The sequence below is a fragment of the Diadema antillarum genome, unplaced genomic scaffold (genome assembly GCF_040938485.1).
Source record: "Diadema antillarum isolate AM-2024a unplaced genomic scaffold, OU_Dant_1.0 seq00000871_RagTag, whole genome shotgun sequence".
Lineage (NCBI taxonomy): Eukaryota > Metazoa > Echinodermata > Echinoidea > Diadematoida > Diadematidae > Diadema > Diadema antillarum.
The window spans coordinates 463689-711109 of NW_027271737.1; the positions used below are offsets into that span (position 1 = coordinate 463689).

General features: G+C 38.9%; 7 protein-coding genes, 1 long non-coding RNA gene and 1 pseudogene across 9 annotated transcripts; 4 read left to right on the forward strand and 5 right to left on the reverse strand.

Annotated features, from left to right (window-relative positions):
• Positions 1–5738: 5738 nt before the first annotated feature.
• LOC139740670 (uncharacterized) lies at positions 5739–16337 on the reverse strand. The gene is made up of 10 exons (XM_071651242.1): positions 15885–16337; positions 15372–15519; positions 13965–14219; positions 12276–13799; positions 11260–11341; positions 9404–9543; positions 8409–8670; positions 7849–7962; positions 7129–7229; positions 5739–6026 (listed from the first exon to the last, which is right to left on the reverse strand). Exons 1-10 carry the CDS (start codon positions 16199–16201, stop codon positions 5835–5837), a joined length of 3135 nt encoding a protein of 1044 aa, XP_071507343.1. The 5' UTR covers positions 16202–16337; the 3' UTR covers positions 5739–5834.
• Positions 16338–17476: 1139 nt separating this feature from the next.
• Positions 17477–42059, forward strand: LOC139740636 (aspartyl aminopeptidase-like). 2 transcript variants are annotated; one of them, XM_071651219.1, is made up of 15 exons: positions 17477–17835; positions 19815–19911; positions 20725–20813; positions 21691–21804; positions 22382–22507; positions 23380–23504; positions 24202–24289; positions 25399–25506; positions 27789–27866; positions 28804–28887; positions 29668–29825; positions 30973–31012; positions 33994–34095; positions 35172–35339; positions 37108–42059. In XM_071651219.1, the coding sequence occupies exons 1-15, from the start codon at positions 17512–17514 to the stop codon at positions 37156–37158; spliced, it is 1752 nt and encodes a 583-aa protein (XP_071507320.1). In that variant the 5' UTR covers positions 17477–17511; the 3' UTR covers positions 37159–42059. The 2 variants fall into 2 exon arrangements, with proteins under 2 accessions (XP_071507320.1, XP_071507321.1); XM_071651220.1 differs by having other exon boundaries at positions 17727–17821.
• Positions 42060–50649: 8590 nt separating this feature from the next.
• Positions 50650–74754, forward strand: LOC139740650 (ileal sodium/bile acid cotransporter-like). The gene is made up of 5 exons (XM_071651227.1): positions 50650–51031; positions 64452–64593; positions 69244–69566; positions 72949–73159; positions 74041–74754. The coding sequence occupies exons 2-5, from the start codon at positions 64510–64512 to the stop codon at positions 74521–74523; spliced, it is 1101 nt and encodes a 366-aa protein (XP_071507328.1). The 5' UTR covers positions 50650–51031; positions 64452–64509; the 3' UTR covers positions 74524–74754.
• Positions 74755–80879: 6125 nt separating this feature from the next.
• On the reverse strand, positions 80880–87472 carry LOC139740637 (ATP synthase F(0) complex subunit C1, mitochondrial-like). Its single transcript, XM_071651221.1, has 5 exons — positions 87442–87472; positions 87149–87237; positions 84080–84147; positions 82878–82965; positions 80880–81826 (listed from the first exon to the last, which is right to left on the reverse strand). The coding sequence occupies exons 2-5, from the start codon at positions 87191–87193 to the stop codon at positions 81560–81562; spliced, it is 468 nt and encodes a 155-aa protein (XP_071507322.1). The 5' UTR covers positions 87194–87237; positions 87442–87472; the 3' UTR covers positions 80880–81559.
• Positions 87473–97378: 9906 nt separating this feature from the next.
• Positions 97379–117022, forward strand: LOC139740651 (uncharacterized). Its single transcript, XM_071651228.1, has 5 exons — positions 97379–97597; positions 104408–104480; positions 107856–107956; positions 110173–110405; positions 113561–117022. Exons 1-5 carry the CDS (start codon positions 97498–97500, stop codon positions 114110–114112), a joined length of 1059 nt encoding a protein of 352 aa, XP_071507329.1. The 5' UTR covers positions 97379–97497; the 3' UTR covers positions 114113–117022.
• A 14849-nt stretch (positions 117023–131871) lies between these two features.
• On the reverse strand, positions 131872–146472 carry LOC139740653 (CDK5 regulatory subunit-associated protein 3-like). The gene is made up of 13 exons (XM_071651229.1): positions 146430–146472; positions 146256–146331; positions 144578–144709; positions 143643–143743; positions 141832–141969; positions 140720–140809; positions 139892–140028; positions 138588–138747; positions 135535–135630; positions 134554–134661; positions 133842–134047; positions 132945–133116; positions 131872–132079 (listed from the first exon to the last, which is right to left on the reverse strand). The coding sequence occupies exons 1-13, from the start codon at positions 146433–146435 to the stop codon at positions 132008–132010; spliced, it is 1494 nt and encodes a 497-aa protein (XP_071507330.1). The 5' UTR covers positions 146436–146472; the 3' UTR covers positions 131872–132007.
• A 9194-nt stretch (positions 146473–155666) lies between these two features.
• Positions 155667–158283, reverse strand: LOC139740654 (uncharacterized). Its single transcript, XR_011711578.1, has 3 exons — positions 157915–158283; positions 157109–157261; positions 155667–156382 (listed from the first exon to the last, which is right to left on the reverse strand). It is a non-coding gene; the product is annotated as an uncharacterized lncRNA (long non-coding RNA).
• An 8272-nt stretch (positions 158284–166555) lies between these two features.
• Positions 166556–168740, reverse strand: LOC139740655 (prolyl-tRNA synthetase associated domain-containing protein 1-like). Its single transcript, XM_071651230.1, has 2 exons — positions 168419–168740; positions 166556–167631 (listed from the first exon to the last, which is right to left on the reverse strand). Exons 1-2 carry the CDS (start codon positions 168638–168640, stop codon positions 167194–167196), a joined length of 660 nt encoding a protein of 219 aa, XP_071507331.1. The 5' UTR covers positions 168641–168740; the 3' UTR covers positions 166556–167193.
• A 5048-nt stretch (positions 168741–173788) lies between these two features.
• On the forward strand, positions 173789–232910 carry LOC139740638 (uncharacterized; annotated as a pseudogene).
• Positions 232911–247421: the final 14511 nt, after the last annotated feature.

The window sequence follows — 247421 nt, forward strand, 5'->3', positions numbered from 1 at the left end:
CGTGATGCAGAACTTTATTGTATAAAATGACACAACGAGGAACACGAATTTTGTCGAAAGAATGTGGCAAGCTTCACCATGGCCCTTCGAATGCTACTCGACCGTCATGTTTTTAACGTCTATGAGCAGATTAATCGGAAATACCGCGACTGACCTGACGAATTCAATCATTTCAGCCCAACCGTGCCGGTCAGGTCGACTGCAGTGCTGTGGCTTGTCCGTCCTCTGGCGAGGCGGACAGCTGAATAGCTCTCCAGTATTGCACTCGTCCCGGCCAGTAGGGTAGTAGGGCTAATGACTTCCATTTCGTCGCGACACAAGAGATGAAAGAAAGGGAGGCAGACAACAACTTTGCGAAGAATCAACTGTTGTGAGTACCATTGTCTTATACTTACGTGAAGAGGAAAGCCACCCCAAGAAAAAATAAATTAACTTCAAAAGAAAGAGAAAAGTATTCCGTACAGAAACGATACAAAATGTCAAAAATTGGATGAGAAATTAGGAAGATATCACATTTTGAAATTTCATTTTTTTTTTTTTTTTTTTTTTTTTTTTTTTTTTTTTTTTTTTTTTTTTTTTTTTTTTAAGTCGGGGCGTCTCAGAGGGCAAGAGCTTGACACACTCTCGGGCGGGCAGAGCTCAGAAAGGTGTAGAGACTAGCGTTCTCGGAAATCAAAAATCAAAATTTATCGAAGTGGTATAAAGCAAAAAAAAAAAAAAATCTATGATCACCTTAAAGAGATGGTGTAGTATTGGTTGAGGTGAGAATTCGATGTTAACATTTTGCAATATACTTAGTAACCACTTTATGATATGAAATGCTAAAATAAAAAGAGGATACGATTCTAAGAGGAATTAAAGTGCATTAGGTGAAAATCGGTTTTGAAACGGCCGAGATATCCAAAAAACAATCACAATGAAGCTTGGGTCCCACCTTTTATTAGGATGGCTTTGTTTTGGATATCTCAGTCATATCAAAACCAATTTTCATCAAATAAACTTTGAATTCCTCTTAGAATTATTATGGTCTTTCATATTCCATAAGAAGTTTCTCGTTATCTAAAAAAAAATCATCATAAACAGAACAAAACAAATAAACCGCTGGAAACCTGTAGCCCCATCTCAACCGAAACTGTACCATCCCTTTACACACGGTGACAATGAAACTTAAGTGGCCAAAATTTGATTTTTTTTTTTTTAAAGTGTTGTATTTTTTTATTTAAGACACGCATACGCAATACACACACTGAGAACACACACACACAACAACATACAACAACACAGCGTTTCGAGAAGTGGGGAACCTCTAAACCCAACTCTTCGTATGTTTCTGTTGTAAAGAAGTGTGAAGGAGAGTTGGCTCACATCTACGTATTTCGTCCACCCGCAACACGCTTGGCGTGCGAATGAAGTTTCTCACCGTAGAGGGGGTAAATCCTAAAACAAGTGTCTTGCAGCAATCAAATGGCAGGCCTTTATCCTAACCGGAGGATATTGACCGAGTTAAGGTTTCGGTAGAATAAATCAAAAGCTTGAATGGATGCAGCATTTCAGACAAAGACTGGCTAATATTCGGCAGTAAATGCTTCATTGAATTGGCCATAGAAACTAGACAGGTTTGCAATGGGAAGTACAAATGTAATATAAGTGTGCTACCGGGTGTGAATATCGTCATGTTGCCTGTTTTGTCATGATGGGTATTCACACGTTTCGAATTTATTCCAGCAAACATAAAAAAACCAGACTTTTCCCTCATCCCTGCATTTGTCGCCAATTGTCTCAAATTATCAGGCCGTCAAACATTTAAATGTGCAATTTGACATCATATTCAAATAGGCTTCAATTAATGAAAAGAAGAATAAGACACAATGTTAAGAGGTTCCATTAAGACTGCACCTACGTACTGAAATGGAATACCGGTAATCAAGATTCTACCAAACAAGGGGCACATGTATCAGGAGCAACCACAAATTGAAGGCGATGCAATCAGCTCACAAAAGTTATACATGTGTATTTACATGTTCATAACTCTTTACCAAACTTGATTCCAGCTGTATACATCTCTTTCTTATTTTTTTTTAAAACACGAGTTCAATAAAAATTGTTTGAAATTATTGTAAAATTAAAATGGTTTAATTTTGCATAGTTATCCGCCTAAAACATGATCTTTTATTGTACAAATAGGAGAGTTGATAACCATGCTTCTTTAATTACTTGTCACTGTTGCTGCAACCTTTATCGCCATTCAGTATTCAGTTAAATGTTGGATGGTGTAACCATTTCGTGTGCCCACAAGGTTTTCAGCCAGTGCCAAGCCACTAATCCTCCAGCATCTGATTATTTTGAAGACATAACGAATACAGTACTAGGTGTAGTAGTAGATGACTCCCACGAGACGCAGTTTTGTTGTATTGGTTTTTTGCAGTACATGTATTTTGCATTGTTTGTGTTTTGAAGAAAAAAAATACTACAGGTTTCATGGAAAATACTGTTTTTCCCAAATTGTCTGACTACACATGTCTATTACTGGAAAGGTAAAAATACTGGTTTTTTTTTAAACCAAAATTACACCTTTTCAGCCCTCAGAATACTGCAATGCTATGTAAAAGGTTGGCATCCCTGAGTACAACACCAAGCGACAAGGTCAATAGGGGAAGGCAATGCATGAAAACATGACTGACACATACTCAAGTATTTATGTCACGTGATGAAAAGAGCCAAGGCACACAGAATAGGTTGCACATATCCTGACTTTGTCTTTTATTGTACATTTCCTTGACATTGTAGTTGCATAGTATGGTAAAGCAGTCATCAGTGTAGTAGCAGATAGGTAGTACGTGTACAGAAATATTACGGGTATAATGCATATAAGTTAAACTGAGGACTCTTTGTCATTAAGAATACTTGTACCAATGTAACAATTTCTTGGTTTAGCAAAATGTTTTTTTTTGCCCCAATCAGTCTGATTTTTTTTTCCCCTTTGTATCACAGCATCATAATTTTCAAAACCAGGAAAGAAAAATTTGTTTTGAAGTCATTTTGCTCATTAATTGATTAATAAATAAACAAGCAAATATGGCCAACATTATATTAACTTTCAAAATGATTCTTCAGATTGTTCAGCAAGACGGGCCATGGAACCTTGATCATCAAAGGCACAAATAAACCTGTGGAATTCTTTTGTACATCAATTAGAAAATTGACCGGAACTCCATCTCTTGAACCTCCTTGGTTACATGCCTGTTTTACAAATCTTCATGCCACCACAGTGCTATCCACTGGAGCAGAAGTGGCCAGACTTTATGTATAGATGGCACTAATTCGACCCCGTTTACAGTGCAGGGCTTGGCCAAGCCCAGGCCGAGTCCAGGCTGAGCACGGCCTCAATTGCGGTACTTGGCCCCGCAATTCTGTGCGTTTACAGTGGAGGGCTCGGCCCGGGCTTTAAATTCAAACCTTTCAATATTTTGTTGGAGTGGCGATTATTCGGGAGTACGCTAGGGTCACAGTGCAGAGGCGCTGGTGGGGGGCTATTTGCAATGAACAAAGGGCTACTGTTTTTTTATATACAGTGCGAACTTTCGAACATCATGCTCACAGCTCTGCTCTTTCCTTACTGGTTATCTGTTTTCTATGCACAAGAGCACAAGAATATGAACGAGGATGAACGAAACAATGTAGTGCAGTTATGATGATTCGATGATGATTCAAATTTAAACGCAAGTTTGGAAATACTACTTCTCCTCGTACCGAGTTGCTAATGATGATGATTCTGTAGCGTACACCAAAGAAATTTTGTTAAACGCAGGATTACGACGTCCTTTCCTATGATATCACGATCATTGCACTTCTGGGGTCGCAACTTGGTACCGCATTTGGTCCAGTTTGCATTTACAGTAAGAAAAGGCAAAGCTGAGCCCGGGCCAAGACTACCTTCAGAGTTTGGCCAAATGCGCGGCCGTTTTTGGCACCGCATTTGGTATTTTGAAAGGAAAGCCGGGCTGAGTCCAGCCTTTTCACTCACTGTAAACAGGGTCTAAGTACATGCCAGACAGATATCAAGTTACAAAGAGTGTTAAGTCTATTTTGGGATAATTCCTACGTGGTTACGGCCATTATGGGTACATTCAGAACCAACCAATGAATACATGTTTTGGGCATAACCCGATGCTTACAAAGGTACGTGTGTGCATACCTTGCAGGGTTCTTTACAATGGGGGGGGGGGGGGGGGGGGGGGGGGGGGGAGGGGGAGAGACAGCAGCGGTTTTGTAAGAGTACTCCCAAAGATGAAATTATTGCATGCGTCTTTGCACAACAATGACTTGTACACCATTCAGTCACAACATTCCATGTGCTCACAGAGTCATGAATGCTAATGGCTAAAATGCATAGTTAGGAGCTTTTTTGTCAGTATTCTCTTTAGAGATGTTCAGCATATATTGATCTATGGTGGAGCAAATTCAACACCCCCAAACAAATACAACAACAAACAAGCCCGCCCCAAAACGAATATCATCATATACGTTACAGTCTGGAGTAGCATGGGTTACTATTGCATAGAAAATTCATGTTCATTATTTTGTGGCGCATTATAAAAGTAGCATTTGACATGAATCCATCAAAACTTAGTACTGCAACAGAAACTGAAATGGTCTTAATGGCTGCTCTTAGTCTTATTGTATGTGGCAAACTGTTGTGAACATGTACATAACAAGAAAAAAATTCATTACAGCATATTATAATCTTTGTTTCAGAATCAAAAGAATGCTCCTTGAGCTCTCCAGGAAAAAGGAAAAAGTATAAATAAATCCAATGTTGTTCTCAGATTGTACTGTGCAAGCAACAACAGTCACATGATGAAAATAAGCCATTACAATGAACATGTATACTGTATTATATACCTCATTTGACGAATCCTCCATTCTGATTGGTCAAAGATGCAGTCACTAGTTTTTGATATTTGCATACCATTTCATGCGATCTACATTTCGGATATATTCCTCCGCATTGCTCGACCTGTTTTGTTCGTTCAAACCTCCAATATGCTGCCATTGCTTGTATATAATTTTCAATTGAGAATACACTGTAGCTTCTTCTGAGTGGACCACTATGAAGATACTGTTTCATGAATGCCTTTAGGCAGTAAGACACCTTGAACTGACATCATGGAAAAATTTGATGGACATAGAGGAAAGCTCAGGTTATATCAGTGATGTACAGTACTGTAAATATGTCCCACTGGACAAGATGTAAGCTGTACATTTTGCAAAATTGTATTTGAAGATTTATTGGGGGAGGAGTTTATCCCTTGCAGAGAGAGAGAGAACTCAGAGAGTGCCGACCTCCGCTACGACAGCAACTCATTTCCACCCATACACGCATGCAATTTCCCAATATAAAAGTCTTGTTCCAGCTGCACAGCGCCTTGCCCAAGCAAAGCATGTGCTTTAGTGCGTGTATGCAAACCTCCAGTGTGCACAGCTTCAACTCCAAAGTTCATTTACCTTATATGTATGCCAAAACACCAAAAAAAAAAAAAAAAATCCTTCAAAAATCTATAAAAGTTCCTGGATCTTTACCAAAATTTAATCATCTGTTCCTTGTGTCTTTATTGACTTTTGGCTGAAAGTTTCATTCAAATCCGTTCACAACTTTTCGAGTTATTTTGCAAACAGACAAACCAGATGATCACTTAACCTCCTTCCTTGGCGGAGGTAATAAGTGTGTATCTCCCAATTGTAACCATCCTGCTGAAAAATGTATCTTATCAAATGACTGTGATGCGTAGACACAGCTGATACAATAGAATGTCTGGTTCTGATGCTTTCTGTGATCACGATGAGTGCAGGAGCTTGGGGACAATGTCCTCCCCGTAGTAATCTGTTATGGAAAGGGTCCCCCGGCACACTGCCACTATCTCCTGTAGCCGATTGTCATTCACATGGTCACAGAAGCTGAGGTTGATGTGTCCAAGAGACGGGGCATAGCTGGTGGAGCGAAGGGGCACATACAGGTCCTCAAATTCCTGTTGTTGTGGAGGGGATGTTGGAAAGAGCAGAACAGAAATATTTAATTTACACCGCACACTTTGCTTTCTGCAAAACTCCTAGTTTACCCTACTGGTACCCTATTTATACAGGGCATTTAGAGCGCTCTAGAAGCCCTCTACACAGAGTATGAACAGACAATTGGGCCCTGGAGTGCTCTAAAGTTATACCCCTCTCTTGGCTAGGTTCAGGAGCACTCTGCAAGTGTAAGTGATGCATGCTAAGTGTACAGTTTACATGTAAGAAGTTCCTGTGCACCCATAGGTCATCATGACATTCGTGTCCCTCTCAGCTACTTTACATGTGGTCTCGGAGAGCGGTGATTCTCTGTATGAACAAACTCAGAGGGGCATTGTCAGTCAAAGTGCTTCAGGAGTGCTCCTGGGAACGACTTTTGTGTATAAATGGGGTTTCAGAGATCCTAAGCAGTTATGATTAGGGGTGGTAAGGGTAAAGGAGGTTGCTGAATGTTGGTTTTGTTTTATATCTGTAACCTCATCCCTTTTCTGACAGAAAATAAAAGTGCTACATTATTATCACTCTCATATAGTGGGCCCACAGAGGGTCTAGACTATTACACAGCTTTCAAGTTTGATTGACTAATCAACAAAGATTTCCTAATATTGTCTGGGCAAGGGTAGAGGTGACCGTAAAACACACAAGTATTACTAACCCTTGTTTCAAATACTACAGGAAGTTCATAGTGATGGGTGTGATCCCTTTCCTGTGTGCTACATTATTCTGAGACCGCAACACATGGACGTTTTTTCAAAGCCATGTAACTCTTTATAGAAGTGTTTATGCTGAGCAAAATATGCGATGTTGGTGAGCCAGCGAGTCGGGTGTGCGATTGTGGCACACACAGATTGAAGTGCTTACTTGCACCACTGTAAGGGCAGCAAAATTACGTCAATAGGTAAGCACTGCAGAGAAAAAGATTTCATTCCTTCGTCAGACTTGATTGAATTCAGAGCATGGGAACCACAACGTTTAGCTTCACAAATTTTTTCAAGAAATAAAAGGGGGGGGGGGGAGATGGAGAGGGAGAGAGAGGGGGAGATTTTAAAGCAGACCAGTCACCTCATCACTGGAGAGCTGTGGCATCCCAGTCTCTCTCCTCAGCTTTTGTTCCCTCAGTTTCAGCTTGATCAACACCTGGCAGCGTCGCCACTTGGAGTAGTCTTAAAGAACAGCAGCATTGAAAAATTACATTGGAAATTACAGATCTATGTTTCTTGTGCATATTGATATGTTCATTAAATTTTTGAAACATGATGTTTTGTATGTGACATGTGGGATACTATTCACAGAGACAAACCGCTGCCAGCCACAGCTTGTTGTTACTGCAAAAGCTGTATCAGCATCTGCCTATGCAATCTAATGTCGCAGATTATCACAGACAGTCATAGGTAGAAACCATGACAGAAATCAGTCTTCAATAAATAATTCAATCATTTTCAGATTTCCTCTCTGTCACCAAAATAGGAGACATATTGATCAAAATCAAGTGGACTAGGTGAAGTCCAACACAAACTTTTCAAAAACCCCAACTCTAAAATAGGATACATTGGACATTTATTGTAATGTTTTCAAAGCTCTTGCGTACCAGATGAAATTAAAGATTACGCACGTATCTTGAAATGATGTCGTAATGTTTGGGCCAAGGCACTTTATGACTGTAGATTTGAGATGGAATTCTACACAAACATAATTGTTCAAGAAAGCTCATAACATGAAGGTAATGGAAGAAATTCTTGGACAGGTCACTGAAAGGTCAAATGACCCCAAGGTAACACTCACTGGCAATGATAGGCAGGAAGGGTTTCTCTGTGATCTGCTTCAGCCCCATCAAAAGGAGTTGGGTCAGCAGGGGGCAAGTGGACAAGATGACCGACACAGCATGGTTGGTCAAGCCTGAAATGACACGTCAACACATCTTAGCTGAAAAACATCAAAGTTTAAAGTCATTGAGAAAGTGAAAAACATCACTTTTTTTATTTTATTATTTCATAGGGGAGATCATGGGGGGGGGGATGTTGACACCAAGGTTACACTGCAGAAATTTAGCAGTACATTACTAGGGTTTTGTGCAAAGAAAATCATGAAATGAAGATTGTCATAGCCATGGATATATATTCAGAGAATGTATCTGGGCACATTCAGAGATACAATAAAAAGTATAAGTCTCGTCAAATTACTCTACTAGGCTGTTAAACCTGTGAAATTCATATGCAAATATTTATACTGTCGAGTTAATGAATGCATTTAGTCTCTAACAGCAAAAGGACCTAATGTGAGCTATGCTCATTTTCAATTACTTTGACTGTATGCTGTTCAATTCAGGATTCTGCTAGTTTTACCTGAATTCCAGCTGATATCCAGAGTCTGCAGCTTTCTGAGTCTACAGCCGAGTGTCTCCATCACCTCATCACACACGCAGCTGATCCCGGACAGACCCAGGTGCTGCAGGTCTGGGCAATTCTGGGCGAAGGCAAGCAGGGTGTCCAGACACATGGCACGTTGCCTGAGCTGCAGGGTCCATAGGAAAGGGCACCGCTGGGCCACAAGGTGCAGTCCCCTGTCTGTGATGTCGTCACACCACAGCAGTTCCAGCTCCTGAAGCTGAGAGCAGCACACACATCAAAATAATATACCATCAAAACATTTTCCACTGAAATCATGAAGAGATGGTGAAAGTGATTCGTAAAGAGCATATGTACCTCTGATAACACAGCAAGAAGGGCCAATAGTTTCACACCACAGCACGACTGTTTACCATGGGCACTGGCACCGTAAGCTGCACATCTATAACTTTTGTCATATTAGAGGCACACACTGTCCTAGCTACCACAATATTCTGCCAAACATATGCCACGTCTAATTAAATCAAGCAGATTTATCAAGTTAGCACATAAAGAGTGACAATACTGCAGGTCTTTTAATTGATTTTAAACCACTAATATCTATCAGATCCACAAACAATACCAGTGATTTACCACTTCATTTTTTTTAATTTTTTTTTGTGTGTGCACAAGTTTCAATGAATTCCATCAAAATATCAGTGGAGTTACCGCAAAAAGTGTTGAAATAAAGAGAGCATTTTGCAGCACCCAGCCCTGTTGCATGAAATTTGAACACATATGTACAACATAAACTAAAAAAAAACTTTGACCAAACAAAGGGAACAACCATCAAATTTTGGGTACATTTCAACCTTTTGCCACAGTAATTGCTATGACTGGCAGCTCCTGTCATCACTCAGTCACACACAGTTAATTGACGTAGGATAAGACACATTTCAAACACATTTAGCTCTTAAACAAAGCAATCCATCTCTCAATATCTATCCATTTACCTTTGGTCCGAGGATCCGTGCAATTTGCATCAAAGTTACGTCAGTGATGCAAGTTTCTGTGAGTTTGATGACACTTATCTGGCACTTGTTGCCAAGTTCGAAGATCGGGTGCAATCCTCTGTCTCCCACGTGACTCAGCCCTGAAAAAGGAATGGAATGAAAACCTCTGAGTAAACTGTACAACTCACTTTCAAAGACATGACTGGTACTCCTGTGGCATCATATCTTCACTACATCTTACCAGAAGCACTACAGTTGTATCAATAATTTGCTGCAAAATGAAGTACTACTTCACAAATTAATAATAAAATGTGCTGAGGATATATACTTTAATTTATGACATCTGAAGAGAAATCATTCAATCAGATTTAGATTCAAATATTCCGGCCCTTGGGGGCCCCAATCCTGGGCCCTCATGGGGACACCTGTTTCGTTCAGACAACTTTGCACCTTCTGCCCCGAAGAAGGATTCCTACTGGGTTTGGTGGAATTCTGGGAATTCATTTAAAGCATCACAAACATATTAATTCTAGCCACTGGCTGCCCCTTAGTTTGTTACCCCCATCAGGTCATGACAGCTACTATCGTGAACAAATTATGTTCCTTACTTTTAGATGTAATCACATACCAGCACCTCACAAAGTCTTCACATTTAATATGCCATTTAAAGTCAGCAGCACCTGCCTTGTGGAACATTCTGCCTTAGAGAAACCAGTATGTCAATACAATTGTACCCTTTGAATGCATACTTTAATCCCTCAGTTTACTCTTGAGAATCTAGGGGTGCATTTATCAACTCCTTTTTTCGGCAGAAACAGGTTATCCAAACAGCTTTCAAGGAATTTTTACGAGTTGATAAACGCCAAGCTGTTTTGAAAGCCCTTTAGGAAAGCCTTTACGAAAGGGTGCGTTTATCAACTCTCCTTTCTCGGCAGAAACAGGTTATCCAAACAGCTTTCAAGGAATTTTTACAAGTTGATAAACGCAAAGCTGTTTTGAAAGCCCTTCAGGAAAGCCTTTTCGAAAGCCCCAAATTTGTGGCTGTCCAAACAGGTTTCCTAAACAGGTTTTTCAGAAACCTGTTTGTAAAAGCCTTTTGGAAGTTGATCAACGCAAAGCTGTTTTGAAACGGCTTTGTAGTCTTGTACTTCAGTACTTGTATTTCTCCTCGGGTCGAATAGCGCAATGCAGCTGTGCAGTGACAGGCCAGTTAAAAAATCGTGTTCGCGAAGAGAGTCGATAAACGCAACTATTTTGAAACCCGTTTCTAAAGGGCTTTGGAAAGGGCTATCGAAAGCCGTTTAAACAGGGGAAAGTTGATAAACGCAGCCAAAGTCTCATGCTGCCACTCAGAAATATTTGAAGTATGTGCTAAACTGGAGCTGCCTCACAGATAGGAAGACAATTGATTCATGTGGCATTGCATCATGACTCGTCACTCTCAAAGGAAGATAGGTCTTTAAGATGGTAATTGCTTTTCGCTGTCCCTTCTTAGAAAACAAGCGGCACATTAATAGTACAGGCAGTCAGGGCTTTGGAAAGGGCTTTGGAAAGGGCTATGGAAAGGGCCTTCGAAAGGGCTATCGAAAGCCGTTTAAACAGGGGAACGTTGATAAACGCAGCCTATGATCATGTGTTGAATTGCACTTACAAAGCAGCTCAAAATCCTAAACAACAGACATTCATACAGACCAACAAATGGACAGTGTGCTAACACTAGGCCTTAGTATGAAGACATTCAAGCAAATACAAATGACAATAAAGAACAACAAAAGTAATGCCCTTATCACTGCTGTATGGAAACTAAAAAACAAACAAACAAACGAACAAACAACAAAAACAACAGATCTCAATACCTTGGATATCCAGATGCTGGAGCTTAGGGCATCTCCGGAGAAAAGTGGCCAGGCCTTCATTGGTGATCTCATGACAATCAAACTATACACATGCACAGAGAAAATTGGAAAATATCAAAAGCATGTTGTATCAAAAGAGGAATTCATAATCTGAGTAGAGAGTGATGGGGGGGGGGGGGCATTTCAAAATTCATGAAGCGTTTTGTCAGATATGCTATTTTTTCTGACAAACTGTTATAAGCTACTGAACTCCTAGCATTTAATTGGCTGAGAGCAAATTCATCTGATAAATTTGTTTAACACATCACTTCATGAAATGCCCCCTGGTCACTGCATTATATTATCTTGTTGCACCTTGTCATGATTATCAATGTATACTGCCCTCTATAAATACTTTCTAGGTCCCTAATCATGACAAATACCTATGCGGTACAATCTTTCAACTGAAACAAATTATAACAAGCTTGTGGTTAAATAAAGTTGAAAATTTTCTCCATGGTGTTGCAATCGATTAATATACTTCATAAGTATGGGCATTCAAAATCTGTAATGAACAATACACCTACAAGATGCCTGAAAGTGTACATGGTTTTAAATATATGCAAACATCACTCTGAATCCTTCATTACCATCATGTGTTCCATAATGGTGAAAGCAGACTGATTCATGATCTATTACTCAACAAGCAAATATATTACCAATGACTAAGGAACATCTGTTGCTAAAACCAATCAGGAAAGAGGATCACACATGAGCCATATATCTATTTTTTTTTTTTTTTTTTGGGGGGGGGGGGGGGGAACCCCATGGAAACAAGGTTGAAGAAAAGACATCACATGTTACATCCAATTTCATACCCCTTCAAAAATTGCAAGGGTGTATATCTTAATTTAACGAGAATATTTCCTTCACAGAAGTTATCCCATTTCTTCAGCTCCCATCTTAAATGTTCTCATATTTACATTATGGGATACAATCAATCGTCTGCAAATGACAATATATCAAACTGCACTCACCAAACTGACAAATTTGAGCTCTGCGCTGTGCCTTGAAATTATCTCTAGGAGAGAATCAGTGAGGCCTCCGTGAGACAAGACTAACTTCTGAAGATGTCGATTGACGGAAAAGCATTCCTCCAAACACATCTCAACCAGGTAGTTGTTGAAGTCAATGCCAGTGATGTCTAAGGAAGCTAGGTTGGGTTCATATAGGCGAGCGAGGACGGGAGAGGCGACGCTTGGCAGGGTAGCACCAGATAAGGCTTCATGGTCTCCAGGAGGTGGTGGGATGTTCCCAGCCGAAGAAGCATCAGCATCTTCCAAAGTGGAAGCGGGTGGCTGCTGAGAAGCTGTGCCTTCATCGCTGCGTCCCGGAGATGCACTAAAGGCTCCTAGCTTGGGCACAACAGCATCATCCATAGGCAAGCTGCCATCGGTGAGATGCAAGGAGCTAGTAGCAACTGCTGGTTGCACATTGTGCAGTGGATTACAGGTGCTTTCTATTGCTGAGGCTATGTTGCTGCTCGATTCCTGATTTGGAAATGACTTCATGGTCTCAGATCCAAAGTTCTGGTATGTACCGTTTGTGGCCAGACTGCATGTGAGACATTTCACATCACTCCCTTCGCTCAGTGCTCCTTCCAAAGACTCGAAACTTGCAGATTTTCTATCCCCATTGCAGCTGGGGCTTGGCACAGCCACATGACTTATGCTATCCCCTGCTTCTGCTTCAGCTTCAGCACCCTGATATAGGCTGACCTGAATCTCATCAAAACTCAAGGCATCATTTGTGATGGGAGATGTGACTTCCTGCTCCTTTAATGCATCATGGGATATCTTCATACTTTCACTTGCTGAGCTTTCCTCCAAACAATCTTTTATACCCATGAAAGAATGTGCAGAATCTGGTTTTTCCTCCAGTCCACATCCATACAAAAGCATATTAGCTGAAGGCTTATTGCACTTATCACAATCAAAACACTCTCTGACTGCAGAGATTGCACTGGTATTTGTCACACACATACAAGAACAACCTGATGAAGTTGCTTCATTTTCAGAGGCATCACATTTGCCTACTTTATGAATACACCCACTGTCAGAGAAGGTACGTCTGTGTCTGATTCTGACTGCAATGTCCTCCGCACCCTCTGCCTTCAGATCCGGCAAGGAACTATGGCGTCCCTTGGAGGCCCTGGAAACAATTTTAGTGGCTGGTTCCATCGGGACTCCTTTGTCACACAAAGCTTTGTTGCTGGCGGGAGCTTCATCAGCATCAACTCTGCCCTCCCAAGATGGGGAATTCTCTACGCTGGCAGCCCCACCAGCATGCTGTCTGGCCACCTCCTGACTCTGCCGGATGTTTTCCTCCTTCTGCTCAATCTCATCCAGTCTGCTCCTTAGCATCTTGAAGTCCCTTAGCAGTTGGTCCAAGGCATTTCCTGTGTCTGTCTCAACGTCCAGCCTCCTACTGGACTGGATGGCCAGCTGGACGGCTGTGGACAGGCTGTATCCAGACAGGTACCACAGGAGAGTGCAGTCCATCTGTATAATGATGATACAAAGAATAGAACAAGAAAACCAAAGTATACAAAAGTGAAGCAGATCCAAAATACAATTTGTCTTTTAAGTTGTCTGTTGCAAATCCTGTCACATGCTATTCAGATGTTGTTTATCTGTTTGAGCAGCGCATGGTAAAAGTCAACTTACGCTGGTGCATGATGCATTCAGGCTTCTCAGCTTGGGTCCACAGAGTTCCAAGAGATGTCTGATGCAGGTATTGGTCAACCGCTGACAACCAGAAAGGTCAACACTGACCAGATTACTTCCTGGTTCATGCTTGGAGCTCGGAATGTCTCCACCTGGCTTCAGTTGAGACTCATCCAGGTAAAATACATTGTCCGTAATATTGCCACACATGGACAAGTTGAGAGAACTTAGCTTTGGTAAGCCCATCAGTAAGATCTATATTTAAAAGATAAAGTAAGGAAAAATTAGAGGTCGGACTCAAAGACATACACAGGTCCTGTGTCTAAATGGAATGGAATTCTCTTCCTTCCTCCCTTTCTTTTGCAAAATATGACCATTCAAAAGACTTTTTGAATTCATTACTAGTCCATTACAGCAATCCAAAAGGTTCAGTAGTGGGCATCACTACCTTTGTGCATGCTGAATCTTATACAAATGTATTTCAAACTTCATATTTTAAATTCTGAGAGTTGAACCTAAGCAAAAACAATCTATGGAAGAATCAAAATACTCTGAACTTAATTCTAAAACAAACTTTTTGCTTTCCTTTTCAAGGGCAAAGGCTAAATCATTTAATTAATTCTTGCAATGACATTTAATTCTTTCAGAAGTTTATCTAAGGCAGTGACTTCAGAAAAACACAACAAATAAGGAGCATATTTCCTCAGCACTTTTAAAGGGGAATTCGAGATCAGTTAAATACTCAAAAAAGAACTGTGTAAAATATGACAAGCACAAGAGTGAAAGTTTGATAAAGTCAGGATCAAAAGGAAGCTATGAAATTTTACAGATTTGTTATGTTTTGTACAACAGTAGATGTTAATGAGTTAGCTGATGATATCATCTCCTCACAATTTTCCATTGTACTTCCAAAAATGCTGAAAATTCAATTTTTCTGGTACATGAGTATACATAAAACACAACTTTATTCCAGAATGAATAACTTAAAAATAATGATCAGTCAGTCATATCAGAATTTCAGATTGGGGCATAATTGTTTTTGATACAAAAAATTTGAGATTTCATGATTTTATGTATATACTGTAAGGTACATTGTGAGGAGATGGCATCATCAATTCACTATTTGCATATTCATATTGACTGTTCAAGAACTGTTTCATGAAAATTAGCAAAAATTGGCAATTTCATAACTTCCTTAATTTTCATCTGATTCTGATAAAACTTTCACTGTTGTGCTTGTAAGATTTTACTCTTTCTTTTTACACTAATTTTTATTTTCCCGATTTCCCCTATAATTGTCTTAGGATTGCTAACCTCTGCAGACCCCTAAAATGCATTGATGCTAACTAACAAAATAAAACAAAACAGAAGAGCATACATTGTACTCTGAAATACTGGCAGCAGTACCTGAATGTCACAGTCAGTAACATGTTTGGTTCCTTCCAAGGAGATAGAAGATAGCTGGGGAGCACTGACAACAATGCAATCAGCAATCTCTTTGAAGCCATTTTCCAGCACCATCTCATCTAGCACAAGGCTGTGAAGAAAGGAACACCTGCAAAGGAGAAAAATGTCCTTAATCACTGACAAACAGTAACGGTATCATTTAACTTCAGTGAATGATACTTAAACTTCTAAAGTCAGTAACCATGGGAACATCAAAATAAATACTGGAATCACGGTGACTGGAATATTACCTTACTAAACTGCAAGTAATTCTGACAGATATCCTGCCAACCAGACTCTCATAACTACGGCATTGCTATATTGTAAACTGTTACTCTAAAATTTGATTGTGATATGCAATTTTGTATTTAACAATAATAGGACTATTAGGAGACACTACATTTTGTAAGTGCATTTGGGGGATTCTTGACATATCAACAGCTTATTAAAAAAAAAAAAAAAAGTATTTCTTACTTTGAAAGGGCTTCGCTGAATGTTGCCAGAGCAGTCTCGTGGGCGGCTACATTGTGGCATCTGCTGAGATTCAATGTCCTCAGATGCCGTGGGGCCAAGAGGATCAGGAGTTCAGCGGTTAGACCCAACGGGAAGGCCCTGACAAACTCCTCCAGCAGGTCTGCACTCACAGCAGCAAACTGACCACTCCGGAGCTGCCTCACAAGCTTGCATCCCCACCGCCGATTTTCATCAGAGTGGGCATCCGTATGATCTAGAAGTGTCCTCACAACAACCTTGCATGCCGTAGCTTGGAGGGGAAGAATGCTGCTAGCCATTTCTGGTGACCTTTGGTTACCTTGCCATTGGCAAATGGCAGCCTGCTGAAGGCAGGGGCTATCTTTTTATTGCCAAGGATTTGAGTGGATCGGCGGTACCTTTGCTTTGGGCCATCTTTTGAAACTGCCGGTGTCTGGAAAATTCAGCTCAAGTCTGTCCACAGAGCTTAATCTACAACATGAAATCAATTTAGCGATAGGACCAACAGTGAATTTGTCTAGGGTTAGAGGTTCAGGTCTTTTCCATCATTGTTATTTTTACGTTATTAATACTATCATCTCTTGCAACAGTGACAGTCTACGTGGACAAAACAAGGTGTTCTCAGATTCCAAAGGATTGGCACATTAATAATGAAAGTGACGATATCATCCACTCACAGTCACACACAGGTCTCTCGGCAGTCTCATTCTTGTCATTGGCATTAATTGCCCTGCACACAAATCATCACAGAATTTTCCTCTGAAATGAAAAGAAAGAGAGCAGATTTAACAGTTTGCATTAACTGGGCTCACTGGCCGTAGGCTCATTAGACCTCTAACTGTAGTGTTACTGTTAGTGCTAGATAGAGCTCTAACAGTTAGGAAAGAGTTCCTTGCATGTCCCCCCCCCCCCCCCCCTACTAAATTACATTTTTTTTTTTACTAAAGACGCTTTCTACATGAATTTAGTAGAAAGTGCAGTGTTGCGGCATTTTTAGCTTAATTTTATAAGTTAAAGCTTCTCGTATGACCTCGAGATACATACCTAATCAGACGGAAACGCATAAGCACAAAGCAGTATTTAATGGGCCACCAAACGTTAGAAGATAGCCCCAGTGTTACAGACAGTTCCTGTAGACGGGTACTGCATCGACTTTTATAATACCACCTACACAGTTTCCCGTATTAGGGTGGGTACCGGGTCCGCCCGACACTACCATACCCACTCGCTTCAGCACCCGGCCTCCTCCTCGCTCGCGACCCCATTATGATACAGCGGATTCGTGCGCGTTCATAGAGATAACCCGGAAACATTATGTCCACAGGAACTGCCAGCAGGTCAGACGTTACGGCGCGTTCTTGTTGCGTTTTTCCCGCACTTCACTCACGTGTTATCAATATAGTCCTATCGTAGTCAACGATAATCTGGCTTGGTGGCTTGACCGAAATCTTCCAAAATTCATTCAACCCGGGCTGCTCTTGTGAAATTTGTAAATCGCGAAGAAACGGAAATACCAGTTATTCTTTTCATTTTACAGCAAAACACATTAAATACTTTCACTATGGAGACTGACGAAGCTGCAGTTGCAGCAACTTGGGCCAGCGACAGTATGGAGGGAGTTGTTGTGGCTGAAAGTGCGGAGGGGGGCCTCGCGATTATAAATGCTGATGTTGCTTCAGAGGGTCAAGAAACGGGCACTTCACCAGGAGCTAAAGCGCCAAAGACCAGCAGAAAGTGGAGCAAATACAGCAGGAAATATAGCAAAGCTTGGGAAGATGAGAAGGAGTTGCGTTCTTGGTTAATGCCTGTTGCTGGTGATATTACTCTTGCCACATGCCGATTTTGTCGCTGTACTCTTCGAGCCCATCACGCTGACCTTGTTCAACATTCCAAAACTGACAAACATAACAAGCACGCAGGTAGATTTACTTCGGTGAGTAGCGCCGATCTTCCGTCAGTCGTACCTTTCAACCCGTATACCGTACTACAGTCTAAGTTACAGTGTTCAACACAACTTACATAGACAACATACTGTGTACTTGTAGCGTGTAGGCGATCTAGCCTTGTAAGTTGTGATTGTCAATAAAGTCTGACTGAGTACTACTACGTAGGCCTACTGGGTGTGTGTGTACATGTACAATATGGCACCTGTACAACTGATGGTGTATAAACTCGCATCTAACGGGTTAACAATAGAACCCTAAGTTAGCTCAGGGAGGTGGGAAGAGGTAATGGCAACGTAATGGCAGGAGTTCCTTTTGATATGCCCCCCCCCCCCCCCCCCCCGCGCTATCATAGTCTGAGAACCGAAGGGCTCTAAAACCTGCTAACCCACGTTAATCATATCAACCACAACAAGTAGATTCTACTGACTGGGCTGTACTACAGGTTAGACAGACCGAACTCTTATCTCTAACGTTACTTGTCTAGATGGTGTAGAACTAGGTTCTAACGTGTTACTGTTAGATCCTTTTCTATGTGGTTTTATTTTGCGGCTGTAGAAGCTCTTCTACTAGTAAAACTAATTAATGTTCTGTAGGCCTATTGTAGTTACACGACGAATTAATTCATAGACACTAATTTTTCTTACAAATTCAATTTCCTGAACAGAACTACTGAAGAGATTTTTTTTTTTTTCTATAAGAAAACATTTTGGGATGCTGAAAACGGAAGCAAGTTATTTGCTTCACCAGTCTGCATTTCTTGATTTTTACAGCCTCAAAATTCTTTATTTTCAGCACAATTCCAAGATAAATGCAAATAAAAATCTGAGCTGACTACAAAAAAGAACATCATAGTTCATACATCTATACTAATCATGTCATTGTGACTATAGGCTCTACTTGCGTGTACTTTTCGTTCCGAATGCAAATTCTGGCACATGACATCCATCTGCAACAACGTACTGTGAAGAAATGCAGATACATACCAGCTGTGTAGATGGAAGAAGATATTTTGTTTGGAAGAGCCATCTGTGTAAATCAATAAAAGATTCCTCCTTTCATTTCTATGATACTCTAACGTCATTCCCCTCAGTTCATGTTCAATAACGTCTTTCTTGATGGCTATCGTGTCCTTGATTATTTTTTGCAGGACTGTGTATTAATAATGAATACCTGGTATTGTGGAAGTGGTGAAGAAGTTGAGTCTAGATCTTCTAGTCCTAAAAAGATCTAGATCTAGATAGGTCTCATTCTAGACCGTACTTGACATTTTACACATTGTCATTTACATAAGTATGTGGACTCTGTTCTGTTGAATCATTATGAATTCATTTATGATGACTGATGTCTAAACCTGTGTAAGAAATTATATAAACTTTTGGGACAGATTCTATTACCTGATTGATTTCTAAATTGAATTCGTTTAGTGATGAAATAAGTTTTGGCTGAGCTCATGTCAACTCTCAGAGTCGGTCTTCAATGATCAAGGGAAGTCACTGTTATTATTGGGACTCAGTTTATGGGAATACATCTTGTATGGTCTAATGTATACTTGTACTTTGGCAGACAGGGAAGAGTTTCTTATCTTCCCCGCCCCCACTAATTTTGCCATACAACTACACTGCCGTACCCTTGTTAGCGTATGCATGCCGTCACAAGGTACTTATCACAGCAGCTGTTGTAGAAAGCAAGAATTTTACTTTTTCATTAAAAAAAATATATTCTTAACGTTAGTTAGAGCTTCAACTCTCATTATTTTATGTGTCCCACTTCCTGCAAAAGTGCCATCAGGGAGAACAATGTGGAAGATCCTATTTTTTTAAAAAAATCAAAACAACGAATCTTTCAAGTGCCATTGATTTATCCTTAACTGGCGGGATCAGTTACAACTTGTCTTGTGAACTGCAATCTTCCCCATCTTGTTGGATTATGACAAATTTATCCCTTTTCTGGTGTTTTGCTTCTTCAGCTTATTGGAAACTACACAATGAATTCCAAGGAGGCAGTCATGACTTCTGCAAAGCAGTTTCTTGAGTTTGTAAACAAGGCACCATCACCATATCATGGTAAGTGAGCTTATAAGGTCAAGTGCTCGGGGCTGAGACAAAGACCAAACCTCAACTTCAGTTTCTGGGCATGAAAACTGGAAGCATGTACTGTTAAACGAGGAATGTTCATGTACATTTTAATGTCGTGAATTTCGCGAGCGCCAACATTCGCAAAATTAAAATGCACGCGAAAGTTCTTTTCTACACAATATGCATTGGATGCTGGTGGCAATTCGCAAAAATTTCTTGCTGCGAGAAAGGCCGTCGGCTCCAATTCGCGAAATTTTCATGCCGCGAATATATCATGTTTTACAGCATATAAGATTTAGCAAAAGAGAATAGGAAAACAAAGATAGATCTAAAGCATCATGAGGCAACTTATCTGTTGAGATTTTAGAAGGTATTATAGGTTCTTTTATTTATACTTCTCCATGTTTCAAAACTTCTTAAAGTAAAGGGAGAGTAATACACAACTGAATTTGACATGGCAATTTTCTCATGAATTTAGGATAGATGTAATGATGGTCACAGGATCGGACATCATATCAACTCTAGACTTGGACTTGGTAAACTATAGAAATGTCAGCATACATTTACCATATACACAGGAAGTAGGATTGCAGGGCAGTAGTTGAATGATATTAGAAAAAAAGAATGAAATAATTCCTTGTATATATTTGTAGGCAGGTCAATTGGATTGCAGATGGTATGGTCTGCATCTGAAGGCATATCATTCAGTGTTGCAATGCTGGCTGATTGCCTTTTTTTTCTTCTACATTCACTATGGTATTCTGGAACTTTCTCTTCTTTGTTGCCTTTTGAATTTTGTAGCTGTGAAAGAATGTACGTTGAGACTCCTGGCAGCAGGATTTGAGGAACTCAAGGAAAAAGACACATGGTATCTTCATCCAAAGAAGAAGGTTCGTGAGTACCGAGAAAGGGAACATGTGTGATTTACACTTCAGATTTAATGATATAAGATTTGGGGATGACAGAAATTTTCAGAAATTTTCAGTCACAACTGCAAATCAAGGTGTAAGAACTTATACAGTGGTATGTATCACAGCACTATATGTATGGCCTTGTGAGTAATATTTACTCACTGGATCAGACCCTTATTTCAAGCAAACAAGAATACACCTTTGGGAGCAGGAACCCCCCCCCCCCCCCCCCCCCAAAAAAAAAAAAAATAAATAAATAAATAAATAAATTAATTAATTAAAAAAAAAATAAAAAAATAAAAATAAATAAAATAAAATAAAATAGATAAATGAATAAATAAACAAATAATTAAATGAATAAATAAATAAATAAAAATAATTATAATGATAAAGTAAAATAAAAATAAGTAAATAGATAAAATAAAAGATAAAGGAATAAATAGATAAATAAACAAGAAAAGAAAAGCAGGAAATCAAAGACAGTAGATGCATGTAACTCCTGAATACCAAGAGATAAAGTGAGTCGAAGGTTGGAATTTAGTTAGTCTGTTACCACTGAAGACTCTTGGGTGTCTAAACTCACAGGGTCTTTACGTATGGATGTCTGTAAAGTGAAGTTTTGGACAAATATTACGAGCAGCATCTCCTCTGCACTTATTTCATAAAGGTACATTTTGAGAGAAGGTATTTCTAGTTACAAAGAATCATTGTGCAGATGCTTTTTCACTTTTGGTCACATAAAACTGAACAATACTACACTTGAACACTTGAACTCATGCAAGATGACATATTAGAAAGAAAAAAGTGTCAAACATGTAATGTGTAGCGAGTTATACTTGTTTCTTTTTGCACACAGTATTTCTTTACTAGGAACCAGTCTGCACTGATAGCCTTTGCCGTTGGAGGTAACTATACAGCTGGGAATGGATTCACGATGGTTGGAGCTCATACGGACAGTCCATGTCTGAAGGTGATTTTTCACATAAGAACATAGAAGTTTTGTGTGAGAGCTAAGTCATATAAATCAAAATAAGGTGCAAAATATACTATACTGACTATTCTGTACAATAACGACACACAGGTGAGAGGAAGTTCAGTGTTTTCAAGTGTGGTAGTTGTGTAATTGAATTGAGATTCCAATTGGAAATCTTTTCATTCAAAGCTGTTTCTCCATTGGGCATTCAGTTGGAGAAAAAAAAATGCTTTCACAGAGTAAGACATTAAAAAAAAAATGGCTACATAACAAGTGAAAGACAAGAAAAGTATTTGGAAAAATTTGTGCAAAAAATGGACATGCTATGAACACGAGTTACAGTGTATTCAAGTTTGTGTCAGCAATTATTAATAAAGCACAGCATTTTGTGTTCTTGATTTTCCAAAATGCTTGCCCTTCACATCGACTAGTCAGTATATTGAAGTCATTTCTTAACTTGGCATTCCTATCAAATAAGTAATAATGCCAATGAGACTATGGACTCCATTTTGTGGATGATTCCTTTTTTTTAAGTTTTGTTGACAATGGATTGCTTTTTCCTCTTTCTACCAAGGTCAAGCCAATCTCTAAGAAAGACAAGCATGGATATTTGTCAGTGGGGGTGGAGACATACGGTGGTGGAATTTGGAATACCTGGTTTGACAGGGACCTGACTGTTGCCGGGCGTGTCATGGTGAAGGTAATAAAGCTATAGACTTCATTTGACTCGTATATCTGGGGGGTGTTTCATCAACGTTTGTCAGTGCAAAAAGTTGTCATCGCTGACAATCACCATGACCAGCGCATCTCAGCCAATCAAAACTAAGGATTTTGCTGAAATTGTCAGCGCTGACAACTGTAAGCGCTGACAAACGTTGATGAAACACCCCCCAGATGTCATCATACTGCCAAGTGCAAGTTTAGTCCACTAGAGAAAGATATGCACAACTTGTTCAGTATCGGAGGGACCACATTTGTAGGCAGTTTAGGAACTGAGTTATCAGCTCTGTAGGGTATTTAGATGCGGTAATTATGTTTCTGTAGAAATGCTCCATACCAGAAATATGTTGCACTTCATGACCTTCCACTTGTATTGTCATTTTCCATTTCAAACAGTTGTATAAGTGAATTCGTTTTTCTTCTTCTTCATGTGTGATATAAGCGTTGTAACAGCAATTGTCTATAAAGTATTTCATTTTCTTGATTTATTCCACAATATTTACTCACTATATCGAAGTCATGCCATAGTTTGACAAATATGTTTTTTTTTTTTTTTTTTTTTAAAAGAGATAGAATAAAGGTACATCATGCCTGGATAGTATTTCAGAAATTATATGGCGATGTGTATGTGTATCAGAGCTGCCAAATTTCCCTGATTCTAATGGAAGTTCCCTGAAAAACATGTTTTTCATGAGAAGGTAAAAGCCTCTTGATCCTGAGATGGAGATTAATTGTCCCCTTAGTGATATAAGTAATGCAAAACTGTCCCATGTTTGCTCTGTTCAAACCTCCCTGAGTGAGATGTGTGACTATCTGCAGTCCTCAATGAATCCATGTTTGTTTGTCTGTTAGAATGGTGAAAAGTTGGAACACCGTCTGGTCCACATACAGAGGCCCATCCTCAGGGTACCTAATCTGGCCATTCATCTCAACAGAACTGTCAACGATGGATTCGCCCCCAACACGGAAACAGAACTGTGAGACCTGAAGCTATTCATAATATTTTCATATTCTTGATGAGGACACAGTTAGTTGGGATGAAATAACAATTGTCATGGCCTTGATGTGTACAACACCTTGGGGTTTCAGTGCCAATTGACACTCAAGGCACACAAAAGGTTGTTTATTCTCATAATTATAGTGATTCAGCTTCGACATGTTTTATATAATTGTACAGTTAGCAATGAACTCTTTGCGGCTAGAGCAAGATGTCATTTCAATTTTGTTTAGGATATGTAATTATTGTATGATACTTGACTGCTCTGCAACTGTTAATTATCAAGAAATATTTTCTGTGGTGATCTAATATATGAAATTACATTGCATTACAATTTGCTTATTGCAATTTTTAATCTATCTTGTTTATATCCATCCTCCATGGAAAACTAATTCAGAGCTGTTGACAACCATGATTTTTATTTCATTAATCATATTGAGTATTTTTCTTCTTCATACAAATTTTGAAAATGTTGATTTGAAATAAAAAAATTTAAAAAAATGAAGTTTGTGATATTTCTCAATTTTTAGACTCAAGTGTGGCCAATATGTGTCTGCTCCAGTATTCTACTTTTTGTTAGCTGCAGAGGTTGGCAGCCCTAGACATGAACCATTAAAACAATGCTATACACTAATCTACAGAATGTACTAATGCATGTTTTCCCTGTCTGACACCAGAGTGCCCATACTGGCTACAAGCATCACCGCTCAGCTGGAAGAAGGGACCATTGACGAGTCGGGGAAAGATATCACCATCACTGGCAATGTATGCATTCTCCATCATTCACCCAACCCCCCCCCCCCTTTACCTGCATCTTCAGCATTTTAGACACACTGTATATAAATGCCATATAATATAACAAGCACTATACTTTGTGAATCAGAACTCTCAAGTACAATTCCCACGACCTACAACCACAGTTCGGAAATGATAAATGAATATTATCCCTCTTCAAGTACTGGTAATGAAGTGGGGTATATATTGCATTTGTGTTACAAGATGCAATACTTTTATTGTTTTTCTGTGTTATCCCTGAATGAAAATGCCTTGTTATCCCTTGATTTTGTGATTGATATGATTATCTCCAGGATCATTATGATGTTCTTGGCTTATAAATGTTAATTTTTTGTTGAAGTAAATAGAATATTGTAGGATTTGATTGATTGATAATGTTGCAAGTGTGACATCCTCAAAACTTATTGTTGGATGTCACTTCCACCCTCAAAACTTATTGTTGGATGTCACTTCCACCCTCACCAAGTTTTGTTTGTTTGCTGATAAGCACAACTGATTGCTTGTCTGTCATTGCTGACAAGCACAGATATCCTCGAACATGCTGTCAAATTATAAATAGGGATTATGAAATCTTAATCCCAGTTGTGTGATATTTATGTTTTCTATTGTACTGTTGTATTGTCTCTGCTTTCCAGGTTCGTTAACTTTCCATCTTTAAGTTCAGGAGGAATTATTCAAGCATTACTGAAAATGCCTGGCGAGGTTTTGTTAGCCCAGAAGTTTTCACTTGCTTGAAACTTTCACTAATTTTTGCGAGGAGCCAAGTAAAAGTAAAATGTGAAATTAAAATGCACACTGAAGTTTATGTCTACACAATGCATTGAATGCCAGTACAATGCTGTACGCCATCATAGTCGTCAACTTGCAAAAGTTTCATGCTGCACAAAAAGCTGTTAGCTCCAATTTGCAGATCCTGTTTCTGGTTATACAGTACATGTAGCTGTATAGGCAGATTAAGATGTTAATCACCAAAGTATCCTTGTATTCCAAACAGGGTATGAGGGTAAAAGAATGAAATAGATGTTGCAGTAGGTTTATGCGTCTCTCCATCATTCATGGTTTGTCTCTCTGCCTTTCAGGATGGGAAACATTCCAGCGTCCTGATGAAACTGCTAGCTGACAAACTGGAAGTGCCGGTAGCCGATCTCATGGACTTTGACCTCTGTTTGGCCGACACCCAGCCAGCCGTAAGTCATATCGGGTTCATGTGTTACAGATACTTGTTTTCTATTGCTGCTCCCTTAGTGCTTCTTCTATATATCAATCATGACCAACTAGTGGAACCCATTTTCCATAATGACTTGTTAGTGGAAGAATGATGCAGATAGTCTGCTACTCAGGACTTTGTTTATCTTCTGATAATATTGCTGTGGATTTCAGCTCTCATCTGGCTGCGTGTAGATACAGCATCTTTTATAGACATAATTTTCACTTATTCTGCAATTATTTTATTGGTTTGAGTTCAAAAGGAACATCACTGCTGGCCAAAAGGCACAGGCATTGCCATACAGGAAGATTGCTGACGCTGACAAGGCGTGCCGTTTTACCTTTATGCATCATATTGTCCTAGATTGAAGTAGTTTTGGTTATTATGCCTCCGCCATGAAGTGGTGCCGGAGGCATTATGTTTTCGGGTTGTCCGTCTGTCCGTACGTCCGTCCGCATTCGTTTATGCGATAACTTGAGTAATATTGACTGGAATTTTACTAAACTTGGTCCAAGTATAAAGTATGATGGGGCAATTGCTTAATTAGATTTTGGGTGAAATCGGCCAAAGGTCAAAGGTCAAGGTCAAATCATGAAATTGTATCCATTTACGCAATAACTCAAGACTGGATTGAGCGAATTTCACCAAACTTTGTCCGAGGATGATGTATGATGGGACAATTACATGGTCAGTTTTTTAATGAAATCGGACAGAGGTCAAAGGTCAAAGATCAAGGTCAAATCCTAAAATTTATCTGTTTACGTGATAAATTTTAAACTCAAAACTGGATGAAGCAGCTTTCACCAAACTTGGTCCAAGGATGATGTATGATGGGGCAGTTAGTTGAGGAGATTTTAGTGACATTGGCAAGAGGTCAAAGGTCAAGGTCAAATGCTAAAAATGTTGCTATTTCCCCCATATCTATGCAATGCCCAAAGATATTTTATTGAAACTTAGTGTAGACATGTACTACTGCATAAAGATTCTCCAGAGAGAGTTTCATGTCATAAGGTCAAAGGTCAAAAGGTCAAAGGTTCGGTGAAAATGTGGCAATTTTACTTTTCTCGCAAATGGTTCAATGTATCTTCATGGAACTTGGTACATATGCATGTACTGACTGGCAGGGATTATCTAGGGAATTCAGGGGTCATGGGTCAATAGTCAGGGGGTCAAAGGTCAAGGTCAACTCCTCAAAATTTTACTGTTTCCCTCGTATACTAGTATATGCAATGCTTGCATTATTAGTTTTAAAGCTTTGATATACATGTATTACAGTACCTAATGGAGATTCTCTGGGAAATTTCCAGCCAGAAGGTCAAAGGTCAAAGGTTAAGGGTCAGAGGTCAGGTTTAAATGGAAAAAAAAATATATTTTGTACTGTAATTACACTCTTTCTTCATACCTTGAAAATTACTCAATGCATAAACTTATGACAGGGTCGGTCAGAAGTCAAGTAAAAATCCTCAATTCCCCAAATATGTGTACCTGCACTCTTAGACAGTTATAGCAAACCCAGTTTGAGGAAAATGAACATTCAAGACATTTCTGACAAACCTTTCATATCAATATTTTGCCAGTTATGTGAAACTGTCATCACACATTGTGAAGACATCGTATTATACAACTATTGGGAGAATTATGCATTATGGCGGAGGCATCAGTCGCCATAGCGACATTTCTAGTTTTTCTTGTGTGTGCAGCTCTTGGAAGAAATCTTTTGATCAAGTGATGTACATGGACCCTTGTGTTTCTTCAATCTTTGATTAAATCATTCCATGTGGACAGATGAACTTAATGATGTTTGTTGCAGCATTTGTTTTTTTTTTAATGAAACAAAAGTTTGATTATTTCTTACAAGAATTCAGCAGTTTTTTTATACACAATTTTGGAACAATATGTGTATCAGCAAACATGATCTCCTAACTGTAGCTGCCATGGTCCTTTAACTGTTGCAAGGTTCCTCAATGTTGCTGCTGCTATTGTCCTATCACTGAAGCATGCTTCCTTTCTTTCAAAGTCCAGGACCATGATATCTATAAAAGCTTTGCAAAAGTAGTGATAACAAGTAACATTGCAGTCAGATTATCAAGGCAGCTACTTTTAGGCTTCCATGCTAAATAGTTATCATGTCTGACTTGTCACAGAAAGTAAGAGCGCTCTAAGATTTAGCCTTGTATGACTTTGTGAGTGTTAATGGATTTATATCTTGTTTCCATGGTGACTACATGCACATTTTGTCTTATGCTTTCGTGCAATGTGCAGACAATTGGAGGAGCGCTGAATGAGTTTATTTTTTCTCCTCGCCTTGACAACCTCATCTGTTCCTTTGCAGCACTACAGGTGAGTTGTTGGCTGTTGCCTTACGAAAACATTTCCGTTGATCATTACAATTTTATGAAACACATATGAGAGGAGTTACATGTGTGCAGATTGTTTAGGTACTTGTGTTTAGGAAAGTCTGTGTATTTGTTTTTGGTTGCAACAACTGTTTAACCCATTATCTTCTTTTGTTTGCTAATTGGCATGCTTGCTGGAGTGCTTTCTTCACCTATTCGCACAAATGGTCGTGGAAGTGATTTTCAATGAATAGTGATTACCTAATCCCCTAATCCCTATTTTGTCACCATGACCTTCCTGTTAAGATATTTTGATTTCAGTAGGCAGGGTTTCCACAGTTATGATAAACCTCAAAAAGTCATGGAATTTTGAAAATGTTTTTCCTGGCCTTGAAAAGTCATTGAAAATGCAGAATTATAAATATATCATGGAAAAGTTATGGAAATTTATAAATGTGTATATTCTAACTATTTAGTGATCTTCTTTTTTGCACTATTCTTTGGGTTTTAAGGAGAATATTTCTTCGAACGAATAGAAGCGGGCGAACTTGTCCGCGACAGACAGTGTGGGTGTGGTATACACACTGAAATTTGATATGGACACTATTTATCTAATAGTAATTTCCATTTATCTAACACCAGCCACTTAGGTTTTCATGAAGTCACTATCCAAAAAAAAAAAAAAAGGATCCTGGATTTCTAAAATTTAACATAGAAAAGTCATGGGAAAGTCATGGACTTTAATGCTGAGTAAGATTTATGGCTGTTTTCATCAAAGAATTATGACAAATAGTCAAACTTTACATGTTATCTTGTATAGGAGGAATTGAGGGACCATTCTTTGCCTTGTTGGTCACCTGTACCCATTTTGATCTATGCTTTAAAAAAAAAAAAGAAAAAAAAAAGGTACAGGTGAATATGGTTTATTTTTTATCACCCAGAGTCTGATGGCATCATGTGAAACAAGGGACAGCCTTGATAATGACCCAAACATCCGAGCCATCATGCTCTTTGACAATGAAGAGGTAAGAGTAATCCTCATCCGTGGTTTTTCTCCATTTGTGATTTTTTTTTAATATGGATTTGTGTTTGTTATATTTTACATTGTTTCTGTTTTTGTTGAAGAGTTAGGGCTTGGAAGTAGACAAAAACTTCCTGTTTCTCTGTACTCTACATTTTTTTTACAAAGCACCATAATGCCGGCGTGTAAAACTGTCCTCACAGCAGCTGTTGACACACTGACTAACTCCATATTAATGTTGCAGTATAGTGCTGCTTATGACAAGTAATGTAAATTTTCACATGTGTGGCAGACTTTTTTTTTTTTTTGCAAAATCATGGAAAGTATCAAAAGATGGAATTCTCCCTATAAACAGGTTCAAGAAAATAACTGCAGGGTTTGCCAAACCTGATCTGTTTAAAGCATGTCATAGGAAGTCACTGCAATGCTAGTATTGCGTGTACGTGTATGATTGTTTAAAGAAACAGAAAAGACATTGTGAAATTTCATAACATGTTACCATTTTGGCAATATCAGCTCATATATATATCATATTTTATCTTACCACCAGTACTATTTCATTGTAATTGTGCAATTTGAAGCATTAGAATATGCTGGCCCCTTTGGTGAAAATGTGCTGGAAAATGATTGGTAGCATATAATGTTGAATGTATATTTAGTATCCATAGTCCATTTAGTTCATAATGAAGACCTTGGCAAACTCAAATAGACTAAATTCAGTTCAAAGACTTTGATGTTAAACAAGATTTTCGATAGCTCATTTTCTGAAATGGCTCTCTTCAAGGTGGGGTCAGGCAGTGCACACGGAGCGCAGTCTTCACTGGCAGAGTACTTCATGAGGAGGATATCTGCTGGAGGACACCAGACCGCCTTTGAGGAGTCCGTTCCCAAGTCTTTCCTCATCAGTGCTGACATGGCTCATGCAATACACCCGAACTACCCGTAAGTGAAGTTTTATTTGTGTCATCTGCACTTCCATCTGGGATACAGTGCACTCCCATTATAACAAACATGGTTATAACGAAAGTTTCAGTATAAAGAAGTAAAAATAATGGTGCCAAAATTGTTATCTAAGGTTTATATCTTTGTACACTTAATTGTTTGGCTATAACAAAATTTCTATACTAAGAAAGAAAAATGCCGGTGTCGAGGACTTCGTTGTAATGGGAGTCATTTGAATTGATATTGGTCGGGTGTGCCTAGCAAATTTTTTCTGGATTGATTTCACATTTAATGCAATGTGGTATGTAATTATTGCATGATAACATGCATTACAAGATTCAAATTGCAAAGGGTGTTCAGATGACATAACTTCCACCTCAATCCCTGAAATTAGTTTATGGGCCAATTTAAGAAACTTGAGATAAAAAAAACATAGATGAATCATATGATGTTCCACGGCTCTTTATTCATTTACCAGTCATTTGATCCAGTCATTTCTTCAGATTTGCAGAGACTCCAACTCTCCCGCTTTCGACTGGAGATCTCCCGCCGAAAGCCCATTTCCGCAAATCTCCCGTTCTCCCACATGGGATTTAATTTCTCCCGCCTTGGCTCTGTGTCTTCCGCTTAAAATTTATTTCTCCTGCTTGAAATGGTCTTTCTTCCCATTAAGCCAAAATATATGATTTGAATCATTGAATTATTCCTAACGTAGTGCCATAGTATATTGAAAAATAAATAGTATGTTTAAAAATAAGCCTGAGATAGCACAAGAGAACATCTAGAACCCTTAGAGCTTCCAGAGCCCTTTAAGTGGGCCCTTGGTATAAAGTTGGAGCTTCGTGCTTGTGATGTGTGCTTTGTGCACGTTGTTGGAGTCTCCCGTTTGTTAGGGGTTTCGGGTGGGAGAATCTCCAGATCAGAAGGTGCCTGGGGTTGGAGTCTCTGGATTTACCGTCGTTGTGAATATTTCCTTTATAAGAAACAATTCCTATAATGAAAATCTGAGGTTAGATGATGAGAATTTCAGCTGGTGAATGAGATAATTGTGGATTTTCAATGAGAATATTGAATGTCATCTGAGATCTCCAGAGGTTCTTGTGTAATTCTGTCCTTTATTGTTGTGTATCCTGATTTTTGTTTGCAGGCACAAACATGAAGACAACCACCAGATTGCTCTTCACAGGGTGAGGAAAGAAATGCTTTTAATCAGATTGGCTTCTTTAGTGAGAAAATATTTAATAGCAAACTGATAAGATGATGTGCTAAAAATAAATTAGTGACACCATGTTTTAACTCTTCATGCAAAGTCCTTGAAATATGCAGGAATTTTCAGTGGAAACCCTCTTGTATCATGCTATAAGTACTGTACTTTGCCACACATACGATGCTATGATATCTTCTAAGTTTCACAGTTATACCGATTATACGTAATTAGTCTATCATATTGAAACTGTCGAGCATTACTACAAGCATTACGGCAGAAAGGTAACTTTGTCAGATTTGGTATGTTTGCTTAGGAAATGTCATACCTTACACAGATATCCCCATTTTTGGCTACCAATATAATTAGCGATTCTGAGCGAGAAATTATGCATAAAATTCAGCGAAAATGTGAGTGGTCAAATGACCTACTTTTGCCCAAAATATCCTGATTCTGGTGACGTCACAAATGGCCTGTGCTCTGTGCCAACCAGCTGCATGCTCCAAAGGCCAAAGCAAGTGCGTGCTTTCTACACAGTTTGTGCAGTGTAGCTTGATCCCAAACCATTGTTTGAAGTAAAATGCAAGACAGCATTTTCGATTTGAGTTTCAAATTGGAAACCAATGAAGAGGAGAAAGGAGGGCATGATACTGAGTCATGATCCTCGAAATTGTTGTAAGCCAGACTTGTTAAATAATGACGCTGACCCTGCCAGTCTCCAGTTGAAATCACAGGGATTTATCAAACAAATAAAACAGCCCCAGTCTGCCGATACATGTAGGCCTACTTTATGATTGCTTCAAACTCCGGTATTATCCTCAGCTGTATATATAGTCATGCATACTGTTGTAGTACTTCTACAGTATAACAAATATATAAACTATTCAATATAGAAGAGCTCAGAGAATATGTCTATTTGTCTCTCAAGTAAAAGTGAATATGAATTAAGTCTGCGTCTTTGTATAGCTCATGAAAATAGAAGTTGCGTTGTGCCCATGCCAACCACGCAAGCTTCGCCATTGGCATGGTCACATTGACGCAACAATAGCGCATTTCCCCTTTTACCACAAATTCAAACATTGATGATGGATATATAGGTGATTTTGACCCCAAAGCAGTCGATATGCCGCTGCTGATATGCGGTTGATTCAGCTGGAGTGCTGGCTGCATAGTTTTGTGAAAGGGGGTGGGCAAAAACAGCTGCATGATGGTGATGATGATAAAGATGTACTGCTCACAAGAAGAAATGAAGACATATCGCGGCTTGACCCTAATATATTACACTGGGAATCGGTATAAATGGCATTGTTATCAACATTTGCTTTAATTGTATTTTCCCCTGCTTTTACACCCATTGCACTGACTGTATACTGTGTACTAAACCTAGACTTTGCATTGCAAGCTACATGATGTATATTGCATGCATCAATGCGACTCAGTAGCACGCTGCCTTTGCTGGCTGCTTGAACAGCTGCTACCACAAGGTTGGCCTACTGGACAATGCTATACTGTAATAGAAATAGCGCACGGCACGGAGTGCGATAGTGTAAGCACAGTGAACGCGAGGTTTCTGTAGATAGGTGCCACCTCTGCGTACGAGCCACTAGTGGGCACCACCTAAAATACCGAGCGTCCACTGCACTTACATTGTCTCACAATGGAACAAGTGCACTATTTCTTTTATAGAATAGTGAGTTTTGATGAATAACCCTTCCCCCCCCCAAAAAAAAAAAAGGAAACAACATTATTCATGATGAATGATAGACAAATTCACCCCGATAACGCCAGTAACAGCAGTCTGAAGGCTGTCTCACACTGTGTGATTCTTGCAATACGCCGGATGTAGCGTCGCAAGCGTTGGGTTACATTAGATCAAATACCAGATGAATGATGATAGACAAACTTGACACGATATCACGAGCGTGGTATAATTATCACTTTTTTTTTGCGAGACATTCGCACTCCCGTGCAGTGCGCAAAACAAGTTGAATGCCACATGACGTGTTTCGACCAGTTACTATGTTTGAAATCACATAGCTATTTTATAAACACACTTGTGTACACATGTGCACCTACCAGACTGCTGTCACCCAGCTGTAATATGAGCAGGAGCTTGACGCCTTGTCATTGACTGTCATCACTTTAAGGATGGATCTGAAGGTGTTTCACAAAAATTAAAGAGATTTAAAATGTTGAGGACAGTTAGTATCAATTTCTGATTCAGATTTTTTTTTCTAATTTCAGACTGCAAGCAGCGTATGCCGCAAAGCTCGCGAAGAATGACAGTGAGTTGTTTTGAGCTATGACATGCAGTTATCAATATTAGCAGATCCTAGCAACTGATGTGGTTCATATTTTCATGAGTTTTTGAAAATAAGCTATTTAGGATTTTGGTGCCATTTGGTTACATAGAATTTTTTGAAGTCTACATGGACATATAAGCGCCGATTCACATGTACACGTACGCTGCTTTGAAAATATATAGACCACTTGTGTCATCATCAAATCATCAGCCAATATTCTGCCACAATGGCACTTACACAGGTGCGCAGAATTCAACTTAGCATTCTCTTTTTTTTATTTTCTACATTGCAATCAGCCTGTTAAAGTACATTTATAGTATTCACACTTAGTATGTTCTCAGCTTTCACTCGAGGTATTATTTGCCAATCTTGCGATTCTCAATGTAGTTCTGGTTAAAGCAAATTGCAGACGTGCATTTTAAATATGGGCTGAAATACACTGCCGCACATGTGGTGTCAAAAATGCTGATGCAGTGTAGTACGAAAACTGCCATTCTTACAGATAAACCTTTGTCTCGTCTGGATTATCTTCAATGTAAGTGAATTTGGAGACAGCACTGACAAAATGTCAAAATATACCTGGTAATGAGATGCTGAATGTAGATCTATATTTTTGCCCTGTCAAACTTTACATTCATATCTACAATCATGACTCCCGCAGGGACCAGTGATAAAGATCAACAGTAAGCAGCGGTACGCCACCACCGCCGTCTCCACCGCCATTCTCAAGATGATAGCTGAAAAGGGCGATGTTCCTCTGCAGGTGAGACTGAATTAGTAATGAACCAGACACTGACATCACTCAGAGTTTGAATCTAGTCCAAGAACCATATCTAAAGACCACACACAATTGTATGTGGACCATTTCCTTTTTGTCGAGCCCACTGGACAGTGCCTGCGTTGTCTGTCCGTCCGTCGTCTGTCCGTAACACTACAAAAACTTGAATAACTTTCTACTGAGGACTTCAATTTCAATCAAACTTGGAGGGAAGAGTAGTTATACGAAGTTTACCAAACGTGAAGGTCACCTCAAGGTCAAAGGTTACAGGCAAAGGTCAATGAACTTTAGAGCCCAATATTGAGTTTTTACGGTGCGTTTCGATTGTGGTTCATAACTTTTGATGTGCTTGTATAATGTCCGTTTGTGACCAAACTTGGATGGTAGATGTCCCTTGGAGCGTCGAAGGTCACCACAAGGTCAAAGTTTTTACGGCACGTTTCAATTATGGCTCATAACTTTTGATCCTAATGTAATGTCCATTGTGACCAAACTTGGATGGTAGATGTCCCATGGGGAGTTTAAGTTCATCACACAGTGGGTGCATTTGTTTGTTTATAGTTTTGTTCATGTCTGTCTGTGCATCTGTTGACCTTAATGCAATTGGCTTGTATGATTTTTGACATTTGTGCATCATTGAACTGACACACTTCCACTTTCTCTACCATAACATGTACTACCTCTACTACCACTGTTGACTACCACCACCTCTTTCACCACCACTACCACCAATACTACCATCATTACTGCCACCACTACCAACATGACTACCACCTCAACTGCAACCAATACTGCCACCATTACCACCACCAATATTACCACCACTACCAACATGACTACCACCTCCACTGCCACCATACTGCCACAATTACTGCCATCACTACCACCACCACTACCACCCCACTGCCACCACCTCTATCTCCACCACTTCTACTACCAACACGACTACCACTCCGACCACCACTCCGACCACCTCTATCTCCACCACTACCACCACTGCTGCTACCAACACCACTCCTATCACCACCACTACCACCACTATATCAACAATGCCCCTGCAGGAATTTGTTGTGCGCAACGACATGCCCTGCGGCACCACGATTGGACCCATCTTGTCGGCCAACCTCGGCATGAGAACCGTGGACGTTGGCGCCCCCATGCTCAGCATGCATTCCTGTCGAGAGATGGGCTGCACCTCTGGGCTCTTTCAGCTTATTGTCCTCTGCAGGGTGAGTTCACTGACCTGTTCTTTTATTCGCTTTTTTCCCCCAGTTGTTATTAAAGGGAATGCAAACCCAAAGAGCAATGTGGATTGAGTGAAAGCAGCAACATTAGTAGAACACATCAGTGAAAGTTTGAGGATAATCAGACAATCGATGCAAAGGTTATGAATTTTTACAGTTTTGGTGTTGGAACCGCTGGATGAGGAGACTACTAGAGGTTATGACGTATGAGTGGACAACAATACAAAGAAAGTATAAAGGAAATTCAACAAAAATTCACTTTTCTAGCATTATGAAAGAGCACTTGACTAACCGCTTTCAAAAAGCAGGGGGAATAATTGCTACCCTTAACATATGTGAATATCAAGTTGATGGAATTTGTAATTTTCATAGGAAATGAAATTTTGTTGAATTTTCTTTATATTTTCTTTAAATTGTTGTCCACTTATCCGTCATAACCTCTAGTAGTCTCCTCATCCAGCGGTGCCAGCACCGAAACTTTAAAAATTCATAACTTTTGTATCAATTGTCCGATTTTCCTCAAACTTTCCCTGATGTGATCTACTAGTGTTGCTGCTTTTACTCAATCCACATTGCTCTTTGGGTTTACGTTCCCTTTACTGTTTACTAAACTAAATGGGGATTTTTTTTTTCTTTGCATATGCTCTGAGCTCTTTGCGGTTGCTATTACTGTATCTGCTGAATATTTCGCGAGGTTTTTATTTTTGTGAATTTCACAAGTCAGGTGTTATTTACGAAATTAAAGAAAGGCGAAAATATTGACTCTGATCAAGCTGTGAATGTGACGTATGCTTTTACATTCTCCATTCGGTACAGGACTCAACGATTGCAAATTCAACCACTTGCGAAATCATTGGGAAGTTCCAATCCTCGAAAATTTAGACTCGCTAAATATACGGCATAAACAGTATTTAGTCTGTCAACATTTCATGCGCGCTATCTCTCAGTAGTAGATTAAAACTTCTTGGTCAAGTTCTAATGGAAAGGAGATCATTTTTGCCTTATTATATGACTCATAAAGCACAAATATCACACCTGATTGATCAAAAGATTGATTTACTGAAGGACTTTGATTGTTTTTTATTGTGTGTGTTTTTTTTTCACCTGAATGTGCTTTAATGATGCGTCAATCAAAGAAGGCAAAAACAAAATTTAGAAATTAGTTTTTGCTTTGTTCACCAGACAAACATAAAGTTTGATTCATGTTAACCCAAATTTAAAACAAAACAGTCATGAGAAATGCTTCTCTTTTGTCCTTCCTTTTGGTAGTAAGATAGAAATAGGGTATCCTATTGGATGTCCAATTTCATAAAAAGTTCTAGTCAGCCAAAGCATTCAGGCTTCACCAGATGAAAGCTTCCTGTATTTATGTTGTATGACATGAATTAGCCAAAGTCACATGATGACCATACCGATTGGGGCATTTGCCGATGGCTCTCTTCTGCAGAGCCAGCAAGTACGACATTTTGTGACCATCATTAATACGAAATACAAGTTCAGCCAACCTCACTTATGCAGAATCCAAGGGACTGGAGAAATTGAAGTCACACAATAAAATTAACACATGTCTGTGTCTGTTTTGGGTACAATTTTTCTTTGATTTGGACAATCTTTTGACTTGTGAAAGGTTGTCTCAGGTGAGGTTGACGTTATAATGTGGTTGCTGAAAACCCAAATGTGTCTGTGGCATTATAGGCTTGTTGTCTTTCAGGTTTTTCGTGGGTTGATAAATCTGTCTGCATTTTCTCTCAAGGCCTTTTTTGAGATGTTCCCTGCGATTGATGAGGATGTCACAGTGGACTGAAAACCTCTTTGTGGGATGCCGGTTTCTCGTCACCATGGAGACAGTCCCAAGTCAGAAATATCAGCGGGTACACACGATATGCTCTGGACCCTCTACTGAGCCAAAGATACCTGACTGCATCAACAAATAACCTTAATCCACTCTCAGCTGCTTATCTTAAACTTGATGCCAGAGCTTGTACTCCTGGTTTGTTTTTTTCTGCATCTATAAAGCAAGAGGTCTTTTGGCATTTGAATTACATCTGTACTTACTTGTGACTTTTTAGTCATATGAAATGTTTTATTCCTATTGACAATATCCATATCTAATATGGAATACAGGTGACTCCCATTATAACAAAATCCTCGGGACTGATATTTTTCTTTTGTTATACTGAAATTTCATTATAGCTGAACAGTGAAGTATATAAAGATATATAAATGATAATTGTAGGACATTAGTTTTATTTCATTGCAACGAGAATTTTGTTATAAACATGCTCGTGATAACAGGAGTGCACTGTGGATATAACATGCAAACATATAATGGATATGATATATTTTGTCATAACTTGGAATATTTCACACAAGTTTTGTTATTTACCGGTATTCTGTGTGAATGAATGTATGAGTTTCCGAATATTTATTTTCTTCTTTTTTTTCAAATTTTTTGATAGGTCTTGATTGCTCTACTGTTAACTTTAGGTATGTCTCGTATTTGTACCTCCTTCCCAATAAGTGTTCTAACCAAAGATGAAAGTGCTTTATATCACCTGTGCATCCTCAGTTGCTTTGTAAGAAAACAATTTCATCTGCGCTGTTGTCATCATTGTCATAATGATTATGCCAGGTGTAATTTACTTCCACAAAGTCCCTTCTATCTCATTGAAAGAATTTATTAAAGCAAGAAATATGGTTAAAAATATATGGAAAATATGGACAATTTGAAAGCTTTTCTCTTTTCTTGAGCATTTAGAACTGCTCAACCTTGTTTGACCTTCAACTTTGCAGAGTCTCATCTTCAAAGATGTATAGCATAGAGAATGCTTCACATCCCCTCATGGATTGCTATGTTTGTGTGAATTCATCTCTAAGTCAGTTTTGCAATACTTTTTTTCCTTTGCTTACAAATGTTTTATATTTACCCTATTCAGTCATCTGATAACTCTTTTTATTAGATAAAGTGAAATATGAAAACCTTGGGAAGCTTTATAAAATGTCAAGGTTGCTTCAATCATTTTCTAACAATGTATACTGATCATTTCTTCTTGCAGAGATGCCAGCTCACAGTGCACTCCCGTTATAATGAAGTTCTCAGAACCCACATTTAGTTTACTTTGGTTTGTATAAAAATTTCATTATAACTGAACAAATGCAATATATGATGAAAACACGCAAACCATGCGTATATTGTTTTTTGTTTATTAAATGCTCATCATACATTGAAAAGCAATGCTAGATGAGATGCAAACTCATTTATTTCATTTGAATTTTGTGTTTAACAGAGAGGATAGAGGTGTTCATACCTTCACGCTCAGTTCGAAAACGTGTATGAAAGTGATGGGCTTAGAATTTGCTTGATATTCGTTATTCCAAAAGTTTATTACAATGTATTCCAAGGATTCTTTATTCGAAAGGCTCATTATCGTGAAGGTTTGCTATTCCAAAGGTTCATTATTCCGAAGGTTTGTTCTTTAATCCGAAAATGAAATAATACAGTGCACTCCCATTACAACGAACACGGTTATAACGAAATTTCGTTATAACGAAGTAAAACTTTTGGTCCCAAAATTATTGTCATTAAAGTCTATGGTAAAAAATTCGCTTATAACGAACACGGTTATAGCGAAGTCTTTTCCGAGCACCACAGACAAAGAAAAACAAAAGAAATGAGCTCCGTTATAACGAAATGTGGATCGCTTTCGTAAGTACGTAGCGGAACAAGCATTTCTAGCGTCGCTGCATGGGCGAATGCTTTAATCACTGTGTATTCGTTCCGTGTGTCACGCACAGTTTTCGAGGGAACTTGCGTTATTGTAATTCAATAATCTGAAATTTGAATAAGGTTCGTTTTATTGTTCCGAAGGTTCTTATTACAAAAACACACAGATTCTGATACACCTAAATGTCCGTTAGTTCGGAAATGTTATTGTTTGTTATTACAAACGTTTTGGCGTTATTCCAAAGGTTAGTTAGTAGTAAGGTTCGTTAATCCGACAATGAATAAGGGTTTGTATTACGACGGTTCGTTGATCCGAAAGTGATAGGAATTCCAAACGTTCGTTAATCGGAACATTAAAAAAAAAAAAGTTTGGTTAATCCAAAAGTGAAAAATGTGACTTTACTAACAAAACTTAGGAATTACAAACCATATAATCGTCTTTAAATGATAACCGAACCTTCGAAATACATGCAACTAACCATTCTCATTTTTGTGATTAACAAACCTTCTTTGGAATAACGAACCTAATTTCATTTTCGGATTATAAAACCTTCGGAACAACGAACCTTCGGAATAGTGAACTTTTCTCATTTTATGATTTACAATTCTTGGGAATGACGAACCTCATTTCATTTTCCGATCAACGAACCTTCGGAAAACGAACAATATATTAATATCTACATTATGAACTTTCGGAATAACGAATCTTCGGAAGAGCGAAGCTTCAAATGAACAAACCTTCAGAATCCCGGGAATGGCGAAACTTAAGAATAAGGAGCCTTCGGAGTAACGAACTTTTGTAAGAAACGAACCTTTGCTATAGTGAATTGTAACCGAATCCTTAACCGTCCATTTTCTATAAATGTGTGACAATACAAACAACTTTATATGCTCTCTTTTAAATGTAAATTTCAATGAAATTAAAAAGGTAATATCCCATTTCACATAGCTTTCCAGTGTATGATGAGTATTCAACAAACAGTATGTGTGGTTTCCTTGTTTTCGTTATATAATGTATTTGTTCGGTTATAACGAAATTTCCTTATAACGAAAGAAAACTGCCGGTCCCGAGCATTTCGTTATAACGGGAGTGCACTGTATTTGTTATTTTTAAGGTTCATTAGTCTGAAAGTGTAAAAGGTTTGTTATTCTGAGGTTTGTTAATGCAGAAATAAAAAATAAAAGTTTCTCATGCCAAAGGTTCATTAATTCATAGGCAGTTTATGTATAAGGTTTTTAATTCTGAAGTTTTGTTAGTATACTCAACTTGCCTTTTCACTTTTGGATAAACGAACCTTATTTCATTTTCTAATGAACTATTCTTTGAAATGTTAAAGATTCCCTTAATTTTCAGATTAACGAACCTTTGCAATAATGAACCTCATTTCATTTTTGGATTGACGAACCTTGGGAATAATAAACATTCAGAATAGTGCCGCAAATGTTCATAATGACAAATGCTATTTCATTTTCAAACTTACAAACATCTAGGTATACAGAGCTTGTGTGTTTTGGAATAATGAACCTTTAAAATAATGAATATGGATTTATTTAGGATGAACATATGATAACGTAAGTACTCCTCGGAAACAGTGTGTGACATAAGGAGTGAACGCAGAGTGATTAGCTATTTTTGATCACAGGGAAGTATGAAGCATTCGCCCATGTAGAGATGCTGTGTTAATGTTTGTTATGCTGTGTAGCAAGTTTGTTGTAACAAAATCTTTGCTATAACTGTGTTTCTGTAAGTGAATTTTGCAGATGATAATTTTGGGACCATAATTTTCACTTTGTTATAACAAATTTCATTATGACTGTGTTTGTTGTAATGGGAGTGCACTGTATTTTGCACTGTTTTCTGCCAAAAATACAGGAGGTTTTATGGGAAATACTGTGTTCCCCAAATTGTATCACCACACATGTCTATTGCAGGAAAGGTGCAAATACTGTTTTCCACGAAAGCAACAACACCACTTTCTAGCCCTCTGAATACTGCAGTGTTGTTTACAAGGGTGGCATCACTGCTTTTGCAACAGCCACAGGTTTATTCATTAAAAACAAATTGTGGGGATCACAGTTATGTTGTTGATTTTGTAACATCTGCTCTTTGCAAATGAGTGAAGAGTACTGTAAATAAAACAAGAGTATCTGACTGTTAGCTATCAAGAGTTGTACACGTTGAGGCTCATATTTAGGGTACTTGGTTTTGTATATCAATGTCTGCTGAGATCAATCTCAATGCTTAGCACAACAGGGCTGATATTTTTTACCTTTATACTCAAATCTAAACGGCCTTGATGACAGCATATTGTTTTACAGCAATTTCTGCTAGTATAGACCTACACGCTGTATTTGATTTTAAAACACTTTAAATTATGTCAGCCATAACTGGCAGGGGCTTAAAAAAACAATCAATGTTTATATTTTTCCAGCATAATACTTTGTGGAGCTGTCTGTTGAATAGTTAAGATTAAGAATCAAAGTGATTGAATGAAAAACAACTTTTACCCCTTTGTCAAGGATGAAGTTGGTGATTTCCTATCCTGGAGGGACTATAAATTTACAGCTTTGGGTTTGCCGTTTTAATTTGCCAACTCATCAACATGTGGAATTTTGAGGTTTAAATTTTCTTCAATTTGTCTCACTCTACACATGAAATTTGTAAGATCACAACTGCTGATGTGTGATTTAACAAACATGTCGGAAAGAGGAACCACGGGACTCAAACAAATTAAAGTAAATTCACACCTCAACCTTCACCCCTCTGATTATTTCTTGCTTTCATTAATGCCTTGTCCACCTTGGACTACTTAACATATCAGTGTCGGAATTTCAGAGCTTGGGTATTTGTTCCAAGTTCATGGTGTCACTGCCGGCAACCAGGGATAGCCTGGTGGTAGCGTTGCTGCCGGAAAAGCAATAGATGACAGATTCTAGTTGTGTGGTTCCTTTTTTCCAACATGTTTGTTAAATTACAGATCAGCAGTTGTGATCTTACAAATTTCATTTGTAGAGGGAGACAAATTGAGGAAAATTCACACCTCGACCTTCACCCCTCTGATTAATGTTCTCGTGCTTTCGTGTGGATTTTTTTATATATATGACAAGTACAATAGGTCTTAAGAAATGCTCAGAACCTTGTGAATTATGTTCCATGTTTGTGAGCGCACAGCAGAAGCATGGTGGAATACTTTATTTGATGAAGTCTTGATGTCATTCAAGATTATACTGTACCTTTTAAAGTACAACACAAACACAAGTGCAATTTACCACATGCTTCCTGAATGTAGTTTCCTCAGATTGTTCATGTCTATGTTGAAGGTCTGTCGACACAAACAACCCATCTGTCATAGCAGAGTGCATCAGTGGTCGTGATGTTGCCATGGCAACATCACTAAATCACAGACACTAAAATCAACATGTTCTTGATCCTGTAGTCGTCCACCGTCTGCCTGTCCCATACTCCATAAGGAAGAAAATATGTTTTTTGTTTCATTTAAAAGAAAAAAAGGCATACCCAAAACACTCTGGTGAAGACTGAAGGTACTCATATACAGTGGTGGATCCAGAGGGGGCGCAATGGGCGCACACCCCCTCTTTCTTCTTTGTTAAAACAGAAGAAATAAAAAGAAAGATGTGGGGCATGTGCACCCCCCTTTGATTTTTAAAGGTGCCTCCCCTTGACAGAATTTCTGGATCCACCCCATGATGGGAGTTGTGAGGAATGATTGAAAGGGGGAAAAAAGGGGTGACTTTGTATTAGTTGTGCACTTCACTTTTTGACTGCGCAGCAGGGAATAAACTGTTTTTGGGATCCATGATGTATTACAGTTTGCCCCAAGTTGACAGGTTATCTGGTGTACCATGTCCACTTTAATAGCCATTTTCGAGAAGCCAGGGTCTGTTGGTTGTAGGCTAATGTATGCTTCCCGAAATGTATGTGTTTTTTTTTCTCTCTCTCTCCCTCTCCGTTAGATACCCATATCGTCGTTTCAGCAATGAAAGAGCACAGCTCAGAGACAATTTTCAGCCTGGTAGGGCAGGCTATTGCGTACAGTGTTTTGATTAGTATGCTACACAGTGTACTCTTACTTTAAAGTACAATGTACATGTACATGAATATTGACTTTTCTGTGATTTTCAATTCCACAATTTTTTTTTTTTTTGCCACTTCAAAAGACTATTGTACTCTATGAGTAAGCATGTTATTTAATTTGGGATGTGTTGTTTCTCTGTGTAATTATTGACAATTTTCATCTTATTTTGCAATAAAAAAGTACTTTTAAACATTTGATGACAATTATTAAGACTGCACAGTCCTTATTTACGTGGACGCTGACTGAAACTGTGAACAACTACTTTTTGATGATTATTATATTCATGTGCCTTGTGTGTGACTGCCGGTTAGAGGATTTAAAATCTGTTGCATGTGAGTTTTAATTTCGTTGCCAGAAACAGGTCTTTGTACATTATCACAAAGCAAGACTATATTTGGTCCTAAACATAAATTTACCTGAAAGATAAACAGCTGAAGGTGTAAAAACGACAGCCTATTAAGTGAAAATTAAGTGTAATCAGACAGAATTTTTTGAATAATTCATTAATTGAAATTTTAGTAAACAGAGAGTGGGATCTGGCAAGATCTGGCCATGATCTACTTGTATCAACTTTGTATAATTGCACGATAGTGTCTCTAGTTTCATCTTTCATATTTTGGGAATGTTTTCCACTACAACTGTATTTGAACATCTTTCGCTAATTTTAGCTTTTAAACAAAATTACAACCCACAATTTAGAAGAAACCAGAAGTATACATGATGCATAGACTTTAACGGTCCAGTTTACCTTTGGGAGCAGATATTTAGAAAATTTTCTCGATATCAATTTTGATGCATATGTGTAGGTCTAATGCATTACAAAACATATACAGACTGTATAGTATTTTTCTTAATAAACCATAACTGTAGACGATTTAGTCTGGAAACATTTTTATTATAACTATTGTTCACATTTTGAGTATTTAACAATACTTAACATCGATGATACGGATTCAAATTTGAACAGTGGTTGTTTCTATCCCTAACTATTTAAAAGCACAAATGCTGGGTTTTATTTGATACATGTTATTTCTACATTACCTAGACGTGCAAAAAGTCTTGTCAGTGTTGAAAATATCTTGCCATGGTAACAGTTTACAATTGTATTTTGAATGAAAATGATACCATAGTATTGTGAATTCAACTAAGCCCCTCAGCCTTTTATCATTTCGCTTGAAATTTGGCGCATATGACGGCTATTGTGCAAACTTCATTTTTCTTAATGTCCAACATTGTGTTGCCATGGTAACAATTTTTAATGAAAACCACAGAAATCATCAGTTTATCTATCTTGCTCACTCAATTCTTGAGCACTTGACTTGAGATGTGGGACATGTGACTGACAGTGAGCAATACATTTATTTACTGTTGAACAGTGCATTGCCATGGTAACATTTTTTTTTTTATTAAAAAGTAAAAAAAATAAATCCTGGTTGAGTTAAATCCCTCAATTGTGGGTGGGGGTATGTTCACGATGAGTAGTTTCATCTGCAAATGGTAAAGTATGCCTTTAATACATTTCACTACAGAGGGATCATATTAGCCATAATTAGGGAATGAGAGCGCCTATGCTCTAGATCCTGCAACCATTCATGTGGTACGCTACGTAGTTGTTATGTCATGCCGCTGAAGTAATTTTACAGGTACAAGTGTAGTCACATCAGAACAGTTTGCTATAGCTTCCTGGGCTGATGACACGACATTTATTGCTCCTACGACAAGTGCTCCGGTCTCGTTTTCTCCAAGAAGTTAGGGTTAGGATTGTGATAGGGTTTTAGGTTAGGGTTAGGGTTATGATTTCGGGAGAACTTTATGTTAGGTTTAGCGTGCATAAATTTCATGGTAGCAATTGTCTCTGGAGCAAATGTCATGGAACATCGTGGGCCATAATCTATTGCATTAATCATGAAGTACATGTAGAGGAGAGATAGGGGAGGGAATTGTATCATACACGATGCGGGCTTATGTTCTCCGCTGGCAGACATTTTCTGGAATAGGTCTTATAAGTGAATGGAGGACTTGCGTATTATCTGTGTTTCGAGAGAACGTCGGCTTATGTGCATGTGTTTCTTTTTTATTCCTCCGCCAACGAAGTGGCCGGAGGCATTATGTTTTCGGGTCGTCCGTCCGTACGTACGTCCGTACGCCCGTCCGTACGGCCGTCGCGTTTTGTTTTTGTCGATATCTCAAGAACCGTGAGGTGGTTTTGCATCAAACTTGGTATGAGGGTATATCCTGGGGGATGATACTTTGTTTGGATTTTAGGGTCACGGGGTCAAAGGTCAAAGGTCACAGGTTATTTTGTGAGCAAAGGTTGAAATTTCATGTTTTTCTCCATATCTCGCAAATGGTTCAAGGTATCTTCATGGAACTTAATGCATGTACCGATGGGCAGTGATTATCTAGAGAAGTTGGGGGTTATGGGTCAAAGGTCAGGGGGTCAAAGTTCAAGGTCAACTCCTCAAAGTATCACTAATTTCCTTATATTTATGCAATGCCTGAAGGATTTTTTGCTCACCTGAGCCGAAGGCTCAAGTGAGCTATTGCGATCGCTCTTCGTCCGGCGTCCGTCGTGCGTCGTCCGTCGTGCGTCGTCCGTCGTGCGTAAACTTTTACATTTTCATCTTCTTCTTGAGAACCCCCTGACCGATTTTCACCAAACTTGGCAGGTAGCATCCCTAGGGGGATAGGATCTCAATTTGTTCAAGTGGGCACCATTCCCTACCTGGGGGCCCCCAAAATGAAGGAATCTTTAAAAAATCTTCTTCTCTAGAACCAGAAGTGATAGAGCTAAGTTAATACTATGAATTAGTATATTTATGACTGTAGTTTCAAGTTTGTTCATGGTGGAATCAGGGGTGCCCCCCTTGGGACCCAGGGGAGGGGGTGGGGAGTGGTCCTAATGAGGCCCAAATTGTACATTTTCATCTTTTTCTTGAAAATGCCATTATGAATTTCCACCAAAGTTGGCAGGTAGCATCCCTAGGGGGAAATAATCTTATTCCCATCAAATGGGCACCATGCCCCACTTGGAGGCCCCAGGGGGCCTAAATTTGGACCGAAATTGTAAATTGTCATCTTTTTCTTGAAAACCTAATCACGAATTTTCACCAAACTTGGCAGGTAGCATCCCTAGGGGGATAGAATCTCAATTCCATCAATTGGGTACCATGCCCCACCTGGGGGGGGGGGGGGGGGGCCCAGGGGTCCCCCCCCCCCCCCCCCCCCCCTCCTGTAAGGAATCTTTACAGATTTTCTCTAGAACTGGAAGTGATTGAGCTAAGTTGATACAATGAGTCACTATATTGATGAATGTTGTTTCAAGTTTGTTCATGGGAGAATCAGGGGTGCCCACCCAACCCCCCCCCCCCCCCCCCCCACCCCCATGGGACCCAAGGAAGCGTGATGGGATTGGGTGGGGGTCCAAATGCGGGCCTAAATTTTAATCTTTTTGCTGAAAACATAATGGATTTTCACCAAACTTGTCAAGTAGCATTCCCATAGGGATAAGATCTCAAAGTGTTTGAATGGGCACCATGCTTTCCTTGAGGGCCCCAGGGGGTCCAAACCTCATAATTTAATGAATATTAAATAATATTTTTCTCTAGTTCTAATCAAAAGTGATAGGGCTTTAAGTCTTTTCCCCCAAGCTGCATAATCCAACATTCTATAAAGTACAGTGTACATGGTAGGTATTTTTTACCAGTGTGATGGAATATGTAATGGACACCATGCCCCCATTCTCAAAGCTACCCCCACCATAAGTTTCCAATGTTCTCAGGTAAGAGTCTGCAAGAATGCATGGAAGGTGAACTTGCGATACTCAGGTGAGCGCGTGACCCGCGGGTCTCTTGTTTTTTTAACTTGATGTATGCATGTATAACCCAATATATATTCTGTGGGAAGTTTCTTGCCAAAAGGTCAAAGGTCGAAAGGTCAAAGCTCAATTGAAAGTGCTAATTTGCACTTTTTCCTCCATATCTCACAAGTAACTCGAGGTATTATCATGAAACTTACATATTTATGCATGTTCTACCTAACAGTGATTCTCTTTGGAACTGTGAGGTCAAAGGTCAAAGGCCAGGTTTAGATAATACTATTTTACCATTTGATACTGAAATTATACTTTTTCTCAATACTTTGAAAATCACTCAATGCATAAACTTATAAAAGGGTCAAAAGTCAAGTGAAAATCATCAGTTCCCCCAAATACCTGCACTCTGTCGTTTTAATCATTCATCCAATTGAACCTAGTTCTAGGAAAGTGAACATTCAGCACATTTGTGGCAAACCTGTCATTTTAATATTTTGCCATTTGTGTGAAACTGTCATCACACATTGTCAAGACATTGTACTATAGACCTATTAGGAGAACCATGCATTATGGCGGAGGCATACACCAGTCGCCGTAGCGACATTTCTATTTTTTTCTGGTTTTCTTTTTACCGGTATGTTGTTGCAAAACAGTCCTTAAACATTGAAGACGCTATGAACGCAAAATATATTTTCTTAAGAAGAATTTAACTCTTGTGTGCAACGGATTCAGCGGATGATCCGCTTTCCAAAATTCTCACAAAGGTTCTTCAAGCTTTAAACGGACTGGGACTGTGACTTGTGGCGACTGTCGTTCGTTTACCCAACATTTTATTTTATGACCCAAGTTAGTCAAAGGATGCATGGTCGATAAAAAGTTCTTTGTCTATGAAACTGTTCCGTGGTTCTTGGAGACCCTCTGCAGACAGTTTAAGACGCGTGAAAGTGGTCACCCGAGTGTGATCATCCCGTTGATTTTATGGTTTTGGTCACGCAAGATTTTTCTCATGATACATGTATATGAGTAAATTTCCTTGGCGGGAAGTTCTGTTCGGTGAAAGGTCAACTACCCCCGTACATGATGTATTTCTCTCTTGTCGTTCTCCTACAAGATATCTGTCTGTCTGTCTGTCTGTCTGTCTGTCTGTACAGGTGTATCTCTGTTTGAGCTTGCGCACATAGCCCTGTATGTACAAACGATTCCCCCCCCCCCTATTTTCGAACTATTGAATCAAATTCCAATGTTTTATGAACAAGGAAGCAATGTGTGTCATGAAATGTAGCGTGAAGTAATTACAGTGTTTTGATTAAAGGTTGATCATGTTTATTTGTCCTTGGCACAAATTATTCTTCAACGATTCTCCAACGATTCACACGCTGCTATAAAAGTTGCTTGCTGTGACTGGAACTCCGCATATGTCACATGACCTCCTGTGACATTGTTATTTCTGGTAAATTTTTACTGATAATACCCAAATTTTAGTAGAAACTAATAAACTGATACAAGTCAAAATTAACCTTTTTTTTTAATATGCTGTAATATATATACTGTAACGCATATTTTGATATTGCACTTTTCTTAGCAATGTTTTTATTTCAGGCTCACTGCTCCATTTTCTTACCCAACACAAAACACAGGATCCTTATACACCTGTATCGGGATTCTGATCAACCAATAGAAATGCTCATATACTTTCAGTTGTCTTCAAATAAATCATAATTCGATATTCAGCTACTCCCGTTTCTGAATAATAACAAGCAGTGCACTTGTTTGTTTTGTTGGGGTTTTTTCTGTATTTTTCCCTTTAAAAAAAAAAGAATAATTGGTGCGTGTTGCTCTCCTATTACACATTTGGCTTACTTTGGTTTTAAGTTACAAATCAGTTGTATACATAATCTCATATACTTGACAAAAATTATTTGTCTTATTTCGAAACGATTCGAAGCACTGGTGTGTGATATATTATAGGCCCAACACGTAAAATGTAACGCCTTAGCGTGAATCACATGGTTGAACTATACTCGGTCAAGAAACTGAAATCAGTCTAACAATAGTCAGTGAAGTTGAGATCTTTGAAGGTTTTCGTGGCAGTTGAACGTTGGGTGGTATACGGCTTAACGATGCACCACGTATTCTTTCTAGGGAGAAAAATAGTTCAAATACAATGTACAGATTGGTTGACTGCATTGTAAATAATTATATGAATAGCAGAGTTACGGTTAAATGAATAGTTTGACTGCTCATGCAAAGAGGAATGCATGGATTCATGTGTTTCAGTAGCGTTTTTACACAGTCAAAAAGAATTTGCATCTTTGTTTTTCCATTGATAACAAAAGAAATACAAACAATAAGTAATGGACTCTTCAAATAGAATTATTGACCTTGAAGATATTCGAGGCCCAACCCCGAAGTTGTGTTACATGTAGGTTTCAATGAAATTGAGTATAGAGAGTCACGGCATCTTAATTTCGATTTTACACTCTTTGTTTACGGTACATAATGGTCTATTTTCCCGAAGCTTTTTAATTTGACAGTCTTTCTCATTCGCTCCTATAGTCATTGATGATATGCGAGTGAAGTGCACATAGTGTGTCTTCAAACATGGCAGAGTACCTTTGTGGGTGTAGACGGATGAACGAAATAACGTTCCTGATAGGTCAGACCTTATTTAATAATCTCTTCCATCATAGATAGACCCATGTGTAATGCATGCGGCCAATTATATGGGCAATTACAGTCATCTGGGGAAAGAAACATCATGGTCGTTGAACTAATCACCAGAGCATTCCCCTTTAATGGTGTTGCGTCCCTCGGCGGCCCTTCCCGCGCTCTGTACACTGTCTTGACAGAACGATGCAGTCAGTCGCCGAGTCCATCAATTTTCAGCGGTGGGAACGCGCCCAACGGCAGGGCTCTAAGGTTTCAGTGCGAAAAGGGAAACAAATCTTGGACGGGTGACTGCTATAAATCATGCTCTGCTATATGAGTCAAGTTCAGTAGGTATACATAGGCACGATGTGGGATGTGTGGTATTCCGAATGAGGCACTCGCCTTATACCTCCTACATGAGGTTTTGGATACGGGGACTAGAGATTATTATGGTTTATGGAGTCACATATTACATGTATATCCTCCTCTTAGGATATCAGAATATTTCTAGGAAACGACGGAGGCATCAGCAGGTGAAGGTGATAAGTGTTTTTCCTCGATTTCCCACAAAATGAGAACATTCTTTATCTGGTCCTTAACTTATCCTCAGCTTTACAGCTTAAAAGCCACAATGTGCAATAGCCATCTTTGTTTTGTGACATCTAAGTATACTATGGCGTACACATCATGTCACACCGACTGATTACGAAGATTTTCCAATTTTCTCGGAGATGACAATTGTATTATATAATCGTCTGTGGTATAGCTTTTTAACCAGTATTTTAGCAAGCATGTAGTGACGGCAGTGCTGTTGTAAACCTTTTATTCTCCCTCTTCCTGATACTTTATGCTGGTATACCGGCTAAATGAAGCACTCACTGGCCAGGCTTGTGACCCGCGTGTCTCTGTCACGAGAGAGGCGGTCGTTGGAAGAGACTGATGTGAAACGCGCAGCCTCGAAACAATCCAGCCTGCCAAAAACGTAGCTATACAAGCCTCGAGAACTGAGACACTCAGTCAAGAGCAAGGATATAATTATGCTCGATCGGACCTACGAAGGCCCTACGTACTATCAGGAAGCCATCTAAGAAAGCAGGAAAACATTGACACGTGATCCATGGTATGGTGTCATCTCGGTTGTTATAAGCGTTGAGCTACTGTCTTTAATACGTTTCTTGAGCAAAGAATTTGACCATCACGTCTCATTACAGTTGCTTTCACGGTCTTCAGGCAGGAGCGCCAATCCTGCGCTATAGCTCGCTGCCACGGTCCATCTCATTCTCCGCCATTCTGCCTCTCTCGAAAGCACTGGCTGTGTAAGGGGCTACCATAATACAATTTCAGTCTTATATTATGTTCGTGGAAGTTTTGCAAGATCATTTTCATCTGTAAGGTAAGTTCTTCTAGCCTTGCCAATTGCCTTGATAAGGGACTTTTCAAGGAATAGTGGAGCCTATAAAGTTTCGTGCCACTGGACTAAAGTACTCTCTAAAAAAAAAATCGAGTGAAAATATTTACTCTTGAAGGAGTGAATACAAAAAAGAGTGAATTTAGAGTGATAATGGATTGAATTTTGAGTGAATATGTTCATTTTCACTCATTTTGGAGTGACCTCAGGGATCACTCGAAGATTTTGGAGTGATCCCTGAGGTCACTGTAAAACGAGTGAAAATGAACATTTTCACTCAAAATTCAATCCAATTTCACTCTAAATTCACTCTTTTTTGTATTCACTCCTTCAAGAGTGAATATTTTCACTCGATTTTTTTTAGAGAGTACGTAGTTTGTGTGTGTGTGTGTGTGTGTTTTGTGTATGTTTTTGTGTTTGTTTGTTTTTTGTTTTACTTTGGACATTCAATATTACGTTATGCGTGATCAATTTTTTTTTTTCCCCAATGCGTTGACATTCACACGACGCGGAAGCATATTTGCTACTTCGCTTGCGGGACAAAGTCTGTAGGGAATGAATACACAAAGCCAAGATGGTTAAATACTGTAGATAGACTCATAAATCATTCTGCCGTCTCATTCATCTGGTAGGTCCTGTAAAGCGGTAAGATTATTCAAAATGTTGACAAATCCCTGCCTTCGACCAAAAGTCTTGGCGTAGCTGGGCTGCATGCGTATACTGTGAGCAGGAAGGTGTGACGGAGAGACACCTCTCTCTGCTGTGAGATAGCAATGACACTGCACGAATGGAAGGTATTTTGGTATATTATGATTCTGTAAGAAACATAGGCACGATATAACTTCCGAAGTTTGATAAACGCAAAGAATTTATATGATCTTAATTGAAGTGACAGCCGTGTAACAGAGAGAAGAAAATAATCAACCTGATTTTATATTCTTTTATGCAGGGGATCATTATGTTTGATGGGTCGTCAACATGATTTGCTTTCATTTCATTTTTTTCTTTCATTTTCGTATCGTTGATTCTTCGAAGAATACAATTGATTGAGCACATAATCGTCAGACTGGGGGAAAGGTATTACACGTTACTACCTTTATATAGCGGTTAATCCTGCGCTGTAATACAGCACTTTCCTTTCTATATAGCACCAGGTTTTCATTGTGAACATATATAGGTTTACCAGATAGTATGCCCATATTTTGGAGATATTGAGGAGGCTGTAAGTGTACAGAGATTCATAGAAAAGCACATTTCACGTTATGAACATGTAGAGTAAAAACACTTTAAAGTCATGCTTCAGTTTGCACATTCATGACCATGATGACCGGTGATTGTGTCTGTGTTATGTTGACTGCCGCCACACGAGATATAAGACAGACGGTGCACGAAAAAACAAACACCCACCCACTCAATAAAAATGGCTAACCTTGAACTTTACTTTATAGCCGAAAAAAAAAAGACAAACATATTTTAATAATATATACCCGTTCTGGTAAGATGATGAATTTTATACAGTTATAAGACACTATAATACCATCCGTTATACGCGCGATCTTACACTCGAACCCTTTGATGCGATGTAAAAACTGTAAAGTTCACAACCAAGAGTTGTGATATTGGGAAAAAAAGAAAAAGTTGCCATTTCCATCTTCATGCAAGGACGCACGAATAGCGCAAAGACGATAGGTATAATGATTATACTGCAGTAGCCACGCCCTTATAGTATTCCTTCTTTGTTCTTGAACAGTAATGCAGGTGCAAAGTGTTGTTCAAATGCGGGGGGAGGCGTCGCTAGCACGAGCATTGAAGCTATAGTACTGTTGAAAGAAATGGGTGAATTGGTCCATAAGTGGAACAAAATTGCTTTCTATAGACTTGTAATTCACATTCAAGCATCATCAGGACTCTATTCATGCTGTCATATTGACATAGTAATATACAAAGTTGTATATCCATGTGGGATATACACTGTTACTGCACTTATGACTTGTTGATTACAAGCATATTAATGATCTTGGATGTCTGCTTTCTTTCATTGCGCTGATGAGGAACGGTTTCGTTTTTGCACCCATACAGGCATATATATCATATATATATATATATATATTTATATCATATATATATATATCATATCATATATATATATATATATATATATATATATATATATACATTTTTATACATTTATCACGGTATATGATGGTATTGATACCATGAAAGCTGCTACAGAACGTCGCGTGCTAGAAGAATGGCGTTCCTCGCACAGATTGTGTAGAAGGAACAAGGGTTTTCCCGGCTGCCGATCTTATGGACTCCTTCAAAGAAAGAAAGAAAAAAAAGCTTGAAATATTGAGGAGTAGACACTCTTTTTTTCAAGAGCATATCCTTGTAATTTTCACCCTATATCTCTAGATTACGAGTGTTATGGTTTAATTTAGAAAATAGAGTCGAGTCAACTCGATATATTAGTAATCTCCATTGCTGTATAGAGTTTTCAAGGTTCTGTCTATGATTGCTCGAGCATGAGTCTTTCATGATGAGTGTATCTGGCTCACAATGTACACACCAGTGAAGAATATGAAGGCAACCGTACACCATAGCATGTCCCGACAAAATTCCTCCGAATGTATTTGCGCTAGATTCCATGGTAAACAATGCTTATGATACTGAAAAATGGCCTTATTTTTATCGAGGGTATACCGCATATGCAGTCTCTCCGTTGTTATACTAGCACTGCTCTATAAACCAGACAACCTTTTTATCGCAACATCGTTACCAGGATTAGTAATACACCCGCGACATCACGGGGCATTTTTCTCCGGGGATTTAGGACCATAAAATGCACCGGGAAGGATTCGAACTCGAGATTTTCAGTTTTAAAGACCACATCCTTGTCCGCTATAGGGTTCCCTTACGGTACTCTCACTGTATGGCAAAGGTTCAGCTGGGGGAAAAAAAGTCTCGTACACTCCCTTTACTTGGTATGCAAGGTATTCATACATGAATGGAACGTCTTTTATTTCTAAGTACACAAGGTTCACACCTTCAGTATTATCCGCGTTTCACCTGCACGGCTCCTGACATAATATCATTCTAAACGTTTGTCTCTAGCTTTATTATTGTTTCGTTTTATTTCATTTCTGTAATTTCATTTCCAACAATTGAAATTATAACATTTGCATGCATAAATGATGATACAACAATGTAATGAAAAACAAACTGAGGTACAATGTTCATATCAATGGCGTGGATTCCACGGGAAAGGGGATTCTATAGACAGCCTCGGGGTGGATAATAATACATACATACATACATTCATACAATTTCCACAGCGGCATTTTCCATTCTCATGATTAATTAATGCTCAAGGCGCTTTTACACCAAAGCAAAAAGACCAAAAAATACATATACCATAAAAGAAAAAGAAGATGTAAAAGAAGACATGAAAGTCTGTCTTCAAAACGCACTGTCAAACAAAATGATTTTAGGGTACTCCTAAAAGACATTATGAAACTTGAATCTTTCACCTCACGTGGAAGTTAATTCCAAAGTGTGGGTCCAGCGTGAGCGAAAGCTCGTTCTCCCCAAGATTTCCTAGAGAGCGGAATAATCTTTATGTATAACGTGAGACCAGAAGTTGAGGATCGAAAAGTTCGTGCAGGTTGGTACTGACGAAACAAACACACATTGAATACCACGTGTCCTCACTATACCGATGGTTTCCCTCACATGCAGCTTAAAGGGGACCTCCAGATGATTTTCAGACTTTTACATCTGAACAACTATAAATCAGCTAAACTGAGTACAGAGTTTCAGAATTTATAGTGATTGGGATGAGGAATGAGAATGTTTTCAAAATTTATAACAAATTGCAATGAGCAAGGATGATGACATGGCAGCCTCACCATAAGAATGCATGAGTTGGGGCTCACGGAAGCAGAACTAAAGAAAAAGGCATGCAAAGATTCTTCACAGGTGAACTTGTTGAGCAAGTGGTATTGCAATGGAATTGCACTGCAAACATTTCTGAAATATATGAGGCTCTGATGTCATCAACACTGTTCAGTGTAATTTGTTTGAGATTTTCAATTTATTGGTTTCTCTGCTCAAGGACCACAACAAATTCCAAGAATCTGTACATGGAGCTGTTGATTTATGTACTACATGATGTGAGATTATGAAAATCGTCCGGAATGTCCCTTTAAGTCCTACACATCCCCATAAAAGCCAAATGAGGATGCTTTGCTATCAAAGTCTCTCAGCTTTTAAATAGTTCTCCTTGTTTTTGAGGCTACAGTGTTGAAGGAAGAATGATGTTGATATTGTATAAGATATACGAGAAAAAAAAAATCACTGTCTTTATAATCTTAGTAAACCAACTTGTTTCACCCCAGTCCTGAAAATCGAACAGGGGGAGTTTTCAGCTCTAGTAACTTCACTCAACACTACTTTTTGTCTTTAACCTGCTTTCTGAATCCATTGGCCGACAAAAATGGGTGTGATAGAAGAAAAAGCGTGTCTAGACTCCAAATGAGAAGTATTTTGTAAAGGCACCCACCCTCGATCATCAGCCACATCTATTCTTTTATATATATATTTCCACATTTATCTTATCAGGGGTGTATCCAGGATTTTTTCTGGGGGGTCGTAATCACAATTTTTTGACCTTTACCTTTGCGAGGGAGCGGAGCGACCGAGCGGGGGAAGGGTGTGGGAGGGGGGTGTCCCCCCTCCCACGGTAGAGAGTTTTTGAATTTTATATCTTAAAATGGGGCCATTTGGCGCATACAAAAGTGACTTATTTTCCTGTTATATGTAGGGTAAAAAGCCCTCGAAAAACAAACGTGTCTTTTACAAAAAGTGCGTGGACCTTTTGAAAATTGGGGGGGGGGGGGGGGGGGTCGTACGACCCTCCCGACTCTCCCCCCCCCCCCCCCCCTCTTGCATACACCCATGCTTATAGTATTTTTGACAAGACAAAGTGATGGCTGGGACTGCCCCCTCCCACTTTAAAAAAAAAAAATCCTTTTCAACAGGTGCATAATATTCCAACCACTTGCCTTTCCTTCTCGGTCGTTGCCATTCTCCTGCGTGGAAGGAGTTCTGCGCAGATGCTGACGGACCATACAATGTCCTCACCTTTTCCGCGTCGATTCTTGCGACTCTCGTACGGCACTCGGCCCCTCCTACATTTTTTGCCTTGTTTGATGTGATTCCCTGTCAATCACTATAATATCGCCTTCAAGCGCATCAAAGGGGAAGTTCATTGCAGCTGATAGTTAGTCTGAAAAAAGGAGTCAAATTTTCTCAGCACAACACTGAAAAATTTGATCAAAATCGGATGAAACATAAGTAAGTTATGACATTTTGAAGGAAACAATCCTTGAATTCAAATTTGCAAATAGCGAAGAGATGATGTCATTCCCTCACAACTTCTACTTATACTTTGTACATACAAGTTTGACATTTCCAGTTTTTCATTTAAACACAATTACACCTCAGTCTCAAGTCCTGTTATCATGTCTGACTGATATTCTGAAGTATAGGAATATCATCATTTCACACTTCAATAACAGTTTTTGGAAAATTGTGAGGTGATGACATATAAGTTTAGCTCACTTATTTGCATTCACATCAACTGTACGAGAACTGTCCCACAGACATTAGCGAAACTTCACAATTTCACACCTTTCCTGATCTGTTTTTGATCAAATTTTCACTGTTGTACTTGCAAGAATTTGTAATTTCTTATCAGACTAACTTATAACTGGACTGTAATTCCACACGACATGATCGAAGTTGCATGTTCTGCTCTATAGTTTTTGCTCTAGACATCTCATCTGTCTGGTCTTTTTGTTGCTAGCTGCAAGCAAGGAGCTCCAGCAAAAAAGAAGACAAATAAGTTTGTACTCCTCCTTCCCTTTCTTTCTCTATCCCTCTATCCGTCTCGGGAGTATCTCTGCCTCTCTTGAATAGATTGGCCTGCATGTGCAGGCATACACAGTCATGATTTGTCATGACAAACGCCCTGCTTTGCGTCCGCCAACCGATAAACCGAGCAAGCAAATACTCGACAAGACACAATAACATAAGCCGCCACTTAGAATAAACCCTGCCCCAAGTATTTGTGTCTAAGGAGCTTAAAAAAAAATGGCGGGGGATTTTAGAATGCAATGGAAGCCTCACGCAACAGCAATGTTAGATTGTATGCCTTGTATTATTGACTTCATTGAAACCCGACAAACGGTTGCTACTAACAAAGATTCTGCGTCTTTAAAAGTTTTCGGTCACTGCTGCCGTAATCTGATTTCAATGGGATTTGGATCTGTGCGTCCGTTCACTTTTATCTTTTGGTTATGTTGGCGAAATTTACTCTGAATTGGTTCTTACTTGTCAAAGATTTTTTAAAATCAAGTTTGAACATGTCGATCTGCATGGACTTTTGTATTTTCAAACATTCTCTGACTCAAATTGATCCAGCTGTCAAATGTCAATCACAATAATAGTAACGAATGTACGTCAGATAGGACGTATAATAGCTGAGACGTAAAGTTGTCAGTAGAATGCGAAGTCCTGTATAAGAAACATTTTCATAATCTGGAAATCACCAACAAAATAATAATGATAATTTATGTAGTATGAAAATGAATATCATATAAATATATGTTTGTAATATCATGATAATTATGTGCATTAGTGTATATATATATATATATATTCATATATAATATGTATGTATATAATATAAATACTTATAATATTATGTGTAGTGTTTGGTTTTTTTTTTCAGGTTTTTCGTTGAATGACGATACAGTCGATGACAGTTTCTGATTGATGCGCCTATATACAAAGAATGTTGATTACGCAATATCGCTTAATAAATTGCTTCGGACAAAACCAAGAAATGATTGAGATCTTTCATAAATCACAATGTCATGACAAGGAGGAATAGGGATAGGATTATATACACCTTAGAAAGACTCGTTTTTACATAGATATTAAATCGCTGAATAACATACATGAATTCTAGACCTAAGAAAGACTCGTTTATGCACAGATATAAATTGCTGAAAAACAAAAAAGATTGTATAGACCTAAGAAAAAACTTGTGTTTACAGTGATATCAAATCGCTTAAAGGGGACCTCCGGATGATTTTCAGACTTTTACATTTGAACAACTATAAATTAGTTAAACTGAGTGCAGAGTTTCAGAATTTATAGAGATTGGGATGAGGGTTGAGAATCAAAATTTACAGCAAATTGCAATGAACAAGGATGATGACATGGCAGCCTCACCATAAGAATGTATGAGTTGGGGCTCAAGGAAGCAGAACAAAAGAAGAAGGCATGCATAGATTTTTCACAGTGAACCTGTTGAGCAAGTGGTATTGTAATGGAATAACACTGCTACATTTCTGAAATATATGAGGCTCTGATGTCATCAACACTGTTCAGTGTTTTACGTTTAAGATTTCAAATTCATTGGTTTCTCTGCTCAAGGACCACAATAAATTCCACGAATCTATGCATGGAGCTGTCGATTTATGTACTGCATGATGTGAAATTATGAAAATCGTCCGGAATGCCCCTTTAATAACATAGGATTTTAGATCTAAGAAAGACTCATTTTACATAGATATTAAATTGCTGAATAACATATTTATTTTGTATACTTGGGAGTTTTTCCGTCGTATCATGTGCTTCTCGTTCATTTTTTTTTTTTTTTTTTGGGGGGGGGGGGGGGTTGGGGAGATTGTTAAGTCCCGCTACCATTGAGAAATATTTCCATGCGAGAACTGGACAGTCATGAGAAGTTGACGACTAGCTTCCCGACATCAATAAGACGCCATAATGCTGAATGGAATACTATGCCATTCATAGCTGTCTTGATTAATTTTTGATAACAAACCGAGCGATTTCACGAAGTTTTTACTGACCTGTATGTTGGTATTCGTCGTGTCTATCCTTTCTTGCTTGTATTGCAATGTTGTACCATGCACTTGTAACGTTAACCATGCATGCACCATTCGATGTGTGACTGGGGGAGGGGTGATGGCAACGAATGGATAGACAAGAAGATTAGTACCTGATTAAATAATTCTGTAATCCTTCTTAATTTATTTCATCATCATAACCCTTGCATACGTGTATGTCTAATAGTGTTTGAGCGTAGGTGTGTTTGTATGTGTGTATATAGTCGAGGGTTTTATTTAACCAAAATACGTTCATCAAAGCGCATTATGCGTGTGCTCATGCATTACAACGACTATGTATAGCTTCTCTGTGGGGGACTAGTTAGGTGAGACGGGCAAACTCCGGGCATCCCGCCGTTCAAAAATATAAAAGCACGTTGCTACTGACCCTTTAACAAGAGCCAGTGTAGCGTGAAGCACTGATTTTGTATACACCTCACATTAATAGCGCGTGTTCCCTTCTGCCTGAACGTCAAATCTAAGACCCTCCCACGGTATACGACGTCTTGTAAAGACTCCAGGAAGTTGTAAAAGTCGGATGCATGCAGTGGTGAAAGCTTGTATAATATCCAGTGACTTAATGTTCATCCTACTTACGGCAGAAGAGAGTACCAGCATGTATAGTTCCCATTTTAAAGTGCTCTTCTGTATCGAATGTCGGCTGACGAGTGATGAACGCCAAAAGAGAGCAAAACGGGTATGTTAAGCTGGTAGGGAAATTAATTTGTGGACGCGGCGTTTGTACGTTTGGTCGACCATCTTCCAGTCTCGTAGAATCAACAGGCAGACTTTACGCCATTTTCTGTTTGTGACAGGTCGCACAGGACTTGGTGATAGTGACAACTAAGAGGGTTGTTTCGCCTAAGGTTAACGGTGTGAGTCTTTCTTTCTTGTTTTTCTCGACAGCTAAATAGTTGTCAATGCTGCTGCCGCCAAACTAAGTAACTTGTTCTACATTTTACCGTCATGGCGCCACACAGATAGGTCAGCTGCATCGGGTGGTCCGATGAGAGACGCAGTTCGTTAAATGCAGTCGTCTTCTTCTTCTTCTTCTTTTCCTCCCTCCGTTTATGTCGGAGACTGACGAGCGTGGGTCGCAGACAGGTCTTCAATCAGGATTGGACACCTTCCTAAAAATTGATATATCAATGGAGCAGAGTTGGAGAGATTAAGGTTCAATCGGTTAATGTGGAGTTTAAAGATAAAACGGAGGGAGTATTTACTCATCCCTGCGTGGGCTATACCTAGAAGCTCAGAGATCCGCAATGACTGCTCGTTGCAGAAGATGCACGTCTAAGAAAACTCGATGATAAGAGAGGCCAGGGACGGAAGGAAATTATAAGATATTATAACAACTCATAAGAATAATGTCAACAGGGAGCTTAAGCTCATCAAACATGGCTGGGATACGAAATAATGCATATATATTATATATATATATGTATATATATATATATGTATATATATGTATATGTATATATATATATTATATGTGTGTGTGTGTGTGTGTATGTGTGTGTATGTGTGTGTGTGTGTGTGTGTGTGTGTGTGTACTCGGAACTAGGAAAAAACAACACTCCAGATCGGAAGCTCCTTGAGCGAAATTTGGTGAGAGTGTTAAGATAGCCAAAATTAATAGGAAAACGAGAGTATTTGATCTGAAAAGCGTACTTGGGTACATTTTCCTGACGTCACCCTTTGCGGTACTTCAAGTTACAAAAAATGTTCTTGCTTTTAAAGCACTTTTCCACAGCAATAACCCATGGCTATACGATTTATGTGAAGAGAAAAACCAATAGATATGGTAGATATCGTTTACGGAATATAGGCCTATATGAAATTACACATGTTGTATATAGGATACTTTCAAACTTAGTGGCTTTCTCATAGTATACGATTCAGGTGAAATAGTCTCTTTTCCTTCTTTTTTTTTTAAATGTAAATCATATAAGTATCCCTTGAATCTTATTTTGATAATTACCGATATCTCTTAAATTCACCCCAATATTATTGGTATAGGAGTAATGCATGCATGCAATTCCATAAAAGTTGCATTCACAAACTCTTGAAATAATGCGCGCTCTTTTCTTTCTTTCTTCCACGGAAAAGATGGATAATCGTCATGGCAACTACACACGCCCCTTTGATGATGCATGCTGTAAAAAGGTTACAATTTGACGGAACCTTTGAAATAATACGTATTATTTCGTGGATTTGTGATGTTTACAAACTCTCAAGCTGGTCTCAATGCAGATATCATACGAATAAAAGCAGCGTCGATAAAACACTGTAAAATGCAAATAATTCTGGTCCCGCTCCCATTTCATCACCAAGTAGCCTATATTGTGGATAAAAAAGGCGTACAATAAAAGTCACTTTTGCATGCTATGGGGTAGATTTTTCCTGTAACATTTGGATAGCTTACACCGGCAATCACTATGATGACAAGTTTATGATACAGTGTATTATTGTCTGATTTCTATCGAATTAATCTCTCTGGGAAGTTACCTTTGCTTTGCTATGTGTGCTTATCTTGACAGCTGGTACAATCTACTTCAAAATGGTAATTATTGATTGTTATGTAGATTCAATCTGTTTATATAAACGTCCCCTCCGTTAAGATGTAGTGATTGATTGATTGTAATCGTCAAAGTGTTCACACTTAAATTTATCTCTAAAACGTTTACGCTGATACAAAACATTCGTGCCCAAAATCATAGTTCAGTTGACACTTGTAGGCCTACATTTTGTTTATTTTGTTTTGACAAACCAAGTTGATGTCAATAGATGCTTTTAGTCCTATATAATGGCATCATTCCCATACAAATTTTATGCGGATCCCACTGCGCTCATGTCGCTCATAGAATGAAAAGGTGCGGTGGCGAGTATATTCATTCTGTTACGCCCGAACAAAAGTTAGAGAATGCAGTAAATGCCTTGACGAGAAACAGATGAAATATGAACTTTGTGGTTAGCCAAGACGATAATATGTTTTATTAGAGTGCTTTGGCGTTGATGTTGTTGGTTCTTTTTTTTTTTTAGTTTTTTTTTTCAGTCGAGGACATTCGCGGGATGAGTGTGTGTGTGTGTGTGTGTGTGTGTGTGTGTGTGTGTATGTGCCAAAGTTATGCAGTTTTATTACTTTGTACAGTAACAACAGTTCGAACTACCGTCCTTAGGTATCAAAGGGCATTGGATATTGCAAAATAAAGTTGTGTGCAGACCTATTGAGGACCTATCCTTGCGTGACAGTCTCCACAGATCGTGACTCTTTGTGGGCAAGCAGCTTTACCGACGATCACCTTATGTTATGCCGAAGAAATAAGTGCGCGAGAGGCGTGCAGCCTTAGTAAGGCAAAACCAATGAGTATCTCCTTCGGAGAAAGACTGGTTTATGTATGCTTCAATGCACGCTTTGTATACGATCTGTGATTCCCTGTGTTGTTGCCCAGCGACTTTCCTACAGCGACTCTCCAATCCACAATCATCTTCTTTATCTTTTCCTGTTGTTTTCACGGCCTCCGCCACGAAGTGTCACCGGAGATATTTCGTTTTCGGTGCTGTCCGTCCGTCCTTCCGTGCGTCCGTGCGTCCATCCGTCCGTCCGTCTGTAATCGATGTTGTGGTCATCGTAACTTAATCACCGTTTTAGGTGTCCAAATGCAACTTGACACAATCATGTTTGTATGAGTGGCTGAAGGATGTGCCTAAATCAACCAGTGGGCGCATGTGCTCAACATCAAAGGTCAAAGGCCAATGTCAAATTCTTAAAATGTCACTATTTCTCCTGTATCTCTGCAATGTCTGAATGTATTTTCATGAAACTTTCATAGTGCATGAATGTATTACTAGGTAAAATTCTCTAGGAAAAGTTGTGACCCATGGAGTCAAAGGTCAAGTGAAAATGCTTAAACTTCATTTTCCCCTCCATATCTTTTAAATTACTCAAGGTATCTTTATAAAACTTAATAGGTCCTATCATGTACATTGTACTGCATGTTATACTGCCAGACAATGATTCTCTTTGGAAGATTTGGGTCATGGGTGTCAAAAGTCAAGGATCAAAGGTCAGGTTAAAATGCTGAAATTACACTCTTCAATACTGGAATTACGCTCCATGTACTTTCTCCATACCTTGGAAGTGACTCTATGCATATACGATTAATTAAAGTGGAATATAAATGCATTACCTCACAATGATTCTGTGGGGAAAGATTTGGGCAATTGGGGCCAAAGGTCAAGTGAAAATGTTGACATTTCACTATTTTTCACATGTTTTCAAAATAGCTCAAATCATTACTGTGAACATCGGTTAATGTAGATATTACCAGTTGGTGGTTAGTGGAAGAAAGTTGAGGATCATGTCAAGGGCCAAGGGTCAAAGGTCGAGTGAAAGTGCTAAAATCCCCAAATACAGTACTTAATTGCTCTTTGAAACAATAATATTTGTCATCCAAATGACTTTATTTGGTTCAAGGAATGTATAACCACTCAACACATTTCGAAAGGTGCCACCAAACGTTCAGACATGTCATTTCAATTTCTTGCTAAATCACAATGTCATGTGAAACGGTCGTCTCACATGCTCAAGATATGGACCTAAGGGCGAATTATTCGAGAGGGCGGAGGCATACCCGTCGCCATAGCGACATACCAAGTTTTACTTCGCTTTGTTTGGTGTTTTTTTTAATCACATGTACAACTTTGGGGTCTCTACAAACCAGATCGTACTATAACGAATCCGCCGTAAGACTTCATACTAATCAGGAATATTCACGTTCGTTAAAATGATACGACAGGCCTCATCCAGTCCTACAACCTACATCCTTCAAACAATAGTAGCAGTAAGAATGATGATAAAATAATGATAGTAATAATGATTGTATTATCATTATTACTACTATACTATCGTCTCTATCATCACAAGATGTTTTTTGGAGATCAATATCACGTGAAGTTCCATCCTGGAACCCAAGACTTTAGGTAGTACTTTCCTGAGGACTCTCGTCGTCCCGAGCAATGCCGCTTTTTGAAGTGTTGCACTCGGTCGGGCACACCCAGATCGTTCAAGTATTTAACGTCGTAGCTGCGTCGGTGTGGTTCTAAGTGCTCCGACTACAATAAGGTCCTGGTACTTTTCTGTCTTTTCTTTCTCCTTCTCGGCAACTCTCCTGTCTCCCAATATAGCAAAAGCAACGATTGTGCACGTCTTTCGAGCATTTTCTACAACGATGATATCCGTATTCGTAATTCGTAATCATTACGTGTCCACCGAAATAAAACCGTCGTCTGTTATTATACTAACTTCAAGTTATAATTTCTGATGCTATCTTAATCTGTTTCTGTGCATGCCAGCTTACAAAGAAAAAGAAGAAGAAGAAGAAGAGTAAGAAAAATACCCTTGATATCTTTTTCTTTTCCTTTTCCAGAATTAGCAGAGACTAACGGAGTCATCACCACTGTTTGGAGGAGTGTTCGTCATCGGCAATGGATGTCATCCAGAATATCACCATGGCAACCTTACTAACACCTCAACCTATTCAAGAGTCGGATGGTCTTGACCAATATGAGGTAAGCCATTTCCAAAAACATGATAATGTATACTAGTCAAAATCATGAGCGGAATCTTACACAATACAGTGAGAGGATGTAATATTCGCACCTCATCTGCCCAACACTGAAGTTACAACCATGACTATAGTTCTCTATACGGCATAGTTGTTGGTTTTACTCTGTGTTGATTCTGCGATTCACATGTTATTGTGGTGTGTATAAACAGTGTATGAAGAAATCCAATTACTTTGTGAGATCGCTTCATTTTCATTTCCTTTTTTTTCCCCCTGTATTATAGATATCGACGTTATTTCCTCTCCCTTCCTCTCTCTCTCTCTCTTCACTTTAAGCAATTTCACCTCTGACCATCGCGCCAGAAAGGTTCCAAGGAAAAAAAAAATACACGAATAAATTCGCCGCTTAAAGCGTTAGATAATGTTTTAACCATTACACTTGTGCTAGTATACACCCCTCAGAAAAAGAAGAGAGAGAGAAACACACACAGATATATATATATATATATATATATATATATATATATACATATATATATATATATATATATATATAGAGAGAGAGAGAGAGAGAGAGAGAGAGAGAGGGAAGGATAGAGAAAGTAAAATCCAGATTATATCGATGTCATGAGATGTATAGTGAACTGCATCGTCAAGGGCATCTTGTTAATACCTTTTTTTTTTTGCTTTATTCCCTTCGTTTCAGTACAGTTAAACAGCAAAACACATGCAGCAGTTGGCTGCGCATCTCCATTATTGATTGAATGACTGATTGATTCATTCATTTTATTCTTATTTTCAACAAAGAATATCAGCATAATGCAGAACATAGCATAAAGAAAAGTAATATGCACATTTTACATACATCGGAATGAAACACAATAAATTGAGAAGGGTGTGGATCTATGCTATGTATACTATAAGATTAAATGTTGGAAACGTTAAAAATGGAGGGGAAGCTAAAAAAAAAAAAACAGAGCTTGTAATATGCATTCCCCTCAAAACCATTATCAATATAAGGTACAAAAAAAAATGTAACCAAATAAAAATTGTAGTTACACAGGGAAACGTGACGGTGTATGTTCCCCGGGGACGCATGCATGCATGATGTGAAACAGATCGATTCGAAGCCACAGTTTTGTAAGAATGATACGTAAATGATATCGTTCCAACGACTCGTAAAGCAACAGATTAGTTAATTATATGAACTGATGTTCGTCGGACTTCTACCAATAAACATATTATCTTGATTATGTGACTGTGATGCCACGTGAATATTTGGCTTAGTTCTTTGTATTACTCTGTGTGTGTGTGTGGGGGGGGGGGGGGGGGGTGTCATGGTTTCAGAAGAGCATTTCCGCAATGGAAACGCACAAGATGACATTGTCATGGACTAAGGGGCTCCACGGTGCAGCTGCCGGTACGCTGTGAATGGACCATTTTTCGTGTGTCTCGTTCAAAGGTTTTCATCGACATAAACTAAATATTGTTCCTCCTTTTTTCAGAATGACTTCTCACAACAGAAATTTAGTTCAGCTGAAAATAGTCCAACATATGATTACGTTAGAACACTGTCAACCCCATCCTCATCCAGAGAAAGATGAAAAGGGAATGGTGAAATGATAAAACATGGCTTGATGAGCGTGGCACCTAAACAGCTCTCTTTATATTACTCTCTCGCTCTCCCTCTCTCCACTGTATTTTCTTCTATCATGCAGAAAATGCAAAGCAACAAGTTCTAATTGTGCTAGACATACTAGACGAGGGTTGTAAAACGTGTCTGCGTATTGTACATGGAGACATTTTTATTGACGTACTGACGACAATAATATCTGGCAGAAAAAGGCAGCCAGAGTATACGCATAAGACAAGTATGCATGTCCTTCTGCATAGCTCAACTCTAACCGCACTATAGAGCTAATTGAACAATAGTGTATTATCCCTCGGTTGCCTCTTTCGTTCTGTTTATATATTTATATATATATATATATATATATATATATATATATATATATATATATATATATAGTGCGTGAAAGTCGTACTTCATCACTTGATGGCTCATAGAGACATAGAATGGAAGAAACTTAGGCCGGAGGCAAATATCATTATAAGATGCCTGAAACTGCTTTTCTGGGAACTGAACAAGTACTTGCTCCCTAACTCAGGGCCCTGCTTGGTACCAGCGTCCATTTAACGAGGTTGTTTTTCATGCTTGGTTGTGGTAGGAAAACCAGAAGGCCCTCACGGCAAAAGCAGATCTCTCTATAAAATGTATTTATATATAATACATTATACCCACGTCTACTCTTCCAGTATTACAATACTGCCAACACTATAGCGAACATAAAACACGTTTGATCTTGAACCCTTTTGTACCAGAAATAGTGAACAGTATGTATAACGCTATGGAGTTTGTTTGTTTGCTTGTTTGTTAGTTTTTTTTTTCCTTTTTTTTTTTTAGTCAATCGGTACTCAAAGCACAAAAAGGGGGTATACGTAGCTCGTTTTCACCGCCCGGTAGAAAGAGTGACAGACCAACGTAGAGGCACTCATATAAAATGTATCTCCATTTACTGATTTAACTGCTAGTCAACGCTCCGCTCCAGGCAGTACAGATTATGAGTGTGTAAGACCATCATATTATCTCTCTATCAAATCAATAGAATGTACAGCAGCATGCATGGTTGCACATCAAGTACGTTCAGGTATAATTCAGTAATGAAATTTCGGCGCTGTTTGAAACTTCATCCTCTGATGACTTCCAGGGACGTTGACAGATCATAGAGAAACTTGTCATTGGTATATTATAAAGGTATTATGGGCTAACCATTATTTTCATGTCAGATTCTATGCTCGGGGCTCCATGTCGCAACGACGTTGGTTGGTGCGATCTACACACCTTTTTTTTTTCCAGTTGATAAGCATAGTGATTCCTTTTGATTTGAGTGCACCTGTTGGAGGGTATCGATTTTTTTTTTCAATTTCAGCCACACACTCACACCAACTTTTGTCTGATCATGGACCCTACCACAGGGTCCATGGTCTGATGCTGACTGATAAGGCCAATGAAAATTAGAAACGGAACAGGCTCTGAGCCCCACATTGACTCAAGAGCATCTGTTATCCTGGAGATGATGTACGCTTAAAATTCTATATACAATCTGTGCATAAAAGTAATGAACACGAATTCTACTAATAACGAAGGATGTCTATCATATTCATTTTGTCTATTTATCTTTTGTTCGCTGTGGGTTGAAAGATTCGAGGGTTATCCTCGACCATTCCTCACTCTTTGACATTGTTACTCCTGCAGGAGAAGAGGCATGGGATACGTGACGTCACACTGTCACATGTTTCCATTCAAACAAACATTATACGTCAGTCATCGGTATACTCCTGATTCCAGCACAGTTAACATTTTTTGTGCGCGTCTCATAACAGAGATTTTTGATAGGTCAGATAGTTTGTGTCCTGTTCTTTTGCCTTTAATCACAGAACATAGGCATTACAGCATTTGACTTAGGCCTATTGTAATATAAAAAACTGATATTTTGAAGAGTAGTATAGATTTAGACTGTAAGCATGATTAGTAGTGGTTTGCAGTTCATAAGAAGCAACCATGCGTTTCTAGCCAGCGGTCTGTCAACAGTAGCTGTAAATGAAGTTAACAAAAAGAAAAAAAGAAAAAAAACAAATAAAGAGGAAGCCCTATCTACAATTTGCCTCAAATTTCAGGGTTGGGTTGTGTCCTCAAATTAATTCAATTACCCATTGTTCATCTCTTCCTACTATTCTCAAAGCAACAATAAATCTTGATGCTGTGAATCAATTACAGGGGAAAAAAAAAGGTAATCTGACAAAGAACATCCTATTCAATCAATTTACTATAGGATTCGCATTCTCCCTCTCAAACTCAAGAGCAGAAAGAGAAATAAATAAATAAGAAAAGTTATAAACATTGTCTTGGTAGGACTCAAAAAGAAAAAAAGGTTTCAACAACATTCGAAAGCATACAGTGAGCGAGCAGTTCGCAATCCAAGAGAATTCCAACATAAGGGCCGGTGTATAACGATTATTGAATGTATTTTGAGCTAATGGATGCTTAGATGCTTAACAGATCCGTATTTAACTCGCATGGGTCTGCCTTGTTGAGCCAAAATCTAACCAGGGTATGGCTAATTATTCTCATTAGTGTATTGTGTCATCTTGATTAGAGTATATAGCATTTGTGATGACGAAATGTTTGCAAACATTAATTTGTTTTCCCTCCATTATATTACATGTGTATGATATGTTTGCTCATTTAAGTTTATCTTTAAAATATCAAAAAGTTGGTTACAGTAATTGTACTTCTTACCAAAAAAAAAAATGCAAGTGAAGTAGCATCAATGAAAAGTAATAATTAAACCATATTCTATTGTACTTAAATTTTTCGACGTGATGTAAAGGGCTTATGTCTCATTCAAACTTATTTAGAGAATTTAGAGAATTGTATTCAAACTTATTTAGAGAATGAAAATTGTATTTTGCTTCTTGTTTTACTCACAAAGGTCCCTTGGAAAAGGGAATATACACACAATCATAATCTCACAATATCATGTACAAGTTTTCTATGATGATTATACATAGACTCTGATCATTTTGCTTGCAGGACATCGTAAAACCAGGTGAAGAGACGAGACTGCGCCTCGTTTCTGCAGGCATCAACTACATCGCCATCGCCATCTCCATGTTCGGCATGGGATGCGTCATCTCCACCAAGGACTTCTCCCGAAAAGAGTTGCACCTTCCCCAGAGTGTCATGATCGGGCTCCTCCTCCAGTACGTCATTCAACCCCTGGTCGGCTACCTGCTCGCAGCCGGGCTCGGCATGAGCGTCTACGACGCTCTGGCCATGATCATCCTTTCTACCTCTCCTGTCTCGCCCTTCTGTGCCGTGCTTGTCTACTACGGTGACGGGTTCGTGATAGTGGGGTGAGTATTAAAGAAGAAATTCACCCAAAACATAAATGAACTTCAAAATAAAGAGAAAATTACAAGTGCTTCCCCTATATACAGAACGATTTAAGAATGACAAAAATCGGATTAGAAATGAGGAAGATATGATATTTTAAAATGTCACTTTTTTTTTGAAAACATTTCGTGACCAGTCCTTATACATATTTAAATGAGCGAGTTGATGATGCCATATTCTCACAATTTTTCATGTATATCAAATTCGAAAAAAAAAATAATTTTTAGCTAATACAAGTAAAAGCATGTTCTCATACCAAGATATATCAGACTTAACATTATTTTGTTCATTTTATTTTGGGTGGTTTTAAGAAATTCTTTAATTTTGTATAGCTGAAATATGAGATTATTGTCATTTCTGCATATGAAAAAATAAGAAATTGTGAGAGCATGACGTCATCAACTTGCTGATTTGAATATTCATAAGGACTGGTCAAGAAATGTTGCCCGAAAAAATAAAATGTGAAATTTCAAAATGTCATATCTTCCTATTTTCTCATCCGATTTTTTGTCATTTTTGTATCGTTCTGTGGAGAATATCTTCTCTATCTTTTTAATTCATTTATTTTTGAGGCGCATTTTCTCTTTAAAGCTTGAGCACAGTGCATGATGTATAGACCGGTGGTGTATATTTAGGGGATGGTGTGCGAGGGGTGGCGCTATAGTACGCTATAGTACGCTAATAATTGTAGCTGCATGTGCCAGGCCTAGGATAGCAGCACAATCTTTACCCAATTTCTTCAGCAAATTTGCATCGGCATTAAAGCAGCATGAATCAAATGTCAGATCTAACTTTTGCCTTATGTCGCAGTCAACAAAACCGTGACCTGTACATTTCTCTTTTTTTCTGTCGCTCTCTCTTTAGCTGTGAAGACTATGGGATACTTTTCAAAGGCGAAGGGGAGGGCAAGGGAGGAGAGCAGTGGATGGCAGGGCTTGTTGTTCACTCACAATTCTCATGCGTTTATAACGGATTATTTGCCCTTGCATTTTGTCAACTTTCCAAACTTCCGTTGAAAGCGGTGACTCAAACTTCGTATTGCGCTCGTATAAAGAAATCGGTATATTATGCTCTAACAAAGACCTATTCATCAATGCCCATTCACACGAAAAGCCTTCCCGATCCCCTTCGATTCACACGCTCATCAATGAATGGACAACCATGCGAAGCTTGTCAGACTGTCCTTCCCATGCACTATAAACACAAATTTCGTGTTTTTCATCTTCTTCGTCTCCCTCATGCATGGATAGCATGGATTTTGGAAAAACATCTTCGACACAATAGACGAGAAATAAATGAAAAGATAGTGAAGGTGAAATTTACTGAAGCCTTTATAAACCGAAAGTCGGTCAAATCACAGCAGCGACTCAGCGTCCGAATGAGCCAGATTGAGTATATTTATGACTGAACACTTAATGAGGAAAGTAAACCCGTTATACGTTATAAAATCATAATTACGCATCAAGCGCATTGCGCGATGACTTCTAACGTAATTTTGACGACGATGATGGATAATTTTATTTTAGCCTTTACCGAGGAACCAAAGCCATCAAATAATCACCATTTTCCTTCAATTTTTATGAAAGAGTCAAGTTTGTGATATGAAGTGTAACCGTACGACCTTCTCATTGAGGTAAATCATAATAAAATCTAATCTTCTCGAGAGACGAAACCTCAAAATTAATACACTTAGCTCGTAGAAGGGATAAGTAGAGCATTATACGAATTAGTCGCGTTTCTGGTGATTGAAGTACATTTGTATGATGCATTTCATTATCTGGGGTGGTAGCATTTGAATTTGCCATGGATTAGTAAACACTGACTTCGCAGGACTCAAACAGAAACTAGAAATGTCGCTATGGCGACTGGTATGCCTCCGCCATAATGCATGGTTCTCCTAGGGAAATAGTGAAATTTTGAGGAGTTGACCTTGACCTTTGACCCATGACCCCTATATTCCCTTGATAATCCCTGCCAATCAGTACATGTATATGTACCAAGTTCCATGAAGATACTTTGAACCATTCCCGAGATATGGAGAAAAAGTGAAATTTTAACGTTTTCACCTGACCTTTGACCTTTTGACCTTGAACTCATGACAGGACACTCTCTGGAATATCTTCATCTGGTAGTACATGTATACACTAAGTTTCAAGAAAATACCTTCTGGAATTGCATAGATATGGGGAAAACTCCAAGTGAAATGTTGAGCATTTGACCTTGACATTTTGACCTTGACCTCTTGCCGATTTAATTTGAAAACTACATAATTAATCACCCCTTCGAATGTCATCCTTTGATTAAGTTTGGTGAAATTTGCTTCATCCAGTCTTGAATAATTGCATAAACAGATACATTTTAGGATTTGACCCTCACTTTTGACCTTTAACCTCAGGCCGATTTCACTAAAAAAACTAAGCAAGTAATTGCCCCATAATAATATGTCATTCTTGGACAAAGTTTGGTGAAATTTGCTTCTTCCAGTCTTGAGTTATCGCGTAAACGGATACAATTTCACAATTTGACCTTGACCTTTGACCTCAGCCGACTTCACCCTAAATCTAATGAAGTAATTGCCCCATCATACTTCATACCTGGACCAAGTTTGGTAAAATTCCACTCAATATTACTCAAGTTATCGCGTAAACAAATGCGGACGGACGTACGTACGGACGGACGGACAACCCGAAATCATAATGCCTCCGGCACCCTTCGGGCGGAGGCATAAAAAGCTTCAACTTGCACTTCAAAAGAATACAGTAAGCTAGCGAGTTTTTTTTTTTTTTTTTTTTGCGCAATCCATAGAGTTCCAATATTTAGGACTTGTGTATATGAATATTGGCTAGATAAAAAGGTTCAAGCTTAGATTAACCATAATATTATCATTGAAATAAATTCAAATAAAGAATTGATTTAAGTTTGACACCGAAACAGATTTCAGGACAAAATCTATAATGACACAAGGCGAAAATGTTGAATTGAATTGACTTAATTTGATTTATTCATTCTCTATGATGTCACTTTATAATTCCTTATTTTCAGCAATATCATCAAACATTATAGTACTGCAAACCTTTAGTATTTCCTTCAGTTTCATTAATTTTTGTTACATGTCGATGAAAGGTTAATGTAGGCAGTTTCTGCCTAAATGATAATTTCCGTATAAAATATTTCGTCTTCAGGTGTTATTGCAGAATCCTTGTACACATTAAACTCTGGGAATTTGAGCACATGCGTCCACTAACAAAACGAAGTCTATGATTCATATTTTGTTATAAAAAACAAAAAAGCGTTCGTCAAACATGATATTACAATTGTTTCTGATTCCATTGTGCAATGCAGACTTTGCCTGGCCATGTTCTCCACCGCCCTTGCGATCGGGCTCATGCCCATGTACTTCTCGCTGTACTCGAGCACGTGGTCGGAGGATTACTACATCATCGCCACACCCCATGAAATCTTAGTCTACGAGATGCTCATCTTCGTCCCCACTGCATTTGGGGTCCTCTTCAAACGGTACGCCGGTTTGAAGAGGGGAAGGATCGTGGCAAAGGTGAGTCGCCTCAAGGCCGCCGCACACTACAGTATACGACTTTCGGTCGCACGACTGACAGACTTTGGATCCGAAATAAATCACAATAGTCTAAGAATAAACACGCTCGTTTATTTCAGATCCCAAGTCGCTTAGTCGTGCGACCGAAAGTCGTATAATGTGCTGTGGCCTATAGGTACAAAATTACGAGGACACCGCATGATGAAAGCATAATTATGTTGATGAGTTTTACTCTGTTGAATAGAGTCTTGAGTAGTTGTTTCATGATTGGAAAGCATCTCTCATGCTTACTTTGATCCATTCCGTCGACTTGTATCCTCATTATAACTGTGCTTATACTTTCAATTCTATATGTTGCTGCTGAAAGAAAATTGTGTCATCAGCGTGGAAGGGGACAGTGAATTTTACTTTTATGCTTATGAAACGCAGAAAATGAGTGGAAGGCTAGTAAAAGAATGATGACAGATTTGTTTTATGAACGATACTGTTCTTGTCTTGGAGGCGCTGTGGCATAGTGGATAAGACTCCCGACCCCCAAGCGGAGGAACCGAGTTCGATTCCCGCCAATACAGTGCTTACGTCCTTTGACAAGATGTTTTTACCCACTATGCCCCTCTCGACCTAGGTGTATAAATGGGTACCTGGCAACGCGGGGGTAATAATAACGGCAGGGCCCTCTGGTAGAGCAGTGGCAATACTGAAAAAGCTACTCTGGGTAAATAAGGCCTTATTATCGCCATTATTATTGTCCATGTAATCGAGAGCAAGAACAAACTAAATAAACACCTTAACATTCATGAATGCTTTTATTGTTCATATGGATCAATATTTCTTGATGTCATAATAAAAACTTCAATACTGTCAACGTTTTTCTTTTGAAGATCTGCAGCAGTTCATTCATCATCAGCGTCGTTCTCGTAGCCATCTTCAACGTCGTTGACCACCCGGACCACTATATCGGCGACTGGAGGCTCTGGTTAGGAGGCAGCCTCCTCCCGCTCATCGGCTTCCTTTGCGGATTCTTTCTTGCCTTCGTGTTGCAGCTGCCCTACGAGGCCTGCAGCGCCGTATCCTTAGCCGTCGGCACTCCCAACTGGACGATCGCCACTAGCCTCGCATGGCGCTTTTTCCTCAACGACGAGACCGCTTTGCACGAGGTGCTCACACTCGTCTCCATATTCGCCATCGCCATGCCCCTGGAAGGGTGCATCTGGTCCGTCATGTACCGCGCCATCGAGGAGTTCTTCCAGCGCATATATCCGAAGTGTTGCCACGGGGCAGAGGAAGATGAGGACGAAGTGAAGGTTGCGGGAGAAAGCAAACTGGGTGAACTGAAACTCGATGACGATCTAGACATCTCATAAATCAGGGAGAGATGATATCGTGCAACCGTCATTCAGCAATCAATATTTGGTGACCTGATATATCGACTGAAGCAGTGGACTTATCAACCTCTCTGACATGGTGCTCGTGAATGTGAATTATTATACTCTCAACTTCAGGTGTTGGTAATATGACTAACATTTACAGCAGATGTGGTTCAAATCACACGACACAAGTCGGCAATAAATGATTAATGGTGAAAAAGAGACTGAGAAACCGATATAAAAAGAGCGATGTTCTTGCGTTTGCGGTAAGTTGTGAAAGAATATTACTCCTGAGATTCTGTTTTTGTCAAAGATTGCAGAGCTACACTACAATCCTGCTGATAAAAGGGGAAAAAGTGTGTGTAAGGGGATGCTACCCCCACCAAAAATAGCAATTAAAATGGTTTCGTGCAAAAAATTTTCCTTTCGCCGTCTTTCTCCTCTTTTATTGTCAGTCCAGTTTATTCATTTATTCGTGCTTTCTGTGTCTTTTTCGGAAAGATATACCGCAATTCACTTCTTTAATCTATCATCTGCATTTCATTTATGACGAAATAAATGTTTTGTTTTCACTATGCTTGGCATTGTTTTTGGGCTATCACCTTGGCTGTATTTTGCTGTCCTTCCAGTAACAGATCACTGGTATAGAGAAAATAATGATGGACATTTTTTTTTTCCGTGTTCATGTGTTTGTAAATAATTGTTTACATGTTATTTGATCATGAGTGAGAAATTATTCTCCATGTATCTCATGTGAAAACTGTGGTATGTTTGATATGTTGAGAGGGAATGTAATAATTATACTATATACGAAGTTCTACTTCTTCATTATCACGACAAAAACCCTTAAGACGGTTGTCTCAGGTGGACAATGGTGGACAATATAAGCAAAATCGACATTTACTAAAACAACACGCTGCAATTTGGATGTGTCTTGCAGTGTATTGTAAATCGTGGGGCTGGCGTTTTCAGATCAAGGCTTGCCTCAAGGTCCGACTAAAGACAAGCTTTATTTCAGACAAATTACGAAAGGTTTTATAGCATCTCCATGTGAATAGAATGAAAGGCAGAATTTGTTTTTCGCTCCATTGCAGTGAAAGTCGCATTTGATGTTTACCATCGATTTGTGAAGTGTGTGTGCATCACATGGCTCTTTCAATCTATCACTGTCGGGGGTAATTCAGAGCTGTTAGTTTGACCTAAGTGGGTTTATACATGTAGGCCTACCTGGTTGTACCATTTAAGATGTGGGAGCAAGACAAATGCACCCTCCTGGCTGAACTGACCATTTATAGTGATGTACGCACTCAGATTGTACGTTTGCATTTCAAGATGCAGTTTCATAGAAGATCCCAGGGCAATTGCAATGACTTTATTCATTCATTAAAGACCTGTAGGCTAACAGGTCATGGTTCCTTTACGTGGAAAAGAGTATCGTCAACTATCTATACAGTTAATGTGTACTATTTGAATGTTTAATTTTGAATTCCGATAGATTAATTTATACGCGCCGTCAAAACAATGGTTGCAGTCAGTAAACTCGTGGGATTTTATGGGGCATTGTGTATATGCGTATGGGTACAGGTAATACGTACAGGTGTTTATTATCATGATTATCAGCTCTCATTGTATACGTAGGCCAACTCATGTGAGTGTCTATAATAGTGCATGCGTGTCTGAATTTGTGTAGTGTCTGTACTGGTCCGTCATTTTTGTCTTCCGCTGCGCGCATTCTTAATTCTTACGTTATGTGATTGCTTATGTGCAACTTAAGATGAATGTACTATAATATGCAATACCATGTAGATATTATCTGTGCGGATTTGCAAGGGTTCGGCATCATTTTGATGCAATGTCTTCCAGCTGTACAATCGTTGTTTGTTTGTTTTTCAAAGCTTTCCATATTGAAATAACTCGAGGCAGATGCAGTCTTGCGTATAATAATTGAAACAAAAATGAGATCTAGTTCTTCCCCACATTTCAATACCTTCAACTCCTGTGCCTCAATTAAGTCAATTCACCCTTCTCTTCTGGAAAATAAAGGTATTGTGTATATCATTTTTTATCATTATATGCCTTACTCTGTGGACTTGGGTCATCATTTGGAGAATAAATGTATTGTGGATATCGATATCTACGCATTGTTTGTCTGTTGTGTTCATGAGGTATATACAAACATTAATTTCTTGTGGACGGTAGCAGAGTTATATATATTCTAACAGAGAGGGTGCGATACGTTTGTTTACATGTTCTTACACCCGAAAGTCGCCGTAGCATGAAAACTGTTTTTAATTAATGCTACTTTGACAATAATATTCAGTGTTCAGTGTGTCGCCGTAAGTCGATGGTATTATCACTACACTGGAAATAATTCCCCTGGAATATCGATTCATTCGCGTTGATTCCCTGCTTTATGCCACCTAGAGTCACATGGAGTACTGTAAATTGAACCTCGCACAGGTTGTCGAACTCTCTCTCACTCTTTCTCTATATTCTCTAAGTCTCTCAGTGTCTGTCCGTCTGTGTGTGTGTGTGTGTGTGTGTGTGTGTGTGTGTGTGTCAGTGTGTCTCTTTCTCTCAACATCAGTCAAATAAATCAAACAGTCGATCAATCACTCCATATAGTGTCTCTCTATATACATCTGTTCATCTTTCATGAGGACATACAATTCAAGGGAATCGGATTGAACTGTGTCGCGGAGATTGCATCCATCCAGAATGAGTCATGTTAGTACACTAGAGATACCCCAGCCATCGTGCAATATCCAAAATTGCAACAATGGTGCATGCATCTAGTAACAGAATACACGCATATGCACCTATGCCCTATATGTTTCGACAAATTATAGGTACCTCGCAGATAAAAGCTTTTGGAATAAATATCTTTACGTGCGAGCAGGAAGAATTTGAGTGCCATAAAGGAATTGCTTATATAGATTTGGCTGAGATGGGGATTCAGATTTTAATTTTTTTGTGAGAAGTGAGAAACCTATTATAAGATATTGAAGAGCATACAATTCAAAGAGGAATTTAAAGTTTATAATAGATGATGAAAATCAGTTTTGAGATGGATGGCTGACATGCGCATTAGGGCCTACACATATACTTTTTTCTTTTCTCGCAAAATAATGATAATAAAAAACCCCGCTTGATTCGCCTCTTTCAGAAGGCAGGAGGAATAATATTACCCATAACATATTATGTCAGTGAAAAGTCGAGGAAATGTGCACTTTTTTCCACCAAAAAAAAAAAAAATGAAATTTTGTGAAATTATCTTTATACACTGTATTTTCCTTATATCGTTCTGCGCATGTGGCATAATACACTGTAGTAGTCTTCCAACCCAGCAATGACTGCGCAGATTGAACTTTTGAACGGATTGTCCAATTTCCTCCAAACTTGCACTGATTTGTTCTACTAATATTGCAGTAATCACTCAATCCACATGTAGGACCCTATATTGATTATGAAGGTGGACTTGTCCTTTAATTTAGTTGAGTTTATTAAAATTAATGCTGTATTATTGTTAACGTATACACTCAGATATTATTTTGTAATGTCTCTTTACGTTACTGTAACAAGAATCTGTTACGTACATTTTATTGCAAAATGATGTTGAACAAAAAGAATATACCACAGTATTTCAAACCGAACATACACGCAGTATATAGGAATAAAATTATATAACATAATGATAATATATAAATATACGGCTGAAAGAGGCATCATAAGGGAAGTTTTTCTGGGTTTTTTTCCCCTCCGTAGTCCTTGACTAGGAAAAGAATACATTCCCGTCTTTTTTCTCATATCCTTATTTTCTAACATTCTTCAATTCAGTAAAGAGCTTACTAAGAGAAATATTTGATTTCCCTTATGGTTTTGACTGCTTTTTTTTTTTTACCGAGCTCTGATTGGCCTGACGCTGCTCGACTATGCCAAAGTAGACTTTAGAGGGCGTTTTATCTGTGCTCTCAGCACTGTACCATCCATTCCACCTCCCTGCTAATACAAACTTGTACATTGTACAGTGTTGTAATAAGAGTCGTATTTTTTGGTCTGCTTAAAATAGGCCTAGGAGGGAGTGTGGATTTTTTATTTCTTATCTGAAAAAGAAAGAGAAAGAGAGAGATGTGTTTGTACAGTTTTCGGACTGAAAACCGCATTACATATATATATATATAGACCGCTATGCCACTGAGATAATACTTATGCTTTAAAAATAATACTAATAAATAAATAGAAAAAAACATGGGATATTTCAAATTACAACTTCAAGAATATTCCTCCTTATGGATCAAACAAGGCATCACTACAAAGGTTTTATTTTGCTCCAATCATGGACTTACCTGAAATGTTTAAAAGTGGCACTTACCTCATTTAGTGGTCACTTTTATTGATACAATGTGTGTATTGTATAGCAGATGTAACCTTGTGTGCACATCTAATTCAGAAACTGATTTAATTTACAGCAACCTAGCATTGCATCCTGGTTGACGAATGTGATTACTACTGTAAACATGGACATTTTTGCGCATTTTGCACAACCAGAAACTAGGGCGAGAATGCTTACCATATGTTCCAGAAGTCGGTGTCTTGATTCCGCAGAATTATCTTATCCAGCTGAGTGCAAAAAAATTAGTTGCGCGAAAATATCCACTTTTACAATAGCCTGTTCACTGGAGCATTTTGAGACATTATGTACCATTTTAGATTTTCATCACATACTGGTATATACACACACATACATCCCATTTTTATTGAATAGCCAGCCATTCAGGAAAGTTTGCCATGCATCAAATAAATTTTCCATGCCTCAGTAATAACTGATCGCATTATTGAAAAATTTGTACACGTGTATTTTTGGAAGAAGTTTGTACATTCTACAAAACAGATGATACATGTTATTTTGCATGCTGGTAGGAATAATGTGAATGTGGTAACTGTGCAAGCTAGTCTAAACCAACAAGGTGCAGCCAAGTGGATTTAACATCATACACGTAATTACCTTACGCACACAAAACCTCCAGACACATACCCGAGTATCATTCATATAATGTATTATTATACAGTATTATGTTTGCAGGCCCACAGATTTCACTGATTTTGTGGCACATACCAAGTTTGAATGCATAGCTGTAGGATTTTGATCATGTTTCTGATATTAGCTTTTGTTGCAATATTGCAGGAGAGAAGTTTTGTGACTGTCGGTTTGATGAACAGCATGTATTGTCAATATTAATTCCAATTCTAAGAACGATTGCTGTGACCATATGACTGATGCCGATAAGTATAAGTACAGCTGTAGTGGCATTTATAATCTTGCACACACACACACACACACACACACACACACACACACACACCACACACACAGATAGTACGAGCAGGAATTTGTATGCCCAGCTTACACTCAGTACCTCGACTCTTGTGTTGGAAAAATAGGTACATGTACTTGTTACTGCACACGCCATATATTTCGGCGAGTTTAAATTTTCGAGAATCGGGAATTCCCAATGATTTCACAAGTGGTTAAATTCGTGATCGTGGAGTCCTGTACTGAACGGAGAAGTGTACACACGTACGTTACATTCACATTGGGATCAGAGTCAATATTTTCACACGTCTTTCATTTCGCAAATAGCACCCGACTCACATATTCGCGAAAATAAAAACCTTGTAAAATATTTGGTGTATACAGTATATGGTACTGTATATGTGTAGTACAATGTAGTAGTACATCAGGGTTCGAAATTGGCGATGGTCCGCTGGCCATTGGCCACCCAAAATCATGTCGGACTAGCTAAAAATCATAAAATTCTGAAGTAACTAGTCCGTCTGGCTAGCCAAAATATTGCTTCAGTGTCAAAATTGATTCTAAGTAGTCCGCCTGGCTAGTTAAAAAAAAAAGTTAAGTGCGACCCCTGCACATGCAGTAGTAATGTCTAAACACGAACAAACGTGTGTGCGTGCACTCACATGCGTGCATACAGATACAGACACACAGACAGACAGACAGACAGACAGACACACACACACACACACACACACACACAGTCACACACACATAGTGGGCCACATTACCAGATTTGCACACAAAAGTTGCTGGCAAATCAGGAAAAGTGTAGCAGGAAACATTGAAAAAACACATCATAACAAACATCCAATTAAAGTACCAAAGCAGTATGAAAGTGGCCACAAAATGAGACCAATCAAAAGTTACAAGAACAGGTTCACTCACTCCTCAAGATTATTCAACACCAATGTGTGTCTTTCAATTCAAGTCGTCCTTCAGGGTCAAACACGAGCACTAGGTATGTTGACAAACAGATACAAATTATCAGAAAGACAAGCTCTGAAGTTATAATCACTCTTTAATTGACTTTAATGACCAGAGGCCATATCTTCTTTTGAACACTCAGACTGATAATGATGTCTGATGTTGGCAGTACTGCATACTGGACCAGTGCTGCCGTACAAGGTAATGGTTCAGAAGTGGTTGGGTATGTAGGAAGGAACTGTACGAATCAAGAGGACCATTGTGTTGGGTATGTCAACCCCTCCCTGACTGAACTTGAACACAATATGCACACAGTGTAACTCTGATACTGACAAGTACAAATGATAACTACAAAAGTGCAGTCACAATATGTAACAGATTTCATTGGAGTATTGCAGCATGGGCAATTGCAAATAATAAATATCACTTGGCAGCAGCCCAGCTAAACCCTCAATTCCAGAAAGTTGGTAATCACATCCACAGCCTACCGGCTGTATATGATTTGGTCTATGAGGCAATGCCTCAAGCAACACATTTGCTGTAAAAGAAAGATTCTATAAATTGTTTTAAAGCCAATCCTATACATTTACATCAACTTCATTCTTTCAGAATAGCCATAAGAACTCTGTGTCTCTCTCTCACAAGACCAACTAGCAAAGTAAGTAAATCACAGAATGGTCTCTAAATCTTTATATATTTATGAAACAAGTGGGTGTGGGAAACCTGTGTACAACAAATTTATCCACAAATCCTTGCTCACAATGCAAAGAGGATGAGGAAAGCCATCATAAGACAGAAGAGACCCATGGCTTCTGACAGGGCAAATCCCAGGATGGCGTATGTGAATAGCTGTTGCTTCAGAGATGGGTTGCGGGCATATCCAATGATCAAGCTGCCGAAGACAGTTCCAATACCAGCTCCTGATCCAGCCAGTCCTACAGTGGCAGCTCCAGCGCCGATGAACTTAGCGGCAGCTTCAACATCCCGCTGAGCAACAGAGGTCTGGAAGCCACGGCTGACGATCTACAGGGCAAGAAAAGGAAAACCAAGACACAAAATTATTTAGACACCTACTGAGCCACATCCTTGGTTAGATGTTTGTTATCCACAGATTTTTTTTTTTTTTTTATTGTAATGACACAACAGAGAAGATACTTTCAGAAGCAGCTTTGATATGTATGCTTGCATAATGGGATTTTATGGCCAGTAACATCTTCAGCCCTATTTGCCTCGAGAAAATAATACCTAGAGCAATTTCACTGACGCGACAATCTACTTAACCTGTTGAGGACGGACTGATTTTGGTACAACACGCATTTCCCATAGACACCTGCCTGAGTATACTTGGGACTCTTCCTCAACGGGTTAAAGGAGAATGAAAGCCAAGTATAAGAGTGGATTGTGAAATGCAGCAATACTAATAGAACACAACACTGAAGTTTGAAGAAAATTGTGTGAATACTTAAAATTTTGGTGCCATTATCTCTGGATGAGAAGACTACAGCATTTTGTGACGTCATGCATGGACAACGAAAATATAAAAAGAATTCCACAAATTTCACCACATGACGAAAATTACACATTCCCTTGAAATTATCTGAATCGTACCCACAAACAGAATTTCAAAATGTTTAAAAACAAAAATGTTTTAACTTGATATTGTACTATTTTGACTGACATAAAATAGATGGAAATTTAACCATGTGTATGATTTTTTCCTCGCTACAGTCCTACATACATAAATTTGTGTAGGTTTTCAACGCTTGAAGCCTATAGCCAATGAGCATGAGCGGCGCACACTCATATCTCGGTCTTTCAGAGGGCTTTCCTGACTGGTTGAAGGTGGTTAACTTTTTTCCTCTCTAAATTGTTTCTTACACTATCAGCCGATCACAAATGAATTGACAGAAGAAGTCTTTGGATTAATCTGTCAATCAAAATAGGGCAACATATTGGGTACACAAGGACACTCCTGTAAGAAAGGGGTGAAAATTGTTGAGAAAGAAAGAAGAAACATAAGGTGCACATTTAAACGTATTACGCGCCCATGAACTTCTCCTGAATATTAACTTACTTGACTAACAAGTGTCTCTGGAGTCTTCACAGAAGTTGCACTGCTAAGTCCTGCCACTCCACTGTATGAAGCTAGTGTCCTTTTTGAGCTGCAAAAGACATCAATCAATGATATTACGCATTTATGTGATATTCCAACCGAGTAGCACGTTTCTGTGATAAAATCATTCTTTTTCTAGAAACAGAAATGATAGCATTTTTATCTTTTTACTGAAAATTTACTGACGGAAATTCTTTGCATACGACCCTCTAACAAATTATCTATAGCGACCCCACAATGTACATACCTCAAATGTGAAAAAAACTCTAATCAAAAAGTACTAAAATCAACATTGCAAATTCAGTACCAGCGGGAAGTCCTGCAATCATCCTCACCAAAAGGAAATACACTTTATCCCCAAATTTGAACACCTCAATGAACCCATCTATTCTACTTACAATCCTCAGACAATAGTCGCAGGATCACACATGCACCATCCTCCCTATAACAAGTAAAATTCTTAGCTGCCAACAATCACACATTAAAATTTGGGTTTTTCAACAAACAAAAAAAAATGACAGAGATACTTATGTATATCACATGCACCCTCAATATGCAACATTAGTTTCCAATTTTAGGTTTTCCAACTTTGAACAAGACACAAAGTAATCAATTTCTCAGGCAGCCACCTGTACAATTGGAGAGGTTTGCCAGCTCTGTAAACATTTGTTGGATGGTTCTTACACAGGAATGTCAAATGACAAAACACTCAATGTCTCAGCACATGAACATCAATTTTCACATCACAAATTAAGTCAATATATGGCTGCAGATTAATTGATTCTTGAAGCAAATCCATATCCTGTGTTTACAGGATTGCTTTTTGATTTCACATTACAACAAATTTCAAGCAGTTTCCACGTCATAGGGCTATTAGCTTGTTCTGACAGCATATCATGTCATTAGGTTAAAAATTTACAAAACTCCAAAAGGAAGGGACCCCCCCCCCCCTCCCTGAACCCCACATCAAGATAAATACAACTGTAAGAACTATTTACTCCATATGGTAATTAATGTAGCAAGCTCAGCTGTCTGATCTCTCATTCACCTGCCCCCCCCCCAACCCATCCACAGTTGGGAGGTGGGCTTTATTGGAAAGATGATTGAGAGCCAGACAACACCACCTATGGTCAAGAGGAAAACACTCCTAATAAGGCATTTACCTGGCATCTGTGTTGTTACTTGTGGCTGCACTTAGTGGTCTGACAATTGCTCTTGAATTCCTTGCAACCTGGAGGGGAAAAAAACAACAACAAACAAGACCATAGAAATTCAATATATTATGTAAGTCATCTCTGAGCAGGCAACACTAACATCACAATTCATGCAATCAAATTGATGAATCATGGCCAAAGCTTGTCAATTCATTTTATGGAACACAGAACATCCCCCATTTTCCTAGGTGCCAGCAATTTTCACTTTACTCAGATTTAAACATATGACACTGTCATCTTGAAATCATTTTACATGTAAGTTAACAGCGGGCTGATCCACAAGGGGTTTTAGCATGTCACAGCCATATGCTACAATTTTGTCTATCCATTAAATAATGCAATATTTTAATCACGATGACATACATGATGACATGCTGAAAATAAGAAACATGGTGATATATGGAGTTCACTTATTGACTCATTCAAGAGGTGTTATAACTTTGATTGTGACTTTTGTTGGTGCTTTTACAACTATCAGGCCAGTATGAAGCTGCATCACATGTTAAAGGGGACCTCTGGATGATTTTCAGATTTTTACATTTGAACAACTATAAATTAGTTAAACTGAGTAACAGAGTTTCAGAATTTATAGTGATTGGGATGAGGAATGAGAATGTTTTCAAAATCTATAACAAATTGCAATGAACAAGGATGATGACATAGCAGCCTCACCATAAGAATGTATGAGTTGGGGCTCAAGGAAGCAGAACAAAAGAAGAAGGCATGCATAGATTTTTCACAGGTGAACTTGTTGAGCAAGCGGTATTGTAATGGAATTACACTGCTACATTTCTGAAATATATGAGGCTCTGGTGTCATCAACACTGTTCAGTGTAATTTGTTTAAGATTTTCAATTTATTGTTTTCTCTGCTCAAGGACCGCAATAAATTCCACGAATCTATACATGGAGCTGTTGATTTATGTACTACATGATGTGAAATTATGAAAATCGTCCGGAATGCCCCTTTAACACTGTGCTCATGAATTTGAAATATACGCATGTCGGGCATCCAAAGGACATGTTCAAAAACAATACAAATTTCCCAAATTTTCAAGAGGAACACTCTGAATGTACTATCATGCATCAGTGTTGCAGTTACTGGTAAGAAGTGTTGTGCTGATGTATGCATCAAATTGCAGATGAAGAATAGATACTACCTATGGAATAACTGAATTCATTTCACAACCACCAAGAACCATTTTGCTGATAATTGTTCACTTGTTTGTCTGTCACCCACTAAACCTGTGAACACAAATTTGTGCTTGGATGTGGATTTCTTTTACTATTCATTTTTTTTTAAATAGTCATCTAGATCCAAACATTTTTTGGACATTTCCTTTGATTTCTTCTGATTCCCATGACCCATTTTCAGCATTCCATCAGAAGTCCTCTTATCTATCTACATGACTGGAAACATAAACTAGAGGTCTAGATAGGTCTACATGGAAAGAGAAAGGTTTAACAACATATCTTTACATCAATTCTATATTTGATGTGGGTACTGCCAATCTGCTACAGAATGAGTGGGTTCTTCAGTACTTGGGTTCCCAATATTTGCTTTTTAAGTAAACATGCTGTAGAAAACCTTCGTGCACAAACATTGTAGAGTAAAACCACCAGTTTTCAGAAACTTAAGCTTTTCTGCAATATTTATTAACTCAAATTAATTCATACAAAATTATATTAACAACAATGTACGTTAAATATATCAAACTACTTTTTCTCGATATTGATTATGTTAAATACATCATAAAATTTCACAAAATCCCCAAATATTATCACCTTGATAATTCCCCAGAATTCGTCCGGCCTCTCCAGAATTCGGACGCGCGCTATGCGCGTTTAATGTTAATGCGTGTACAAGTCTGCTGAAAAATGCGCTGTGCCACACCTTGTTGGCGCAAGGTTGCATCGTAGACATTGTGGCGCCCATCGGTGGTGTCCGAATTCTGGTGAGTCGGCACTTGCTTTGAACCCCTGTACATTTGGTCACTGCATCGGCATGTATGGAGATTTTCTTTTTCTTTCGTGTTTTTGAGGATACCATCACACTCTGAGCTTGCGATAGGCGAAAAATCTTGCAAGAGATCGGCATATTTCTCAATTTTTAGTTCTTTTTCAGCAACCCAAATTCTTAACACGGGACTTAATTCATCCCCGCTTCGGAAAAGTTGCGCCAATTCTGCGTTTTTGATGGTGAAATTCGTGATTTTAGATGGATTTTTGGAGGTGACCAAGGCACTTTCCTGTTGTGAAAAACAGTGCCAGTGTGTGAAACAATGCGATATGCGTGTGTCGAGAATTTGGTGGCTTGTGATAAGTGATAGGTGTCCGGATTCTGGAGGCTGGCCGGGGATGGCCCAAAACTTGGTTTTATTCTAATTGAAAAAATCCTGCTTTTGTTACAGTCTGCGCTCTCCATGCAGTTTCCAGAGTGCTTAGTTTATTTTCTCATTAACTTCTCTGAATTCTATCAAGGCAGTTAATATGTCTTGATCTCAGCGAGAAATATTTAAGGCATTGCATCATTTTTCGGGGGGGGGGGGGCACTACATGACCAAATACAGCTGTGAAAATAGAACACATCACATCACATCCAACATCACCTTGAAAAATCATGTTTGCACACAATACAAAATGTTTCATCTATGATTTAGCACCACTCTATTCATCACATCACGCATTAAATGTTTTACACATAGAACCTAGTCTTGATTTTACACGACTGCATCAGAGCATGCACCGGCCTAACGCGTTGTCGTCACTTTACTGCAGGAGGCCGAGGGAACGCAAGTCTCTTCTCGCGATCGCTTGCCATGAGTGCAGTGTGGTGACCGATGTGCGCTGCATGTAAGCCCTATGCCTAACGTTTAGGTACTAACGTTACATGTTACTGTTGGTTCGAAGGATGGGATGCATGTGTGGTGCCATCTTGGACATCCTCACGTACCACCAGAATTCGCAAATACACTACACGAATATTACATTTTGAAACAGAGAATACGAAAATACTTACAAGAGCTTGTGAAGCAGATGAACAGATTCTTGCACAGCTATACATTTTGATAGTATTTGGTCGGCAGACAGGCCAAGAACTTGTGGAAACTGGAAAAGGACGAAAAGAGGTATGCAAAACGAAATCGTTGGAAATAGCTATCATAAAATCGCTCCGATTTCATGAACTACGTTAGAAAATGTGTTCTCTGATATATATATGTCCTGTCTAATAGAAATTCATGAAGAAATATAGATGCTAGCGGCAGGATTGGAAAGATTTTGGTGGATTATCTAGGTCTCTGTAAAACTCACCTGAGGACTACCGGCGTTCCTGGGTAACTACGCATGCGCATGACCTTTACCCAGCCGATATCATTAATATCGATATCCGTCGAAGAGGCCGAGCTTAGTTTGCGTTCAAGGAAACAAGAATTTATTGTCTAGTATTCAAACGTGGTAAACTGCAGTTATCGCAAGGTTTAGGTTCATAGGTGAATATCACTCACTTCCAAGCGACAGAAAGTAAATTTTCATCCGATCTACATCATTTTCTTTTGAAATTTAGCATTATAGCCTTCATTGCAATATTATCTCATCTATTGTGCGTTGTAAGTCTGCAAGAATCTTCAGTCTATTGAAGGAGGCAGACTTAATCAGAAGAAGAAGAAGAAGAAGAAGTGCGAACAATAAAATTCATTGAATGTCACGGCATGGTTTCATCATATTCAGTCACCGAAGCTTTAATAAGTCAAATTCTGATTTGCTGATTTAGTACCTTTTTTATTGTGTGAGTCAGGGAAGACAGTGTGCAGACAAACGTTAATCACAAAACAAACTACATAAGAACTCTTTGATAGCTGTTGTCAAGTGACTGCATATACCATGCTATTCAGGGCATATAAAAAAGTAATCTAACTTTGGAGGGCTCAATTTTATAATCATCAACTATGGAGAGTGCAATTTTAATTGTGAGGAAAGGGAAACTCTTCCTCTTTCCATTGATAGGTCCTACCTAATTATGCTGACAAATGTCATGCATGACTGAGCACATGAACTTTAAAGACAACAATGACAAATTGCACTTTTTCCAAGTTTGCGTGTTATTGTGAAGGAACAATGCATATCTCACTGCATGGATGAGATCTGTCAATATAAGTGGCCAAATAGGCCAGCCTGTACGAATGCAGGTTTGTGTTTAGGGTTTGTGTTTAGGGTTTATCCTAACATTTTATGGTCCAACCTTCAACATGGCCACCCGTCCAATAACTTGGTCACTCCCACAGAGGCCAACCCACACAGACATTTTCTCTGTTCATATTTAACACACAGCTTGCAGCGACAAACCATGGCTTAATAGGAAGAGAGAAAAATGGATAATGGAAGGACCAAGTTATCGACAACGTGGCCATGTTGAAGGTTATAATGACAAGGGACGGATCCAGGAATTCCGAAAAGGGGGCCCGGGGCGCCAAAAATATTTCTGGTGCCACTTCCAGGTTTCATCGGCTGACAACCAAACCAAACCAAACCAAACCAAACCAAACCAAACCAAACCAAACCAAACCAAACCAAACCAAACCAAACCAAACCAAACCAAACCAAACCAAACCAAACCAAACCAAACCAAACCAAACCAAACCAAACCAAACCAAACCAAACCAAACCAAACCAAACCAAACCAAACCAAACCAAACCAAACCAAACCAAACCAAACCAAATTGAAAAAACAAAACAAACCCTTCCGCGTGCAATTTTTCCGTTTCTCGTGCTTCTTCCTTGTGTATATCATCGGCTGACAAGCACAATGGTATCTTCAAAAATTAGAGGGGGGAGGGGTGCCCGCGCCCCTTTCATCTTTTTTATTTCTTTTGTTTAAACAAAACAAAAAATTAAGTAGGGGCGTGCGTCCCCCCCCCCCCCCTGATCCGCTTATGATGACCAATAATTATCATAATTATTATCATCATTTCTGGCAGGAAAAGTAGACGTCATCATAACGTTTTCATAAAGTTTTATGATTTGATTATTTAATTTCAAACAGAAAGAATTAAGAACTTTGCAGAATAAACTGATAAAAACATGCACTCACCAACAAACATACCGCAACCAGACAACGTGTTGATTACTTGATGAGCACCTTCCCATGTATGCCAAGGATTTATTTTGTTTGTTTGTTTTGTTTTCATTTTCCATCTGACAAAATGGCTGGATAAGTATTAAACGAGGAAGACATTTTTATTATCATACAAACTACACAACAACCAAATGGAAACTCAACCAAATTCATACATATAATTTTCTCTATACATACATATTATATCTATAAATAATCAAAATGAATTCGCAAAGAACAGAACAACACTTACCGTTCTCTTGCAGAATAAACTGATAAAAACATGCACTCACCAACAAACATACCGCAACCAGACAACGTGTTGATTACTTGATGAGCACCTTCCCATGTATGCCAAGGATTTATTTTGTTTGTTTGTTTTGTTTTCATTTTCCATCTGACAAAATGGCTGGATAAGTATTAAACGAGGAAGACATTTTTATTATCATACAAACTACACAACAACCAAATGGAAACTCAACCAAATTCATACATATAATTTTCTCTATACATACATATTATATCTATAAATAATCAAAATGAATTCGCAAAGAACAGAACAGCACTTACCGTTCTCTTCTTAACAATTTTATGAGTCTTAGGGAAATTCGCATATATTTACTCATGAAAATGTGCAGCCTCATAGTGTGCAGAAGGGACTTGGCAAGTCTGTTCTTTATGCTTCAAGAGCATTGATATCAGCCTCAACATAAACTTGAAAGTTATGAGGAAGAAAAGGAATTACATTGAATTTGTCACCTCACAGTATATCTTTTATGTTATATACAGGTATTTTGCTATTGATGGCTTTTTCCTTTCAGAACAAAATTTTAAAGACTGTTGAATTCCCTATCCAAAGTCCTCGGAGTATATTGTAACTTGGTCCAGTGAGTTTCATAGACTTGAATAAATACGATGGACATCCATTCCTAGAATTAGCTTGCCTCTATAATCTTCTGTGTGTGTTTTTTTTTTTTCACTAGAAAGGTTGAAAATAATATACTCCTGTATATAAGCCTTGATTTAACGGTTGCGATGCGGAGTTAAATAAGAAAAAAAACAGTTTGACTAAGTTATTCAGTACGTTTTTAGCCCATTTCGAGATAAAAGTAGTCAATGTTAAACAGAAGAAATATAATGAACAAACTAACAAGTAAGCGTTGCAACCTTATGCGGTATATTATTCGGGAGACTAATGGGTGATTACACTTTACACTGCGAAAATAGTTATTCCTTGTCAACGCCTTGAAAGAGGCTATACTCAACCGAATGCTTGACATTCTATTACAAGGGCACGTAACCAGTTTGAATGAAGTCATTCGCAATGTGGAATTCAACGCTGAGAATGATTTGCGGATTTTCTTTCTCTCTTGATGTTGTTGTTTTTTAAATCATAAAGATGTGAGAATCTCCCTGCTTTCATCAAGAAAAAGAAAAAGAAAACACATACCATAAAAGTTGTGAGTTTGGGGTAACGATGCTACAAATCTTACTGCTATGTGGAGCTCTCATAACAGTCACTATAATAGCCAAAAATGGTAATGAATAAATGAATAAGATTAAAATGTGGTGAGAATGATCGCTGCATTACTTTAATATGTGAGCCTTAAATGTCATAATCCTTGTTCAGTGTAATTTGTTTATAGGCGTTGTTTTTTCTTCTTCAGAGTATTGGTTTATCTGCTCAAGGACCACGATTTTCGCAAATCTATAGGCCTACATGGCACTTATATCGATTTATGCACCACATGAGTATTACATGTATATGAAACTATGAAAATTGTCTGGGGTCCCCCTTTAAAGTGTGCTCACAATATAACCGCTCTTATACCACACAGCAACTCTCTCTTGAAAGCCTGTGCACACAACAAAGGTGCTGTTATGGGTTAATTACACTAAATCTGATGTCAATTCTTTCAATGAACCAAATGGATTTTGCAGTTTTAGGGGTATTGAACATAAACCTATATCCCCTTGGATTGGTGCTCAAACAGCTTTAAAAATACACGAAAAAAGTGTCAGGATATTTTGTCAGTGTACAGGAGGGAATCAAAACGACAAGCTCAATGCACCAGAAATTACATGCTTCACAGCCCCTCCCCCCCCAAAAAAAAAAAAAAACACCAAAATAATAATAATAATAATAATAATAATAATAATAATAATAATAATGGTAATAATAATGATAATAATAATAATGATAATAATAATAATAATAATAATGATAACGATATAATTATAAGTAAAAATGTGACTTGTGAAACTCACATTTTGTCTTCAGAGATGTACCGTGTGCTCAAGTATGCGGGACTCGACGGAGACATTCTCATTTACACAGAAGTTGTAGTCAATACTGGTAAGCTATAATACCCCTGTCAAATTATGTAGCTCAAAACCATTTAATATTGTTAAATAGTCACCTACTACATTGTATTTTTATAATAGGCGTCACCTTTTGTTGATTTGTATTATATCTTTGAGATAGTTTATAAATGTAGACGATAGAGATATATTACAAATAGAGAAAATGAGACTAAAACGGAAAGAGAAAGAGAAATTGTTGGCATGATGGTAGGTTCCCTGCAAGAGAATCCCATCCTAATGATACGGCAGGCCTACAGACATAAAACCCACATCAACACACAACAAACATCAACATGCGCACACAGCTCACACACATACAAATTCCGCCTGAAACAAACAACTAACGATAGTCGGTCTGCCATTGTGAAAAAAATGATATTCTTTTTGCAGTGGCAGATATAGGGGGGGGGGGGGGAGCGCACCAGGCGCCCCCCTTTTTTTTTTTGCTAAAACAAAAGAATAAAAAAAAAATAGGGAGGGGGTGCGTGCGCCCCCATTATACTAAAGGCGCCCCGCTTTACGGAATGCCAGGATCGGCCCCTGTTTTTGGACTACTTTTCAGAAGCAAAAAGTCGGTTCATTGCACCGATGTGTGTGCAAAAGCATCATAAAAAATAGGTTTGTTTGGTTTTATCTTGCTCTTTGTTTTTGTTTTTTGTTTATGTTTTTGTTTTTTTTTTTTTGGTTTTGGGGGTCCTTGAACCAGTTGAGTTCAACCCGTATACATTAGGTCAAAGTCATGGACTTCAATAACCAACCGCTGCATTACCATAATGCTTGAAAATTGCCTGCGCGATCGATGCGCAATGCATTTTTGGTGTGGGGGTATTAAAGTGTCTGGGGAAGATTGCATAATATATCGTATTGCATATTGGGGACAAAATACACACAATGACTTTTTATTAATACATGTTGAGCCACTATTTCTCCTCGCTGATGACAGTAATCGACGCTGGTGTACTGCTAAGATCGAGTCTCGACGGAGATGATTACTACCCGTACTGGCGTATAGGCCCTATCGCAAGCACTTTGAAACAGTGGCGTACCGTGGGTCAAGACATTGGTATTTGGGGGGGGGGGGGGGCACCTCACGGCAGCAACATCAGAATTGCATAACGGTACAATTAAATGCGAGCGAGCGGAGCGAGCGAGCTTGAAAATTTTGACATTTTACAGTCCCCAAACTGCCGTTTGTAGCTATATAATATATATATATATATATATATATATATAATTTTCTTTTTTCTTTTTTTTTTTCTTTGGAAATTAAGGGGGATGCACCGGGCGCAACTGCTGGCAATTGCTGGCAGTAACATCAGGAGAATGGCATAACGATTAAATGCGAGCGAGCGAAGCGAGCAATCTTGAAAATTTTGACATTTTACAGTCCCAAAACTGCCGTTTGTATAGCTATATTTTTTCGCTTTGGAAATTAAGGGGAGGGGGCGCACCGGGCGCAACTGCTGGCAATTACTGACAGCAACATGAGGAGAATGGCATAACGATTTAATGCGAGAGAGCGAAGCGAGCGAGCTTGAAAATGTTAACATTTTACCGTCCAAAAACTGCCGTTTGTAGCTATATTTTTTCGCTTTGGAAATTAAGGGGAGGGGCGCACCGGGCGCAACTACTGGCAATTGCTGACAGCAACATCAGGAGAATGGCATAACGATTAAATGCGAGAGAGCGAAGCGAGCGAGCTTGAAAATTTTGACATTTTACAGTCCCAAAACTGCCGTGTGTAGCTATATTTTTTCGCTTTGGAAATTAAGGGGAGGGGGCGCACCGGGCGCAACTGCTGGCAATTACTGACAGCAACATGAGGAGAATGGCATAACGATTAAATGCGAGAGAGCGAAGCGAGCGAGCTTGAAAATGTTAACATTTTACCGTCCAAAAACTGCCGTTTGTAGCTATATTTTTTCGCTTTGGAAATTAAGGGGAGGGGGCGCACCGGGCGCAACTACTGGCAATTGCTGACAGCAACATCAGGAGAATGGCATAACGATTAAATGCGAGAGAGCGAAGCGAGCGAGCTTGAAAATGTTAACATTTTACCGTCCAAAAACTGCCGTTTGTAGCTATATTTTTTCGCTTTGGAAATTAAGGGGAGGGGGAGCACCGGGCGCAACTGCTGGCAATTACTGACAGCAACATCAGGAGAATGGCATAACGATTAATGCGAGCGAGCTTGAAAATTTTGACATTTTACAGTCCCAAAACTGCCGTTTGTAGCTATATTTTTTCGCTTTGGAAATAAAGGGGGGGGGGGGGGGGCACCGGGCGCAACTGCTGGCAATTACTGACAGAAACATCAGGAGAATGGCATAACGATTAAATGCGAGCGAGCTTGAAAATGTTGACATTTTACAGTCCAAAAACTGCCGTTTGTAGCTATATTTTTTCGCTTTGGAAATTGAGGGGAGGGGGCGCAACTGCTGGCAATTGCTGGCAGTAACATCAGGAGAATGGCATAACGATTAATGTGAGCGAGCGAAGCGAGCGAGCTTGAAAATTTTGACATTTTTCAGTCCAAAAACTGCCGTTTGTAGCTATATTTTTTCGCTTTGGAAATTAAGGGGGGGGGGCGCACCGGGGGCAACTGCTGGCAATTACTGGCAGTAACATCAGGAGAATGGCATATAACGGTTAAAGGGTGTGTATACAGTTCTGGTCGAGGTGAAGATTTAGCTTTTAACATTTTGCGAGATATTCAGAAACCACTCTTTGAGATGTCAAAGAGCATGCAATTCTAAGGGTATCAAAAGTTTATTCGATGAAAATCGGTTTTGAAATGGCTGAGATATCCAAAAACAAGGTGACACAAAGAGATCCTAATAAAGTTGTGGCATGTCGCCTTTTATTATTAGCACTTTCTGGGATATCTCAGCCATTTGAAAACCAATTTTCATCAAATAAACGTTGAATCCTTCTTAAAATTACATGCTCTTTCATATTTCATAAGAGGCTTTTCATTATCTCACTTAGGAATGTTCAAAACATGAATACCTACTTCAACCAGTACTGTACAGTCCCTTTAAATGCGAGCGAGCGAAGCGAGCGAGCTTGAAAATGTTGACATTTTACAGTCCAAAAACTGTCATTTGTAGCTACATGTACATATTTTTTTTCGCTTTGTAGGGAGGGGGCGCCCGGTGCGCCCCCTGGATCCGCCACTGGTAGTCAAGGGTGTCGGTTTATGTTCATGATTGGGGGAGGTATGATCAGCGAGGGGGCGTCGAAGTGACCAAGCGGGAGAAGGATGTCCAAAATCTGCACTTCATACATAGAGCATCCCCTAATTGTTTGTGTTTGTGAGTGTGTGTGTTTGTAGATGGAAAAGTTAGGAAATAGCCAAGGTCAAGTCTTATTATTAACAATGCGAGGCATTTTAATATAGACTAGTATGTAAAGCAACACTGCAAAATCAATGATCTAGCTTTGATAGCAAATGTGTACAACATATACATTACATTGGATGCGCAACATTGCAGCCACTCTTTTTGCCGTTCCGATGTTCTGAGTACACTGCGCACATCCTGCTTATATTCAAAATGCCAACCAAGAATCAAGCTGAATCACAATCTTTTGCAGTCTCAGGGCTTTTTGAACAATGTTTCACTATAATACCTCTTTAGTTATATGGTTAAAAGAAATCTTAGAAAAATATCTTTTTTCTTGATCACCCTTTCATGTCGATTTCAAAAGCAGTTTACTAACCCTTGAATTACAATTTTGGTATAGGTTTTTTTTCTTTCTTTTTTCGTTTTTTTTTTTTTACCAGCGGATTGGGGGGGGGGGGGGGGACGTGCCCCCCCTCTCCATGCCCCCCGTAGTTACGCCACTGCTTTGAAAGTAGAAACTTGAATATCAATAGTCTTTAGTTTTCGAGCGATGCTCTCCAATAATCTTCGCCAGCTTCTTCTGATCTTTGTATTTTATTCCATTTGTTGTGTGGCCAGGTCGGGTAACCTCACATGGGAAACATTGACCTAAGGGAACAGAGGATCGCCCCACGCCTTTTTTTTTTTTTAAAGAAGGTTTGTGATTTTAAGGGAAGATTTGTGATTTACTTAGTTATTTTACATCACCGTCATTTTGACATCTATCTCTCTAAAAAAAATCGAGTGAAAATATTCACTCTTAAAAGAGTGAATACAAAAAAGAGTGAATTTCGAGTGAAATTGGAGTGAATTTTGAGTGAATATGCTCATTTTCACTCATTTTGGAGTGACGTCAGGGATCACTCGAAGATTTTGGAGTGATCCCTGACGTCACTCCAAAATGAGTGAAAATGAGCATATTCACTCAAAATTCACTCCAATTTCACTCGAAATTCACTCTTTTTTGTATTCACTCTTTATAGAGTGAAAATTTTCACTCGATTTTTTTAGAGAGTTGTTGTCTGTTTGTTTGTTTTATTTCCGTACTAAAAATCAACATATTTCATACATAAAGATCCAGTGACGAAAGAAAAAAAATACATACGGAGGGTAGCCCATTTTCAGTAGTGACAATGACAGTCACTTCTGGTCTTCCATGTGGCCCTGTTCACAAAAATGTCATACAATCAGGGAGTGATAATAGAATAAAATATACACAAACACAAATGGAACGGTACATACATTACTACATTATGACTACATTATATACCATTTTGTTACACATTGTTCAAAGGTTTGGAGCTTGAAAAAAAAAATCAAGTGGAAAGGAATTCGATTTTATCTAAATTGAACTTAAAATGGGTAAAGAGGAATTTTGACGTATATCATTAGGTATGTTATTATACGCTGCTGCAGCTCTGTATGAAAATGATATCTTATACAATAATTAGTTTTAGGCCGTGGTAACTGTAAATCGTTTTAATTACGGAGAGAGTATGGTGTGAGGATATCTTGTACATTATCATTATATCATTATACTACAGGAGACGAAGAGGCGACATGATTACTGTTTATAAATTGCTCAGTGGAAAGTTGGGGATTTCTGGTGACATGTTTTTCGAACCAGCCATCCACTCCTCAACGCACATAAAGCAACAAAGTTGAAGATGATGAGACCGGAATACTACAGGACCAGTCCTCTACTTCCGTATCAGATGTGATGTGATGTGATGTGATACTTAAACATATCTTTCATATATTCAGGGGTCATGTTATTCATAATCTTATACATAAATGAAAGCAGATGAATTTTTTGTCTTTTGATTACTGTATTCCACCCTAAGCTATAATGAACATCACTGATAGTACTATGGGAATAAGGGTTAACTTTTAAAATTAATCTCCCGGCTCTATTTTGCATCTTCTTATCTGAAGTTGGGAAAGAGAGTTACCGTTGGCGGATTGCCATACTACATCACCGTAATCAAAATGAGGTAACACAACAGAATTATATATCAGTTTCAATTCAGTCATATTTACGAATTGTCTCAAATGACCCATATAACTGAAGATGAAAAACCTACGGCGCGGATCCTTTATACCCCTAATTACAATTTCCTGGTGAAATCATAACGCCAATGCTGGTCCGTCGTTCTGCCTTGCCTAACTAGCTCTCGTTCGCGAGATCTTTACGTTCAAAACGCTGATCATTCCGACCACCTCCCACCCGATGTACCATCGTATCATAAACACTACACTACTATGCATGTGTGTACATCATGCACGGAGCAGGTAGTCTATACGGGCTACGAGCTGCCTGGTAGGTAGTGCAGGGTGGTGGTGGTGCGTAAATTGCCAGCTGACTTCTCAAACACATAACAAAGTAAAGTGCAAGCGCATGGACCGAAGGAAGAATGGCTAATATATTCCGGTCAGGGTAATCAACATCTCTTCAATACTGATGCTGTCCAGGGAGAGGATAATACCGTTGCATGAGATGTAAGGATCATGGCTGTTTTCTTCACCAATGTGTGCAAATTCAGCGATTGTGGAATGACTTTCCCATCCCTTCGACAACTCATTGAGCACATAGAGGAAGCGCATATAGGTGAGTTGTGTGTGGTCGGTCGTTGCTGTTGGGTATGGTGTGTACTGAGTGTACGTGCCCTAAAGTGTGTGGAGGTACGTCAAGCTGTGCAATACGCTACGGATCCATACGAGGGCTGTAAGCCCGCCCCTGGTTGTAGCGCTCTCATTGTCCTTGCTAGCTGGCTAGACGGCTAGCAGCAAGTAAGTGTGATTGTGCCACTAGCGGTAGCACACTGAATGGTCGGTGGGCCAGCTAGGGCGAGTCACAACAGTAGCAGTCAAAACAAAGACCGAAAAGAAGATGGTGTTGGTCGAGCTTCTTTGTCTAGATCTTAGATTAAATGCCAGCCTTTCGCCAGACTATTCTGGCGGCACAGATAAGCCCTTCGTCAATACGCTCTTGATAATGCGGTAATTTCCAGCCTGTTGTTATTTTATAACATGTTGCAATCAGTTGCTAAACCTCGATTAATATGAATCACAGCCCCATCAGCAGATCTTGGCATATCGGTTTACAGTTATAAAATGAGTGAGGAAAGTTACAGTCAGCCATGACTGTTCACAATGATAGAGCCTGATCTTCTTAGCAATCACCTTGGTGATGAACAGATTAGATCGGTCTGTATCTGGTCGATGGGGATATGTTCTTTCCGTGAAGACTATGTATGTCTTCGATCGGAATACAGTGTCAGAGGAAAGCCATAGAAGTAAAAAAAAGAAAAAAAATTATAACAAACTCCTTTGATCTGGACAAAGGGATTTTTCTGTCTAACCCACCTATTTTTACTTTTTGATGTGCCCTACATGTAGCTAGCTGTCAGATACAAGCCCCCCCCCCCCCAAAAAAAAGGTCCCTTATTGACAATAGCCTATATGCAGACAGCTAGTAGTAGGACTATGATAACCCCGGGGCGCTCCTTGTACACAGTTATAACTGAATCACAGTGATAAATACTGTGGGAGCAACGCTATGCGTTGGGGCTGGTCGCATTTGGGACTAGGATAGACAGAAAAATCTGTCTGTCCAGTGGAGTTTTTCTAATTTTTAAACTTTTACGGCCCTCGAAGCCAGACGCAGTCTCCGTGGATCATATCCCCGCCCCGAAAAGATACGGTCTGATCTTTTGGTCAAGAACTAGGAGTAAGGGTTATACGTAGACGGTAGGAGCTACAGGCATTGTACAGTTTTCTTACCCTTCAATTCTGTGCATCATCAGCTATCCCGAGGTGCACGAATATTAAAAGAGTAATTGATGGTTCTTAGAATCTTACAGTACACATTGCATACCTCTCATTGAGATGTTTTTATTTTTATGTAGGCCTGTGAGTATGATACATTCAGTACAACCTCAATGAGTAAAGTGCAAACATTTAGTCTCTGCCTGTTTTAAATACACTCAATTCTTCTCACAAAATGTGTATGATTGAGGGTTGAATCACCACCCTATTCCAAAAGTATTAATTGCCTAAGTTTTGCCTCAAATATGTTGTAATTACTGCAGTTTCAAATCTTGTTACTGCCTTGTTGATTCTGAATCTCCGCAGTGAAATAATGCCATTTTAGTAAGCTGATGCATTTTCTTCACGCAGCTTAAAAGGGTAACTTTATCAGGCCCCCTCCCTGTATAGGTAATACACATGAATTTCAAAGTCACGTGTCGTGTTCGTAATTTACTTAGCGGATATGTAATTGAACCGTTTTTAGTTTAGTTATAAATTATGAGATTGTTTTTTGTCTCTTTATTTTCATTATTTTCATATAGCTTATGGCGCTTTATCCCATGGGTATCTTTTTGTCCTGTATGCTAACGGCCATGATACGCAGGGTGCCAAAGTTACTGTACCCTGCCGATATCTGGTACCCTTACCATACACTTTATGAGTATGTATCCCTTACAGAAAAAATTGCCGACGACAGAATGTTGTCTTAGACAGCATCACAACAGAAAGTGTCACTTTTCTACCTCAGTATATGAACCGTAAAGCATCGAAGACACAACCCCGGGGGGCTCTATTGTGAATCACAGAAAGAGGATGATGGTGGGAGAAAAATCTCTTTTTAAGACCAATGGGAATAGTCTGCACATGTGCAAGTTTATGGTGAGGGTTGTGAGGTATAAGTTAGATATTTTATATGGTATAAACACCAGCTGGTTGCTGGTGAAATAAAAAGTAGGCATTTTTAGAGGTGCCTGAATTTATGTTGTTTCTCAACAATGCAAATCGCCCGCTTTAGATTCAAGGCGTTCCCACAGTGTAGACATCTATAGGTTTATCTATGTGTTGCCTCCCCACCCCCACCCCACGCCCTCCAACTTTTGGAATTTCTAAACTGCAATTTCAGGAATTATTTACAGTTATTTAGAAATGATTTGCCTGGAAATTATAATCTCAATTAGAGAAAAACATGGAACAAAAGCAGGGAAACACTTGACCAAAAGATCGGTCTGTAATGTCGTTGGGGATATGTTCCGCGATGACTGTGTCTGGGCTTCACAGATCCCCTCCTATACGGAGGAGAGCCGATTAAGACATAAAAAATGATAAAAGACTCCTCTGGACAGACAGATTTTTCTGTCTAAGAAACACAAGATTAACATGTGCATCTTTGTTGTGTTTTGTTTTGTTTTGTTTTGTTTTGTTTTGTTTTGTTTTACAGTTATATAGTTTGATAGACACATCGGAATGCAATGTACAACTACATCACTTGCACAGCATTTCATGTTTCTTTTGTGCCAATATGTGTAGTTTCTTTGTGAGTTTTTAATTCTCAAATGTTTATCTTGGTGACCCTGCATTTTTACATTTGAACATCCAGAACCTTCAACCTGTGTGTGCTCCCACTCATTTCTTTCCATTGAATTGGATGCTTTTTAATATTCTATAAAGCAGTTTCTAAGTATTTCGCAAAAAGTTAAAACCCGAATCCTCACCTCAACCAATACTATGCCATCTCTTTAAGTATTCATGACTTTGAATTGATTGTCCAGTTGTCCTCACACTGTCACTGATGTGCTCTACTAATATTGCTGATTTTGCGCAATCCACATTTATATTGGGGTTTTGGTTTCCTGTCAACAAATACAGCTGTGCAATCCAATAACATCATTCATGAATTTACTCGACACTCCTTGTTCATTTGCTGTTCATTGTGACGATATGTCAGATGTACAGACATGAATCATGTGACCTGTCATATTCAGTTGCAGGAATTCAGTATTTCTGTGAGAGCTCACAATGTTCTGCAAATGAGGACTTAAGGCCCTGTCATACCTGTATGAAAATTTGTGCAAGGGGGCAGGGTTGTAATTAAATTACAATACATAGGTATATTTTTGCATGAAAGTATTATAAATGGATTTCATCTGAATGGTTGGAAAATCATATATACATGTGTAAGACTACATACATACTGTTAATTAGGTAATTAGGGCTCTCTCTATAAATGAGATGCTAATTAAGCTAAGTTTGATATTACAGTTGCATATTTGATATTCATTACTACATACTGTACAGTATGTGAAACTCAGCACCGCTTAGGAATTAGCAGTCGGGATACTCAATTTCTCCCTCAGAAGCATTACATGTATGTACACCACAGTGTGGATTTCTGCGTGTGGCAATCTGGGATTTGTTGAGAGTGTTTGGCTGAAGAAATAGGGTTTGCTCAGTTTTCCCATTTTTGGATAGAGACTTCAATTAAACCGGAAAGTCTATACTTTTAGAAAGGAATAATAGTGCAAAAAGGATATAAGGGATAAGCCAAACTCTTGGCATTATTTTTCAAAACTTAACTTTGGGTGCTATGATATATTTGCAAATCATGTGCAATGTGGAGAATACTGAAGTGGTGTGCAAACTGCATGGAATGTGCTTCCACCTTATCATCCACGCCACTGCTGTAGCTAACAAATCTAATTTGTTATTCAGAAGGACTAAACTGCTTGGGCTACCTGCAAGGCATATGATGTATATTCATGGAAATCCTCTGTACACAAGATGCTGACAGCAAGGAATAGACCTGATTGATCTTGTTAAACCTGCCTACGATGAATTCGACCTGTGCTTTTGGAATACATTCAATGGGCCGGTGCCAGGTTATATCAAGGAGGTAGTCGCCTAGTACCTCCTTGGTTATATTCACTGCAGATCTCTGTCTCCTGCTCTGCTACGCAGTAGATGTAGTTCACATTCCTCTGCAAGGCTTGCTGGAGTGTGGACTTTGAATGATGACGTGGATCCATTTACTGGTAGTCAATGGTTAAAACCGCTCTGAAATGTGGGTGGTTTGCATGCAGTCTTTCAGCCCTCTTGGCAACCTCTGCCAAAGTAATGTGCATCTCACCATCCCAAACATAAACATCCACCAAAATATATGTTGCATCCTGTTCTTGATACTGTTATGTGGTAAATTGAGGTATCAGTTCATGCGTGACACCATGGCAACTTGACTGCTGTTGCTATGGTAATGGAGGAACAGCGAGGAGTTTTTATGTAGCATGCAAATTGACCAATCTTTTTTTTTAATGTGAGAAGACCCACACCGTTACCCTTACATTATTTTTATGTCTCTCATGGCCATCCAACAGTGCCATTGCATACGTCACACTCGGCTTTTTAAATTTTTATTTTTTTGCTTTTACCATTGCTATTTGCATGTTTTATGATTAAAAACACAAAAGCTGCCACATCAGCTTGTTAATTCATGGCAGTTTTATGATGAATGGTTTGATAACTTTTGTACATCCATAATCAAATGTTCAGAGCTGCTGACATGCAATTCTATGTATGTAATGCAGGAGAAATTCCCACAATAAACTATTAACGGAATTGCCCAAAGCGAATTTGTAACCACAGGCTTGCTCAATGCAGTGAGTTTGCAGACGTGTGCCTGCTCGTCTGTCGTGCCATGTAAAAGATGAATGTTAGGGTGCTCCAAAGTCCTCCCCAAATTTGTGTATAAAGTCCCAGATGCCACATTTCTTTTGTATGGTGCAGTACATTTATATTGCAATTCCTGCTATGTATTGTTCATGTTCCATGACATAGAATAAGATCTGTTCTTTCATTTTAACCCTATTTTGGTCCAATACCATTGTTTCTTGTGGTTGCAACATCAAAATCCTCTAAACTTGCAGCTTTTATAATTGAATCCTTAAATTGGCAACAACTATCTTTTCTCAATCATTGTTGATGTGTCTGCCTCAAATCACTACTATGGACAAATTTTTGTAGTTTGTATTTCTGTGTTTGGGTAAATAGAATGAATGGAACCAGTTACAGCAAATCAGGGTTCCAAGAAATTATGTCTCCTACACTTAAACTTGGAGATGCCAATATCCTGGTGACAGGATGATAATTTTCTGCCACAAAATTCCCCCAGAACTGTTTAGCACAGTATTGTTTTGTTTCTTATTTCTGCGAGTTGAAAGTTACCACGGTATGTGTACTTCATTTGAAACAAATGTCATGACCATTTCATTTCAAACTCCTGCAGACTCCTGTATGGGCACTGTTTCAGGAAAGTTGTCAGCCCTGACAAGTTGTCATTCTCTGACAGTTACCGTAGTAACAGTCAGTGACCAGAGCTTCTCAGCCAATCAAAACCAAGGATTTTTCTGAAATTGTCCGAGAAAGACAACTAGTCAGGGCTGATAACTTTTCTGAAATGGTGCCCTTATGGAGGTAATTCCACTGCATGGGTAATGCTCAAAGAAATGGTGGGTATTCCCCATTAATCAACATAATATTTTGAGTGCATTTAGTCTCCATTTTCAAAATGTGCTAGGGGTCTTTATAAATGTTCAATAGGTTTTCTCAAAACTTTCCTCGGATTAGCAAAGTTTTCCTCAGAGGCACCATCGTTGTTTGTTCAGAAAATGAGACTTAGTGCTCCCTTAAAGGGCCCCTGAAATCCAAATGCATGTTTACAGTTGTATTTGTGTTGCGATTTATGATGCCCTCAACATCACTCTTGCGGTGAAACGAATATCTAGAAACATTCCATATATTTTTAATGATTTTTTCTTCTATTTTTCTTCAGATTACGTGGGAACACCCACAAAAAATCCTTCCAAACCAATATTCCTCAGATGACCTCATCTGTCAATCACTGCTAAAGTACTGAAATGTTTAACACAAGACATTGGAATGCACTTTCCCCTCGACTCAGCATAACTTGCATGTTTCTGTGATATTAATGTGACTAACAAAAGACATGGCGAAGGAACATGTAAGTTATGCTGAGTCGAGGTGAAGGTGCATTCCAGTGTCTTTTGTTAAACATTTCAGTACTTTACTACACATTAAAGGGATCGTGTAGTTCTGGTTGAGACCTAATTTCAAGTTTCTAACACTTTTTGATGAGATAATGAGAAACCTCTTATGAAATATGAAAGAGCATGTAATTCTATGAGGAATTCAATGTTTATTTGATGAATATTGGTTTTGAAATGGCTGAAATATCCAAAACAGAGTGATGCTAATAAAGTGTGGGACCCACCTTTTATTACGATCACTTTGTTTTACTTCGTTTTTGGATGTTTCAGTCATTCCAGACCTGATTTTCATCAAATAAACTTTTAATTCCTCTTAAAATGGTATGCTCTCTACTATTCATAAGTGGTTTCTTGGTATCTCGCAAAAAGTTAAAAGTCCAATTCTCACCTCCACCAATACTGTACCATCCCTTTAAATTCATTAAGCTGTACTTGTGTGAACTTAACACTTTGAGGACCACCATCTTAAACTTCTGTTGATATTGTGCATGGACGTGTTAGTGATAGAATTGAATTAGTTAATGATGCATCATATGGCTTGTGTCTTGCAGATAATGATCCGCAGTTCAACGAAAAGCAGGAACTTCAGCAACCATCAGCCCTGCCTCTTAGTTATGTGATGAAGTAAGTGTAGACAGACTGCAGTCGTTGTCCAGTGTATAATGCAAAATATTGAAAGATCTTGAAAAAACTGTCCCTCCATCCCCTTGCTCTGGTGTAGACTCCTGCCAAAAATTGAGAACATATTACTTATTTAACTCTTTCTGTGTCATGCACTTTCGACACAATTTACATTGCTATTTTTCTTTTGTTTGTTTGTATGTTTTTTGTTTTTTTGCCAGTGGGCAGTCAAAGCCCAGACAGGATTAATGTTGCATTCCAAAGAAAGCATTACCCAAAACATTGTGCATCATAGTATTATGCACATATACAAATAGGTGGCAACCCATTGTCTGTGTTCATCTCTATAGGGTTTCCTGCAGTGTCCAATATCTTCTTGTGATATCTGTAGAGCCCAACTTGTACATATATATATATATATATATATATATGTTATGATACAAAATATTTCAACACGTGTGCCCCCTTTACTACTGCTTATTTCTGTGTATTTTTGTTAATGCGCATGCGCAATTGTTTGTTGTTGTCATAGAAGAAATCATAACAAAAGAACGCTTTCATCCACTGAGCTGATCCGAGTCCAACGTTACCGGACACCTCGCACTCTCGCTTGTTTTGTGGATAATTTATCCACATTTAACACCAGTTAATATCGGTGGCTGAGGCATACTCTCGCCATCACGGAGTTTGTCAGGACTTTGTTGTCTGTCTCCTGTTTTAACGCCTGGATCACGATGGAGATCAGAGTGGTTTAGTTCTCTATACCTTGAACACAGTGTTGCGTTGTTTTAGGTTTAAATTTTAATTTCATTCTTTGTATTCTTGTATTCCAAAATATATTGTTTTGTAATTGTTATTCAGATCTAAAAAAAAAAAATAAACAAATAAATTTATTATTCAATTTAAAAGAATTGCTGATAATGCGTCGTTCTTTCTCCCCCAGTCTTCTTATTTGAACAACAGATTTAGAAAATTGCTCTCCCACTTTGATATTTATATTTCTTTTGTATTTACTTAAATACCGAGTGGACGCCTGTTTGTCCCGTCGGTGACATAATTTTTGGTGCCGAAACCCGGGAAGATTGAATGAAAGAACAATCACCGCAATTTGTGTTTTAGCGATATTATAACTAAATTCATAAAGATTTAAACAAAACCAACGCAACACTGTGGACTGTGGACCGAGGACTACCTGACCACGATGGATACACCAGGACCACCGCATCTGTCTCCCATCACGCCGAATGGATCACCATGTGACACCCCCGTTTCTCAACGTACACCCAGCATGACGACAGCAAGTCTATCACCCCTACAGCTGGCCGGATTCGACCCGATGCCTGCCCCAGAAGTTCATTATGGACGCTACTCCAGCTCTACCCCGATGCTCCTTGTATCACAGCAGTTGAAAAGTGTTAATGTGTTCACAGGTAAAGGGGGTATGAGTGTTGATGACTGGGTGCGTGACATGCGTTACCTTCTTGATTCTAGAGGAAACATTTCTCCCCGCGCGAGTTTTAACGAAGTCGTCAGACACACGGGTGGTAGGGCTCGTGACCTGGTCCTGAATCTAGAGCTTCAGGGAGGAGAACTGTTGGCCGAGAGGGCATTCAGAGAACTGCTCGATGAGTATGGGGATAGTGATGTCACATCATCACCCATGGCAAACTTCTACTCACGCACGCAACAAGCCAATGAGACGCCGTCGGAGTATGCAGTAGCTTTAGAGGCTAAACTAAGGGCTGCACGAGATCGTGGTGACCAGGCAGCCTTCTGTGGAGAGTCGGTCCGTGACGCTATGCTGACCACACAGTTCATGTACGGCTTACGCGATCAGAAGGTGAGAGCCCGTCTGGCACCAATGAGGCCAAGAGACATGTCATTCCGGGAGCTTCGGAAAGAATTACGGGTCATCGGTGCGGAAGAGAAACTTGCCTCTGCCCAAGTGTACAGACAGCAGACCAGGCCGAAGGAAGCGAAAGAGGGAAACACCCAAGATCTGGACACAGTTGTGAAGTTGGTGAACGAGCTGGCCGTTACTCAGGAGAGACAGATGGACCTGTTCCATCAAACGATAGAGGAACAACACCGTCACATTAAGAGTCTTGAACAGCGGCTTCAAGAAAAGGAACAAGTTAACAAAGGAGAAAGACGGACCCGTCGACAACTAATGATCTGTTACCGATGCAGACAACCTGGGCACATCGCCAGCTCCTGCCCAACCCTTCGTACGCAGTCAAACTAGGACGACCCGCAGATGAAGGGCAATCTGTGGGTGTAGGAGTGTATGAGCAACGCAGCCCTAAACGAGGAGAGGTGAAGCATGGCCATGGTGAATCGTTAATAGGACCAGTGAACAGCACTACGGTGATGATTTGTGGTCAACCGTGTACGGCTATCTTAGACACTGGTTCTCAGGTAACGACGATCACAAAAGACTTTGTCTTAAGCAACCCCCACCTCCAGAAGCAAGAAATCCAGTTAAGTCCTGTAAGAATAGAAGGAGCCGGAGGTCAAGACATTCCTCATGACGGTATCATCCTTTTAGACATTCAAATGCTCGGGACTGAAGTGAAATCAGTGCCGGCTTTGGTAGTCCCAGGAATTGGACAGGATGGACAAGTATCTTGCTTGTTAGGCACCAATGCTCTACGTGCATCCCGTGACAGAATTCACACGATGTACGGAAAGGACTTCATGGGAAAAGTAAAGGAGATGTCGACTCCCTACTTCTTCATTCTTTGTATTCTTGTATTCCAAAATATATTGTTTTGTAATTGTTATTCAGATCTAAAAAAAATAAATAAACAAATAAATTTATTATTCAATTTAAAAGAATTGCTGATAATGCGTCGTTCTTTCTCCCCCAGTCTTCTTATTTGAACAACAGATTTAGAAAATTGCTCTCCCACTTTGATATTTATATTTCTTTTGTATTTACTTAAATACCGAGTGGACGCCTGTTTGTCCCGTCGGTGACATATATATATATATATATATATATATATATATATATATGTGTGTGTGTGTTTGTGTGTGTGTGTGTGTGTATGTAGGGGGGGGGGTTAAACTACAGAAAAAATGCATTAATTAAAGTGTATGGATATATTTTAGATGAAAAGAAATAGTGAGATAGATATAATCTATGAGTTGTGAGTGTTGGTACCAAAATAACTTGACAGTGGGGTATCTCACACATACAACTGCACATATGACCTTGCACAGATGACCCCAGTGGAGTTTAAGGTCAAAGGTCTCTATATCAAGGTCAAGTCTAAAGCATTGCTTATAGCCTTTAATTCGAGCATACTTCAAGCGTAGAGTAGAATGTATAAACGTTGATGTCGAGTATGTCACTTCTCTTTTGTCGAAATCTAGATTTGTCACAGATGCAGCCAAGCATCAGCATGAGAAGAAGAAGGCACGTGTCCACAGCACAGCAGCATCAAGCCCTAAGACAATCGGCCAAAGTCTTGTCGGTGAGAGACATGAACCATTTGGTAGATTCTTAGGGTGGTATTCTGAAATCCTTCCTAGGAAGAAATTTCTTCCTAAGTCAGGATTTTTTCCTAAGTGGTATTCTGAAAATCTTCCGAAGTTTCTTCCTAAGTAGACTTAGGAAGAAACTTAGGAAGGGGGCGGGAATATGCAAATTTCTGACTTAGGAAGAAGTTGGTATTCTAGAATGCACTTAGGAAAGAATTTAGGAAAATATTTAGGAAAGCTCCACCCCTGTCCTAAGTACGTTGTGAAGAATAGCAAACTGCAAGCATCGTGATAGGCGCGCTTGTCAGTCATTGCGCGCACATGTACTTTGATGCGCGAAATGAGCGTGAGAAAGGGGACATGCCGCGCCCTCGTGTATTTGACCCTACGTCATAGTAATATGCGATTGTCATTGGCAGACATCGGTTAGTTCCTTATGATACGGCATTTCGTATTGGCCTAGGAAAGGATGTGGGCGGGAATAAGGATGGCCTAATTTGCATTAAGAAGTGCCTAGGAAGAAATTTCAGAATACCAATTTTGTCTTTCCTAGGCACTTCCTATGTTTCTGACTTAGGAAGAAACTTAGGAAGAAACTTAGGAAAATTTTCAGAATACCACCCTTAGTTCAAATACTTGTTTGTGTGTGTTGTATGGCTTTCATAGAATTCCAGCAGTATTTAGCCAAGCGACTCTGGCAAGCAGCAGTGTGTGACATTTAGTAATATGGATAAATGGTTGTGTTATACTTCTTTAGGAAGATGTACTCCTTGGGGAAGATTTACTCCATGGGTTATATTGAACATGTGGACAGTTCATTCCTTACCACCAGGCTACAGCAAAAACAATAATTGGCAAGAAAAATGTGGTGTGATTTGAATTCATATAGCAGTTCAAGTGACATTCCTTCACAGAAATTGAAATTTGAATCATGCACAGTCCTTTCAAGATACATTTATACTGTATCTGCATATATGGTGAACTGGTAATATATAAATCAACTTTTACAAAGTGCTGGCCCTCGCCAAAGTATTACTGGCCAAAACAGGCTGACTATGGTAGTTTATCACAAAGGCATTAGAAATGTTTTTGGAAATAGTACTGAACGATAGTAACCGAACAATCTTGTCTGCTTCTAGATGCTTACAAGGGGCCATAACATGGTAGCTTTAAATTCAGATATAATGGAACCATGCTAATGTGGCTGTGTATTTATGTTCTAGTGGGTGAGAAACACTGAGTTGTACAAAGTTTTGAGAATTTTGCTGTCACTATTGTGTGTGAGCAAATGTCAGCGTGCTTGTATACTGTTTCACATAATGCAGGGCTGCACACTAACCCAGTTTCTGTACTGGTCCAACCTGTCTTTTAGACCAGTAGATACCCAGTTTTTTTTTCATTTTTTACTGGTTCATTCCTGAAAAAGTTACTGGTCTGACAGTGATTTTACTGGTCAGGGACCGTCAGACCTGTGCCAGTGTGCAGTATTGCATAATGGTTAATATTAAACACTGCTGTATTGGGGGAGATTGAGTGTGGTACAATGTGGTCACTCACAGATACAGATGGTTGCTCTTTTAAAGCATTTAAAGGGGAAGGCTAGTAACTGATCAGTGGGAATCAGTGGAAATGCTGGGAGATGATTGTTCCAATCCTTATGGGATTCATTCAAGAGTTCATTGTATATCTATTGTTGTGTGAAAATGATTTGCTTCAGAACGGTCTCATATTCAAGTAATGTGCAGATTAATGCTCCGTCACAGACCAGGGACGCTAAACCTGGAAGCATTAAACTGCACATTACTTGAATATGAGACCATTCTGAAGCAAATCATTTTCACACAACAATAGATATACAATGAACTCTTGAATGAATCCCATAAGGATTGGAACAATCATCTCCCAGCATTTCCACTGATTCCCACTGATCAGTTACAAGCCTTCCCCTTTAATGATCATTTTGATCTGTGATTACTTTTTTTCGTATCTTTGTTTTTCAACAGCATGAGAGACACGCACTTGTATAGCTTGTAGGATCATGCATCTAAGATATTTTGAACAGGAAACACTGTTTCACAATGCCTTTACTCAGAGAATTAAGAGGTTTTTAACAGTTTGAAGTATTAGTAGCATATCAAATACTGCATTTTCTCCCTCTCTATACCCCATGTGCCCCTCCCCTCACCCCGCCCCACCTTCTTCCCAGCAGTGAACAACAGCGACTGGGATTTTGAAGGGGAGAATGGCAAGAGTGACTCGGACAGTGACAACTCATGGACCACTCAAGATGAGTTCAGCTACGAGCTCATCTTGCGCACCATGGCGACTCAAGTTGGAGACGACAAGCCCTTTCTCTGCCCCGTGCCGGGCTGCAAGAAGCGCTACAAGAACGTCAACGGGATGAAGTACCACGCTAAGAATGGGCACCGCAATGAGAAGAAGGTTGGTATAATATCCCAGACTCCAACCCCAAGCACCTTCTGATCGGGAGATTCTCCCGCCTGAAACCCCTAGCAAACGGGAGACTCCAATTTGATGTGCGCGAAGTTCCTTGCGACTGGGGTCCAGGGCCCACTTAAGGGCCCTGGAAGCTCTGGGGTTCTAGATGCTCTTTCGTGCTATCTTTAGAAGGCTTATTTTTTTCAACATACTCTTTTGTGTTTTCTAAGGCTTATTTTTTCAACATACAATGATATTAAGTAAGAAATCATTTCAAGCGTGAGACACAGAGCCAGGGCGGGAGAACGGGAGATTTGCAAAAATGGGCTTTCGGCGGAAGATCTCCCGCCGAAAACGGGAGAGTTGGAGTCTCTGATATCCCATTGTTATCCTTTGGCCGCTTAATCAGGAAATCATTTTGGATGTTGTAGAAGGGGAAAGATGGCCAAGTTAGAAGCAAATTTGCTGTGTTTTGAGGTAACTTGTTGGAAGAGGAGGACTTGGAAAGAATGTGTGATATATTTTGGTCTAGCAGAACCCCTCCTGTCCAGTATGCAAATGTTTTGTCTTTGGAAGAAATTTATACAAGACATATATGTGGCTTATCTCATCATGCTGGACTTGGAATTTAATACTGCTTTGACCAACATTTTGCATATTCTTCTCTTCATTTTTGTCGAGCTCACTGGAGGTGAGGGGAGACTAAAGGCCGTATCTCACCAATGGAGACGTCTACGTGACGTCTCCAACTTACCAGTCGCAGCAGTCGCGGAGACGTCTCCAACATAAAAATGGCTTGCGGTCTTACCAAGGAGACGTCTCTGAGACGTCTCAGAGATATCTCTGCCAACACAATGCTTCAAGCAGTATGGGTTCTTTGAAAGAATAGAAAGCTTGGGTTCTCTTCCCGTTTTCGCTGAACCTAATCATTTTAAAGCTAAAAATCTCCTTTTAGAATTTGATATTAACTAAAAAAATCATGTCTGGCGCTTTTTGGTTGGTTTTGAGATGCACACTCACATTTTGTGGCCTTATTACATAAATAGATTTTGTTGAATTTACATTTTATTGAAATATATACAGTAACACATAAAATTGAGTGCATGAAACTATACTTTTCTTTAAAGAATACTATATTTCACACAAATTATTTATTGTAATGCAAATGAATGTATATGGAATTTAACAGTAAACTCACATGTAGGTAGGGGCTGCCCTTCAAACACATTTTTGTCGAGCCCACCGGAGGTGAGGGGAGACTAAGGAACGCCTGCGATGTCTGTCCGTCCGTCGTCCGTCCGTCCGTCCGTCGTTCGTCTGTCCGTCGTCTGTCCGTATTACGCTACAAAAACTTCAATAACTTTTTACTCTGGGCTTCAATTGCAAACAAACTTCGAGGGAAGAGGGGTCATACAAAGTTTCACATTTTACCATCTATGAAGGTCACCTCAAGATCAAGGCTCACAGGCAGGGGTCAATGAACTTTTATAGCCCAATGTTAAGTTTTTATGGCGCGTTTCTATTATGGGTCATGACTTTTGATCCATAACTCCATTTGTGACCAAACTTGTATGGTAGATGTCCCTTGGGGAGTGGATGATCACCACAAGGTCAAAGGTCACAAGTAGGGGTCAACGAACTTTTAGAGCCCAATGTTAAGTTTTTATGGCGCGTTTCTATTATGGGTCATAATTTTTGATCCATAACTCCATTTGTGACCAAACTTGGATGGTAGATGTCCCTTGGGGAGTGGATGATCACCACAAGGTCAAAGGTCACAAGCAGGGGTCAACGAACTTTTAGAGCCCAATGTTAAGTTTTTATGGCGCGTTTCTATTATGGTTATAACTTTTGATCCATAACTCCATTAGTGACCAAACTTAGATGGTAGATGTCCCTTGGGGAGTGGATGGTCAAAACAAGGTCAATGGTCACAAGCATGGGTCAACGAACTTTTAGAGCCCATTGTTAAGTTTTTATGGGTCACGTTTCTATTATGGGTCATAACTTTTGATCCATAACTCCATTTGTGACTAAACTTGGATGGTAGATGTCCCTTGGGGAGTGGAAAGTCACCACTAGGTCAAAGGTCACAGACAGGGGTCAACGAACTTTTAGGGCCCAATGTTAAGTTTTTACAATGAATTTAGATTATGGCTCAAAACTTTTGATCCATATGTCTGCTTGTGACCAAATTTGGATGGTAGATGTCCCTTAGGGAGCTCAAGGTCACCACAAGGTCAAAGCCCGCAGACAGGGGTCACCAAACTTTTAGGGCCCAATGTTGAGTTTTTACAGCACATTTCGATTAAAGTGATAGTACAGTATTGGTGGAGATGAGAATTGGGCTTTTAACTTTTAGCGAGATACCAAGAAAACACTCATGAAATAATACAGAGCATACCATTTTAAGAGGAATTCAAAGTTTATTTAACGAAAATTGTGTTTGGAATGACTGAAACATCTAAAAACAAAGTAAAACAAAGCTATCGTAATAAAGTGTGGGTCCCACACTTATTAGAATCGCTCTGTTTTGGATATCTCTCTTTTCAAAACCAATTTTCATCAAATAAATGTTGAATTCCTCATGGAATTACATGCTCTTTCATAAGAGGTTTCTCATTATCTCACCAAAAAATGTAAGAAACCTGAAATTAGGTCTCAACCAAAACTATACGATCCCTTTAAGGCTCGTAACTTTAACTTTTGATCCCTATGTCCGTTTGTGACCAAACTTGGATGGTAGATGTCCCTTGGGAAGTTGAAGTTCATTACAAGGTCAAAGGTCACAGACAGGGGTCTATGAACTTTTAGTGCCCAATGTTAAGTTTTTATGGCGCATTTAATTATGGCTCATAACTTTTGATCCATGTCTGTTTGTGACCAAACTTAGCTGGTAAATGTCCCTTTGGGAGTTGAAGGTCACCACCAAGTCAACGGTCGTAGGCGGGGTCAATGAACTTCCGGGAGTTAGAAAAACATTAATTTCTTCTACAAGAATGGGCGAGACACATTTTGGCACTTGCCTTGTTATTCAGATAAGTTTTATTACTGAAATGTAAATGTTCCATATGTAGAAAAAAAAAACTACCTGGTACCTGGTATGTTAGGTGAGTGTGATGTGTTTGTGTTTTGTTATATCAACCTTGTCTATCCAGGTGAAAAAGAACTTCAAATGTTTGTGTGGGAAGAGCTACAAAACAGCTCAGGGACTTCGGCAGCACCGTCAAACACACAAGCAGCCTCTGGACCTGCCCTTGACTACAGTGACTGCACCGAACAAGCTAGTCAAGACTAACCCAATCAGCAGCAGTGGCAGCAGTAACAGCATCGGCAAGACGGCTGCAGTCGCTTCTACCACCACAACCACGGCCACGGCCACGCCGACCATCCTCTCTCATGCTCATGCCGCGGCCGGCCCTTCGCTCCTGGCCAGTCCGCTGGGTGTGTCCCTAGCCAACGGGAGCATTGTGCTAGAGTCCATCACGCCCATCTCCACTGGGAGCATCATCGTGGAGCCCCGCGTGTCCTCGTCCTCTTCCTCCTCCGCTCTAGGGGGCGTGGCCCAGGGCCAAGCCCACCAGACAGGGCTCATTGTGACCCTCCCCTCGGGGGTGGAACCAACCAGCGTCAATCTTGCCCAGGCCACTTTGGCTGCGAACAAAGTGAGGTATAAACAGATACAGATTCAGGAAGAGTCCAAGGATTGAAGTGCAATAGATATGTGTGTAGTACTCTGTACTTGTCAAAAAACACAGCGTCATCTGAGTGCAGACAGACAGTTCTGAACTGCATGAGAAAGAACACAGATGTGAGAGGGAGATTTTGAGCCGTGCCATCATGCCCCTCTAATGCTACGAGTATGTTGGCTGTTATAGAATGGAGCACCCCAACGTTACCACCAGCTTAATACAAGCCCAGTGAACTAAAGCATGAGTGACTTTGGTTGTGAAATCTGGAGCTAGTATATCTGCCAGCTTTCACATCTGTACATGTCTTTTACCTACTCAAATTATTACGATTTAGTGCCAGAATTGCTGGAAAGCAAACAAAGCTTCAAACTTCATTTTTTTCTTGCCAAGTACATATGACAACTCTCACCAAGAGTAGAAGCGCTACTCTAAAACTTGTCCATTTATTTGTAACAACTTTGCCACAGTGGTTTTCTTGTATAATTCAACTCGGTACTTGTTTGAAGTGTGTATATTTTATGTTATTTATATATTTATTTCTCTTTGATTGAACTCCAATATGTTTTGTGTTACCTTTAAGAGCATAAATATTGTCCATGAGAAAATGATGACTGATTGAAGCAGGGTATGCATGTAATAAAGTTGGCAAATTATGCTGAGATGACTGCATTTACATAAACTTGAAGACATCTCTTGTGTGACATATTTGGCCACTGCTTCCTAGCGCTATAAATGTGGAAGCATATAGTATAAATGATTGAGAAACTCTGTGAATCATGTTTAAACTCATAGTGTGAAATCCGAATAATTGGAAAAAGGTTATTTATAATTTATGATAGCCTGTCTTAGGAGTGCTGTGGTGAAAATCAAAGGAGAGCTTGTTCATAAATTGGCTTTTTTCTTGAGACAAAGAGTTCTCCACTTCTGAGATAATCATTGTGCAGAAAGTGTAGATAATCATGTAAATATTGCATACAGTATACAGATATATTTTAGTAAGATAACTTTGATATGCAGTTTTTGAATGTTTGATCATGTTGCTGTCGAAGAGAATGCAAATACATGTGTTCTTATTTTCTTGCTCACATGTTAAATGACAGATGCTCTTCAAAGACATCACTTAAAGCCATGCTTATCAACCTTTTTCAATCCAAGACCCACTTTGGCTCCTACAATTTTTGTTTTGAGGCCCAGTTAGATCACAGATTAATCTTTTATTATTTATTTCCTATTTGGCCAACATTGCGGCGCAACTGAGAGAGCTTTACAGCCTACTTGTTGAGAAGGGCAGACTTAAGGCAAGTGGGCAAATAGGTTTACTCATGTAGGGCATATGCCATGTTTTTCTGTCACTTCTCATTCCATACCATAGCCAATCAAGCAGCCTCTGTAAGGAATATCAGAAGAGAAAAGGTTTATTTTATTCCCTGCTCTGTCACGATGGAAGGAAGAGGACTGTTTAAAGTCCGAAACACATGTGAATTCAAATGATATCATATTCATCTCATGGCATTACATAGACAGTGACTAATGGGGAGGGGGACCTTCTACTTTTTCATCTGAAGGATTTGAGATGTTGTGGAGAAAGGGTATAAGTCCTGAGATTAAGTCAAGGGACTTATGTCATTCTTGTACAAAACTACACAATGTGTGTGTATGTAATTACCTGTATCCTGTTCAGCACAAGGACTGAAGCATCTCCAGTAGAAATGCAGAATGATAGCCACACAATGGCATTACAGCCATTGAGTGATCTGCCTGTAGAAGTGATGGAAAAATGCCAAGTATGAACATTGTCTCAGAGTATATCGGCGTGTTGTCTTTAAGATTGGCAGAGTGCTGTGCTCACCAGCAAGCTGTTCCAAATAGACTGGCTTGGTTTGGATGCAGCAGTCCCCTCATTTGTCGTAGCTGGCAGAGTGTGAACAGTGTGGCAACGCCAAACTGAACTTGATGCAGGCATTGATTCACAGAAGTAGGGTATGTTCCCACTTGTAATTAGTGCAACCCCAGTAGCATCTTTCGCTTTACATTTCATCATACAGTATGTCCTGCAAAGGTGTCAGTATCAACATGAAACCTTTCACAATACACATGCTGTGCTGCTGCGAACTGTGTTATTATTTGGCTTGCCAGTATACAGGTTTTTCACAATACTGCATATTCTTACTGTCATGGCCTATATCTCGTCATTGCTTCCACGCAGTTTAACTTCATGGAAGATAGGACTGTTCAAATTTAGTGATAGAAATGCTGGGATCTCTCATTACTCATGCATTTGTTCTTCATAGCATAGTGCATGTATGTTCAAAGTTTTGTCTTGCCAGGACGTTTCAACTGTTACAAGTTTTCTTCGAAACTCAAAAGTATGTGTTAGAAATAGAAGAAAAACACTTAACATGATGTCCTTTGTGTTATGCAACACCACTTCCGTGGAAGTCTATCCTCAATTTCTTATATCAGCAACAATTTTGGACAGATTGTATGAGAGATTTGTTGTAGCAAGGATAAATTCCAGAATGTATTCAATCGATGTGGACTTAAATGGCAAGTAAGCCAATTACCAATTCAGCCTGCTGCTGTTTCATGTCTGTGGTTAGTAATAAAAGGCAGATTACATTTAGGTTTGTGCCTGGTAGATCGCTTGACAAGTTTCATAGTATTTTTAAGTGGCTGGCTATTTCAGGTTGTGAAACCTAATTGGCTGCCATTCACTCACCATATTGCACTTAAGTGGATAATTTGTCTTTGTAATGCTCATTGCGTGAGTTCCTTCTCACTAGCACCCGTGTACTGCTGTTTTATGGATTTCAAGAAAAGCTGGAGCTGGTAAGTTACTCCAGAATTTTGAGAATGGTGAAACAATGATGTGTGTTAATGCTGTATCAGGAAGAGATGTTCCTCAAAAATGGCAACATAAAGATTAGATTAAGAAAAGCATTTGATTTCCTTGAAGAATGTAGAATAGCTATTAGTATTTACCATCTGCAGACACACACACACACACACACACACACACACACACACACACACACACACACAAGTTACTACGCACAAAGAAGTATTTTTTTTTCCTTTTTTTTTTTAATCCATGAAGCTGCACAGAGTTGATAGTATTATGCCTGCTTCTCAAATTGCTTTTTGAGAGCATGTAAAGAAAACACTGCATATACACATGCAGACATGTGCACACACACTTGTGTACACACACACACACACACACACACACACACACACACACACACACACACACACACAGAGGCAGGTAGCATTGTTGTGCTATTAATTTCAAAGTCTTTGTATTTCTGTGGGTCTTTTTTCATTTGTGTGTGTGTGTTTTTTTTAACAGAATTTTAAAGGGATCGTATAGTTTTGGTTGAGACCTAATTTCAGGTTTCTAACATTTTTTGGTGAGATAATGAGAAACCTTATTACAGGCTTTCAAGTGGCCCTACTTTTCCTACTTTTTTACTGCTGTCCCTACTTTTTGTACTTTTTTGCTCAAAATCCTGCTTTTTCCTACTTTTTCCTACTTTTTTGGTGAAAAACCCCGCAAAAAGAAAATGTGCAAGGCTACTTGAATAATTTATATTCAGAAATGATGAGTAGACTCTAGTTGTACATTCTTAATGGTGGGGAAAGCCTCTTCAGCATGAAAGAGGGATAACACACACCAATCAACCACAAGACTGCTGCCAGCCTCAGCTTTTGCTCTTGTGCAGTGCTCAACCAGCTCTCATCATCACTCAAAATAATACCACGCTCTCCCAGGAGCAAAAGTGAGGCTGAGGCAGCAAGGTTGTGAGTACAAATTAAGATTTACATGTAACATCAAGAGTTCTGGTGAGTATCGACGAAAACTACTCCAAAAAGCCTGCACATGTCCTGACTTATTCCTACTTTTTTTTTCTTAAATGCCCTACTTTTTCCCTCTTATATTCTACTTTTTCCCTACTTTTTTAGAGATTTTGTTCCTACTTTATTCCTACTTTTTTACATTATCCCGCTTGAAAGCCTGTTATTAGATATGAAAGAACATGTGATTCCATGAGGAATTCAATGTTTATTTGATGAAAATTGGTTTTGAAATGGCTGAGATATCCAAAACAGAGCGATTCTGATGAAGTATGGGACCCACATTTTATTACGATTGCTTTGTTTTACTTTGTTTTTGGATGTTTCAGTCATTCCAAACCCAATTTTCATCAAATAAACTTTGAATTCCTCTTGAAATGGTATGCTCTGTACTATTTCATAAGTGTTTTCTTGGTATCTCGTAAAAAGTTAAAAGCCCAATTCTCATCTCCACCAATACTGTACCATCCCTTTAAAGTTACTCAATGGAAAGAAGAATGTATTATATCGATTATTCATTTCAAATCACACTGAACTACTTCAGTTCATTACTTCATGTTCATGGTAGTAAGTCAGAGAAGGATTTGTGATGTCCACAGTTCAAAGAACTGTTCACAAGATGTGTTGCAAGTAGTATGATGATTTCCTGGAAAGATTTGAATAGCTGCTATTGTAAAGAACGTGCAGGATTTTGGATACCTTATGTCAATAACCTCACTGCTTCAGTGACTAAAAATTTGGAAAAAATGCTGGCTTCAAAGTAACCATCAAAAGAGAGTCTTCACTCACAATTGGACCTGAAAGAAAGTGGAAGAGTTGTAAATTTAATTCACTTGAAAGGGAGTTGTTAAGAGGTTTAAAAATTCTTTTCTTTCTGTGATTTGATATAATTTGTTGTTAGCGTAGTACTATGTTTGTTGTTGTTGTTTTTTTTTTTGTTACTGATTAATCAAATGGGCTTGTGCAATGTCTCTAAATGTAATCAGATTTTTATTGTCTTGTTTTGAGCTTATTGTCAATGCAAAAGAAGCTGCATTTCTTGTAAGTTAGTTTTACCACAAATACCACATAGATTCATGTCTATACACAATTATTTGCCATATACCACAATTATGCAGAAACTAAGTTGGGCTTTACACAGTGCTTACTATGAAATGGCATGATTTCCAGTAATTGTTTCATTTTTTCATAGCTTATGTTCAAAAGAATATTTTTCTTTTTCAGTCTCAGTTAGCAAAAACCTAACTGAAAATTTAGCTGATTTCCCCTTTGAAAACAATTATACCAGATTTGAATTTCTGATTTATGCAATTTTGAGTAAATCAGGAAACATGAAACCCTTCTATATTCATGAAAGTTTTGTTCCATGTTTTTATGGGTGGAGTCTTATTCCAAGACATTTTGTGACCTGAAATGAGAGCCCCTTTAGTGGCAGAGACATCAATCTTTGTACTATGGAGAAGATTTCTTTAAAAGCTGACTAGCATGGAAACTGGAACATTTTATAGACAAAGAAGGGGAAAAGTGAAAGATTATATATGTTCATGTCTTGTTGCAGGATAAAAACATGGAAAGAGGAGATAGAATAAAGAAATTGACCACGGTGACATCAAGTGCCACCCTCAAGCTCACTTTGAACAGTCATATCAGTTATGACCACATTAACATGTTCATTGAGACAATAATGCATTTCATTCTTTTCTAGCTCTCCTGTTTCTTTTCACCCCTACCCCCCCCCCCAAAAAAAAAAAAAAAAAAATCATAACAATTGCAATTTTTTATGCAATCATCCAGCAAATGCAACCCACCTCCCACGTAAGCGTCATTATTGCTGAGTTATCAGAACTCTATAGTGATTTTACAGAATTTTGTTTTGTTTTGTTTTAATTTCATTCTACAAAAGGAAAATGAATGAAGATTTGTGTCCAGGTCAGTGAGGGACATGTGAGGTCAGATTTTATGATGTCACATGACTACCATTTGTGATTGCGACCAATACTATTGTTTTATAAAAATGTGTAAAACTTCAGTATCATATCACCTCCGTCTTAACAATCTGATTTCAAATTCACTCCTACCAATCTTTTGTTTGAATGTGTTTCATTTATGAAAGTCAGCTTGAAACTAGAGTGACATTTAACTGTAAAGGAGATGTGTATACAGTGTTGATATTATGACGGAAGGCTCTGATGATCCTTGAATTTATGCCTATCTAATTGCAGATGTACTCATGATTACTTGAATCTGTTACAAATGGCAACATTAGCATAATCTCCTCCCCACTTGCAATATCACATCAATAGTATTACGGCTCAGGAATGTTTGCAGGTTTATTTATTAGCACGTTGATTGGTGTATCTTGCTGAGCAAAGGTGGCTCCTTTTATTCTTTGTCTTTTTTCAAAGGTCACATCTTACTGTGAATTACAGGTCTGGTGCAAACTGCAGAGCGTTTGATATATTGATTATGTGGCTGAATGCTAAATGCTTGCTGTACATGAAGGAGGAGAGATATATGATTTTCCACAGAGTATTGATGGTTAGCTTTGCTCATACCATCCATGAGTCATGTTTATCATTCACTTCACCTTGCTTCAGTGTTTATTTGTTTTTCTTCATATGTTTCTTTTCAAGTTGCATTGTGATTCTATGTAAGATGTTTGATTTCAAGTCATTCTCTTCATGTGTATGATATATGGTTGGAATGCATGTTTTAGCTTTCAATGTGTGGACAGGGTTCTTCAAAGAGCTGCACCCTGCTTAAAATTAAAGCAATATGAAATGATGTAGATAGGTATCATGAATCACTAAATGAGTTGGCCGATCGAATCAAAGCGAGATCCCGTAGGTATATAGTTTCTATTTGTTTGTCGACAGAGACGGGAATTTGTGATACGGTTTTAAAAAGACTGCACTTATTTATTAATGATATCCCATGGGAAACGGACATCACATATGTCAGCAAATAGTGGCTAATACATATGAGGCACAATTACGAGAAGTATTCAGATATTTGCAAGAATATCACTCTCTTTAGTGCTAACATGTATTTAATGAATGCAACATAACTTCATTATAGCAAAATGAGGTTCAAATTTACTTGTACCTTCAATAATGAGTACTTAAGTATATCTGTACTTGATATATCAGTGATGTATTTCAATCAGCCCAAAGTGTTTGATGGTTTTTATGCCTCCGCCACAAAGTGTCGCAGGAGGCATTATGTTTTCGGGTTGTCCGTCCTTCTGTCCTTCTGTCCTTCTGTCCGTCCGTCCGTCCGTCCGTAATGAATTTTGTGGACAGCGTAACTAAAAAAACGGAGAAATCCTAATGAGACTTGGTATGTATGTGCATGAGTGGATGAAGTTGTGACTACGAACTTTTGGGTGCTCATACTCAAGGTCAAAGGCCAAAAGGTCAAGGTCAAATGCTCAAAATTTCACTATTTCCCCCATATCTATACAATGCCTGAAGGTTTTTTCTTGAAACTTGGTGTATACATGTAATACCAAATAAAGATTCTCCAGAGAGTTTTGAGTCATGAGGTCAGAGTTCAAAGGTCAGAGGTCAAGTTAGAATGTTAAAATTTCACTTTTTTCTCCATATCTTGGAAATGGTTCAAGGTATCTTCATGGAACTTAGTACATATGCATGTACTGACTAGCAGTGATTATCTATTGAATGTAGGGGTCATGGTTCAAAGGTCAGGGGTCAAAGGTCAAGGTCAACTCCTCAAAAGTTCACTTTTTCCCTCATATTTATGCAGTACTTGCCAGATTTTTCTTGAAACTTGATATACAGTATACATGTATTACCCAATAGAGATTCTCTGGGAAGTTTGTTGCCCAAAGATCAAAGATCAAGTGAAAGTGCTAAATTTCCCTTCTTTTTTCCATATCTTGAAAGTGACTCAAGGTATCATCATGAAATTTAGCACATATTTATAAAATGCATGTTCTACCTGACAGTAATTCTCTCAGGAGTTTTAGGGTCATAAGGTCAAAGGTCCATGGTCAAAGGCCAAGTTAAAATGCAAAAATTTTACTATTTGATACTGAAATTACATTTTTTTTCTCCATACTTTGAAAGTTACTCAATGCATAGATGTATAAGAGGGTCAAAAGTCAAGTAAAGATCCTCAAATTCCCAAATACCTGCGCTCTTTATAGGCAGTATAGCCATCCATCCAATTAAACCTAGTTCAAGGAAAGTGAATATTCAACACATTTGTGACAAACCTGTCATTCTAATATTTTGCCAATTAAGCCTATGTGAAACTGTCATCACACATTGTCAAGATGTTGTACTATAGACCTATTAGGAGAACCATGCATTATGGCGCAGGCATACCAGTCGCCATTTCAAATTGTTTCTACCACTGGAAAGAAAGAACATTAATACCTTTGCTGCACCATTTCAAACTTTAAATGCATAAGGAAATGATCTTTGCCACGAAGAGGAAAATCTCTAATCAATGAAAGGCTTTGTATACATGACAACTATCACAAAATTGCTTTTAGACGTGGCTTGCGTATGGAATTACCTGCAATCAGATTATACCGGTATGCCGACAAAGTTAGCATTGCATTTTTCACTTCATTCTAGTTTCAGGCATTTGAGTGGGTCATGTAAGCCTTATCTGACTTCAAAGAAGTCTTTCAAAATTTGGCTGCAACTTTTTTTTTCTTTTTCAAACAGTCTATGGCATAGGTGTCGGGAGTATTTTTTTCAATCTCATAGGGATAATAACATGTCTGTCACTTAGTTGGTCAGACAGTTTTCAATTCTATTATTTTGTACCATATCTGAGTATCTGCCTGTATAGCTTTCAAGGAAGATTTTTCATTGAAGAACTGCATGGAATTATTACTGTGTCATGGATTATTGTGGAGCACCATAGGAATGTCTTGAAATTTGGTTAGATGAACCTTTAGTAGTCAGCCGTGAAATACCATGTATCATTTTCTCACAAGCCATGAGGTAGGGGAACAGAATGGTTTGGTGCAGATCAGTCAATCTATGCAGCAGTAACGAAGCTCTGAAGAGTAGGAAAGAAAAAAGATACACCAGTAGCTATCTGTTGCAATCTCAAGAAAATGATGACAAGCGCATCAGATTGCAGAGAATGTACTATATCACCAACGTGTAGAATTGTGCATTGTGTCAAAATTTCGTGCAATTAAGAGATCTTTGAAAGAAATGAAGAATACTAGAGGTGTGGTATTTAGGAATTTTCCTGTAAATTAGGAAAAAATATTTGTGGATGCTATGTACAGAAGTGATGATACAGAACTGGGTTTAACTCTGTACGTATGTGGATTTTGGTTAAAAAGGGAGAATTCGTGAAATTCTGTTATGATGTGGAAGTACAGCTTGCAATAGTTCATGTGAAATGCGATGATGAAAATTTCTTTACAGAAGTACAAGAGAAGAGGCTTTCCTGGCGTACAAAGCATCAAAATCTGCTAAGATCGTGTAGGCAAATGAACGTGCCTCACAGAAAACAGAGAAGAGTTTTTGAATGTGCTTGACGAAGAGCTGCTGGTACCAAGGTGTCAAAGGCAATGGTAGTGTGCTGATTAGTAAAAAGGTTGTATTGGTTTATTGTCATCTGCATTGTGGTTATCCTTATCACTGCTCTTGAAGATACTCGAGATTCCTCCCAATGGCCGGAGTAGTCCCCTCTATGGCTCCAGTCATAAGTTGTGTGGTCTGTGATGTTCCCACTCATAGGGTATACAAATAATCAGAAAACAAAGTGTCTCTGTACCCAAGTTGCCCCCATGCTGCTGCCAAGGGGTGCGCAAGAGAACCTCTATGCCATCCTTAGATCACCTGTCAGTCCCAAGAAAATTGCCCAAAGTACCAGCTATCAAAATTAATCTATTATGATGGAAGCACTGTCTTCAACCACATTGCTCGTTACCATATCTCCAACTGGATATTCCCTGCCATGTGCATCACAAGATACTAGTAGTCACATGTGTTCATGTAAAGACAAAATATTAATGTAAACATTCAGCTGCCTCATAGCTTTGTGGAGGTTGTACAACTGTACAGTGAAGTGTAAATGCTGTGTAGCATGTATGTTAATGCAAGATTCGTGTTAAGATCATTGTGATGTACGTCTGAGAAGCAAAATGCCCATATCGTCAGATCATGAGGAAAAATAGGCTCAAAACTTTTATGAAATAGTAGTGTAATTATAGAAAGTGTTTTTTTTTTTTTAAAGAAGCAATGTAAAAAATGCAGCTCTAATTGTGGTAAGACACTTGCTGTCTTATCCCTGTATACATCCAACTCATGTGCTGTGAATGCACAATACTGTTACAGATTAGACAAAGTCTGAACAAACTCAGTTTGGGTAACTTTTTATCATTACTCTTCAATTCCCCTGAAATATGACTTACAATCTGCAGTAGCTGTCAGTCCTCTGTCCTTTCTGCTGAACTGTCTTTACAGAGACTCCAACTCTCCCGTTTTCGACGGGAGATCTCCCGCCGAAACCCCATTTTTGCAAAATCTTTCTGCTTGAGATTTGATCCCGCCCTGGCACTGTGTCTCTAGGATTTCTTACTTATTGCTATCGTATGTTGATAAGCCTTAGATAGCTGCACCAGAGAGCATCAACCCTAGGAACTTTGCGCTTCGCACACATCAACTTGGAGTCTCCCGTTTGCTAGGAGTTTCATCTCCAGATCAGAAGGTCTTGGGGTTGGAGTCTCTGTCTTTGATAAATTTCATTGTAAAATGTTGTACCCAAACTGGCGGTGGATGGGGGTGGGAGAGTGAATTGTATCATCATAGCACCTTATGAAATGTTCAGACAAGAAAATCATTTCACCTCAAGTCGAGTGTGAAATCTGTCATCAAACAAGTTGTTCTCTTCCAACAAACCCATAATCATGTTGCACTTCACTGCAGATATGGTCCTTAACTATGATTTCAATGTTTCCTTTTCATTTTCCTGGCCCACACAATGAAGATGAGTGCAAAATAGGAATGTTCAACCACTTACAACAAGCATTAGTCATGATGCTATCAGCGGTTTAGAGAGGGGTCCTACAAACTGTCAACTCCGTGTAAGTCGATCTTGACAGGACTGAGCAAAAGGCATTGGCTTAGACAATATTCGACTTCTGCTTGAGCAGAGGAATTAACAAGCTTCAGGCAATGAATGTAAATTGGGACTTTTTGTTTTTGTCGACTTGGGCCAATCATTTGACATATGCGCTGTTGACCTACACGGAGTCAATTGTAACCCCATCTTGCACGGCACAATGGCAACATTATGATGTAGTGTGAGGCGACAAGGGTATTCATCGGTGATTGTTCCCATGAGAGGTAATCTACAGCATTGACTGAAGCCTAGCATAATGCCCAAATTGCACTCTCACAATCAGATGCCATGACGACTACCGTAATGATGGTTCAATCATTTTGTTTCTTGTGCCAACTTGTAACGATGATCAGCATTATAAAGAGTGGAAAGAGAATTCATTGTACATTGCTTTATTAAACTTCAGTTAAGCAGAGATAATTTTTCATTGTGCCTGTTTGAAATAGCTTTAATGTATATGTACATGTTGTCGTACCAAAGGCACATTTTGTTTGTCATTGTTTGGTGTAATACACTTTCATGTGTTGTACTGTGACTCTCTATGCTAGGCCTTCTCATTTTGCTATTGGACAAGCTTTCAGTTTTTATACATGGTTGCAGAATGGGGAAGTGTAGAATATATTATTGCACTGGGCACGGATGAGGCAGTAGTAGCAATCTGATGTGTTTACTCTCCAGTAAATAAACTATGTTTTTCTTTCTGTAGAACAATGGCGTATTTGTGTTTCTTTGGTTGTTACATGTGGAAGTATTAGCTCTCAATATTTAGTGGAAACTTACTAAAATGTAATCAGTGTTGAGCTCGTGAATGCCTCAGTCACACTCACACACACACACACGCACACACATGTACGAGCACAAACACACAATGCTACATGGTCCATTAAAAGGACGTTTGTTATAATACTTATTATAACAGGGCATTTCACAAACATTTTCTGAGATGAGAATGAATGAAAATGATATAACACATACATATTCTGTTTTGAAATTTTTAGAATCAGCAAACAGGGGGTATATTCCTCATATTGATTTCTTTTGTAAAAGAGGGATCATAACGAAACAAAAGAATATGTTAGTTTCTTAGATGAAAATGAAGAAAAATGATATACAGATAAACTCTTCTGGAATGTTTACAATCGCCTCTTATTGCCCCATTTTAACCCCCAACATAAATACACACCTCAAAATTAAAAGTCTTCTAAAGGCTTAAAAAGAGACGATAAAAGTTACTTAGATGGTTTTTCAGTTTTTACAGTTTATAAAGTCCTAAACCTTCATTCACAAGATGAGGTTTGTGGGTAAACAGATTCCATCACATATGATGGGTCAAGACCTTAGCAGGACATGGGTTCGTCCACGTAATAATGATACCCGCCTAATGATGCAGTTTTTTACCCCAAATGTCCACCAAATTGCCACCCCATATTTAACAGAAGCAGTTGCAGTACGATTATAAACTTGTATATTCCTCATTTCCTTCTAGCAATCATCCCTACTGGCTGATGAATTACCTGTGAGAGACCCACTGTGATAAACAGAGCAACACATGACGTATGAGATCAAAACCCAACGCCTGAATACACACATCTTACTCTTGCAAAATCGATTTGATGTTGGATTCGAAGAGCGATGAATATAAAAATTAGAACATGACAAGCAGCAGAGACATTATTTCAGCTCTCTATCACAGCAACTCGGGAGCAATGCCTGTGAGATATTAATAAAGTGGTCCTGGAAATGTTTAAGGGAAGTTATCAACATAATGTGCATTGGATCCCCCACAAGTGCAGAAGGTAAGAATTACAAGGACACCACTTTCAAAGTAAAATGAATGTAGACAATCAATGTTCTGTACATGATTTATGACTGCTTGTGAAACAAACAGGTCATAGAGTTGTTTGTCTATTTCATAAATTATATGTCACAAACATCTGTGACAGAATTCATTACAGACACATCCATGGTTTCTATCAAACCAGCCTCTCTCCAGCTGTACTGTGTTGGTCTTCATTAGTCAAAGTGACAGTTCTAATGTAAGCAGGGTACCATCAAGCAATCAGTTATGTCTCTTTGCACTCGGCCATATGGGCCACACTTTGCTAAAAAACAGTATGGGTTTTCAACAGAAATGGGGTGACCGTGGCTGAATTAAAGGCATAATCTATCATTTGCAGATGAAACAAAAACCCAGCATTAGTGCTTTAAAATAGTTCTTAAATGTGAGTTAGGGATGGAAACAACCACTGCAAAAATTTGAATCCGTATAATCGATGTTAAGTATTGCTGAAGACACAAAATGTGAACAATAGTAATAATAAAAATGTTTCAAGACTAAACCATCTATGGTTATGGTTTATTGAGAAAAATACTGATATCTCCTTATATTTTAGGCTTTATTGTGAAAATTTCATGTGGTAGGATGTTTTGTGATAAACAGGCCTACACATATGCATCAAATGTGATATCTTGAACATTTTTAAAATCACTGCTCCCAAAGGTAAACAGGACCTTTAACAAATTCAAATGGTTGACATGCTATGAATATAAATTGATGGACAGAATGTATCATATCATATCACATTTAAGTAGACTCTTATCTTGAGTGATATTATCTATTACAACAAAATATAATGGGAAGGATACCAATTCCCTTACTACTAAATGCATTAGCAGTTCAATAATGCCATTTTGTGTGGTATAAATGCCATTTTCATAGTGCCATTTTCATAGTGAGAGAAAATTGGGGAAATTCTGGGAATTGCAAAAGACTGACCTCTTCTGCTGACTGCCTGGGGGCACTCAAGAAATCATGTCTTTGATTGGCTGAAGTGCAAAAAGTCAAACTCATTCATTTCTTCTGTTATGATACTTGCTGCAACCTTTGGAAATGTTAATACTACCGTCTATGATGAAAACATAGACCACATGGGGAAACGTGTGTCACTTTAGTTCACTTTTTAAGTTCACTCTTATTTATTCATTTTTTAATTCACATCATTATTTCTGGTTCCACAGATGCCATTAACAATATGACTTGTCCCCAAGCTACTTTCCTCCTTTTTTTATTTTATTTTTTTCCCCCATTCTTAGTTAAGAGTGGGAGATTATGAGCTGGTAGTTATCTTCAAAACAAAACCTTTAAGCTGCATAAAGTGGTGATAGCCATATAGCTTATAGTGATCCCAACATTAAGGTCTGGTGCCATATACAGCCAAAACCCAATGGCTGGGATTCACAACAGTAGCTTAAATCAAATCCCTGGTTCAAATTTAGTCCATTGACTATAACAAGTGTGAAATAGCAATGCCTTGCCCATGTGCTTGTCAGCATGCTGTCATGATTTGGATGTCTGCTGGTGTACGCCTACACAATATTTTGTGTGCATTTATGCAGTCAAAATCTGCATACTTCATGGACTAAATTTAAACTACCTGCATGAATTCTGGTCAACGACTCTGCCAGCACCCACAGGTATGACACTCTTCAAATGTCCATCTACATCAGAGGTACCTGATTATTTCACAATGAGGCCTTCATAACTCATCAGAACTCACATATGATTATATATTACTGGAGATACACAACATTTTCGGAGAACATGGACAGAATTTCTCTTTTTATCTTTCAGCAATGGAGACCTTCCAATAATGCCACTAAATCTGGGTGTGTTCACACAGTAGTTACGAAGCATAGATACTGAACAAGAGCAGGTATCAACAGCAGATATCAAACCCCTTTTGCCATGTTTGCCACGATACAGTACACCCTGAATATCATGTGATGGTTTCATATCTGCAAACTGTACCTGTTTTTGCCATGTTTGCCACGATACAGTACACCCTGAATATCATGTGATGGTTTCATATCTGCAAACTGTGCGTAATCATTCTCAACACATAAATACATACATACACTTGATGTGTAAAACATAAGGGGTGTCTTTCCCATTCAGAATGTACACATTTAGACATACATTTGTCATTTCCAATATGCTCATAGCATCATGTGACAACCTAACCACTGCATTGACAGTGCCATTGCTGGGAAAGAATTTTGCAACCACATAGACAAACACACAAATATCTTGTCTTTATTTGCAAAAAATAAAGAATAAAAATAAATAAATAAATAAATAAAATAAATAAATAAAAAACAAATGAAAAAAAAAGCTATTTCTTTGTCTTGAAGGGTGTGTAAAAAAAAAATGATATCATTAAAACATCTTGTGCATTGTCTACAACAGCATAAATCTTGGTGTAAATACTCACTCCTGAGTGATACACGCCTTCAAAACTAAAACAACAACATTCTACAGTGGGTAAAAAATGGTAAAACAGGATGTGATGAGAATTACCAGGTGTGCCTTTTTTATATGCCTGCTAAACATCATACAAGATGGCCATCTATAACCAAGTGTTCATCTTTGAATACAGCCATCAAAGGCCAAGCAAGCTCCAGAAGCAAACGGATCATAACATAACATACTATGCAAGCATCCATAGGTAGTACAGTACTCTCCGCTTAATTGGGTAGTGTCTGGCAGAGCATTTCTTACCTGATCAACCGCAGTACCCGATTAAGCAGAGAGTACTGTACATTACAGAAAAATCACTATGCAATGATCTATACACTTGATGCTTTTGTTGCGTAGGAAAAACAAGTTTATGGGTTTTTACCTCACCAGTCATGCACATTCATTAGGGCAGTGTCAATGACACCACATAAAAAAAGTGTATCTTATAAGAAGCTCTCACAAGCCATACATGTACAAACCCCCAAAACATACTGTCCGTCATAAACTGTGGTCTCGCTTAAAAATCATTATATGGCTTCACGAGGCCAGCCCAGCCCATCCCTGTCTACATAACATGTATTCTGCACAATTAAGGGTTTGATTTCTTTACAAACAGTGTGTTCTTGGAGTATGAGACAAGAACACAGATCCGTCAACATAGAATTACTAATCAGTGACTACTGTACTGGTATGTACAGTACTTAGAGATTATCAATTGCGATTATTTTCGGAGCTACATCCTATGGTTGTGTGAAAGACTCCCATGTCAAATGAAGCCAGTGGAATAAAACTAACTCAATTTACCACTCTGATAAACATTCGTCTTGAAATGTAAGCAACATATACATACTGGAAATATAATCTCTAGTTTTTGTTGACTAAGTAAACACTATTTTTTCTTTTTAATAGATATATTCTGTATTTTCCAACAGTTTTGGAAAAAACATTTGAACTCCATAGTTATGATGAACTTATATCTAACTGCATTCTGAAAATACATTTAATTCAATATCCACATACATGCCTATATGGTTTAAGAAGCCATGATTTCTACATACTTCAGATCATACAGCATTAAGACAGTCCCTCGTGTTACGCATGGTCTAAACCTGTTTCCTTGAACACAAAATGATTTCAACAATTGGCGTATGCATATCCTGAGTGCATAATCCTTGCAAAGCAGTTTGAGGGCAGACAAGAAATACAGTGAGGGGTTGAAAATGGTGTACGATGCCATCTTGGCTGGCAATGTACCCTGTGACAAGGAGATGAAATGTTCAGTCTTGAAAGACGGCCACATGCTAGTACATGAACAACGTCAATATGGAACATTCAAGTCATACTTAGCCCTTTGTTGTGGCAATTCAACAAACAGCAGCTATCACAATCTCAATCATTTTGCAGATTGTAGAAACAAGACCTTTGGCAAAAATGCCATCAATCCATGACGATACCTACAATGTAATTTTTCTTCCTCACCGAGGAATCACATTTTAGGAATGACATAGGAGGCTATACGGTGCTGATGATGGAATTCGTTTACACCGCCTACCAGTGAGTAAGTGCATGATATCCTCCTCTATGGAATGGAGATTGGTAAAACACTCATGTTCATACCCATACGTAAATTCACTGACCACTTCATTATACATTGGAAAGAGATATCATATAATAAATTCCTGATCTATATGAACTCTTGTCGTTTATTTGACTACAAAAATTCTTTCATGTTTTGTTGTAGCTGTTGCTATTTTTGGATACTGATAGAGGATACAATCTGAAATAATTGAACAAGCATTTCCTGGTTCAACAACCTTCATAGTTTCCATCGTACACACCAACCTTCAGTTCCAGACATGGAATGTAAAGTATAACCCATGTGTAACATTTTTACCACTTTTTCGACCATACACTGTAGTTCTGCCACAACAGTCGACATGCGGTCTCGGGAATGGGGGTTAAAGACAAGTGAAATACATAAAGAAGGATTAATGACAAACTTTTCCACCAAAACAGAAAGAACAAAACCATGTGCAGAGCTGCCAACATTCAGGGAGATACTTTCATGTTACATACTCTTCAGTGGGCAAAAGAGTTTCCCAAATCAGGGAGATTTTTAAAGGGATGGCATGGTTTTTGTTGAGACGGGACTTCAGGTCTCCAACTTTCCTTTGTGAGACAGTAAGAAACCTCTTATGAAATATGAAAGAGCACATAATTCTGAGAGGAATTCAAAGTTTATTTGAAGAAAATTGGATTTGAAATGCCGAGGTATCCACAAACAAATTGATACTAATAAGAGATGGGACCCACCTTTTATTAGGATCGCTTTGTTTTACTTTGTTTTTGGAAATCTCAGCCATTTGAAAATGGATTTTTCAAATACACTATGAATTACTATTCGAATTGTACGCTCTTTAAAAAGTTTCATAAAGTTGTTTCTAAGTATCTTTCAAAAAGTTAAAAGCTGAATCCTCATCTCAACCAATACTAAGCCATTCCTTTAATTTCTACCATATGTATATGACGAGACAGTCACGCTTTCAGGAAGCCTCCTGCACAATCAGGATGACTTGGCAGCTCTGGACGTGATGCAGGCAAGGTACTTGGAAGAAGCTACAGAGGAAAGCATAATCAGAGTGTCATATTGTGTTGATGGCTCCCATGAGATTGACAGGTCTGTTCTTGTAGCGCTTGGAGATATCTTCCTCAATCTACACAGAAAGTGAGAGAAGAGGATGGAGCAAATGTTAAAGAATGGGAGAAAAAAATCATGACATAGTTCCAGCTATTGAAGCAAGAAATACTCTTGAAAGAGGCCACTCACCTTTCCATATAAAAAAACATATTATGTTTGATATATTTTCATGAGGAAATGTATGATGCGTATCAATATTCTCATGTATAAAGGAACAATCAACTTGGGAGCTATCTGAGAGAACAAGACACTGCAATCATTGGACAATCTTCCATAATTCTTGTTACATGACTATGTTTTGTCATACAGTTTCAAACATGTTTCAGACTATTTACTGTACATCATGGCTGAGTAATTTTCAAACCATTCAAGTTACATGTTGTAGCCTCCTCTGGTATGTTTGATGGCCTAATGCCAACAGCATTTCTTTTTATGCAATAACTTGAATTAGAATAATATCTAAGATCCACCACATGGTGAAAAAGACTATTTCAACAGTGACATGTGACAAGGAGAATGAAAGCATTATATGACTTTTTAATTTTGTGTCAGTATGAGTACCTGAGACAGTATCAGATGCCAATGAATCAAACAAAAGAATTTACTTGAACAAACAAACACAAAGTAATGTTAATCTTACAGTATTAGTGTGTATTTAACTACAAACAAGAACACATATCATTTTGCAAATGTACTTGATGAATCTTCATCAAGGAGCCTTCTCCTGTTTGACAGAATATGCTTAGCAAAGAAGGATTGTTTCTTATACAATAGGAGAGCAGTGTTGAGTGAAACGAAAGCTAGTCATCATTTGGTGAGACCAGACGGTGAGACGCACCATTGTTGGCCTTAGGAGGGTTTCACAGGTTAGAGATGCTCACCTGTCTCTGTAGCTCCTTGGTTCTCCTCACCAGGGCATCAATCTTTGGCTCCAGCTTCCTCTGGTCCTCTAGGGTGTCCAGTCTCTTCTGCCTCACTGCCTCCCTTGATGCCAGCATCTTCTCCTCCAGCAGCAACTTCTGCTTCAGCGAGTCTGTCAGTCTATCTACATACCTGACGCCAAGTTCAAGGAGAGAGGATTAACTTTGGTAAGAGAAATCAAGCAATCACAAACTATGTGCACTCTATCTGCGAGTTGTATGCATTTGCAAAGAAAACTGATTTTCACATCTGAGTCAGTTCTCTTTGCTTATGAAACCATCGAGCGAATGCATGTCTTGGCACGCTCGCCATAACTGCCATAAATTCTAGAGAATCCAGAGATGTCACACTTTCAATTTTTTTGCCATTTGTGTCAACCCTTGCAACCAGCAAATAGTCATACTGTAAAAGTATTTTCGCGATTTCCATACGAGCGCAAAAATAACAGCATGTGAATATGCATGCCATAAGTGCCAGCAGTTAATGTTGATTCCATGAATAAAAACACGCGAAATCCATCTTGAAAATATAACAGTACTACAAATAATTGATTACGATAAGCCAATATCATATTACAAAGTTTGCATCATGAAATCAAGATGTCCCCTTAGTTTCATCATATTTTGTAATTTCCTTTGTATGATTATGTTGAAAAGTGGCACGGACCTAGATCTGAAATGAATGAAATGAAATGGATTTGTATGAAAAATTGTTGAAAAGAAATGAAATACATGAAATGAAATGAATGAATTGAAATGAAATGAAATTGCAATGAAATGAAATGAAATTATGTGAAATGAAATGAAATGGATTGAAATGAAAATAACATGACATGACATGAAAGAATGCCCTCTTACTTTGGAGATCCCTTGAGCAGGAAGAGGTGCTGCATCTTGGTGTCAGTCAGCCGGCCATGGATTGTGTCCACCAGCTCCAGCATGCCACAGACATGGGTCAGTGTCTTGGACTGGATGGCCTGGGGTGCCGTCTGGAATTGGTTGTCAGACAGAACGTCGGTATCACCCTCCATCTCTGTCTTGCGTTGGGTAAGGAAGGCCTGGATCTGGGCGATTTTCACAATTTAGGACCAAAAACGCATGATGCTCAGCAAAAATAGCAAAGGTGTTGTGGTCTTGTCTTGCTGCATAAACGCTTCACTTGTGATCGATACTGCCCACGGGGTCAACCCTTGCCAAACTGGTATGATTGTCTTTTAGCAACAAATTACCTACAAGCTGCACAACGAGATCACTCTTGACCTAAGGGCAGCCAGCACTTGGGTGGCATGCATACTGGGTAATTTTCCATATGAGCTAGTAGCAGATGCAGTGCAATGCCCACAACCTAAGAATATAAACATTGTCCACTGACTAAGGGTGATACGTTTATATCATGAAATTATATTCTTGTTCTGGAACTTTGTGAGACAGCTTTTATGAAATCCATCATCAAGTGTTTCTTTAAATCCTCAAAAGAAAAAAAAAAGACTGCAAGATTCATTTGAAACACAAGTTAAGTCGTGTTTGAAGTTAGAAGTCATGATTATAAGTTTCCATCAATGGATATTACCTCCAGAATCTCATTGATGAACTGGTTTCTCGTTGGGACATGGTCAAAGAGGCAGAGTGCATCGTTGCCACGGGCGACCCCTCCATCCTCAGTTGCATTGTCTCCATCCTAGGGGGAAAGAAATGCATAGCAAGGTAACTGTCATGATCAGTTTGAGTTTCAGACATCTGTATTAAATTTGTCCAACCTCAGTTGCTGAAGTAAAATTGCACTGCTTCATAGAAGTGAAAGCATCCCCACAACTGATTAAGTATTAAATGACTACTGGCTGCCAGAAGGAGGTCTCTGCATTCTAAAAAAATCCCCATCCCTTCAGAGAGGTAAAAAAAAAATGCAGATCATGGAACCTACACAACATCAAAATATGGTAGAGTACTGCAAACAACTTTTTTTTCATGGATATTAGTTCCTTGTTCATCTGTTTCCCACTTTGTTAACTGGTTTAGAAGCTCATATAGTTCTCTTGTCAATGCAACAATAATGGATAATGTTATTTGAGCAAGCATCCCAAACCTGATGATCACTGTTTGGTTTCTGTGTGGCAGCTTTCTGCTGCTCTGTATGTTCTTGTTGCATAAAAAACAAACAAACAATCAGAAAAAAAATACCTTAAATCAAACATATCAATTAACCTCAGTTTCCAGATGCTGGGTTCCAATCTGTTGTGGATCAAGTCAAATCTGAATTCAGTGATCGATTTCAAACTTTACATTTTATGCATCAGGTCATTTAGGAATATCAAGCATCAACCTTGGGATTGAGTGTGCCTTTACATCAGCAATTCTGGTCAGCACAACTATTGAACCATATTTGTAGGATCCCTGTTTTCAATGCAAGATTATTTTGTTTCCCAATCAAGTACTTAGTTGTGTCCATATTGTGTGATTTTTGCAATAACAACCTTTTCTATCATTTTCTGTCTCTGCTTTCCTTATAAAAAAATGAAATAATTGCCACATTTCCTATCACCTGTGCACTTACCTCTACACCAAAGTCAATTGTCTCAGCTCCTTCTGTTTCTATTGATATCCCAAAGTCGATTTCTCCAGCATCAAGATCTATTCCACTGAAATCAATCTGGACAGACAAGAGCCAAACATAAATTCATTGTAAAACTGCCATCAGGAACTCAACTCTATGATCACTGGTAGTGCATTTTTGTCAACTTTTCATCATATGTGACCCGCTACAACAAAAGGATCCTAAAGTCGCTGACAGCTGAGCCGAGAAAATCGAGTTTGAAGTCACATCATCAAAATCGGTCAAAACAATCGCAGAGACTCCAACCCCAAGCACCTTCTGATCTGGAGATTCTCCCGCCCGAAACCCCTAGCAAACGGGAGACTCCAAGTTGATGTGTGCGAAGCGCGAAGTTCCTAGGATTCTAGATGTTCTCTGGTGCTATCTAAGGCTTATTTTTTCAACATACGATAGAAATAAGTAAGAAATGCTTTCCACCGGGAGACACAGAGCCAGGGCGGGAGAAATCAAATCTCAAACGGGAGAACGGGAGATTGTGCAAAAATGGGCTTTCGGCGGGAGATCTCCCGTCGAAAACGGGAGAGTTGGAGTCTCTGCAATCGGATTTCTATTTCTGGCATAATTTTGTAGTCTAAAGTTTTGTCCATCATCTGCCGAAATTTCGAAGCTTAATGATCAAAGGAAAGGCAAGAAATCAGTGATTTTCAACGTAACAGAAACGTGTCCAAAGATTTGGATTTAGCGCCGTAGCTAGACTCCGCCCCTAGCAACAAGGGAGTGATCTTATTGGTCAATGCATGGCATCCTGATTACTGATTGATCGTGCGTAGACCGCTGGCGCTAAGCTTGAATGAACATCACGGAGGTTGCTAGGTGCATACCTTCTATTGTCAAGCGGTGAAAACTGTCTCGCCTCCCCTTGAACATGATAGCGTAGGAAGGAAAACTTTGAAGGCGTTTTTCTCCAAACTCTGATTTCCTCGAACACTTAACATGCGCTAATAAAATCATCGATATCTCTGCAACCGAGTACTTTTATGAGTTTTTTATGCCTCCGCAACGAAGTGGCCGGAGGCATTATGTTTTCGGGTCGTCCGTCCGTCCGTCCGTACGTCCGTACGTCCGTCCGTCCCGTTTTGTTTTTGTCGATATCTCAAGAACCGTGTGGTGGTTTTACATCAAACTTGGTGTGAGGGTATATCCTTAGGGGATAATACTTTGTGTGGATTTTAGGGTCACAGGGTCAAAGGTCAAAGGTCACAGGTTATTTTGTGAAAAAAAAAATGAAATTTCATGTTTTTCTCCATATCTCGCAAATGGTTCAAGGTATCTTCATGGAACTTAGTATATATGCTTGTACCGATGGGCAGTGAGTATCTAGGGAAGTTGGGGGTCATGGGTCAAAGGTCAGGGGGTCAAAGGTCGAGGTCAACTCCTCAAAATATCACTACTTTCCTTAAAATGCAATATGCCTGAAGGTTTGTTTTTTTTTTAACTTGATGTATGGCATGTATTACCCAATATATATTTTTGGGGAAGTTTCTTGCCTACAGGTCAAAGGTCAAAAGGTAAAAGGTCAAGTGAAAGTGCTAAATTGCACTTTTTCCTCCATATCTCGAAAGTAACTCAAGGTATCATCATGAAACTTACATATTTATGCATGTTCAACCTAACAGTGATTCTCTTTGGAACTGTGAGGTCAAAGGTCAAAGACCAGGTTTAGATAATGCTATTTTCCCATTTGATACTGAAATTATACTTTTTCTCAATACCTTGAAAATTACTCAATGCATAAACTTATAAAAGGGTCAAAAGTCAAGTAAAAATCATCAATTCCCCAAATACCTGCACTCTTACATTTTAATCATTCATCCAATTGAACCTAGTTCTAGGAAAGTGAACATTCAGCACATTTGTGTCAAACCTGTCATTTTAATATTTTGCCAATTGTGTGAAACTGTCATCACACATTGTCAAGACATTGTACTATAGACCTATTAGGAGAACCATGCATTATGGCGGAGGCATATCAGTAGCCGTAGCGATATATCTAGTTTATATATGAAATTAAAGCAGAAGAGTACGGGAATTATGTCATGCCATTTTCAGAAAATTGTCCTCCCCTGACTTTCGGATCCTTTTGTTGTAGCGGGTCATATATTCTACTCCTAGTCTTTCAAACTTGAATCATGAAGATACCAAGGTCTCCAGCACAGTCTCAGTGGCCTAAATCAACAAAGGCAGTTTTCATTACATATTATGGAATATGCAATTTTCAGTTACATACGATCACGTATATCAACAGACATTGAATAATGAACATGCGCTGACAAGCACATGTGCAATGTACATCTTTTTCGCACTTGGTTTAGTCCGTGGCCTAATTTTGAACAACATTTGTAAATTTGGGCCTATATTTCTGTGATGATGAAAAACAAAAAGAACAAATAAAGAGATGTTGCAGACATATAACCGATGTGGTGACATTGAGGTACAAATTGAATGCTATATGATTTACTGATGTCAAGATAACTTTCTTCTTAGTATTCTGACTTTGTTTAGATTTCTCCCAATTTTTTTATTATTGTCATTATTTTAATTCTATTATTATTATTATCATTATTATTATTATTGTTAGCATTATTATTATTATTATTATTATTATTATTATTATTATCATCATCATCATTATCATTATCATTACTATTATCATTATTACTATCATTATTATTATCATCATCATCAGCAGCATCATCATCATCACCATTATGATTATTATTATCATCATTATTATCACCATCATAATCATCATCATCACCATTTATTTTCTTCTTCTTCTTCTTCTTCTTCTTTTTTCTTTCATAGCACTCCATCACGATCACCTTCCCTTGGAGGCATTCTCCCTCAGGCAGTCAAATAATGTTTGATTAGAATATCAACACTAGCTCATCTGATTCCCCCTACCATTCGAAGGGTAAAGTGTTTGGGTGGTAAGTACCAGAGTGCAAACATGAGACCACCACTGGTTCCTAATCTCACCCCTCCCATCTCACCTCATCCTCCTTGGTTTCCTCATCCTCCGCCAGGAGACTGAGGTTCACCTCCTCCACCGTCTCAGGCACCCGCCCTGTCCTCCACTGGTACACTGTGGTGTTGCCATGCTCAGTGAAATACTTCAGGAGTGGACACACATCTCCTATATTACTGTTATCACTGCAGATACACAGACCAAAAGGAAATTACATAATTGTAACAGTGGTATTGATATACGCTACACATGACATATCCTACATGAAATAAACAAAACTTGAGTATTACTGTTTACACTTCGCACAAAATCAGAGCATATGTCTGGCTTATAATAAAATTGCACTGAAGGGTTTGTTCTCATCTCTGCGAGAGGACATGTTCTCATTACATCTCTCGTTTTTGTCCAGAAAATGAGAACTCATTGACACTCCACAAAGATAACATGTGATAAGCACTACCAAAAGGATACTTAAGTCACATCACCCACCAAGATGTCAATTTTGACATGCAAACACTGTACTACAATCATGTTAAATCAAACTGCTGTGAAAATGGTCATAAGTGTCTTTTCATGGTTTGATTTCACTCTAATGCGACTCTTATATCCAGGTGCATCCCCCCAACACACACACATAGTTTGTGTCAAACATGCTTGTCAAACAAGCTTGTGTCCTTCTTTGGTGGTCACTATTTTCTTAAATTAAATTCATTTTCCATTATGACCAGTGACCAGGACTTCAGCAACTGATTGCTACTTTTTTTTTTTTTTTCATGTGACAGGGCCTAGATAATGTTAATCTAACTGTAACTCTGAAACTAGTAGTTTTATTTGTAACCCTCAGAACTGCATATCTTGCCATGTGCTCTTACCACAAATCTGTAAAAAAAAAAAAAATTGAACTGCATTTCAAATTTCTTTTCTGTGCCCCACATTTAAACTGTTGTAAGAGTTTCAATAGTCACCAAGTAGCATTGTTGCTTTAGCCATAAGAAACATTAGGCAAAGTAATTCCCCTTGGAATATTGCCCACAAATACCTTTACAACATTTAGTACCTCAACAATTTTCAGTACCAACAGACACACACTGGATCCATCCAGTGTTCACAAAAACGTGTGACATAGATGCTGGTCACATGAACGTACCTAGCAGGCTGTGAATACTAGCCATGGAATGGCAAATTAAAGCATGCAACACGTGGCCAACACTAGACCCTCTGAGCACTCTTGCTTTCATTCAACACCATACTACAAGATACTACATGCAGGAGTCCGTGATCTAACAAGTGACTTCCTCATATCATTAACTTTACTACACTCTCACTGACCTTCCATTAACAAATTGCACAAAAGCCCCATAGAATTCCAACACGTCTGTCAGCTTCCTCGCCTGGTCCTCAATGGATTGATACGTCTTCGGCAACTCCGACACAAGTTCCAGTAACTCGGATCTGATCTTCTCTCCCTGTTGGATGAGGTGTCACATTGTTTCACATCCAAAACATCAACATCACAGAGTCCTGTAAGAAGCACAATAGTGCTGTTCTCACAGACTTTTTTTGTGCAATGACATAAATGTCCTTGTTTCCAACTAGTCAACCATGTGAGTTCACAAATCTTAAAGGCAATAAACTTCTGGTGGTCTACAGAAACAAAACAGCCCTCCTGTTTAAAAAGCAACATAATGATTGTTACATAATGACCTATGCAGCACTCTATTGTTTCTGTAATTATCTTTTCCTGTCTTTTTCATTTCCCTCTAAAGTGCATAGAGATCTTGCCAAAGGTATCACGTGCTATATAAGAATGGTAATAATAATAATGATAATAATAATAATACAGAAGATTTGAGTCACACTCACACACAAACATACAAATTAATGACTCTACTAATCCATCATAGTAATATCTCTAGCACCTTTCGTGTTGAAGTATGGAACACAAACAAACAAATGCACACATATACGTCAAATACACTTTTCACAGAATGGATCAATCATTCATATCTGCAAATCAACTTTTATATCAGCAGGTTGATGTTTATACCCTTAAATGATCAACCCATTGATGGTATATATCTGGAATAGTTAAATTAGTTTTGTTTATTGATAACCTGCATGTTTTATTAATAACTCTCTCCCATTGTGTAATCTCACTTTAATTCCCAGCTGTTTGCAGGCCTGCTTGTAATCTTCTCGAGCAGCGCTTGAACTTTCTCCATAGTCCTTCTCCTTCTTGACACATTCCTGGTATGCAAATCAAAAGAAGAGTTGGTGAATAAACTGATAAGTACAAAGTCATTTTAAAAAAACTCCAGAGACTGTCAGAGTAATTTATTAAATGAAATCCTTTGTGGTAAAAGCACACTTATTTGCATTACAAAGAGACTGGGGGATCTGTGACGACACTACTGCTTCTTTTCGTATACTTTCCAAATCTGACATTTCTCCTCAGAAGATAATACAATAATTTCTAAGGCAGGAAAATAAGTCTGCCATGTGCATTTATCAGTACATTTCAATTACAGCTTAAAGGGATGGTACAGTATTGGTAGAGATGAGAATTGGGCTTTTAACTTTTTGCGAGATACCAAGAAAACACTTATGATATAGTACAGAGCATACCATTTTAAGAGGAATTCAAAGTTTATTTGATGAAAATGGGGTTTGGAATGACTGAAACATCCAAAAACAAAGTAAAACAAAGCGATCGTAATAAAGTGTGGGTCCCACACTTTATTAGAATCGCTCCTTTTTGGATATCTCAGCCATTTCAAAACCAATTTTCATCAAATAAATGTTGAATTCCTCATAGAATTACATGCTCTCTCATATTTCATAAAAGGTTTCTCATTATCTCACCAAAAAATGTTAGAAACCTGAAATTAGGTCTCAACCAAAACTATACGATCCCTTTAAACTCCCTAGTTCATTGACCCTATCTGCCAAAAGATAAAAAATCCTTCAAAAATCCACAAAAATCCACAAAAATTCCCACATCACTTCCAAAATTTAATCATTTGTTCAATAAACTGACATCTGCAAGAATTACCCATCAAATCTAACCAGTAAATTCACGACTGTGCAAACAAATTATGAAGTTTAGGGTCAACAATCCCATATTTTCCTCTCCCCCCCCCCCCCCCCCCAAAAAAAAAAAAGAAAAAGGCTCTGAAATTTATGACTGCTACATAAAGACGCAACACAATAGTGCACTGGTTGGTGATGCTGCCGTCGTTGTTGTAAGTACCCTTGTATGATTTACTTACTGCTTGGGACTGCTGACATTTGGTGACCTGTTTCTTGAGGGAGGGGATCTCAAAGCTCACATTCCTGGTCAGCATGTGGGCAGCCTCAGCCAAGTAGACTGACTCTTTCTCATACAGCTTTACGATCTCCTGCCAATCCTGTAAGTGTAGAACACAGTGGGGAATTTTTCAATATAAAGGAATTTCAAGACCATGTTTTTTATGTTTTTCAAAAATCTTGCTTGTATTAAGCATTAGGTGACCTACACCGTTTCAAACTTTAGGTCAAATTTGATGGTACATTTTTCAGGTGTCCATTTTCTCTCAAATTTGACCTCTCTTTTATCGCTGTACATAATTTTGAGTATGATTTAAAAAAAAATTGATGTCATAATAAATCTAATGTTATAATTTCACAAAAATTGTAGCTAAAAAACAAACAAACAACTTTCATGTAACAAAACAGCTGTGATGATTCCTAGTGCTCTGTGATCATGTGTGTACACATGTGACTGATGAAAGTGACAGTGGAGTGAATTACACTGTCTCATTTCAACTCAGGTGGGGAAGGCACAAGTACAGTCAACCTTGCCTAAGTTGAATCTATTTCAACTGAAGAAATAGCTTCGACTTTGAGAAAATTCAACTAACGAGGGATTAAAATCAATAAAATATACAGAGAAGAGAACTTGAAAAAGACCTTTGACTTATGCGATTATTTGAATTATGTGAGGTTGACTAAAAGCAAGGTTGACCTGTAGTTTTGGTGCAATGAAGTGAGGGCACACTGGCCTTAAAGGGACTGTTCAGTACTGGTTGAGGCAGGGATTCAGGTTTATAACATTCCTATTAGAAAGTGAGATAATGAGAAACCTCTTATAAAATATGAAAGAGCATGTAATTTAAAGAAGGATTCAACATTTATTTGATGAAAATTGATTTTCAATTGGCTGAGATATCCAAAAAAGTGATAATAATAAAAGGCGACTGGCCACGCCTTTTATTAGGCTCTCTTTGTTTCACCTTCTTTTTTGATATCCCAGCCATTTCAAAACCGATTTTCATCAAATTAACTTTTGATGCCCCTTAGAATTGCATGCTCTTTAAAATCTCATAGAGTGGTTTCTGAATATCTTGCAAAACGTTAGAAGCTAAATCCTCACCTCAACCAGAACTGTACACACCCTTTAACCTGCATACCATTAAACCTGTGTAGGAATGTCATGGCAGGCTCTCCAACCTACGCACAAAATGATACACTGCGTGATCCTTTTCTGCTACCAGTTTGTTTGTTGTGTTTTTTTGGTTTTTTTCTTAGCTTAACCTGTGTAGATGCATTAAAATGTCATGGCAGGCTCTACAGAAAAGAAACTAGAAACCTACGCATGAAAATGATGACATTGCATGAAGCAAAATTCACTTAGTTTGTTTGTTTGTTTTTTAAAGAGTGTACACATATTTTGGGAATTTTTTTCTTAAAGTTTTATTGTCTATCAGAATAAAGTAAATATTGTTTCTGGTTTGCTCATAAGATGCATTAAAACTGTCTGACATCTGCTCTCATGCCTTACCAGGGGAGCCACTGACATGAATGCAGATAAAATACAGAAAAGAAAAAATGGGTTTTTAAAGTTGGAATTTAGTTACTGCTGTACACTTAATAACCATTCTAATGAGCTAAAATCATTTGTGCTGCTAGATTAAGCACTTGATCTGGGTATTACAGAAGCATCACTGTAAGATGTGCAGTTTCTAGCAACTGTAAAGTCAACAACTTAGATGTGCATCTATGAATGTCTATAGGGAAACATGGAAGGGGAGTGTGAACCAACCTTCATTCGCTGTGATGAATAGTAGCCAAATATGTTCTTACTGCTTTCCTCTGACACCTTAAGCAGTTCAACAATCTTCAGGCAGTGGAAGTAATTGATATCTGTCATAAGCAAAACAAGGATAAACAAACGTAAACTAACAAAAAATCCAAGTGTTCGCATGAAGTGAGGTCTGCTGGTTAATAATGTACACTACCTCTTTCGAATTACATACTGCTTACATAGTTTACCTCTTTTCAACAGCAATTACACATTAAAAAAAAAAACACCAAACAAATAAAATCAACTAGGGACCAGTTGCTATAGACTGAGAGCTTGGAACTCTCTCCATTTCTTTCATCATTGATTATGTTATAACATACCTAGATTTTGTAGAAAGCTCCATTCACATACACTGGAAAAAACACATTAAACTGAATCTAATACTTTTCTAGGCCAACTGGAAATTTTAGCATTACAATGTATTTACTTTGCTACCTCAACATGATATCATGTCCTCATTCATAGGTAAATTTCTTTTATCAAAGAATAAATGACCTTTGATTATGACAACCTTGATCTTGTTCACTTGTCTACTGCGCTCATGTGGAGCCAATGTATACCTTTGAGAAACCATCCGGAGTAATAATCAATGAATTCACAAAATGTTATTTTCACAAACCGGAAGGGTACACAATTACTCATAAAATAAGGTACATTTGCAGATTTGAAATAATCATCTCTACAAAGTTTAATGTTGTAAATGTGTGCACTAATGGAAATGTTATTGAAATCACACACTAAATATGATTACATTTGCTCTATATTTGATGACTCTGTTAAAACCTAGTTGACGAATGTTACTCCCACATGTACATAGTTTCTAAAGTCAACTAGGTCTTTGATCTGACTGCTGAGATGCTCTGTCTAGCATGAGGCTAAACCTTCAAACTTACAGGTTCCCGAAAGCAGCTGCTTGATCTCCTCAACTTCTGGCATGTCCTGGATGGCCAGGTTGATTTTCTCTCGAATGACGAGGGCAGCAGACTGCCATTTGAGGTTGACATGGCGACGGTCAATTAACCAATCTGGGAACATCACAGGGAGGATACAAAAGAAGTCTTTTTATTCTCTCTTTCTTTTTATCATCATAGCAGGATGCTTACTGGATAATGGTCAACCTATTTTTATACATCTTGTTGACTGCCTCCTGATAATTCCATCATTTCTCCTATGTTGAAGTTTACTAAAAGTTGTTGTTGCTTTTTTTTTGGTATTCAAGGGTGTGTTTGAGTGCTAAGTTGTTGAAGTGCACCATGCAACACTTGTGCCAGAGGAGTGCTCGAATGCTCCCAAAGTGTACTGTACCATACTGTATTGTGCCAAAAGTGGACCATTTTCTGATGTGCTTTAAAAGCGTACCATGGGGCATACTCTTCCTTATCATCACAGACTGCTTGAATACAAAATGGTACAAATGCATACCACACCAGCTGCCAACATGAAGAATGCACATAACTCGCACTATGTCGTAAGACAAAAAGTTACTTCTCTTTTTTAGGGACACCTGTTTTGTATAGTGTTGGTGAACCATGTGCATGACCATGTTGCTTTATAAAATGTCACTCATATCACTCTGACTCGAGTCCAAAAACAATTAATGAGGTATGCTCTATCTTCACAGAGTGTTCATTTAAAAGTTCCAAATCTGGCAAGGCTCGGTATGGTACAGTCTAGTGCAGTTCGCTTCTGAGCAAGAACAAGACTCAAAGTCAAGAGTATTAGAAGTAATTACTGTATGCGCAAAATATTTTGCGAGGTTTTTATTTTCGCAAATTTCGCGAGTTAGCCGCTATGCGCGAAATTAAAAGCACATGAAAATATTGACTCTAATGCCGATATGAATGTGACATACGCGTATACCTGTACATTTTCTCCGTCAGTACAGGACTCCACGATCGCGAATTTAACCACCCGGGAAATTGCTGGGAAGTCCCGATTTGCGAAAATTTAGACTCGCGAAACATATGGCGTATACAGTAATAGAACACGGCCTTTGGCTTTGTGCAATACTGTACGAAGAGAAAGATATCGGTTCAGATACTAAAATTCACCTGCACATGCCAAAATTTGATGGTGTGTAAAAAGGATATAATAACATTCCATTAATAGTATGAAGTAAATTAACATTCAATTGTTAATGTCAGTCATCGGTCATAATGTCGCGTTGCGCTGTTGGCAGTCAACTTTGGGATGCTGTTACCAGCTGGTTATCATATTCATGATTATGGTCGAATTCTTGGATGGCAAAATTTTACATTAAACTAAAAATAAAATTTTACGTAAAATAGATCTAAATTTTATAGAAAATTCTACTCCAGATCTAGTCTACTCAAACAAATGACTCATCTTCTCTTACATCAAAAGTGGCCTCAAAGTTTACACAGACAATGACTAAACTGTTGCAATATATTTACGTTACACACTCAGTAAAATAACTTTGGAGTGTTACTTTTAGATCTAAGGTAACGTTTATATAGACAGAAGTTGAAGTTTGAACACTGCGAACTGCGTCGTAGTATGAAAACGTCAGCATACGTCAAAGGGAATGCAAGGGACTAAACATTTACTTACCGAGCAGTTTGCTGGAACTGATGTCGATTGGCAGATTTTCGATCTGTTGAGCTGTCAACTCACCAACATTCATGCCCTGCAAAATGGAGTGAGTGCAAAGTAAGGTTGTAGAGTGTTTATCTCGGGACAAGATGACAGTGTGGAAAATCACAAAAGTTGTTCGGGCTAACTCACCTGCATTTTGATTCCATATGTTTCACACGACACGAAAGACAGCTTGACCCCTTATGGTATCCTCAAAAGTGAAAAAAAAAACACGAACAACAACAACAACAATCAATCAATCTCCGTAAAGCCTTTATAATGATATGTCTATACGAAAAAAAAAAATCACTCTATTGAAGTCTACTATTTTTAGCCTGTCTTAAACATTATTTTATTCATGCTGTATCTTTCGCTACAAACTTTTTAGTTGTGTTATCAGGGGCGGATCCAGGAATTCTGTAAAGGGGGGGGGGGGGGGGGGGCTGACTGATATTTCTGGTGCCACTTCCGGGTTTCATTTCATTTTTTTTCTTTTTATTTCTTTGTTTTTAACGAAAATTAAAGGGGGAGGGGGCGTGCGCCGGTTGCGCCCCCCTCTGGATCCGCCACTGGTTATAACCTTGCAGAGTTGAAAAGCGGTTGTATCAGCTGAATCAAGCATGCTACCAATATCACCATTACGTTAAATTATATGAAATGTTAAATTGTCATTTTTCATATCATGTATTGTTTTAACGAAATATTTGGATATATTCTGTTTATCATATTTATTGTTTAAATCCTGTATAAAGCAAGTATGCCTACTGGTCGTGATTTTGAAACTATATGAATAACAGGCCTATAAACAAAGTTGTTTTGCATACTCCAAACATGTTATTTTATTCAACTAGCAGTTTTGGGATCTATTTTTCCTTTTTTTTTTTTTTTTTTTGAGGGGGGGTTGTTTTGCAAAAGAGATCAAACAAGATTTATCAACAGAGGAAAACAATAGGAAAATAGGAAAGCCAAGTGAAAATGGTAATCATGTCAAAAAGTAATTTCATTTATAAGTATAATAACACCTGCTCATCTTTATTTTGTATCATTAGGCCTACAAGACAAAAAAAAAAAAACCCAACAGTTGTACATGTGAGTCAGTCATTTACCTCTTTCCATGTACATGTAGTAACTCCTCTGTTCAAACTCAATAACCTTCAACAAGTTGACAGAGTGCATTTGTGTATGTGTGTGTGTATGTGTGTGTGTTTGTGAAAAGGAATGCAGAAGTAAGATAAAATAGAATACAGTGAAATAGGATAATGATAATGAATAACAGTTATATAACATAGCGTTTAATACTGATGTTTCCAAGCGCTTAAAAAAACCTAAACTCTCAACAACAAAAAAAAAAAAAACGATAGTAAGAAAAAGAAATGGAAACTGTAAAGAGTATAGTCGATAATATGCCCCGTATTCCCCCCCCCCCCCCCCCCCCCCTTGAGGGAGCAGTTGTAGAACAGAGATTCTGGTGCAAACTTTTGGTGGAATAAGTTTGAGTCAATAAGTTTGAGTGACAATCCACTCAATGATCGGCCGAAAACTCAGACTGACAGAATCGTGCATGCCCCCCCCCCCCCGCCAAACACATGCACTCGGGGGGGGGGGGGGGGGCAGAGGGAACGCATGCGTGCTCCTAAATCTGCGGCGAATTGGGTAAAGGGGTAAAAGTTCAGCCAGAAAATTGTTTTTAAAAGATCAAAAAATAGGGTTATAAAATATCTCGAAAATCACAGAAGAATTGGTCCAATTTATGAAATTCCTGCTAGTTTTCTCATTCAGCAATATTGTATTTTCAAAAATAGAAACATTCTCCTCCATATAGTTTCCCTTCGACTCGAGAGTAAGATATAACGTATAAGACGTACGACATGAAATGCTTATGTTGTTGATGGTGCTTTTTTTAATCTTTAGGCATTAGATACTTCCCTTCATGTACTTTATGTTTGAGATGGGATGGTCTGTCTTGAGATATGGGCCGGTTGAAATGAGAGCTCATATTAGATAGGAGGGTACATTGAAGAGTGTTCCAGTTTAGGAGGGGGGTGGGGGTGGGTTCTCCAAGAGAAGAAGAATAAAAAAAAGGGGTTCAGAAATTTTGGCAGTCCCGAGATATAAAATAGGGGTTGCTTTCAAGGGGATAAAATTTATACTTGTATATACGGTTTTTATTAAAACAAAATGCTGTCATCTCTTAGATGAGATCGAAGGCTGCAAAAATATGTGATTTCATGTCATACACAAAGAGAATTCCACTTTTTATAGCGTATAATGATAAAGCTCATTATGGCTTATAAACCTCCCTCAGAAGAATATTATCAGGGTATGAAGATTGGGGGAGAGGACTTGGGTACCACAATTCCCCCCCCCCCCCCCCCCCCCCCACCACCACCGCCGCAACCACCACCATCACACATCAAAACAAAAACGGAAAAACCTCGAAAGTATCATTTTGAAAACAAAAGATAAAACTTTCCGACTCTCCGGATTAGAATTCCGTCCGAGATTCTTCCCGTCGAAGGTGGGGGGGGGGGGGGGGGGGGGTACCAACATGGACCTAAGTCCATGGTACCAAACACTTTCCTTGATGCCCCCTCCCCCCCCCCCACACCACACACACACAGACACACATGCAGACGCACACACTCTATATAAAACGTTCCGCGGCCTCTGATTATATCAGTATCCCTCTATTTATCTATTTATATGTCGAGGAAATTGGGCACACTTCCTTTAAAATCCCGACATTTTTGGGTAATTCTTTTTATACATAATATTGTCCTTGTGTCGTTCCCGTATGTGACATCAAGGACTAGCTGTTGTACAGTCTTCCCAGGGAGGTGACACCTCCCTGGTCTTCCTAGCCATGCAGCCATAATGAACTGCACATGCCATGTAATCGAAAGTACTTGTACAGGAACTTGTGAAAAAATTGTCTGATTTCTTCAAACTTCACTGATGTGTTCGTTCTGATTTTTCTGCATTCAATTCCATTCCAGTTAATTCAAACCCAAGTGTAATTTTTCTTCCGGCTGGACTCACAGTCCACCATCTGATGGTGTATTTGCGTACTGAATGACTGGTCTGGTCAAGGAGACATGTATCATAATTTATTACCTCCTTCGTGGTTCAGTGTATATAGTATTATAGGCCTATACAATACGTTGTTGGTTTTTTTTTTCCTCAAAAGAATACATCATAATGATTGAAAATATGGTATTCATGTCCATAAATGAAGTAAAGCACACGCCATTCATATTTATGGAACCACATTTAGGATGTTTGGGTAAATTTCTACCAAATATCTAATTCTCATCGAAGGTTACAATGAATATTCATTTTATTTGTTCAAACTTCCGCTAGGACTAGAAGTATACTCATCAACTTATACTGGTCAGCATGTACAGATGATCTACAATACTGTGATGTGATCATGTGTCGATATGTCTGTTTTCTTAAGAGATGGGCCATTCTCCAACAAGATGGATATTATTGTATGCGATGGGAGTAACACAAAGCGTGGTCACAGCAATGTGATGATCATTACAGGCCTAGATTACATTGTGAATGTCTGTGACTCCTAATATGCTCCACGATCCAGACGCCATAATTTATCCCGCATATTATCAGGGAGTTGGAAGAGAGAACTCACGGAATCTTCTACCCATAATGCCTCGAGGAGGTATATAGGCCTATATACTTCCTTGACAAAATCATCTGTCATCACAAATAAGCAAATGCACTGACTTATTTATGTAATAATAATTGTCTCTCATCAAACGTGGAATGTTCATCGCCAGCTGCGGCAGTTCGACCTCAGCTGGGTCTGGTTGTAATATACAAATTCAGTGCAAGGAGTGTACTAACTTATAGTACCCCCTTGATCAGAGCAGGGAGCCCTGGAAGAGAGATTCCACCTCCCTGATTTTTTAATATTGTACCCCTTTTTCTTTTCTTTTCTTTTTATCTCCCCCTTTTACAGTATTATTACGGAATACTGTGATTTCTGATCGTATCTATTTTTTTTAATGCAACTGTTATGAAAATCAATAAAGACATTATGCACATAAATAAAAAAAAAAAAAAAGAGATAGTAGCGTATACGCCCATAAGGAGTAAACAAGACAGTAGTCACAATAAGTTCATTGACATACCACAACCCTCCTTTGCATGATGAACAGTGCGTATCACAGACAAACTTCTGCAACAGTAGTATCCAAGTACAAAATGTTTTTTTTTCTTGTTATTGTGGTTATGTTGTCTGTTTGTTTTTTCGCCAGCAGAGACACCCTGTGAAGCAAGCATTTGACCTCAATCGCACTCGCACGTATTTTTATTTCGTCTGCAGCTTCTCGGCACATAGTGCAGTGCACCCTACCCTTTTCTCTCTGTACAAAACGACGACCCGTTGTGACGTTGTACGTGTGAAAATCTACAGTTGCATGCCTCTACGTGATTGGTAGTTGGTACCGCAGAGAGATAGATGGACTATAATTTTCGACAACGTCATTGGGATAAAGCACTTCATACAAATATGAAATTGTTGAAAACATAACACATTGTCATGACAGATACAACCAAATGCATTACAAATCGAAATTTGTCAAGTTTCACATTACACCAAACGTCGACATCGATGTGGCTATTGTGAACTTTGTGTGGCTTCGAAAGAAACAGGGGATGGAAGGAAAGCGAATTGCAATGCACATGCATGTAACTCCAGTCTCCCGTGTTGGTCTTGTAAAATGCCAGGGAGGTCACCTCCCGACAATGCATTGTTCATGTGGCCTCTCATGAGTTTGTCCTGCCAATTTGTTTTATCACTCCAGCATCGCCTTATCAACCTCCTCCCCACCACCCCTGCCATACACACACACACACACACACACACACACACACACACACACACACACACACACACACACACACACACACACACACACACACACACACACACACACACACACACACACACACACATACACACACATACACACACACACACACACACAATGAATGAAATCCCTGTTTTCGCCTGACCCGTTAGACCATCATCATCATCATCACTTACAGTGTATGTTTGTTGTAGCAAACAAAATGGGGTGCCAGGTACAGTTCTCGGAAGTCAAATAAACTACTGGAGCACATACCGGTATACGGACACCCTGTAGTACCTTGTGGCATTAGGGTGAGAGCTTCATTATGAGCACCCTTTTTTTTTAGGACCCTGGGAATGTGACCCTGCATCATCTCGGTACTGTCCGTGGGAGCTTTTTGTTTGCCGTCAGAGTGGATCGAACGGCGACAAGATTACGTAACTTTTCTCTCCACCAAGGTTTCACGTGTCAGCGAACGTGTTATGGTCACATCAAAGCGAGGTTACGGTACTTTTGTTTTTTCACTGCGCTCTCTCTCTCTCTCTCTCTCCAATATGTCTCTCCGCCATCACAATCAACTCAGACTGTCAGAGATTATTGTGCTTGGGTCACCAGCCTGCATGTGTTTTCCTTCTTCTTGGGTTGGGGGGGGGGGGGGGGGGCAGTTCTAACATCAACAAATTCGAGGTTGTTTCATATTACATGTATACGTATTTGTCTATGAACGGTGTGACAAAGTTAATTATTTTCCTATTTCTGTCATTCAGTATAGACTTTTGCCTTACAGTGCTGTGAAACTTTGCAGTCAACTTTAAAAGAGGTACATACCGGTATATAAACATTTGGGTTTTGTTGTTTGATTATTAATGTGCTTTACTTTAAATTAAACATCTAAATCTGATTTTGACGCAGACGTACATTGTAGCTTAGATGAGCGCCACATATGAGTAGAAAATGATCAACTGCACTACTGAGTCACTGTATATAAACTTAAAGGGATTGTGTGGTTTTGGTTAAGATGGGGAATTAAGATTTTAACTTTTTGTGAGATAATTACATTGTAGAAACCCTTAATATGAAATATGGAAGATTTTCAGAGGAATTCAAAGTTTATTCAGTTTACATGTATCTGATGAAAATTGGTTTTGAAATGGCGGAGATATTCAAACATCAAATACAACAAAGTGGTCCTAATAAAAGGTTGGTGACACCTTTATTAGGATCTCTGTTTTTGGATATCTCAGCCACTTCAAAGCCAACTCTCATCAAATAGTCTTTGAATTCCTCTTAGAATTGTATGCTCTTTTATATTTCATAAGTGGTTTCTAATTAATATCTCAGCAAAAAAGTTGGAACCTGAAGCAGCGTCTCAACTAAAACTATAACATGCCTTAAATACACCTTTTGCTCAGATGAACTACAAATGTACAAATAAAACACACACGCAAGCACGCCACAGACAGAGCTCTATCACGTGTTTACCGAGTGTATAGGCCAATGTCTACAGATACACTAAAATTTTTTCATTTTCTTATCTATCTCCTCATATAGTGTAAGTATATCGTACCTACTAACTACACATGTATATGGACACAATACAATACACCTAGTACTCTTTGTGGAAGAACTACAGTTAATCAAGTATCTGGTTTATTCAACACAAACCAACTGGGGAAAAAAAAGAAAGCGTCCATTGTATTCAAACTCAACATATTCATATATCTCTCTTGTCTGTCTGCCAGAACAGGAATAGCAATACAATGTTGGCAAATATTCATACAGATTGAATAAAAGGGTGTTTCTCACACACTAAAAAGGCTGAAACATTCCACAACTCTCTAGGATTATCAACATGGTATAAGAACAACAGGGTAATGTGCATATGGGGCTAGTGCACAGCACAAAAGTCTATATAATTTTCTGTGACCACACTGTGTTAATCCAGGATCATCACACTGAAAACAGAAAATGTCCATGCAGTAAAGAAACTCTTTTGCCACACAGATATGTCATAATACAACATACGAGCAGAATATACACAGCTGTAAATGTAACACATTAAAATTGAAATTATAGAAACAGTAGAAGCAGTCAGCAGCTGCATGTTTAACACTTGTACATTTATCCATGCCCTTTAAAAAATGTAATAACATTTGACACTGCAACATAACATGAATGCTATGTAATTGATTCATTTCATAGCATCCCATTACATGTAGGCCTGTACATTAAGCCACACATGGGGAAGGGACAAAAATATGTTGTATCTTCCATAATTCCTGGTACAATGGGTCTGTGAAGAACATTATATGTACAATACACATTGTGCATGTACATGTAGTACATACAGCCTGTAATGCAACCAGGATGCATGCAACAGGAGTTATGTTGTTGCATGGAATATAGTGCAGGTATGTTTGAACAATGGTGAACATTGGAAACAGAAAACATCATTTATGCTCATCTATATAATATAAAAAAAAATAATGGAATATTCCACACTACAAAACTTTGACAAGAAAGACAAAGGTGGTAGACACGGGTGCACATCACGAGGACACTCTTTTCACCAACCTTTGTACTGCAGATAAGTTCTTAAAGTAGTGTGTTATAAGGTACATGTATATAACCTTGTGGTGACCTTTCAATAGCACTCATCCAGCACAAACCTGTGACCTTAAAAGCATTGCTTATCGCTCCAGAGAACGTGAACGAGAGACTCTGACACTACATTGTACTGCAAGCTTTACAACTACAATTGTACGTCAATGCATGGCGAGACAAACTTAATCACATTAACATTTTGTTTTTTTTTTCATTGATGTCATTCACATATTCACACAGCATGAATATTGTGAACAAAGCCCTGGTGATGCGGAGACTTGAATACGACTGACAATGGCTAGGACAACAGACACCTCCACACATTCTTACAACAAACAAGTACTGTGAACAGTCTTGGTGACGCGGAAACCTGCAAATGCAGAACTGAATGTCTACGACAACAGATAGGACTACAGCCTAGCAAATAAATACTTGAACTGAATCTGCAACTGGGTCAGGACTCGGAGGACTCAATATTTTCTTAATTGCAAACCTCTTTCTAGTCTCACAACACATGGTATCATCAGTAGAAAAGGACATTGCAAATCAATCATCTAGAAATTAGAAATCAGGAATGGACATTTGTCTACCTTCATCTGTTTGTAGACCATCTCATCCAAAATCTCAGCAAATTTTTCATTATCAGAATACTAGGCACTTTCCAAGGCCACACAGGGAACCTTTGCAATTAGCATATTGTGTACACAAAACTTATAGAATTGTTCTTGGTCAACCTCATATTTTGCTAAGGGAATACAGGGAGACAACGGTAAAGATACAGGTGTAATCCCCTCTGTTTTTCCTGAGACACCCATTAACAATGTTGATGGTGTACACTGTATGCATCCTTTCCAGAGACACCTCTCCAGGTAATGATAGGCTGATCAGTTTTATCTTTAGGTAGTGAAGCATGTATCAAGGTTTGGCAAATACTACGTGTCATTGTAATTCATGTTGCTTTAACCTAAAATTACCATGTACTGATGCTATCAGTACTCAAGAGTGCCACATTACAATATATATGAAATTAAACTACTATCAAAATTATAACTCAGTAACTGGCCATATACTGAACAAATTTCCAGTCAAGAGCTTCTCTTCACAATTCAGGGCATAGAACTGCATGGAAATGAATGACACCTATGGCATCAGGGCAATCTGTACTACATTTTAACTTTACAGTTGGCAGAAGAGTGCTAACACAGATCTATTACTGCGTCTTTTGGCACAAACAAGTACTGACTAAATTAAGGTCATTTTATTCCTTTTAATTCCTCATAAGTGATGTAGGACAAGACCTATCATGGATGTCGCATAGTCATTTGGCTTTCAAAATTACTTCATGCAACAAGTTGTCCACCTTAATGAAAAAAAAATACAATAAACTTCATCTGATTTAACAACAATTTACAGAATGGAACAACCTCTTTTTCCTACAGAGGTGGTATAAGAGAAACACTCTGAACAAGTCAAATAAAATCAGACAGATGATATAATTGATTGTACATATGACATCTAATCTGATGTCCCACAGACGGCAAGCAATATCACCTGACATTTTACAAGCATTTTAAAGAAAGCATTATGAAGTTGGTGTTGGAGTCGTTTCCTTTGCGTTTTAGCACTGCAATATTGTGTACATTGTACGTAGATCACAAATGTTGGAATACATTTTTACACGTTTATTTTCTCCTCAAAAAGAGAGGGCCAAGTAATTGCAAATGTAAATCAAGAAACCATTTACTTGTCATAAATTGCATATAAGGCAAACACTCATCGGTACAGCTGATACAAGACTGCTTTCATTCTATTTTATTTTAACAGTATTTTACACAAAATCATATTGTGGGGAAAATGCCCCCCCCCCCAAAAAAAAAAAGAAAGAAAGAAGAGAAACATCACCCAATTAATGACAGAGGGATTCACAAAGTCAATTTTGAAGTGCATGTTTGTGAATATTCTAAAAAATCACACTGCCAAAAATAAAAATATTGGGGACCACTGTTCATATGCCCTGCATAGTCTGGTGTGGCCGACATCATTGCAATCTTCCCAGGAAATCTCCTCAAACATTGATAGTCATCCTTCATCCTTCCTCAAATTGGCAATCCACATACAAGAAACCAAGATCATTCTGTCCTCTATAATGATGAAAACGGAGCCAAGCTTGATCACGAAGGCACGTGTGTGCAGTGAGACAGAGAACACAAATGGGCCAGTCTATGTCAGATTCCATGATGATTTTCTCCTCTCCTCTTTGCAGAAAAGTCTCTCTGGTCTTCATCCATGGCATGAGGGCACAGCATTGCTGTGAAGTGAACTCACATGCACTGTCACATGCACTTAATGCATATTGTAGCACTCTGGAGCGGGTGTATGAGGAGAATCACTGCCGGTGTTTGAAACAGTCCATTGCATCCAAGTTCACCAAGCTAGCTACTCTCTGGAAAATGACAATTTTGCTTTCAGAGCTTGTCGATATTATTTCCCCTTTAAGTGCCTCATGGAGCATGTTGTATGGAGTCTGTGTGCACTGAAGAGAGATAGCCCCATTCCCATGCAGAGGATGAAGAGGGCTGATCGTGGGGCCGGTGGGCTGTCATGTGACCGCACACTATTGCTCATCTGTGACAAACAGAAACATGATGGAAAACCAATTGCAACAGATGATACTTATGACAGCTACATGAGACAGATCCTAGGAAGACTTCTTTGTAGGCAACGATTTATTTTAAAGGTAACAATGATATTAGTACTGGTATTCATTTTTTGGGTTTTTTTTTTTTTTTTTTGCACACTTTGTCACAGCAAGCCATGAACTTGAGCAAAGGAAGATATAACGCCCTGCATTGCTTTTACATTGTTGTCTATTTTTTCTCTTCTAGCATACCACTATTAAAGTCTTAAACAAGTGATCATATGAAATGTTGAGCATTTTTCTTTAAGGACACTATTATGACTATATCATATACAACAACTGTAAATAAAAGAACAAAGTTAGAGTATTATCGAATGCAAAGATGCTTTAAGATTTGGTGTAATTTTTGTCTAGCCCTGACAATACAAACATCTCAAATGATCTGACATGGTTATCAAAGCTTGTCATACCTGCCAAGAACTGTATCTCTGTAATAACTCTTCATACTAATAGGTTTCGGCTGAATTTTGCTGTGATTACTGATCATCATGGGGTCTGTAAATAAAAACAATTCCATGCGTGTGAACAAATGCCTCACTACCTCAGAAGAAATTCCACATACAATCGTGGGTATAGGATATAGTTTCTATTTTTAGAAATACAAATTCGTCAACATTTCACCATGCGCTTGATTTAATTCTCTTTACACTCACCTGAACAAATCGACTAGGGAAAAGTCGACCTGGAACTCTGGACACAATCATGGCGGTGATGTAGATCTCACACTTTGGGCAAACAAGTTGGTATCACTTTAAGATTCCACACCTTATCACAGCCCCAACCACTCCTAGCTCCTCACATCACATCTGAATCATAATAGAGAGCAAAAGAAAGAAATACACTATCATACCGTGTCATACGAAGGCAACTCCTAGCAAGACAGTTGAAGGCAGGTTCTTCATTGAATCAAAAGTCCAGGCAGTTCTTCCAATTGATTACATTTAACATTTCTATTTTTAAATGTATGTATCAAGCAGGAAAATACATTCATAAGCTGATGATAGTAACCCTTTACGGTACGTATTTGTCCGTATGGGGTAGCTGCTGCGGTTAACTAGCGCCAAAGTGAGAACTCTTGGTACCGGTACGATGGTCATGATGGTAGACCAATTCATTGATAGGTCTAGATTTCTAGTATTTTTATGGAGTATTCTGACAGATGTCAATGTGGACAGAGTAACTGCTTTCTTTGGACTCTATTTTCCCCACACGGTCTGAATCTTGAAGAATGTAAACATACCGTACGTCGATGATTTGAAACTAACGTTAGGTTCCATTTTCAGATAGACATGATCAGATGACAGAGAAATGTGTTAACTGAGTGTTAGGAAGTTCCCAGTGGACAACTGGGAACTGGTGGAGTAGCATGCATGCAGCTACAAACTGTTTCACCCTTTCACAATTCAAGAAGAAAATATTGGTTTCAGCAAAAGCAGTTGATTAGGACTTATTTTCTCACCATTTCGAAGTCACGGTCTTTGTCGGAAAGACAATTTTAAGTTCAACACCTCACAGCAATCGAGCTTCTCAGATTCAGGTAACAGTCGCCTTTTCGACCAGACGCAGTCGTATACACACATCACACACGTGCACACTGTTCTATGCGGCGTGCGAAAATGGCGTCGACGAGCGGAGCTAGCTGAGTCTGAGTGGGCTGAGCTCGACGGATTTCTGTGTGGAGCTCTATCCTTGAGTCTTGAGACAACAAGCTACGAAAGTATGTAGCACATACATGGGACGAAACAGGTAATCAAAGATGTAAACAAGGAATCAACGTCCCAACCGTTGTCCTCTAAAAATACATGACTACCAGACGTCTCAGCATGTCTCAAGAACATCAGGTCGAGTCCACACACAGCGCGCCGACGTATAGCCACTGTACAACATGTCCAGCCGTCGCCTCGCTGATCGCCGCGTCGCGTCGAAGCACACAGAATTTAACAGCAGCAGCCGACCGACCGTACCCGGCAGCGCATGCACGCCGCACAAAACGTGTACGGCGACATTGAAGGCTAGGGGGGGTGGGGTGAACTATAGTTCTGCGCATGCTCAGTAGGTGCAGTTATTGCATAAACCGAATTTCTCACTCCGGTTCCAGCCAGTTTGAAGGGTCAGTTTTTCTGACCACTGGCTAGCAAGCGTGGAGCTAACAGAAGTGACCATCCCGTGTCCTCTGACGTCCCTGGGAAATACAGTACAGTAATAAATCGAGTTGCGCCGACATCTTGAAACCTCTGATATGGGTGTGTGTGTGTGTGTGTGTGTGTGTGTGTGTGTGTGTGTGTGTGTATGTGTGTGCGCGTATGTGTGTGTGTGTTCGACAGAAAGATCTGTATCTGGCACGGGTCGTTGTATGGGGATATGTTCAGCGGCTACCTTCACGGAATCTCGTCATAAATGTGTTAAAAAAAAATCAAAACAAACAAACAAACAAACAACCAACTAGAAATGTCGCTATGGCGTCTGGTATGCCTTCGCCATAATGCATGATTCTCCTAATAGGTCTATAGTAAATGTGGACAATGTGTGATTACATTTTCACAAAATGACATAACATTAAAATGACATGTTTGTCACAAATATGTTGAACGTTCACCTTCCTTGACCCAGGTTTAATTGGTTGAATAGGAGAGCATGTGTTCGGGGATTTGAGGACTTTAACTTTACTTTGACCCTTTCATAAGTTTGTGCATCGAGTCATTTTCAAGGTATGAAGAAAAAGTGCAATTTCTGTATTGAATAGTAAATTGTTACCATTTTCATCTGGCCTTTGACCCTAAAATTCATAAGAGAATCACTGCCAGGCAGAACTTGCATAAATATGTACTAAGTTTCAAGATAACTTGAGCCACTTCCGAGATATGGAGTAAGAAGTAAGTTCAGCACTTTCACTTGATCTTTGACCTTTTGACCTTTGACCTAGAGAATCTCTATTGGGTTATACATGCATACACCAAGTTTAAAAAAAAATAATCCTGCAGGCAATGCATATATATGAGGGAAATAGTAACATTTTGAAGTGTTGCCCTTGACCTTCGACCCCCTGACCTTTGACCCCATGAACCCCAAATCCCCTAGATAATCACTGCCAGTCAGTACATGCATATATACTATGTTCCATGAAGATACCTTGAACAATTTCCAAGATAGGGAGAAAAAAAGTGAAATTTTAACATTTTTACTTGACCTTTTGACCTTTGACCTCATGACCCATACTTTCACCAGAGAATCTTAATTAGGTAATACATGTATACACTAAGTTTCAAGAAAATATCTTCAGGAACTACATAGATATGGGGGAAATAGTGAAATTCTAAGCATTTGACCTTGACCTTTTGACCTTTGAACTTGAACATGTGCACCCAAAAGTTGATAGGCACAACTTCACCCCCAATACACATACATGCCAAGTTTCATTAGGATACCTCAAAAGGTTTTTTAGTTGCGCTGTCCACAAAATTCATTACGGACGGACGGAAGGACGGACGGAAGGATGGACGGACAACCCGAAAACATAAAGCCTCAGGCACCACTTCGTGGCGGAGGCATAAAAACAAAACCCTCCTCTGGACAGACGGATATTTCTGTGCGTTGTGTATGCATACATATTTCACGGTCAGTCGTGATCGCCCGTGATTACCGGTAAAAAATTCTGGTGGAATTGACAACATTGAGAAAAGTTCATTATAATGTGAACTAGAAATGTCGCTTTGGCGACTGGTATGCCTCCGCCATAATGCATGATTTTCCCAATAGGTCTAGATAGTACATGTGGACAATGTGTGATTACATTTTCACAAAATTGGCAAAATATTGAAATAACAAATTTGTCACAAATGTGTTGAATGTTCACCTTCCTTGACCTAGGTTTAATTGGATGAATAGGAGAGCATGTACAGTAATCTAGGGATTTAAGGACTTTAACTTGACTTTGACCCATTCATACATTTAGGCATTGAGTAATTTTCAAGGTACAGGTGTGGAAAATTGGTGTGAATTTCTGAATTGAATAGTAAATTGTTACCATTTTCATCTGGCCCTTGACCCTAAAATTCATAAGATAATCACTTTCAGGTAGAACATGCATAATATGTACTAAGTTTCAAGATAACTTGAGCCACTTCCGAGATATGGAGGAAAAAGTTAGTTCAGCACTTTCACTTGGTTTTTGACCTTTTGACCTTTGAGGCAAAGAAAGAAGAAAAAAAAAAACTTTCCAGAGAATTTCTATTAGGTTACACATGCATACACCAAGTGTTAAAAAAAAAAAATAACCCTGCTGGCATTACATAAATATGAGGGAAATAGTAAAATTTTGAAGTGTTGCACTTGACCTTTGACCCCTGACCTTTGACCCCATGAACCCTACATTCTCTAGATAATCAATTCCAGTCAGTACATGTATATACTATGTTCCATGAAGATACCTTGAACAATTTTCCAAGGTACGGAGAAAAAAAAGAAGTTTTAATATTTTTCCTTGACCTTTTGACCTTTGACCTTTGACCTCATGACCCAAACTTTCACCAGAGAATTTTAATTGGGTAATACATGTGTACACTAAGTTTCAAGAAAATATCTTCAGGCATTCAATAGATATGGTGGAAATAGTGAAATTTTATGTATTTGACCTTGACCTTTTGACCTTTGACCTTGAGCATGTGCACCCAAAAGTTGATAGGCACAACTTCACCCCCTAATACACATACATGCCAAGTTTCATTAGGATACCTCAACAGGTTTTGATAGTTACCTTGTCCACAAAATTCATTACGGACGGACGGAAGGATGGACAGACGGAAGGACGGACGGACGGACGGAAGGACGGACGGACGGACGGACGGACAACCCGAAAACATAATGCCTCCGGCACCACTTCGTGGCGGAGGCATAAAAATTGCTCTCCTTCAACCTTCAGCAGGTCTAATGCTGCACACGTATTTATTTTATCTTTATAATATAAGCTGTTCTGAAGTGGGTATTAGCAGGGAATGATTGAAAGGACCAAATTAAAAGAGCAATATGCTGCCAGAATTACATCATAGAATATATGCCGTGTTTACGTTTATGTTTACATTTACTTTTACAGCGACATCCGGCTGAAGAAGACAAAAGAAAAAAAGAGAGTGGTGGAGTATAATGTCAAATGATTTTGAAAAGTGAAAAGTATATATGAAGGGAATGAGTATGAATTTTGGATTAGGACCCCTATAGTATTCCAGTGTTGAAGATTTTTAAGGTTACTGAGAAGTACCAAGAAATGTTTATATGTAACAAATGGGGGTATGTCTATGAGTGGGGTATGAGATTGTGTTATGGGGAGATGGGAAGTTGTGCTTTTTATATACAATACTAGTAAGAGATTCCATTCACATTTGTTTGGTGTATATTTTTGCAAAAAAAAAAAGGCTGACATAATATAAACAGTAAGGTACAGTGGCAAAATAAAACTAAAATAGGGCCTTCTTTCTTCTTCATAAGAAAAACTTGGAATATCATATTCATCATTCTATTGCCCATGAACATTCGAAAAAAAGTTTTGACTTTCATGTCTGATTTCCCTCTGATTGTGATTTATATATGAAAAAGTAATCAGTACCTCGGAAATTCCACTGATAATGCATCTAGGTTCCTTCCAGTCATGATAAAGCAAGCAATAAATTCAGCACTGTATACACATATAACAATCACATGCAGTATTGCCCATGAATTGAATACAGTGATATCAACACGATATACTGCCGGGGCTGCTAAAGTATTAAAGGTCAGTAACTTGTCCTGTATACTGGTTACACTTCATAGTCAGGGTCAATGTCCTAATTCTTATCAGTATTCTCCCACACATATATCTCGTACAGATTGAATACCCTTTGTCCTAAAGTCATAAACTGGAGAGCTTAGTTAGCCCCTATGTGTTAATTGAACCAAGACACACAGGTATATAAGCTTAGTGTTGGTGCCCATAGAATAAAGCAGTAATTGTAGCCCTTTTCTCATCTACTATATATACTGACCTCCCCTAGTAGCTAGACATTCGATGTCACCCCTTTGTAGTAGTCTCAACTTTATGTCTCTTTGTCCTATTGTTGTAGCCATGCCTCCCTCCAATTACCACCCTATTGCCCGATTGTACCTGTTTTAGTTTCTCATTTAATCCCAAGCTTCTATGATGGAAGTAGCCAACTGGTTAATTGTTTGTATACTTGGCTGGGAATGATGCCAAGCTAAAACTCATGTTTGGGAGTCAGTCTGAATTTGGTGCTTCTGAAGTCAAGACGCCAATAAATGTTCTCTCCGTAAATGAAATGATTTCATGTTGGTGTGATTGATTCATTGACTCTTGTTTGAAACGCAACAGTATGAAAAGCCTCCTCCTTTGTCATTGTGACTATCCCTTACCTCCTGAAGGAAAAACTCCACCATGATATTATGTTGCTTTGAATAAAAACAAAATACAACCAAAGAAGTGAAAATGTAGATCGGTGAAAATTTTGAGAAAACAATCAGGCACAGAAAAAAGTATAAACTGATAAAGTTTATAGATTAAGACAAATTGGGGACTGTGTGACATCAGAAAAATAGATAAGTGAACATGTGGGAGAAAATACACAAACACATATGCACAAAAAAAAAAGTTTAAAGAGCAAGACATATTGGCAACTCTGTGTAACATGTTAAACAGTTCTCCATTCCATTTGTACACAAAAGTCACAAATTTTCACTTTTCTCTTGAGAAACACAAATCTTCAGATCTGTTCTTTGTGTATGTTTTTGCATGTCCTCGATGGGCAAATTTTCTCTGTGCCAAAAATATTTGAAAACATGTAGTGATATTGATTTTTTTCCTTTACTCAATTCATAACTTCCACACACATACCAAAAGAATCTGGGAGATTTCAGCTTGTGTATATACAACAAGCCTTGGTGGCTTTATTTCAGCAGAATCTTCCATTGTCTTACACAACACTGAGTAGATACATCCAGAATGAGATCTGCATACATGTTGTATATGTCTGCCCTTATTGAACTCCAACTCCAAGCCTCCTCCTTTCTATAAAAAAGAAGAAGACAATAACAACAATAAACAAAACTAACACTCCACAAATTTAAACAAAAGACTCCACAGATAAATGTTCATTCTCCAAGGTTAATCCTCACAATGTACAGAGTTGATTACATTCAGGGTGGCTATTCAATTCAAAACAATACAATCCCTGGTCTGTGTACATAAAAGACATCCCTGGCCCAGGAATACCAACAGCTTTTTAATCCCTCTGCAAACGCAACACAATCCCAAGAAATGGTACCAAGGCACAGCCAATCTCACAAAGCATATGTACACTTAAACTACCTTAATTTCCTGTAGGAAGTTTACCCAATAAAAAAAAAAAATAAATAAACAGAAAATCTATTATCTAATGCTGCCTACCACAAAACTGTGGTTTACTACATTATCACTATGGATGTGTCATCATCATTATCAATCTACTTGCTTTTTCCTCAATAAATTCTGCTTATCTTTGCTGGGGGATAGGAGAAATTGTTCTTACAGAAGGCATATGTGGAAAAGAGAAGATATGATTACAATCTAAACACCAGGTGAATATACAGAAGAGAGAGAGAGAGAGGGTTATGACATGCAGACTTTGGAGTTTACCATAGTCTCATTGTAAAACAAGCATTCACACCAGATATGAAACATAAAAATTACACATAACTTGGCTTTCGTGCACTCAGAACGCATCACTATTGTATCAGTAATTGCATAAGGCTGGTCTGTTTCATCTTGTGAATGAATGTAACAGAACATCTAAATCCTGGATGGGGCATTAAAAACAAAAACAAAACAACAAAAAAAAACATTTCTTCCACTTGCCTGCTTGGTATAGGGCAAGGGCCCATAGATACCTAAACAGATAAATACCCATTTACATCACCTGACTGACAGTGGGTAACAGTTTGGCCAGACAACAGGGCAAGCAGGTTTGTTATAGCACCCTGCAAGGGAATGGGAATAACTCTGCTCTGCAACCTTCTTGTTTGGCGCCCTCATGCAATACCTGCATTACAGTGCACACACAACTGGTTATGTATCACCATTAGGTGATGTCCCAATGCTGTCATAAGTTCTGACCATTCCTCCATCTTTACTGATCTGTTCATCCTAATAACTTTAAACTATTAAAAGAAAACACCCTGTCTGCACAATTTCAATAAACATTTCTTACAATATTAGATAAATTTTTACACAAGCACATATTGCATGTTATTGCTACTGCATCTAACGATTGTCAAGGCCTGACAGGTTTTTCCCTCAACACAACTATGCTAACACTGAAACACTGCAATATCTAATTCTCAAGGCACCACTCTACGATCATAAGTTATCAATACATTTTGAACACCAATGAAGGACAGTGATTTCATATATCAGTAATATCCCACATTCAGCTGTCAAGGTTGGAATGATAAACTGAGAGATATCTTCTGGGTTATTCTGGTTAAGCATTGATCCATTAGATAACCTAGTGTGCCATGTAATATGTGATCATACAACTACAGTTATAGATTATGAGAAATGGCTTACTTACCACGGAAGATCAGAACAGCTCCATAGCTGCACTGAAATCACGACTCGAGCATGATCAGATTAAAATGTATACAAAGTTGTGTAATGTCAGTGAGAAATCTCGTATCATACACTGCACAGATTGCCAAAAATTTATCTTTGTTGAGAGACTCCTTCCATTTTTGTGCATTTACATGTAATATCACAAACTCCTCATGTCGTTTGAAATTAATCAGTTACCGTAAAAGCTCTCAATTTTACTTACAGATATTTTTGCATATGAGGTCACAGACATTTTTGCGAGATGTTGTTTTTGCAATTTGACGAGGCTATCATTAATGCACAAAGATATCACATACAGTGTACTCTAGCATGTGGCCACATTTTCGCATGTTGTTAAATTTGTAGCAAAATGCTGATTTGCAAAATTTACAGTACAATGGTGTACATGATTCTACTCAAATACCACATGCAAATCAGGTTACTTGATATCATTCACAGCACTAAAAATTTATCAGTTTTGAAGATACAAAGAGCAGCATTTTTTTTTTTTGTCTGTTTGCATTCAAGCACATGGGAATGCCTTGTGCGTAGCAGCAGTTACAAAAACAAAACACACACACACACACATACGCACAAAATCCAATTATTCCATGTTGCCCATCACTACATCACTAATGTGTTCCATAAAATAATATAATTGACTTTTGACTAGTCAAGCAATATCTGTGCCTATTTAGTATTTCATGAAGTGTTTTGAATCAATGAAATTTCAATAATGTAATTTTCTGTCATTTAACACACACACAAAAAAAAAAAACAGTTTAGTTTTTAGAAGTAGGCATCAGAGTGCTTTAAAAAATGTCATTCTTCTGGGCCATTGGAGAGGACTGACTTATATTTTGTTTACACATTAAAATTGCCCATCAGAATCTATCAGGAGAAAGGGAAATTTGGAAGGGGGTGGAAGAAAGTGAATTAGGAAGGGCGATTAAAGACAAAGTTCACCATCATACTTAAAGAACAAGTCCACCTTCATAGACATAAGGATTGAGAGAATGCAGCAATATTAGTAGAACACATCAGTGAAAGTTTGAGGAAAATCGAACAATCCGTTCAAAAGTTATGAATTTTTTAAGTGTCTGTGCAGACACTGCTGGATGAGAAGACTACTACAGTGTATGATGTCACATGCGTACAACGATATAAGGGAAATGTAAAGAAAATTTCACAAAACTTTACCTTTTTAATGAAGTGCACATTTCTTTGACTTATTACTGATGTATGTTAGGGGTAATATTATTCCCCCTCCCTTCTAAAAGAGAGAAGTCAAGTGTTCTTTTATTATGCGAGAAAAATGGAAATATGTTGATTTTTCTTTATTCTTTCTTTATGTCGTTGTACTCATGTGACATCACAAGCTATATTAGTCTTTTCATGCAGCTGTGACTGAGCAGAAACTTCAAAAATTCATAACTTTTGAAAGGATTGTCCGATTTTCCTCAAACTCTCACTGATGTCTTCTACTATTATTGCTGCATTCACTCAACTCACATGTCTATGAAGGTGAACTTGTCCTTTAAGTGAATTGTGAGAATGCATCAATACTAATAGTTCTAACACATCAGTGAAAGTTCAAGGAAAAACAAACAATCCTTTCAAAAGTTATGAATTTTAAAAGTTTAAGTGCAACCATTGCTGGATAAAAAGACTACTACAGCTTGTGATGTCACATGCATACCATGACATAAAGAAAATACAAAGAAAATTCAACATACATATTTTTCACTTTTCTTGCATAATAAAAGAGCACTTGACTTGCCACCTTCAGAAACCAGGAAGAATAATATTACCCATACATCAGCAGCAAGTTGAGGGAATGTGTACTTCTTTTTTCTATGCATGTAACATCACCAACTGTTGTAATCTAAGCCTTCACATCCAGCCGTGACTGCACAGAAACTTTACAAATCCCTAACTTTTGCACAGATTGTCTGATTTTCCTCAAACTTCCACTGATATGTTCTATCAATATTGCTGCATCCAGTCAATCCACATATGTATAATTCTATGAAGGTAAAACTTGTCCTTTAATGTCACTAGCCAGGAAAAGGAACATTATGAAACCATTAAAAGCCCAGCAGAGGACAATTTAGATGATAAACAGAATCAAGAGGCGCTGTCCATCTCACTGAAGTCCACAAGAATCGGTTCGTGTCCTGTTGCTCGCACAAACTTCATGAAGTCTTCCGAAGACACGGCTGTAGAAGCAGAGTTGACTAATGGGTGAGCATACACCTTAACCTCCCCTCCCTTGGCAATCTCTGAATCCAGTAGAAACCTCACATCCCCAGCTTTGTCGTTGATGAGTGCAAACGGAGTAACGCAACCCTGCCGCACACCCAGCTTCTCAAGGAGAATCGACTCATCAGCAAATCGAAGGTTCGGAGCACCGACCTTCTTGCCAACGGTGCCGATGGTGACTTGTCGGTCGTGGAGGGCGGTGAGGAGCCAAAGTTTTTTCTTCTTGTCTCGTAGAAAAAGGTTCTTGCAAACCATTCCTGTTATGTCTTTGAGATGTGGCATCATAGTCTCCACAGTAAACACCTAGGGTTGGATGACATAAGAATAGAAAATGATTTTGGTACTGCTTCATTCTAGGAGAGTACAGTAGAGGTAAAAAGCTGTTTTGCAGGAAGGCTGTTCGAGACACAAGTGAAGTGATAACTGATATCTTGTAGTCCTGCAGTCTTCCAGAACAACTGACTTGGTGGGGGGGGGGGGGGGGGGGGGGAATAAGTGTGAGATGTCAACAATCAAGCAAGGTGTCCAAGTATTAGAACCAAATTAATTGAAAGTGCTGGTACTTACTGAATAAAGTACTATCAAGTGTGTATTTGTCTAATTTTCACCCCAAATAATTACTGGACATGTTGTATTTGTGTCACCTTCTTGCCAAAGGATTGGCAACATCAAAAAGTTATTAATAGGTATGACTCCAGTGTCAGGTGACGAGTTTAAAACGTAATTTCACACAATATTCAAGTTGGCTGTAATACTAATAAATCATATTAATGAACATCAGATCACCTAACCCCGGGGCGCTCCTAGTTGTACACAGTTATACTGTGGAAGCCAAACGCTTTGCGTTCGGTGTTCGGACTGTGTTTCGCAGTTACAGATCAACATAATATGATCAGGATAAGATTTCATAAAAGAATTGAATCCAAGTTAATATCCATATGTACAACTGTTATTTAGTGGTATCGTTTAATAGTGTTGTCAATCCAGACTCGTCATGTCAGACTAAATTTACTTAAATACGGCCGCGGCAAACCTAGCCGTGTGCCTTGTTGAATAGGCTCCCAATAACATACAACAGTATAAAACACACCTCTGGATGTTCCACAGTTTCGTGTGTGATTCCAAGCCTGTCAAACTCAGCCAGTAATTCTTGCCTACCACAGTGATTTGTGGTCGAAGGTGGCTCCTCTGTTGCCAATGCCATTTTGCTCTTGAATGTTGTGTGGACCGATACTGTTGGTACTCGACCTCCAAGCCGACGCCCCCTCCTCGAACCAATGAACTTGACTACACGCAAGAGTTGAGTGCTCATGAAACAGGTGTAATTTTGGAAGGTAGGACTACTGCATACTATGATCTCAGCACATGTACAGTATAAATGGCATACACATATTTACTAGTACCACATGCACAAACAGTGGTATTAAACTGGTAGATCATCGAAGCTACAGGCGCTCGTCGTCAGTCGTCTCCAATCTCCAATCCTGACTGCACTGCTATGCTGTGCTGTGGGACGTAATCGGACAGACACGTGTGCGCGTGCCATTTGGTTTTCGGTGAAAACATTGCTACCAATGGACGTTGGGGGCAGCAATCTATGAACGGGCTCAGGATCGGGAGAGCATGCACTGATTAGCGTACCTACAAAAGTGTACCAATGAAATTAATAGTAGGCCTACACATAAAATTTTTGCTACCAAAGATCCCAGTTGTGTAGGATCTTTGGTACTAGTAGTATATACAGTCTTTATCAAAGAGATCCGCACTATGAACATAAGAGCATGGAGCTTGTAACTGAAGTGTGTACTAGTATGTTGATGAATGCAAATTAGCTCAGGTAATGATGACATCATAATTACTGTATATACATTATCATAATTACTACGTATAGTACTCAGTCTTTCCTCCCTCTCTCCCCATCTCTCTCCGATGCTCTCTCCCTGGTTTTGTGCAGGGGGAAAAAAAGTCATAGAAAAATCATACTTCGGTATGCTTCTGCAATTTCATCTCTTTTCAACATAGAACAAATCGATAATTTGATGGGACAGTTATAGGCCCTATATTTTTTTCAGTTTATGACAAAAAGGGCACTTAGTATGGACAAGGCCAATGGGAGACTTGCTGACCATCTGAACTACTTGCGGATGTAGGCCTATGCCACTTTCAGACATTTCACTATTTTATGAAGACGTTTTATAACTGTCCCATCAAATTATCGATTTGTTCTATGTTGAAAAGAGATGAAGTTGCACAAATTTTTGAGTCTACTCCAGTATTGCATTCCATAAATTCAAATTCAAATGATAATATGGAAACTTGAAAAGGTTTCACTTTAGTAAAGGTCTTTTTTAAAAATATGTTTAGATATTTCACTTACTCTTTTATAGATTAAAAATGAGTGACAACCGCTTCATGTTAAAATTTTTCAATAAATCAAACACGCGATCCACCAAACCGTGTAAAAAAAAAAATCCCGTTTTGTCATAAACTCTGACAATAATTGCATGGATGTATTTTTCATTTGAAATACGATAACAAGTCCTTTTAACTAAAGTACTAGTACCAATCTTGTAACTGTTAATTATTATTATTATTAATCTTCACACTCGATGCCATGTGTTGTTGTTGTTGTTTTATAGAAAGAAAGAAGAAAGAGAAAAAGGAACATTATGAAACCATTAAAAGCCCAGCAGAGGACAATTTAGATGATAAACAGAATCAAGAGGCACTGTCCATCTCACTGAAGTCCACAAGAATTGGTTCGTGTCCTGTTGCTCGCACAAACTTCATGAAGTCTTCCGAAGACACGGCTGTGGAAGCAGAGTTGACTAATGGGTGAGCATACACCTTAAAGGGACTGTACAGTACTGGTTGAGGTAGGGATTCATGTTTTGAACATTCCTAAGTGAGATAATGAAAAGCCTTTCATGAAATATGCAAGAGCATGTAATTTTAAGAAGGATTCAACGTTTATTTGATAAAAATTGGTTTTGAAATGGCTGAGATATCAAAAAAGTGCTAATAATAAAAGGCGACATGCCCCAACTTTATTAGTATCTCTTTGTTTCACTTTGTTTTTGGATATCTCAGCCACTTCCAAACCGATTTTCATCGAATAAACTTTTGATACCCCTTAAAACTACATGCTCTTTGACATCTCATAGAGTGGTTTCTGAATATCTCACAAAACGTTAAAAGCTAAATCTTCACCTCGACCAGAACTGTACACACCCTTTAACCTCCCCTCCCTTGGCAATCTCTGAATCCAGTAGAAACCTCACATCCCCAGCTTTGTCGTTGATGAGTGCAAACGGAGTAACGCAACCCTGCCGCACACCCAGCTTTTCAAGGAGAATCGACTCATCAGCAAATCGAAGGTTCGGAGCACCGACCTTCTTGCCAACGGTGCCGATGGTGACTTGTCGGTCGTGGAGGGCGGTGAGGAGCCAAAGTTTTTTCTTCTTGTCTCGTAGAAAAAGGTTCTTGCAAACCATTCCTGTTATGTCTTTGAGATGTGGCATCATAGTCTCCACAGTTCTATGTTGAAGAGAGATGAAATTGCACAAATTTTTGAGTCTACTCCAGTATTGCATTCCATAAATTCAAATTCAAATGATAATATGGAAACTTGAAAAGGTTTCACTTTAGTAAAGGTCTTTTTTTTAAATATGTTTAGATATTTCACTTACTCTTTTATAGATTAAAAATGAGTGACAACCGCTTCATGTTAAAATTTTTCAATAAATCAAACACGCGATCCACCAAACCGTGTAAAAAAAAAATCCCGTTTTGTCATAAACTCTGACAATAATTGCATGGATGTATTTTTCATTTGAAATACGATAACAAGTCCTTTTAACTAAAGTACTAGTACCAATCTGTGTGCAATCCATGTGCATTTTAATATTGACGACACAATCTCATTTAATTCGTGGTTCAGTGGGGGAAGCGTCATGGGGATTTAAGCTGGTTCAAAATATGGCACATGATGATAGTCAGTGGTAAATATAGGAACCTATAGGCCCTACTGTTATTATCTACGTTGATGTGATAGGGCAATTTGTCAATCCATAAGTGCGCGTTTAAATATCGATCATACTCAGTAGTTCACTCCTTGAATTTCGAACATGAATCATTTTTTCTTGAATGATGTAAGGGAATACGGCCCAAGAGCCGCGGAACGTTTTTCAGTGTGTGTGTGTGTGTGTGTGTGTGTGTGTGTGTGTGTGTGTGTGTGTTGGTGTGTGTGTGGGGGGGGGGGAGGGGCTGCAGGACCGGATTTGAGGGAGGTGTCGAGGTCAAGACCCTCCCCTCCCCCCGGGAATAATCTGAGTGCGGAATGTTGTTACTAGTATACGACAGGCCAACGGGGTGTGGGGGCCCACAGAACTGGTGGGGGCCCCTCCAGTTCCCCCGGTTCCGCTGCCCCTGCGACAGTATTGATGTCATGACCTCCGTAAACGTTCAGCGTACAATAGAAAGTTCTTAAAGGGATAGTACAGTATTGGTGGAGATGAGAATTGGGCTTTTAACTTTTTGCGAGATACCAAGAAAACACTTATGATATAGTACAGAACATACCATTTTAAGAGGAATTCAAAGTTTATTTGATGAAAATCGGGTTTGGAATGACTGAAACATCCAAAAACAAAGTAAAACAAAGCAATCGTAATAAAGTGTGGGTCCCACACTTTACTAGAATCGCTCTTTTTTGGATATCTCAGCCATTTCAAAACCAATTTTCATCAAATAAACGTTGAATTCCTCATAGAATGACATGCTCTTTCATATTTCATGAGGTTTCTCATTATCTCACCAAAAAATGTTAGAAACCTGAAATTAGGTCTCAACCAAAACTGTATGATCCCTTTAACACACGAGGTGGATCACATCGAGTACTTTTGGGACTTTGTGAAGAGCGCCATCACCTCGGTTGATATTCCTTCAACTAAATTATGAGACAGACTGCAATAAATCACAATGTGAAGAATGTTTTTAGGTGCAACATGATTATTTCTAATTCAAATGTTTTGCTTGTTTGTTTTTACACGTTTCTATCTAGACTGCTTCATCATGATGTTGACGAAATTATGAAATCGGTTATCAGGCCCGTTCTTTTTTCACTTAATCTAATCAATTGATTTTATTATCATTATTATTATCTTTATTATTATTATTATAATCATTATTATTATTATTATTATCATTATTATTATTATCATTATTATTATTATTATTATTATCATTATTATTGTTATTATTATTGTTATTATCATTGCCTTTGTTTTTTCTTCGATTTAATCAATTAATTTTCTTATTATCATTATTGTTATTATCATCATTGTTATTACCCTTTTTTTTAGCAAAGGAAAATGACATTATGATGATGTCTTCTGAATTAACATTAACTGGAAGCAATCATTAAATTGTCAGCTGCCGACCCATTCATTATCAAAACTTTGATCATACACGGTTCCTATTTTGAAAGTGGACATTAATTTGCTCCCTCTCTTCCCACCTCTCTGCTCTAGGCCTATAACATACAGCAGGGAGGTTGTACAGCATGTGTTTGTATGTGCGGCAGGGCGGGGGGGGGGGGGGGTCTGGAAAAAAATGATCCATTCTCTCTGCGCGTTGGAATGGCAAATATATGCAGCATGCAGCTATAGTGAACATTGCTAGTAGATACTTCATTCCACAAAGAGTAAAAACACATGAAAAACTATGTCAAAAGGAAAGAAAGACAAAGAAAAAAAGAAAAAGGGAAAGGAAAAGACAAGGCAAATTAAAAGTATGAAAAGAAAAAAAGAAAAGAAAAGGAATATAAGAAAGGAAAAGAAGAAATGAGAAAAAAAGAGAAGAAGAGAGAAGAAAAAAAAACCCCAGTAAGACAGTAGAGCAATGAAACAAAAGAAAATAGAAAATAAGCACTTCTAAGTAAAAAGGAGATTTTGCATTGTTTTAGGCCTATGCTGGGAATTGCACTTTTTTACACAATATGACCGCTGCCTCCCAGATTTTTGCGTCACACATCTTATCCTACCCTGCTGATAACAGTGATAGCTCCATCTCTCCATATGTTTTGTTTTGTTTTTGTTTGTCTATTTGTTTGTTTGTTTGTTTGTTTTACCATTTTGGCGATTAATTGTGATTACCAGCAGTGACGCACGATTTTACAGCATATTTCATGTATCCTCAGACGAAAAATGAGGGGAAAAACGACCAAATGAAACGGTCATGAAGATTAGCAGAGATTTACAGCTGAAACTTCGATCAGAATGATAATTTATACGCCCATCCAGCCAGAAACTGTACTGTGTGCGGGAATAAACGCTTGCTTATCTTGTACCGCAATGGGAAACGTAGACATGGGGATGAGTGCGCACAGCCTGGCCAAGTGCGGATGTTTTTGATGTAGTTGCGCGCGCGCGCTCGTGCTCATTCATTCATTGATGTTATGTGTGTATCGTGTGTACGGACAGGCCCAAACCCGAAGAAACCATTCGAAAAGGTGAGTAAAACTTACTGTATTTCACGTAACGACGTGTGTATTAATCGATGTGTTTTTGATACGCTACATTATTACTATTTATTTTACGAAACTTTCTTCAAATCAAAGAAATAAGTGGTATAATTTAAAGTGCCTCCGATTTCCTCGTGCAGAAGGGCATCAACAATGCGGTCGCGGTCGGTCTTCCACTGCACTGCATGAAGCTGCACTAGCCCACTTTACTACCGTACCGGTACATAGCATTTTGCCGGCGCATTCACAACCGGCTTCCATTCGAATTCATCATCATCCCATGCATGTATACTCGATAGATCCAACCTAAAGTAATAGAAAAGAAACTCTCACTCGGAAACTCTCACTGGGAAACTCTCACTAGTACAGAAACTCTCACTATATCAGTTCGGGAAACCCACTCACAAGGGGGGCCCCTCCTTATAAGTAACCCGTCCCCCTTATAAGTAACCCCGTCCCCCTTATAAGTAACCCCCGGGGCACCCCTTATAAGGAGTCTCCACGCTTTTTTGCAATGCAACGCGAAAATGAAAGGACTGCGGCAATTCGCTTGATTATGTCCATAAAGCTTCACAAGTTTCCTAGTTACTCACGAAATTTGAGCAAAATCGGTTTGAGGCATCATATCTAAAATCATGGATTTAAATGCGATGTCAAACGACCCATGCGAATGCTGAAATGCGAGCGATTACTGGCGTGAGTGTCGCCAGGCGCGGCGGCGCGGCAATGCTTGAGTGCAGACGTGGCGACTGAGTACATGTACCTAGTCGCCACGTCTGCACTCAAGCATTGCCGCGCCGCCGCGCCTGGCGACACTCACGCCAGTAGTCGCTCGCATTTCAGCATTCGCATGGGTCGTTTGACATCGCATTTAAATCCATGATTTTAGATATGATGCCTCAAACCGATTTTGCTCAAATTTCGTGAGTAACTAGGAAACTTGTGAAGCTTTATGGACATAATCAAGCGAATTGCCGCAGTCCTTTCATTTTCGCGTTGCATTGCAAAAAAGCGTGGAGACTCTTTATAAGGGGTGCCCCGGGGGTTACTTATAAGGGGGACGGGGTTACTTATAAGGGGGACGGGTTACTTATAAGGAGGGGCCCCCCTTGTGAGTGGGTTTCCCGAACTGATATTGGAGGTAGATATCATGAGGTACACATGTTTTATCTAACGTTAGATATAAAAGGAATTCGGGTTGGCTTGTGTATTCTATGTTATGTATGAGACACGCGGCAGATCTATATCACTACATCAATCACTACATCCTGACTTACGGATCCTGCTGAGTATCTTCGTAGAAGTTGTAGAAGTAGATGATTTCAAGTTCAATACACAGTCACAGTCACAATATACTTATAGTCTAGACCTGAGACTCGGATGAAGTCCATACATGTACATCAACAACTTAAAACTTTACAAGTATTAAATAGTATTATTAGTAACTAAAAGTCTATTACGTTAGTATACCCAGTCATTGGGTGTCCGGACAGGTTGTGGGACCGGACGCGTACTGTAAAGTGCGTCTGGTTTGACAATGACGCGCCTACATATATATAAACAGTTGTTTGTCAGTGAGGAGCTGCGCATAAATGCGTATTCAAAGTAGAACGAGACATGAAAACTCGTCACATTGAGGACGAGTTAGGTGATACGCTTGTGGTCATCAGATGACGGTCATCTGTGATCGACAAAGAAAAGAATGTGATATAGGCACCTTGAAGTTATATTGAGCGTACATGCGAAACCGTTTCTGTAACCACTCGGCCACGGGTCATCCACGGAAATGGTAAGACAAAAAAAAAAAACAATGTATAGATATAACAGGGGGAAAGTCAATGCCCACTCAACCAACGTGGCCGTGTGAACATCTATTGCATTGCTAGACGGAAAAGCGGCCTTGTAACGACTGAGGTCGCTATGCCATTTCTGGCAACTTGGGAAAAATACGTCCCGCAGACATAAAACCTATAATCGGCTGGTTTTGATACCTTGCCTTTAATCACAATTTTCAGTGTAATGACGTCATCAAATTACAAAACAATGACATCGTCTTGAAAGACAATTGTTCAAAGTACAACACCTCAGTCGTCGTCATTACATACTATGATCGGTTTGACAAAGTCAACCTGCAAAATTGTGCTGCAGTCGAAGCAATGTGGTCTCCAACACACAAAAAAGAGGGATATGGCGTGTGTGTGTGTGTCTGTGTGTGTGTATAGGTGCGTTTATATACGTACGTGATTTCTACATGGACGAATATGTAATACAAAATTGAAGAAAAAAAAGTAAAATAGCTAAGTATTTTGTTTCGTGATCTTGTGGGGTTCCAACCCGCAACCTTACCTCTCTGAGACGTCGCCTTTAGCCACTCGGGCCATACGTCTCGACGAGAAAATATGGGGAACGTAAACTTATGTATGTGAAAGATACATGAGGAATCGTTTTGTCCACATTCCATTTTCATTTTCAGTTTTAAACTGCAAAATTGTCAATCTGATGAGGAGATTTCAAAGAATAAAATGCATGATTACTGCAGCTTATTGTCTCAGCTACAACATACTAAAGTTTCAGAGGAAATGAAGCAAAATCAGCTGAGATAGAGGTGCTTAAACGTTGTCAAGTCAATGCATGGTTTAAAAAAAAAAATCACCTCCCATAGACATAACACGTAAACTTGTCCGATTTTGTGTCTTTACTTTTATCACAACTTAAAGTATGATGACGTCATCAAACTAGAAAACATCGATATGGATTTGAAAGACAGTTGTTTAATGTATAATATATTAATCGTACGTTGTCAGTTTGCTATTGACATGACGATCAATCACATGAATATGAGGCAGCTATTAGTACCTGTATGAAATTATTATAGGCATGGTTATCAAATTCCCTTAAAATTTCCTTATTATTGCTTTATTTTTACACACAGTTAAGCTATCTCTTTAAACTCGTCACAGTTTAATGAGAATCATAAACATCATACATTAGTACCATATTCAGTTCCATAGCTGATCGCGTTTGCTAATTAATTAAGATTTATTGTCTAGAATGTGCCATATGGCCAACCTGTATTCACACGTGGACACACAAACACAATGCTAAATGTATGTATCAAACCTCTGTAACACAACTATGAACTAACTGTAGAAAGTATCGCTGCACTTATCATACATACTTTTTATCATTATCTGAAACTCCACAAAAACCACTAATTGACAAATAATCATCAATACAGAAGACTGACTTAAAGGAACAATTCAAATACCTTTTTTTACAATGTATAGCTTCTTACATGTATAAAATCAGCACAAAGTAACCACGACTACATTGTGTTACTGAATTGATATGAACAAATTTCATTTTGTTACAATATACCATGATCAGCTTGAAAAGCCCAGCCTGCAATATTTTGCAGCAGTCGAAGCAATGCAGTCTCCAACGATAAACAAAGGGATACTGTGTGAGTGTGTGCGTATAGGTGTGTTTACATGCGAACGTGACTTCTACATGGACGAAGGTGTAGTACTCCATTGAAGAAAAAAAGTAAAAAAAAATTATTATTTTCTTTCGTGCTCTTGTGAGGTTCGAACCCGTACGTGTGCAACCTCACGTTTCTGTGACGACACCTCTAACCACTCGGCCATACGTCTCGACGAGAAAATTAGAGGAACGTAAACTTATGTACGTGAAAGATGAATCAGGAATCGTTTCGTCCGCATTCCATTCTCATTTTCAGTTTTAAATTGCAAAATTGTCAACCTGATGAGGAGATTTCAAAGAATAAAATGCATGATTACTGCAGCTTATTGTCACAGCTACAACATACTTAATTTTCAGAGGAAATGAAGCAAAATCATCTGAGATAAAGGTGCTTAAACGTCAAGTCAATGTATGGTTTTTAAAAAAATCACCTCCCATAGACATAACACGTAAACTTGTCCGATTTTGCGTCTTTACCTTTAATCACAATTTAAAGTATGATGACGTCATCAAATTTCAAAACCATGACATGGACTTGAAAGGCAAATGTTCAAAGTAAAACATATCTGAATTTGGGGTGATATTAAGCTTAAACAATAGAGATACGAGTAAATGAATGTCAGAAAGAGTACCTCAAAAAAATTAATTCCACTTTTTTGATTTCAGATGATGATATGATGACGTCATGAGTTTTCCTGGCAATATTGGTACTTGAAACGTTATTTCCAATTCATATGCTTTTGTAATATGCAATAGAAATATAGGGTCAATGGACGATTTAAAGAGCTATGGCGACATAAACAAAAACATGTTTTTTCACTATATTTGCAGAAAGACGCGCGCGCGGAATTTCAACTTTGACGCCAGTGCATTCCTTTGTTATAGATCAAAATCGATCGGAAATCAATGGATATTGTTACTCAAAGTATCAGAAATCCAAATCAGTCAAAAAAATTGCATTTTCATGTTGGTTACGCCCTCTGCGCGCGAAATTGCGCGGACGGACGCGCACGCGAGAAAATGTTTGAAACGCTTAGAATTGTCTGAAACTTCGAGATTTCCCATTGGGAAGTCGTTTTGAGCCTTTTAAAATTTTGACGCGCGCAAACGCGCGCGTAATGATGACCTTGGTAACTAGCGTTAAAACGTAAGATAGAGCCTGACCTGAACTTTATGTCCACCGAAAATGATACAGAAATGATATCTAGTTATGAAGTTATGATCGATCATGTGACAAGGTCCGAAAATCACAAAATGGCGCCTAGATGACGTCATAGATATGTTACTGTCATGAAAACCTTATTGTGGCTAGATATTGTTATGAGACATGTTGACTGAAAATGTTATGTTATTCCGTAATGTCATTGTTGAGATATTGACGACACAAAATGTGGCAGAAAGAAAGAAGAATAAAAAAAAAGAGAAATTTTGACAATCACAATAGGTGATACGCTGATAGCGTATCACCTAATAAGCAAGTCAGTACGCGAGAGTCTGTAAGTGTCCGGACACCCAACCCCCCATCCTACTACTACTAGATCAACTTGTGTTATATTTATGATGTATGTATGTCAACTGTACCATTTCCGGCAAATATGTTGTTGTGTAATTGTCATTTTCGTTTGGCTGAATGAGTAATGATGATAATATTAAATTATGGAAACATTATTAATAATCTGACTTGTAAATGTGGAAATGGAATAGCCTACCATTTATCAATGAAATCACATAATGTTAGATTGGTTCTAGTAATTTAGTTGTCTTGCCCATCAATGGGGGCATATTTCAAATAGCTTCAGTAGGAAAAGCTCTTGACCAGAGCAGAATGTCAAGATAGGATGGATGCACAACATTGTTCACCTTTTAATACCTTTACCTTTACCTTATAATACCGAAGATACTGGAAGATTGCTGTGTAGCAGCAGTCGGGCATCCAGGTCTATCCTCTTCTGACTAATTTGTATCATCAGCCCACTTATTCACCTTGTTCCCTGTCGATATAGCACGATGTAATACCTGCGTGGAATTAAAAGTATGAAGATGTCTGTTTGAATTGATCATATTAAGTGAAATAGATGAAGCTGTAACCACCAATCACAGAGAGTATCAGGGAAAGCAGAATTGTTCAAATTTGAACTGTGATGAATGTCAGTGTAGATTTGTTGAACACGACTTTTCTTTTTTTTACTGTGAGTTCAAACTAGCACTAGTAGCAGTTTGTGTCAGCAGTGCTGTACATAGAGCTATCTCCAGAGTTCATGATGTTTTATGATGTATGTGATGTATTTGTCAATTACTCATTAGTTGGTAATAAAATGATCACAAGATGATTGTATTGAATTTACTAGAAGTCAGCATGTGTCTGTGAGAAGGTAACAAGATTTAGAAATCATGTATCTGGAGTAATGAAAAAAAAATGTCTTATGATATTGTTTGATAGAGACAATGTAAGAAACAGTTCTCTTGAAATTATTTACAGTGTATTCATCATGCCAGGAATCTTTCTTGCTCTTATATGTGAATGAAATCTACCATAAAACTGTGACACTTGTGAAGCTATTTACAAACAGTTAGGTTTCCATATAGTCAAAATAGATAATAATAATGATAATACAGGGTACTTATAATGTGCCAATTCCACATAACTAACGTGCTCGAGGTGCAGTAGAAAAAGTGAGTTATGAAGTACAAAAATCATTACACAAACATGCATGTGAAAATGAATGACACAATAATGATGATGGAAAAAGAAATCATAATACACAATTCTACTGGAAAACGGTAATGAACAAATGAGTCTTGACAGCAACTTTAAAGGAGTCAACATTTGAAATGTAACGGATAGCTTGAGGCAACTGATTCCACAGGTAAGGTCCAGCATGTGCAAATGACCGATCCCCCCATGATTTCTTTGTTTTTGGAACAATCAGGAATCTACAATCGGATGACCTTTAAACATCTGGGAGGATTATAAAATGTCAGCAAATTAACATTTTACTCTGGGGCAGATCCATGTAAGCAATGAAAAACAAACAGTAATAATTTAAATACAATGCGAGATTCAACAGGTAACCAATGCAATGAGGACAAAACGGGTAAATTACTATGAGTATTCCTTCGGGTAAAGGTAACAATATTAGGTGCTGAATTTTGCAATTTTTGTAACTGTGAAAATTGAGATTGTGGTAGAAATAGGAGTGCATTACCAAAGTCAAGTCGGGACGAAGAAAGAGCATGAACTATTTTTCCTGTGGCTGAACGAGTTAAATACTTGCGAATAATGCCCAATTTGCGTATAAACTGATACCTCACGGATTTTCAGACAGCAGAGATCTGAACAGACATGGACATTGTAGAATGAAATAATACTCCAAGATTTCTACATGATTTAGATGGAGCAATAACCACATCATTGTCCACAGTTAAAGAAGGAAGACTGACCTTGTTGATTAGAACTTTGGAGCCAATAAATAACAACTCTGACTTTTCCTGATTTAACTTCAATGAATGAACAGCCCACATGTTGGTTGGGTACACTAAAATATACTGGTAGATCGTGGAGGAGCACTGCATAAAATTGTACCGCTCGGCTTTTTTTCTTCTTTTTTTTTCAGGGTTTTCTACCCTCCTGTACATCAAGCAGATCATTAAAGGCCTGTCTGTGGTCAAAGATTATTGATTGAGCTGTATTGATGAAGAGGCTATGCTTCAGTACTCCTCTGGAGAAATGACAATGGCAGAAGAATCTCTTTCTTTAGCTCTCTCCTGTGACGTCATCACAGTGTCTTGGAACTCAGGGTCGAGTTCCCTGTTGTTGAGCTGTGCCTTTTAAAAGATGCCTTTTCATAGGGTTTCTCTGTGATGATGATTCATGTGTATTAAGACCCTTGATGTTTTAGATCCACCGTGGTTTGACTTTGTGTTTGATGTTTTAGATCCACCCTGGTTTGACTTTGTGTTTGATGTTTTATGATCACTGGAACAGTGAGTAAAGATTGCATGAGACTGGACTGTGATTAGCTCAAATCTCTTGCATTGTTGTCACTGAGAATAGTCATGATCTCCATGTTACTATGGAAAATCAAATGACAGGTTTCTCGATAGATGCACAGTATATTTTTGCATTGTGTATTGTAGAAATAAGTTACAGTTAGGGCTTAGCGAGGATTGCCCTTATCAGAAAGGCCAGGAGATTGGACTTTGATTACATGTAGTTCAAATTTTAGTCATAATCTCTATATTCTATATACTGATAATGAGACAATATGAATGACAGTTTTCCATCTTATGCACTATACAGGCTGTACATGTACACATACAGTATGTGCAGAAAAAAAAAAGTGAAAATTATTATTTCCCTTTCACCTAAATACATGTGAGTCTGATTAAGAAATGGCTATTTGGTGTGAGTTTGTGAGTTTTTAATAATGCACAGAACTAATTTAATGAAATAAAACCCTACCCTTTACCATATCAAATACAGTATCAGTCAGTAAAGCAAAGGGAGAGTTATATCAAAACATTTTTTAAAAGTCTCATCGAATGTGAAGTACAATTCAAAGTTTGTGCTACCTAATCAACATTACAAACACTTGATCAAGGTGTTTGCAACAGGACCGTACATTAGCAGATTTCACAACATTCCATTTTGTCCAAGTTTCGTATAGTGTGGTGTGTATTTTATAGAAGGCAAAACTTCCTTGTTAGCATAGATTATCTGTTGTTCACAAACTTCTCATAAAACTTTGTTGGCTTCAGATGGTAACAGAACTTTTATTGTGGTGTCCAGTACTTCCTTGACCAGTAGTTTCTGTAAATATTGAACTTAGACTTGGTCAGAATGGTCAAGTTGGATAAAACCAAACACATGAAGTACTGGCGTGCTGTGTGTGTGACATACTCACTTCTAACTTTGGTCTAGTCCTTGTTTATTCTAAGGATTTCCTCCCTTTCAGTGGAGACTATGGGACAGCAGAATTTCCTCACACTTTTTATTGTGTATTCCCTTCTTACGTGGTTTTTGTAGTGTAATAAAGTGATGGTGACTCATATGTCTCTCGTTCTGGGAAATATGGCATCACCAAGGGGTGGGGACTATTTCACACCTTCTTGTTAGCATATTTTCAAAGGACTGCCACTTTATGTTGCCCCATTTTACATTGTGCCAATGTCTGCATTGTACTGAGGCTTTGATAAGCTCCAGGGTGTGATAAAAGTCTTGTGCTGACAATGGGAAGTAAGGGGATCACCCTGTGAATCATTGGAATATATCCTTTAATCTTTTCTTTTTTTTCTCCACCCCCCCCCCCCCCCCCCCCCCCCCACTGCTTTTCTTTAGTCAGGGGAGTGTTCTGTAGTTTATCTGTAGTACATTTGTACAAAATACATGTCATTGAGCAGTCAACAGGTGCACCAATTATGCTGAAGTTCAGTGTGCTATAGACCGATTCGGGTTCGTTGAGGGCAGCAGACAATTTGTGACACTGGGCGCAGCCATAAGCTCATTTTGAGGTGTCTTAGCCGACCCCCCTCCTCTCCCCCACCCCACGGGCAACATATTTATCGCGCACATGTAACAAAGGTTCGCGCACTAAGCAAGCATTCGCGCACTCAGTACGAGACGCCTACTGGCTAAAACGACCATGCATCAGTTTTTCATTCCGCACTCGGAAGGGGGTGGGGGAGGGGGGGGGGTTGGCTAAGACACCTCGTTAATGGTGCTGCCCATGCCAAAAATACACATAGCGCGTCACAGAATCGGTCTATAAAAGCAGATGTGCAGATCCACCAATGTCACAAGGGCCACTCACACTGACATCAAAACCTATCATACACAAATGAAAAAATAAACACATTATTATGAAAATTTGTCACGGACTTTCCAAAGTGGCTCAAGACAGCCAGGAAAGACAAACAAACAAAAAGTGCACACAGAGGCAAGATCTTTTTAACTTCGTATAGTTTCCTTTGATGATTTGCCTTGATAACCCATGCCATTTAAAACTTTTTTTATCATATTGACCTGGACTTATTATCAAGATTATTCCTGGCTGCCACATGCATGTGTACAAACAGCCAAGCATGCTATTGTCATGTCAGTTGCATGTGACATGCACAGTTTGATGGCAAAAGTGTGCAATACTTCTCTGAAAATATCACAGTATTTCATTAAAGTATGAGATATTATAGAATGTCAAACACTGCAATTTCTTAGTGTCACTATTGCACCCATAATCCCAAATCATGTTGAAAATGATACCATCACATGTAATTGTTGATTTAATGTATCCTGGGAATATTTTTGATGTAGAGCAACATCCCACCTCCCTGGTATGAGGCCTTGAATGGACCACAAACTATTTTCATAGCTTGGCGGCACTTCAATCATTTCAAGATTGGCTGATATCCACAGTGTTGTGTGAATGGATCATATGTCGATAATTTCTGCACGGTTTCACCCTCTTGTACTGTAACATCTGTCGGTTTAATATTTCAGGAAGCGAGATAGAGGGGAAAAAACAACAAGCAGACTTGTACTTGTATCAGAATTACGAGGCTACAAACCCTCAATGATAATTAATTGTGGTTGGAATGATTCTAGGAAGGAAGGACGGAAGGAAAAAAGGCCAATGCTTTCACAGTGTAAACTCTTTGCACAACGCTAAAACTGCCATGACATAGCAATGCATGGTCTTTGCCCATGATATTGATATGTCTGTCTGCACTTAGCTAATCAGTTCCATACTATCTGATCTCCCCTTTTCGCTGTTTTGTTGTGAATTTGTGCTATCTGTGTAGGCATGTCACTGTACTGTTTTATGAAAATGTGATTATCAGTTGAATCATGGATCTACTTCATTGATAGCTTTGTGTTATGACATAGAGTCACAGTTATGTGTTATTGGCTTCTTTTTTATCTTTCAGGCAGTCAATGCTGTGACGACAGGAAAGGGATGTTAAGAGTTCTTTGAGGTATGTTAAAGTTGTGTATACTTTTCATTAATTCAAAGTAGACAAAACAGTGTGAATATGGCTATTGGCACTGACTGATTTACCGGTAAACAGCAGTGAAAGTAACATATGAGTAAAGATCTACACATGTAAGCAAACTTGTTAGACTTTACTAATTCTAAGTTGTTTCTTGATGTCACTCAAGCATAGCAAGAGGATGGGAGATTCAACAGTTTGGAAAGATGCTTTAAACTTTGTTTCAATCATGAATCAAGAGGAGCCTAAATGCCAGGCGCAGAGCTTTTTAAGGCAGCCAGTGTCTGATTTTGGTTGACATAAGGTGGCTGGTGAAAGCAGTGAGTTTCGTACGTAGCATCTCTCTCCCCAGAAGCAGCTGAAGAGGAAAAGTTACTCAACGGGCGCTTCCTTCCAATGTCACCACGGTAAAAGGTGGCCTGATCGATTTGACTCTGCTGTCTCGCTGTAGCCAGGAGCAGAGAGATGAGGGTGCCTGGTCACTAGCACTAGTCAGTCAGAGTGTAGCTGGACTAGTGGACGCCTGTACACTTCATGTTAGGCTGCAGGGTACTCCAAGGATGACTCAAAAAATTGTGTCTGCTATGTTGAGTGAAGTCTGTCTATAACATTTCTCAGTCTGTTCAAGGCCATGCTGCTTTTATAGAGGGTTATACTTATATGTGAAATCAGACAGCAAAACCAGATGGGTCCTCACTGCAGGAGGTTCGTGGGTTTGAAAGTCAAACAGTGTTCGAATCACATGCTGGGTGTCTATGGCGACGTTAAAAGCTTTTGTCATCATCGTGATTGTCGTGTAATTTGTTCAGTATTCCTCATTTGCTTTCTGCACAAAGCTTGCCAAAACGATGCCCTTCAATATACAATAAAGAATTGACCTTCATCGTCACTGAAGCTGTGAAAGAACACAAGGCGTGAAAATTCTATTAGCAAAGTTTTGGGAAATATGTAAGTCTTTAGTAATAAAATGAAGTAGAATATTGTCAATGCATAGAATAAATGAGAAGTATTTCATATTTAGATACTAGACCATGGTGTCTAGTTCCTACATCTGTACACTCAGATGTATTCCATTAGTCGTCCAGGTTTTTTAACGACAGTCTAGATGCTTTCTCTTTTGTCTTGCCAAAGCTGTTACTTTTGTGTTGCTTCTTTCTGTGCATAGTATACAATGTATTTGTGGTATTCTAGTAAGGGTAGACTGTGTATTGGTAACATGACCTGCTCTGAACATACCTCAAAACATGCTTACAAGAATGCTATACTGTCTTATTACGGCGGACAGCCCATTCTCTTGTCAATAATGTACATCAGGTACCATGTGCTGAAATGATTGTGTAAGAATGACAATTACCTAATCGGCCCTCAAAAGGTACACTATGCACACACACTGTGAGGCAGCGATGCTACATCACAATTGTATGCACACAGGGTGAGAATCATGCTCTGTGGGCTCCTTCAACCCTCATAGAAAGTACACCTTCACACATTGTCTTCTGCAAATACATTCACTCAATAAACATTTGGCAATGATTCACTGCAGATTTCTGATGTCAAAAGGGGAGTTCTATGTGGCTTTTATGATTCATGCAGCAACTTGTAAATTTGTAGTCTATAAGTGCAGTCTTTTGATTGTCTACTGCAATGTAGTTCTATGGTTTTACAAGAATTGTCGGACTGTATTGATATTGCATTGAATTAAAGTTGTTGTTGGTGTTGTTGTTGTTTTATAGTGGTTTGAGTATTGCAAGTACATTTGTAGTGTCAGCACAGGACCATGCATTTTTAGCATCATTGGCCAAGGCTGCAGGAGGCATTTGAAATTGTAGCAAAGGAAGTGTTTGGCTCTGTTCTTCTCTTAGATGGAGTTTAAAAATGTCATGATGCATTCTTTAATAAAATAAACAGAAGGAATGAAATGTTTACTGACAGGGCATTAAAGGGGAAATCCAGTCCAAATATAAGTTAGTCTGATAAAAAAAGAGTAAAATCTTACAAGTTCAACGGTAAAAATTTGATCGAAATCAGATGAAAAATAAGGAAGTTATGACATTTTGAAGTTTTGCTAAATTTACCAGAAACAGTTCTTTAACGGTCAATATATATGCAAATGGGAAAGTGAGCATGTCATACCCTCACAACTTGCCATACAGTTTGTACATACATGTATGTATACAATTGTGACATTTTCAGTTTTTCATTCAAACGCAATTATGCCCGAGACTCAAATCCTGGTACAGCAATGTATCCAACTGATCACTATTCTGAAGTTATTCAACCAGGAATAATATCATTTTCCAGACTTCAATGACAGAAGTGTGTAATTTTTCATTATTTTGTTGTACAGGATCAATGGAAAATTGCGAGGCTATGACATGGTTACTTCACTCATTTGCATCACATACATTCTTAATTTATAAAACAATATGCCTGCAGTGTTGGTACAAATGACCTTTTTCTGCTCATGCACAAAGTGGAAATACAAACTTGTTTGATTGCAGTGCTTGTCCCATCTGGTGTTTGTGCTCAGCATTTGGAAATGTGTAGTGTTTGTAGAAAGTGTTATATTTTTTCTTGTTCAAAACCAAATTTTCATATATAAAATGTGTAGCAACTGAGCACTCTCCTCCACGTCTGTTCCAAGACATTCAGAGGTGTACAGACTTTACATTAATTCATTGCTGGTTTGAATACTGGTAGATACATGAATTTTTACATGTTCATGATTTTATTGACTATGACACTTCACTAATATGAATATAGGGCTTAAGTCCCTGTGACCTATTCAAGAGAAGCCAGGAAACAAAATGTTCATTTTTTTTTGTGTGTGTGTGTTGGTATCACCTATGCAAGTGAGATGAAATTTTCATTTTGCGACAGGTATATTCCAAATTCCACGTAATTGTTGCTTGAACTCTGATTTGGATTGTCCTCAGCCCACAGCTACAACCCTGTTACACACTAGTATGCTTGGTGTTCAGAACAAAAACAGTGTCATTGTTGTTGTTTTAAATGAGCATGATATGAAAAGACAGTTGGTGGACCTTGAATGATCTGCATGAGGAGTGTTTATCTGTCTCATGGAAGAAGATTGATGCGGAAACTTTTCAAATGCCTGTCTAGTATTTGTCCAGACCGAAATGTCAATATACATTGCTTATGTACTCAAGCCAGTTACTCAGTATACTGTAGTTGCTTCATAGTACACTCTGATCAGGTCCCTGTCCAAAGTGAAATGTATTTTAATACATTTGTAAGATTGTGCTGCCCTAAAAGTAATCAGGTGTTGTAGAGCATTTTGAGAAGAAAATACAATATGTAATTCAGTGATTCTTACAGATGCTTGTTTTGACTGCAGTGTTACATATTATGATATATTGGCATTGTGATGGAATTTCTTCCACGCCTTGTGTTACAATGTAAAAATGAATAATAGGATATCATTATTGTAAAAAAAGCAACTATATTAAGCATTGTGAGGTAAGTGCTACTATACTAGATGATAATCATGATGAATGGAGTTTACTTTCTGACTTCATTTGTCATTCTGGGCCAACATATGCAGTGTATAAATGGCGTAAAGGGAAGTCAGCCTTGAAACAGTTTGTATTTATTTGTCTCAGAAGAAGCAAGAAATTTCAGGAAATCTGAGTCAAAGAAAATCATTCCTTCATGACATGCATATACATGTACCTCCAAATGGTTGTCTGCACTTGTCATGGTCATAGTCACTGGCTATTTTTAAAGCTTTCCATAGTTCTTAGAATCCTATGATCTTTTTACTACTGAGTATTAACATTAATATCATTATTTGATGGATGCTTGCAATGGCATTATCATTATGAACCACTTCTAAACATTTCATTTATGCCCACTTTACAGTGTATTTCATTTCAAGATGAAACTCAGATCACTCTACTATTCTACACAATAGATTTAAAAGCAAGCATTCCCTTTTGTCTTGTGAATTTAGAACTCGTGACCTGTTGCATTATGAATATAGTATAGGCCTGAAGTGATACAGATACTGATATCGAAGTAGCAGAACATGATGTACAATATGATTTATCCTCTTGTTTTACTGCTGGTTTAGAGATAGACGGTGTTTTCATACATTGTCGATCAAGTTTAGTTGCGTAGTTTCAGTAGATATACATACAGTGTAATACAGTCTATTAAGTGTTTTTTTTCACATCTAGCCTTGCTTACAGGCTGTTGGATTGTTTTCGCCATGGATATGTTAACCGTGATAAATTACAAAGAGTTTGTAGACATACAATGTATACTGGATGTATCGGTATTGAGTTGAGGCTATTCCTTTTAGCTGTAGTACCATTGAGTTTAGCCTAGAAGGGCTGTCCTCCTGACTACTCCTTAAAAACAATGTACATCGCATACATACCTATAATGATGTTGAGACGATATTGTGGCTCGTTGCCTGAAAGCCAGGCTAGGCATTGTCTTGCCATATATACAGTACCTGCAGTGCTTGAAGCGAGTTACCGGTACTCTGGAGATGGGAATCTTTCTGCCTGATTGGTTGTCGTTCGCAGGATGCTTCCTTGTTGAATATCGGGTGACTTGTTGCTGTGCATTAAGATGCATTGCAGGGTTGAATTTCATGAATTTTTGTAGGATGTGCAAACCAGACAAGCGAAAATGCAGAGAGAACAACCTCTTTCCATCCCTCGCCTGTCATGCCTTGTTTTGAAAAACAGAAAAGTATGGTATATCATGGTGTTCAGTTATCCCCCTGCATTTAAATGTGAATTATACATTGTAGGTACAAAAGTAGGCCTACAATGCTGTCATGCTGTTTGAAAGCATTTTTTTTTTCTTTCATGCTTTTGCCTTTATCATTTTGGTATGTGTGTATTAGTTGTGACATTGAATTTGCACAGCAAAATTTTGTTTGGTGAAATTGGTAAAATAGAGTGTGCCAGTATTCTTTGTTTCTGGATTAATGCTATTTAAATTGTAAATGCTGCTGTAAATTCTGAAACCAGAAACAACTGGATGCCAAAACGGCAAGGACGGGGTCTCTCTCTTGAGGGGGTGGAAATGCTCAGGGCCAAAGATACTGTTCAAGCTCCACTAAGAAATTACCCATGATGCCTTGCTGATTAGCACGTAAACAGCAAGAACATTCACATAATGTCTATATCAGACCTTGGATGACAAAGGTGTGCGATATACAGCTTAACCTTTATTGTGTGGTATCGTTCTGCTATTTGCAAATTTGAGTTACCTTGTGCTGGGGAGAAAAGAAAGAAACATACTCATATGTTTGTTTTGTGACTCATAGATAAGGAGGGTATTGGAGGAAAGATGACTATTTAGATTGCATGTTCACTGCTCACAAATAATATTCATTGGTAGATACTGTGTGTTTGACAGCTTTTTACAAGAGTGACTTGTTGATTGATAGGGTTTGAATGCTGTATCACCGTCAGTGCTGAGATGCCTGTAATAAGTCAGCTAGCACTCTTTGATGAACTACTAGGTTTGATATTAAAGGTGAGTAACAAATTGTCTTTTATACAGTGATTCTGCAAAGCTGGCTTTTGCTAGAAATTGATGACTTCCATCTACACGTAAATCTACTCTCTGTGAAAATAGATCAGCATTTGTGAATGCTCTCTTTTTATGTACCATTATGAGTAGGAATCAGTATTTGATATGATCACTCATACCTCCAGGAATTACTGGATAAAGAGACAAACATTTGCTATTTATGGTATGTGTTGTTGTTGTTGTTTTTTTATGGGGGGGGGGGGGGAGGGGGGAGAGGAGCATGTTTTTTACTGACCCTCTTGCCAAGCGTGCATGCACCCCAATGCACAATTTGATGCACTTGGGCTCACATCAAAGTGTGTTTCATGTTTCAACTGTTAAATTATCACAAATGTCTGCAGTTCTAACCAAAGTCTGATACGTTTTACACACACCTCAGTGACATTTTGTCCATAATGTTGTTGTATACCAGTGTGATGGAAGTGTAAATTTGTGTGAGCAAAAATATTTGTCAAATCATGGTTACATATGGTTACAGTTTCTGAGGTGTAATTCAAATTTGAACGCTGATGAACGCTGATGAGTATAGTACTGTGTGTATTTTAAAAACCCCATTTTATAGGGTCATTCTTCAAAGTTATATGAGACTGTTCTAAACTGCTGGGAGGGGTCTTAGATTCAGAATCACATTCTTAAAAATAGATATTACGTGTAGATCACCTCACTGACACTCAATCTTCATGTTAAGCAAGTTTCAGTTGTCATTTGTATTTCTGTTGCTGTGCTATGGTCGTGTCAAAATAAGATTATAGACCTGGCATGGGGGTATCAGGGAGTCGAAGGCTTGCCCGGCTTGGATATTTATACAATTATTCAAGAATCCCTAAACCGAGTTGTGTACAGCTTTATCACTGATTTCCATGTACAATATAAGTACACACACAGCCAAAGAATATCGACTGGAGTCCACCCTTATCGATTAGCGTATGCGTCAATGTATATTCGCTGACACATGGCTAATGGGCGCTACTCTTGTTTTCTTTTTATGTATTCTAATGAGCAGTGAATGAGGATCAATTTGATCTGAATACCCATGTTTCCCTGTGGTACTATGTCTTGAAAGCTTTTTTTTTTTTCCAACCTGATTTATATAACCCATTGAGGACGGTTTGATTTTGCTACAACACGCATTTCCCATAGACGCTTGCCCGAGTATACTCGGGACTCGTCCTCAACGGGTTAAGCTATTTCTCAGCATAATGCCAAGTTGAAGTTTACATATAGGCCTAATTTTTTTTAAATTTTTTTTTAGGGGAGATGGACATTTTTAGTCTAGAACTAATTATGACTAGAAAATAGACTAGATGCAGGATAGAGAGAGAGTGTGTAGATTATATAGATACGAAATCAATCAAAAGAAATTTGCTACCAGTTGACATGAAAACTGAACCCTTCATTACAAAAAAGGGATCTGACAAACTACAATTGCCATCAAGAATTAATGATACAAATTGGAATTGGAATGTTATGTCACAGTCTTACTGCGAGGGTTTGCTTTCATCTTTTACCAGTCCCGAGTTAAAAGAATTGCATCACATAATACAATGTATGCCCTAGTCTCTGATATAGTTTCACATAAAAATAAAAGCTTACATTGTACTTCCTCACTCAACAAATGATGTGAAACTGTAAATGATGTGAAACTTGTGCTGCAAGTTTGTGCCAGCGAATCACATTTTAAACATGCCTGAACTGAGCTGAAAGGCTGGCACGTAGACTCTTTCCCGTCCTGCTGTAATCTGCAGAAGGAAACGTAATGTGAAGTTACACTCCGAATAAATGCAGCTAGCAGAATTTGATATCTTCTATATATCAAGTTAATGTTTTGCATGCAACTTTGCTCTTGTTAAATCATGTAATGAAATACTATGCTGTATCATTTGCTTCTTAGCAGTAAAGATACCATTTATATGGCCATATGCCGTGGTAATCCGTTTACTATCTGTAATCATGGAATGAAGTCCATTCTGCACACCACTTTTCTGTTTAAAAAGCACTGTAAACATACGCAGGTCTGTATATATCCCCATATCATAGTTATAACATATTTGGTTGTGTCAATTTTATTTTGTCTCCCCCCCCCCTTGCTATGTTTTATCTTACTTTATCATGGACCATAGCATATCGTAGTACTGTGGTCCACACACAGAGTGTTACATGTACGTGCAAACGCGCACTGCTCATTGGCAGCTCAAAGGAGTGTACACTGAATCTGCGTTTTCCATGCATGCTGAACTGTGAATCACACAATCTGTTTTGCAGCCCCTTTTTCAAAACCTCCATGTTCAGTCAGGCACCTGTTGCTGTGACCACAGCATACTGATTGCATAAAAGGTACCCAGGGTTTCTAAGGCACCTGTCTTGCTAGTATGCTGTACAGCAAACAACTCCCTCTGCAAAAACAAAAACAAAAACAAAATAAAACAAAAGCAAGACAAAACATTTTTCAGCCTTGCTTCTACAATGTGCTTTGCTTGTATCTAAAGGTAAAATGTGGTTGACATTCTCTGATGAAAAGACCCCATTCAAAAAATTGGACCAAACTTTATAACAAAATCTCTTCTTGCCATGAAAGAATCACTATGTAGGCCTACATCTGTATTTCAAATTTCCTTTATTGCTTGAGTGCTTGAGTGCCAATAAGTAGAGTGTCTCTGTTAATGCCAAGCTGGAAATATTGTTTTTAAGAAGCATGAGTTCTGTTTGCTTCTATTTTGTAGAAAAAGGACATTACATAACAAATACAAAGAATTGTATGTGCTGTATTCTTTGTGTCTTTTTTACGAGCAAAAAAATAAAGTTACAATATACTTTATTTCTGTTTTGTTTCATCTTCCTGATATAATATTTATTTAAAGTTACTGTTATTCTTTAAAAAAAATGTGGCTTTTCATCTGCAAAAAGTTTGTGTATTTATAAGTTAAAAGATACTATTAAACATCCAAGTGAAAACTGATAAATTCATGTGTCCATATCTTTCTTTATGCCAATGGAGGCTGACAACCTTTAAGTTTAAAAAAAAAACAGGGAGCTTGTCATTCTTTATTTTGTGCGACATGATTGAGATGTATCTGTTGTTGTTGTGCACAGCCTGAAGAGGCCGACAGTCAATCATGGGAAATTCTGTCGGGCGCTGGGCGCCACACTCGTGGCATATGTTTGGTGCGCTGAAGTTGCAACATAGTCTGCCATGAAATTAATGTAGGTTGAAGGTTATGATAGATGAAGCCAGGAATACATTTTTTTTTTTTTTTTTTTTTTTTTTTTGTCAACGTCATTCTAACATGTCCTGGCATCAGGATGTCATGCACATTCATTACAGTGCTGAAAACAGCATACAGGGGATAAAGCAAGATACGGAAAAACTTCTGTGCAAGGACCATGAAGATGTACTGGGGCCAGAAATAGCAAGTCATGCTGATCCACTCGGGCATGAAATGTTGTGTTAATTTTGATAGGGAAAATATCAAGAACCATATTTTTCTTTGTCAATTTAGTTTTTTCTCTTTTTTTTAAAATTTGGTTTCACTTTTTTGTATTGTTATCATCTTTGTCATTTGTTTCAAAATTGTTTTGTCGGGGTATGTTAAAAACATCTGCAATTGCGACTATGGTTGCTGGTCTGTGGAGACACCAAGCATCAATGTGTGGAAATGTTCCAGACATTGGTGATGTCATTGAGCAGTTTGATGCCGCAGGAAAGTTTGTCAAATTTATATATTGTTTATTCAATCATGGGATAGATTCTAGGTCTAAAATATTCGCAAATGCCATGGGATGCTTCGTAAGATAAAAATACAAATTCTTGCTTATTGTGTATTGTCAGATAGTTTCTTTGTGATCTTATAGTGTCTGTTTGTTGTTGTTTTGTTTGTTGTTTTTTGTTTGTTTGTTTGTTGTTTTTTGGGGGTGATATTGGATATCAAGTGTCGAGAAGATCTTATATGTATATCAAACTAAAAAGTCTTTCATTTAGGCCCACTGTTGCAGTTATGATTGACATGGGAGAGGCCTAACTGTTGAGGACAGTTTGATTCTGCTACACCACGCATTTCCCATAGGCACTTGCCCGAGTAAACACGGGACTAGTCCTTAAAGGACAAGTTCACCTTCATAAACATAAGGATTGAGAGAATGTAGCAATATCAGTAGACCACATCATTGAAAGTTTGAGGAAAATCGGACAATCCGTTCAAAAGTTATAAATTTTTGAAGTTTTTGTGCAGTAACCGCTGGATGAGAAGACTACTGCAGTCTGTGAATAACTTAGATGTCACATGCGTACAACAATATAAGGAAAATATAAAGAGAATTTCACAAAATGTCATGTTTTGAAAAAAGTACACATTCCCCTGAGTCGTTACCGACAAATGTTATGGGTAATATTATTCCCCCTGCCTTTAGGAAGAGGCAAGTCAAGTGCTCTTTTATTGTGCGAAAAAAGTGAAAATATGTTGAATTTTCTTTACATTTTCTTTATACTGTTGTACGCATATGACTCACAAGCTGTAGTAGTCTCCTCATCCAGCGGATCCAACACAAAAATTTTAAAAATTCATAACTTTTGCATCGATTGTCCAATTTTCCTCAAACTTTCACTGATGTGTTCTACTAATATTGCTGCATTCTCTCAATCCTTATGTTTATGAAGGTGAACTTGTCCTTTAATGGGTTAATATAAAAAAGGGCAGTAGGTCAATGACCAAAGGTGTGTGTGTGTGTGTCATATTAGCTGTAAGGAAGGGCAGGGCTTGATATTGATTTTCACAAGTGGGGGGCTGAATGTCCGGACCTCAAGAGGAAAATTTAAATACGAATAGAGGTTTCTTTCCTCTGTATTGTGTTGTCTGACAGGGCCTGGAGATACTGGGATGTGTTGTGCATAACTCTATGTGTTTATTAGATGTAAATGTAGATCTGTGTATTTGTTTAAAGTATGTTTAATATTGGTAAGTTAAAACCACCGGAAAGACATCATTAGATCAGAATGGGGGGGGGGGGGGGGGGACTAATTACTGATATCTCTATCATCATTGCATGGCTAGCTGTATCTTTTCAATATGACAGACACATTTCCATGTTTATCAATGTAAGGGACTATGCAGTATGTGTCATGAGGTAGTGCCTAACATTTTTGCATTATTTGGTATCATTTATTGCTTGGTTTTTGGGTCTCTTTGTTTTGTTTTGAGGGGGAGTGGCCATGGGATATTGATTTTTGGTATAGCTCATTACATAATAGAGCCATTGGTATATTCTTGTGGATACAGGCGTGGGCATTTAACCCGTTGAAGTTCAGTCCCGAGTATACTCGGGCAGGTGTCTGTAATGGGAAATACGTGTTGTACATGTAGCAAAGTCAGCCTGTCCACGACGATAGGTTTAAAAGAAAAGATAAAGTTGTAGTACCATTGGGTTCCGGAAGAACATCACTTGTGTTCCAGCACATGAGATTGGTGTAAATCTCATTAGCTCTGATATGATGCATGCATGAAATTGATGTTGTTTGCAACATCTTTAGAGCCTAAAGTCCCCCCCCCCTTTTGTTATAAAATCACATAAATCTTGTGTCTACATTATAGGGGGAAAAAAAAAAAACTCTAATGAGAGTGTTCGTACTGAGTTTATGTAGTTCATCCATGACGACGGATATTTATAAACAGAAGCATGAGTCGCATGAGTCAGCGGCCTGGCTACCGGCAAGGAGGATACGCAGCTTGTGTGAATCTGTACCCATCCTGTCTCTCTCCCGTTCTCTAAGGGCATGATGCTAAATATAAAATGGGCATTCAATGCATTACGCTGATCATGTCTGTCAGGGGGAAGGGGGGGGGGGGGATAAATCAAAGGAGTATGGGTATGTTTGTGTGTGTGTGTATACATATACTGTGGACGACAACATCACTGCTTAAAGGTGTAGATAATCTCTATGTGGGCTAAGGGCTCTGAAGGGATTTATGAAATCTCAGCTTTTTGCTTAAAAAGCCTTTTTTTTTCCCCTCACTCTTGCTGCCTCACTGCCACATTGCATACTTACATTTCCCTCTTTAGGGTCGAAGTGACAATTGTGCCCGTGACGAGGTGTACAGAGTGTAAGTGGAGCTGTGACAAGCTTCATGCTTTTTTTCTCTCCGCACTCCTCGAAGAGATGTGATGTAGGCAGCAAAGAGAGAAGCTACAGCTAGCAAATATTCACCAAGCTCGAACAGTCGGCTGCGGATTGGACCGTCGCTGTAGGCAGGTCAAGTAGGAAAGGCGCTGCGCTGCTGCGGCAAGGGACTCCTGTCATGCTTATTATTTGAGTCACACAGCAATATTGCAGGGAAATACCACGCTCTTTCTTCAACCACGAGTTCTCCCTCTCTCCATCTCAGGGGCCAACTTGTCTTGTGGATGACCCATATTTCGCTCAGCATACGTTGTGTGTATGCATGTTTTTGTGTTGGTGTGTGTGTGTGTGTGTGCGCACTCCACCAGCCCAGTTCTCTAACCTGGTGGCAAGGAAGCCGTCCACTACTGCTATGCTGTGGATATTCCTTTGGATATTTTCATGCGTAAGAACCCGGCTTGCTTTTCTTGGGCACCTCTGTGTGTCTGTGTTTGTGTGTGTGTGTCTGTGTGTGTGTCTGTGTTTGTGTGTGTGTGGATATGTAGTTCGTCTTGTCCGTATAAGTTTACTTCGCCTCCTGGTATAGATAGAACTACAGCGAGCGAGCGAGCGAGTACCGGTATATGGTGCGGTGCTGTTGTCTGGAGATGAGAATGTTTATTGGAAAGTGGGATTTGTGGCTCTGAATCACTGACCTGTGAGTTATGATTGACCGTGTTATGATGAGGTGGCACGCGCATTGGAATTTTTCGTGAGGAATTGGGTTCATAATGCTGGTAAGATGATACGACCATTTTGTACTCACTGCTGCTGCTTTGCATTCAGAATGTTACAGCAAAAGGTAAAGAATGGTTGCAGTTATTCATTTAAGTGTAGATCAACAAATGGCATGCAACAGTTGTGGATATGTTTGAATGTCATGAAGTATATATCATGGGGTGAAACAGATATTGGATTAATCAATGTTGTTTGATCATGTGGGGCATTGAGTAAAATTTAAAGGGAAAGACCAGGATGCATGTAATTGATGCAAATGTTTGTGTAATTTACTTTCAGTGATGAACTTTTTTCTAAATCTGTATGCAGTACAGACATTGTTTATTAAATGCATATACATGTATATGTCACTTACAATGATGAGACAGAATGTTGTGAAAGATAAGCTTGATTTGTCTTTTATCACTTGAACTGAATTGTGAGCAGAGAATGGAAGATATGTAGCATTGATTTGTGTTGATACTGCTGGGCATGCCACGGCTGTTCAGAAAACTGAATCAACATAAACTCGTATTATATGAATTCTGCAAATTCACACCGTAATTGTCAAGGATCCATCAATCAGGAGAGAGATGAGCATCCAATGCGTCTCGTGGAGCCGATAATTGTTGTGATGTAAAAGCCATGATGTGATCCTTTGCTGCGACCTGATGTGTGATGTCACCATCTCCCCTCTCTTGCCATCTCTCGGCCCAACGTGCAGCCACGTAGGCTGTTCACCTACCCTGCCCATGGAGAGCCATGCAATTCAGATGATGGTGACTCACTCTCGCCGCTGCTCGTGACTGTAGTTCGTTAGTTTTGTGTACAGCGTGAGGGAGGCGGGGGAGGGGGGTGTGGGTAGGAAATCTGACTGATGGAGGGGCGGGGAGACTCAACCAAAATCTATCGTCTGTCGGAACATCTCGGCATGATGCATTGCAGTGAACCTGAGCTGAATTGATTACCGGTGTTGCAAATTTTGATCTCTTGGTAGCATGACCACAGGACCATCATGCATAGAGGAAGCATCCCATGTTGTCATGTGCTTGGGGGGGGGGGGGGGGGGGATTGGGGGCTACATGGTCGAGGGTGTCGAGTGTCGTGTTAGCAAACGAAATGAGGGAAATAATCAATGATATCTGTTTATTTTTGGGCTGTCTGCATGTGTGCCCCAGTGGGATAGCATGCACTGGTGCGTGTTTTATATGCAGTTGAATTTCCTGTCACCAGACTGAACAAGCTTTTATAAAATTCTAATTTTCCATCTGCAGTGCCTGTGTCTTGTTAAGTGGTGTTTGAATTAATTTTCATAAAATTGAAGACTATTCTGGACATTAGTCTTTGTGCGTGTGTTAGCAAAGACTGATCTTGCCTTCTTTTACATGATGACATTTCAAGCTTTAATGTTAAAACATGCTCTGTCAGTAGGGCTGACCATTCTGGATACAAAAAAAGAGAAAAGAAAAGAAGAGCAAGAATAAACAAGTAAAAGATAGGACTAAGGTGCTTTCTCCATGGAATTTCTTTCTCAACATTTGAGTGACTCTGATTTTGGTTTACTTTCAAGAACATTACATTATACTTCCAGGAATGTCATTCGCATGGTACACAGGAATCAGACTAGCCACTCTTCAGAACCATCACAGGGGGCATTATTATCGGAAATAATGACGTCAATAGCCTGTCAATTCCGATTCTTTGAGGATGACAGGGCATTACAGTCACGCTTGACAATGTTCCCCTCACCACACTTCCTGTGTGAAGTTTTTTTCCCATTTTCTGTGGAAGAGGAAGAGGTCTTAGAATCAGACTTGTTGAGTCCATCGTCTGTGAGGAATACTGGTATGCAATTCGTGTACACACACAAACACATAGGTAGATCATATAAAAGGAACAGTGAAAAAAAAAACAATGCCTGAAGATAGGCTATTTAAAAAAAAAAAAAAAGTGTTTGTAGTGACTGTCTGCAAACTCTAACTGTCTCACCTCACTGTTGGGCTACATTGTACCTGATCTTGGTTTGATAGGCATACACATTCTGTGGGGTTGAATTCAGAGCATTTTTGTTTTGTGTGGTATCAGGCGATTATCTAGTTGATGTGGCCATATGCTGACTTCTTGAAACCAAAGGCAAGTGTTCAACTACTTTGTTATTAATGATGATATGAATTAGTTGTTTACTTGATGACCTGTTTCGGTTGTGTGTTTGATATAAATCATATCTTTTTGTTGGAGCCCTAGTGACATTCAGAAGACTTAGTAGGAATTTCTTCTGTGTGAGTAAGGCTCTGTTGTATGTCCACTGCTTATTTGATTTGACTTGATTTGCAAAAGCCAATGTTAACATGGAGTGCTCGTTGCACTTTAACCAGCAGTCGTTTGGGACAGAATATATATCAGGTGATAGCAATATTGTGATGGTTCAAAATGCTTCTCGAGCAGCAAATGTACATGCTGTGATGGAAGCAACTTGTCTGTCTACAGTACAAAGGTAGTTGAGCTTTGTTCTTTCATCAAGCTGGAGCTGTTTGAGGCAGTCCACAAATAGTGTTGGTACAATGTATTTTCTGTCTCAAGGTCTCCTACTAATGTAAATCAAGAAAAGCTGGTCAATGTCTGTGCGAATACTGACACCCACGAGCGATTTCACACGATCTTGTCCAAATATTCCTACAGCCATTCTCCAGAATTGTGTAGTGGATCACAATTGTAGCTTCTGTATAGAGCAATTGAACAAAAATGAAATGCAGTATGCCATGACTCTTCATTCAAAAGACAGAACCACTACAGTTGCATAAAATGTATTTACACTGCAGACAAAAATAATAGGCCTACAATTTTATCTGAATGCAGTTAGAAAGGGAGAGAGATACCCTGTATAGAAGGGGGGGGGGTGGGGGAACCTAGGTGATTACATAATATTTGCCACAAGGGCTTATAAATGCGGTGTTAATTATACAGACAAATAGCTTTGGCTATCTGGAGATTGATTATATAGCTTGTGTAATATACACTGCTTGTAAATAGTGTGAAAATGCTCCAGGGAGAGAGAGAGCATGCTACATAATAGAAGGCATGAAATATACTTTATTTGTAGACTTATACTTTTTACAGGCATCTATTAAAAATATAATGCAAAGAGCCCTTACCTAATTCAGATTCATTTCAATGAGGACATGTTTGAGCTTAAGATATGTGATGTCCTGATTGTACTGTCATAAAAAGAAATGTGTGTTGTAATAATTTGCATTTATTGACAAAGCTAAACAAAATTCGTCGTCATTTTTCTTAGCATCAGTAGAAGTGGACCAAACTGTTATCACATTCTGCTGTTCCACTTTTATGAGTCAATACATACATGTAGGACATGCCAATTGTCAGATCGTATTGCAGTATACTTGCTCTATATGAGATCGATTTTGTCGGTTTTATATCTTTTATGACCATGACATGTAAAGTTAAGAAGCTATAAAGATAACTGGACTCTCTACGTTATGGTTGTGGGCTACTCATATAATAATGGACTTGAGACCTAACACGGTTGACTATAGGGTGGGTCTATTTGCATGTTACTAATGTGTATGTCACCAGGTGTAATACATAAGATAGTGACATTCAAATCAATCCAGAAAGGTAAGAGAAAATGTCAGTCAAGACAGTCTTGTCATGATGTCAATTTGACATCTTAGGGCCCTTTCAGATGTATCAACTTCTTGTACATTCATATGATGTATGACTGTACAACATATTGACATGAGTCCAATGATGGATAAAGCATATAATCATACAAAACAATGCTCTAAACATCGTTTTGAAAAATGTGCTGTATGCGGATATTTAGATGGAGAAAAAATGTACTATATTCATATGTTGTATATCGATACAAAAACTTGCATCTGAAAGGGGGGGGGGGTTGAGTCTGGTCGACTCCCGTGACCCCCAATCAAAAGTGATGAATATCATTACTAGGCAGCCATTCCAAGTTTAAAGGGAAACCCTGCATATCCATACATTATGTGCTAGAAGGCATGGTTTTTAAGCACACTGCTTAGTTTCTTCATCCAGATTTAACAGTCTATGTGGGTCACTGTGTTTGGCTCATTTTGTGAGTTGTTACCAGTAACTTCCATCTTTCAGACCCTGGCCTCCTCAGCTGTATGGATGGAGCTGCCTATTGAATATTCTTTTTTTTTTCTGAATGCCTTGACCTCTCTTGGCAGCCGAGTGACCTTGCGCACCCAGGTTCAGGGAGAAGTCTCCCAATTCAATGCCAGCGTCATCACTAGACCCACTCCCTGTTGAAAGCTCTTTGTCGTCAAGTGTTTTGTAATAGGACCCCCTAGGGTAGGGTTGAAAAGTTAAATGCTTTGTGTGATATTTGTCCCTGATTTTTTCCCTTTTTTTTGGGGGGGGGGGAGGTAGAGCAACAGGAATATAAATTCACACTGCCACTGATCATTCTACTCATTCTAGTTGAAGAGTAATAACATTTGTAGTTATATAAGTAGCAGCAGCAGTCAAAGTAGTAGTAGTAGTAGTAGTAGTAGTAGTAGTAGTAGTAGTAGTACTAGTAGTAGTAGTCGTTGTCATCGTCGTCGTCGTCGTAGTAGTAGTAGTAGTGGCAGTAGTGGTAGTAGGAGGGGGAGTTAGAGTTAGTAATAGTAGTACAGTAGTACCGGTAGTTGTTGAGATAGAGAGGATATTATCTATCGCAGCAGTTCTTTGTCATTTATTTAAAAACTAATGTAAAACAGCATTAGTATTAGCAGAAGTAATTAGTGGCAGTAGCAGTGGTACAGAATATCAGGAGGAGGTACATGTATTGAAGAAAAAGTGATACCATACAGTGCTTACACAAGCACACAAGCAGCAGAGACGAAATTACAAATTGAAGCACTGACAGTGATTGTTTGGAATAGCAGTGAGAATCGTCAATACTGTTGTCAGAGCTGTTATTGTTTGATATAAAAGGGGAATTTGATATCGTGAACAAAGTACATATGTATCTGTTTCACATTGATTAAAGACTAGTTAAAACTATGTCTTAGATCTCCTTCAAATCTCTATCATGAGGAATGGAAACCAGACACTGTTAAACAATAGATGCATAATGTACGTGCTGTAACATAAACTTTTCATGAAGTATACACAGTCTTTATGATGGCCATCACCTGCAGTATCTGTGTACAAGGTTCACTTTGATTAAATACTTGCATCTTTATCATTTTCATATTTGTAATCCTTCAGCCCTGTGCAGCTGCATTCCAATTCTGAATGCTACCAAGAGGGACTCTTGTAATGGGACTGTAGAGAAGTGTATACAGAGAATACACGTAGTAAAGTGGTTTACTGATGGTAAGAATGGCAGATGTATTCTGTCATCCAGGGAGCACTATTTGACTTGGTGATCAGCCGCCTTTGTCTGATCACTGCCAGTAACAAATACCCTCTGCTCTACAAGATGAAGAGCGAAGGGGGGTAACAAGGGAAATAAAAGAGGAAAGGAACAGGAGGCACAGCCAAATCTTTGCATAGGTGAGGAGTTAACAAAGGAAGTTGAGTGAAGAGGTTGCTATGACAACAGGAGTGAGGGTGACACATATGAGCCTTCTCTATAATTAACACTGCAGTGAGGGGTCAGACTGTTAAGTGGCACACAGGAAAAGTCCCCTGGGAGAAAATTAGTTTAGAGATTGTTAACACTTTTAAATGTGACTATGCAGTGAGAGAAAACAAGGTAAAGGAATAAAACAAGAGTTACTGCAGGATGCTATTTGATTGGAGTTGGCAGGTAACAGCATAAAAAGCAGTCGAAATTTGTTGAAGAATGACATATTCATGAAGCGCTAACACATGAGCATGCACAGACATGTTTATATTCACACAAAAACATATTCAAACATGTTGATACTTTGTTTGGAATTATTGTCAATATTCATTTTGAGTGCGTTAAAACATCTTGGATTGATGCATTGTTATCTTGACTTGTCAAAATACAAAACAAATGAAAAAAAAAAGTGAAAAATGCAATTTTGTTTTTATTTTGTCTCTTTCATGAAGGTATGCTTGTATGAGAAAGACTTGTGCCGATATATTGAAGTACATTGTATTCTGTAGGTGGTATTACAACCAAAATTCCATCCTTTGCCGACTTAGGGTGGTAAGGTGGTGAACAAGACAGTAAAAGTGGATCAATTGATCTAGGTTAGTGATGTATTCTACTCACTACAACAAACATTTCCAGGGTTCTGAAGATCCCCCCTGACCCGGTCATCTGTCTGATAATTTGCATACCAGTGGCTTTCTTCTCACGGTTGTCAGCGTTTAAAAGGCTGCTAAAATCAATAATAAACGTCCCATGCAGTGCAGTGAGTATTCATGGCTGAGTGCCCACATTGCATTCAGCAACACTTTCCATTGGTAACGCTTGTCTCTAGCAAGGTGTATCTCATTACATTACACGGGAGCTTCCACTGTAGTGTGAAGCTGAGTGGAACAACAAGTTTTGAGGATTAATGGCACCTTCCTGTGACGGAACCGGCATCTTGCGCTTGCCCCGTTGTTTGTGAGGGAGTCGTCGTGTGTGCCTTGCAGAAGACACATACATGTGGAATATCTGTGGAATGTTCCCTGCTGCTTGTTTCTTGGCAAGACGGTAGCATCTCAGCAACAGGCAGGAGAGTTTATCACTTGCCTCCCCTGCCCCCTCCCTCCCCCCTCCCCGTGGGCTGCAGTTGTTTTCTACCGAGTTGCTTCAGAGGTGCGCATTTGAATTCGTTCAGCTGTTTACCGTATTGATTAGGGTGCCATTGACAGCAACCTTCCGGTTGCGGGGATGAGAATTCTTCTCTTGGCTGTAGGCATAATACTGTGGTTTAATAGAGATGAGTTCAGCTCGTGATGTTTTTCGCCTTCATCCTTGAAGCTCGTGTTGTTTTCTCGCTCCCCAAAGTGTTTTGAGGAATTTTGCCAGGTCTAAGAATCAGCTTGCCTGAGAGATACAGTGTACCTTCCATTAAAAGAGAATTCAGGCTGAAGATATCTTGCGAGTTCATTGTGGATGTTGATATCATACAATCTATGTTGCAAAGAAGACAGGAAGGTACTCTTATTATGCATTTAACTATTTACTGAGAGAAATGCTTTAACATTTCATGGATCAGATTTAGTGGGCATGTTGTCATCAAATTGATGTCATATCTGCCAGACCTGTACAATGTTGATACTATTTTTAAATCATTCAGACCGGCAGAATTGTATTTTGCGCACACATTACATTTAATGTGTTCCATATGAACTTTTGACTTAAATGTGAAACTAAATTTGTCCAAAGTCAGAAACTCCTCAGTTGAAATACAAATGATGCGGAATATTGTGATAAATATGGATAATTGGGCTGACTCAATATCTATTGTATGTTTTTCTTCCTTTGCCATACAGGTTGCACGCCTGCAATAATGACTGTACCTTTGGAAAGGAATACAACTCAGAGTTGACTACAGATAGAGCTGCGAGAGGTGGTTGAGCAGCCGGTGTGAGGAGGAGCTTGTTGGAAAGAGAGCCATGGCACAGCCGCCCCGACGAGTCAACTCAGAATCCAGAAGGAGAACCATGGAGTCGCCCACAAACAGCAACTCTGTCATGAACGGTGTGGCGTCAGTGAAGCCCAAGACCAGACACTCGAATGACGTCGGGAACTCTCCGTACAGCCAGTCCAGAGCAGGCATTGGCGAAGTGGTGAGACGCATCTCACCCAAGGAGAAGCCTGCCATTCCTGCGAAGCCTCCACTAGGGAAAATGCTGCCGCCGAAATGTAGCAAGAGCAGTACAGCAACGACAACAGCGATCACGTCCAAGACACAGACTCAAGTCATGAGCGGTAGGAAGCTCGATTCGGATATCAGGGTAAATGGCAGTGAAGTGAAAAAGACGGTTGATGTTAATGGGGAAGCGAGACCCTCCTCTGGAAAGGGGAGGCTCTGCCTTGAGATCACGCTAGAGAAGAAAATATCAACTCCAACGATAACACGAAAGAATGCCGACAGAGAAATTGGAAATTCCACACCTTCAAGCTCTGAAGAGAGCTCCCCTTCACAGTCACCTTCCAAATCTGTTCATTTTAAGAGCTCACGGAGCAGCAGTGCCAGTAGCACGGACTCAAGAGATAGAACACGATTATTCACCATGCAGGGTGGTGTGCCCCGCTATCAGTCCCACACAATTAGTAGCGCCGACAAGATCCAGGGACGGGCCAGGTCTGCCGTGAGTAGAACCGGGTCGGGAACCGAGGCCGGTGTTGACACGCAACTCAACGGTTCTTCCAGCGGCACATCTGTGGAGCCCATGAGGAGAGCGAGAGCGAGGAGTGTGGGACCAATACGCAGGGTACGCTCCAACGAAATGATGCGGCCCGTTGCCGACTTGAGTCCATCTGCCAAATGCGGAACTGTCTCCTCTACGCAGGTGCGCAGCAGAAGTGTGGAGCGCACCAAGAACCGACAGAGCTTTGGTGGCTTTGTGCAGCGGCAGAGGCAAGCTTGGGAGGAGCGCGTGACCGTTGTGACCAAAAGACCTCCCTTGGGGAATGTTTCAGAAAAGGCCAACAACAGGCGCAGTTTGGATCCCAATTACGCTCCTAAAATCATGCAGCAATCAGTGACTGTAACCCAGCGAAAAAGCATGCTATTTGGCAAAGGAGCATCTGTGCAAAAAGTCAAATCTAAGCTGGATGAAAACCAGGTAAGCAAGCCCACATCCCCAACCTCGCTGCATAGCAAACCAGACCCTAGCCCACAAGTGCCTAAAACAAAGTCTTCTAGTTCTGATGCTGAATCGCGTGCTTCGGCCAAAGCCGAGGTGAATGGACGTGGGGGAAATCGGGAAATGCTCAGGGGGATAATGTAATCAGCAGTGAACAAAACAGAACTCCAGAGGAAAACCTGCTTGACAAACCATCTGTCTTGCAGGAGATTGTCCCCTTACCAAGCAGCAAACCAAATGCACCCAACAGTCTACCAGTGAAACCTGTTTACCAAAACGCGGATACCAACCACAGGATATCGCCAGCCAAGGAGAACAAAATTGATAGTGTGGTCACAAACATCAACTCCTCCGCAGGCAATGGCTTGGATGAAACGGACAACGGTAAGATCCACCTGTTCATCGATGAGGATGAACTACTCGGTGGCCGGCCCAAGGCGCCCTCCAGTGAAAGTGAGCTCAAGAGTCGGGAAGGATACAGCGAGTTCCTTGGACTGACCGACCCCAAGGAGATCAACAAGCTCAACAGCGAGACCATGCAGAGTCTCAAGAATGTGGACAATAACATCCTGGATAAGAGTGATGAGTTGAGGGACAAGGCTAAGGAGAAGGAGAAGGCCGGTATCTCAAACGGGGAAGATATGGGGGAGAAGGATGGCCACTATTTCCTGCGAGTGGTCAATGAGGAGCAGTCCAGGATAGAAGCCCTGTGCCGATTGGTCGAGCGGGACCTAGAGGGCGACATGCCGGAGGAAGGTCAGTATGAAAACCATCATCACTTCCCCTCTCACTGAGTTTGCACTTTGCCAGATAAGATAGTGTGAGATTGTATTGTCTGTGTATACTAGCTCCCTCCTCTCTCTTGTTTTAACGTGGGAAAAAACTATTTGATATGACTGCAAGGATCATGAATTTGCTACCCCTGATTGACAGGGGGGGGGGGGGGGGGCTTATCACTGATTACAGTATCAAGGTTAACTGTACTTCTTGGCAACAACATATTCCTTTGTGTTTGGTATAATCAAAGTTTGTATACTTCTATGGGGGTACTCTACTGTAATTCCTTGTATCCCAAGCTCTAAAATAACTTCCATAAAGTGAGCTTGATTACAGGGGAAGCACACATAATTTCAGGGATACAGAATGTGCATTGTATTAACACATTGATGTAATTACAACTGTAAGTGCTATTATTGCCCCTTGACCTCAGTTTTAGGGCAGTGCAATCAACAGAACATGGATGCACTTGAACAGTGGCATCTTTTTGAAAGGAGATAACATTCTTTGTTTGCTTAGAGCCTTTTTTCCCCTCCTGTCTTTTCCTATGTAGGCTTTTATTTCTTGCCATCTCTTTCTGTTTTAATGTGTGTACCTGTGCCCCTACATTTTCTCAGTTCTCCTAGACACGTGTGTATCAGTGCACCTATAGGATATGAAAGAACCAGCCCTTCTTGGCAGTCATTGTATGTGTACATGGCACCAGTGAAGGGTGTTATTGACATCATGCGTTTGCTGTGACTGTAGTGAACGAGCAAATCACAGGCTTTAATCTACTCCATCCTGGCAGTGGATTTTAAAGGCATCAATCGTATGGCTGCCACGTGGTGTCCCCCACTCGCAGCCAGCCGTCGGGCCATGATTCACATCAGCGGCAATGCCTGGTCCTGTGTGCAAATCCAATCAGGCACTTGATGTAGGAAGCAGAGATGCACATGCCTTGCTGTAGCAATGATTTTTTTTCCTACCCCTTGCCATTCAGCAAGGTCATATGAATTGATGTTGATATTATGTATGGAAAGGAAGTACAGTAAATCATGGGAGCTTTTCACTGCTGATAATGGTGTATTATTACTTTGGATTCAAAGCTATAATTCAAGGCCATTTCAAAGATCTGTGCCATCATTCATGTAACAATGGATGATAGTAATGTCAGAGACACAATGAAAGGTTTCTTTTGAGTGAATGCATCATTTTGATATTGAAAATTGACAACATGCATTTATTAATACAGACTCTGCCCCAGATTAAAAAAAATAAAAAATAAAAAAAGGTTTATTGAGCTATAAAATGTAGAAACAAAGTAAAATATACACAAATGTGTGAATGAATTGAACAGCTAAAAAGAAAGTTCTGACACTTCTAACGTTACTGTGCGGTCTTACATGTCCTCGCATGGAACCATAAAAAAAAATAAGAATAATTTGTTAAACAAATTTTGGCCATTTCAAAAATATTCATAATATATTGTGAAATTCTACTCTTCTATCTTATTTTCCTGAAGTGTTAGTGTGCAAATCATTTTGTTTTTACGCACCATCCAAGAGGAAATGAAGCAAATTCACTACATGTGATCCAAGAATTTGAATGTGTTAACTTATGTGTACTTAAACATCCTTGAGGTGTAGAACTAACATCAAAGGGCATGGTGATATGATCGAGAACGGTAATTGGATTTGCCTGTGGGATGTGCGATTAGATGGTATCCTAACTTTCGCATTGTCTAAGTAGCATTTGTCTGGCTTAGCTGAAATTTTTACTGATGTGTTGCCAATTTGCCACTGTCCCTGTTGTGGTTTCTGTTAAATGTATGGGTATAGTCTTTATGGCATGTTACCTATAATGGGATAACCAGACATACAAGCAGTAGGATGGTAGTGTCTAGCTTTCCTCTAGTAACCTGTTATTCATCAGTATGAATCATTTCTTTGCTCTGCATGGCATGACATATGGTAAAGGAAATATTTTCTCAACGGATTATAATGCCCTCTCATTAATAATAGTACCATCAATCAAGGAAAGATTGCAAATCCTATCTCTCTGACAAGATTTATGTGTTGTCTCTGAGTATATATTCTGGCCTGAAATGGCAGGTCGATCGCATCTCCTACCCCTTGTACCAATGCTCCATTAACCCGGAATGCAAGCAGACAAGACATATCATATTGCTGCTATTATTTGACTCAACTGTGCTTTGAAAAACAATATCCAATGCAATTCAAAATGCCTGCATTTCCATCGGCCATGATTGATCGTATTATGGCTGGAAATGGCAGACACCACATGTTGTTGTAGATGATATATAGGCAGGGGGGTGGGGGGGTGGGGGGGGGGGGTATTTGGCATCCGATCCTTTTATCACACAGGCTGTGTACCTTTTTATCATGAATGTAGCCAGGCAGTAGGAACTTGTGCAGTAAAATGTGCAAACATACAGTACCTATATTCTTGTTACCTCTGATCTTCTGCATTGCTACACAATATATAGATTTTTTCTTTAAAAGTACTGTAGAGATGAATGACATTTGTATATGATTAAACTGTAGGAGTCTACTCCTAAAGATTCTCGTAAATTTTGACTCTATACTATAATGAGATGGTTTTTAATGTGAAGTGTAATGGTAGTGTTTATATTGTAGCCGTGTACCGTTCACAGTATGCTTTAAAAAGAAGTGAATTTAGGCTACTGGTTTGTATCATTGGTGTGTAGTGTGATGGCTGAGACTCATGATCTAACACTAATACACAACCATGAGAGCATGGGCCAGAATGGGAAAGGGAGGGATGTGTTTTGTTTTGTTTTGTTTTTTGATGAATTGACTGAACGTAGTGTATAGGCCTACATGTGAAAACAAAGAGTCGAATGAAATCAGACAGACAGACTGACGAAATGCAGCAATTGCTTGTCTGCTACTGAATTATTCAATGCCGCAAAATACAGGTCCCTAGGGATAAATGTCTTTTTGATATGGCTTTGATTTATCACAGTTTTCTGTGTTTAAATAATTTGATATGGTTAGTTAGAAATTTTAAGACCAATTAACCAGAGTGTTCATGTTGTAATAGGTAAACATCTGTATGACTTCATTAATAAGGAATGGTTTATTCAAACCATACCCAAGTGAACCCAAGTGCCCCATGAAATGGTACCCCAGTAGGCCCAGATTTTTGTAGACATAGCAACATTCAAGTGCGATGACATACTTTTATGATACATGTACAACATGTATGTGGTGGGTGTGTGTGTGGGGGGGGGGATATGTTTTAAGATAGAGCGAGAGAGAAAAAAAATGAAGATTGATACATTGATTGGTAGGCAAAAGGGATGCTGAATTCACTGAATCTTTACAGAAAAATGGGGATAAGATGTGTGTTTATGAAACACATCTCATCAAGCAGTACAACAATGAGTCCTACTGTACTAAAAATTCACCCCATCCAAGCTACGGTATGCTGACCCATGAAAGTATACATGACTTAATATACAGGGAATGTGTCCACTGCTATCAGTGGCTAGCACATGTTGGTTTGAAGGTGAAATTGGTTTCTAATTGCCTTCATTAGTGGAGCAGTTGCCATGATTCTTGATGCATTAAGAAACAGGAAGAGAAGTGGGGGACAGACGCTCCATGGTCTTGTGCAGTGTACCATGTAGGGTGTACAGCGTTGTAATGTAAGGAGGTAGCAATAATATCTACATCTGGGGATGTTTTGTTCTTTGCTCTGAGATCCGTTTGTCAGCTGGGAAAATTTGAGGCATTTCCTATTATGGGGATGGGTATAGTTCTAGTTGAGATTAAGATTCAGGTTTTAACTCTTTGTGAGATAATTGGGAACTACTCATGATATGAAATATTAAATAACATGCAATTCAAAGAGGAAATAAAAGTTTATTTGATGAAAATTGGTTTTAAAATGACTGAAGTATCCAAAAACAAAGTCCTAATAAAGGGTGAGACCCACCCTTTATTAGGACCACTTTGTTTTACTTTGTTTTTGGTTATCTCGGCTATTTCAAAACCAATCTTCATCAAATGAAATTTTAATTCTCTTATAATTGCATGCTATGTAATATTTCTTCCTATTTCCTTGCAAGAAGTTAATACATGAATCCCCTTCTCAATCAAAACTATACCATCCCTTTTAAAGGGTCATTAATATGATGCATGTGAACATACATGTGTATATGAGGTTCACCTGCATGCATCCTGTATTAATAAGTTTGCACCGCTCATCTGTGTGTGTATGTGTGTGTGTGTGTGTGCGTGTGTTATGTCTAAGTGAAGCAGTGTATGTTGCACTTTGCAGTGTGCAAATATTTTTATTATGTAATACATCTATTATATTTTCTTATGTTTCTGTAACATAACTGTGTATAATTTTATATTTTGTTTCTACCTGGACAGTCTGAAAGGAGGGTTTGTATGAATGCTTGTTCTTCTGACTGCCCATTTGTTTTTAATGCAACTATGTTTAGTTGCATTATGCTCAATTTGTGAGCAATAGGCAATAGGCAGTTTATTACTGGCCTATTGTCAATTGAAAGAACATGAAAAACAAGTGCTGCCCCCTTTTTTGCAGTAATATCATGCTACTTCCACACCTAATATGATTTCATGTTTTGATCTTGACATTATGCAGTCAGTGGAATCTGCCGGGCAGCCCTGGGCAAAGCCAACCTTCTGACCAGCAAGAAGTTTAAGCAGTTCCGAGGGCTATGTGAACAAAACATTGTAAGTAATGTGCTTGTTAGGGTGGGAAACCTTGCTTTTGTTACCCCTCCCCCATTTCTGTTTAATCAGACATAACATTCAATGATTGTATACCTGCCTGTGTAACTGAACTGCTGATGGAGCAAAGAGGTTTGATTTTGGTAAGACCATTTGCTAGGATTGATGCTTACACTTACATCAAATTTATCAGCTAGTTCGTAGTCGAAAGTGGTTTAAAATAATAAATGGCAAGAATTCTTAGGCACACGCTACATTTTGGTTCAGTGAGAAGTAGCATGTCTCTTCACTTCAGTGTCCAAATTGTATAGTTAATAGCAGGATGCATTAATCATACTGTACACATGTGACTGCCTACAATATCCATTATGACATCATCATGACATTGTGTGATTATATTCAGCCTTTTAAGCCGTGCCAGAGGAGCATATTATGTGTTATTCATGATGCAAGAAAAAAAAAAAATTGATTTGATCCTTGTATGCTTCACCCATGTATTAAAATGCCAACAATATGTTTGGCATTGCTGTAGGTACATGTACTGTATGTGTAGTGTATAAATGTAAAATACCAAGTTTTGAAACACATTGAAAACGTCAAAAATGCAAGTGAAGTTTGAGATGTCCTGGATTGTGTATCAAAATATTTTAAAGCATGAAATTAATTTCCAAGAATAAAAAACATAATTATGCAAGTCTGCTTTAAAGAGGTATTATCTTTTTGGCGCAATCTTTTAAGAAATATATTTCATGCAGCTGCTCTTGTGCTCTCCCCCAACTGTGGCATTTATGTGTATACATGTATTCCAGAGTGTCTACTATATAGTCATTCTTCCTTGTATGAACATAGTGTTTTGTAAGTGTACGCAAGTTGAAATGGACAGTGGGACTCGTGTGTTTTCATTCTGCACTTCCGCATTGAAGACAGCCGCTTCCGGTCCCGAGTATTTGTTTGTGGTTGGACCAGACACATAAAGACTTTATCCATCTCCAGGAAGTTGTTGCTAGGAGAGGAAACATCATAATCAGCAACTTGTGATGAGGATAGGAAGATAGTGAATGTATATTGATAACTTAAACCAACATATTATGTTGACGTAAAGAAGAAGTCTGATACAATTCATTTTAATCGCGTTATGGTAACATCAAATTATTGTAGGCAGTGACTGTTAATGAAATGACAGAAACATATGTTGCATGCACACTGTACATTACTTAAAATTCAGCAATGCCTATGAACATTAATACACTGTTGGGCTTGTCCTTGAGCTATGTATTAGCTTTTGTAATCACACTGAAGGGAGCTCACACACAGTTTAAAACTCTCATTGTATTTTCTCTTGAATAGATTAGTCCCATGTACTATGTAACTTGCATTGTTATAGGGTGTTTAAACATGTATAAAGCGCTTAGATGTTCACATCCCCTAAAATCTTCATGATTAGATGGTTCATGATACAGGCTGCTGTGACTGACGGGGGCAGATATTTTCACGATGAATGAATTCTAAACCTGATTATAATCTTAGCAGGAACGAAAGAGTTTAAAAACAAGGTATATGTTGATAATTTTGTTGCTGTTGGTGAGGAAGGAATTGCTTTACTGAGAAGAGATGGTATTGTATTAGAGGTGGAAGATCTTTCATTCACATTTTTATATAATATAGACAGCATGCAGTCCATAGAATATCTCTGGCAATGTGCTATTAAAGGATGAACTGATGATCTGTATTTTCCCCACCTTCTTCCACCGATTAGACGCCATCGGCGGGGGCGGGCAAGAGCACCCTGGCCTCGGACCTGGCGGGATTCTGGGACATGGTGATGATCCAGGTGGATGACATCAACTCCAAGTTTGCCGACATCCAGACCATGAGGGAGAACAACTGGAAGGTGTCAGCTCCTCCTCCCGTTACCAAGGTGAGTGGGTGTCTGGATGAAGGATGAGATGTGTGATGAGACTACGGGAGTGGAAGGAGCTGAGGGAGGAATCTCCCTGACGTTAGTCCACTCACCTTTATCCTTTGCATGCTTTTGATTGTCAGATGGCACAGAAAACCCCGTAACATTGTACACACTGTCAAAGGCCCTGATGCACAAGGGGTTAAAGGAGACTTCTTAACGACTTTCAGACTTTTACATGTATATATTTACATGTATATGAACAACTTTAAATTGGTTATACTGCATACAAAGTTTCAAAATTTGTAGTGTTTGGGATGGGGAATAAGAATTTTTCAAAATTTATAACAAATCACAATGAATATTAAGGATGACGACATGGCAGTTTCACCATAAGTGGGGGCTCAAGGAAGCAGAACAGAAGAAGAGGGCATGTATACATTTTACATGGGTGAACATGTTAAAACAAGTGGTATTGTAATGGAAATACATTGCAACATTTCTGAAATATGTGAGCCTCCTATGTCATCATCCTTGATCAGTGAAATTTGGGGGGTTTTCAGAGTATTGGTTTCTTTGCTCAAGGACCACAATAAATTCCCCCAAATCTAAGCATGGAGCTGTCGATTTTGGTTCTGCATGATGTGAAATCATAAGAATTGTCCGGACTTCCCCTTTAAAAGGTTGAATTAAAGAAAAAGAACAGATGCTTTTCAAGTTTCACACGCTTTTAGAATGTATAGTGATATTCGTTGTAGCTAAAGTAGAAAAGGTAAAGCTGTCTTTGCCTCACAACTCTGTGATTGATACATTATGTGCTTCAAATTCTGATGAAAAATCAGTTTATTGGTTGATGATCAAACAACTTCAACCTCTTTTTCCTGAAATTTCATCATTGCTACCAGGAGGTCGGTATCAGAATCATATGATTGTACTGACAAAGTGTTCAATTCTGGAGAGTCTTGTGTAAGATGAGCGTAGCAAGCTGTTAATAATGGATCATGTGAAAGAGGCACCATGAGGTAGTCTAGGAAAGTACATGTCTGAAAAGTAAGTAGGTAGTAAGTAGGGGCATAAAAACTATACTACGTCTAAAATAGTCTTTTTTCCAGACAGTGCTCTGATGATGTGTAGGATATTTTTTTCACTGCAGTATGTTAAGAGCAGCAGGTTTTGTCAGGGTAATCCTAACAACATCTGTTACAAGACTGGACGTTTCCAGCAAAAAGCATGTAGTTGTGCGTTTTGGTTTGGATACATGTGCATACGACTGCCGATAATTGTTGGTGACTGTCGCTGCAATGCAGCAATTGGTATTGGACATGAACCATTTGAAATACCTGAGCTGTGAGTTGTGCGGCCACCATGCTTCAAAACTTTACAGTGATCTCGCATACGCAGTAGGGGCTACCTTCTACTGCTATTTGTTCAATTATACCTGTTCATGCAGATATTGTTAGCTGATATTCATTCAGTTATAAAGTATTCTATACGATGGCTCTCCTTTTGGGGAGATAAAATCAGCAACTTGACTGCACAGAAGTGCAGTTGGTAAATCAAGGATAGTGCATGAGAACAAAGAATAGGAATCTGTACATGTTTGTTTATTTTTTCACATCGCTGGATGTATTTCTGTTGTTGATGGAAGATAGTAATTTATTTTGGAGAGGTCTTTCACAGCCATCCATACAGACAGTGGCTGACTAAGTCTCCTTTGTGACGTGGAAGCCGGCCCTGACGTAACCTCTCTGCTCCGATGGTCCTGAATTGGAACCAGCGCTGATTCTAATAGTTTAGTTTACAAAGGAATGTCCCTGCTTTGTGAAATTAGTTTGATGGTGTCAAGACAAGCTGCATTTTTCCTGAATTCTTTCAAATGGGGCAGGCATATCCTCCTAACTTTGGAACAAAACAGTGGGCTAGAGTACTTTCTAGCTTTCCTGACAAGGGGCTGTTGTTGATTTTTCCTGTTTCACATTTTGGATTGGGTTCCGTGATCGGAAATGGGTCCAAGTCACATCACTCTGTGTCTACCAGAGTGATATCCACATATGATGTAACCTAAGAGCTCTGAGCAACAAATCCCAAAGTGATATTTTACATTTGACAGCTTTGGCAATCATGAAGAGAATGTTACTAGAACTCTATGTGATATTTCTGAACATGTATGTAGATTATGCCACTCGATATTTTTCCTGCACTGCAATATTGCCCCCACGGTATCCTTTACTTTTATATTTCTCTCTGTGAATATCACACACATCAAGTATGGAACAGCTGCTCTTCTGTGTTGCTGTTGCATCCCTTTTTTTATAGTGATAACCAATGGTACTCTCATTTTAGTCATTACATCTCTAATCCATACTCATTTCATTGGATGTTCCAATTCAGATGTTCAGTCAGATACTCCTGAAAGAGCAGCGAAAGCTTGAAAGCTGTTGCGTGGCGGCACCATGCCCCAGTAGCAGCCCAGTTTAAATGACATTTTTTGGCCTTGAATCCTGTCTCACCTCATCAGCGAGGAATGTACATCGTCTCATGGCCAAAGATACATTGCACTTCCATTCCTGGTCTGGTGATACTGGAGCATTCACCCAGCCACCACAGGGGTTCATACCCTGGCCAGCATAATGCATCTAATCAGTGATTTGCACATGTTGAAGTCATGCTCTGCTGAGAATGAATGTACTGTTTTTTTTTCTTTGTTCTTTCTTGTATATCAGGAGCCAAAATGTAAATCAGAAAATTTCTATTACAGGATATTGTAGTAGGAAAGACTGTATCAGAATAAGCTTCTCCCCCCCCCCCCCCCTCCCAGCAGTGATACTGTTCTTGCACTCTGAAGTCAATCCTTGCATGACTTATAGTACAGTGAACTCTGAGGACTAAGTGTAGGCCTAGTGATATTCTTTTACATTTTCTATAAAGCTCCAAAATTAACATACATCTGTTCTTTTTAATGCTACATAGTGTAGGAACACAGGAGGTAATAAAATTACTATTGCTCAACTTGTAAGTTGACGCAAAACAAATTAATGGCAGATAATCAGTGCTGTTTCAATATGAAATTTTAATGATGATTTGTTTATTTTTTTTCTTAGCTGTCATTGTTTTGTTTTGTTTTTGTTTTGTTTTTGTTTGTTTGTTTGTTTGTTTGTTTGTTTGTTTGTTTGTTGTTGTTGCTGTTTTTTTTTTTTTTGGGGGGGGGGGAGGGTGGATGGGAGGCAGAGGTATAAACCAGCATAGTAGGGATAGCATTCATATGGCATTTTTTGCTGAAGGGTAGTACACCATGTAAGGCGTTACAATGTGTACCTACTGCAAGGGAGACTGCAGATTATTGACTTGATGTACAAGTTTTGTATTTTGTTCACGAGATACAGAGCTGTGTATTATTGGAATGAAATTCCCCCTTCTTGCACAAGACATTCAAATATTTATTGTCCACACTCTCTGAGGGGACTGTCACATATTGTTATTACTTTTTTATTCACAATCACATATTGACCTGTTAAAACTTGAACTCCAATTCCCCAGGCATTAACAAACAATTGCAAGAGTTAACCAAGTTTCAGTCTTGTTCTTGAGGTAGGCCTATAACATAGTTCTGTGGTCAGCATTGTAATTGATGCAAAACTTATTCAGTGTGTTTCATTGGATTCAGTGCCCTGTCCGTGTACTTTGATAAGATGTTCCGTACCCCCAACTGGGTCTCAGCGAGAGATTTGTCAAATCCTGTCCGTTTTTCCATCGCCAGAAAAACAAGAAAACGTCCGTACCCGAAAATAACCCACAGGAGGAAATCACATACCCATCAATAAGCCAGGGGAACAGGAAGCCACAATTTTTTCAGCAGTATTTTCTTTGATAAGAATCGGAGTTCAGATTTCTGGGTGCTCGTGTTCAGTAGCAATGCAAGCACGAAACCTGGTGTCCGGGCAAAAACAAAACCAGAAAGAAATAAAAAAAAAAAGATAGATGGATTAGACGTGAGTTAATGTTGCCTCCGCTGCTTATAGTGCAAGGCGTGGTCGCTGAAGGCTGATGCATGCATATGTGTTTAAGGGCAATAAAATCTGAACTCGTCTGATGTGCATGACGAATGACCTTCTTCTCCTGAACTAATGATGTATATGCTTTCTGGTTTTCAATCTAAGTTGCTGGGTTTTATGTTTTTAATACTTTTGGGGGGTATTTTTTTTCTTACAGTAAGATTGTGTTTCATTTCAATATCAAATCTTCATGGCAAAGTCAAGCAGTGCTCTCATTTCAGAAAGGTTTGGCCATATTAAACTCCAGTATTCTTATACCCTCATATTTTTTGAATTGTCGTGGAAATAAGGAGTAAAGGACAGCACAAAGTGGTTAGGTTGTAATATGATATTTCAGAAATTAGTGCTTTTAATTTCATGATGCTTTTTGCATGGAAAGCACTTGAAGACAGCTCTCTCAATTTCATTTTTTTTTTTTGTTATCAGTGTTGAGATTATTGAGTTCTTTCTAATGTATGTTTTTGTTGTTAAAGTGCCAATGACGCTCTTGTGCGTACCAGGATTAAACTGTTGATTTTTACAATCAATTTTTTTTTGTTTCCAATAAAGTTTCTGTTGCATCATCCATACATTGCAAAAAGGGCATTCAGTTGAGGTCAGGTCCCTCGTGTGCAGTGTAGGCGTGTACTTGTCTCGAGACACAAAGTTGACACAGTGTAGTGCTTTAAACGTATTACAGACATGATTACATTATCTGTTGTCGAGCAAAAAGAACTGTAGTCTTCATGTATGTAGACATGTCTGAAATGCCAGACCACGGAGCTTCTATTAGTTCTAGGCTGTAATGGCGAGTTTGCTTATCAAAAAAAAAAAAAAATTGTGAGGCAGAATCACGATTCTAAATGTGTTTTAGGAATTTTCAGGTGATAATAAATGCAACCGTGTTTTCAAACTGTTTAGAAATGCTGATTTGAAACGCCATTCAAAGGGCAGTTTGAAATACGTTTGAGACTTTGATCGCTTTTCTGCGAGTAGATAAACGCAGTGACATTTTGAAACATATTCATATCTCCAAGCTGCTCAGGTCAACTTCCAGTATACATATGATGTCCATTAAAAAAAAAAAAAAACAGCATCCATTACAAAAAGGGGCATGCTTCAGTTGACCTCTGCCTCCAGGGTTGAATAGCACAAAGCCGCTCCGCAGTGACAACATTCAAATCGCAATTATATGATGTTTAGATAAACGCGGCATCCCAAGAATCGCGTTTCAAACTAAGTTCGTAAATGCCATTTGAAACACGTTTTGAAACGTGAATCTCTCTACTCAAGTTAGATAAATGCAATGTTTAAGATTAGTTGCATCTTAAATTTTGTCAATAGCTTTTGTAGTTTGTTAAGATGAAATCAGGATTAACACCTAATAACAGGGGTTGGTTCAAATGATCATCCATCTTTTATTTTTTCCTTTCTTTTCTTTCTTCAAGATTGCCCATCCCATGTCATCGTAGAAATGAGGTCTTAGATAATTTACCCTTTTAGCTTGGGACAAACCTCAGGTAGTGCATTAACATGTGTTGCTTGATTCCAACCAGCGTTATATGGAGGTCCTGCATCAGCAAACACCGTTCAAGGTAAATTACCTACCATGCCTACTTCCTGGTCATGTGATTCATCAGTCTCGGGGCCTGCCCAATCTCGTTATTAACCCAGACAAGATTTAGGTTTCATCACTATCGGCAAGACACAGACAGGCTGTCATGGGCGTTTTGGGATGGGATTACTGAAGAGAGAGGACATGGTACATGTGTGTACAGATGCTTTGGTGGAAATTTATGTTTTGTTTGTGCTTTATCGTAGAAGTTGACATTTCAGAATTTTTGTTTTTTGGTAGTCTTTTCTTAAAGCTGGAAATGTACTATTCTATGTATATGTACTTGTATTGTAATATGGTTAGGGATGTTTTCTTGGTGTGCATTGTCACATGCTTGAAACATTTTGTGGCCTAAATTCAGGGGGTGATTTAGCAATTTCTTTGTACTTTCTTGCCCAAGAACAGTCTTCATTTACTTCCTGTACGGTCCAGAATTCTTCAGATGAGAAATCTTTTCATTTTTATACTTTTATAAGTCTAAATAAATTAATGCAATAACTTGTGATGTATTACACAAGGTGATCTCTTTCTTTTCTTTTCTTTTTTTTTGCTTTTTTTTTCTTCTAAAAATTAGGTTCCCTGAAGGAGAATGTGCTGTGTACAGTAATTTCTCATTTTGTATGACATGTAAAATTTTAACCACATGTGCCCATTTGTGTATAATTCTGCCTTCACCATGACAGCAGACACTGCAGCTTCCATTTAGAGACATTTGCTGGTTTGCCGTCCTGAACTCAAAATTGCATATCAGGCTGACTGCCACGGGTATATGTAAATCTGGCCCCTGGCTGTCAGATATTCATATATGTAGGCCTATGTCTCACAAGTAAGGGCTCTCACGGCTACAGATGACTCTTTTGTAAACGTGTAATAGAAACATTTTTCTTACAAATCATGCATATATTGTTAGTATGCATTGAACCTGTAAGGAAGATCTCAAAAGCAAACTTGAATCACATTTCTCCCATTATACTTGTCATTAAATCTTACCCAGCTAATCGTGGTCTGGAGGTGTTTCCATAATAAAGGTTTGCACATGTGCAATCTAACTATATCACCACTGAAAACGATGAGGAAGTGGAACATACAGGTATAGATTGACCTCCTAGTTGCTTAACCATGGTGTACATGTATGTGCATGACATAGGTTCGACCAAGTGCATTTAAGTTGTAAAAGTGGAGAGTTTTATGTTTGATTGACAGATTATAGAGTTGCTGTATGGAATGTTGTTGCATGTAGCAGCTGGCAAGGAGACTGAATTCCAGTATCTGAACACTGAGTTTATTCATAAGAAACATATGTGTGTTGAGACACATTGCAGATACATGGTTACGAACAAGTTCTTCTTTGAGTGTGAAATGGCCTCTGGACCCCACGTTCTACTGAAAGGAGACTCCAGTGCCTGTAGGCCTTGACAGTCTGTCTGCAATTTCACCCCAGATCTGTGCCAATCTATGCTACCTGCATAAAGCCACTGACACAGGGAGGCCACATATTAAATCATAGATGTGAGAGGACACAATGAATCTTAACCTCGGCCCATAAAACTTGGAAAGTATTCTTAATGTACCATGCCTTGACGCCGTTGTCATTTCCTGAAGATTTTTTCGTTTCTATTCTTTCTTTTCTTTTCTTGTCTTCAGAGTAAGGCTCAACGATATGGTGAACTTTCAAGTGCCTTGTGCATACGTAACATCATTTTTATACTGAACTTCCTATCAGAACATTCAACAGACGTAGCTTGTGCTTTTATTTGCGATATACTAGTATATTGTCGAGAAGGTTACTATTGTACGCTATCAGAATGAATGATCTTTATGATATCATGTGACAAATGAAATCACAAAAATGATGAATCATCCCCCACCCAAAGATTTTATCACCTGCATACAACTGTTCTGTCTGAAACATGACAGCTGTTGATAAAAGTATGAATGTAGTTTATACAACAGTTTCCCCCACTTTCAGTCAGGGTATTTATTCAGTGAATAGTGTGCAGAACTGGCAGTCAACATGACATGAATGAGTGAAATGATTGCAGCAAGTAAATATTACTTGGATTGTTGTGTGGCGCTGATAGAGAAACAAATCTTATTTGAAAGCAGCAACATGCTACTGTGAAATGCTGAAAAAAAAATATAGAATTGAGAGTAACAGAAATCACAGAAGTAAGGAATTGTAAAAACACCTCTTTACAGTATCAAACTATTTGGAAGTCTTTTGTTTTTAAAGAATTTGCATAAAAATGTACATAGATTGTACTACTGTTGCCAGCTTCTTTTAAACTTGATGGTGAATTCCAATCTGATTCTATCAGGAGATTGTAACAAACATTGCTGATTGCAGGTGCTAACTGTTTGATTGATTGGCTTGTCCATTGAGATACAGTATATGGAGGTGGTTTTTCTCATTTATTTCTTTATTATTTATACATTTTTTTTTAATGTGCTCTAATCATATCACTGAATGGAACTTAGCTTTCAGATTCAGCCAGCAATAGTCACCGCAAGGTTTAAAAAAGTGTTGGATACCCCAAGAATGCATTACCCGATGACTTTGTGTGTATTAACACAGTTAAGGTCATTGCTGAAAAAAACAACAACAAAGGAAACTTACAAATTTCTATGGTTATTGAACCTCCATCCGCAGTAATTCTAACATGTTAAGTACAATATCCCCCCCCCCCAAAAAAAAAAATGCTCGTTAAGAATGCAGATGTGTATGTGTATGTATGTGTATAGGCCGATATATTCATACAGACCTATTCAAACAGTGTTTTTTTTTTGGGGGGGGGGGGGTAGAAGAGTAAGAGAAGGGGAATTCGTTCCTATAGCCCCTGTTGGCACAACATCAGCGTGACGAGTAACATCCACAGATGACTCACAGTGGAAAGGATACAATGTTCCCCAGTACTGACATTACCACTCATCCATAGCCGTGCCACCTGATGAAACCATGGCTTGGCTGCTGTCCATTTGCTTTTTAGCTGGCATGTATTGTAATGCATGTAATGGCCATGTTACACCAAACATGAGTGGCTTGGGCTATGATTTTTGAAGATCCATAGGGGTAGAACAAAGAGCTACTTCTGCCAATTTAGTATACAGGAGCATTACATAAATTCATTTATTATATATATATATAAATATATATATATATTTTTTTTTTTTTTTTTTTTTTTTTTTTTTTTTTGGAGGGGGAGGGATGGTTAAAGGGAGATGTTTGAGAGGGACAGTCAAACAACTTTATTCATTGCAGATAAATGAAAATGTAGATCACCATGATATTGTTTTAAAATGATTAAGTATACACTATACGCCTTTAGTCACACCAGGAGTTTCACACGAGAGTAATATTGCCACTCATGTGCAATATGATGCAAATATATCTGTTGTATTCTAGTATTGATGTATTCCCTCTAGCTGATGCCATGTCTCCCAGGGCAGGCCTAGACAGTGCCATACTTTTTTTTTGTTTCCTTTTGATCTTCACCTCGTGATATGATGATTGTATATTTCTGCTGGTTGTTGCGCTACCTATCATTTTCACCCCATGGAAATTCAAGTGCAAAATATATATTGTGGACATCCACCAAAATGACTATGTCCTTGAACGGAGCATATGGCAGGATATTTGATAAACAGTGGTTTGAATATTGCACTTAAAGGCCCAGTATAAATTTGATAGTGATGAATACACCAGGTAGTTTACTAAAAATTTCCCAGACATTGTGTCTTGAATGACTGTGTATTCAACATGGATGCGCATCAGTTTTGTAATGCGTAAGAGAAAAAAATAACAAGAAAGATAAATGAGAGTAGTAATCTTGTTGTTGATGAATTCTAGTACTGAATGTTTTGACCTTCCTACAAATAATGTGTATTTGAGATGGAGAAATTTAAAGTGTCCATGCTGAGATACAATTCTTGTAGAGGAAGGTGCTTGTTTGGTAGATTACACTTCAGCCATCAGGTTGTGCGAATATATAGCTCATCTCTTGATGATATCTTTTTTTTTTTTTTTTGAGATGATATTTTTTTTTGGGGGGGGGAGGAGGGGGAGGGTTAGGGAGGCAAAGAGGTGAGTGTAAGGGTCCCTTTCTCATGCAGAAATTTCTTGAAATGAGATATTGCAGTGCTGGTACGACGAAATAGTGCAATGTTAGAGCACATGAGGCAAAATTTGGACATTTTGCCACCGTTATGCAAATGTGCAGTTAGCTTTGCAGTCTCATGCACATGAGTGATAGAAGACACAGGAGATGTAATGTAAAACTGCAAGTGGAAGTCACGTACAGTAGTGTAATGATGAATTTTCCGTCAGGAGGTTTTACATTGCAAATTATCGAAGGAAACGTCATGGGACGTTGGAAGATCACAGTCTGGGATGTGATTTCATTGAAAATGTCTGGAGTTGCTCTTGGCACAATTAGGCAGCCACTAATACACCATAATGTTAGGTGTTTTTGTTTTGTTTTGTTTTGTTTTATTGTTTTACTGTTAGTGTGACTGCCCTATGTTGAGATTTGACAAATATGTTTTGATAGTCCATTGTAGACCTTGGCATGAAGTGCAAGCAGGATGCCCCAGAATGCCTCCCAGTGATGTAGTGTTGGCATGATGAGGGATGATGTACCTCTAAGATGCTCCAGAGATTCACGTCTTGAGCTGGATGATGCTGCTGTGATCTGAGGGGACAGTTGGAGAAGAGAAGTGGGCGGAGTGATGAATAATACCAGAGGCCGAATGAAAAAAAGGGTTCGAGGGAGGCTGCCAGAATTCTGGCGCGTAACAGTGCATTAAAGTGGACAATGTTCACGATTAGGACAACTCTTTTAAATGTCACAGGCATTTGTTAGCTTAAAAATTTACAAGGTATGAGCTGCATGTTTTTATCCATTGCTTGTGCCACTGGCTGTTGAAAGTCCATTGCTCCGTAGGAATAGCAATCATATTCAGTCTACAGATTGACAAGGCCCCTAGAGCAGAGGAAAATGTGTGTGCATACTGCACTTAGGGTAATCTGCGAAAACTTACATATTACCGACAGTACCAATCAGCTAATACGTTCTACCCCTGCCAAATGTTTAGATATATATATAATTTGTATCTGAAGTAAAGCAAACATACATTGTTTGTTGGACATGCAGTGATCAGTTATTGTATGCATAATAGTTTCAGGCAGTCAGATTAATTGGGATGTCAATGCCATTATGATTTGTGCGTTGTCCGACATGGCTCAGGGAATTCTGGACAGTGCATTCTAAAGGGCTTTTTACACTTGTGTTTCTTAACCCCGGACTTTCTCTGACCCAGGACTATCGTTAGTCCCGTACCAATTTTTTCAGCTTTTTACACTCGCCAATTAGTCCCGTACTATCTCTTGTCCGGGGCTAAGGAGAAAACTGATCTTTTTACACTCGTATTTCTTAGCCCCGGACTTTCCAAACCACATGAATATTCATAATTACGCTGTGTACTGTACACGTACACGCACGCACCGGCAGCACTTGATTACCTCGTTTCTGATTGGTCAGTGAGGGTCGGACTTCGTCTCTGTCGCTTAGCCCAGGATTATTTTTTCGTTCTGTTTACACTCACTTGCTTGGCACCGCAATTGCGGTGCTAACCCCTGCTATTTTGCAGGGCCAGATAGTACCGTACTATCGGTGGGGCTAGCCCACTTTGGCAAAAATGAGTGTAAACAGAAAGTGGGCTAAGGATAGTCCCGTACCAACGGTGGGGCTAAGGCCCCCCCTTAGCCCCACCGTTGGTCCGGGGCTAAGCAAAATTTTACAAGTGTAAAAAGCCCTTAAATGTTTGTTTCTGTAGGAGTTATTATGATGTCTAGGAGTATGAGTGTTGGGAACGTAGGCTCTTGAGTGTGGGGTATTTGCAATCCACAAAATTCACGTAAAATCTCTTCATTGGATCACAGAGGGAGATTTATAACTTATAAGAGAAGCATGTTTCATTAAATGAAGGATGGAAGAGACTCCATCTCCTGGACTGAGGGAAACATAACATTTCTAAAGTGTTAGTATTTCACGGAGAAAGTAGTGTAGCATTGCTTGGTTAGTGATCATATGTTAATGTGTACTTAGGTGCTCATTACACGACATGCAGTCAGTATTGGCAAGATGATATTGAATAGAACTGTAATTTGTGGTTGGTTTTTGAAGAAAGTCTTTTGAGAATACCGCCCCATGTGAGAAAGTGTGTAGGTGTTTCTACCTAACTGCTGATATTTTCTTTGTCAATTCTTTCATTCGGGTGGGATAGAACGTGTATATCGTTAAGTTTAGATGCCATTGCTGGGGCGTGTCACAGCCAGATGTAGAAGCTAGCACACACATCTGGCTGAACTCTGGCAAACAGCTCATGTTCCAGACAGAAAGCCGGATCTATTGAAATGATATCAGAACCCAGACTTTGAACAGATCCTTTTCCTTCTTGGCAAAAGCACAAGTCATTAATTAAGTCTTCTGTAAAATGGTGTTCTCTACTGGAGTCAGACCATTGGCATTACACGTTGTGGTATAGCAATTAAAGCCCTTCAAAGTTTGCCATTGTCCAGGGATGTGCGGGTAGCACTTTTTGATACTGACTTTCATGTTTAGCTTTAGATCTTTTTCACACATCAATTTGAGCAGAGGGGAAAAATTGTCAGCAGATGCTGGTTTACTGCTTATTTTTCCTGAAATTATACTCCAGATCTTCAGATTTGATTTAAAAAAAAAAAATTTGCATTCAGCTTACAAATTGTATGACATGACTTTTGGAGGGGCAATAAATACTATAGATTTTCAGTGAATTTATTCAGACCCCCATAAAAATGTCATCCGTTATTCTTGGGGTTAGTCTTTAATTTCTGTAAACACCCCTCCCCCCCCCCCCCAAAAAAAAAAAAGAAAAAGAAAAAAAAAAAGAGAGAAACTTTTGAGGTGTAAATACTGCAAGATTTCATACAAAATGTTTGGAGACATTATTCTTAAACTACAAAAATTTTGTGACATTTGCAAATTGATATCTATAGACCCTTAAATTGGGAAAGATGTAGAGATGTTTTGGTTGACATAAAGACAGAAAAGGTAAGAGATGTCAGTGATATTCAAATAAAACATGATCATGCCAGTAATCAGTGTTACGGACAGTCAGGGAATGGCATCCAGAGAGTGAGCTAGCCACAACTTTTTGATCTGCTGAGTAGATATGTGAGGTACGTGTCGACGTGAGTTCTTGGTTCTTCCTCCCCCATCAAGATACCTGTAGAAATCACTCAGCCATCCAGGTATGGATGGACAAGGCGATGACGAATTCCTGGCATTCTTAAATGGGATATCCTGAAATGCGGGTTGGTTCTACTAGTACCACTGACACCGGTTGAGGACACAGAGGGAACGAACTAGAGTAACTGAGTTGTGAAAGATGATCCTAGCTTGGATTCTATCACCTGGGTGTCTGGAAGTTTATGGAGCATTCTAAGTGTTTTCCGTCCGTCGTCATTGTGTCCGATGCGCAACAAAGAGAAATCCAGTAAAGTATATCAATGGGGTGATCAATTCCTTGTCCTTCGGCCTGTCAACAATTAGGGGATGTCATTGCAGTGGAACAGAAGTTACAGGACAATTATGCCTTATGGATAATGCATGCATTATTAGTAGACATTCCCGAAGAACCTCTGATAGAATTATTCATATCAAATTCAACAAAAAGCTGTGAAACATGTTCATCTGTGATTCATAGATTTTATATTTTTGTCTGTGAATTCAAGCTCATAAATTTCATATCAAAATGTATTTCAGTGAAATTGGTATTACTTGAAAGCATGGGCAAGTGACATTTCCTGAATTAAAAATGCATGTTCATCATTTCCTATTTCCAACCTATACTGATGCCACTGTTAATGATGAATGATGATATCCTATTTACACAAAATGTTTTTTCAGTATGAATGCTTCCTTTGAAATGTGCTAACCAGAACACACTACATGCAGTTATCCCTGATGGACCATCCTTCATGTCTGTAAACAACAGCTGCTCAGGGTTAGCTTGTTGATGTTTTGCTCTCTTGTTTCCCTTGTAGTTCCTTACTATGTTTTGCCTTTTCATTTGATTCCTTTTTTTTTTGGGGGGGGGGGGAAGGGTAGCTACTTCAACTATTCATTAATATTATAATGGTGGCTGATATACATTCAATTGTGAAGGAGTTGTCTGTGTAACCTCCTGTCTGGCAAATCTGTTTTGGTGCATGAAGCATGTTGCTGTCCAGAGAGACTGAACTTACTGATCTACCAGACATAGAGGAAACGATATATAGCCTTTTATTTTCATTTTGTATACTCATCCTCGTGGTTGTTTGTTCTGATAGCCTTTTTAAATCTGAGATAGCATTTATATACAGGTATATCAGATGTAAAGCCTGATCACTTTTGACCCTTCACTTTCCTGCCGTAGTTTGTGTATTTGCTGTTGCAAATAGAACAGTGCTGTGTGCCTTCAGCCATGTCATCTTCCTGTGGTTTGTTGTGAAATTCAACTTCAAGGCCGTGATAGCTTTGTCCTGTCAGATTTGCTCCATTGCCTGAAGTGTGATGTACACTATTAGTAACAGAGTAATTGGAATTGTTTAGTGACACATGACAGAGTCTCTCGCAAATAAAATACCAAACACTGCTTTGAGTGCTTTTATTGACCGAGTGATAAACAGTGTAAACTCAACAAGACATTGACTTTGCTGGAGTATGTAATACAGGGCTCTTTAGAAATGAGATCAGATACATCACGCCAAGCTGTTTTCTCCCGCTTTGTCTGAAATACTTTTTCTTTCCAGACACAGTTACCTGACCTTAAAACTGGAGTCAATGCCAAATGACTCATCATGTCCAAAGTTGCTTGGAATGTTGCTGATTGTGGACGAAGTTCTAACTGTTCTGGCTCCGGCTCAATTTCTGAGAAAGTATTGAAGCCATTTCCTGGTGTAAATTTTGTAGGATTGCCAGAAACAGGGAATGCTTTGACCACTTTTATCTCAATCAGTTTACCGGTTTCTTTCATACATTTTATTACTCTTGAACGTACAAAGCATGATGACAATTTGCACAGTAGCAGTAGCAGTAGCTGGTGTTGTGGCAAAATTGAGACATCTTATTAGAAATAGAGTGAGGATAGATCAGTGTATGTGGTAAATTGGAAATTCATCTTAAGGATATTCTTCTTTGGATGTCTGCATATAGTCATCCGGCCTGCCTTGCCAAATGAATCTTGATAGCTATTTACATAAAATGTAAAATATAGAAAACTTTTACAGTGTTTGCACATTAAGACAATAATACTTGATGTACAGCATGTATGCACCGGTAGATACAGAATATGTGAACTATGTGTACAACAGGAGAGTGTGTGCTCTGGAGTAAAACTGAGCAGTCCAAGTGCTGATCACATGATCACAATAGTAATGTTTTCTACATGTACATGTACACGTAGCCGTGTATTTCTTGCCGCAGAGTCTCTCTCTCTTCTTTTTTTTTTTCTTTTGCTATTTTAATCTCAAACTGTTGCCCTTGATCAAATTGCTGTTAGTTGTTGGTTGTTTTTTTTTAGGTAGAAAGTGCAATTTCAGTATTAACCATGCATATTTCAACGCAGAATGCAGGCAAGCACCTGCTACAAATGCAGTCAATGTCACGTTTGTGGCGCACCCCGTGCGACTTTTCATTGGACCGTTTTACAAGAATTCCTGCTAATTTCACTCAACTGTTACAAATGCTTAATGCCACTTTGCAGTCATATAATATTTGAACTCTGAGTGACACGTTTCTTGCCAGCGGAAAAATGACATTTAAAATGATAATGAGGTGTGACTGCTGTAGCAGGTCACCGAGAGGTCATACAGTAGATAAAGGAGACAGGAGTTGTCAGTCAGACAGGGCAAGGACTCGATGCATACATTTGTAGATTTTTTTTTTTTTTTTTTTTTTTTTTTTTTTTTAAACGGAAGTCACTGTCTTAAAAGGCCATACCTGGAACAGTTAGATTTGATAGGCATTACATGTACCAGCAACTTTTAGGGTACAGTCCCTGCCGCTTGATCGGAACTTGGATAGACAGGAACACCGCTTTAAAGGGACAATATCACAGCAGCATTTCTCTGGGGCTTGTTATCTTTAATGCATAGCCAGGACTAGATGATGGTTAAATGGTAAAATCGTCTTTGTCAATTGCAAACTCCAAGTCTGGTCACGATGCAGATAATAGCAGTGTGGAATTGGTGTAGTGCATGTTACTCTGGTCCTGCTCCATATTTATGACGCCACCCATGTGAGTTTGTGAAAGGGGTAGAAGTCTTGAATGCTCATCCCGACAAAGCAGTGGTGACTGTATTGAGGATAGATCAGTTTATCTTATGTCCACTCAACTGTGTCCGTTGTCCTCACTTGCCCTCTTTCAGCCATGCACTCCAGGGAAAAATTGATGCCTCTCCTTATAAATGTTTAACTCTCCCTACTTGCCTGAATGAAGAAGTCAGGCCAAGGGGGAAAAAAAGAAAGAACGAAGAATTGAGGTTACACATAGCCAAGTGCAGTGCTTACCGATTGCATTGTCTAGTGTTCTCACTTCTATATAATGGCAGATATTCTGTATGCTTCAGCTTAAACATTCAATCTGTCTGTCTCCGTCCGTCTGTTTCTGTTTGGTTGTCAGTCTGTCTGTCTGTCCTATGCTGCTGAGCAAGAGAAACATAGATGGGTAGGCCGAAACAGGATGGTAGTCTATTTCAACTCTGCGGTTGAAGGGTGTATAGTAGCTCCTTGTAGAAGGGTGTTGTGGAATATGTGGAGTACAGTGGTGAGTGGTGCCAGAGGATGAGGACCCCTACGTAGTGAAGGAATGGGGTAGAATCATCTAGAAAAGACATTTAGAAACAAGGAGGAAAATAATAGGTAGAGGAACACTACTGTGCAATGACTGCTGCTCAGCAAGTAATGAATTCAGTAATGGTCTCGCGAATTCTAAATCTAAGTCTGCTCTGAAACATAAACCTGTGAGCAGCTACTTGGTTCCTAGAACAAGTCAAGCTTATTCAAGCTTGCTTAGCTCTTGTTAGAGCTGTTTGTACCCAGAAAGAATTCTAACATTCCCCAGGAGGACTTTCATGAGGTGTTGCCGCAAACTTCCTTCACGCTCATACAATACACACCTCACCATACGAATCCACACATTCAAACAACAAACTTTCTTCTTTTTTTTCGCAGAAAAATATGCTTGTCTTCATCATGCATGGTCTTGTATGTTTGGATAAATTCTTTCATTCCCATAAAGAAAAAAGAAAAAAAAAATGTGTTTTGGCAAACCCTCTGATAAAAGACATTTTTCCTGTTATTTTTTCCCTTCCCCTTTTGGGGGATCTATACATTACATCACTTGCCTGGATAGTGTCAGGAGGGAGACTTAATCAGTCTAGCTGCGTCATCAGAAACATTGAGAGTGGATATGTGCTGTGATACTGTCGCATGCACAATCACCTGCTTTTTAATGACTGTAATGAGTTTGTGTGGAAGGATGCACTGTGTTGACAGCCATAGAGCTAGGCAGTGATAGAGCTTGCTGTAATTGGAGAGGACGCATCTGAATCCCTTGGCAGTGCATGAATGTGCCTGTGTGGATCATGATGTCTCTCGGGCCAGTGATAGCCTTGGATGCCTGTCTACACACAGATAATGTAAATCTATGGTTCAGGGATGTGCATACATACATGGCCACATTGAGCCCCTCTCAAGTTCTTTGATCCTTCACACAGTGATGATGACTGTCATTATTAGGACGGCATATGTCGCATCAAACATCCGCTGCCATGGCGGGCTGCTCATGGATATTCCTTAATGTTCTGTGAGCATCGCTACAGTCAGTGGCAGATCCAAAGGGGGCACCACTGGGTGCGTGCCCCCTCTTTATTTTTTGTTAAAACAAAAGAAATAAAAAGAAAAAATGGGGGGGGGGGGGGGGCTCTTGCACATCCCTTTATTTTGTAAAGGCGCCTCCCCTGTATGGAAATCCTGGATCTGCCCCTGTACAGTCAAACCATTTGATGAGTAACTATGTAGACAGAAGGAAGAGATGATTTTTTTTTTCTTCCAAACATATGTTTTAGAGTAATTAAGTAACTCTGAGACGTTGTATCAGATCACATGGTCACATTGGAGAAATTACATTTCATGCTGGAAGGAGCATCCTTGCCATGCTGCCAACACAACAGTAATGAAAACTTCATAGACTCTCAATATGAAACAAACTGATCCCAGCCAGCTTATGACACACTTGTGTGCAGTTGTATGAATGCACTGAACGATGAAGAAGTCGGGTCAGCCATATTTCCACACTGCAGGTATTGCAGAAAAAGAAGTGAAATGTTCATTCAGAAATTGTAATTTTCACATCATACCCTCAGTCTCAGTACCATTTGAAAACAACAGATTTTTTAATTATTTATCTTTTATGATATGATGTAGAACAGCAGAAAATACAACAGGCATGTGCTTGTCCCCTGCAATGCCATTCACACTTTGCATCAGTAGGTTGCAACTGAGGTACAAAGTCATTCACTCTGAACACCAGTCAGTTTATATGTTGTTACTTTTCGTACCATGCCATTCACACAGTATATGTTGTGACTTATTGCTTCCAATCCAGCTCAAACATTCCCTGTGAATCTGCCTCCTTCGCTACCCACCCCCACCCCCCTCGCCCCATCCTACCCCACCTCTATAATTGACTTCATTATGTACACTTTTGATGATGCCGTTTTAAATTGCATCGAGCTCCTCGGAGTAGAGCAGAGGCGGGGGGGACCAGATGTAGATTGATGGCTGGGTCTGAATGAGAGATGGCTAATAGCTCTCAACTAACACTTAGGACCCTTTACTTAAATGCCAGGAGGGGGTGTGATTCTTGTGTCTGGAATGGAATTCAGCACATATTACCCTGATGGGTTTGACAGGGAACATACTTCACACGTTCTAAGCATTCTCCACATTTTCTTGCTCGTCCCCGCAGGTATTTGATAATGATAATGCGTTGACTGTTACCGGTTATTGAGTCATGAGACGGTAATGTGGGCATCCATCAACCATCATTGCCAAAGAATACATGAAATGCAATGAAAATTGCACTGGAAAAGAAAAGAGAAGTGGGTTTTTTACTGTGGTACATGCTGTAAAGGCAGAGTTCTGTCATGTGTGTCATTTCGTTGACTGACTACCGACTGATTTCAGTTCTCGTGTCTTTAATATTTGGTAACCTGAAATCAAGTGAAATATGTCTAATGGAGAATGTTGGAGATTTTCATTTTACCAGATGAACTTACAAATAGAATCACTGCCAGTCAGATATTTCTGTGTAAATGCATTAAGATAACTTTCATAACTTTTGTTACTTAGCAGCCAAACCATAAATCATTTATTTCTACCTCACCATAATTGAGAAGTCATTCTCAAGAATTAATTTTTTTATTCATATTTCAAAACCTTCATAGATGTGGGGAATTTAGAAGGAATTTAGATGACAAATAATCTCACCTTTGGAGAAACTGTAAATTTCTTACTTACCGGCTTTCTCAGCCTTGAAGTGAGCTAGTTTGATGGGGGTAAAGTGACAGCAGGTCACATATAATTTATGCAGATTCTCTCCTATCTGAACTGTTAAAAGTGGGGATGGTGACTTTGCATATTCCTTGGAGTGTTTTCTCTTCTTGGATTGTGATGCATACACCGCTAGGTGATCTCAAGACCCTTCATCTTGCAGCAGCTGAGAAAATGTAAACTAGGTAAACGTCTTGATATCAATGTTTTGAATTCCCAAAGTTTCAATGTGTTGGAAAGAACCTCAAACTACACTTTTTTTTTTCAAACGGTATGTAAATGAGAATGATCCACGAAAACAGCTTCACTCAACTTTTGTTTTTCGTCTATTGGTATTGATTCTTTCAGACGGCGCCCAGGAAGACACCGGCCAAGCGTGCCTACGGTCGCCAGGTCAGCCGCGACAAGGACGAGAAGGACGGTAAGGACTCCAACAAGAACGAGGCGAAGGAGAGCCGAGCGGCCAAGATGCGGGCGGCGAGGGAGGAGGCCCGCAAGAGGCTCATCGCCGCCAAGAAGCAGGCGGCACGGCAACGCATCCTCTCCAACTCCAGCGAGACGGAGGTGGAGATCTTCACGGCCAGCGGGCAGCAGCAGTGATGGGTAGCTGCTCCTCCGTTTGGATTGGTGGACCAGTTAACTGGGATACTCCTGAAGCTGCTTGCCAACATCGCAGACCATCAGGGGACCCGAGTATTGTCACATCCCACCAGCGCTACTTCACAGAATTGCGTCACTAGGCACTTTCTTGATGTTACGGGGAGACGGAAATGTGCTAAAATTAGTCTTTTCCAGAAGCGTAGTAGGGATAAAATTACATTTCCTCATATAATTGGTTGCTGATGCAGTGATGTCCTGCATATAGTAAAAGCTCAAAATGGCTTTGAGCTCAATCATTCTTAACTATCCCAATGGGATAAAGTGTAGGTTGAGATTAAATTCATGCTTGCCACTTAAGCTCTCACAAAACACTCTTCCTGGCAAGTGATATTACCAGTGGATAAAGATGTCTATCACAATCGCACACGTACACTCACACACATACACACAAAAGAGGGTAAAATTGAGTAAGTCCTTGATCCAGTACCATTGTCTGCTCTGTGATAGTGAGTAGCATTAACAGTATTTTAAAGTATTGCTGTGCCTCCTGCTCTTTGCTAGATGGAAAGTGCAGTATGCAATCGCAGATTTCTACTCATCTTTGTAGTTATTAGGATATCTGGGAGTTTTGTGTGCTGGGATGATATTTTGGACCAGAGACAAGGGATATCTACAATCTCTTGGAAAGTATAATACATGTTGTATGTTCAGGTGTATGAGGGGAGGGGGTGACGTATACCATATGATAACCTTTCATACAAAGTAAGAATGATGTAGAAATCAATATCATGACAGTGTTATAGTATGTCTATGTGACATAGCAATATATGCGAGAGAAAACAGTATTACACTGACATCCTCTTACCCACACTCTTGTTTAGTTCATCCAATATTCTGGCCCTCGGACCGCAAGGCAATAATACCCTTCAAGACGGCTCAAACCAGTCAAGCATCAGAGTCATGCTTTGTTGGCTGCCACGTGTCAAAACACACACATCCCTGGGGGGCGTTTCATCAACGAGTTCGTCGGAGTTTTCACCGACAAATTTGCTATCAGCCAATCAGACGCAAGGATTTACACTGACAACTGTTAAAAGCTAATGAAATCCTTGGTCTGATTGGCTGATAGCAAATTTGTCGGTGAAAACTCCGACGAACTCGTTGATGAAACGCCCCCCTGGCGAGGATTCTTGTTGGGAATGTGTCGCCACTACTGCTAGGGGGAGACCACATTTCTGTTTCTGTGGGTCCACAGGAATTTAACGTTTTGGAGGCTCTGCCTGTCACGGCCAGAGAACAAAGTTCATTAGAATATCAGTATGTGCTGTTGGGAGTAGGGATTATGAAGAAGAGGAAAAATAGCGGTAATGTGATCTTCTTTAATCAGGGAAGATGGGTTGCAACAGAGTATGGTAACTGCATTGACAATCTTAGGCTCCATTTGGTAATGTTCCTTAACCCTGTGTGTGTTGTAAGTGCTGGTTAGCACAGAAAACCACATTACGCTGTACACACTGTCCATAAGTCTGTGACATAGAATGGGTTCATGAGAACACATGACGCTTACGCTCTCCACTCAATATTGCGAAGGCCAACGCTATTTTTGAACGTTGGACGACAGTTAATCTCTTTTGACTTGGCCTCATTGGGGAAGGAAGTAAGTCCCAAGGACATCAGTTTATTGTTTGGATAGGAATCACTCTTTTTGGTGCTTTGTGTGGCCTCTGTTATTTAGATAAAGGAAAGACTTTCCCCATCTAACACTTCTTATTTGCCAGTCAAACAGTCCTGTATGATTGCAGTAGGTCACAAGCTTGTAAGAATGAACACCTACACGAACAGAGGACATCGGAACTATGAATTCAGGCTTACCGGTATTCAATTGGATTAATGGCAATTCTGGCCGTCAAAATTCAATCGGGAACACAAAAATTACTAAAACTGGGACAGACATATTTCCGAATTTCGATGTGAGTCAGGGATCAGATTGTGGGAGAGGACATATTTTGAGCAGAGTCAGCACACATGGAGCTCTGTCTGTCTGTGTCTGTCACTCTCTGTCTGTCAGTCTGTCCGTCTGTCTCCTTCCCTCCTCCACCACGCCCCCCCCCCCCATAGCCATGTAATCATTGACATCATTCCTTCCTGTGCTTTGCCAATCATTGCAGTCGGAAGATGCACAAAGTGGGTCCAAAGCAGTTCTTTGTGTGTGAGTATGTGTATGTGTGACAGGAACACAACCAGACCAAACACGCTATTTGTCAAGCCGTCCCAGTTTTCATCGAGATACTCTACTCTGTTTCATGTCATCCCAATGTTACATCTCCTCTCTTGTTCTTCGATGGAGTTGATGTGAAAAAGTGACAGGAGAATTTGTAGTAAATGTGTGCCAAAGTTTCGCCCTTTGAAGTAAGAAACTGTGAGAAATACAGAAGCAAAAATGAAGTGGAATGACCCCCCCCCCAAAAAAAAACAAAACAAAACAAAACAAACAAAACAAAACTCCAAACCAGCAAAGCTTCATCACAGAGTATAGAAAAGAGTCATGCAAACATGCCTATCTAGACCTTGAATCCCACATGGTTCATCCGTTTTTTTGATGCACTTCAAATTAGTATGTTAGCTATGATATCCTTGTGCCGATAATGACACACAGGGAGATAATTCTGTAATGAAGGCAATTTCTTCTTGTCATTATTACATCAGACCTTATTTGGTCTGACTCAACCGTGGGGGAGTGCCGATCTCTCCTTCCTGATAATCTCTTTAAAGTTCTAACTGTCTGCACGTTTTCTGGGAAGCGTGTTTTGTGTGCGATATATTTTAAGAAGTTAATGGCAAAAGGAGTTAACTCCATTCTTGTCAATTTGTTGTATTTGAGATTAATCCTACTAAAAAACAAAGAAAATAATAGGAAAGTATGGGATATTGTTCATTATAACATTAACAATATTTATTCCTTGTTCTGTGACAAGTGAGGTATCATTGGAAATATTTCATTTTGCTCTATCTGATGATGGACTTACTTTAAAATTTTTAAATATGACACTTAACTCGTTTTGCGATCAAAACCTTTCATTTGTTCCATCTATGTTCCCAACTGTTAAAGGCTAAAGGGCATTGCACCCGAGATCCAATACCTCTCAAGTGGTTGAGCCACAAAAGACCAACAGTATCGGCATTCCAACAATGTCTTTGTCGCCGAGGTCACATTCTTCATTGTGGCCCTTGTTGGCCGACCCCTTTCTGATTGGCTTTCAATCGTTGACCAGTTTGCAGGGACACTCAAGTTTGACAGATCATATTCCATTTCATAGAGCAATTAACTTGAGTGAGAGAGCAAAAAATGTTTGAAATATTTTTCTGTTTCTTCACATTTTTTTTTTTTTTTTCTGTCAAGAAGTTTTAAACACTAGAGTTTGGACCGTGGGAAGTGTGAACGCAAATGTTAAAGAGTAAGCATTTGTGTAATAGCTTGTTTTATAGGTTGTGGTGAGCATGCTGTTTTTAGTGTGTGTGTGAGTGAGTGGTAACAAAGTTATGTTCTCAGTTCTGGATGATGGTCAAGTTTGTCCTGTCTGTGTGGAGGAAAAAAACAGAATGTTGTCTACATTTTCTCCAAAATTAATATTTAAGGCCAGCCTGCACTTTGGAAATGATGGGTTTAATTCTTTTTGTTTGTTTATTTTTTTCCAACTGTGGTACAGTGCAAGAAATGCAAAACATTTTCTTACTAAATACTGCTTTAAAACAAATCTTGGGTGTTGAATTGCAATAACATTGCAAGAGAACAAAAACATGAATACACAGGTAAATTGCTATTAGCCCAGAGGCATTAGCAGAATACATTATCACATTGCTTTGGAGCACTAAACTTGAAGCAGGGCAATTTCCATTTGCTTTCATTGGTCAGATGTCAGTTGGAATGCATACAGAATGTGTAAATATGATTAGTGAATGCAAATAATAAATTTGATCTCTGAAGGATTGTTTACAATTTCCTGTCAAATTCAAACAGTATATATATGAGTCACAAAAGGCACTCTCTCTTATGGTTTGGGGGTGTTGTAAAGGGTGAAAACAAATATGACAACCTCATTCTTAAAGGGAGTAGTCTCATCATGCAGTAAGTAATGGGCTAAGACACTAATACAATTCCGAGTGAAAGGACATTTTTTTTTTTTTTAGAATAGATTTATCAAGCAGTTGGAGAAAGTAGAAGATGCAGCAAGAAATGGTCTCATCTTCGGCTGCCAAAATATTTTGGATGTAAAAGTTTGAATACACTGATGTGGTACCCTACAGCATCTTCAGACAAATTGTAATGAACACCTAGAAGGCTTTTGATGGATGTTGACACCAACACCAACTCTAGATGTCTGCAAGTATGGAAGGCATCTTCTGCTTTGATATTGCGAAGGGGTTCAGTCCGTTTCAGACGCAGGAGCGGAGATTAAGATTATCAGGATGGGAGTCATTGCTTTTATCCGTTAGCACTGATTTTACGAAAATAACAAACGTGAAATGGTGTGATTGATCCATGATGGCAAAGGGTGTTGTTATACAACAGGGGTGCTGCTGATGAGAGACATTTTGACGGCACCTGTAGCTGAGAATACGGCACGTCTTAATGCAGGATTTCTTCTCCAACATGTATAGTTAATGGTTCTACTTCGAGAGGAAATATTTGATATCCTCTTCTATTTGTCGTGTGAAAGTCTTGAAAAGAACAAAAATATTTTACCTTTATATGCCGACAGAGAGACTGATCCCTCTGCTTCACGAATTTTCAAATTACTATTTAATGGGGGGAAAAAAAGAAATGTAAGGAAGTTCTAGATGTTTAAGTCGATACAAAATTCCAGCTACATGTTTTGTGTAGTTGGTCAGTTTTTAAGATAATTTTGTACGCAAACAAACACAGCAGCATTTCATGAACTCTAGTAAGAGTAAAGGAGACAGTATTTCTTGACTGAAAATCTTCATGCTGTTGATGTAAACTGTACTGTAACCGATTGATGTCTCTCGCAGTTCATATTCTACATACCTAATCATGCTTATCATTGTCTATGCTGTATGTACAATGTACCTGTTATACACTTTGTATTGTACATGCTGTAGATAACATTTGTGGAAAGTATAAAAGTCATGATTGTAGTGCATTGTATGTGCATAATTGTAGTACATTCTACCATGCACTTGTATACTGTATGTAATTTGCACTCTGTTGTATACCAGAACACACATACAAACGTATATATTTTATTTATATTGGGAAAGAATATAATTTTCTATACAAATGTATGGTGCATGTATTATTTTGCCATTTCGGATGATCATATATTCTTGGGGCAGGTCGTATTTATTGCTTCTCGTACAAGACATATTGATATATCTTTTTATATGCACTATAGAATGTTATCAACTCAACAAAGTATGTGAAGTGAAAAATCAAATTTGGCTGCAGATGAATATAATGCTATAGGAAGATATTTGAGAAGGCCCCTGTATTTGTCAAAGGTTAGATTTTAGATGAATGGTAATGTTCCGCTGTCTTGTTCGATTATGAGAAGGTCTATTCGTCACATGAAAGTGGTAATTCTTTCTAAGTAAATACTCTGGGTACAAGTTTTGTAATTTCAAGTGTCTACCAAACTGTGAAAATATACGGTAACTTGATTAATGTGGTATATGTTGATGCACTCACCTACATCAGTGTAAGATGTCATATATATATATAAATATATATATTCTATCTGTGTACAAGTAACAGTAATTTCTCTCTTGCCAGGCATCTGTTTTTTTGTTGTGGTGTGGTATCCAGTACCAGTGCTACTGTTACAGTATAGTTCAGCATGCGTGATTATATTCGGCTTCTACATACTGGAAATATGGCGTAAAGCTACTTGCATGACGTGTCCTGAAGTAAGTGTATATAATATCTCTTTGGTTTGTAATTGATAGATTTTATGGATTTCTACAGGCTGAAAAAAAAAAAAAGTTGCCTTTGAAGCACATGCTGTGTAATGCCAGGTGGAAATGTGTATAGAGTAAATAATGTGAGCCCTTATCATCGTTGATAGATACAATATGTACACCAATTCCCTGTGCTGACAGCATTGTGGGGAAATTTTTATTCTTTCTTTTTTCCAAGGTTTATTCTTCCCCTGTAATAGCTCTCAATAAAAGTGGCATTGTACACATTCCTGACCGACCAAGGATAGAACAGGAAAACCATCCTTGCTGTTTATATTCCTGCTGTATTTCCGTACATAACAGAGGTGCAATTTGCTTCCTTTTTTTTTCACAATCAGATCATATTGAGTGCCATTTTGGGGGAGTGTTATGCACGTAGAGAGACATTACCATGAACATGTTCCAAACACTCAGCATCATACCATTTGGCAATGTTTTAAAGTGCATAGTTACATCACGTTAATCAAGAAATGTCCACAAGATGCTGTGCAGTGCAAGCATCTCACCTATGCATGTAATATGCTGTACATTTGTGGGCGCAAGCCAACTTACCCTGTATTGCTGTGAATGTCTTAAGAAAGTTGTCAAGAAAACTCATGTCATAGCTCTGTTTACTGTGTACTCTTCCTTTTTCATCTGAAATTTTTAGGTCACTTTGTGGAAACTGTAACTTCCAGAATGTAGTAAATCTTTAAGACGGTGTTTCCACATAAGAAATCCTCCATTTTGTTTCTCCATTTTATCCTCTTTTTTTTTTCTTCATGTCTCCATTTTTAGCTCACCTGAGCCAAAGGCTCAAGTGAGCTATTGCGATCGCCCTTCGTCCGGCGTCCGTCGTGCGTCGTGCGTCGTCCGTCGTCCGTCGTCCGTCGTCCGTCGTGCGTCGTGCGTAAACTTTTTACATTTTCATCTTCTTCTTGAAAACCCCAAGACCGATTTTCATCAAACTTGGCAGGTAGCATCCCTAGGGGGTTAGGAACTCAATTTCTTAAAATGGGCACCATGACCCACCCAGGGGGCCCCCAGGGGGGCCCAAACCCCCCAAAATGAAGGAATCTTTAAAAATCTTCTTCTCTAGAACCAGAAGTGATAGAGCTAAGTTAATACTATGAGTTAGTACATTGATGACTGCAGTTTCAAGTTTGTTCATGGCAGAATCAGGGATGCCCCCCTTGGGACCCAGGGGAGGGGGGTGGGGAGGGGTTCTAATGGGGCCTAAATTGTACATTTTCATCTTCTTCTTGAGAACCCCATGACCCATTTTCACCAAACTTGGCAGGTAGCATCCCTAGGGGGTTAGGAACTCAATTTGTTAAAATGGGCACCATGCCCCACCCAGGGGGCCCCCAGGGGGCCCCCAGGGGGCCCAAATCCCCCAAAATTAAGGAATCTTTAAAAATCTTCTTCTCTAGAACCAGAAGTGATGGAGCTAAGTTAATACTATGAGTTAGTACATTGATGACTGCAGTTTCAAGTTTGTTCATGGCAGAATCAGGGGTGCCCCCCTTGGGACCCAGGGGAGGGAGGTGAGGAGGGGTAAAATGGGGCCTAAATTGTACATTTTTATCTTCTTTTTTAGAACCCCATGACCCATTTTCACCAAACTTGGCAGGTAGCATCCCTAAGGGGTTAGGATCTCAATTTGTTAAAATGGGCACCATGTCCCACCCAGGGGGCCCCCAGGGGGGCCCAAACCCCCCAAATGAAGGAATCGTTAAAAATTTTCTCTAGAATCAGAAGTTATACAGCTAAGATAATACTATGAGTGAGTATATTAATGACTGTAGTTTCGAGTTTGTTCATAGGAGATCCAGGGGTGCCCCTCTTGGGGGCAGGGGTGGGGGGGGGGGGGGGGGTTGGTTAGGAAGGTCCAAATGGGGGCCTGAATCGTACATTGTCATCTTCTTCCTGAAAACCTCATGATAGATTTTCGTCAAACTTGGCAGGTAGCATCCTTAGGGGGTCAGGATCTCAATTTATCAAAATGGGCACCATGCCCCACCCAGAGGGCCCCAGGGGGCCCCCCATTCCCCAAATTAAGGAATCTTTAAAAATTTGGGCCCTTATTGTACATTTTCATCTTCTACTTCAGAATGCCTGGTCAAATTTTGGTAGAGCTGTGAATAATTTAGATTAGTGACTGCGTGAAAGGTGAACTTGCGATACTCAGGTGAGCGCTAGACCCGCGGGTCTCTTGTCTACTTAAAGTTTTTGTGTGAGTTCCAAGGTTCCGAGGATTAATTATTGTGGTTTTTCATTTCACAATCTCTTTTTGACCCATGGTATGGAGTAGTGTTCCTTTTAAGTTGTAGAGGTAATATTGTTGATTGTTTCATGTACAGGCAGTAGGGCACAGTGCAGGCATACACAGCACAGGTTTGTGTGTAGAGACACTTGACTTGTACCAGTAGTTTGGTTATGCCAATGTCTTTTCAATTCTCGCTATCGCCAATGACGTAAAAAGTACCCGGATGTGGCTTTTTCGTCAAGATTTAGGGCACTTGGTAGCAAGGGCACTTCCGGCGCGGGGCATAATTTGCACAACGCTAGCGTGCGCGTACGTGTACCTTACCTATAGCGCAGCGCCGACCACGGATACTAGTACAGTGGGCCAATAGGCCGCTGTACCGCCCGCCGAGCCAGCGAGTGGCCAGGCAGGCCTGTCATACTCGTACACTGTAGTCCCCGCCGGCGGCCGGCCTTGCATTAGCATGCACCATAGACAGAAAGATCCTCTGTCCGGTGGACTCTTTTATATTTTGCCATTAACGCTGTCCTCCGTAGACGGAGGGGATCGGTGAAGCCAGACGCAGTCTTCGCGGAACATTCCCCGACGAACAGATACAGACCGATCTTTCAGTCAACATGCACCACTGCACGCAGCGCATAAGCTAATTACATAACACATATCGGTACGGCGTACTGCTTGATCATGCGATCGATGTGCACATCACAGATCAGTCATCTCTGCATACGCTAAAAATATGCTGGAAAATATTCACTCACCTGGATATACAGTATATCGTCATGGAATGCCCATCTTTTTTTTTTTATTTGTTCTCTGTCGAAATGTCACGAACACAATCGGGAACGAACAGTGATCTCGAGCTTATCCTGTCTCCGAAGCAATTTCTTCCAAGTAAGTACGTGCAATGTACGTAGGCACTAGGCCTACTACCTAGTGCTACTTATACTACCACTACTAGTAAGTCGCGCGTGCACGTACTGCGCTGTGGAGTCACCCGCAAACTTCACCCACGCGGCCACGTCACGTCTCGCATGCCAGTAAGGGTCCTATTTCTGCAGATTTTTTTCATTTATTGTCGTGCGAACAACACATGGCAGCTTCGCAGCAACAACCAATAGTCGTATTAACAGCAATTTCTTAAGAATGGAGAAATTTCAAATCATATTAAAGCTGTAATTCAAGTCGAGAAAACCGGAAGTACACGTAGAATACAGTCGGTTGTGTGTGTAAATAGCATTAGTCACGTATCACGCGCGTACGAACGGAAGTGACTTTGCTACCGGACTATCCCATAATGCACCGTAAATGACGCTTAAATGAACATCCGGGTACTTTTTACGTCATTGGCGATAGCGAGAATTACCCGTACTCCTTTGGAATGTATCTCAGCTGAAGACGCAGATTATGTCATGGTAGCAGTTTTGGCTGTACATACGATGTGCTTCTTCTTTAGAGGCGGCGGCTCTCTGAGATGCTTTATTAGGTCAGTGTGGGCAATTTATCGTTGCTGCCCCATGGAGCATGATATGGTGCTGTGGGTGATAAGCATGTACCAACCATCCCATCCACTCAAACATCCAAAGTTAGATGCACTTCAATAGAGAAATTTTGGGTCTAACTGCACATGTGGAATAGGGATGTGTAGTTATATATATATATATGCACCTCGCATTATTTTTCACATGGACTATTCATTGTGGAAGAAGTCAGATTGTCAGATCCTGTAGAGAGCTCTTAAACATATTGGCATAATGATTTTGGTATCTAACATCTTACCACCAACTGAATTGCTTCTATGATCTGTGGGTCAGGAATCCTGTGTGTGAATCAAGTAAGATCTTCTTTAATCTTTTTTTAAATATTTATTTATCACTTTCCGTCTTGGTTTTCAGAAGTCCTCTTCCAAAAATCCTTCTCCTTGGCCCAGTCTTCCGACATGTTGTCCCCACACCATGAGTGTGACCCCTTCCTCCCTTGTTAATAGTGCATCCACTTTGTCATCCAGGTCTTCATACCATATGACACTTAGCAACAGTAACCGTGGTAGCAGCCTGGCACCAGCCAATCGTCCTTGAGCATTCTGACTGTTGCCTTGGTAACTTTGCAACTCAAAACAGTACATGTAATTGCAAATTTTTTATGAAATTAGGCTAGTGGTATAAATTACTGAACACATTTGGAAGATACGTACTTGCGTCAAAGTCACATAAAATGTAATTTAGTAGGTAGCGAGTAATTTGACATATTGGAGTAATATTCAAAGTGCAGCTGGGTGATCGTGGCTAAATTCAGTAAATACTACTGCACGGGATATGCGATTATCTTTTGTGGTCATTGAGTAACAGTTTGTATTTCTTAGAATTTGGTACAGAGTTACAGGGGGCAAAAAGTAAAGACCAGGTGAAAATAGACAGGATTAAAAATGAAAGAGTCAAAGTGCAAACAGAAGGGAGATAAGAATACAGTCCCTGTTACTGAACACTTGAGTTAGCACATTCCAGGGAGTCAGGTTGATATAAAGCTGGCTGGAAGATCACAAGCTTTCTGTGGTAATCAAAGTGGTTTTATTTATATGTCTTGCTGTGATTATTCTCCGTTGTATAATTACCCAAATGTAATTTTATGCAATGAGTTTTTGAAACAGTGTACATCTTCTGTCTTTTTAACATTTTGTTATTGATGTTTTGCATTGACTTCATGCTGAAATCTCTTTCTTAATTTATGTGGCTTTCAACAAAAAAAAATATTTTTACACCAAAAGGCAATGAGACTCTATGAAAAGGTATATTCTTTCAATCGAACAAAGGTAGAGATTGAACAAAAAGGAAGGTAGGATGGGTATAGATTAGTATGCACATGGTAAGAAGTATGTATTCACACTATCGGGTGCATGAAATGAATTTCTATGAAGTTTGTACGAGTTGTGAATTTTATACAAAGTCTACAGACAGTAGCTGAGAAGATGACACATTTTGTAAATTATGTGATATTTTAAAGGCACCATCCTAATAAGTCTTGCCTGCTGCTAATAATGTAGTTTGAAGCAACATGCATGCTCGTTGTTTTTTTTTACTGTATGTGTAATTATGTTCTGCGAGTAGAGAGTCTCGTGGAGGGGAAGGGGATATGGAAGGTTTGGCATGTTGGTGTGCCCTGTGAAACCAATGCAATATGGGTGGAGGCAACAGTGGAACAGCACAAGGTGTGATAGTCAGAGGCGAAGTTTTAGTCCGTGCAAAATGACAATGCGAGCACAACCATTGGACGTGGCTAATTATGTGACTGATGTGTTTGTGTCTGCCTCTGATCAGCCGTCATGTAGGCAAGGTGTAGTTGCCATGGAGACACAAAGGATGTGCTGTGTTTAATTTAACTGGACATCAGAGAAAGAAAATGAAAGTTATTTTCAAGACTGCATGCAGACACTCCAGAAGAGCGATTATCCAGAAGTATGATAAATGGGTGCACTGATCTCAACTTATTTCAGACTAAAAGTAGCTTGGTTATGATCATTTGCATGAAGATACAGGGGCAGTAGGATTGTGAAGGAAAAAAATTGAAGTTATTGAACTCAACACAGGGAAGATTGTATTAGCATGATAAGATATTATTTTTGTAGTCAGTCTCATGCTGGTTGTGCCACGTAATTGTAAAGTAAACAAAAAAATATTGTTCACAAAATGCTAAAATAATAAACTAAGAGATATGCTTATGAAAGAAGAATGCTGCAAACCAAGACTCTTTTTGTGATGAAGATTCGAGTGTCTTGTTTTCTTTAATATAAACACAAAATCTTTCTTTGATTTCATTCTTCAAGTAAATTCTTTACAATCAACATATATTCAAGATGTGTGAGCACGTATATGCAGCCACGGGAAATGCTGTCACACAATTTTGTCCCCTTTTGTTCGCTGAACACGTTTCAACATACAAAGATGTAACTTGGCGCTATTGAAGAACATGCATTGTTATTATCATAGGATTCAAGACCAATGTGCGTACACTCTCACACTCCTTGACAGTTTGATGCATTCAGAATGCAATCATTAATCATGACATGAACTCCTTATTTTTTGCAATAACATAATTGATTGAGCACATTAGTAATATTTCAGTGATCTTTGCAAGAACAAATCGATGACATATCAACCATGAAAGACTGGAAAAAAAAAGGGGGGAATACAGACAAGGTTATGTGTCTGTGAGGAGAAAGTATTTGAGAGGGATTTCTCAATTCATACTGAAGCACAAATGACATTTTCTTCACTGTTCAGTGAGTGATCCCAAATCAGTGATAGTACAGGAGACTCCCATTATAACAAAGTCCGCTGGACCGGCAGTTTTCTTTGGTTCATAGAATTTGTTTACATTTTTATTTTTTACATGGCCGAACAACAAATTATACAAAAATATGTGAATGATAATTTTGGAACCTGAATTTTTACTTCATTGCAGCAAGACTTTTGTTAAAAGAGTGTTTGTTATAATGGGAGTGCTCTCTATAACATTGCATGGTTGATCCCTTCGACAATTACCACAATTAGAATGCATATATTCAAGCTTGTTGAGGAACAACTGATACTGACAAAGAACAAAAAATTTACACTTCAACCTATGTAGCACTACAAAAGGAAATCAATCTCATTTCTAAGGTAACATGGTTGCTTGCTCATAACATTTTACTACTCTTCTATTGCCCACATGAAAATAAATCCAATCTCCAAACCACTGGTTGTGAAACTTGCAGCATTAGAGAGATTGACTGCCTTTTTCATGGAAAAAAAACCAACTTTGTTATAACCCTCGTTTCTCAAAAGTAAACACAAGAATACACACATCTTCACACTTGGAACATGCTTCTGTCTCATCAAGTTGCTAATGTTTGACAGTAATGCAATCCATTCTGCAGCATGGTTTCATACGATCAGTATCCCAGAAGTTAACTCTACCAGGAATAAGGTTTTGTATGACTTTTTAAAGGGATCGTATAGTTTTGGTCGAGACCTAACTTCAGCTTTCTAACAATTTTAGGTGAAATAATGAGAAACCTCTCATGAAATATGAAAGAGTGTGTAAATCCGAGAGGGATTCAACATTTATTTGATAAAAATTGGTTTTGAAATGGCTGAGATATCCAAAACAGAGCAATTCTAATAAAAGGTTGAAGGTGGGACCCACCTTTTATTAGGATGGCTTTGTTTTACTTTGGGTTTTTTTTTTTTTTTTTTTTTTTGATGTCTTAGCCATTCCAAAACCGATTTTCATCTAATAAACTTTGAATTCCTCATAGAATGGTATGCTCTGTATTATTTCAAAAGTAGTTCCTTGGTAACTCACAAAAAAGTTATAAGCCCAATCCTTACCTCCACCAATACTATACCATCCCTTTAATGTCCACATTCAAGGAGGCATGAGCTGTAAATTGACTTGATTCACATGGACTGTAGTTATGCAACTGACAATAACGTAGAATGATAGACTGGACCCATGGATGAACACACTTCTAATATTTCTAACCAAAGGATATCGTCGCTGTGGCAACAAAACCTCGTATCTGAAATTTTGGTGAAAATGACTTTTTTGATTAATGGTCAGATAATCAGTTAAGTGATGTCCTGTCCACATCCTAGCTGTCTTACCCCAAAACTGAAGCCACCATGGCATGTCAAAGGAAAGGCTCTCCCATTTGATACAGTGCTTTAGCTGCCATGTTTTTTTGCTCTCCTGAATATTTGACATTTCTTAGATACGAGGTCTTGTCACCCCAGCGACGATAGTGTTACAAGCACATTAACCTTTTCACACTGATTGCTATCGTAGTCCATATCCAAATCACTGCATCAGAACACACACACACACAATTTAAAATCAAATAAACGGCAAGGAAAGCCTTCATGTAGTTGTCACAATTTACAAGGCATTCTTTTTTCTTTTCTTTTTTTTTTAATGGGGGAGGAGGAGGGGAACTGAAATTATGATCGAGTTCTGAGTAGCCTGAATATGACAATCACCAATGTAAATATGTCTATAAAACAGTCAATTGGAAGTCAAAATCTAGCCTTTGGGTAAACGGAAGACATACCAGGCAATCAAGTTATACAAAAAAAGAAAGACGGGTAATGGTATCACTCTTGGTGAAGCCAGTTTGAACTCAACTTAGAAAAGTGCTGTTTTGGCAGTAAATGTCCTCTCCATATGACGATATGTCAAAAATTGGAGGGCTTCACAAAGAAGAGGTGAATTACTGTCAACACTTACACCACAAGATCATGACAGAAATAACGAAGCATTGACACTTGTATGCATCACACTTAAAAGCTGTATGTCCTTCCAAAGGGACTTTGCTGCCATTGCAACCATCACAAACAAGAAAAAATATCACTA

What these genes read in the sequence shown, in the direction of transcription:
- LOC139740653 (XM_071651229.1), bottom strand. An exon ending in ATTCATCACAGCGAATGAAG is followed by an intron (nt 141,970 to 143,642) that starts GTTGGTTCACAC and finishes CTACACTTACAG; the next exon opens with GATTGGCAGGAGATCGTAAA. An exon ending in GCAAACAGCTGGGAATTAAA is followed by an intron (nt 140,029 to 140,719) that starts GTGAGATTACAC and finishes CTCATCCAACAG; the next exon opens with GGAGAGAAGATCAGATCCGA.
- LOC139740651 (XM_071651228.1), top strand. Translation starts at nt 97,498, where the DNA reads ATGGCTGTTTTCTTCACCAATGTGTGCAAATTCAGCGATTGTGGAATG. An exon ending in CATAGAGGAAGCGCATATAG is followed by an intron (nt 97,598 to 104,407) that starts GTGAGTTGTGTG and finishes TGTGTCTTGCAG; the next exon opens with ATAATGATCCGCAGTTCAAC. An exon ending in GGCACCGCAATGAGAAGAAG is followed by an intron (nt 110,406 to 113,560) that starts GTTGGTATAATA and finishes TTGTCTATCCAG; the next exon opens with GTGAAAAAGAACTTCAAATG.
- LOC139740655 (XM_071651230.1), bottom strand. Translation starts at nt 168,640, where the DNA reads ATGAGCACTCAACTCTTGCGTGTAGTCAAGTTCATTGGTTCGAGGAGG. An exon ending in AAACTGTGGAACATCCAGAG is followed by an intron (nt 167,632 to 168,418) that starts GTGTGTTTTATA and finishes ATCCAACCCTAG; the next exon opens with GTGTTTACTGTGGAGACTAT.
- LOC139740636 (XM_071651219.1), top strand. Translation starts at nt 17,512, where the DNA reads ATGGAGGGAGTTGTTGTGGCTGAAAGTGCGGAGGGGGGCCTCGCGATT. An exon ending in GGCACCATCACCATATCATG is followed by an intron (nt 19,912 to 20,724) that starts GTAAGTGAGCTT and finishes TGAATTTTGTAG; the next exon opens with CTGTGAAAGAATGTACGTTG. An exon ending in ATCTTCATCCAAAGAAGAAG is followed by an intron (nt 20,814 to 21,690) that starts GTTCGTGAGTAC and finishes TTTTGCACACAG; the next exon opens with TATTTCTTTACTAGGAACCA.
- LOC139740670 (XM_071651242.1), bottom strand. Translation starts at nt 16,201, where the DNA reads ATGGCTAGCAGCATTCTTCCCCTCCAAGCTACGGCATGCAAGGTTGTT. An exon ending in AGCTCAAATTTGTCAGTTTG is followed by an intron (nt 11,342 to 12,275) that starts GTGAGTGCAGTT and finishes GCATGTGTATAG; the next exon opens with TTTGATTGTCATGAGATCAC. An exon ending in CCAGCATCTGGATATCCAAG is followed by an intron (nt 9,544 to 11,259) that starts GTATTGAGATCT and finishes TTCCTTTTTCAG; the next exon opens with GGCTGAGTCACGTGGGAGAC.
- LOC139740637 (XM_071651221.1), bottom strand. Translation starts at nt 87,193, where the DNA reads ATGTATAGCTGTGCAAGAATCTGTTCATCTGCTTCACAAGCTCTT. An exon ending in CATCTGCTTCACAAGCTCTT is followed by an intron (nt 84,148 to 87,148) that starts GTAAGTATTTTC and finishes TTTCCCCTCCAG; the next exon opens with GTTGCAAGGAATTCAAGAGC. An exon ending in AGTAACAACACAGATGCCAG is followed by an intron (nt 82,966 to 84,079) that starts GTAAATGCCTTA and finishes TGTCTTTTGCAG; the next exon opens with CTCAAAAAGGACACTAGCTT.
- LOC139740650 (XM_071651227.1), top strand. Translation starts at nt 64,510, where the DNA reads ATGGATGTCATCCAGAATATCACCATGGCAACCTTACTAACACCTCAA. An exon ending in ATGGTCTTGACCAATATGAG is followed by an intron (nt 64,594 to 69,243) that starts GTAAGCCATTTC and finishes TTTTGCTTGCAG; the next exon opens with GACATCGTAAAACCAGGTGA. An exon ending in GACGGGTTCGTGATAGTGGG is followed by an intron (nt 69,567 to 72,948) that starts GTGAGTATTAAA and finishes TGTGCAATGCAG; the next exon opens with ACTTTGCCTGGCCATGTTCT.